Here is a 240,564-nt window from a genome sequence, read left to right as displayed (position 1 = left end):
TCCAATGCCTACTTTGGGCACCTAATGTAGCTACCGAATGAATATCGAAGAAAACGTGAGACGCTTGGTCCACCGAGAACCATACGCATAGGGCTCGGCATTTTACGCCGGCGAGACAAAACTTTCCGGAGAGGTTACGCTCAAGCGAACACGGTGTAATCCGTCAAGTCTTCACAGTGATGGCGGTGAGCGCCCATGGTTTCCTTTTCTCTTCTGCTAGCCAAAAGGCGTCTAAAAAATACATTATGGGGTTTTACGTGCCAAAACCACTTTCTGATTATGAGGCACGCCGTAGTGGAGGACTCCGAAAATTTAGACCACCTGGGGTTCTTTAACGTGCACCTAAGTCTAAGTACACGGGTATTTTCGCATTTCGCCCTCATCGAAATGCGGCCGCCGTGGCCGGGATTCAATCCCGCGACCTCGTCTAAAACTCTGCCAGACGAAAATTCACTCGGCCAGAGAAAACAACACGCGCACCGAAGTATGCCGCGCGGTGGTTTCGGTGGAGCACAAGAAAAACGCATGCGCTCTGGCTGGCTGTGGCAGCCCGCGTGTAGGGTAGCGAGAGAGAGAGTGAACTTTAATAAGCACCAGCAGTTTTGTCGGCTGGGCCTAGGCCTCCCACGATGGGACGTCGAGGTCTTGCCTCTTCGCCGCTTCGTAGGCCTGCTGGGTCGCCCAGAGTTGGTCGTCGAGGTGGGAGCTGCGCAGGGCGGCGTGCCATCTCGACGAGAGGGTCACGGGATTAAGGTCTTGGTATTGGTGTTTGCACTCCCACAGCATGTGGGGGAGTGTTGCCGATTCAGTTTTACAGACCTTGCACGTCTGGCTCGGGTAGATGTCGGGGTATATAGTGTGATAGCGTGTGAGGGAGGGGTATGTATTTGTCTGTAACAGGCGAAGGGTGGTTGCCTGTGCCCTGTTTAACTTGCAGTGAGGGGTGGGGAAGGTTCTTCTTGAGAGGTAAAATGACTTTACAAGGTCGTTGTATCTTGTAAGGCGGTCGCGTCCTGTGGGTGCACCTGCACCGTCTCCGGCACGGTTGACTAGTCCTCGTGCTACGGAGTGTGTAACCTCGTTGAGGTTGGTGAGGTGCGGGTGGACAACGCCGGCGTGTGCTGGGATCCAGACGAGGGTGATCTGATTTTCAGACGAATGCGGGGCTTGTCGTAAGATGCGGAGTGATTGATGAGAAATGCGACCTTTGATGTAGTTGTTGACTGCTGCGCGAGAATCGCTCACTATGGTGTGACAGGCTGGGTCAAGAGTGGCCAGGGCGATGGCCACTTCCTCGGCCGTCTCGGCATTTTTGGTAATGATGCTGGCAGCATGTCGGAGCAAGCCGCCTGCTGTGGTAACCGCCGCAAAGCGCCGTCCATCTTGGTACTCAGCTGCGTCGACGAAGGTGACGCCCGCGGTGTTGGCGTAAGCTTTGATGAGGGAAGTAGCTCGTGCCTTCCTGCGTTCTTTGTTGTAGTCTGGGTGCATGTTTCTCGGAATAGGGTCGGCGTGTATCCATTGCTGAATGTCGCGTGGTATTGGGTGTTTATCTCCATGTTGACGGTGGTAGGTTATATTAAGCTTGTTTAGAATGCTGCGGCCCGTTTCCGTGAGAGTAAGCCTCTCTAGTTGAGATCGACGTTGGGCCTCGATTAACTCGTCTAGCGTGTTGTGGATACCTAATTAGTAGCGAGAATAAAAAAATTTAGGAGGCTCAATGTGTCCTCACGAATAAAATTCAAAACAGAAAAAATAAATAAGAATGTAGTTACCCTGACTGACTTTAGTGTCGTGACATGGATGCTTTGGCGTAGGTGAAACATAATGATGATATTTTTTTTATGTGACACAACTGCGACGGCACAAATGAACCACCACAACGCTTCGTCTCATCGTATCTCGCTGCGTGTTTTGTCAACTTGTCAGACAGCGTGTTCATTTGGCTTGTCTCCTTGTATGTTCCGATCAAAGAATAGTCAATGCACCTTTGGGGTCAAATGTTTATAACAACATTAAGCCCACAAAGTTCCGGAATTTAAAATCTAAAGCACGACTTTGGAAATGTCAATGCACCTTTCGCATCAGAAGTTTATTACAACTTTAAACCCATAAAGTGTCAGAATTGAAATCCAAGTACTCCCGATTCCGCGGCCTCAGCGAGATCCCGCGACGAGCTAGGCTGCCACGCCTGTGGAACTTTGTGCTCGGATGGAGCTCCTTGCGTTACGATATGTGACTCCCTGTGCATGGGCGTTGCCGCGAAATCCAGCCCGATTTCGCAATGTTGGCGCTAGAATGCTTTTTCGAGCGTGAAAAGGACATTCTAGACGAAATCGAGCATGATTTCCCGCGCCGGGGGTTGTTTTGGCCGGCGGTGCATGGACAGCACGAAAAAATTTAGGGGGGGGGGGCTGCTTACCCATTAGCTTCCCCCCCCCCCCGGCTGCGCCCCTGGTCGTTGCGCTTGGTGTGACAGCTAGAGCATGGCGGTGCTGTGCTGAGGGACGTGGGTTCTACACGAACTGTCGCCGCCACATCACCAGCACGATAGAGGTTTTTCCGGAATTTGTAGCAATCTAAGGCATGTAGATCCACGTTTTCGATCCTTCACGCAAACTTGTGCCTTTGGATATTCTCACGCGTACCTGGTTGTAATTTTTCGGCGGACCACATTTCGACCGCTGGAAAATTGAAGTTACTGCTCAGCGCAGGACGCGCGTCCATGCATGCGTTGCAGCTTTCTCGAATGTTATCGTTGATTTTACCTGTTGTCTATGTCATCGCTGAACCTGGTGTGTTCACAATGTATTCGCGATACGAATAGGTTTGCGGATTCTGGAAGGTACGCAAGGCAACAGGTATTGTACCCAACGAGCATGTATCCGAATAGACAAATTGGCCCATTTAATATGTGTAATGGGCATGTACCACTTTAAGTCGTAAGTTTGGTGAGTTCCCCTCTGTCAGTATGAGACTGCGTGCCAGATGTCGAAGCTGCCTTGCGGCGTCTGTCCTTGAAAGCGCAATTGGAACGCATCCCTCCCTCCAACTCCGACCTCCACTCGGACTTCCTCTACGTGAAGCTACGCTTCTCTGTCGCCGTTGGTTAGGAGTTGCCTTCACAAAGGCATACTCTACGTTAATTGGACTGACCGACATTGCAGCATGCGAGCTCTATGGCACCGAAGAAAACATTGACCACCTGCTTTGCCACTGTCCACGATATGTCCCAGAGAGACAAGAACTTGCCCAAGCTTTCCAAAAACTGGACAATTGGCCTCTTTCTCTGCAGGAACACCGCCTCCATCGCCCATCGGCCCATGAAGCGGTGAAGGCGCTTTTGTGCTTCTTAAGGACGACGGGCTTGTGCGACCATCTGTGACTATTACTGCAATTTCAGTAAGACCACACGCGTCAGCGAACTCACCGCAATTTCCTTCTTTCCATCCCTCCTCTCTCTCTCCCTGTGATCTTTGTTTTCCCCTTTCCCATTGCCCCGGAGTAGGGTAGCCAATCCGATGTTATTCTGGTTAACGCCCCAGCCTTCTCCTTTTCTCTTTCCTCATTTCCTTCTCATCTACCACTGGGTATCTGCAAGAATAGGCAACATGGGCGCCTGTAAAGTGTAATTTATATGCAATGAGCATTCTTCGAGAACTTCAGGCACTTTTCAGTATGTCCGCCTGGATCTAACATCATTTACGCCAACTTGGTCTTTAATCTTCTTACCTTTCCCTGCGCACAGTAGCAAGCCACACACAAAGCTTTTCCGACCGGCCTCTCTGCTTCTTCACATTAACAATGTACCCCTATCCCTGTTGGCCGCTGGGTATGTGTGCCACTTTGTTCTCTCTCCGAATGGTTAATGTTGGAGTAGACTACTTGAGACATTGGGTATGTGCCACTAGTTATGTGCACGAATAGACAACTTGGGTCACTGAATATGTGCAACTGGGTATGTGTCACTAGGCGTGTGCCCAAATATTCCGCTTTGTCCATTCGGTATGTGCAAGCACAAATGTCAAACTAAGTATGTATGCGTCCTCCAGAATGGGTATGTGCCACTGAGTAGGCGCCCCGATAGACAAGCAAAAGAAGAGCCAAGGTGTCACATATCGGCAGCATAAAATTTTAGAAGACAAATACAGAGAAGTGGATAAGCCAGCATCAAGAACAGCCGAGCGTGAAGAAAGTGGTGAAATGAACCGAATGGAGCAATAGCGCGCACTAAGTGTGGATAGTTGAGCAACAAACAAGTGCCGATGTCCAAACCGGAAAATTGAACGAATCGACTAGAAACAAGGAAGAATTTTACAAAACAGTGGGTCTCTACATTGCTTCAGCGTTATTCGCATGAACGCCTGCATTAATCATGACAGGAGTTCCACCGAGTATTCTTTTTTTTTTTTTGAGAAACTCATGGGACAGCCCTTAGATAGGAGCACACCAGACTAGTAGGACAGGTTACTAGGATTAACATGGTAATTGCATTGTTAAGCGACGAAGCGAAATGAACTATTTTTTGTTCGCCAAGTAGCAAGCGGAAATGCCAACGCCGTACAACGGCCCGCGACACTGTGACAGAGTGTGCAGCCCGCGTGTTGGGGAAGAAGAAGAAGAAGAAGTATTCGTTTCGGCAGGTCCGCACAGCTGGCTCTCGTCAGGAATCCTTTTTTCCGAAACTGTCCTGGACTACTAAACCAGAAGAGCACGACCCCAGAACCAGGCGATGGACGTCCTTCTCCCCCACCGACTCGCCGGCGCCGATCTTCGCACAAGCGAGTCGTTTGACTGCGAGGAAGCGTTTGGTCATGGCCCTTTCCAGAAGCGGATGCTCTTTCTCATTCTTCTGGGACTCTTCTCGACTAATTGCCAAACCATGGTGATTACCCTCGTCACCGGTGACGTCGACCATTGGTGCAAGCCGCTAGCCGGTTTCAACATCTCTGCAGCCGATTGGAAGAATATTGCGATACCGATCGAGGCCGACGGACGCTTCAGCCGCTGCCGCATTTACGAACGCTGCAAGCCACCCGCTGAACTCGGCGATTCCGCTGAGCATCGCAAGATCGGCGCTGCACTAACCGGGGCCGACGAGTGGTACAACCGATGTTTACTGGACACCAGCGACCCACGCGTCGTGCCCTGTGAAGAGTGGGACTACGACGTTAGGACGGCCGAGGCAAGTGCGGTGAGCTCTTGGAACATGGTGTGCGACCAACGTTTGCTTCCGGCCACCCTTGTCGCCCTGCAGAACGCCGGTGCCGTTGTTTCCCTCATCCTGGCCGGAGCCTTCGTAGACTACGTCGGCAGGAGAGCCATGCTACTGTCCTCCGCCACAGCGGTAATGACCTGCATGGTGTGCACCTTTGCAGCGACAAATTACGTGCGCTACGCTGTGGTGCGCTTCCTTACCGGGGCCAGTGTCGCAGTACACATGATTTTTACTTGCCTCATACCGTTCGAGGTGATGACGCACGCGCACAGGCCGCAGCAAGTCCTTCTCCTGGCGGCTCTGGCCCTGACGCTATGTGAGGTTTGGAGTGTCATCATCAAACCTATGGTCATCGACTGGCGTCTAAAGCAGGTCATGTTCCTGGCCCCGACGGTTCTCCTGCTCCCGGCTTTGTCTACCGCCCGAGAGTCACCTCGTTGGCTCGTCGCGAAAGGAAGGCTGGACGCGGCCGAAGCCGTCATGATGCAGGCTGCCGAAACCAACAATACCCCGCTTGCTGTCACGGCCTGTCTCGTGGAGAAACTGAGAGAACAGATCAAGAACCACGCAAGCCGCGAAGGTGCGGACACGGAAGACTTGGTCGACTATCGCTCCCTCCGGCGTCGAGCGTTGGCCATGTTTGCCGTGTGCTTCTCCATATCTTTTGTTTTTTACCTCGACGCCTTCTCGACGGCGCAGTATAACGAATTTTGGATCCCATGCCTCACGGTTGTCGTCACACTCGCGACGTACGCGGGGATGCACTTCCTGATGACCGGCGTCACACTCGTCAGAGTGCTCAGCGTGTGCTTCCTGTTGACGGGCTCCATACAATGCGCGCTGAGTGTGACGGTCGGTACTGGATACGCCACGATCAGCAAGACCTTACTCGTCTTGTCCAAGGGCGTCTCTAACGTAATCCTTATACACTGTTTCACCTACGTCCTGGAACTTTTTCCATCCGCCGTGCGCGCCGGTGTCGCCTGCTGGGCATTTGCCTCCGGGCGTGTCGCGGCCGTGTGCGCGACAATCACCCTCGTCCTGAAGCCAGCTGGACACGAAGACCTGGTGTTCGCCGTTGCGGGACTTTTCCTCTTCGTATCCCTTCTCGTCATCCGGGTCCTTCCACGGACGACAGTGGTGGAAGAAGCACTAATCGTGTCCAGACGCTCTTCATACTTCACCAGGATGTCCATGAATTACATGAAACAAACCCTCGTACAGAGCATATTAAGCAATAAGTCCAAGACCGGAAGCGTGGAGAGCTCCAAGTCAGCCAGCAGAAAGAGTGGGAGAAGCGGTGGCAGCAAAAGTCCTGGAAGTTCTAAAGTGTCTCGTCGATTTCGTACCAAGCAAATGCCGGAATGAAGCCACCGGAAGCTCAGCATGAAATGACTGGGCGCGATGTCCTGTTGGTGACATCAAAAAGTCGCTTCTTGAGTTCGTATCTGCTATAATTATGACTTTTATTGTTCATTTGCACTCAGTCCAAAGAAGAGCACAAACTTATGTTCTAGCTTGCTATCTGTTTTGATGGATCAGTGTGTTTCGGTGTGTTTCGTGAGCGTTCTTTTTTTTTTACCTGGCAAATATAATTTTATCCTTTGGATTGCTAAAGCATAGGCCCTTTGAAAGTTGATGTGTGTGTGTTTGACAATGATACTACTGAAATTTACCTTAGAATTCGAGGCTGCACCTTGGAAATGGGAAACAAAGGACCATGATTTTTTTCCATTGCGAATATATGCATAAACCCATGCACAGATGTTTCAGTGACTACGCGCACGTATAGTGCATATGCATGCCCCCCTGACCAAAATTACGGGCACTAGGGACTCTCCGATGAAGCAGACTTTGTTCATCGATCTAAGAATGTCGCTTCAAATTGAAGACCACAGTCCAAACTGATTTCTACAGTGGTCGGAGTACCACCGCGCCAGAGTTCCCCTAGTAAGTTAAGCACGAAACTATAGCGCACCGAGCCATGCAATGAGATGCAATGGAGAAGGCGCGAAGCTAATCTTCAAAAGGGGCAGAAATAAATGCCGCCGTTTCTCCCGCAAGACGAAACGGAAGGTCGAGACGTCTATACAAAATATGCTTAGTTGTTCCATCGGTCACATAAATAAGTTGTATCGGGCCTGCCAACCAGGGTCCTCAAGCTTGGCAACCATGCTGTGTAAGACTGTCAGCCGGGAGGCTGATAAAAAGGCGCATGCTTCAAATAAATCGGATTACCACTCTTCAGCGCGACCTAAAATAATTGACGCCATAATGATTTCGACCCCATAAGGTTTCTTAACGTGCAGCTAACGAGCGTTTTTCCCTTCGCAACGTTCAACTGCTGTCTCCGCGATGGCGATCAAACCTGCGAAATAGAGGACATCAGCGCAACGACCAGAGCCAGAAAGCTGTACCGCAACGAGAATGGCCAATCTGTGAGTGTGGCATCTCCTTAACTTTTACAACAGGACGGTTTCTTCTAAAGAATGCGACAGGTTTCAGTTGCATTGCATGCAGAAATTCACAGTGAACTTCAGAGAAAGCATCAGGACATATAGTAATGAAAATCCTCTTTGAAGAAAGCAGCCTCCTTTAAGCCGATGCACATTTGCACTGCGGGCTGTTGATAGCTGCACTATTGATTATCTACACGGAAAAAAATGTTATTGCTCAAAGTGTAGGCGCTACTATCAAGGGTGGTTATAGTAAGCCGCAATTGCTGATCTGCCTTCCTTCTCGCACATGTCGGAAATTGTGCCTTAATACTTTAAGCAGGGAAAGGCGCAGTAGCTTTAGCGAAGGTTGTCGCAGGGAGCCGCATGCCGTTAATCTGAAGTAACTTTCTACGTGATTTGCACACACTAGCACATGCGAACAGTACACTGGGCCTATCCTGAATGCATCGTGCTGGGTGACATTGTTTGCGCAGGTCACTCAATGTCAAGGAAGCAGAGGACACTCAAAGAACCCTATTATTGTTAATTCGGTATTTAAAATGTGTTCTGTGTCGTTTTGAGGCTCCTCGTATGCATTCTGTCATCTTGGGCGGCAGTAGCAATTACATACTCGCAGAAATGTGGGGTAAACTCTATGCGGATCACACGCATTCCGACAGTCAGTGGACACTAACTTCTTTTCTTTTCTGACGTGGATGCCGGCATTATTGCTAAATGTGTTGACCTTACACTTCGCTACAGTAATGTATATGATAGGTTATTTTATGTAGATACTATGTTTTATTCGCCCTGTCATGCATGTTATCAACTTCATTGCAATGCCATCCCCTGCCGTCTACGGTATTTGCGTTGTATACACGGGGTGTTTCAGCGAACACTTTCAAAAATTCTTAAAGGTTTCCTCTGGCAGATAATACAATTCTAGTTCATTACGTAGTGTACTCGAACTGGCGGACACTGCTTGCACAAGAAATTGACATACATAGAGGACTAATTAACAAACATTCACTAAGTCAGTTTTAACTAATTACCTTACGTTGCACATTGCAATTTACAGGTTATAGAAAATGGAGTTCTCAAGGCGGGTCCAGTTGCAATGAATTCTCAGGAAGACATCACTTTCAAGATACTAATTCCCCATATTTACGGAGAAATGCATTGCCCCCCCCCTCCATTCCATTTACTTCCTTATCAAGACGCGTCGTTTTATGCAGTCAAACAAAAAGGATCTGGATGCGGACTTCTTGAAAAGGTTGTCATCCTGGTAATTCGTTCCAAGTGGATCTGCTTAGTGAACAACACGGCTAGAAAGTGGAAAATACAACTTGTGCCATAAGGTAAGTAGTTCAAAACTTAGTTAGTGCCTTTATAATTACTCAAAAATGTTTTTATTTGTTTGCAGATAATGTCCACCTCTTCGAGTAGACCAACTCATGAGCTAGAATTGCGCCATCTGCCACAGGAAAGCTTTACAAAATCTTGAAAGTGTTCTCTGAAACACACGGTATAACGGGCGACAGCATTTCTGCTGCAAACGCCTATGTTTGTTCGAGACAAATAGATTTTTCATTTTGATTGTTACACAATGTCAAACAAAGGTCTGCAAGGTTATCAATAAAGAAAACAAATACGCTCCGTCCGTCTTTGTCTGCATATTATTCATCAACTTCATGTTTAAACTTCCTTGGTTAAGGTACTAATGAATTTGTTGTAGTCCTTCCCCAGTGTTGGTGAACACGACAATGCCATCTCCAAACTGAAAGTTGTAGATATATTCGCGTTGATCCTCACTCATCGGCCATCCAATCGTAATAGCTTGATACTTCTAAGCATGCTATGAATAGCATTGGAGAGATGGCGTCTCCTTGCCTGACCCCTTTCTTTATAGGTATGCGCAACTGCAAATGGAATGCTCGATACGTGAACATTCTTGGTGAATCCTCCATAATTTGGTATGTGTGACTGGGCAGTTGCCTAATAGTCGTGCAGAGAAGGAGACAAGACGTGAAGGCGGCCTCATATAATAGAAGAAATCAGCTACAGACGAGTGAAAAAGCAGACACCAAGAACAGCTGAGTGTGGAGAAATAAGCGAAATTAACAGAATGAGACCATCTGCAGCGGGCATTGAGCAATAAGCGTTGAGCTAGAAAAACGGGCAGAAAATGTCGTTAACCGAAAATTCAACAGTATGGCTACACTTAAGAAGAAAATGTGACAAGATGGGTCTCTACTTTGCTTCAATTCTATTCACGCTAACGTCGACATAATTCCTCACAGGTGTTCGATGGATATTTTTTAAGGGAGTCATGGAAGAGCATTTAGATACCAGCAACCCGTAGGAGAATTATTAGCCCAAACTTTCTAATCACATTAATAAAGGTTAAGATCTTATCACCATTTTTTGTTGGATAAGTAGTAACCAAAAACGCTGACGCCGCACAAAGGCGTGCGACACTATGACAGCGTGTGAAGTGCATGCGCTGATGAAGAAGTATTCGTTTCGGCAGGTCCGCACAGCTAGCTCTATTCTGCAGTCGTCTCTTTGGATACAGTACAAGACTACTAAACCTTAAGAGCGATACCTGAGAACCGGGTTATGGACGTCATTCTCCCCCACCGACTGGCCGGCGCCGATATCCGAACAAGCGATTCGTTTGACTGCGAGGAAGCGTTTGGTCATGGCGCTTTCCAGAAGAGGATGCTCGTCCTCATTCTTCTTGGAGTCTTCTCGGCTAATTGCGAAAGCGTGGTGATTTCCCTCGTCACCGGTGTCGTCGACCATTGGTGCAAGCCGCCCGCTGGTTTCAACGTCTGTGCAGCCGATTGGAAGAATATTGCCATACCGATCGAAGCCGATGGACGCTTCCGCCTTTGCCGCGTTTACGAGCGCTGCAGGCCACCCGCTGAACTCGGCGATTCCGCTGAACATCGGAAGAGCGGCGCTGTACTGACCGGAGCCGACGAGTGGTACAACCGCTGCTTCCAGGACACCAACGACTCACGCGACGTGCCCTGTGAAGAGTGGGACTACGACGTTAGTACGGCCGAGGCCAGTGAGGTAAGCTCTTGGAACATGGTGTGCGACCAACGTTTGCTTCCGGCCACCCTTGTCGCCCTGCAGAACGCCAACACGGTTGTTTCCCTCAACCTGGCCGGAGCCTTCTTAGACTACGCAGACTACATCGGCAGGAGAGCCATGTTCCTGGATTCTGCAGTAGCGGTAGTGAGCTTCGCTGCGGCAGATTACGTGCGTCACGCTGTGGTGCGCTTCCTTACCGGGACCAGTGTTGCCGTTCGCGCCATTTTTACGAGCATCATACCGTTCGAAGTGATGACTCACGCGCACAGGGCGTAGCGAGTCTTCCTCCTGGCGATTCCGGGCCTGACGTTATGTGAGGTTTGGATTGTCATCGTCAAACCCATCGTCATCGACTGGCACCTGAAACAATTTATCTTCCTTATCCCAACGGGTCTCCTGCTCCCTGCTTTGTCTGCCACGCGAGAGTAGTAACGAAAGGAAGACTGGACGCGGCCGAACCAGTCATGCTGCAGGCGGCCACAACTAACAATGCCCCGCCTCCTGTTACGACCTGTCTTGTGGACGAGCTGTAGGAGCAGAACAAGAGTCACGAGGGCCCCACGGGTGACGACATTGCAGATTTCGTCGACTATGACTCCCTCCGGCGTCGAGCGTTGGGCTCCTTCGCTATTTGCTTCTCCGTGTCTTTTGTTTTTTTACGTCGACGCCTTCTTGGCGGCGCAGCATATTGGATTTTCGATGTGGCGGCGAAAGCTCGCATGTAGGCCGGACGCGCTTCAGAGTCCATTGCGATCTATATGGATTACATGAAGCGAGCGCTCGAGGAGCGAATGCTACGCGATAAGTGCAAGGTCGCAAACGTGATGAGCTTCAAGTCATCCAGAATGGAGAGTGTAACGAGCAGTGGCAGCAAAAGTCCTAGTAGATTTAAAATGTCTCGTCGATCTCACTCCGAGTGGGTGCTTGAAGAATACCACTGGAAGCGTACTACGAAGTGACTCTACATATGGTGTTGGGGTCGCAACAGCATATAGTCGGTTCCTGTGTTCGTATTAGCAGTAGCTATGCTACATAAGTGTTCCTCTACGCTGGACCTAAAGAAAAACGCAAATCTGCTAATGTTACAACTTTTTGTCTGTTTTCATGCCATAGCGAGTTTCTGTGCGTTGCAAATCGTTTCCTTGAGTGGCAAATACAATTTTTCTCATTTCCGGATTTAATGCATTCAACTCTCTGAAAGTTGTGTATTGTTGGCCGGGAGGCTACTGGAGCTTGCCCCTGAATACCAGGCTGCGCGCTGAGGATGAAAAAAAAAGATGATAACGTTATTTTTGTGTTGCTGCTCCATTTCTCATTCAAATAAACGCACGCGCTCGTGCTTTAATGACCCCAAAGCCATAATTTGTATACGTACTCCCTTCATCAAAATTAACGCACACGCCATGTCGCATGGAGTTCAGGACAGCAGCTTGAACTCATATTTATATATTTTCATTAAACTCGTCAATATCGCTGTGCGCTTCACAATTCCGAATAAATTTACCTTTTCCGACGAGCATGTAGCGAGCACACTTTTGCTCACGTATTACCTGCGTATGCATTTACATAGCCACTTATCGTTTCAGCGGTAAGATGAAGGAAAGACAGGAAATCTGTCATTGAGTTCTGACTGCCTTCAAACATGATTGCATATTGACGCTATTACACTCGCGATATACTTTCTAGGGCAATAAAGGGAAATATACCGGGGCGGATCCCCTGCACACGTGTTACTGCAAACAGCGCGTCGTCCGTCACAGTTGGACAGCGCTTTCTTTTCCTTGAAGCAGAAACTGAATCAACGCAGCTTCCACGCATGGCAGGTTCGCCTTTGGTCAAACGCCGAAGCGAAAACCTGGAAATTGTGTGAGAGTTATCACTTAGTTGTGTATATTGTAGTGCTGTTCAGGTGCAAGCACTACGTTTTTCTCAGGGTCGCTCTCCTACGCCCTTTTCTTCTGTGTCTTTGTCGTTGTCGCCTTGAAAGGTTGTCACGCGTATGCAGCACACATCACTCATCTACGCACCCGTAATGGTTGCTACTGTATGCGCAAAAGCGCATCGATGTTGTTCAACAACAGCTGGAGGCTTTAGTGGACAAATTTCAAGAAAGACTGGAATTTACCGATATTGTATAGATGTCACTAACCATCCCATGCTAGTAGTACCAGCGCAGATCCAGAAAGCCAATCCTGGATTTTCGTTACAGCCACTCCAAGTTGATCAAGAATGGTATTGCTCTGTCTAGCCTGAGGAACGCTTTGTTGAAGTTGTGCCTCCAGAAATTAAGCGACAGCTTGTCAGGGCAAGTAGCCCTATACCAGATGGCGGGGTTCCCACAAGCCGTCATATCTGCGTCGGGTAAAAAGATTGCACGAAGGAATAAGCGAGCAGGAAGCGAAAAAGGGTATACGTGAAGCTAGAGGGACTGAGAAAGAAAAGCTGACCGTCATCACCTGGGTCCAGTGCTTGTCGCATAAGTTGAAAAGGTTAACGCATCGCTATGGTGTCGATGTCGTTTTCTCTACGGAGAACGAGCTCGCCACCATTAGTTGCACTACAGATGTAAGCAATCGGTCTGGTTGCAGTGTTAATCACGCAAGGAATTTCCTTTCATGCTCAACTTCAGTGGTGTACTCTGTGCCTTTCTTGTGTGGGAAAGCATATGCGAGGCAAAGTGGCCGTTGTCACCCGAATCCCACAATAAGGATTACGCACATACATCTTGCATTGCACGTAAGAGACGGCAATTCACAAGACAATAGTACACCGAAGTTTGAAAATACAACAGTCCATTATAAGCAAGAAGATTGAACCACAAGATAATTTGTAGAGACCCGCGAGATAAAGAAAACGGGGGCAGGGAGTGGCAGTCATGCTTCTATAGCGCTTCATGACACTTCATGAAATATTTTGTCTTGATATCGCCCAACACGTGACAATTTTATTGGCGTGCTAACACCGATTGATGGCTGACTTAGAGCGGTTGTTTTGTTCATTCTTTCTCTTATGTCGTTTGATGACGTTTGACGACTCAGAGGAAATGCGCCCCCGTGCGTAGTTGCGAACTGCGGTCTGTGAGTCGCTAAGCACTACTTAGCAGAGGTGATCGGTAAGCGCAAGCGCAAACGCTACCTCTTCCTCTTCTACAGGATGTACCGGCCCGTGGCTATCAGGGGCATGCGTTGAAGTTGCGAGGCTCTTTGCGCATCCACGATTTCCTCAAGTGTGTTGTATACCCCCAGCTGTAACAGACGAGCAGTGCTTGTGGACTCCGGTAGGCCAAGGGCGATCTTGTAAGTCTTGCGTATAAGGGTGTTGGTTTTCTCCCTTTCGGTGAGATTCCAGTTGTGGAAAGCAACCACATAAGTAATGTGACGGAGTGCGAAAGAGTGTATCGGGCGCATGACGCTGTCCTCCTTCATGCCCGTGCGCTTGTTCGTAATGCGCTTGATCAGGCGGGTAGCCACTGTAACCTGGCCTTCGATTTTGCGGAAAGCTTCTATGTTTCACCCGTTGGCTGTTATATGCATGCCGAGGATGCGTATCTTCGGCAGTCGGGGAATACAGGAGCCGTCTTGCGTATTGAGGATTATTTCGTCACACTGTATTCCCGATACGAATAGGTTTGCCGATTCTGGAAGGTACGCAAGACACCAGCGATTGTACCCACTGAGTGTGTATCCGAATAGACAAGTTGGCCCATTGCGTATGTGTAATGGGCATGTACCACAGGGTGTCTATCAGAATAAACAACAAGGGCTACTCAAAAGTGAAATTTTAATAAAATTAGCATTCTTTGAGAACTTCAGGCACTTTTCAGTATGTCGGCCTAGATCTAGCATGTGAGAAAAGGTTTATTGGCGGCGCCTAATGCGAAGGCACAGTTTGGCGGCCATCACAGAAACGGCTGCGCCGGTATCCACAAGAGCGAATGCAGTAACACCTTCTACACAAATTTCGACCACGTTAGCAGGAGAGGCGCGAGGACTTAGACAGTTCGAATGGGGCGCAGTTCTTGCCTCATGAACTGCGACGTTCAGTTTTCCTGGTCAGGTGGTACGGATCGCCGACGCATTGGGGAGAGCGAGCGTCGCCGAGGGGATGCCGAGCGACGCGAAGGAAATTCTGGGATGTCAGCACGAGCGTACGGTAGGGGGGGAAGGAGCGGCGTATTGGGGAAATGGCTGGCTGCCGTACTGGAAGGGCCGCGAGGCGTCGCCGAACGCTTGAGGGCGACGGCGGCAATATCGGGCGACGTGTCCGGGAGTGCAGCAAGAATAACAGATGGGTCGATTGTCAGGTGTCCCTTAAGGACTAGCTCGCGGTGCGGTCCAAGATGCAGCATGGGCTTCCGGTGGCAGCGGTTGGGACTGGGCCGCAAAAGACGCCTGTGGAGGCCTGCGTACTGCCTGCGCGTACGTAAGAGGCGCGGCCACAGGCAGGACTAGCTGCGCATAGGTGATAGGCGTGGCGACAGGCTGCACTGCCAGCGCAGAGTTGAGATTCGTGGCTGCAGGCGGCTGATGGTGTGCGGAAGGGACAACTTGGGCGACCTCTTCGGAAATGAGGGTGCGGAGCGTGTTTGGAAGACGGGAGGTGGGCTCCTGAGTGAAGGGGACTAAAGAAAGTTGGCGGGCAACTTCCTCACGCACGAAGTCCTTGACCCGCTGAAGGAATGAGGATGGGTCGTACATGTTGACAAGGCTCGCCAACATGTCGTCGCTTCCCAGAAAACGCCGAGTCCAAGCGCGTTGCTTCCTTAACTCATCGTAACTTTGGCATAGGCTGACAACTTCAGACACCGTGCGCGGATTCCTGGCTAGGAGCATCTGGAATGCGCCGTCATCGATGCCTTTCAGTATATGGCGAATTCGCTCAGCTTCGGGCATTGCGGCGTTGACTCGTTTGCAAAGGTCCACGACGTCTTCTTTGTAGCTTGTGAACGTTTCTGCCATCTGCTGTGCTCGGGCGCGCAAGCGTTGTTCGGCACGCAGCTTGCGAACAGCGGGTCGGCCGAACACTTCCATAAAGGTTGTCATGAAGACTGACCATGTGGGTACGTCACTTTCGTGGTTGTGAAACCACAGTTGGGCAACACCAGCCAGATAAAAGATGACGTGGGTTAACTTGGCTGGATCATCCCACTTGTTGTGTGCGCTCACCCGTTCATATGACGCAAACCAGTCTTTTACGTCTTCGTCGTCTGCACCGCTGAAGGTCTTGGGGTCCCGTTGTTGTGGAACGCCGTTGCAGGTGACGGAGTGTGCCGTCCGTGCCGTTTGGGATGAGCTATCGGTCATGGCGGGCGGTAGCGTTCTTGATCTCAGCTCCAGTGTTTCAAGCGACGGGGTTTGAGCCCCCGCACCCCCCCCCCCAATTGAAGAAAGGTTTATTGGCGCACCTAATGCGAAGGCACAGTGTAGTGTCGTAGGGCGACACTAGGTGCCCTCAGTTGCATAACTATCAAAGCCATAGAGAGATGGCACCACTGTTGCCCGGGTATATATATGGGTGCTCGCATGAATAAAGAGTCTTGCGTCTGGTGTGATATGGGTTGACATCTGTCTCGTTCTTCTGCTGACCAACACTACACACAGCAACCGGGAACGGCGAGGCAGCCCGAAGCACTGTCCAAACGGACGCCAGCAATCAACAGCGCGAGCCGAAACGAGGCGCGTCTTCTTCTTCACACATGATTTACGTCAACTTTGCCTTTCCCATTCTCACTTTTGACTGCGCAGTGTGCCAGGTCACAGACAAAGCTTTTCCGACCGGCCTCACTGCTTTCTCACATTAGGAGTGTTCCCCCATCCCTATTGGCCGCTGGGTATGTGCACGCGCCATTTTGTTCATTCTCCGAATAGGTAATGTTGGAGCAGACCACTTGGGACATTGGGTATGTGCGACTAGTTATGTGCAAGAATAGACGACTTGGGCCACTGAATATGTGCAACTGGGAATGTGTCACTGGGTATGTGCCCGAATAGTCAGCTTTGTCCATTCGCTATGTGCAAATGCAAATGTGAAACTAAGTATGTGAACGTCCTCCACAATAGGTATGTGCCACTGAGCAGGCGCCCCGGTAGACAAGCAAAAGAAGAGCCGAGGACTTGCATATCGGCGTCATAAAAATTTAGAAGTCAACCGCAGAGGGGTGGAAAAGCCAGAATAAAAAACAGCCGAGAGTGAAGAAAGGGGTGAAATGAACCGAATGGAACAATAGCGCGCAGTGAGTGTTGATCGTTGAGCAACAAAAAACTGAAGATGTCCGTACCAGAAAATTGAGCCAAGTCGACTACACAAAAGGGATGAATGCAAGCAGACAGTATCTCCCTATACGTTCCTTCGGTGTTATTCGCATGAACGCCTGCATTGATCAAGACAGGAGCTCCACCGAATATTCTTTTTAAAGAAAATAATGGAATAACATTCAGATAAGAGCACACCAGACTAGTAGGACAGGTTCCTAGGATAATTAGGGTACAAGCCTTATTAAAGGTTGAAGCGAAATTAACTATTTTCTGTTCGCCAAGTACAAAGCGGAGATGCCAACGCCGTACAAAGGCGCGCGCCACTGTGATAGACTGTGAAGAGCGCGACCTGATGAAGAAGAAGTGTTCGTTTCCGCCCCTCCGCACCGCTAGCTCTTGTCTCTTTGAATCCTCTCTTTGGACACCGCACAACACTACTAAACCCGAAGAGCGACATCTGAGAACCAGGCGATGGACGTTGTCTTCCCTCAGCGACTGGCCGGCGCCGATCTCCAAACAAGCGAGTCTTTTGACTGCGAGGAAGCCTTTGGTCACGGCCCCTTCCAGACGAGGATGCTCGTTCTCATTCTTCTGGGACTGTTCTCGGTTAATTCCCAAGCCATGGTGATCTCCCTTGTCACAGGTGACATCGACCATTGGTGCAAGCCGCTCGCCGGTTTCAACAACTCTGCAGCCGATTGGAAAAATATTGCCATACCGATCGAGGCCGATGGACGCTTCAGCCGCTGCCGTATTTACGAACGCTGCAGGCCACCCGCTGACCACATCGATTCCGCTGAGCATCGCAAGAGTGGCGCTGTACTAACCAGGGCTGACGAGTGGTACAGCCGATGCATCCAAGACACCAGCGACCTACGCGACGTGCCCTGTGAAGAGTGGGACTACGATGTTCGGACGGCCGAGGCCAGTGCGGTAAGCTCTTGGAACATGGTATGCGACCGACGCTTGCTTCCGGCCGCTCTTATCGCGCTGCAGAACGCCGGCGCGGTCGTTGCCCTCATCCTAGCCGGAGTCTTCGTTGACTATGTCGGAAGGAGAGCCATGCTACTGTCCTCCGCCGCAGCGTTAGTGACATGCACGGTGTGTACCATCGCGGCCACAAATTACGTGTGGTACGCTGTGGTGCGCTTCCTTACCGGGGCCAGTGTCTCGGTACACATGATTTTTACCTGCCTCATACCGTTCGAGGTGATGACGCACGCGCACAGGCCTCAGCAATTGCTCCTCCTGGCGGTTCTGGGCATGATGTTATGTGAGGTCTGGAGTGTCATCGTCAAACCGGTGGTCATCGACTGGCGTCTGAAGCAGGTGATGTTCCTGGCCCCGATGACTCTCCTGCTCCCGGCTTTGTCTACCGCTCGAGAGTCGCCCCGATGGCTCGTCGCGAAAGGAAGACTGGACGTGGCTGAAGCAGTCATGATGGAGGCTGCCGAAACCAACAATGTCCCACTTCCCGTCACGGCCTGTCTCGTGGAGAAGCTGAGAGAACAGATCAAGAACAACGCAAATCGCGAAGGTGCGGATATGGAAGACTTGGTCGACTATCGCTCCCTCCGGCGTTGAGCGTTGGCCATGTTTGCCGTTTGCTTCTCCATGTCTTTTATCTTTTACCTCGGCGCCTTTTCGACAGCGTCGTATAACGAATTTTGGATCCCGTGCTTCACGGTTGTCATCACACTGGCGACGTACGCGGGGATGCACTTCCTGATCACCGGCGTCGCACTCGTCAGAGTGCTCAGCGTGTGCTTCCTCTTGACGGGCTCCATACAATGCGCGCTGAGTGTGGCGGTGGGCGGTGGATACGGCATGATCACAAAGACTTTACTCGTCCTGTCCAAGGGTGTCTCTAACGCAATCCTTGTACACTGTTACACCTACGTCCTGGAACTCTTTCCATCGGCAGTGCGAGCCGGTGTCTTCTGCTGGGCGTTTGCCTTCGGGCGTGTCGCGACCGTGTGCGCGGCAATGACCCTCGTGCTGAAGCCAGCCGGACACGAAGACATGATGTTCGCCGTCGCGGGACTTTTCCCCTTCGTCTCCCTGCTCGTCATTCGCGTCCTGCCACGCACGACAGAGGTGGAAGAAGCACGAATCGTGGCAAGGCGCGCTTCAGACTTATCCAGGATGTCAATGAATCACATGAAACGAACCCTCGTACAGGGGATATTACGCAAGAAGTCCAAGACCGGAAGCATAGAGAGCTCCAAGTCTTCCAGCAGGAAGACTGGGAGGACTGGTGGCAGCAAACGTCCTGACATTTTTAAAGTGTCTCGTCGATTTCAAACCAAGGCAATGCTGGAGTGAAGCCACCGGAAGATTTGGATGAAATTACTGGGCGCACTGTCCTGTTGGCGACATCAAAAATTCGCTTCTTGTGTTTTGGTCTGCTATAATTATGCTTTTAAATATTCTTTTGCACTCATAACAATGAAAATCACGAACTTATGTTCTAACTTAATTGCTTTCTGTTTTGACGGCACACAGTATTTTTGTGTCTTTCGTGAGCGTTTTTTTATATCTGGCAAATATAATTTTATCCTTTGGATAGCTAAAGCATTGGCCCTTTGAAAGTTGATGTGTGTGTTTGACCACGAGACTACCGAAACATACTTCAGAATTCCAGGCTGCACGTTGGGAATGGAAAAAATCATGGTTTTCTGCATTGTGAATATACACATAAACGCATGCACACATGATATAATGACCACGCGCACATACATATACGTACTACCCTGACGAAAATTACGTAGACTTATAGGATTCCCCGATAAAGGCGACTTTGTTCCTCGGCCTACGAATGTAACTTCAAATTGAAGACTACAGTCCGAATTGATTTCGACAATGCTTGGACTACCACCGCGCCTGCAGAACGACACCATGACCAAATGGCGCCGCGACGTTGGCCCCGGACGTCTTCAATGCAAGTGGCCTCTACTCAACTCCAGCGCTTGTTACTCCCGCGGTCGGTCGCCCTCACGGGGACAGTCCCGTCAGTTTCGCTCGGCCTTTGTCTTTCAAGAGCCGCCGAGACCTGCTGGACGGCTCAGGTTTGGATTTCGTGGTCGTAGCATTCCGCAGCAGCCACGAGTCGCGGCGGAATCGTTGTACTTGTCGAAGCTTCGTCGGGGAACTTGGTTCAATCCCATACGATGTGCGTCAGGGTGGCCCTCTCCCACTGGCACACGCAGCACACATCACTTACATATACTTTCGGGTAGAGATGATTCCTAACACTGGGGTGGGTAAGGCACCAACTTGTAATTGTCTGAACAGCACCACCTGCGCTCCGTTCAGCCCCGGGTGCGGGGGTTGGAAAGTCCTCCGAGCCAGACGGTGAAGCTGTTTAAGTTCTTTGAACGTCGTCATGCGGTCCTTGACACTGCACAATGTTGGACGGTCGGTTGCAGTGGCGCGGTTGGTTAGCGCTCGCGCCACTGCGTCTGCCGTCTCATTGTGGTTATCGTGCTTCTACGATGTATCGTTGCCCGCGTGCGCCGGGAACCACTTCATTTTAACATACCTATTCTCTCGTGGCAGGTGAGTAGAGCACAGAACGCGCACAGCCTCACCACAAACTTTGCCCTTGGCATGATTCCACACTGTACTTCGCGAATCCCACAACACCGTCTGGCACCCGGGGTCGGCAATGGCCAGGGCAATGGCCATCTTTTCCTGCCTGACACGCCTCTCGGACCCGTAAGCTCGCCGCTGCCCGCGTCGCGCGCCGGACGACGCCTCGATGACAGTAGCTACGAACGCCGCGCTGTCTCCCTGATATTCTGCCGCATCCGCGAACCTTGCGTGCTCGTCCTTTGCGTGAAAGTCGATGAGGGCCTTGGCCCTCGCCGCTCTTCTCCCCTTGTTAAACTCCGGGTTCATGTTTCTCGGCATGATCGAGGTCTACCCGAATCCTGCGCCGGGTCCCATCCGGGACAGGAACGTCGCTACTCGCCTTTTTCGCCCCGGGCGGGAAGCCGAAGTATTGAAGTATGCGCCTGCCGGCTTCGGTCATAGAGAGCCGCTCCAGCTGGGCGGTCCTTTGCGCTTCCGCAATTTTCTCGAGGGTATTGTGTACCCCCAGGCTCAGGAGCTTGTTGGTGTTCATACACTTGAATAGTCCGAGTGCCGCCTTGTAAGTTCGTCGTATAAGGGCATTGATGTTATTCTTTTCACACTGCAACCATTTGTGGAAGGCTGAACCGTAGGTGACGTGGCTGATTACGAATGAGTGCACAAGCCGAATCAAGCTTTGCTCCTTCATCCCGGCCTTGTGGTTGGTGACCCGTCTGATGAGACGTATTGCGTTGGTAATCTTGGCTGTGAGGCGGGAAATGGTCTCGCCGTTGCACCGTCGTTTGTCTATAATCATGCCTAGCACCCGGATTTTGTCGACCTCCGGGATCACTTGGCCGTTCCTCGTCACGATACCGATAGCCTCGTAATCCCTCGCTTCGCTCTTCTTAAGTCTTCTTGGTTCGCTCTTGTTAAGTTCGCTCTTAGTAACACCAGCAGTTATGACTTGCTCGGTGAGCAGATCAAACCGGAACCGTTTAGCTGGTCTTCGATCGCGTCCACGGCTTCTTGCAGCGTGCTCTCACTGTGCAATGCAATGCAATGCTCTTAATGCGATGCGATGCTTGCTTCTCATGCAATGAGATGATATGAAGAAGGCGCGAAGCTCATTTCCAAAGGGTGCAGAAATAAATGCCGCACTTTCCCCCGAAAGACAAACGGTCGAGACGTCTATGCGAAGTTTGGATAGTTGTTCTATCGGCCACATAAATATGTGAGCATTCTTTGTAATTGAATTAACAAGCATGGTGTCACGCGCACACAGGCAAACGTGAACACACATCGCTTCGATGACCGCGGACACTCGCTATCAACATACTGGCGTGAGGAATCGCGGCAGCAGCCGCGAGCGAGTTGCCTTTCGTACTGTATCCCGCTTCAACACGAACTAAGCGGCGAGAACACATCGCATATGCATACAGCCGCCAAACCTCGGAATGCCTAGACACTTTGCCCACCTCAGATGGCTTTCAAGGTAGGGACCACGCGGCCACGCTCATCCGTGCCATATAGCACCACCACAGGAGTATAGGCCTCTCACCCACCTCATCGTGGCGTCCTAACCTCTCCGCCAGCGGCCAGCGACCCACACGCGTAGTCCCGATTTACATCTTTACTTTCCACAGCAGCGGGAAAGTAGCGTGTGCCATCGCTCCCAGGTCCCGCCGCCGACTGTGAGCTATTCGGCGAGAACGCACGAGCAGCAGCAGCAGTAGCAGCAGACAGCCACGGTCAGCAAAAAAGGCGCAGTGAAGGGGGTGGAGGGCGGGGATGCTGCAAAGAAAGCTTCGCGTTAAAAGAAGTGTGTTTTGTCCAGCTGTATTCGAACTAGCGATATATGAATGTCCCCTCTGGGTGCAACCTCTACAGCCCACCACTCTTCTAGCTGAACGGTCGAAGGAACCTCGAGCTCCTCTGTAAGCTATGTGGAGAGATTGCCACACTAAACCATATTATCTGGGACTGCCGGAAGGACCCTCCCCACTACTATCTCATGGCCGCTCCCGCCTCGCCGGGACCGGCCAGGCGGATCAGCTCCGAGCCGTGAAAAGAGCCGGTGAAGTGGCTGGCAGACAAGACCTGACAGGCTACCTCCCCCCTTGAACGACGCTTTTTGTCTAATAAAGTTTAACCTGCCTACCGACCTGGCAACGAAATTGAAATTGAAAGCGTAAATAGTCAACCAGGAGCCATCAAAAAGAAAGTGAGAGAAACAGAGACGATGAATTGGATGCAAAAAGTGCGCACAATAAGCTCCACGGATATTTACAAGAATAAGAAGAAATAAATCGCAAGGGAAAATCCGTGCGATAACACGAAGAGAATTGCCTCGCAACTTGAAGCTTGAGCTGGTTTTTCAAGGACAAAAACACGGAGGAGCAAATATTCGCAACTAGATGAGGCATGTGTAAGCTGCAGCAAAAATACAGAGACCACTCAGCACATGCCAATGGAATGCGAAGGAATTCATCCAATGAGACTCGTAGGTACCTTACGTTTTCCAGGAGCGCGTGGATTTAAAGTGTACGGAAGCATCAACCGGTCTGCAGTCGAAATAAGCAAGCGTCATTATGAGTATTGGTGGCAAAAAACCAGGTAAGAGATTGATGCGACCAGAACTGTTACAGGCGTAGGTAGCGGTACAAGGTAGATAAAGAAGTTTTGAACAAACGCAATAAGATAAAAGAGATTACGCGAAAATGCTAGCACGAAAAGCATGTATAGCATACCTTCAGAACTCAAGTAGGCTAGCTGAATATTTGTCACCACCCTGTTTCAAAGGGGATCCTAATAAGTCATGATTATCAGAGTGTTAAGGTATTTGTCCAGCAAAAACATTGACACTCAGAAGAGGAAAAGAACTAGGAAGCTTACCGCAACTACGCGACCGGTATGGTGAGCTACATGGCAACAAAAAACGTCAAGCTGAAAGTCATAGAGGCTGAGATAAGCTCATGGGTGGCGGCAATGGAAAAGAAACCTGCAGTGAGTAATTAACTAAAAGAAAAAAACGAAATCAGGAAAGAATCAATTTACGATAACTCAAAGGGAGGCTAATTACTTTTCGTAGCGATATCGGTATGCCTTAGAACGCGTAGTTATAAAGCGAGGTACACCAAGGAAGAAGAAGCATGTGCTTTCTGCGATAAAGCTAGGAAAACGATGGAACATGTTTTATAATGTGGAGATATCTGCCCAGGTTTAACCTCTTCTGGCCTCCTCGATATCCTTGGGTTAAGGGGCGCAACCCACCAGCTCTTTTCAAAGGGGACGCTCATAGAATACATCCATCCAACCGACACGCATAAAAACAAACTTTGAAAAACGGACCAGAAAGTTTGATGCTGGGAATCATTCGTGTGTACTCTTTAAAGATAGGTAGGAGATTACGCAAAATAAGGACAACAGGTTGGGGACGCAACCCATCTCACCGTTTCAAAAAGGACGCTCACAGCATCCATCGATCCAACCATTCGTAACTGTATGGATGAAAATACACGTTACGTAGTGCCACAAAGAGATAGAGAAGGAGATTAACGTAAGCTGAAGATGTTAACCCTGCTTTACTGCGCTAAGATTTACTGCACTAATCTTGACCTTAAAAAAATAAGTTGTTCCTACGTCCATCCGACATTTCATCTCGCACTGACCACCCATTGTAGATTAGGGACCGGTTCAGAAACGCAGCATGAACGCTTAATTTCACGCATTAGTACCGCCGATCGACGACGACTGGAACCACCTTCCTGCCTTCGTCGCTGTTATATGTGACGTTGGAAAATTTCAAGTTGGTTGCCCCCCCCCTATCACTACTTATACGCTATACCTACCACCACTCACAGTTGCCCCTCCGAGCCTTTAGAATATGCACATAAATAAATGAATAAATAAATTAGAAGCAAATCTTATTCGTTCCTCTTTGAACGGGAAAAGAATAGAGCGCACCGCGGTATTTTCTGCAATCCCTATGAGTATTTTACTCCATATCCTCCACCTCGCTATTTCGACGTGTCTTAGAGTTTCTTGACCTCTCGAAGTGGTGATATGCTAATCTGCCACAGCAAGGAGGAGTCCCGGAAAGCTGACGGGAGTGAGCGTCGGCGAAATCTAACGCTGACCTGCCTCCTGCTCGCCCAGAGATTAGTTGGCCGCGTGAGTCTAAGGTATCGCACCGGGCCGATAAAGACACTTTGAGGTGTCCACTGGCGTGGACTGGCAAGAACACACTCACTTGCAGTGCGTCTGCAGCAAATGACGTGTTTTGGGTGATAGCCGGTTTCAAAGTGACACTCGGTGACCGGCTCGGCGCCCAAGTGGCTGAATGGTCATCGTTATGCTGTTGAGAAAGAGGTCGTGAGTTCGATTCGGGACGGCGACGGCACCGCTTTGCGAGGGGGGCGGAATGCGAAAATGCTCGTGTAGTGAAATTTAGGTGCGGAAAACCCGGCAAGTCAATATTATTTCCCAGTCCACAAGTAAGCGTATACCATGCTGCCTGTTTGATGCTTTTGGCCATAAACACTATCAACCAATATATCTCTATCAATCACTCAATCAATCCATCCATCCATCCATCCCGGTATTCATCGGAAGAAGTGCAAGTCGGGGCAACAAGATTTGAAGCGCGCCCTTAGTTAACCGCACGAACAGATGTTTGCAAACTTCTCCATAAGCAAGTAAGCTTCCCCCGCCCTACATTTCTCCTTGACATCTCTCGCCCATGAAAGTGATTCGAATGCAGGACGTCGTTCTCGTGGGAACCGGTTGCCTCCGGGAGTTTTCGGTCTCTGCGCTAGACGTAGCTTTACGCGGAAAGCGGTTCGGAGGGAAAAGCCCGTTGCGTTACCGGTATTCCTTGTCGGGGGTGTAGCGCAGATGGTAGAGCGCTCGCTTAGCATGCGAGAGGTACTGGGATCGGTACCCAGCACCTCCAATAAATTTTTTTCCCTAATTCTGAGAGACGTTGCGTACTTCGGTTAAAATGTAATTGAATATTAAAGGATATACAGCCCCAAATTATTGACGTGATAGCATTAAGGGCCCCGTGTCGCAGAAAATCCTACGTCGGCGTCGACGGCGTTGTCAGTGAGAGAAAAATCATCCCGAACGACGCAGGCCCTCGGTGTGGCGCAGAGGCGTTACTGAACTGATTGGATTTCTCAAAGTAAAATGCTTCAGAAAATTCATAAAGTAGGACTTACACAGAACCTACAGACACGATAGCGTCGGACTTTAATTTGAATATACGAGAAAACAATTCTGTAATGCGGAAACTCAAAGACAGACCCCTTTTCCAGCTGACGTTTGGGATTTCGTGTGGCTCTGCGCAAACTCCGAGATTGGACCACACAAGCGGCCGTGTTTCTACCGGAAAGCTGGCCTTCGTGCGTAGCGTACGCCGCCGGCGTTTCCCGGCAAACATTACGGTTACGTAAGCTGAAGTTGCCGGGAAGCGTGGGAACCAGTCACGGTTCTTTGAGCGCTGTCGCGTTCCACTCTTAGAGGCGTGGTTTAACGGTCCTCCAATTTTTTATTGCGAAAGCAATACTGCTCGCACTTTCGGCCCATCGGTGGTCGTGGCGCCTCCTTACACTGCTGCGCGTCACGTGACCATGTGACGTCACGCCAGACCGAGAGACGGGGCCCCAGCTCGCGGCATCGATGGTGGAGGCGAAGCCTTGCGCGCCGCTGCTGCGGCGCTACCGAGAGAGGGCGCTCGCTGGTGTGACGTCACGTTAGGAGGATAAATGGTTCTACAGCTCGGCTCCTCGCAGTGGTCGGCGCGCTGCCTTGCGCTATGTCGGATGATGTATAGCCATAAGTTTAACAAAGGGCAACCATGTCCACACCATCAGCCGAACCAAGGCGCAGCCAAGGGTATTGCTTTCGCAATCTTCCAGGCTTAACCAAGCTAAGCCTTCAGCCAAGTCTTTTTATCCCTTTTTATAAGGTAAAGAAAAGGCGATCGCGTAAGCAATTATCATTTCGAGCTTCAATTCCTTGTGGGTACAACCGATAATTAAACACGATCCTCGTTACTGCGAGACGCTCAAAACGCGCGTCCAGTGCAACGAGGAATAATATGACGAAATGTTGGGGCATTACGCGCCAAAACCACGATTTGGTTGTGAAGCGCGGCCTAAAATACTTGACTCCAGAATCATTTTGACCACATAAGGTTCCTTAGCGTGCACCTAACGAGAGAGAGAGAGAGGAATAACGTTTCTTGGCACCCGCAAAAAGAGCCCCGAAGAGTCAGGAGTCTTCCTGTCTCTTCGGATTGCTCCTCCCTTTTCAGCTGGCTGATGCTCCTTGGAGCTCAGCGGTGTCCAGGGCCATGCGGATGACTTCTCTTTGATCATCTTCCTTAGAGCTGGTCATTAAAGTCTCCCAGGATTGTCTATCCCTGTCTGGTTTATTGTATCTAGGACATGTCCATATTATGTGGATCATGTCCGCCTTTGCCCCGCAGTGTTTGCAGTTCATGTTCTCAATGTTATTGTGCCATCTCTTCAGTATGTAGGGGTTGCAGATCACCCCCGCTTGCAGTTGCCTCCATGTTATTTCTTCTTGCTTACTTAGTTTCTTATGCGCCTCTGGCAGTGTTTTCCTTCCCATTCTATAATAAGCGAGAATTTCGCTGTAAGTGTTTATGCCTTCTTCTTTTTGTAGGGGCTCCCTGGCTGGAGAAGCTGCATTGGTGTACCGGTAAATAAGCTCTCGGGCCAATGCGTGCGCTTTCTCGTTGCCGGGCAAGCCTTCGTGGGCAGGAGTCCATATAAGGTTTACTAATTCTTCTGGAATTGGTCCTTTCTCCAATATGTTGAGCGCCTCTTTGGAGATTCTCCCTGCTGTATAATTCCTGATGGCTGTTTTGGAATCTGACACTATGATTTTGACCCCTTTTTGAGTCAAAGCTAGGGCTATGGCCACCTCCTCTGCAACCTCCACTCTGTTTTGCGGGGTACTGCAGCTCTTTGAGTTCTCACCGTTAGCCTGTGTCGTCACTGAGACAAAACCTGGTCTGCTTTCATATTCTGCTGCATCCGTGTAGAAAACCCCTTGCTTTTTATCTAGTGATTTTTGTAGTGCTTTAACCCTGTCTTTCCTCCTATCCTGATGGTGACTGGGATGCATATTCTTCGGGAGTTGTGGTATGCGTATCCTATCTCTGATTTGCGACGGAATGGCTCCCGTGTTTCTTACTTTGTTGCTAGTTTTGTATCCTAGTTTCTCTAAAAGTCTCAGACCACCCCTGCTTCTCATTAGTCTCTGTTGCTGGGAGACTAGTGTGGCTTCAATCAACTCTTCTAGGGTGTTGGAAATGCCCATGTTTAATATCCTGTGCGTAGAGGTGCATGGTGGAAGGTTTAGGGCTGTTTTAACTCCTTTCCTGATGAGGATTTCTATTTTGTTTTTTTCGGCCCTTGTTAGTTTAAGGTACGGCGTTGCGTATGTGATCTTGCTGATCGCGAAGGACTGTACTATCCTTAATAGGTTAGCCTCCCTCATGCCTGCCTTCTTGTTGGCGATTCTTCTGAGGAGTCGACAAGTTTGGCTTACGCTCATTTCAAGCTTTCTAATCGTTTCCGTATTTCTTAGATTGTCCTGAATGTGCATGCCCAGCACTCGTATAGCTTTTACGTTTGGAATTGCGTCCCCATTAACCATGAGTTTTATCCCGTGGTTAGGAATTTTCTTTCGCATTTTCTGTGGACTGATGAAGAGAGCCTCCGACTTCGTAGCTGAACATTTAAGTCCGGCTTTTTCTAAGTGCTCTTCAATTCTATTGATGGCCTTTTGCAGCGTTTCTTCTATGTAGGCGTCACTTCCTCTATTTATCCATACGGGACTTACGGGATCTAGAAGATACGATCTATGCGGACGACATCACCCTATGGATAAATAGAGAAAGTGATGCACCTAACGAACTCTTTTTTTTCACTTTGCTCCCGTTCAACTGCTGTCTCCGCGACGAGAATCGAACCCGCGACATAGAGCTCACCCGCGCAATGCCAGAGCCGGTAATCTGCACCGCAACGAGAATGGCCGATATGTGAGTGTGGGAACAGGATAACTTTTACAACCGGAAAATTTCTTCCAATGCATAGGTGTGCAGTAGGAATGACAAAATGCGGCAGTTTTAAGTTGCATTGCATACAGAAATTTACCGTAATCTTCACAGAACACGTCAGAATATAAAGTTAATGCAAATCCTCTTGGAAGAACGCAGCCTTCTTTAAGCCAATGCAAATACACTGCGTGCTGTTGATGTACGTACACCAAACAAAATGTTATTGCGCAAAGTGTAGACGCCAATATCAAGGGTGGTTATAGTAAGCCCCAATTGCTGCTCTGCTTTTCTTCTTGCAGATATCATAAATTCTCTCTTAATACTCTAAGCAGGGAAAGGCGCAGTAGCCTTAGCGAAGGTTTTCGTAGGGAGCGCATACCTGTAATCTTAACTAAGTATCCGCGTGATTTTCACGCCCTAGCGCATGCGAACAGTACACTGGGCTCATTCTGAAGGCGTCGCACTGGGTGCTATTGTTTGCGCAGGTCACTCAAGGTCAAGGAGGCAAAGGGCACTCTACGAAACCCACTAGGTTTAATTCGGTATTAAAAATGTCTTCTATGACGTTTCGAGGCTTTTCGTGTGCATTCTGCCATGTTGGGCGGCAGTTATAATTATAATCCCGTCGCATAAACGTGGGAAAAACGTTATGCGGATCCAACGCAACCTGGGAACTTATTTTCTTTCTTTTTTTCTGACCTGGACGCTCGCATTATTGCTAAATGTGTTGACGTTATACGTTGCTACAGTAATGTATATGATAGGTTACGTTATGTAGATCTGTGTTTATGTTTTTATACGCTGTGTCATGCATCTGGTAAACTTCATTGCATTATCATCCTCTGCCGTCTGTGGTTGCGTTTGCTCTTGCTTGGCAGCATTTCAGCTGCACAAACCGGGTGTTTCAGCGAACACTTTCAGAAATTCTCAAAGGTTTGCTGCGATGGATAATACAACTCTAGTTCATTAGGTAGTCTGCTCGAACTAGCGCGCACTACACTTGCACGAGAAATTGAAATGCATAACTGCTTAATTAACAGAAATTAACTAAATAACTTTTAACTAACTACGTTATGGTCCAGTTAGCAATTTACAGATTATAGCAGTGGAGTTTGAAAGGCGAATGCACTTGGAACGAATGCTCAGGATGACACCAGTTTCGAGATATTCATTCCCAAACTTTGCGGAGAAATGCATTGGTGCTCCAGTTACTTTCTTATCAAAACGTAGTTCTATGCATTTAAGCGCCAAAGTATCTGCATGACATCTCGAAAAGGTTGTCGTCCTCAGAAGTCGTTCCAAGTGGATCCGCTTTGCGAACAACACGGCTAGAATTTGTAAATTGCAACTTCGGCTACAAGGTAATTAGTTCCTAACACAATTCGTGATGTCTCGTTAATTACTCCAATAGGCATTAGAATTTTGCACGTAATGTCCGCCTCTTCGAGCAGACCAACTCATGAGCAAGAATTGTACTATCTGCCTTAGCAAACCTTCACAAAATTTTCAAGGTGTTCCCTGAAACACCCGGTATAACATGCAACATCATTTCTGCTCAAAGCACCTGTGTTTGTTCTACACGAATAGATTTTTTAAATTTTGATTGGTACACAATGTTAAACAAAAGTGTGCAGGATTATAAAGAAAGAAAAAATACATTCAGTCCGTCGAGCCGGATTCGAACCAGCGACCTATGGATGTCCGCTTGGAATGAAACCTCTACAGTCCACCGCTCTACCAACTGAGCTATCGACGGTCCGTTATCAGGTAGTCTACCGGTTTGTCTGGACTGCACAGCAACGCGGCCGAGTAACGGGATAATTGAGGCCTGGCACGTGGGACGCAGTGCGAAGTTGCCTCTTGAGTGGCAGCGTTTGTCTTTGAGCAGAAAAGAGCGATTGCGCGCCTTCTATGCGTCCTCCTTCTTTTGTAATCGAGGCGGTTGTCGCTAACTACGAAAACCACATGATTAAATTTAATACAAACGCGAGCGTTGGCTAGCTTTTTTTTTCTACGAGTGCCTGATACTCACTATGGATGAATGACCAGGAATATAGGATGACTCTTGAATACAATTGGTCGAACCTAAAAAGAAACACTAATGAGAAATTTGGAATATTGATTACTGTCGTCTACTTCTACTGCTTCTTCTAAATCTGCAGTGAAAAACGCTAAATAAAAGAAGCATTACAATGATAATTTGTAGGGGTGCATTTATCGGGACTTCAAACTATCGTAAATTCTTTTGTTCCTATGGTAGTGGCTATTTAAGAGGTCATTAGGTTCTCGCTGAGTATGCCCATCCGTCTGTTTGTCATCAGATAACTTCCCCGACATTCCGGGTATGTCGTCGATCCATATTTAGCCTCTTTCACGTCAACTTTGTCCTTGCTCTTCTTTCTGTTATCGACTCAGAGTAGCAAACTTTTTGCGGGAGGTCTCTGTGCTTTTATCAAATTAGAAATGTTCTGTCCCTTGAGCCACTGGATGTACGTGTCACTGGGTGTGTTGCCTAATAGACAACTTGGAACAACATAGGTGAAGGAGTAGCTGCCAAATAAACCACTTAGGCCATTCGGTATCATCCTCAGCCTATCTTTTTTTTTCGTGTCCACTGCAGGACGAAGGCCTCCCAGCGATCTCCAATTACCCATGTCGTGCTCTAGCTGATTCCAACTCTCGATTGCAGATTTGCTCATTTCGTCACCTTACCTAATTTTCTGACGTCCTCGACTGCGCTTCCCTTCCCTTGGCACCCATTCAGTTACTCTCTAATGGTCCATTCGTTATCTATCCTACGCCTTACATGGCCTGCTCAGACCAATCATTTATTCTGTTAATGTCGATTATAATATCGGCAGTCCCCGTTTGCTGTCTGATTCACACTTTTCCCTTCTGGCTATTAGCGTTACACCTAACATTTTTAGTTCCATTGCTCTTTGCGCGGTCCCAAACATTTTCACGACTTTCTTTGTGGGCTGCCAAATTTCTTTCCCATATGCTGGCGCTGGTATAATGCAATGATTGCACGCTTTTCTACCACTGTGGTAAGCTCCCGGTCAGTATTTCCTAATACCTGCCATATCCGCTCCAACCCATCTTTATTCTGTAAATTTCTTTATCATCATGAGAATTATTAGTAATTACTAAATGACCAAGGTAAACATACTCCTGCACAGACTCAAGAGGCTGAGTGGAAATGACGAATTCTTGTTCTCTGGCCAGGCTATTGAACATTACCTTTGTCTTCTGCATATCAATCTTCAGCTCCACGTTTAAATTGTATTGGTTAACATACTCAATAATTTGTTGTAGTCCGTCCGCAGTGTTGTTGAACAGGACAATGCCACCTCCAAACCGAAAGTTGCAGAGATATTCGGGTTGATCCTCACTCCTGAGCCATCCAACTATAGTCGCTTGATACTTCTAAGCATGCCGTGTAGAACATTGCAGAGATTGGGGCTCCTTGCCGGACACCTCTCTTTATAGGTATGTGCAACTGCAAATGTAAAGTACCCATACTCTATTATGGGTATGCGCCACTGGGTAGAGTCCCAAATAGCCACGCAGAAAAAGAGACAAGTGAAATCGGCAACATATAATTGAAGAAGTCATCTACAGACAAGTGAAAAAGCCGACACCAAGAACAGCTCAATGTGGAGAAAGGACTGTAATTCACCCAGACTTATACCCAACGGACAAGTGCAGACATTGCAACTCTAGAGCCACCCTGGAGCATATCCTATAGGAATTTACGGCTGTAATACAGGATAACGGTGATGCAGCCTCAAACAGCGATATCCTCCGCGCGCGCTGAGAGTCCGCGTTGCTCAGCTCAGACTTGCAGCACCAACTCTGGACAGTCCAGTGAGCCGAGGAAGCCACCAAGGGCCAACAACCCTTGGCCGAAACCTAGGCACGGTCCAGGCCCACCCCACCATATCGCAGGGCACTGAATAAAGTTATTTGAATGAATGAATGAATGAATGAATGAATGAATGAATGAATGAATGAATGAATGAATGAATGAATGAATGAATGAATGAAATTAACAGAATTCGACCATCTGCAGCATGCATTGAGCAATACGCGTTGAGCTAGAAAAACGGGAACAAAATGTCGTTAACAAAAAATTGAGCAATATGGCTATACTTAATGGAACAGCGTGACAATAAGATAGTTCACTAGATTGCTTCAGTTCGATTTTTGTTAACGTCGACATCATTCCTCGTAAGCTTTCCGTTGGATGTTTTTTAAGTGAGTCATGAAACGGCGTTTAGATAGCAGCAACCCGTACGGGCATAAGTAGTCCAAACTTTGTAATCGCATTAATAAAGGTTAAGACTTGATTACCAATATTTGTTGGCTAAACAGTAACCAAAAAAGCTGACGCCGTACAAGGGCCCGCGACACTGCGACAACCTGAGGAGCACGCGCTGAAGAAGAAGAAGCCTTCTTTTCGGCAGGTCCGCAAAACTGGCTCTCGTCAGCAATTCTTCTCCAGGACTACTAAACCTGAAGCGCGACAACTGAGAACGAGGCGATACACGTCGTCCTCCACCAAGGACTGGCCGGCGCCGATCTCCGAACAAGTGAGTCGTTTGACTGCGAGAAAGCCTTTGGTCACGGCCCTTTCCAGAGGATGATGCTCGTCCTCATTCTTCCGGGAATCGTCTCGGCTAATTGCCAAACCATGGTGATTTCCCTCGTCACCGGTGACGTCGACCATTGGTGCAAGCCGCTCGCCGGTTTCAACATCTCTGCAGCCGATTGGAAGAATATTGCCATACCGATCGAGGCCGATGGACGCTTCAGCCGCTGCCGCATTTACGAACGCTGCGAGCCATCCGCTGACCACGGCGATTCCACTGAGCACCGGAAGAGCGGCGTTGTAAAAACCGGGGCTGACGAGTGGTACAACCGATGTTTACAGGACACCAGCGACCCACGCGACGTGCCCTGTGAAGAGTGGAACTACGACGTTCGGACGGCCGAGACTAGCGCGGTGAGCTCTTGGAACATGGTGTGCGACCAACGTTTGCTGCCGGCCACCCTTGTCGCCCTGCAGAACGCCGGTGCCATCGTTTCCCTTGTCCTGACCGGAACCTTCGTAGACTATGTCGGCAGGAGAGCCATGCTTTTGGCTTCTACAGTAGTGGTAGCGGCCTTCGCCGCGACAGATTACGTGCGTTACGCTGTGGTCAGCCTTCTTACCGGGGCCAATGTTGCCGCACACACAATTTTTACCAGTTTCATGCAGTTCGAGGTAATGAGTTACGCGCACAGGCTGCACCATCTCCTCCTCCTGGTGGTTCTAGGCCTGACGTTATGTGAGATTTGGATCGTCATCGTCCAACCCGTGGTCACCGACTGGCGCCTGAAGCAGGTCATCTTCCTAGCACCAATGGCTGTCCTGCTCCCTCCATTGTCTGCCGCACGGGAATCATCGCGATGGCTAGTCGACAATGGAAGGCTGGACCCGGCCAAAGCAGTCATGATGCAGGCGGCCATGACCAACAATTTCCCGCCTCCTGCCGCGGTCCGTCCTGCGGTGAAGCTGAAGAAGCAGATCAATAATTACGTGGGTTACGTGGCTGCGTACGCTTTTCCTCACGGATTATATACGTCTGCATTTACATAGCCAATTATTATTTCACCGGTAAGGTGAAGAAAACACAGGAACTGCGTCATTCAGTTCTGAATGCCTTCACGCTTGATTGTATATTGATGCCATTATACTCGCGATCTGCTTTCTGGGGCAATAAAGGGAAATAAACCGGGGCGGATCTCTTGCACACGAGTTACTGCATGTACCATGTAGTCCATCACGGTTGGACAGCGCTTTCTGTTCCTAGTAGCAGACACTGAATCAAGGCAGCTTCTTCGTACGGTGCTTTCGGCTTTGGTCAAACGCCGAAGCAAAAAGCTGGAAAATAAGTGAGAATTAGCACTGAGTTGTGTATATTGTATTATTGTGCGCGTGTAAACACTACGTGTATGTTTCTTTCTCTTCCCAAGCTTAATAGGTTACTCTACAGAGAATCTTGGACTTTTTTCAGGGTTGCTCTTCTGCGCGCTCTTCCCCTGTGTCTTAGTCTTTATCGCCTCAGAATGTGGACAGTAGTATGCAGCACGTATCATCCATCTATACAGCCATAATGGTTGCCACTGTATACACAACAACACATCGAGGATGGACGACGCAAAATTGGGAGTGCTTGCTTAATGCTTGCTTTTCACGGAAATTAGCCCTGCTCATGTTCAACAACAGCTGGATGCCTTAGCGGGAAAATGTCAAGAAAAAGTTGGGGGTACTGGTTTTGTAAAGATGTCACTGACCGTCCCAAGCTGGGAGTAACAGCCTAGATAAAATAAAACAATCCTGGACTTTCGTTCTAGTCGCCCCCAGTTGATTAAGAGTGGCATTGCTCTGTCTAGCCTAACGAACACTTTGTTGAAGTCATGCCTCCACAAAGTAGGTGACAGCGTGTCAGGGCAAGTCGTACTTTACGAGTTTTCTGAGACATTTTACTTTGAGAAATTCAATCAATTCAATCAATTCAATCAGTTCAGTAAACCCTCTGCGTCACACGAAGGGCCTGCGTGAAGCGGTGTGCGTGGTTCGCGATGATTTTTCTCTCACGGACCACGCCGCCGACGCCGACATCTGATTTTCCGCGACACGGGGCCCTTATTGCTATCACGTAAAAATTTCGTGGCAGCATATCCTTTAATGTTCCATTACATTTTAACCGAAGTACGCAATTTCTCTCAGAATTAGAAAAACAAAAAAAATAATTCTTTGGAGGTGCTGGGTATCGATCCCAGTACCTCTCGCATGCTAAGCGAGCGCTCTACCATCTGAGCTACACCCCCGACAAGGAATACCGGTAACGCGACGGCTTTTCCCTCCGTACCGCTTTCCGCGTAAAGCTACGTCGAGCGCAGAGACCGAAGACTACCGGAGGCAACCGGTTCCCACTGGAACGACGTGCTGCATTCGAATCACTTTTATGGGTGAGATGTTAGTTAAAGATGCCGGCCGGACGAAGGTTACTCGTCTATTGAGAAGTTTGCAAACATTTGCGCGTAAATTCATGCAGCGAAAAGAAGGCTTGTCAATCGCGGTCGAATTCTTGTTCCGATTTGTACACTTCGCAGCGAATGATTGATTGATTGATTGATTGATTGATTGATTGATTGATTGATTGATTGATTGATTGATTGATTGATTGATTGATTGATTGATTGATTGATTGATTGATTGATTGATTGATTGTGTTTACGGCTGAAAGCATCAAACGGGCTACGGGGCAACCGCGTAGTGGTGGAGGTGGACTCGAGAATAATATTCACTTGTTTCGTTTTCGTGCAGCTAAATTTTAGCACACGAGTGTTTTCGCATTCCGCCCCCATCGCAAAGCGGTGCCATCGCAGTCCCAAATAGAACTCGCGACCTCTTTCTCAACACCATAACGACGACCATGTAGCCACTAAGCCGCCGAGCCGGTGACCGAGTGACCCTTTGAAACGCCTTATCACCCAAAACATATCATTTGCTGCAGGCGCATTGCAAGTGTGTGTGTTCTTGCCAGTCTTCGCCAGTGGACACCTCAAAGCGTCTTTCACGTCCTGTGCGACATCTTAGACTCACGTGGCCATCTAATCTCTGGGTAAGCAGGACGCCGGTCAGCGTTAAATTTCGTTGACGCTCACGCACGTCAGCTGCGCCTCCCCCCCCCCCTTCCTGACTCGTCCTTATCACGATTTTGCCGTGGAATACGTGCACAGGACCACTTAAACAATTCAAGAAACTCTGTGGCATTACGCAATAGCGAGGTTGAGGAAATTGAACGATTCAAATACCCGTTGAAGTTGCACAAAATACGCCACTGCCATCATTCTTTACTTATTAAAACCGGAATCAATAGGATTCATCTATTATTTATTTTATTTTGTTCATTCATTTATCTATCTATCTGCATATTCTAAGAGTCCGGAGGCAGGAGGCAGGAGTGAGAGAAGTGGTGAGTATGTACGTAGTCATTGGCAACCACCTTGAAATTTTTCGCGTCGCAGATGACAGCGACGACGACAGGAAGGTGGTTCAAGTCGCCATCGGTCGGTGGTACTAATGCGTGAAAGCAAGCACTCATGATGCATCGCCTTACCAGTACCTGACCTTCAATTGGTGGCCAGTGCGAGATTAAATATGAGATGGACGTAGGAATACCTCATCTTTGAGGCCAATTTTAGAGCAGTAACTATCATTGCAGTGCAGAAGGACTAACATCTTCAGCTTCGATTGATCGATCTCTCTTGCTCTGTCTATTTACGTTCCAAACAATACGTTACCCGCTGCAGTGGCTTAGCGGGTGCGTCGTTGCGCGTGGTGTAACAGGTAGAGCATGGGGGTGCTGTGCTGAGCGACGTGGGTTCCACACGAGCTGTCGCGGACACATCACAAGCATGATTGACATTCTTTTTGAATTTCTAGCACTTTATCGCTAGCAATTTAAGGCATGTAGGTCCGTATTTACACTCCTTCACGCAAGCTTGTGCCTTTGGAGATTGACACGCGTACCTGGTTGTGATTCTTCGGGGGACCATATTTCACCCGTTGGAAAGTTGAACACACTGGTCCGCGCAGGACGCGCGTCCATGCATGCACAGCAACTTTCTCGAATGTTATCCCTGATTTTATCTGTTGTCTCCGTTATCCCCGATCCTTGTATACTCACACTGCATTCGCGATAAGAATAGGTTTGCCGATTCTGAAAGGTACGCAAGGCACCAGCGATTGTATCCACTTAGAATGTATCCTAATAGACAAATTGACCCGTTAGTATGTGTAATGGGCATGTACCATTGGGTATGTGCAAGTGTAAACAACATGGGCCTCTGTAAAGTGTAATTTATTGCATTTAGCACTCTTTGGGAACTTCAGGCACTTCTAGGTATGTCGGCCTGGAACTATCGTCCTTTACGTCAACATGGTCTTTACCCTTCTTACCTTTCCCTGCGCAGAGTAGCTAGCCACATACCAAGCTTTTCCGGCCAGCCTATCTGCTTTTTCACATTAGGAATGATCCCCCATCCCTCTTGGTGGCTGGGTATGTGTGCCATTTCGTTCTTGCTCCGAATAAGAAATTTGGGAGTAGACCACTTGGCCCATTTGGCATGTGCCACTAGTTATGTGCAAGAATAGACAACTTGGGTCACTGAATATGTGCAACTGGGCATGTGTCACTGCGTATGTGCCCGAATAGTCCGCTTTGTCCATTCCGTATGTGCAGATCCAAATGTGAATCCAAGTACGTGAACCTCCTCCTGTGTACGTGCGCGGATAGACAAACAAAAGAAGAGTCAAGGTGTTATATATCGGCCGCATAAAATTTTACAAGTAACCTACAGAGAAGCGGAAAATCCAGCATCATGAACAGCCGATCGAGGCTGAAGAATGTAGTGAAATGAAAAGGATGGGACGATAGCGCACATTGAGTGTGGATCGTTGAGCAACAGGACAGTGAAAATCTCCGTACCAGAAAATTGGGCGAATCGACTACATTTGACAAGGCAGCGCGCCCCTAGATTGCTTCAGTGTTATTCGCATGAACGCCTGCGCTAATCGTGACAGTAGTTCCATCGGATATTTTTTTAAGACAATCATAGGATAGCCTTTAGATTGTAGCTTACCAGAATAGTAGAAAAGGCTACTATTATAAACGTGGCAATCGCATTATTAAAGGATGAAGCTAACCCGCCGTGGTTGCTCAGTGGCTATGATGTTGGGCTGCTGAGCACGAGGTCGCGGGATCGAATCCCGGCCACGGCGGCCGCATTTCGATGGGGGCGAAATGCGAAAACACCCGTGTGCTTAGATTTAGGTGCACGTTAAAGAACCCCAAGTGGTCAAAATTTCCGGAGTCCTCCACTACGGCGTGCCTCATAATCAGAAAGTGGTTTTGGCACGTAAAACCCCAAATATTATTATTATTATTAAAGGATGACGCGAAATGAACAATTTTTGTTCGCCATGTAGTAAGCGGATATGCGAACGCCGTACAAAGTCGCGCGACACTGTGACAGCGTGAAGTGCGCATGCTGAAGAAGCAGAAGAAGAAGTATTGGTTTCGACCCCTCCGCACCGCTAGCTCTCGTCTGCAACCGTCCCTTCGGATACGGTACAAGTCTAGTAAACCCGAAGAGCTACACCTGAGAAGTTGGCGATGGACGTCCTTCTCCCCCACCGACTCGTCGGCGCCGATCTCCGAACAAGCGAGTCATTTGACTGCGAAGAAGCCTTTGGTCACGGCCCTTTCCAGCGGAGGATGCTGCTTCTCATTCTTTTGGGACTCTTCTCGGCTAATTGCCAAACCGCGGTCATTTCCATCGTCACCGGTGAAGCCGACCATTGGTGCAAGCCACTCGCCGGTTTCAACATCTCTGCAGCCGATTGGAAGAATATTGCCATACCAATCGAGGCCGACGGACGCTTCAGCCGCTGCCGCATTTACGAACGCTGCAAGCCACCCACTGTCCACGGCGATTCCGCTGAGCATCGAAAGAGCGGTGCTGTACTATCTGGCGCTGACGAGTGGTACAGCCGATGCTTCCAGGACACCAACGACTCACGCGACGTGCCCTGTGAAGAGTGGGACTACGACGTTAGGACTGCCGACACCAGCGTGGTGAGCTTTTGGAACATGGTGTGCGACCAACGTTTGCTTCCAGCCACCCTTGTCGCCCTCCACAACGCCGGCGCCATTGTTTCCCTCCTGTTGGCCGGAGCCTTCGTGGACTACGTTGGCAGGAGAGCCATGCTTCTATCCTCCGCCGCAGCGGTAGTGGCCTGCATGCTGTGCACCTTCGCGGCAACAAATTACGTGCCCTACGCTGTGGTGCGCTTCCTTACCGGGGCCAGTGTCGCGGTACACACTGTTTTTACCTGTCTCATACCGTTCGAGGTGATGACGCACGCGCACAGGCCGCAGCAAGTCCTCCTCGTAGCGGTGCTGGGCCTGACTTTATGTGAGGTGTGGATTGTCATCGTCAAACCCGTGGTCATCGACTGGCGTCTGAAGCAGGTGATGTTCCTGGCCCCGACGGCTCTCCTGCTCCCGGCTTTGTTTACCGCCCAGGAGTCGCCCCGTTGGCTCGTCGCGAAAGGAAGACTGGACGCGGCCGAAGCAGTCATGATGCAGGCTGCCGAAACCAACAATGTCCCTCTTCCTGTCACGGCCTGTCTCGTGGAAAAGCTGAGAGTACAGATCAAGATCCACTCAAGTCGCGAAGGTGCGGACACGGAAGACTTGGTCGACTATCGCTCCGTCCGGCCTCGAGCATTGGCTATGTTTGCCGTTTGCTTCTCGATATCTTTTGTTTTTTACCTCGACACCTTTTTGACGGCGCCGCATAACGAATTCTGGATCCCGTGCCTCACGGTTGTCATCACACTGGCGACGTACGCGGGTATGCACTTCCTTATGACCGGCGACGCACTCGTCAGAGTGCTCAGCGTCTGCTTCCTGTTGACGGGCTTCATACAATGCGCACTGAGTGCAGCGGTGGGTACCGGATTCGTCATGATCAGCAAGGCCTTACTCGTCCTCTCCAAGGGCGTCTCTAACGTAATCTTTGTACACTGTTTCACCTACGTCCTGGAACTCTTTCCATCGGCAGTGCGCGCCAGTGTCGCATGCTGGGCGTTCGCCTTCGGGCGTATCGCGGCCGTGTGCGCGGCAATGACCCTCGTCCTGAAACCAGCCGGACACCAAGACCTGATATTCGCCGTTGCCGGGCTTTTCCTCTTCGTCTCCCTTCTCGTCATTCGGGTCCTGCCACGCACGACAGTGGTGGAAGAAGCACGAATCGTGACCAGGCGCGCTTCAGACTTATCCAGGATGTCCATGGATCACATGAAACGAACCCTCTTACAGAGGATATTACGCAAAAAGTGCAAAAGCGGAAGCGTGGAGATCTCCAAGTCATCCAGCTGGAAGAGTGGGAGGAGTGGTGGCAGCAAAACTCCTGGAAGTTTTAAATTGTCTCGTCGATTTCAAACCGAACGAATGCAGGAATGATGCGACCGGAAACTTAGTATGAAATGACTGGGCATGATGTCCTCTTTGCGACGTCACAAAGTCGCTTCTTGAAATCGTTTCTTCTACAATTATACTTTTAAATGCTCTTCCGCACTCAGTGCGAAGTAAAGCGCAAGCTTTCTTATGTTCTAGCATCCTATCTGTTTCATCTTCAGACTTTTTTGTGTGTGTGTTTCGTGCCCGTTCATTTTTTGCTTTGCAAATATAATTTTTATGATTTTCATAAAAATTGGATTGAAAGTTTATGTTTGTGCTTGACCGCGAGACTACTGAAACTTATCTCAGAAGGGCGCGCTGCCCGTTGGGAATGGAAATAGAGGAGCATGATTTTTCGCATTGCGAATATATACATAAACGCATACATACATGCTTAAATGAGCACGCACCCATATATATGCGCACTCCCCTGACCAATATTACCTGCAATAGGGATTTCCCAATAGAGGCGACCTTGTTCCTCGGACTATGAATGTAACTTTAATTTGAAGATCATAGTCCAAACTGATTTCCAGAGTGGTCGGACGACCACCGCGACATAGTTCCCTTACTACCTTAAATATGAAACTGTTCTGCACCGAGTCATGCAGTGAGATGCTCTGAAGAAGGCGCGAAGCTCATATTTGTCGCAAGGCGCTTTAGAAAATAATCACACCACGAATCCAACGCAAGGTCCGCCCACAACTGCACGTTGTGTAAGAAGGGCAAGCGTATTAACCATTTTCGCCACCGGTCGCTTTTAGCAACGATAGAACAATGATAAGTAAAATCGTCCGATTGTACCCGCCTTTACGTATTGTTGCATCACGGTAGATAAATGTGGCAAGTTTTATTGCCCGATTTGCCTTTGTAACCCGTACGCTGACTACTCTGGCAAACATTTTGAATACAGCGACTGCACCGGCACTTTGAATAAATTTTCTTTCGAAACCGCCTTATATCAAACTATCAGCTGCTTCATTTGGCCGATTGGTTAATATTTTGATAGATCTTTTTATTTATTTATTTATTTATTTATTTATTTATTTATTTATTTACTCTTTTATTTATTTATTTATTTATTTATTTATTTATTTATTTATTTATTTATTTATTTATTTATTCCTGGATTGCTTTCTTTGGCTCTTTAACGCGTTTTCTTGGTCAGCAGGCTCTTTCCGCTGAAAGCACGTGCTCTCAGGGTACAGAGTTGCAGTACATGTTCAACGTCAAACGCTCGTTTCTTTCTTTTTTTTTATTGATACTGTTAACCCTCGCTTGAGGGTTGTTACAGGGAGGGAAAATAGTAGAACACAAGTAAATCTGACATTTCATCGCATCAAGTTGGGTGCCCACGATACAAAATATCCATCAAGCATTCAAATTTGTGCACATCTGTCTGATCTACAACATCAGGTAAGGCTTTCCACATTTCAAAAACATCCGGGAAAAACGAATAACGAAAAACATCAACACGTGTGTTACAAGGCTTGACGGCTCTGCTGTGGTTTACTCTGTAGCTAAGATTTGAAGGGAACTGGGCGTATTTTTCCTTTTTATCTTCAAAAGCCTTTCAAGGATCTGAAAAAAAATCTTAAGTCTGGCTTTTTGCTTCGGGTTTCCAGCAACTCAAGCCCGCACGAACGCAGAATTGTTGTTACCGAATCCGTCCTTCGGTACCTTGCAGCAATTAAACGAGCAGCCATTCTCTGAAGTCTTTCTATTAAATTTTTTCGGGGGGGGCTCCAGACAATACAAGCGTATTCTAAAGATGGACATATCAGAGTTTTATAAGCAATTAATTTGGCATCCTTCGTTGCATGTTTCAGTTTTTTCTTCAGTGAATACAGTTTTTGTGAAGCCGTCGAGCACAGGTTATCGATATGTTTACGCCAGTCTAAATTATGTGAAATTGTGACTCATAAATTCTTGAATGTATCTACATTGCTTTGTTTGTTGCTTGCAATGTTATCAAAGAATGGCGCCACACTTTTCTTCTTGTTAGTAACATATGTAAAAGTCGATTTGTTGTAATTGATTTCCATGTCCCATTTCTCAGACCGAAGGTGAAGGGAATGAAGAACCCGCTTAATTCTGATTTGGTCGTCAATGTGCGTTACCGTACAATAAATTAAACAATCGTCAGCAAAAAGCTTCAATTTCACAGGGAACACGACAATCTCTGTAATGTCATTAATATAAACCAAGAACAGCAACGGTACTAAAACGGACCCTAAAAGGACACCAGAAACCACTTCTAACGGAGGGGGCAAGAACTCATCTGCACGCACATCCTGCTTGCGATTGTGCAGGTAGGCTTCAATCCATTTTAGAATAGTGTAATTTATTCCTGCTTTATGTAACTTGAAAAGTAATTTGCAGTGTGAAACTTTGTCGAAGGCTTTCGCAAAGTCTACGCAGATGACGTCAATTAGCTCTTGGGCGTCAATAGCTGAAGTAAAATCATGAATAGTTTCTATGAGCTGGGTTACTGTAGCAGCCCAACACCATAGCCAGGTCGTGGAACAAGATGACCCCATTCGTCAATTTTCCACGTCATTTGTTCTTGATTGCGGCACGCAGCCGATCCGGCGTTTCACAATATCGGAAACGATTGATAGTCTCACCGGCTTTAGAAAATTTTATCAGTAATGGCCCTTAATGATCGAAAAAAAATAGTAAACAGCTTTCCGGCGGAAATGATGGCCTTTGCTTTCTTTGGCGGTGGTGAATTCGAATGTTTCCACTGTAAGCTTTGCCGTCGTGTTTAAGGCTCCTAGTAGTGGCACCATGGTTCATCCTCGATCACAATTGCAGACAAGAAGTCGTCACCCTCATTGTGATACCGCATCAGATGACTCAAGGCAGCGCAGAACCTTCTTCTGACGGTGGTTCAAAATCTTGGGCATCCATTGCGCACACAAGAGCCGATGAACAAGATGTACATGAATTATTGTGTGAACTGAACCACGACTGATGTTCACACGCTCTGCCAGTTCATCAATGTTTATCCTCCGTTCTTGTCTCATCAGCTCATCAACTTTTGCACATGTATTGGGGGTGGTTGCACGATGGCTTTGGCCCGGTCTTGGATCGTCTTTGGAACTTTCACGTCCTTTTTCAGCCCTTTGCTCCAATGCTTCACAGTGGCCAATGAAATGCAATGTTCAGCGTACACGGCAGCCATACGGCGAATAATTTCCTTTTGGGAAACACCTTCAGCTGTCAAAACATTAACGGCACCCCGCTGCTCAACTTCTAAAGCATCCATGTTATATCCAGTGTATGAGAGCATTATAGAGCATTTACCCTCACATCTGCGTGTCACTTTTGTAAATGAAAGATGCCTGTTTGCTAAGTGCATGCCTCGCCGATAATGAACCGAACCATTATTGCGCGGGGTGGGTAGACTAACTTTCATTTAACTCGCCCTCGTTCATTAGAAATGCGAAGATACAACGGAATATACAAATGCTTGATAAAGGGCAAAAAGGTGTTACTGGAAAGAAAGTTCACTGCACGTATACACAAAACCTCGTAACAAGATATTTAAATATACGTATAAGTCTCCAATATATCTACGTATCTAAGAAAAACTCACGTTATATAATGCGTCAAACAAGGCAAATAAATATATAGCGCAATCACCGATTCAAAGAATCCTAGATCCCGCCCCCATTCCATCCACTCCATCCGATGTATCGCGTGCGACGGAAGGCGGCGCGCTTGCTCCCCGCTTTGCTCCTTTGCGCACGCAAGACTGAGCCACCATCGTCGGCTCACCCATTCCACCCCCCTCCCCACGTTTTCACTCGCACATACAGCATGCGGCGCGCGGTCACGGCGTTATTGCCCTGAGACTTCATACGAAACATGAGGGCGACGGCGACAGCAGGAACGCTCCTGGAGTCTTCATATAATTGCTATCACAATAATATAATAATAGTATTTGACAACCGAAGCGTGCCGTGGCCGATTACTTTCCGCAAAAGAAGTAACAAACTGTCACCATGCGACAATTCGCTGCGCCGCAACAATGTACCAATTTTTTTTTTTCATTTTGTGGGGCGGGGGCATCGAAATAAAGAAAGAAACGCAAAGGAGAGTATGTTGGCCACAATCCAATGCCTACTTTGGGCACCTAATGTAGCTACCGAATGAATATCGAAGAAAACGTGAGACGCTTGGTCCACCGAGAACCATACGCATAGGGCTCGGCATTTTACGCCGGCGAGACAAAACTTTCCGGAGAGGTTACGCTCAAGCGAACACGGTGTAATCCGTCAAGTCTTCACAGTGATGGCGGTGAGCGCCCATGGTTTCCTTTTCTCTTCTGCTAGCCAAAAGGCGTCTAAAAAATACATTATGGGGTTTTACGTGCCAAAACCACTTTCTGATTATGAGGCACGCCGTAGTGGAGGACTCCGAAAATTTAGACCACCTGGGGTTCTTTAACGTGCACCTAAGTCTAAGTACACGGGTGTTTTCGCATTTCGCCCTCATCGAAATGCGGCCGCCGTGGCCGGGATTCAATCCCGCGACCTCGTTTAAAACTCTGCCAGACGAAAATTCACTCGGCCAGAGAAAACAACACGCGCACCGAAGTATGCCGCGCGGTGGTTTCGGTGGAGCACAAGAAAAACGCATGCGCTCTGGCTGGCTGTGGCAGCCCGCGTGTAGGGTAGCGAGAGAGAGAGTGAACTTTAATAAGCACCAGCAGTTTTGTCGGCTGGGCCTAGGCCTCCCACGATGGGACGTCGAGGTCTTGCCTCTTCGCCGCTTCGTAGGCCTGCTGGGTCGCCCAGAGTTGGTCGTCGAGGTGGGAGCTGCGCAGGGCGGCGTGCCATCTCGACGAGAGGGTCACGGGATTAAGGTCTTGGTATTGGTGTTTGCACTCCCACAGCATGTGGGGGAGTGTTGCCGATTCAGTTTTACAGACCTTGCACGTCTGGCTCGGGTAGATGTCGGGGTATATAGTGTGATAGCGTGTGAGGGAGGGGTATGTATTTGTCTGTAACAGGCGAAGGTGGTTGCCTGTGCCCTGTTTAACTTGCAGTGAGGGGTGGGGAAGATTCTTCTTGAGAGGTAAAATGACTTTACAAGGTCGTTGTATCTTGTAAGGCGGTCGCGTCCTGTGGGTGCACCTGCACCGTCTCCGGCACGGTTGACTAGTCCTCGTGCTACGGAGTGTGTAACCTCGTTGAGGTTGGTGAGGTGCGGGTGGACAACGCCGGCGTGTGCTGGGATCCAGACGAGGGTGATCTGATTTTCAGACGAATGCGGGGCTTGTCGTAAGATGCGGAGTGATTGATGAGAAATGCGACCTTTGATGTAGTTGTTGACTGCTGCGCGAGAATCGCTCACTATGGTGTGACAGGCTGGGTCAAGAGTGGCCAGGGCGATGGCCACTTCCTCGGCCGTCTCGGCATTTTTGGTAATGATGCTGGCAGCATGTCGGAGCAAGCCGCCTGCTGTGGTAACCGCCGCAAAGCGCCGTCCATCTTGGTACTCAGCTGCGTCGACGAAGGTGACGCCCGCGGTGTTGGCGTAAGCTTTGATGAGGGAAGTAGCTCGTGCCTTCCTGCGTTCTTTGTTGTAGTCTGGGTGCATGTTTCTCGGAATAGGGTCGGCGTGTATCCATTGCTGAATGTCGCGTGGTATTGGGTGTTTATCTCCATGTTGACGGTGGTAGGTTATATTAAGCTTGTTTAGAATGCTGCGGCCCGTTTCCGTGAGAGTAAGCCTCTCTAGTTGAGATCGACGTTGGGCCTCGATTAACTCGTCTAGCGTGTTGTGGATACCTAATTAGTAGCGAGAATAAAAAAATTTAGGAGGCTCAATGTGTCCTCACGAATAAAATTCAAAACAGAAAAAATAAATAAGAATGTAGTTACCCTGACTGACTTTAGTGTCGTGACATGGATGCTTTGGCGTAGGTGAAACATAATGATGATATTTTTTTTTATGTGACACAACTGCGACGGCACAAATGAACCACCACAACGCTTCGTCTCATCGTATCTCGCTGCGTGTTTTGTCAACTTGTCAGACAGCGTGTTCATTTGGCTTGTCTCCTTGTATGTTCCGATCAAAGAATAGTCAATGCACCTTTGGGGTCAAATGTTTATAACAACATTAAGCCCACAAAGTTCCGGAATTTAAAATCTAAAGCACGACTTTGGAAATGTCAATGCACCTTTCGCATCAGAAGTTTATTACAACTTTAAACCCATAAAGTGTCAGAATTGAAATCCAAGTACTCCCGATTCCGCGGCCTCAGCGAGATCCCGCGACGAGCTAGGCTGCCACGCCTGTGGAACTTTGTGCTCGGATGGAGCTCCTTGCGTTACGATATGTGACTCCCTGTGCATGGGCGTTGCCGCGAAATCCAGCCCGATTTCGCAATGTTGGCGCTAGAATGCTTTTTCGAGCGTGAAAAGGACATTCTAGACGAAATCGAGCATGATTTCCCGCGCCGGGGGTTGTTTTGGCCGGCGGTGCATGGACAGCACGAAAAAATTTAGGGGGGGGGGCTGCTTACCCATTAGCTTCCCCCCCCCCCGGCTGCGCCCCTGGTCGTTGCGCTTGGTGTGACAGCTAGAGCATGGCGGTGCTGTGCTGAGGGACGTGGGTTCTACACGAACTGTCGCAGCCACATCACCAGCACGATAGAGGTTTTTCCGGAATTTGTAGCAGTCTAAGGCATGTAGGTCCATATTTCCGCTCCTTCACGCAAGCTTGTGCCTTCGGATATTGTCACGCGTACCTGGTTTTGATTTTTCGGGGGACCGCATTTCACCCGCTGGAAAATTGAAGTTACTGCTCAGCGCAGGACGCGCGTCCATGCCTGCATTGCAGCGTTCTCGAATGTTATCGTTGATTTAACCTGTTGTCTATGTTATCGCTGAACCTTGTGTATTCACACTGTATTCGCGATATGAATATGTTTGGGGATTCTGGAAGGTACGCAAGGCACCAGCGATTGTACCCAACGAGTATGTATCCGAATAGACAAATTGGCCCATTTAGTATACTAAATGGGCCAATTTGCGTATGTGTACATGCCCATTACACATATGTGTGTAATGGGCATGTACCACTGTAAGTCGTAAGTTTGGTGAGTTCCCTTCGGTCAGTGTGAGACTGCGTGCCAGGTGTCGAAGCTGCCTTGCGGCTTCTGTCCTCGAAAGCGCAATTGGAACTCATCCCTGCCTGCAACTCCGACCTCCACTCGGACTTCCTCGACGTGAAGCTGCGCTTCTCTGTCGCCTTTGGTTAGGAGTTGCCTTCACAAAGGCATACTCTACATTAATTGGAGTGACTCATAGTGCACCTTGCGAGGTTTCTGGCACCGAAAAAACATCGGCCACCTGCTGTGCCACTGTCCACAATATGCACCAGAGACAAGAACTTGCCAAAGCTTTCTAAAAGCTGGACAATCGGCCGCTTTCTGTGCAGGTGCTGCAGGAACACTGCCCCCATCGCCCATCGGCACATAAAGCGGTGAAGGCGCTTTTGTGCTTCTTAAGGACGACGGGCTTGTGCGACCATCTGTGACTATTAATGCAATTTCAGTGAGACCACACGCGTCAGCGAACTCACTACGATTTCCTTATTTCCTTCCCTCCTCTTTCTCCCTGTGATCATTGTTTTCCCCTTTTCCATTGCCCCGGTGTAGGGTAGCCAACCGCACGTTTTTCTGGTTAACCTCCCAGCCTTCTGCTTTTCTCTTTCCTCCTTTCCTTCCCATGTAGCACTGGGTATCTGCAAGAATAGACAACATGGGCCACTGTAAAGTGTAATTCAGATGCAATGAGCATTCTTTGAGAACTTCAGGCACTTTTCAGTATGTCCGCATGGATCTAACATCATTTACGCCAACTTGTTCTTTCGTCTTCTTACCTTTCCCTGCGCAGAGTAGCAAACCACACACACAGCTTTTCCGACCGGCCTTTCTGCTTCTTCACATTAAGAATGTACCCCTATCCCTGTTGGCCGCTGGGTATGTGTGCCATTTTGTTCTGTCTCCGAATAGGTAGTTTGGGTGTAGACCACTTGGGACATTGGGGATGTGCCATTAGTTATGTGCACGAATAGACAACTTGGGTGACTGAATATGTGCACCTGGGTATGTGTCACTAGGTGTGTGCCCGAATATTCCGCTTTGTCCATTCGGTATGTGCAAGTACAAATGTGAAACTAAGTATGTACACGGCCTCCAGAATGGGTATGTGCCACTGAGTAGACGCCCCGATAGACAAGGAAAAGAAGAGCCAAGGTGTGACATATCGGCAGCATAAAATTTTAGAAGTCAACTACAGAGAAGTGGAAAAGCCAGAATCAAGAACAGCCAAGCGTGAAGAAAGGGGTGAAATCAACCGAATAGAGCAATAGCGCACATTAAGTGTGGATAGTTGAGCAACAAACAAGTGCCGATGTCCAAACCGGAAAATTGAACGAATCGACTAGAAACAAGGAAGAATTTTACAAAACAGTGGGTCTCTACATTGCTTCAGCGTTATTCGCATGAACGCCTGCATTAATCATGACAGGAGTTCCACCGAGTATTCTTTTTTTTTTGAGAAACTCATGGGACAGCCCTTAGATAGGAGCACACCAGACTAGTAGGACAGGTTACTAGGATTAACATTGTAATTGCATTGTTAAGCGACGAAGCGAAATGAACTATTTTTTGTTCGCCAAGTAGCAAGCGGAAATGCCAACGCCGTACAACGGCCCGCGACATTGTGACAGAGTGTGCAGCCCGCGTGTTGGGGAAGAAGAAGAAGAAGAAGTATTCGTTTCGGCAGGTCCGCACAGCTGGCTCTCGTCAGGAATCCTTTTTTCCGAAACTGTCCTGGACTACTAAACCAGAAGAGCACGACCTCAGAACCAGGCGATGGACGTCCTTCTCCCCCACCGACTCGCCGGCGCCGATCTTCGCACAAGCGAGTCGTTTGACTGCGAGGAAGCGTTTGGTCATGGCCCTTTCCAGAAGCGGATGCTCTTTCTCATTCTTCTGGGACTCTTCTCGACTAATTGCCAAACCATGGTGATTACCCTCGTCACCGGTGACGTCGACCATTGGTGCAAGCCGCTAGCCGGTTTCAACATCTCTGCAGCCGATTGGAAGAATATTGCCATACCGATCGAGGCCGACGGACGCTTCAGCCGCTGCCGCATTTACGAACGCTGCAAGCCACCCGCTGAACTCGGCGATTCCGCTGAGCATCGCAAGATCGGCGCTGCACTAACCGGGGCCGACGAGTGGTACAACCGATGTTTACTGGACACCAGCGACCCACGCGTCGTGCCCTGTGAAGAGTGGGACTACGACGTTAGGACGGCCGAAGCAAGTGCGGTGAGCTCTTGGAACATGGTGTGCGACCAACGTTTGCTTCCGGCCACCCTTGTCGCCCTGCAGAACGCCGGTGCCGTTGTTTCCCTCATCCTGGCCGGAGCCTTCGTAGACTACGTCGGCAGGAGAGCCATGCTACTGTCCTCCGCCACAGCGGTAATGACCTGCATGGTGTGCACCTTTGCAGCGACAAATTACGTGCGCTACGCTGTGGTGCGCTTCCTTACCGGGGCCAGTGTCGCAGTACACATGATTTTTACTTGCCTCATACCGTTCGAGGTGATGACGCACGCGCACAGGCCGCAGCAAGTCCTTCTCCTGGCGGCTCTGGCCCTGACGTTATGTGAGGTTTGGAGTGTCATCATCAAACCTATGGTCATCGACTGGCGTCTAAAGCAGGTCATGTTCCTGGCCCCGACGGTTCTCCTGCTCCCGGCTTTGTCTACCGCCCGAGAGTCACCTCGTTGGCTCGTCGCGAAAGGAAGGCTGGACGCGGCCGAAGCCGTCATGATGCAGGCTGCCGAAACCAACAATACCCCGCTTGCTGTCACGGCCTGTCTCGTGGAGAAACTGAGAGAACAGATCAAGAACCACGCAAGCCGCGAAGGTGCGGACACGGAAGACTTGGTCGACTATCGCTCCCTCCGGCGTCGAGCGTTGGCCATGTTTGCCGTGTGCTTCTCCATATCTTTTGTTTTTTACCTCGACGCCTTCTCGACGGCGCAGTATAACGAATTTTGGATCCCATGCCTCACGGTTGTCGTCACACTCGCGACGTACGCGGGTATGCACTTCCTTATGACCGGCGTCGCACTCGTCAGAGTGCTCAGCGTCTGCTTCCTGTTGACGGGCTCCATACAATGCGCGCTGAGTGTGACGGTCGGTACTGGATACGCCACGATCAGCAAGACCTTACTCGTCTTGTCCAAGGGCGTCTCTAACGTAATCCTTATACACTGTTTCACCTACGTCCTGGAACTTTTTCCATCCGCCGTGCGCGCCGGTGTCGCCTGCTGGGCATTTGCCTCCGGGCGTGTCGCGGCCGTGTGCGCGACAATCACCCTCGTCCTGAAGCCAGCTGGACACGAAGACCTGGTGTTCGCCGTTGCGGGACTTTTCCTCTTCGTATCCCTTCTCGTCATCCGGGTCCTTCCACGGACGACAGTGGTGGAAGAAGCACTAATCGTGTCCAGACGCTCTTCATACTTCACCAGGATGTCCATGAATTACATGAAACAAACCCTCGTACAGAGCATATTAAGCAATAAGTCCAAGACCGGAAGCGTGGAGAGCTCCAAGTCAGCCAGCAGAAAGAGTGGGAGAAGCGGTGGCAGCAAAAGTCCTGGAAGTTCTAAAGTGTCTCGTCGATTTCGTACCAAGCAAATGCCGGAATGAAGCCACCGGAAGCTCAGCATGAAATGACTGGGCGCGATGTCCTGTTGGTGACATCAAAAAGTCGCTTCTTGAGTTCGTATCTGCTATAATTATGACTTTTATTGTTCATTTGCACTCAGTCCAAAGAAGAGCACAAACTTATGTTCTAGCTTGCTATCTGTTTTGATGGATCAGTGTGTTTCGGTGTGTTTCGTGAGCGTTCTTTTTTTTTTACCTGGCAAATATAATTTTATCCTTTGGATTGCTAAAGCATAGGCCCTTTGAAAGTTGATGTGTGTGTTTGACAATGATACTACTGAAATTTACCTTAGAATTCGAGGCTGCACCTTGGAAATGGGAAACAAAGGACCATGATTTTTTTCCATTGCGAATATATGCATAAACCCATGCACAGATGTTTCAGTGACTACGCGCACGTATAGTGCATATGCATGCCCCCCTGACCAAAATTACGGGGACTAGGGACTCTCCGATAAAGCAGGCTTTGTTCATCGATCTAAGAATGTCGCTTCAAATTGAATACCACAGTCCAAACTGATTTCTACAGTGGTCGGAGTACCACCGCGCCAGAGTTCCCCTAGTAAGTTAAGCACGAAACTATAGCGCACCGAGCCATGCAATGAGATGCAATGGAGAAGGCGCGAAGCTAATCTTCAAAAGGGGCAGAAATAAATGCCGCCGTTTCTCCCGCAAGACGAAACGGAAGGTCGAGACGTCTATACAAAATATGCTTAGTTGTTCCATCGGTCACATAAATAAGTTGTATCGGGCCTGCCAACCAGGGTCCTCAAGCTTGGCAACCATGCTGTGTAAGACTGTCAGCCGGGAGGCTGATAAAAAGGCGCATGCTTCAAATAAATCGGATTACCACTCTTCAGCGCGACCTAAAATAATTGACGCCATAATGATTTCGACCCCATAAGGTTTCTTAACGTGCAGCTAACGAGCGTTTTTCCCTTCGCAACGTTCAACTGCTGTCTCCGCGATGGCGATCAAACCTGCGAAATAGAGGACATCAGCGCAACGACCAGAGCCAGAAAGCTGTACCGCAACGAGAATGGCCAATCTTTGTGTGTGGCATCTCCATAACTTTTACAACAGGACGGTTTCTTCTAATGTATAGACGTATCGTAGGAAGGAAAGAATGCGACAGGTTTCAGTTGCATTGCATGCAGAAATTCACAGTGAACTTCAGAGAAAGCATCAGGACATATAGTAATGAAAATCCTCTTTGAAGAAAGCAGCCTCCTTTAAGCCGATGCACATTTGCACTGCGGGCTGTTGATAGCTGCACTATTGATTATCTACACGGAAAAAAATGTTATTGCTCAAAGTGTAGGCGCTACTATCAAGGGTGGTTATAGTAAGCCGCAATTGCTGATCTGCCTTCCTTCTCGCACATGTCGGAAATTGTGCCTTAATACTTTAAGCAGGGAAAGGCGCAGTAGCTTTAGCGAAGGTTGTCGCAGGGAGCCGCATGCCGTTAATCTGAAGTAACTTTCTACGTGATTTGCACACACTAGCACATGCGAACAGTACACTGGGCCTATCCTGAATGCATCGTGCTGGGTGACATTGTTTGCGCAGGTCACTCAATGTCAAGGAATCAGAGGACACTCAAAGAACCCTATTATTGTTAATTCGGTATTTAAAATGTGTTCTGTGTCGTTTTGAGGCTCCTCGTATGCATTCTGTCATCTTGGGCGGCAGTAGCAATTACATACTCGCAGAAATGTGGGGTAAACTCTATGCGGATCACACGCATTCCGACAGTCAGTGGACACTAACTTCTTTTCTTTTCTGACGTGGATGCCGGCATTATTGCTAAATGTGTTGACCTTACACTTCGCTACAGTAATGTATATGATAGGTTACTTTATGTAGATACTATGTTTTATTCGCCCTGTCATGCATGTTATCAACTTCATTGCAATGCCATCCCCTGCCGTCTACGGTATTTGCGTTGTATACACGGGGTGTTTCAGCGAACACTTTCAAAAATTCTTAAAGGTTTCCTCTGGCAGATAATACAATTCTAGTTCATTACGTAGTGTACTCGAACTGGCGGACACTGCTTGCACAAGAAATTGACATACATAGAGGACTAATTAACAAACATTCACTAAGTCAGTTTTAACTAATTACCTTACGTTGCACATTGCAATTTACAGGTTATAGAAAATGGAGTTCTCAAGGCGGGTCCAGTTGCAATGAATTCTCAGGAAGACATCACTTTCAAGATACTAATTCCCCATATTTACGGAGAAATGCATTGCCCCCCCCCCTCCATTCCATTTACTTCCTTATCAAGACGCGTCGTTTTATGCAGTCAAACAAAAAGGATCTGGATGCGAACTTCTTGAAAAGGTTGTCATCCTGGTAATTCGTTCCAAGTGGATCTGCTTAGTGAACAACACGGCTAGAAAGTGGAAAATACAACTTGTGCCATAAGGTAAGTAGTTCAAAACTTAGTTAGTGCCTTTATAATTACTCAAAAATGTTTTTATTTGTTTGCAGATAATGTCCACCTCTTCGAGTAGACCAACTCATGAGCTAGAATTGCGCCATCTGCCACAGGAAAGCTTTACAAAATCTTGAAAGTGTTCTCTGAAACACGCGGTATAACGGGCGACAGCATTTCTGCTGAAAACGCCTATGTTTGTTCGAGACAAATAGATTTTAGAGCGCAGCTCTTTGGCGTCCGTTCCTGGGTTTCGCGTCGTCGTCGTCGTCGTCGTCGTCGGCGTTGTCGGCGTTGTCGTCGGCGTTGTCGGCGTTGTCGTCGGCCTCGTAACCAGCTCGCCGACGAATCTGCTGCTCCGCCGCCGCGCATGCGCGCTGTCGGCTCTCCGGGCGAGGGAGGATGATGGAAGGGTGGAGGAGAGACTGTGGAGGAGGGCTGGCTACACAAATGGCTCTTTGGCGTCCGTTCCTGGGTTTCGCGTCGTAGCTCGCCGACGAATCTGCTCCGCCGCCGCGCATGCGCGCTGTCGGCTCTCCGGGCGAGGGAGGATGATGGAAGGGAGGAGGAGAGACTGTGGAGGAGGGCTGGCTACACAAATGGCTCTTTGGCGTCCGTTCCTGGGTTTCGCGTCGTAGCTCGCCGACGAATCTGCTCCGCCGCCGCGCATGCGCGCTGTCGGCTCTCCGGGCGAGGGAGGATGATGGAAGGGAGGAGGAGAGACTGTGGAGGAGGGCTGGCTACACAAATGGCTCTTTGGCGTCCGTTCCTGGGTTTCGCGTCGTCGTCGGCGTTATCGTCGGCCTCATAACCAGCTCCGCCCCCCTTTCATCCCCCCAGCGCTAGCAGCGACTGACTGATACCGCTTTCGTGAGTCCGCTACCGCACTCACGAAAGACGTCGTGCACTTCCTGCAACTCGCATTAACCGTCCATCGATCCACACCGATGTTAGTAGTGGGGACTTTAATGTTGACATAAAGACAAACAGCAATTTCCTAACACTTATGCCGGAGAACATCCCGTTCCTCTCGCTCGTAACGCGTCCCACGGCTGTGACAACCTCGCGAGGCACTTGTATAGATCTCGTCTTTGAGAATCAAGCATTGGTGTACCAAGTCAAACATATATCAGTCTATTTCTCCGACCACAAAGCTTCCTTCATGACTGTCAAGAACTGTTAGTGGAGTCTTTGTTAAAGGAATACGTGTGAAAAATAAAAAAAAAATTCTGTGATAGCGCATACATGTGTTGCTCGATTTCTTTGCCTCAATCTATCGAAAAGGTGAAACAGCTTATTTGCTGCGCTCAAATTTCGCATTAGGAAGTAACGTAATCGTCGGTAATTTTTTTCATTTTGATTGTTACACAATGTCAAACAAAGGTCTGCAAGGTTATCAATAAAGAAAACAAATACGCTCCGTCCGTCTTTGTCTGCATATTATTCATCAACTTCATGTTTAAACTTCCTTGGTTAAGGTACTAATGAATTTGTTGTAGTCCTTCCCCAGTGTTGGTGAACACGACAATGCCATCTCCAAACTGAAAGTTGTAGATATATTCGCGTTGATCCTCACTCATCGGCCATCCAATCGTAATAGCTTGATACTTCTAAGCATGCTATGAATAGCATTGGAGAGATGGCGTCTCCTTGCCTGACCCCTTTCTTTATAGGTATGCGCAACTGCAAATGGAATGCTCGATACGTGAACATTCTTGGTGAATCCTCCATAATTTGGTATGTGTGACTGGGCAGTTGCCTAATAGTCGTGCAGAGAAGGAGACAAGACGTGAAGGCGGCCTCATATAATAGAAGAAATCAGCTACAGACGAGTGAAAAAGCAGACACCAAGAACAGCTGAGTGTGGAGAAAGAAGCGAAATTAACAGAATGAGACCATCTGCAGCGGGCATTGAGCAATAAGCGTTGAGCTAGAAAAACGGGCAGAAAATGTCGTTAACCGAAAATTCAACAGTATGGCTACACTTAAGAAGAAAATGTGACAAGATGGGTCTCTACTTTGCTTCAATTCGATTCACGCTAACGTCGACATAATTCCTCACAGGTGTTCGTTGGATATTTTTTAAGGGAGTCATGGAAGAGCATTTAGATACCAGCAACCCGTAGGAGAATTATTAGCCCAAACTTTCTAATCACATTGATAAAGGTTAAGATCTTATCACCATGTTTTGTTGGATAAGTAGTAACCAAAAACGCTGACGCCGCACAAAGGCGTGCGACACTATGACAGCGTGTGAAGTGCATGCGCTGATGAAGAAGTATTCGTTTCGGCAGGTCCGCACAGCTAGCTCTATTCTGCAGTCGTCTCTTTGGATACAGTACAAGACTACTAAACCTTAAGAGCGATACCTGAGAACCGGGTTATGGACGTCATTCTCCCCCACCGACTGGCCGGCGCCGATATCCGAACAAGCGATTCGTTTGACTGCGAGGAAGCGTTTGGTCATGGCGCTTTCCAGAAGAGGATGCTCGTCCTCATTCTTCTTGGAGTCTTCTCGGCTAATTGCGAAAGCGTGGTGATTTCCCTCGTCACCGGTGTCGTCGACCATTGGTGCAAGCCGCCCGCTGGTTTCAACGTCTGTGCAGCCGATTGGAAGAATATTGCCATACCGATCGAAGCCGATGGACGCTTCCGCCTTTGCCGCGTTTACGAGCGCTGCAGGCCACCCGCTGAACTCGGCGATTCCGCTGAACATCGGAAGAGCGGCGCTGTACTGACCGGAGCCGACGAGTGGTACAACCGCTGCTTCCAGGACACCAACGACTCACGCGACGTGCCCTGTGAAGAGTGGGACTACGACGTTAGTACGGCCGAGGCCAGTGAGGTAAGCTCTTGGAACATGGTGTGCGACCAACGTTTGCTTCCGGCCACCCTTGTCGCCCTGCAGAACGCCAACACGGTTGTTTCCCTCAACCTGGCCGGAGCCTTCTTAGACTACGCAGACTACATCGGCAGGAGAGCCATGTTCCTGGATTCTGCAGTAGCGGTAGTGAGCTTCGCTGCGGCAGATTACGTGCGTCACGCTGTGGTGCGCTTCCTTACCGGGACCAGTGTTGCCGTTCGCGCCATTTTTACGAGCATCATACCGTTCGAAGTGATGACTCACGCGCACAGGGCGTAGCGAGTCTTCCTCCTGGCGATTCCGGGCCTGACGTTATGTGAGGTTTGGATTGTCATCGTCAAACCCATCGTCATCGACTGGCACCTGAAACAATTTATCTTCCTTATCCCAACGGGTCTCCTGCTCCCTGCTTTGTCTGCCACGCGAGAGTAGTAACGAAAGGAAGACTGGACGCGGCCGAACCAGTCATGCTGCAGGCGGCCACAACTAACAATGCCCCGCCTCCTGTTCAGACCTGTCTTGTGGACGAGCTGTAGGAGCAGAACAAGAGTCACGAGGGCCCCACGGGTGACGACATTGCAGATTTCGTCGACTATGACTCCCTCCGGCGTCGAGCGTTGGGCTCCTTCGCTATTTGCTTCTCCGTGTCTTTTGTTTTTTTACGTCGACGCCTTCTTGGCGGCGCAGCATATTGGATTTTCGATGTGGCGGCGAAAGCTCGCATGTAGGCCGGACGCGCTTCAGAGTCCATTGCGATCTATATGGATTACATGAAGCGAGCGCTCGAGGAGCGAATGCTACGCGATAAGTGCAAGGTCGCAAACGTGATGAGCTTCAAGTCATCCAGAATGGAGAGTGTAACGAGCAGTGGCAGCAAAAGTCCTAGTAGATTTAAAATGTCTCGTCGATCTCACTCCGAGTGGGTGCTTGAAGAATACCACTGGAAGCGTACTACGAAGTGACTCTACATATGGTGTTGGGTTCGCAACAGCATATAGTCGGTTCCTGTGTTCGTATTAGCAGTAGCTATGCTACATAAGTGTTCCTCTACGCTGGACCTAAAGAAAAACGCAAATCTGCTAATGTTACAACTTTTTGTCTGTTTTCATGCCATAGCGAGTTTCTGTGCGTTGCAAATCGTTTCCTTGAGTGGCAAATAGAATTTTTCTCATTTCCGGATTTAATGCATTCAACTCTCTGAAAGTTGTGTATTGTTGGCCGGGAGGCTACTGGAGCTTGCCCCTGAATACCAGGCTGCGCGCTGAGGATGAAAAAAAAAGATGATAACGTTATTTTTGTGTTGCTGCTCCATTTCTCATTCAAATAAACGCACGCGCTCGTGCTTTAATGACCCCAAAGCCATAATTTGTATACGTACTCCCTTCATCAAAATTAACGCACACGCCATGTCGCATGGAGTTCAGGACAGCAGTTTGAACTCATATTTATATATTTTCATTAAACTCGTCAATATCGCTGTGCGCTTCACAATTCCGAATAAATTTACCTTTTCCGACGAGCATGTAGCGAGCACACTTTTGCTCACGTATTACCTGCGTATGCATTTACATAGCCACTTATCGTTTCAGCGGTAAGATGAAGGAAAGACAGGAAATCTGTCATTGAGTTCTGACTGCCTTCAAACATGATTGCATATTGACGCTATTACACTCGCGATATACTTTCTAGGGCAATAAATATACCGGGGCGGATCCCCTGCACACGTGTTACTGCAAATAGCGTGTCATCCGTCACAGTTGGACAGCGCTTTCTTTTCCTTGAAGCAGAAACTGAATCAATGCAGCTTCCACGCATGGCAGGTTCGCCTTTGGTCAAACGCCGAAGCGAAAACCTGGAAATTGTGTGAGAGTTATCACTTAGTTGTGTATATTGTAGTGCTGTTCAGGTGCAAGCACTACGTTTTTCTCAGGGTCGCTCTCCTACGCCCTTTTCTTCTGTGTCTTTGTCGTTGTCGCCTTGAAAGGTTGTCACGCGTATGCAGCACACATCACTCATCTACGCACCCGTAATGGTTGCTACTGTATGCGCAAAAGCGCATCGATGTTGTTCAACAACAGCTGGAGGCTTTAGTGGACAAATTTCAAGAAAGACTGGAATTTACCGATATTGTATAGATGTCACTAACCATCCCATGCTACTAGTACCAGCGCAGATCCAGAAAGCCAATCCTGGATTTTCGTTACAGCCACTCCAAGTTGATCAAGAATGGTATTGCTCTGTCTAGCCTGAGGAACGCTTTGTTGAAGTTGTGCCTCCAGAAATTAAGCGACAGCTTGTCAGGGCAAGTAGCCCTATACCAGATGGCGGGGTTCCCACAAGCCGTCATATCTGCGTCGGGTAAAAAGATTGCACGAAGGAATAAACGAGCAGGAAGCGGAAAAGGGTATACGTGAAGCTAGAGGGACTGAGAAAGAAAAGCTGACCGTCATCACCTGGGTCCAGTGCTTGTCGCATAAGTTGAAAAGGTTAGCGCATCGCTATGGTGTCGATGTCGTTTTCTCTACGGAGAACGAGCTCGCCACCATTAGTTGCACTACAGATGTAAGCAATCGGTCTGGTTGCAGTGTTAATCACGCAAGGAATTTCCTTTCATGCTCAACTTCAGTGGTGTACTCTGTGCCTTTCTTGTGTGGGAAAGCATATGCGAGGCAAAGTGGCCGTTGTCACCCGAATCCCACAATAAGGATTACGCACATACATCTTGCATTGCACGTAAGAGACGGCAATTCACAAGACAATAGTACACCGAAGTTTGAAAATACAACAGTCCATTATAAGCAAGAAGATTGAACCACAAGATAATTTGTAGAGACCCGCGAGATAAAGAAAACGGGGGCAGGGAGTGGCAGTCATGCTTCTATAGCGCTTCATGACACTTCATGAAATATTTTGTCTTGATATCGCCCAACACGTGACAATTTTATTGGCGTGCTAACACCGATTGATGGCTGACTTAGAGCGGTTGTTTTGTTCATTCTTTCTCTTATGTCGTTTGATGACGTTTGACGACTCAGAGGAAATGCGCCCCCGTGCGTAGTTGCGAACTGCGGTCTGTGAGTCGCTAAGCACTACTTAGCAGAGGTGATCGGTAAGCGCAAGCGCAAACGCTACCTCTTCCTCTTCTACAGGATGTACCGGCCCGTGGCTACCAGGGGCATGCGTTGAAGTTGCGAGGCTCTTTGCGCATCCACGATTTCCTCAAGTGTGTTGTATACCCCCAGCTGTAACAGAAGAGCAGTGCTTGTGGACTCCGGTAGGCCAAGGGCCATCTTGTAAGTCTTGCGTATAAGGGTGTTGGTTTTCTCCCTTTCGGTGAGATTCCAGTTGTGGAAAGCAACCACATAAGTAATGTGACGGAGTGCGAAAGAGTGTATCGGGCGCATGACGCTGTCCTTCATGCCCGTGCGCTTGTTCGTAATGCGCTTGATCAGGCGGGTAGCCACTGTAACCTGGCCTTCGATTTTGCGGAAAGCTTCTATGTTTCACCCGTTGGCTGTTATATGCATGCCGAGGATGCGTATCTTCGGCAGTCGGGGAATACAGGAGCCGTCTTGCGTATTGAGGAGTATTTCGTCACACTGTATTCCCGATACGAATAGGTTTGCCGATTCTGGAAGGTACGCAAGACACCAGCGATTGTACCCACTGAGTGTGTATCCGAATAGACAAGTTGGCCCATTGCGTATGTGTAATGGGCATGTACCACAGGGTGTCTATCAGAATAAACAACAAGGGCTACTCAAAAGTGAAATTTTAATAAAATTAGCATTCTTTGAGAACTTCAGGCACTTTTCAGTATGTCGGCCTAGATCTAGCATGTGAGAAAAGGTTTATTGGCGGCGCCTAATGCGAAGGCACAGTTTGGCGGCCATCACAGAAACGGCTGCGCCGGTATCCACAAGAGCGAATGCAGTAACACCTTCTACACAAATTTCGACCACGTTAGCAGGAGAGGCGCGAGGACTTAGACAGTTCGAATGGGGCGCAGTTCTTGCCTCATGAACTGCGACGTTCAGTTTTCCTGGTCAGGTGGTGCGGGTCGCCGACGCATTGGGGAGAGCGAGCGTCGCCGAGGGGATGCCGAGCGACGCGAAGGAAATTCTGGGATGTCAGCACGAGCGTACGGTAGGGGGGGAAGGAGCGGCGTATTGGGGAAATGGCTGGCTGCCGTACTGGAAGGGCCGCGAGGCGTCGCCGAACGCTTGAGGGCGACGGCGGCAATATCGGGCGACGTGTCCGGGAGTGCAGCAAGAATAACAGATGGGTCGATTGTCAGGTGTCCCTTAAGGACTAGCTCGCGGTGTGGTCCAAGATGCAGCATGGGCTTCCGGTGTCAGCGGTTGGGACTGGGCCGCGAAAGACGCCTGTGGAGGCCTGCGTACTGCCTGCGCGTACGTAAGAGGCGCGGCCACAGGCAGGACTGGCTGCGCATAGGTGATAGGCGTGGCGACAGGCTGCACTGCCAGCGCAGAGTTGAGATTCGTGGCTGCAGGCGGCTGATGGTGTGCGGAAGGGACAACTTGGGCGACCTCTTCGGAAATAAGGGTGCGGAGCGTGTTTCGAAGACGGTAGGTGGCTCCTGAGTGAAGGGGACTAAAGAAAGTTGGCGGGCAACTTCCTCACGCACAAAGTCCTTGACCCGCTGAAGGAATGAGGATGGGTCGTACATGTTGACAAGGCTCGCCAACATGTCGTCGCTTCCCGAAAGACGCCGAGTCGAAGCGCGTTGCTTCCTTAACTCATCGTAACTTTGGCATAGGCTGACAACTTCAGACACCGTGCGCGGATTCCTGGCTAGGAGCATCTGGAATGCGCCGTCATCGATGCCTTTCAGTATATGGCGAATTCGCTCAGCTTCGGGCATTGCGGCGTTGACTCGTTTGCAAAGGTACACGACGTCTTCTATGTAGCTTGTGAACGTTTCTGCCATCTGCTGTGCTCGGGCGCGCAAGCGTTGTTCGGCACGCAGCTTGCGAACAGCGGGTCGGCCGAACACTTCCGTAAAGGTTGTCTTGAAGACTGACCATGTGGGTACGTCACTTCCGTGGTTGTGAAACCACAGTTGGGCAACACCAGCCAGATAAAAGATGACGTGGGTTAACTTGGCTGGATCATCCCACTTGTGTGCGCTCACCCGTTAATATGACGCAAACCAGTCTTTTACGTCTTCGTCGTCTGCACCGCTAAAGATCTTGGGGTCCCGTTGTTGTGGAACGCCGGTGCAGGTGACGGACTGTGGCGTCCGTCCCGTTTGGGATGAGCTATCGGTCATGGCGGGCGGTAGCGTTCATGATCTCAGCTCCAGTGTTTCAAGCGACGGGGTTTGAGTCCCCGCACCCCCCCAATTGAAAAAAGGTTTATTGGCGGCACCTAATGCGAAGGCACAGTGTAGTGGCGTAGGGCGACACTAGGTGCCCTCAGTTGCATAACTATCAAAGCCATAGAGAGATGGCACCACTGTTGCCCGGGTATATATATGGGTGCTCGCATGAATAAAGAGTCTTGCGTCTGGTGTGATATGGGTTGACATCTGTCTCGTTCTTCTGCTGACCAACACTACAATTTGGCGACGAAGATGGGATTCGAACCCACGCAGCACTTTCACCGCCGCCGCTATTCTTCGCTTCCCCGGGCACTCCAGCCATTCCATGGCCCCGCTGGATACGCCTCTTCGAGAATTTCCTTCTTGCGTCTGGAGCTGCCGACCTGCCTGCGTCCCGCCGCCGAGCTCTTTGGCTACACTGCTTGGGGCCGGAAGGACAACGCATTTTCGATGAACTCCCATCGCCAACTGCGCCGAACGAAGCTGGACTTAAGCTCAATGATAAATGCGTGTTTAATGCATTGGAGTTACCATTTCTTGGGCATCGCGTCAGCTCGGAAGGAATAGCTCCCCTTCAAGCCAAGGTTGATGCCATTGTTCACGCTGCCACCCCCACAGACACAAGCATGCTGCGTTCATTTTTGGGCTTGGTTGAGTACTATGCTAAGTTTATTCCCCACCTGGCTGAAGAGGTAGAACCTATGCGTAGGTTGCTTCGTAAGGATGTACATTTTGAATGGGATGACGCTGCGAAAAAGAGCTTTGCCAGGGTAAAGAAGCTCATATCATCGCACAAGATACTGCAAATGTTCGATCCGACGCTCCCTGTTATTGTGGCCACAGATGCGTCTGCTTATGGCCTGGGAGCAGTACTACAACAGGCTCACAGCCCACACACTCGGACTGTTGCATTCGCATCCCGAACTCTGGGGACTAAAGAAAGTTGGCGGGCAACTTCCTCACGCACAAAATCCTTGACCCGCTGAAGGAATGAGGATGGGTCGTACATGTTGGATGGATGGGTCGTACAGTATCTGACAGAAACGGAGCGGAAGTACTCAGCGGGAGAGCGGGAGGCCCTGGCGTGTCTGTGGGCATGCGAGAAATGGCACACTTATCTCTGGGGACGACCATTCACGTTGGTAACGGACAATCAAGCCCTAGTATCTCTACTTTCGACACAAAGCACAGGACAGCGACCACTTCGCATCACAAGGTGGACCGCTCGTTTGCTTCGTTACAATTTCACAGTTCAGTACAGACGTGGAGAACACAACAAGGTAGCAGACGCTTTGTCCCGGCTGCCTGTTCCAGACACAGAAAATGGCCTTCAGATTGAAGAGGAAGCTGTGTCTCTGGTCACATCTTCAGTTCATGTCAATGACCTTCGACTTGCTACAGCCGAGGATTGCAAACTCCAGGCGGTTGTTAATTTTGTTCAGACATCATGGCCAGCGAAGAAATCTTTGACTGCTGAACTGACTCCTTACTATGAGGTCCGGGACAAATTGTCAATAGCAGATGGTCTGCTTATGCGCTCGAGGCGCATTGTGGTTCCAGCCAAGCTCACTGCTACGTTTATTCAACTTGCCCATGAATCGCACCCGGGAATTGTGAAGACCAAGCAACGTCTTCGTGAAAAGTACTGGTGGCCAGGTCTGGACAAACAAGTAGATACTGCCATCCGAAACTGCACGGTCTGTCAGCCGGCAGACAAAAGTGCTAAGACCTATTCCACTCCACTACAGCCAGTGGCCCTTCCAGATGAACCTTGGAGCAAGATAGCTATTGATATTGTGGGCCCATTTGAGCGTGCACCAGCCGACTGCCGTCTCGTAATATCGGTTGTTGATTATTTTTCCAAATGGCCAGAAGTTGCTTTCTGCAGGGATGTGTCTTCCACTAAAGTGATGGACTTCCTCCTGTCAATATTTGCACGAGAAGGCTACCCCGACGAACTGGTCTCGGATCATGGACCACAATTTACATCCCGAGAATTCGAGTCCTTCCTTCAAGAAAGGACTCGAATCAAGCACAGCTTCTCGGCTGTGTATCACCCACAGGCAAATGGGACAGGTGGAAAGGTTCAACCGTGTGCTCAAATCTTATATTCAGTTGGCCTTGCTAGAGCAGCGACCAGTGAAGAACACTGTTACAGAGTACTTGGGGATCTTCAGAGTTACTCCTCACAGTACCACTGGCCTTTCTCCTGCAGTGCTTCTGCATGGCCGGCACATCAGGACATCCTTGGACGTCATCAAACATCCCACCTCTAGCTTCTTCACGGACCCCGCTCCGGAGATGTCCTCATTTCGGAAGAGGGTGAAAGAGCACCAGCGCAAAAACAAAGTGTACGCTGACCGACGAAGAGCAGCCCGAGTACCGCAGTTCCAAGTTAGGAAGTATGTGCGCGTTAAGAAACTAACTCCTGGTCCGAAAGGTACTCCCAGCTTTGGACCTCCAATGAAGATCCTTAAGCGCATCGGGCGTTGGTCCTTCTGCCTGGAAGACGGTCGAACTTGGAATGCCTCACAGCTGACTGCAGTCCCAACGGGAACATCGTCACAACATGCGGTATGGTGGGATGACGACTACCAAACTGCGCCGCTACACGGAGTACAAGCCTCTTCGCTGCCAAGTCCACGGACACCTGGCAGAACCTCTGGGCAGTTGCAGCTATCCCCGTCAATATCTTCAGATCCGTCACAGCCACAGGGTCCAGTACATGCAAGCCTTGCTTCAGAAGATGGTGACAGTGCTTCCGTTGTCATTGAAACTGCTGGCGAGCCGCCAGCGTTTCGTCGGTCCACAAGAGACAGAAGACCACCGGCAAGGTTGCAGGACTATGTGCTTGGATATAAACACTGACTGGCTTGTGAATATGTCTGTATTAAGGAAGGGGTAGATGTAGTGTCGTAGGGCGACACTAGGTGCCCTCAGTTGCATAACTATCAAAGTCATAGAGAAATGGCACCACTGTTGCCCCGGTATATATATGGGTGCTCGCATGAACAAAGAGTCTTGCGTCTGGTGTGATATGGGTTGACATCTGTCTCGTTCTTCTGCTGACCAACACTACACACAGCAACCGGGAACGGCGAGGCAGCCCGAAGCACTGTCCAAACGGACGCCAGCAATTAACAGCGCGAGCAGAAACGAGCCGCGCCTTGGCGATGCGGCTGTGCCGCGAGGCGCGTCTTCTTCTTCACACATGATTTACGTCAACTTGGCCTTTCCCATCCTCACTTTTGACTGCGCAGTGTACCAGGTCACAGACAAAGCTTTTCCGACCGGCCTCACTGCTTTCTCACATTAGGAGTGTTCCCCCATCCCTCTTGGCCGCTGGGTATGTGCACGCGCCATTTTGTTCATTCTCCGAATAGGTAATGTTGGAGCAGACCCCTTGGGACATTGGGTATGTGCGACTAGTTATGTGCAAGGATAGACGACTTGGGCCACTGAATATGTGCAACTGGGCATGTGTCACTGGGTATGTGCCCGAATAGTCCGCTTTGTCCGTTCGCTATGTGCAAATGCAAATGTGAAACTAAGTATGTGAACATCCTCCACAATAGGTATGTGCCACTGAGCAGGCGGCCCGGTAGAGAAGCAAAAGAAGAGCCGAGGAGTTGCATATCGGCGTCATAAAAATTTAGTAGTCAACCGCAGAGGGGTGGAAAAGCCAGAATAAGAAACAGCCGAGAGTGAAGAAAGTGGTGAAATGAACCGAATGGAACAATAGCGCGCAGTGAGTGTTGATCGTTGAGCAACAAAAAAGTGAAGGTGTCCGTACCAGAAAATTGAGCCAAGTCGACTACACAAAAGGGAAGAATGCAAGCAGACAGTGTGTCCCTACATTGCTTCGGTGTTATTCGCATGAACGCCTGCATTGATCAAGACAGGAGCTCCACCGAATATTCTTTTTAAAGAAACTAATGGAATAACATTCAGATAAGAGCACACCAGACTAGTAGGACACGTTCCTAGGATAATTATGGTACTCGCCTTATTAAAGGTTGAAACGAAATTAACTATTTTCTGTTCGCCAAGTATAAAGCGGAGATGCCGACGCCGTACAAAGGCGCGCGACACTGTAATAGTCTGTGAAGAGCGCGAGCTGATGAAGAAGAAGTGTTCGTTTCGGCCCCTCCGCACCGCTAGCTCTTGTCTCTTTGAATCGTCTCTTTGGACACCGCACAACACTACTGAACCCAAAGAGCTACATCTGAGAACCAGGCGATGAACGTCGTCCTCCCCCAGCGGCTGGCCGGCGCCGATCTCCAAACAAGCGAGTCTTTTGACTGCGAGGAAGCCTTTGGTCACGGCCCCTTCCAGACGAGGATGCTCGTTCTCATTCTTCTGGGACTGTTCTCGGTTAATTCCCAAGCCATGGTGATCTCCCTTGTCACAGGTGACATCGACCATTGGTGCAAGCCGCTCGCCGGTTTCAACAACTCTGCAGCCGATTGGAAAAATATTGCCATACCGATCGAGGCCGATGGACGCTTCAGCCGCTGCCGTATTTACGAACGCTGCAAGCCACCCGCTGACCACATCGATTCCGCTGAGCATCGCAAGAGTGGCGCTGTACTAACCAGAGCTGACGAGTGGTACAGCCGATGCATCCAAGACACCAGCGACCTACGCGACGTGCCCTGTGAAGAGTGGGACTACGATGTTCGGACGGTCGAGACCAGTGCGGTGAGCTCTTGGAACATGGTATGCGACCGACGCTTGCTTCCGGCCGCTCTTGCGCGCTGCAGAACGCCGGCGCGGTCGTTGCCCTCATCCTAGCCGGAGTCTTCGTTGACTATGTCGGAAGGAGAGCCATGCTACTGTCCTCCGCCGCAGCGTTAGTGACCTGCACGGTGTGCACCATCGTGGCCACAAATTACGTGTGGTACGCTGTGGTGCGCTTCCTTACCGGGGCCAGTGTCTCGGTACACATGATTTTTACCTGCCTCATACCGTTCGAGGTGATGACGCACGCGCACAGGCCTCAGCAATTGCTCCTCCTGGCGGTTCTGGGCATGATGTTATGTGAGGTCTGGAGTGTCATCGTCAAACCGGTGGTCATCGACTGGCGTCTGAAGCAGGTGATGTTCCTGGCCCCGATGACTCTCCTGCTCCCGGCTTTGTCTACCGCTCGAGAGTCGCCCCGATGGCTCGTCGCGAAAGGAAGACTGGACGTGGCTGAAGCAGTCATGATGGAGGCTGCCGAAACCAACAATGTCCCACTTCCCGTCACGGCCTGTCTCGTGGAGAAGCTGAGAGAACAGATCAAGAACAACGCAAATCGCGATGGTGCGGACATGGAAGACTTGGTCGACTATCGCTCCCTCCGGCGTTGAGCGTTGGCCATGTTTGCCGTTTGCTTCTCCATGTCTTTTATATTTTACCTCGGCGCCTTTTCGACAGCGTCGTATAACGAATTTTGGATCCCGTGCTTCACGGTTGTCATCACACTGGCGACGTACGCGGGGATGCACTTCCTGATCACCGGCGTCGCACTCGTCAGAGTGCTGAGCGTGTGCTTCCTCTTGACGGGCTCCATACAATGCGCGCTGAGTGTGGCGGTGGGCGGTGGATACGGCATGATCACAAAGACTTTACTCGTCCTGTCCAAGGGTGTCTCTAACGCAATCCTTGTACACTGTTACACCTACGTCCTGGAACTCTTTCCATCGGCAGTGCGAGCCGGTGTCTTCTGCTGGGCGTTTGCCTTCGGGCGTGTCGCGACCGTGTGCGCGGCAATGACCCTCGTGCTGAAGCCAGCCGGACACGAAGACATGATGTTCGCCGTCGCGGGACTTTTCCCCTTCGTCTCCCTGCTCGTCATTCGCGTCCTGCCACGCACGACAGTGGTGGAAGAAGCACGAATCGTGGCAAGGCGCGCTTCAGACTTATCCAGGATGTCAATGAATCACATGAAACGAACCCTCGTACGGGGGATATTACGCAAGAAGTCCAAGACCGGAAGCATAGAGAGCTCCAAGTCTTCCAGCAGGAAGACTGGGAGGACTGGTGGCAGCAAACGTCCTGACATTTTTAAAGTGTCTCGTCGATTTCAAACCAAGGCAATGCTGGAGTGAAGCCACCGGAAGATTTGGATGAAATTACTGGGCGCACTGTCCTGTTGGCGACATCAAAAATTCGCTTCTTGTGTTTTGGTCTGCTATAATTATGCTTTTAAATATTCTTTTGCACTCATAACAATGAAAATCACGAACTTATGTTCTAACTTAATTGCTTTCTGTTTTGACGGCACACAGTATTTTTGTGTCTTTCGTGAGCGTTTTTTTATATCTGGCAAATATAATTTTATCCTTTGGATAGCTAAAGCATTGGCCCTTTGAAAGTTGATGTGTGTGTTTGACCACGAGACTACCGAAACATACTTCAGAATTCCAGGCTGCACGTTGGGAATGGAAAAAAATCATGGTTTTCTGCATTGTGAATATACACATAAACGCATGCACACATGATATAATGACCACGCGCACATACATATACGTACTACCCTGACGAAAATTACGTAGACTTATAGGATTCCCCGATAAAGGCGACTTTGTTCCTCGGCCTACGAATGTAACTTCAAATTGAAGACTACAGTCCGAACTGATTTCGACAATGCTTGGACTACCACCGCGCCTGCAGAACGACACCATGACCAAATGGCGCCGCGACGTTGGCCCCGGACGTCTTCAATGCAAGTGGCCTCTACTCAACTCCAGCGCTTGTTACTCCCGCGGTCGGTCGCCCTCACGGGGACAGTCCCGTCAGTTTCGCTCGGCCTTTGTCTTTCAAGAGCCGCCGAGACCTGCTGGACGGCTCAGGTTTGGATTTCGTGGTCGTAGCATTCCGCAGCAGCCACGAGTCGCGGCGGAATCGTTGTACTTGTCGAAGCTTCGTCGGGGAACTTGGTTCAATCCCATACGATGTGCGTCAGGGTGGCCCTCTCCCACTGGCACACGCAGCACACATCACTTACATATACTTTCGGGTAGAGATGATTCCTAACACTGGGGTGGGTAAGGCACCAACTTGTAATTGTCTGAACAGCACCACCTGCGCTCCGTTCAGCCCCGGGTGCGGGGGTTGGAAAGTCCTCCGAGCCAGACGGTGAAGCTGTTTAAGTTCTTTGAACGTCGTCATGCGGTCCTTGACACTGCACAATGTTGGACGGTCGGTTGCAGTGGCGCGGTTGGTTAGCGCTCGCGCCACTGCGTCTGCCGTCTCATTGTGGTTATCGTGCTTCTACGATGTATCGTTGCCCGCGTGCGCCGGGAACCACTTCATTTTAACATACCTATTCTCTCCTGGCAGGTGAGTAGAGCACAGAACGCGCACAGCCTCACCACAAACTTTGCCCTTGGCATGATTCCACACTGTACTTCGCGAATCCCACAACACCGTCTGGCACCCGGGGTCGGCAATGGCCAGGGCAATGGCCATCTTTTCCTGCCTGACACGCCTCTCGGACCCGTAAGCTCGCCGCTGCCCGCGTCGCGCGCCGGACGACGCCTCGATGACAGTAGCTACGAACGCCGCGCTGTCTCCCTGATATTCTGCCGCATCCGCGAACCTTGCGTGCTCGTCCTTTGCGTGAAAGTCGATGAGGGCCTTGGCCCTCGCCGCTCTTCTCCCCTTGTTAAACTCCGGGTTCATGTTTCTCGGCATGATCGAGGTCTACCCGAATCCTGCGCCGGGTCCCATCCGGGACAGGAACGTCGCTACTCGCCTTTTTCGCCCCGGGCGGGAAGCCGAAGTATTGAAGTATGCGCCTGCCGGCTTCGGTCATAGAGAGCCGCTCCAGCTGGGCGGTCCTTTGCGCTTCCGCAATTTTCTCGAGGGTATTGTGTACCCCCAGGCTCAGGAGCTTGTTGGTGTTCATACACTTGAATAGTCCGAGTGCCGCCTTGTAAGTTCGTCGTATAAGGGCATTGATGTTATTCTTTTCACACTGCAACCATTTGTGGAAGGCTGAACCGTAGGTGACGTGGCTGATTACGAATGAGTGCACAAGCCGAATCAAGCTTTGCTCCTTCATCCCGGCCTTGTGGTTGGTGACCCGTCTGATGAGACGTATTGCGTTGGTAATCTTGGCTGTGAGGCGGGAAATGGTCTCGCCGTTGCACCGTCGTTTGTCTATAATCATGCCTAGCACCCGGATTTTGTCGACCTCCGGGATCACTTGGCCGTTCCTCGTCACGATACCGATAGCCTCGTAATCCCTCGCTTCGCTCTTCTTAAGTCTTCTTGGTTCGCTCTTGTTAAGTTCGCTCTTAGTAACACCAGCAGTTATGACTTGCTCGGTGAGCAGATCAAACCGGAACCGTTTAGCTGGTCTTCGATCGCGTCCACGGCTTCTTGCAGCGTGCTCTCACTGTGCAATGCAATGCAATGCTCTTAATGCGATGCGATGCTTGCTTCTCATGCAATGAGATGATATGAAGAAGGCGCGAAGCTCATTTCCAAAGGGTGCAGAAATAAATGCCGCACTTTCCCCCGAAAGACAAACGGTCGAGACGTCTATGCGAAGTTTGGATAGTTGTTCTATCGGCCACATAAATATGTGAGCATTCTTTGTAATTGAATTAACAAGCATGGTGTCACGCGCACACAGGCAAACGTGAACACACATCGCTTCGATGACCGCGGACACTCGCTATCAACATACTGGCGTGAGGAATCGCGGTAGCAGCCGCGAGCGAGTTGCCTTTCGTACTGTATCCCGCTTCAACACGAACTAAGCGGCGAGAACACATCGCATATGCATACAGCCGCCAAACCTCGGAATGCCTAGACACTTTGCCCACCTCAGATGGCTTTCAAGGTAGGGACCACGCGGCCACGCTCATCCGTGCCATATAGCACCACCACAGGAGTATAGGCCTCTCACCCACCTCATCGTGGCGTCCTAACCTCTCCGCCAGCGGCCAGCGACCCACACGCGTAGTCCCGATTTACATCTTTACTTTCCACAGCAGCGGGAAAGTAGCGTGTGCCATCGCTCCCAGGTCCCGCCGCCGACTGTGAGCTATTCGGCGAGAACGCACGAGCAGCAGCAGCAGTAGCAGCAGACAGCCACGGTCAGCAAAAAAGGCGCAGTGAAGGGGGTGGAGGGCGGGGATGCTGCAAAGAAAGCTTCGCGTTAAAAGAAGTGTGTTTTGTCCAGCTGTATTCGAACTAGCGATATATGAATGTCCCCTCTGGGTGCAACCTCTACAGCCCACCACTCTTCTAGCTGAACGGTCGAAGGAACCTCGAGCTCCTCTGTAAGCTATGTGGAGAGATTGCCACACTAAACCATATTATCTGGGACTGCCGGAAGGACCCTCCCCACTACTATCTCATGGCCGCTCCCGCCTCGCCGGGACCGGCCAGGCGGATCAGCTCCGAGCCGTGAAAAGAGCCGGTGAAGTGGCTGGCAGGCAAGACCTGACAGGCTACCTCCCCCCTTGAACGACGCTTTTTGTCTAATAAAGTTTAACCTGCCTACCGACCTGGCAACGAAATTGAAATTGAAAGCGTAAATAGTCAACCAGGAGCCATCAAAAAGAAAGTGAGAGAAACAGAGACGATGAATTGGATGCAAAAAGTGCGCACAATAAGCTCCACGGATATTTACAAGAATAAGAAGAAATAAATCGCAAGGGAAAATCCGTGCGATAACACGAAGAGAATTGCCTCGCAACTTGAAGCTTGAGCTGGTTTTTCAAGGACAAAAACACGGAGGAGCAAATATTCGCAACTAGATGAGGCATGTGTAAGCTGCAGCAAAAATACAGAGACCACTCAGCACATGCCAATGGAATGCGAAGGAATTCATCCAATGAGACTCGTAGGTACCTTACGTTTTCCAGGAGCGCGTGGATTTAAAGTGTACGGAAGCATCAACCGGTCTGCAGTCGAAATAAGCAAGCGTCATTATGAGTATTGGTGGCAAAAAACCAGGTAAGAGATTGATGCGACCAGAACTGTTACAGGCGTAGGTAGCGGTACAAGGTAGATAAAGAAGTTTTGAACAAACGCAATAAGATAAAAGAGATTACGCGAAAATGCTAGCACGAAAAGCATGTATAGCATACCTTCAGAACTCAAGTAGGCTAGCTGAATATTTGTCACCACCCTGTTTCAAAGGGGATCCTAATAAGTCATGATTATCAGAGTGTTAAGGTATTTGTCCAGCAAAAACATTGACACTCAGAAGAGGAAAAGAACTAGGAAGCTTACCGCAACTACGCGACCGGTATGGTGAGCTACATGGCAACAAAAAACGTCAAGCTGAAAGTCATAGAGGCTGAGATAAGCTCATGGGTGGCGGCAATGGAAAAGAAACCTGCAGTGAGTAATTAACTAAAAGAAAAAAACGAAATCAGCAAAGAATCAATTTACGATAACTCAATGGGAGGCTAATTACTTTTCGTAGCGATATCGGTATGCCTTAGAACGCGTAGTTATAAAGCGAGGTACACCAAGGAAGAAGAAGCATGTGCTTTCTGCGATAAAGCTAGGAAAACGATGGAACATGTTTTATAATGTGGAGATATCTGCCCAGGTTTAACCTCTTCTGGCCTCCTCGATATCCTTGGGTTAAGGGGCGCAACCCACCAGCTCTTTTCAAAGGGGACGCTCATAGAATACATCCATCCAACCGACACGCATAAAAACAAACTTTGAAAAACGGACCAGAAAGTTTGATGCTGGGAATCATTCGTGTGTACTCTTTAAAGATAGGTAGGAGATTACGCAAAATAAGGACAACAGGTTGGGGACGCAACCCATCTCACCGTTTCAAAAAGGACGCTCACAGCATCCATCGATCCAACCATTCGTAACTGTATGGATGAAAATACACGTTACGTAGTGCCACAAAGAGATAGAGAAGGAGATTAACGTAAGCTGAAGATGTTAACCCTGCTTTACTGCGCTAAGATTTACTGCACTAATCTTGACCTTAAAAAAATAAGTTGTTCCTACGTCCATCCGACATTTCATCTCGCACTGACCACCCATTGTAGATTAGGGACCGGTTCAGAAACGCAGCATGAACGCTTAATTTCACGCATTAGTACCGCCGATCGACGACGACTGGAACCACCTTCCTGCCTTCGTCGCTGTTATATGTGACGTTGGAAAATTTCAAGTTGGTTGCCCCCCCCCCCCTATCACTACTTATACGCTATACCTACCACCACTCACAGTTGCCCCTCCGAGCCTTTAGAATATGCACATAAATAAATGAATAAATAAATTAGAAGCAAATCTTATTCGTTGCTCTTTGAACGGGAAAAGAATAGAGCGCACCGCGGTATTTTCTGCAATCCCTATGAGTATTTTACTCCATATCCTCGACCTCGCTATTTCGACGTGTCTTAGAGTTTCTTGACCTCTCGAAGTGGTGATATGCTAATCTGCCACAGCAAGGAGGAGTCCCGGAAAGCTGACGGGAGTGAGCGTCGGCGAAATCTAACGCTGACCTGCCTCCTGCTCGCCCAGAGATTAGTTGGCCGCGTGAGTCTAAGGTATCGCACCGGGCCGATAAAGACACTTTGAGGTGTCCACTGGCGTGGACTGGCAAGAACACACTCACTTGCAGTGCGTCTGCAGCAAATGACGTGTTTTGGGTGATAGCCGGTTTCAAAGTGACACTCGGTGACCGGCTCGGCGCCCAAGTGGCTGAATGGTCATCGTTATGCTGTTGAGAAAGAGGTCGTGAGTTCGATTCGGGACGGCGACGGCACCGCTTTGCGAGGGGGGCGGAATGCGAAAATGCTCGTGTAGTGAAATTTAGGTGCGGAAAACCCGGCAAGTCAATATTATTTCCCAGTCCACAAGTAAGCGTATACCATGCTGCCTGTTTGATGCTTTTGGCCATAAACACTATCAACCAATATATCTCTATCAATCACTCAATCAATCCATCCATCCATCCATCCCGGTATTCATCGGAAGAAGTGCAAGTCGGGGCAACAAGATTTGAAGCGCGCCCTTAGTTAACCGCACGAACAGATGTTTGCAAACTTCTCCATAAGCAAGTAAGCTTCCCCCGCCCTACATTTCTCGTTGACATCTCTCGCCCATGAAAGTGATTCGAATGCAGGACGTCGTTCTCGTGGGAACCGGTTGCCTCCGGGAGTTTTCGGTCTCTGCGCTAGACGTAGCTTTACGCGGAAAGCGGTTCGGAGGGAAAAGCCCGTTGCGTTACCGGTATTCCTTGTCGGGGGTGTAGCGCAGATGGTAGAGCGCTCGCTTAGCATGCGAGAGGTACTGGGATCGATACCCAGCACCTCCAATAAATTTTTTTTCCTAATTCTGAGAGACGTTGCGTACTTCGGTTAAAATGTAATTGAATATTAAAGGATATACAGCCCCAAATTATTGACGTGATAGCATTAAGGGCCCCGTGTCGCAGAAAATCCTACGTCGGCGTCGACGGCGTTGTCAGTGAGAGAAAAATCATCCCGAACGACGCAGGCCCTCGGTGTGGCGCAGAGGCGTTACTGAACTGATTGGATTTCTCAAAGTAAAATGCTTCAGAAAATTCATAAAGTAGGACTTACACAGAACCTACAGACACGATAGCGTCGGACTTTAATTTGAATATACGAGAAAACAATTCTGTAATGCGGAAACTCAAAGACAGACCCCTTTTCCAGCTGACGTTTGGGATTTCGTGTGGCTCTGCGCAAACTCCGAGATTGGACCACACAAGCCGCCGTGTTTCTACCGGAAAGCTGGCCTTCGTGCGTAGCGTACGCCGCCGGCGTTTCCCGGCAAACATTACGGTTACGTAAGCTGAAGTTGCCGGGAAGCGTGGGAACCAGTCACGGTTCTTTGAGCGCTGTCGCGTTCCACTCTTAGAGGCGTGGTTTAACGGTCCTCCAATTTTTTATTGCGAAAGCAATACTGCTCGCACTTTCGGCCCATCGGTGGTCGTGGCGCCTCCTTACACTGCTGCGCGTCACGTGACCATGTGACGTCACGCCAGACCGAGAGACGGGGCCCCAGCTCGCGGCATCGATGGTGGAGGCGAAGCCTTGCGCGCCGCTGCTGCGGCGCTACCGAGAGAGGGCGCTCGCTGGTGTGACGTCACGTTAGGAGGATAAATGGTTCTACAGCTCGGCTCCTCGCAGTGGTCGGCGCGCTGCCTTGCGCTATGTCGGATGATGTATAGCCATAAGTTTAACAAAGGGCAACCATGTCCACACCATCAGCCGAACCAAGGCGCAGCCAAGGGTATTGCTTTCGCAATCTTCCAGGCTTAACCAAGCTAAGCCTTCAGCCAAGTCTTTTTATCCCTTTTTATAAGGTAAAGAAAAGGCGATCGCGTAAGCAGTTATCATTTCGAGCTTCAATTCCTTGTGGGTACAACCGATAATTAAACACGATCCTCGTTACTGCGAGACGCTCAAAACGCGCGTCCAGTGCAACGAGGAATAATATGACGAAATGTTGGGGCATTACGCGCCAAAACCACGATTTGGTTGTGAAGCGCGGCCTAAAATACTTGACTCCAGAATCATTTTGACCACATAAGGTTCCTTAGCGTGCACCTAACGAGAGAGAGAGAGAGGAATAACGTTTCTTGGCACCCGCAAAAAGAGCCCCGAAGAGTCAGGAGTCTTCCTGTCTCTTCGGATTGCTCCTCCCTTTTCAGCTGGCTGATGCTCCTTGGAGCTCAGCGGTGTCCAGGGCCATGCGGATGACTTCTCTTTGATCATCTTCCTTAGAGCTGGTCATTAAAGTCTCCCAGGATTGTCTATCCCTGTCTGGTTTATTGTATCTAGGACATGTCCATATTATGTGGATCATGTCCGCCTTTGCCCCGCAGTGTTTGCAGTTCATGTTCTCAATGTTATTGTGCCATCTCTTCAGTATGTAGGGGTTGCAGATCACCCCCGCTTGCAGTTGCCTCCATGTTATTTCTTCTTGCTTACTTAGTTTCTTATGCGCCTCTGGCAGTGTTTTCCTTCCCATTCTATAATAAGCGAGAATTTCGCTGTAAGTGTTTATGCCTTCTTCTTTTTGTAGGGGCTCCCTGGCTGGAGAAGCTGCATTGGTGTACCGGTAAATAAGCTCTCGGGCCAATGCGTGCGCTTTCTCGTTGCCGGGCAAGCCTTCGTGGGCAGGAGTCCATATAAGGTTTACTAATTCTTCTGGAATTGGTCCTTTCTCCAATATGTTGAGCGCCTCTTTGGAGATTCTCCCTGCTGTATAATTCCTGATGGCTGTTTTGGAATCTGACACTATGATTTTGACCCCTTTTTGAGTCAAAGCTAGGGCTATGGCCACCTCCTCTGCAACCTCCACTCTGTTTTGCGGGGTACTGCAGCTCTTTGAGTTCTCACCGTTAGCCTGTGTCGTCACTGAGACAAAACCTGGTCTGCTTTCATATTCTGCTGCATCCGTGTAGAAAACCCCTTGCTTTTTATCTAGTGATTTTTGTAGTGCTTTAACCCTGTCTTTCCTCCTATCCTGATGGTGACTGGGATGCATATTCTTCGGGAGTTGTGGTATGCGTATCCTATCTCTGATTTGCGACGGAATGGCTCCCGTGTTTCTTACTTTGTTGCTAGTTTTGTATCCTAGTTTCTCTAAAAGTCTCAGACCACCCCTGCTTCTCATTAGTCTCTGTTGCTGGGAGACTAGTGTGGCTTCAATCAACTCTTCTAGGGTGTTGGAAATGCCCATGTTTAATATCCTGTGCGTAGAGGTGCATGGTGGAAGGTTTAGGGCTGTTTTAACTCCTTTCCTGATGAGGATTTCTATTTTGTTTTTTTCGGCCCTTGTTAGTTTAAGGTACGGCGTTGCGTATGTGATCTTGCTGATCGCGAAGGACTGTACTATCCTTAATAGGTTAGCCTCCCTCATGCCTGCCTTCTTGTTGGCGATTCTTCTGAGGAGTCGACAAGTTTGGCTTACGCTCATTTCAAGCTTTCTAATCGTTTCCGTATTTCTTAGATTGTCCTGAATGTGCATGCCCAGCACTCGTATAGCTTTTACGTTTGGAATTGCGTCCCCATTAACCATGAGTTTTATCCCGTGGTTAGGAATTTTCTTTCGCATTTTCTGTGGACTGATGAAGAGAGCCTCCGACTTCGTAGCTGAACATTTAAGTCCGGCTTTTTCTAAGTGCTCTTCAATTCTATTGATGGCCTTTTGCAGCGTTTCTTCTATGTAGGCGTCACTTCCTCTATTTATCCATACGGGACTTACGGGATCTAAAAGATACGATCTATGCGGACGACATCACCCTATGGATAAATAGAGAAAGTGATGCACCTAACGAACTCTTTTTTTTCACTTTGCTCCCGTTCAACTGCTGTCTCCGCGACGAGAATCGAACCCGCGACATAGAGCTCACCCGCGCAATGCCAGAGCCGGTAATCTGCACCGCAACGAGAATGGCCGATATGTGAGTGTGGGAACAGGATAACTTTTACAACCGGAAAATTTCTTCCAATGCATAGGTGTGCAGTAGGAATGACAAAATGCGGCAGTTTTAAGCTGCATTGCATACAGAAATTTACCGTAATCTTCACAGAACACGTCAGAATATAAAGTTAATGCAAATCCTCTTGGAAGAACGCAGCCTTCTTTAAGCCAATGCAAATACACTGCGTGCTGTTGATGTACGTACACCAAACAAAATGTTATTGCGCAAAGTGTAGACGCCAATATCAAGGGTGGTTATAGTAAGCCCCAATTGCTGCTCTGCTTTTCTTCTTGCAGATATCATAAATTCTCTCTTAATACTCTAAGCAGGGAAAGGCGCAGTAGCCTTAGCGAAGGTTTTCGTAGGGAGCGCATGCCTGTAATCTTAACTAAGTATCCGCGTGATTTTCACGCCCTAGCGCATGCGAACAGTACACTGCGCCCATCCTGAAGGCGTCGCACTGGGTGCTATTGTTTGCGCAGGTCACTCAAGGTCAAGGAGGCAAAGGGCACTCTACGAAACCCACTAGGTTTAATTCGGTATTAAAAATGTCTTCTATGACGTTTCGAGGCTTTTCGTGTGCATTCTGCCATGTTGGGCGGCAGTTATAATTATACTCCCGTCGCATAAACGTGGGAAAAACGTTATGCGGATCCAGTGCAACCTGGGAACTTCTTTTCTTTCTTTTTTTCTGACCTGGACGCTCGCATTATTGCTAAATGTGTTGACGTTATACGTTGCTACAGTAATGTATATGATAGGTTACGTTATGTAGATCTGTGTTTATGTTTTTATACGCTGTGTCGTGCATGTGGTGAACTTCATTGCAATATCATCCTCTGCCGTCTGTGGTTGCGTTTTCTTTTCCTTGGCAGCATTTCAGTTGCACAAACAGGGTGTTTCAGCGAACACTTTCAGAAATTCTCAAAGGTTTGCTGCGACGGATAATACAGTTCTAGTTCATTAGGTAGTTTACTCGAACTGGCGGGCACTACTTGCACAAGAAATTGAAATGCATAACTGACTAATTAACAGACCGTCACTAAATAACTTTTGACTAACTATTTTATGGTCCACTTTGCAATTTACAGATTATATCCGTGGAGTTTGAAAGGCGGATCCAGTTGCAACGAATTCTCAGGATGACACCAGTTTCGAGATATTCATTCCCAAACTTTGCGGAGAATTATGCATTGGCACTCCAGTTACTTTCTTATCAAAACGTAGTTTTATGCATTCAAGCACCAATGCATCTGGACGACAACATCTCGAAAAGGTTGTCGTCCTGAGAATTCGTTCCAAGTGGATCTGCTTTGCGAACAACACGGCTACAATTTGTAAATTGCTACTTGGGCAGTAACGTAATTAGTTCAAAACATAATTAGTTAATTTATTACCTTAATATACATTTTCTTGCACATAATGCCCGCCTCTTCGAGATGACCATCTCATGAGCTAGAATTCTGCTATCTGCCACTGCAAACCTTTATACAAAATTTTGAGTGTTCTCTGAAACACGCGGTATAACATGCAACATCATTTGTGCTCAAAGCGCCTGTGTTTGTTCTACACGAATAGATATTTTTTATTTTGATTGGTACACAATGTCAAACAAGTGTGCAGGATTATAAAGAAGGAAAAAATACATTCAGTCCATCGAGCCGGATTCGAACCAGCGACCTATGGATGTCCGCTTGGAATGTAACCTCTACAGTCCACCGCTCTACCAACTGAGCTATCGACGGCACGGTGTCAGCGCGTCTACCGGCTCGTCTGGATTGCACAGCAACGTGGCCGAGTAACGAGATAATTAAGGCCTGGCACGTGGGACGCAGTGCGAAGTTGTCTCTTGAGTGGCAGCGTTTGTCCTTGAGCAGAAAAGAGCGATTGCGCGCCTTCTATGCGTCCTCCTTCATTTGCAAGCGAGGCGGTTGTCGCTAACTACGAAAACCACACGATTAAACTTAATACAAACGCGTGCGTTGGCTAGTTTTTCTTTTTTTTCTACGAGTGCCTCATACTCACTATGGATGAATGACCAGGAATATAGGATGACTCTTGAATACAACTGGTCGAACCTAAAAAGAAACACTAATTAGAAATTTGGAATATTCATTACTGTCGTCTACTTCTACTGCTTCTTCTAAACCTTCAGTGAGAACGCTAAATAAAAGAAGCATTAGAATGATAATTTGTATGAATGGATTTATCGGGACTTCAAACTTTCGTAAATCCTTTTGTTCCTACGGTAGTGGCTATTTAAGAGGTCATTAGGTTAATTCTTGCTGAGGATGCCCATCCGTCTGTTTCTCATCAGATAACTTCCCCGACATTCCGGGTATGTCGTTGATCCGGGTATGTCGTCGCTCCAGGTATGCCGTCGATCAGGGTATGTCGTCGATCCGTATTTAGCCTCTTTCATGTCAACTTGGTCCTTGCTCTTCATTCTGTTATCGACTCAGAGTAGCAAAGTTTTTTCCGGGAGCCATCTCTGTTTTTCTCCAATTCGATATGTTCTCTTCTGTCCCTTGAGCCCCTGGGTGTACGTGTCACTGGGTGTGTTGCCTAATAGACAACTTGGAACAACCTGGGTGAAGGGGTAGTTGCCAAATAAACCCCTTAGGCCATCCGGTATCATGCTCGGCCTATCTTTTTTTTTTTCGTGTCCACTGCACAACGAAGGCCTCCCAGCGATCTCAGTTACCCCTGTCTTGCTCTAGCTGATTCCAACTCTCGATTGCAGATTTGCTCATTTCGTCACCTGACCTAATTTTCTGACGTCCTCGACTGCGCTTCCCTTCCCTGGCACCCATTCTGTAACTCTCTAATGGTTCTCTTAATGTCGACTATATTATCGGCGGTCCTCGTTTGCTCTCTGATTCACATTGTTCCCTTCTGGCTGTTAGCGTTACACCCAACATTTTTCGTTCCATTGCTCTTTGCGCGGTCCTTAACCTTTTCACGACTTTCTTTGTTGGCTTCCAAATTTCTGTCCCATATGCTGGCGCCGGTATAATGCAATGATTGTACGCTTTTCTACGACAGTGGTAAGCTCCCAGTCAGGATTTCGTAATGCCTGCCGTATCCACTCCAACCCATCTTTATTCTGTAAATTTCCTTATCATGATGAGAAGTATTAGTAATTAGTAATTGACTAAGGTAAACATACCCCTACACAGACTCAAGAGGTTGAGTGGAAATGATGAATTCTTGTTCTCTTGACAGGCTATTGAACATTACCTTTGTCTTCTACATATTATTCTTAAACCACGAGTTTAAACTTCCTTGGTTAATGTACTCAATAATTTGTTGTAATCCGTCCCCAGTGTTGCTGAACAGGACAATGCCGTCTACAAACCGAAAGTTGCAGACATTCACGTTGGTCCTCACTCCTAAGCCATCCTATTATGATAGCTTGATACTTCTAAGCATGCTGTGAATAGCATTGGAGAGATTGTGTCTCCTTGCCTGACCCCTTTCTTTACAGGTATGTGCAACCGCAAATGTAAAGCTCGATACGTGAGCATTCTTTTGGAATCCTCCATAATAGAAATGTGCCACTGGGTAGTTGAACTAATTATCACCCAAAAAAAGAGACAAGAAGTGAAGTCGGCAACATATAATTGAAGTCAACTACAGACAAGTGAAAAAGCCGACGCCAAGAACAGCTTAATGTCGAAAAAGCAATGAAATTGACAGAATTGGACCATCTGCAGCATGCATTGAGCAATACGCGTTGAGCTAGAAAAACGGCAACAAAATGTGGTAGAAAATTGAGCAATATGGCTACACTTAATGGAAGAACGTGACAATAAGATAGGTCTCTACATTGCTTCACTTCGATTCTCGTTAACGTCGACATCATTCCTCGTAGGCTTTCCGTCGGATGTTATTTAAGTGATTTATGAAACAGTACTTAGGTAGCAGCAACCCGTACGAGCATTAGTAGCCCAAACTTTGTAATCGCATTAATAAAGGTTAAGATTTGATTACCAATATTTTTAAGGTAAACAGTAACCAAGAAAGCTGACGCCAGGTAAGGGCCCGCGACACTGCGACAACCTGAGGAGCACGCGCTGAAGAAGAAGAAGAAGCCTTCTTTTCGGCAGGTCCGCAAGGCTGGCTCTCGTCAACAATCCTTCTCCAGGACTACTCAACCCGAAGAGCGACACTTGAGAACCAGGCGATGGACGTCGTCGTCCTCCACGGACTGGCCGGTGCCGACCTCCGAACGAGTGAGTCGTTTGACTGCGAGGAAGCCTTTGGTCACGGCCCTTTCCAGAAGAGGATGCTCGTTCTCATTCTTCTGGGACTCTTCTCGGCTAATTGCCAAACCGTGGTGATTTCCCTCGTCACCGGTGACGTCGACCATTGGTGCAAGCCGCTCGCCGGTTTCAACATCTCTGCAGACGATTGGAAGAATATTGCCATGCCGATCGAGGCCGATCGACGCTTCAGCCGCTGCCGCATTTACGAACGCTGCAAGCCACCCGCTGACCATGGCGACTCCGCTGAGAAACGTAAGACCGGCGCTGTACTAACTGGGGCTGACGAGTGGTACAGCCGATGCTTCCAGGACACCAGCGACCCACGCGACGTGCCCTGTGAAGAGTGGGACTACCGCATTAGCACGGCCGAGGCCAGTGCGGTGAGCTCTTTGAACATGTTGTGCCACCAACGTTTGCTGCCGTCCACCCTTGTCGCCCTACATAACGCCGGTGCCGTTGTTTCCCTTATCCTGGCTGCAGCCGTCGTAGACTGCGTCAGCAGGAGAGCCATGCTCCTGGGCTGGGCAGTAGCGGTAGTGACCTTCGTGGCGAGATATTACGTTCGTTACACTGTGGTGCGCTTCCTTACCGGGGCCAGTGTCGCGGTACATACAATTTTTACCAGCCTAGCGCAGTATATCGATTTATGGATGCCGTGCCTCACGGTGGTCGTCACACCGGCGACGTCACACTATTTCAAGTACTTTCCGGACACGCTTCAGTGTCCACCACGACGTTATGGACCACATGAAGCAAACGCTCGAGCCGCGAATACTACGCAAGAAGTCCAAGGCCGCAAGCGTGGAGAGCTCCAAGTCATCCATCATGGAAAGTGTAAACAGTAGTGGCAGCAAAAGTCGTTGTACGTAGTTTTAAATTTAAATGCCCCGTCGATCTCACGCCCAGCGGGTGCTGGAAGAATGCCACCGGAAGTGTACTACGAAGTGACTTTACATACGGTGTTGGGTTCGCAACATCAAATAGTCGGTTTCTGTGTTCGTATATATTAGCTGCAACTATGCTTTATAAATGTTCCTCTGCACTGGACCTAAAGAAAAACGCTAATTTGCTAATGTTGCAACTTGTCTGTTTTCACGCCACAGCGAGTTTCTGTGTGTTGTACATCGTTTTCTTGAGTGGCAAATATATATTTTTTCTCATTTCGGGAGTTGATGCGTTCAACTCTGTGAAAGTTTTTGTGTATCGTTGGCCGGGGGACTACTGGAACTTGCCTCTGAATGCCAGGCTGCGCTCTGAGGATGAAAAAAAAAAAAAGATTATAACGTTATTTCTGTGTTACTGCTCCATTTCTCAATCACATAAACGCACGCACTCGTGCTTTAATGACCCCATGCAAAGCCATAATTTGTATGCGTACTCCCCTCATCAAAATCATCTGCAGTCAGCTATTATGACTGCTGCAGAAAACAATTCAAAAGAAAACATTATAGTTGACATAATGGCAGCACAATTTAGATTAGGGATACTTCATAAGCCCATCACTTCAGTGCCGTTTTGTTGGTTCCCTTCCCTCTAGCACCTCGTTAATTGTTGGTCTGGTGCACCGGCTTAAACACGCCACCAAACTAGGCACGATGGTATTGGTTCACGTTTCACTGTAATTAACTGCGCACTGAGAACGATTATGAATGTTGCGTGTTGTGTCTACGTCTTCAGATCCGTTTTTAGAACTTTCATGATTAGCCATGAATCATAAATGCTCGCGCTGAATTCATCGATGTTGTCGTGGATTCGGCAGGTGCGCAGAATTTTCCGAAGCATTTTCCTTGTATTCATTCGCTCACCCGTAAGACATACTTGAGTTACATGACCAGCGCAGCGACGTACTTCTCCCAAAAATGTCGGCGTTCATATGTACGGAACGTAGCGTCTCGTAAGCTTAATTATGATGACTGCATTTACAAATCAACATTGTGTCTAAATTAGGCTGTTGAATAATTGGTGAGTTCCAAGATGCAAGAATTAGACCTCTCCCTATTTTACTGGGCAATAACGTTGTAAACTCCGGTAACGCTACAAGATTTTTCAGTCATGACGTTTGTGTGTGTCTCGAAGAAGTGACAAAAAAAAAGAAACCCGCCGTGGTTGCTCAGTGGCTATGGTGTTGGCCTGCTGAGCACGAGGTTGCGGGATCGAATCCCGGCCACGGCGGCCGCATTTCGATGGGGGCGAAATGCGAAAACACCCGTGTGCTTAGATTTAGGTGCACGTTAAAGAACCCCAGGTGGTCAAAATTTCCGGAGTCCTCCACTACGGCGTGCCTCATAATCAGAAAGTGGTTTTGGCACGTAAAACCTCAAATATTAAAAAAGAACGAGACGAGAAAAAAGTACTCCGTCGAGCCGGATTCGAACCAGCGACCTATGGATAACAGCGCGGGGTTTCCTCTACAGTCCACCGCTCTACCAACTGAGCTATCGACGGAACGAGTTTGTATGCTTCTTCGAGCATGTGTGATTCGAGCATGAGCATGTGTGATTCGAGCACGAACATTTGAGCAAAATTACTTTATAGGTAAGGAAGCACCGAGATGAGCGCGTACGCTGACGCAGCTAATGAACACTGCCTTCGACGTAACTTTGTAGCTTCTACGACTCGATCCCGTCGCTTGGAACCGATGCGCACTAGTTTATGCACCTCTGTTGGTCTTCATTTTACTTACACTCATGGACTCCAAAAATAATGAGACTGCGAAGTAATACCAATCGGAAAACTAGCAGCCGCATTTACCAAAGCATTGACTGACCGTGATTCACGCTAGGTCCACGGCTCGAGTCTGTGGACGCACGAGGATTTTGGTTTGAAAAGCAGCCTTGCGTGGCACAGCCGATTTACAGTTTCTTGTAACTGTCTTTCTTTTTTTCCCTGAAGCTTTCTCAATCACCGATGACAGAAGTTGCGTAATTCGAACACGTTCGGCGTCTCTTGGTGCACGTAGTGCTGCTGCCAGTGAGCAGTGGAGTAGCCAGTAAATTTTTTTCCTGGTGGGAGGCAGGGGAAGCGGGATGGGGGCACGAACTTGAGCGGGGACGATGTGTGTGAGGGGATTTGGGCAGGCCGCATATTCACTGAGAAATTTTCGGGGGAGGGAGAGCACTTGCTCCTTGTGCCTCCGCCCCCCACCCTTGCTGCCATTTTTGTATGAAACTTTATGCTTGCTGCCGTTTGTTAATGGATGGATGTTATGAGCGTCCCGTTTGGAACGGGGGGCGGTGGCTTGCGCCACCAAGCTCTTGCTATTATACTGCTTAGTGTCCTACCTAGGCTGAAAAGAAAGGCATAGAAAACCACGATGAGCTCCCGCAATCAAATTTTCTGACCCCCTAATGCGAATTTTGCTTTTGTACGTCTCCGTTTTTTGTCGTTTCCCTACTTGGAAACCAACAAAGCACCTACATACACGTTTTTGCCGACCAGTGGCGATGGCGCGTGGATGGAACAACCAGGTAATGACCATAACTAGCGGGGCGCGAAGCTCCCGATTCTGGCTCTTGAGGTCATCATGAAATTCGCATAATTCGGATACGGCAAGCGGTACTATCGAGAAACCGTAATAGTTGGGTATCTTGTAACAATCCATTTAATTTTCTGTCCCCTGTCACTGGTGGCACCGAGTGCCTGATTCTGTCTGAGCCAATGACCCGGGTTAAAGGAATGAGAAATGGAAGAGGTCGCTACCTAGGTCAACTAATCACAGGGAACCCTGACCATGAGAAGAAAATTCACAGAAGAATAAAAATGGGTTGGATCGCATACGGCAGACATTGCCAGCTCCTGACTGGAAGCTTACCGTTATCCTTGAAAAGGAAGGTGTACAATCAGCGCATTTTACCTGTGCTGACATATGGGGCAAAGACTTGGAGACTGACAAAGAAGCTTGAGAACAAGTTAAGGACTGTGCTAGGCCTAACTTTATGAGACAGAAAGAGAGCAGTTTGGATCAGAGAGCAAGCAGGTATAGACGATACTCTGACATTAAGAGAAAGAAATGGCACTGGGCAGGTCATGTAATGCAATTCATGTAATTGCAATTATTGTAATTCATGCAATTCATGTAATTACATGACCATGTAATGGTCATGTAATTAGATAACCATTGGACCATTAGGGTGACAGAATGGGTACCAAGAGAAGGGAAGCGGAGTAGAGGATGGCAGAAGATTAAGTGTCGTGACGAAATTATGACATTTGCGGGTGCTAGTTGGCATCAGTTGGCACAGGACAGGGGCAACTGGAAATTGCAGGGAGAGGCCTTCGTCCTGCAGTGGTCATAAAATAGGCTGATGATGATGTTACAAGATATGGTCAATGGAGCAAACAGAGGAATATTCACTACAGCGCAAGCTTCAACATACATCAACCTTGGCATGAATATTCCTACAGAACTAACAATAGTTGGAAACCACTGTCTACAACACACTTCTAAGTATCAGAAGTTGTTATTCTTGCTACCGACAACAGTTATCGAACAAGCTGTAGATATGGGTCGCACATTCTCTGAAACCTTCCGATGCCTCTTCTGTAAAACACGCCGCACAATCCGGCTGCATCGTTTCACTTGCTTGACAAACAGTTCACATTAATCTTGTCAACTTGTTTTATTTCATCCAGTGCTACTAACAAAGCTTGTTTTATATCGCAAGAAACGTTTTACTTCACCCAAGCACACCTGAGCATATTTCCAGTGAATGCTGTCTGCACTGTTTATAGAAAGAGCTCAGGGCCAAGATAACGTAAAAAATATTCCAAAATGTTTTTATGCCAAATTCGCCATTACCCTTCCGTGATAGGTCAAAATGAGTTGAACCAAACCCACATGGGTGGGCGCTGCATCCATTTGGGCACATTCCGAGCCATTTTGACCTGTCACAGAGGGCTAATGGCTGATTTGGAATGAAAACAGATTGAAATAGATTTACATTATCTCAGCCCTGGGCTCAACAACAGTAGCACATATAATATTTTAGCATCTCACTTTATCAATTTTGTGTGACCTACATTTGAATTTAGTGACCTTTAAAAGCATTATTGCTTTGATGGCAGCTGGTCTATGCACTATGCCTAAGCTGTTTTACAGTGTATCCCTCGTGATTTCTTTGGACCTTTATTGAGCTCCTCTGAAATTAAAGAACCCATACCTTTACCACCACAGGTAGCATAGTCTCTAACTGTCAATTTACTTTTGTGTTAGTCAAAACAAGCATTACTCATATGCTGTCTACCTACCGAAGCACACACACTTTACTATGAGACTGCATTTCATGGGAAGGTCACATGCTGCGGCACAGACATAAAAACTGCTGTGGACTGCAGAAACTTTGGGTCAGTTTATTTGAAGTGTAGTCAGTGTATACACAATAGTCCGCAGGTGGTTCAGAATATTTACACAGTTAGTTCATCTCCACATTCTAAAAATAGGCTGGCATTTTTTCTAATTTGCTGTTTTCTGTTTTCATAGCAAAATATCTTTCAAAAAACATCTCGGCAGTCAAACCTTTGCATGACCACTATCATGCAACAGAAAGAAGAAAAAAAAACAATGTGTCTACAGTCACCAGCAACACTTTAGAATGGCCACCACATCTGGAAAAGCAGCACTGTGGTCCCACAAATTGTAAAAATTTATTTCTTGGGAGATCAAAAATAGGTCTTCATCCTACAAGCAGGGCCAATGAGAGGTGTGAACTCTACAAAACTTTCCAGTACATCAGTGACGAACTTTTGTACGCCAGCACAATCACTGGTGAAGCAGTGAGACAATCTCATCATACTCCCTCTGCTTCTCACTCTCTTCCATCTTGAGAGCATTGACAATGTTTTGGAACCGCTGCTTGAGGGCCTGGTTTTCTATCGATGCTATCTCAAGCTCCTGGGCCTGCCTTCGCTCCTGCAGCTGAGCGATCTCCCGTTCCAAATCCGACAACCGGTTCAAGAGCGCAGAGTTGTCCTGCTCCGGTTCGTCCACGTCATCGTCTTCCTCCTTCTTGGTGGCAAACTCGATAACTTCCTTGTCATCACCATAATCGGGATCATCAACGTACTCATCCACAAGCGAACTCGTTGCTGCTGCTGTAGCCGCCGCACTGGTGCTCGCACCAGACGCCATCTTATCGGTGGCTGCCAGCATGCCCCGCCGGAAGTCAGTCACCATGTCCGGCGAAGAGCCACCATCCCGCTTTCCAGACAACGACGGATGCCTCTGCTTTGGAGGCCGTGATGAGAGCTCTTCCTCCCCGCCCGAGTCGACGATGTTGACATCATCCTCGTCAGAGCTGCTCAATGCTTCACCGAAGAGGTCGTGTTCACCAACATCCATGCTCTGCGAGTTGCTGTTGAGCAGCGCGCTCACGGAAGGTGAGCCGAAGCCACCGCTCACGTGAGGCTCACCAGAACCCCCACCAGCCACTTCGGTTCCATCAACCTTGCCATCGCTGGTTTTGTCGTCATCGGCATTGACCACCTCATAGCGGATTGAAATGGCTTCGTTGTCCGTGCGGAAGAGTCGCTTAACCTGCAAGCGAGTACAGCAACATTATGTCTCCATTTGAAAAGACATTATGATACCACATACATAACTGTTTTCATTGAAGCTTTAAACTTCTAAACATATTTTTATTGACTAACGCAGCAAGTGCTTATGCACAGGATTACAAGATGTGCAATGTAGCAGGTTTCAACGCTACCTTAAATGGCCAATAGGTTAATGTGTTTCAATATGCCTCACATTTTAATTGCTATCCAAAGTTTTGCTCTTGGTACACAAAGGTAATATTTAATCATGATAACGTTCAAGCCTTTCAGGGGACATGTCTGCTTATAACTGCAGATGGGAAGTAAAATTCCAGGGTTTTCTTCCTAGCATGAATGGTCGGCAACCAATGTTTTCCAGCTACCAAATCGCCATTTGATGACACCCAGTATTTACTGAATAACGTGCACAAGCAACGAATGCTATCAGCACCAGGCCCTGTTTTTCTCAGAACACAAGGCAACTGAAAAACAGTCTGGAAACAGTCTGGCAAGGGACGGTCTGCATGCCAGCAGCCTTGCCTCCTCCCATCTACCGATCCAACCCCTTCGCTAACTGCAGGCATCTCTCCTCGCCTTGAACCCCACGTTTCATGACTTTGTGCCCCATTAAAGCAAAACTTTGTTTCGAGAAGTAAGGTTGTCTCCCTGTTTGCCACTTGAGGTGTCCTTTTGCGTGAAAGCCGTTTGGGGCGAGTGTATGCATGTGTGTTACTTCGCGGTCATGTATTTCTGATTCATGTAGCATATTCGCAGCCGCTGTAGACCAGACCAAGTCTCTCCAACTAAGTGCACAGTTTGAGAGCCGAGTCCGCGGTCGGTAACTTTACATGTGCATGTCGACCCATGAAAGATCAGTGCTTAGCAGTGCGGCAGTTGACGGTACACTAGTGGCAGGCAGTTGCTTGCATCAAGAACTGGTTACATTAACTCTACTATCCAAGCGCTAGCACAGCACGGCATGTGTCATCAGCTAAAGGTTGCCGCTACACCTAGGCCATAAACCAAGGTGTAACATGCACAAAGCAGCACTGATAGACTGAGACATGCACAGTGAGCACCGACAGTTATATCATGCACTGAGCAGTGCTGACAGCCTAGCTGTTTCAGCATGGTGAAGTGACATTGCGTTGCTGGAAAGATCGGGATGCCCAAATACAAAGGTTCGAATTTAGCATTCGTTACATTCGCTTCTCTTATCCCACGACTGCTGCTTCGATTCGTATTTCCTGCACCGTAGTGGTCAATCCTCTCAACCGCAGGGTACTTACTTCCTTCTCGATCTCCGGGAAGTCGACGTACTTCTTCTTGAGCACCTTGCGGAAGCGGCGCTTGCGCACGTTCTTCAGCGAGGGCGTGATGCCGTGCGGGTACTGGTACTTCTTGTCCTTGGCGTCCTTGCGCTCCTTGCGGCGCAGCGACTCCTCGTCGTCGGCGGCCGCCGCCTTCTTGGCCTCTTCGTCCTCCGCGCCGTCCTCTTCCTTGCAGATCATCAGCTGCGCCACGTCGGCCGTCTTGTAGAAGGTCTTGCGGTCCAGCGTCTTGTGCGACTCGATGATGGACGGCAGGTCGACGACGCGCGCCGACAGGCTCCAGCGGTCGAAACGCACCGTGCCGTGCCGGTTGTCCGGCTCCAGCTGGATGGTCAGCCGGTCCTTGAGGTTCATCACGCCGGACCGCACCGCGGCTCGCAAGGCCGCGGCCACCTGACCCGGCAGGCGCAGGATGACCTGACTCTCGAGTTCGGCCGGAGCTTCTTCCTTGGTCTTCTTGATTTCGGGCGGCGCGTTCATCGTGTCAAGTGTGCGTTCGCCTCCACGAGTAGAGTATCGAGCAGCAAAGCAGTGCAGCTGCGACGACTGGTGATACCGAGCCTGCTAAGAAAGCTCGCGCCACCCGGTCGTGGAGTTCAGTCACAGCAAACTTCGTTTTCGGCCGAGATCCCGCTTTACTCAAGTCCCGCTAGCCATCGCGTAGTCAGCACTTATAAGTGTGGCAAGACGCTTCTGCAGAACTGCCAGCACCACCTTTACAGTGTTTGTTTCAAGATCTACCTCACAGATCCATCCGCAAACGACAGGCACAATAGATTGCGTTCGACTAGAAAGCAGTGGAACCGTGTGGAAAAACGTAAACAAAAGCGCAACGTGGCTGATGTTTACGTAGATTGGGCTGCCGCTTTCCCAGAGAGCTGACTCTACTGTGGATTTGGTGCGTTGCGTAAAAAAACAAGCACGCGCGTCATCTTACGTATCTGAAGCTCGCATACTTCGCAAAAAAATGGTTTTCATTTAGATACAACACACGCTTCACACAGAACACGTTTTTTTCAACTACTGCAAATCGTAAAAGCTGCGAAACCTATCTTCAGCCTGCGACACTTCACCTTAAAACACCTATGTAAAACATCGCGATTGTTTAACGACATTAGCATCTGCTAAGCCTCCTTTATAATAGCCACGATAGTGCGATAATAAATTGTAGCACATCGCTGCATGCTTAGTTGCAGCCCATTTGCGGTCACGACATCGATTGCGGCAAAATCGAAACTGCCGTGTGGCATGTGAAATCTGCATACAAAATCAAGTCAGGCCAGGCCGATTCGAGTCGCAAGGTTTCTCACAAAATCGTCAGTGGCGAGCGAAAGTATGTTGAAACCCGAGTTTAAACTGCCGTGAACAGCACTATGTCGTGTCAGTTAGTGAAGATAGCAGCAATTAGTAACGTCGCCAGAGTCAAGTCCTACTTGTTTCCAAGCGGTCAAGAACAACAGGGTGAGGGGTCTGTTTCAAATCATTGGACCACTAGAGCATGTTTTCGCGTCAGCTGCTAGGCGCTCTTGCTGTTACTATCGGATGTCTAACTTCGTTACAGGAGCTCTTGCATTTTGGTTATCCTGGAAGCTTTCCCTTCGCTATTACTTCCAAAGCACTGCCTCGAGTTTCGTGTTCTGCTGTTAGCTATCAGCACACGCATTTGAAACAACCTGCGCTCACAACTTGTTTACAGCAGCCAAATATCTGCAGCAAGGATGTTTCAAGTTACTCGCCCGTTTATTTTCCAGCTGATATGATTGCGTGCGTTGTGGCTATCAGCCGACACCTTTAGCACAAAGAATGTTCGCAAGGAATGTAAGTGGCGAGTTGAAATCTTAGTCGCTAGCTTTGCAAAAAGCGTTTGCGACTCGGAGCCACGCAGGCTTTTTCGCGTGGTGTGTAGTTAATGTGTTTTTCTTCGCATATGTAGGTAATCATCAGCGCCCGCGCCTAAAGGGATCTGTTCTATCCACTGATGACATTGCTCTGTCAAAGTCTTTGTTTCAGGTGCTCTCGCTGCAAACCTACGCTGCAGCTATTGGCGACAGCTGTGTATACCGAACAATGCTGGGCTCTTTAACGTTTTCATATCTCACTCTAATATATTCCGAAGTTGCCAGTTCGTGCTCCTGCTGTTTTGTAATTCTTAAATATACCTTTCTGACGTGGAGCGGTGTGTTTTCTTAGGTTTCGCGACATCTTGAACGGAATTGCTTTTTATATTGCAGGTACTTGCTCTTGATTAAACCACCACTTGTCAGCTTCTAAACTGCATTAATTGGAGAACTTAACACTTTACAAATGCTCGCTCTTTTTTTACGATAACTGTTTATAAATAGGATGAAGTTCATTCTGTGCACCTCGAATGCACTGAAAGCTTGACGCACTCTATTGTCATCTTGTGAGAATCATCACATAATCACATAGTAATGATTACCACAGTAATGACAACAGAAGAGCAAAGCAGTGCAACTATATTAGCAAGAATGTGCTTTCCTGTTTAATATTGTAAACGTTTTTAGGAAATGCCAAGACATATAAATCGACCTTCCTGTCATTAAAGGCAAGCAACAGTGAAACTTTGCATTGCATAAAAAATATTTGTGATGATGGTGTAGGCCACAGGGAAGGCTCGGTACAAAATACAAATGGGCGCGTCAGAAATAACTCATTGAAATCCATGTTTTTCCATATCAAAACTGGAAAAAGCACTGCCACTACAGCTTATCCTAACTGATATGCCTGCTTGGTGCTTCAGACACATAGTCTATGCTGCATTTGGCTGAAGTTCCAAGACATTTTCACACACTTTAAGATAGAAATATCTTTGGGACAGCTATCAGCACACCGGAAGGGATTGTGGGATAGATGTCATATCTGCCTTATTGTGTAGCTGTATACTACTGTGCATGACTAGGGGCATCTACCATCTGTTTTTAACACATTGAGCTTGAGAGAGATTTTGTTTTGAGTTGGCTTTTGAGTGTATGTTTATTGACCACGGTTGCTGCTTTGTATTCTTGTTTTCGCTTCGCAAAGCAGACGATGCAGCGTCAAAGGCAGCCATCGATGCTTGGGATTGGCCCTTGGAAAATGAACAGCCGACAGAAGCAAAGTCAGCCAAGGAGGAGGACAGGTGGCTGCAGGATTGTGTTGTCGCGCTGTCATCGACGGCCGATGTTCTGGCACTGGCGAGGGAAAATACAGTCGTGTTTCTCACAGGTAAGTTGCCAATAGCTTCCCCCTCACATTTCTTGTCAAGCACATTAAAAGCTGCTTCAAAAGTTGATTCCCCACTCGCCAGAGTAGGCCAGTGGCTAAGGCTTGGGCTTGAAGTCATGAGTTCAATCCCGGCTATGATGTCCCCATTTCAGTGGGGGCAAAATGTGAAAAGGCATGTATGTGTACTTGGATTTAGGTGCACCTGGGATGCACCTAGGATTTAGGTGCACCAGAACCCCTGGGGGCCAAGGTTAATCGGGAGTCTCTCACTACGGTGTGCCTCATAATCAGACCACGGTTTTGCTGCGTAGAACACCGGGGCCTAATTTAAATTTTTTTCACTGATTATTTCTGCTTGCCTTCTGGAACCTTTGTATGCAATTGCACCGAAAACAGGTCAGTTCACTGTGTCTAAATACTGCACGTTTTATGTTAGTACTTATCAATTTCGATAACCAAAAAAAATTCCACCAGGTTTGTGCAAATCATTTAGTGTCCACGTTCTCCCGAGACCTGTTGTGCAGTTGACTGTACAAGTTGACTCTGCTGTGGGCATCGTCTGTCATACTGCCCGCATGAGGAGGACAGATGGGGTTATCCGTGCAATCCTGTTTGCATAGAGCCGGTGTTGGAAAAGGTGTAGATGTAGAATATGTGTGTTCTAGTCTGGCGGCTACTGCGTATGGCATGGTCGTGCGGGCTCTATCCTGAAAGCAAAGTACGATGAGGACAGAGTTTAGGTGCGCGGAGGGCTCAAAGCTTTGTATGCGCTGTGATCTCAAGGCTTAATTGGCATTGAAGTGAGAGGCAGCACAAAAGTCAGTTCGCTCGCTGTTGCTGCCGCTCTTCTGCATGTCAGCGTTTTGACAGCAAATGTCAGCACTCATAGAGTGAGACGTGTTTGCTTGCTTGTGTGTGCATGACAGCGCGCTTGTTTATTTAGTAAGTGAATGCTTATGAGTTTATACAGCCGATAAAACTGCTATCCTTACTTCGTACAGCTGTCTACTAATTTGCTATTGCAATTGATGCTTTGCCTTTCAGGCAAAACTACAATGTTTATTACTTCACGAATGTGACATTCAAGAAATTTCTTTATTTTGCTTCTTTTTTATGGCAGCCAAGCATGGTATATCTGAAAGGAACGACTGGAAGTATGAGGTGTCATTCCACAGTCAGCTGCGTGCAGCAAACGGGTATGGTACTTCTCACCTGCCTTGTCTTCTTGTATCAGTGACTTTTCAAGTTGCAAAATTTATTCTTCTTCCATTTTTTTTGTTATTTAGAGAGGAAAGAAAGTATGCAAGTAAATTTAGGAGCAAATGAATGTGTCTATTGAAGGAACCTTTTTCTCTAATACTAAAAAAATATTTTTGCGTGTTATTTCAGTGACTCTGTCTGTGCCATGCTGTGCTTGCCAATGAGCTCCCAGAAGAGGTGAGCACTTCAAAAATTAAGCATGACATAAAAGCATTTCTTTGTAGCTATACAGCTGAAGCTTACAGTGAACAACTGTTTAGCGAAGCGGGGGATGCTGGTTTGTGGCTGTAGAGTTTGATTGGTCATGCATGGTTTCATTGGAATACCTGCAAATTCCGAAAGTTTTCTCATAAAGTACTAATTTTATCAAGCTTGTTTACAGTTGTAGTAATGACAACAATAATTTTATTCATTTTTTTTGGTGTCCAGTTCACGGAACTGATTGAACAAAAGATGCCAAGTACAATTGCCAATCAATCTTTAAGAGCCTGAATTTTCAATCTCGCTCCGCTTTTCAAACCTTCCTATAGCATTGACACCCATTCTGTAGATCCAGTGTATAGGGATGTTTGATATTTCACTTGCTGTTGTGTGAAAATTTGATGAATAAACTTTGCAAATATTGTGTGTGCACTTGTTTGTGTGTTTGTGTGTGCAGTTGTTTGTGTGGGGTGCAGATCATTATAACAACTGTGAAAAAGAATGCCTGTTCACTGCATATGCACAAAAGAGACTGAATATTTATTAAACAATGTCAAATTGCAATATCTTGTGACAAAATTTAATATTATATTTGACTTCGACTGTAATATATTTCCGAATTGTAAGATTAGCAGGTCTGCATTGAGGGTTTTGCTTATGCAATGCAGCCTAAACTGCAGTATCTGATAATTTGAACATTGCCAGTGGTTTAGCTGTGTCCTGTGCAGGACGAAGAACTTTGCAGAGATCTTCAGTCATTGCTGCCCTGAAAAGACTGATTCTGGCATTGCTGACAAATTTCCTCATTTCGTCACTCTGTCCTATTCGCTGCCACCTTTGAATTCATTTTCCTTTCCTCGGCACTCATTCTGTTTTACTCTAACAGATCACCAATGTGATTACATTGTCATATGTCATTGTCATTGTCAAGTTACATTGTCATAGCGTGAATCTTTGCTCTTGCACTGCGCAGTATTGTTATAAATTTTTCTCAAAACATGTAGTGCCATTTAGAGGTAAAAGCAAACACTACAGTCTCACAAGCCTGAACTCACCTAGCATCATCCCTCATTTCTTAAAAATTAAACTTAAAGTTAAATTAAGGTAAATGCACTTAAAAGCATGAACAGGAGAGCATTATACATACATAATATAGGCTTTTTTTTTTACACTGGCAAGTGTTGGTTACATTTAAATGCAATTTGCACAGGCCTAGCTCATGTTCATTTCTGTTGCTTCACTTGATTAGATTTGCTTCGAGCATTATTCAACTGCATTCATGCTGCAAGTAGCTACATGTCTTTTCATAAAGGCTGTATTATCATATGAATGGATAAAATGTAAAGAGAGAATTGCTATATAGAATTCGTTATTAAAGTGATATCTAAAGAATGCAGTTTTCGAGCCCAGTGTCCTTTTGGCAAATATATTTTAGGCCCTAACCAAGTCTACGAGCCGAAACGATGCGAATATCATGTGAAGTGGTAGAAGGGAAAAATGAACAAATATATTCTAGCTAGCCTAACGTGTTCTTGTTTTGGTTCATTTGTGATAGTATCTCTACTTGTGTTCTATTTGCTCTCACTTGCCTGTGGCTTGTTCGTAATTTTGTCTGTCTTGTGTTTTCCCCTAACATGAGGAGCTACCAGGGAGGACCTGACTGGACCTGCATTGTGGTCGGCTTCAAATCCGGCTACGTCCACATGTACACTGAGGTAAGCGCAAGACGAAGGTGTAACGCAGATCCCAGACTACTCTCGTGGCTGACGTTTATTGGAAGAAAGAGATGCTTATGTATGCACGCAAAGAATGCCAGGTAAGTAGACACTAGAAAAACTAGAACACTGTCATATGGCATCTATGAAGGTGACTTCACCTTGGTACAATGACATCGAAGCCTGACTCGCACGTGTATTAAGACTAGAGTAACGAAGCACATTTCCGCGATCTCTGTTGGGCTCATGTTGTGACAGTGATTGGTACATGTGTATTTTCGAAGTGTGTCTGGCTTCTCCAAGTGGTGCGTTGCTGTGTCAGGCGTTAAAAGGATGGGAGATGGCAAAGTTTACAGCTTGTTCAGACCATTACTGACTAGCTCCATTTTCTGTAGTGTGAAATAATACAAAGTGCTTTATTTATTATTTTTTTCAATGTTAAGAAGACTTAAAATGATGCTTGTGGCATACTGCACAAAACTACTCATCGAGCTGATTTACTCGAAGAGACAGACATCACTTATGGTTGAAATCAAAATGCATAACTGATTAGCAACATTTCAGTAATAATTTTTTTAACTAATTACTTTAGTGCTCATATTGCCATACAAGTTCAAGGCAGTGATATCACGAAGCATGTCCACTTGAAATGAATTTTGAAACTTTTTTCGAATTTTAAACGAATTTTTAAACAATCTTGTTTTTCAATAAATGTTGTCAAACTTGCGATAAAAATACCCTGTTGTTCCACTTTTTAATGAAATGCATTTTTATACATTGAAATCAGTTACTGGAACACCAATGGCATTTTGTCACAAACGTTGATGGACTCCTATATCGAAACTAGTGCCCTCCTCAGAATTCGTTACAAGTGGATGTAACTTTTGATGTCACCGGCTATAATTAGTAAATTACAATATGTGCTATAAAGTAATTAGTGTAAATATTAATTAGCTAGACCTTGTTAATTAGTCAGACTTTCATTTTGATTTTTCTTGCAAGAAAAATGTCATGTCCACCTCTGAGAGAAGTAGAATTGTGCTGCACGTCACAGGTGATTTTTTAATGTTCTGTTAAACGAGAATTTTAAAAAATGCCCTGTACCATGGTGTGCCGACGTTGAGTTGTATTCTTCCCAGGACGGGCGCCTGCTTTTGAACCAGCTCCTTCACGAGGAGCCCGTGTTGTCGCTGAAGTGCCAGACGTACGTGGCGCGTCGTTTCAGCGGTTTCGGAGAGCAGGTGAGGACATCGAGGTGCACTTTCAAATTGTGATGTCAGTTCTCTACAATGTGGCCATTCTTCCCCACATGGGAATTGGACCTCCTTGCACCGGACAAGCATTCCAGGGCACATCCTCCTGCCAGCAGTAATAGCAACAACTTATGCTGGTGACTTAGTCAAGAGCTTGGCAAACACTTGTCTGGACAGGCAGCGAGTTAGTAAACTTAGGCTTGCGGTCGCTAACCTAGTCAAAGGCTAATTGATATCTTGGAACCCACACAGGTTCATTGTTCACGAAGAATCACCACGGTGAGCCAGTGGCTTCAGGTCGTGGGAGCAGTCTCGCAGGGACTATTGTGTGCCATGCATTGGGTGCCTGTTGAATAAGCCCTATTTGGTAAAAGTTATCTTGAGCCACCCTTGTTACGGTGTGCCTCATAATCGGATTGTGGTTCCAGCACATAAAACCCCAGCATTTAAATAAATTTTAGTTTGCTATGAACAAGGAACCTGTTCCGAATGGTTGCTTCACTTTTGATTTGGTCAATGACCAGAAATCTATTGTTTTTCTAATGTTTTGGTGGCTATTTCTATGTATATGAATCTATAAATATGCTTTTGTACATGTTATACCTGGCATGTAAACCACTACATTTATAACAGGCCCCCTACTTGTGAACAGCTCAATACCCGAATGCGAGAGTTATAAGTTTTCATCTGGTCACGAAGAATTATGGAGAAATGGGACAAGCGCCGACTAAGGGGAAGAAATAAATATTAAAAGCTTGATGTTCTGACACACACATGGGTGCCTTCAAGGTTTTAATCTTTTGTGCCTGTCATTTGTAACACTACTTTTGTAACAGTACTTGCACTCTGTACGCTTCGTTTAGGATGAGCTGAAATTTTACTCGTTGCAAGATGTTTTGTGATAAATACTTAAATCTTGTCAGTTATGTCATGGCCATGTCTCCTAGATGTGTTAATCGAAAAAGCCCACACACAACCTGGTGTGAACACCACAGCTCATTGGTCCATCCTTCTTAAGCTGTGTTTTGCAGGTTTCTTACGTGCGTTGCGTTGAAAGGCATTTGTGACTGCTTACCTTAATTTTAAATTTATTTCTATTTCCATTGACAGCAAGACGAAGTCCGGGTCACTTACCCCCATGCCATCGTGTGTCTCGAGGGCTTCGGTTTGTTCCAGACACTTCGAGCTTGTCGGAATCAGCTGGCTAGAGGCAAGTCTTGTTGTCTTATCATTTTATGCACCTCTCTTGCAACACCACAGGAGATATGTAGCTGTCTTCTTGTGCTTGAAATGCATGCCTTTTTATTGCAAGCAAATTCATGGATAGCCACATGATAATCAATCAGGTGAAGTAATTAACAAAGCTTCGTAGGCCAGGAGTCTGTTCGCAGTTAAACGGCTGCTCACTCTTTCAGCACTTGGTTTTCGTTGAATCACTTGAAACACAACTTTATTGGGGTCTGAGGGACAACAAGTTGACAAACCTGTTGCCAACTGTGTTGTTATGTTGTTTCTACAAACCACACAGATCCCACAACGCTAAATCCACAAGTTATTCATTGTGTTCTGCGCTTGCGCTTTTGAAGCCACTAATGTCGTCATCGCAGAGATTGAAACTTATCTCTGGCTAAAAAAAAATGCTGCCTGTTCAGAAGCATTTGCGACTGCTTCAGCTGCTAACGAATCATCTTCGGTTGAATAGGTGGCGCTGGCAACCAGGGTCCCACGGTGACTCCCCCGCCGTTGAGCTACAAAAAGTGGGGGCCCCAGGACATACGTCATGTGGGAGACTGTGAGGCCGTAGGTGAGTCATACCGCTTCAGTGGCGTTTCATAATGCAGCCACTTGAGATTGTGAGATGTAGAAAGAAGGTTCAAGGACCATTTTTGGACATATTCGGTCATTTAGAAAGCCTTTAATCCCTTAACTGCCACGACAAATCCTGAAAATATTTTTAAAAGTGTATCATTTCTTTTATACCTGCATATTTTGCACCACTTTTTAATAAAAAAGTATACCAGAAATACATGCCTTTTTACTGGTCTTGTTGAAAAGCAATAGCAGAAGTCACTGTGTTTTATTCATTTGTCAAAATTACGGGAAGCCGCACTTATACACATGTGCAAAAATCTTTGAAAGTTCACAACAAGTTCATTTGTCATTGGCACCAGAGGGTGCTCATTGTGATGACAAGTTACCTTGTCATCAACAATTAGGGGGTGAAGCTGTGTTCAAAGGGTAGGGAGCTGCGAAGCGCGCAACAGAAAGAAGCATTCAACATGTGTGCATCTTCAACACATATGTCATAAATTCTAAGCTAGACATTCCCAGGTCAGTTGGCTTTCTAAACCTGCAAGTGCCCGTTTACACACACCTTATGCGTACTAACCAAGATGGCGGACGTCAGGCTAGAATCGTAAATAAGGTGTCGGCGTGAGCATTGTTGCTGCCATCACTGCTGTTCATTCCTTGCAAAACACAGAAGCTTTCGACCCCTTAACTGCCATGAGAAATTTTAAGAAGTTGTTGAGTGGTGTGGATTGCTTTTAAACCCTGCATTTGTTTCCCTTTTTTTTTTCTACAAGATATATTACCAGAATTGCCCATAGCGCATTTACTGCTCTTGAAAAAATGTACCAAGAACATTGTGCATTATATATTTACGTGTCAAAATTACAGGGTAGCACAACCTTTGTCACGACTAGTTAACTCGTCATAGGGAGGTAAGGGGTTCAAAAGGCATCTCTTAGCTTTTGAAGGGCTTATTAGTGGCAGGTTGGCCATGTTGGTTAGGGCATGTTAGGTGTTTGGGAAAGCCTGCTCGTGGCTGGTTCAAGAGCAAACCATTTTGAGAACACAAAGCTCATCACTTTTAGTGCTATACCATTGAGTGTGACGAAGCGCGGCCATCTCAATATGGCAGCTCAGCCATTGCCACAGTGCTCTTGCAAGCAAATGCAACCATGGTTGCCTGTTTCTTTCAGGAACCGTGGCTCCGCGGCCGTTTGACCAGATGGTGACAGAGTCTATCCGCAAGGCCCACAGCGGCGTGATGCGGTTCTCTGCAGCTTCCTCAAGCCTCATTTGTGCAACGGGCACGGACCCGTACGTCGGCTTCTACTATGCCAAGGAGGTCAGCAATGCTTTCATTGTTTGTCACACTTGGCTGAAGCACCTGAGGTAGTTTGCATGACCCTAACCACAGATATTGCTGTGCATCAGGCAAACTCAGTGGCTATGGCTATGGCTGTCTGTTGCTGAGCCTGAGGAGGCCTCGTTCCAACGAGGCCGGAATGCAGAAGTGATTGGTGCAGGGCATTGGATGAGTGTTAAAGAAATCTGGGTAGTCAAAATTATTCTGGCCTCTTTTACTGGGGTCTCTCATAGTTCCTGTGTTGTTCTTGCTCACTAGACTCTTTCGATGAATGAATGAATGACTGAATGAAGCAATCAATCAATTAATCACTGCAATATAGTGCCAAAGAAACTGGCAGTGTACTTGGGTTGGTCAGGTGTCATGTTTATTCATATGCCTGTTCCGGTCACACTATCGGTTCAAACGGCAACCGTGCCTGCATATCTGTTCATAGAACAGCTCGTAATTCTGTTTTATACCAAGCTTTACCCGGTTTCTAGAGTAACCGAAACCTCTGGTAACTGAAATTAAATCTATGATCCCCACAAGTTTCAACTTATCAGCGTTGAATGTTCATAAGTTCTTATACAAGTAAAGTTTTAGCCATCATCTTCCCTTTCCCTTCTGCCACTAGTTTCCCCTTCCAAGTAGTTGTTCATAAATTCTCTGGAATTCATGAATTGCTAGCTGGAATGCGAGTTTCAGAGGCACCTTAATCGGCCAGTGATCGCGAGTAGCGAGGGCATTGCAACAAAGCAAACATAATTTCGACTTTCATTCATTGCAGGGCTTTGTTCAGCCGCATCTCACGGATGTTGCTGTTGCAGTGGCGTCACGGGTGAAGACCTTCCTCGCTGAGTAAGAGCTGGCCATTGTACCGTTCTTGCTTCGTACAGCAACTTCTGTTGTCATGGGTGCAAAAATGTCGGGTAGCTTCGTGCAGGCCTTGGGTGGATGACCATTTTTCTCCATGTTGTAGCCCTCTTTGTGAACCACTAAGACGAAGCTTTACCTCGGTAGCTCCCACATGGGAAAGCATAAATTATTACATTCGGCAGGAGTGTGGCACCTATTGTGTATGACACATATGTAAAGCATGGCCTCCGAGATCGCTGTCACAGCTGCATAAGAGAGCCCATTCATCAAGAGTGATTTGAAGAACGAAAGGATTGTGTAGCCCTTTGACTCATCTCGCCACAGAAAGAATGTTGCAAAGTTTCTAGAATGTTAATTGAGCATTCTAGTTAGGCTGAGCGTTTGCCTTTTAATCTCCCCTTCATGCAGAGCTTTTGGCAATTGTTAATATTTTCACCATGTGGACACGCTTTGTGACCATGTTTTTTGGCCCACGATGCCGCCTGAGCTCTCTCACACCAGATGCTTCACCGTTCTCCTGCGTCTTCCGATCATGATGAGCCCTCTGTTCTGCAATGCGGTCACGCTGGGACCGAATGGTCACATTCAGAGAAATCCTCCTCCACTACCGCAGAGAGCGGTTACACTACCCCCCAGCACACAAAACACTGAATAAATCTCAATCCACCACTTCGCGACTACTTCAAACGCGAACTTTCCCAGACCCCGTGCTGTACAACTGCATTTACCCCGATGCATACTCCCCACTCTGCAAAGCGTGCGAGGCCCGCGTTAACCTCATTCACATTATGTGGTCATGCCCCAAAGCCTCACCCACCACACTAACACCACATGCGCCATAACTACAGCCGAGCAATGGGGTATTTTGCTGCTCAGCTTGGACCCAGAAGAACCGCTCTGGGCCGTCCGTATGGCCGAAGACACCGCCAGTAAGCAAGGACTGGCCTTAATCTGAGGGAGGGGGGGGGAGGAGGGGATTGGAGGACAGGGGGTTAGTCTCCCAACTCCCTCCCAACACCCCTGGACCTCATCAAGGACACAATGAAGTTTTATCTATCTTGACCTGTTGATCGATCTGAGCAGCGCTGCTTTCTCCTTCGGAAAAGGTTGTTGTAATGCGATTAGCATTATTAGGATAGTTCACACACTTTCTGGTGTCTATCTACGTCCATGACGTAACTGTTTTCCTTTCATGCCAACTTGCATCACTTGGCATCTGCTATTGGCTGCGTGGCACTTTTTAATGAAGCTCTTTGACGCCAACTTGGGTTACTTGGTATGTTCCACTCTTCGTAATAATCATCATAGCTTGTAAAATATGTCACCAATTACACACCCATCATAAGGTTGATGGATAATCTCATTAGTGTTGCCAATCATTTCCAAAGGATGGATGTGCCTCCAATTTTCTTGCCATAGAAGACAACAGTCAATAAATAAACAGAATAAAGAAAAAGCTAGAATTGGGAGAAAGATCCCTGATACAGGCAGTTTAATTAAATTTATTGAGCGTTCGTAATGTGAGGGCTTAGTATATCTAAGAGAACAGCTGGGGCAGCTTCTTCCCTTTTCAAAAGTATGAAAATGTGAGCCCTGTGCTTGCTGAATGTGTGATTGAAGCTTGTTCACACTCCTTTCAGCTCTCTTCTGGGCAAGCTTACAAAGACTCAGCAGGAGGAAGAGAAAGCCCCTCCGATCGAACCTGCCTCCGGTGTACCGTTGCGGTAAGTTATGCTAATGCCTGCCATGATGACTCATTGTACATGGCATTCTGCTGCTAAGCACAAGGCCTGGGTATTCTACTCCTGACTGCAGCAAACACATTCCAGTGAGTGAGGAATGCAAGAAACACTTGTGTACCTTGCTGTGCGTGCATGTTAAAAATACCCAGGCAGCCAAAGTTAATGTTGGTTTCAGAATAAGGCTTTCCTTGTGCCCAAGCCTGCAAAAGGCTGCAAATGGTGATACTATGTTGTAGTCTTGTGTGGTTTTCTTGTGTGGTTTGGACTGTATGATGGGTGGTTCAGACTTTCCCAGTGAAATGACCGGAGCTTGTCGGCAGTTCTGATTGCCACAAGTGGCCTCACATTGTCGTGGAGGAAAACCGAGTTGTCCGCATCGAGAATCCCTCGGCATTTTCGCCTGACGGCAGCCAGCAGACGTGACAGTGTGGAACAATAGTTGTCGGCATTGGTGGTTGCACCTTGTGGCATGAAATCCAGCAGGAGTGGTCTTCGGCTATCTCAGAAAGGCCGCTAACATCACTTTCCCGACAAATGGCACTGAACTGAATTTTTTATGTCGCAGGCGAACCCGGATGTTTCTGCACCATGCTCTGCTGCTTCGATTCCGGTGTGAAATGCAGCATCCACATTTCATCGGCAATAACAGTGCAGCCAGGAATCTTTCACCCTCCTCGCCAAACCATTGCAGATGATTCAGCGAAGCAGTCGTTCGTTTGCCTTTCATCATGTCATCCAACTGCTTAGGTACCCACCGACATGAAACCTTCCGGCACTCTAAGGACCTACGAACGATGTAAACACTCCCATATGAAATGCCAAGCTCTCGAGAAGCGTCCTTGACGTGCATATGCTGATTCACTTTCGCCGTTACATCCATGCGGGAAATGTCGTCGTCAGTCAGTGATGCATACGGCCTCCCTGAACACGCATTGTCATGCAGGTCCTCACGGCCTTTTGTGAACTCACAACGCCACCATCTCACACTTCTGAAAGCAAGGCATCTTTCCTCATACGTGGGCTGCATTTCCCTGTGTATTTCGGTGGGCATTTGTTCCTTGCTCCACAGAAAATGAGTCACACTTGTTGCGTGTACTCCGTGGACGTATGAAGCACAACCGCCATCATCAACAGCTGACAGCAGCACCATGCCGCAGAGCTACCAGCAGATAAGGCCAGGTGGGTCCAAGGAAGGCCCACCACTGGGAATGGATATCTATGTTGCTATGTTGACTTCGCATTTACAACTGTAATTTGGCTTTAAAAAAATAGGGGTGAGGACTTTCTGATTTGCCCTCATATATTCAGCCTCTCCTAGGAAAGTTTTTAAGCGATAACTGTAGCTCCCAATGTCTGATTATAGTATTTACCCGATTCTAACATGCGTGTTTTCTTTCTTTATTTTTTCAAGAATAGGGACAAGAATTGACTGCCCGATGCAATTGGACACAATACCAAAACCACCTTTGTGGCCTTCGTATGCATTACCGCATAACGTGAATGTACCGCAGCGAAGGTTTAGATTTCTGCTTTGTTTAGGAGTTTTAATGTCATTTCTACGTTCGTTTCTTACTTTGCGCACATGGAAAGTGGGCATACTTTTGATTTGGGGGCGTGTTAGAATCGGGGAATATACTGCTAAATGAATGAGCGGTGTGTTTCGGAGTTTTTTCTGCGTCTTGTTTAATTTGACCTACCATATACGTCAATTGATTTCATCAGTCCAATCAGGGTCAAATTAATGGAAGTCAACTTTATCTGGTACTTTACGTTGTGAGCCATTTGCCACTGTGGCTTTGTGACTATTGTCACGTAGAGTGACGTATGAAGAACACAGTAGCAATGCTGGGAAAGACGAAACTAACTTTTATTAGGCGAACCTGTGCCCACAAAAACAGGCTACATTTAAAGAATGGCTGCAATGGCGAACACAGTCAGCAATCGTCAATATCTAATCAGCGGGTCAAGCGCGTCGGCTTTTATAGATCAGTCGAATGTTCCAGAGTAACCGCTGGGACGTGCGTGCCTTCCACAAAGTTCTACACCATTCGTGTCGCGCATACATGCAATCAAATTACACAAGGTTTGGTGACAACAGACACCTGATAGAAGCATCGATAACATTCTAGAAACTTCCGTACATGTAGACACATCCTGTGCTGAGCGATAACATTTCTTAGACATTAAAAGCGCTCAACCGTAAAAGACAAACGAATTCACTTGTCAGTTCTCCCCTTTCAAAAGGCATCGTCCCGATGCTACAAACATACCAGGAGAGTGAAACACAAAAAGTCACTTGTTAAACAAAGTAACAAAACAACAAAAAACAAAGCCCAAGGTGACAAAATCCAAAAAAAAGTCCAAAGTTCGGCTATGCAAAGTTCCCAAAGATTATTAGCGCTGGTGGAATGGCTTAAGCCGCACAACATCAACTACTTCAGGTCGTGAGCGGCGCCGCTGTTATAGCGAAATGCCATCTGTCACGACCTCATAGTCGAGTGCGCCAATGCGTCAAATGATCTTGTATGGTTCGAAATAGCGACGTAAAAGCTTCTCGCTCAGTCCTCGTCGGCGTATAGGGGTCCAAACCCAAGCACCGTCGCCGAGCTGGTACTCGACGTAGCGTCGTCGGAGGCTGTAGTGTTGGCTGTGGGTCCTCTGTTGCTTCTTGATCCGCAGGCGGGCAAGCTGTCGGGCTTCTTCGGCGCGCTGGAGATAGGTGGCGACGTCAAGATTCTCTTTGTTACAGACGTGCGGCAGCATGGCGTCTAGCGTAGTCGTCAGATTCCTGCCGTAAACCATCTTGAACGGCGTGATCTGTGTTGTTTCTTGCACCGCCGTGCTGTAAGGGTTGGTGTTCTCTTTGTGGTCTGGGCTTGAATCATGACTTGTCAATTGGCGTCCGGTACATGAATGAAAAGCACCTCCACCAGATGTCACGTGGAGTGACGTATAAAGAACACAGTAGCAATACTGTGCAATACGAAACTAACTTTTATTGGGCGAACCTGTGCCCACAAACACAGGCTACACTTAAAAAACTGTGACAACGGCGAACACAGTCAGCGATCGTCAAAATCTAATCAGCAGGTCAAGCACGTCGGCTTTTATATATCAGTCGTCGAATGTTCCAGAGTAATCGCTGGGACTCGCATGCCTTCCACAAAGTTCTACACAATTCGCATCGTGCATACATGCAATCACATTACACAAGGTTCGGCGACGAAGTGAATAGAAGCATTGATAACGTTCTAGAAACTTCCGATACATGTAGACGCATCCTGCACTGAGCGGTAACATTTCTTAGATGTTAAAAGCGCTCACCTGTAAAAGATAAACGAGTTCACGTGCCACTATAGTGTTCTGCTGTTGACAGAGAAGTTGTGGGTTCAATTCCTGGCAGCCGCAACCACATTTTTATAGGGGCAGAATGCAGAAACTCTTGTTTACTTTGATTTGCGTGTACACTGAAAAACCCCAGTTTGTCAGAATTTATCTGGCACCTTTGCTATGGTGTCTTTCGTAGTTCATGTTATGCATTTCTATATTAAACCCTATAATTTGGTTTTCATTTTGACATTACTTACGGTACCTTTGTTCTTTACCAGTAACAGAAACTTCTGTTGTTTTCCCTAGGTGCGGCATCTTCGACAAGCACCGTAAAGGCGTGCGAATCTTCCTGTCCCCAAGCAAGCAGTTGGCCGCCGTCACCGACAGCGTCGGCAGGATTGTTCTGTTCAACGTCTTTCAGAACACCGCAACACGCATCTGGAAAGGTGCATAGGCATGCAAATTAGATTTGTTGTACCAATATTGTTTGTTTCGTGCGCAAAAACCATGCCAAAAGTTTGAAAACCGAAGAAAAGGTTAGGCCACATGCTATATGCTAGTGTTGCCACCGGCGGCAATTTCAGGGCAATGGATTGCCATCAAGCCGCATGTTGCACCTAACAAGCTAAAATTTGCTTATGAACTTGCACTGTATTACGGGCAAGCCACACCTATCGTGAAAAAATTTTGCAACAATAGCAGCGAGAAATGGACATGCAAAGCAAAATTGCTGCAACTTTCAACCATTGATAGTGTCATGTTGCTTTCATGAAGATTTCAATGTTGTTGTCCATGGTCATTTTGGTCAGTTATACACTGGAGTATCAGTTTTTTTTTTCAGTTTTGATTTGGGCCGCTGCTTTTTATAAGGGTCAGTTGTATGCACGAAAATATGGAAGACCTGTGGATTGGAGCTGTACAAATACTTGAAACTGAATGTAGTTCACGTCAAATAATTATGGTAGCAAATTCAATGCTATACAAAATATTCTTTTTCTAACAGTATTTCTTTAAGTCTTTGGATATATGTACTGTTCAACCAAATCTATTTAGCCATGCTGTATCATGGCTAGAAGTGTACAGAAAAGCAGCATGTGTAACTGTGGGTTCTCTTGTGGCTGGCAACATTTTAAAAAAATGCCAGGCTACCGAGACGCTGAGTGCGGCTGGGTTGAAGTGGAGGACAGTTCACCAGACACGGCGATCAATGGAGTGCCGAGGAGAACGCAGTTCCTCATTGTCTACGCACCACGCTGGGGTGTTATTGAGGTTAGTGCTGTTTGCATTCACTGCGCTTTATCTGTACTGTTTATTAGGTTGCATGGTAGTAATAAAAGCAACCATTTCATAGCCTGAGCTTAAGAAATAAGTAAGGGAGGCACCTAATGGATGAACATTTGTTCAAGTGAATCATGGATCAGATGCTGTAAATGTCTTACGGTGGATCTCCAATTATACAAATTTATCAGGACCATGCAAGAATGTCATATAATTCGGGCACCATATAATCAGACAAACAAAAACTATGTGTATAGTACAGTCAACGTTCGATTTTTCTGACTCCCTAGGACCTGCGAAAACACCAGAAAAATCAGGCATTTCAAGATAAGTGCATGCTTTTTCTGCCCCCAAGGGCTCAATTTGCCACAGGCATGTAAAAAAAAACCCTGAAGGTATGCCAATGCACTTACAAAGCATACCAATGCTCTTACTGTGACAGGATATTGTGGGTGAATGCATGTGTAATTAAAGAATACGTATGGTGTACTGCGATAGTGACCCCTTTCCACTCTTGGTGTGCTCCACCGCAATACATTGCGTACGCTTGACTGCGTAACATTTCTGTTTTGTGGTGAAGCTAACTTTCGGGAACCGGCATTATGCATTGTCGGTACTTTCCCCTTACTTTCTTCCCTTACCCTCCGTGCTTCGAAGCCATTGACAAAGGTGACAAAGGCAGGGTCGGCGCTATTGCTGACAGGAGCAAATCCTTCCAGTAAAAAACATGGCACCAAGCAGCAGAGAGCTTGGTAGCAAACGTCAAAGCAGTTGCGCCTAGCATTTCCAAGGTGGCTATGGCTGCTATTGCATCAGCATGCAAGTGCTGGGTCAGTACTGCGAAGTAATGGTGGTGGAAGCTTCAAGTGCTGCCATTTTGTACCTGCAGTCACGGCAAAAAGTCTGGAAAGCCAGGTAGGGGAGGGTTTTAACGTCCAAAATTTCAGAAGTCCTTATACATTGGCTTTATGGAGTATGTGGTGGCTCAGTAAAGGCGTCCAAATTATTGGGCATGTCCAAAAAATCTCATTAACTGTAACATGTGGCTTCGTGCTACAAAATAGCGAGTAGCTTGAATTTAAACTATGGAAGGGTAGACATCCGGCCTTGTTGGTATGGCGTACTGCAAGTGAAGCACTTCCAGTAATAAACTATAGGCTTGCACTCTACTAGACTCAGAAACCAATACCCCCAAGTAAGTAAGTGCAGAAAGTATACTGCAGTGCAGGAAAGCCAGTCAGGCTGTACCAGAGAGATTTAGCATACAGTGTACCTCGATTTTCACCCACCAAATGCTATAATGTTTTTATTCTCACCTACAGAAAAAAAATTGGTCAGTTTCCTTGAACATTATTTGAGTCGCCAAGCGGGAGCTTTCATTCAAGTGTGGCATCACCCGCAAGGAGGTCGCCCATGGCATTGCCTGCATAGACGAACACCCAAATGTTGTAGATGCTACACAGAACATATGCAGGCACAGGCACGGCAGCATCTGTGGCATTGTCCTTGGCAGCTAGCAGTTTCAGCCTGAGGGAATGCCTTCTTGCACATCCCATGTCGTATGACAACACGTGCAAAACTGGCGATCCAACGACAGACGTGTGAGAAAACAAGTCTGGGCTTTCTGCTTGCAAAGGGGTGCGTTTCGCTCCTCATGGAAGGGAGGGTGCCGCAAAGTTTTTTTTTTTGAAAAATATTGAATACTACAAGTAATGCGACTGTACTATCCCATGCTTTTACGATGGGTTCTGTCAAAGCTTGGCAACCTTTCTCACATGTTCGTCATTGGTTCGCAGTTTTGTATGAGTCATCGTATGAGAGGGAACATGCATGATCTTACGTCACATATTCGAGGTTTTTAACATTGTTTCTATGGGTAGTTTGCTAGGACTGCACTAATTCGTTGTAAAAGCCTGGACGTTACAAAATCTGGAGGTGCATAACCAGGGTTCCACTGTAGTGTTAAAAAAAAATCAGTGACAGTGGTTTTAATCCTTTCTGTACAACAGGAAATTATTAATATTGTGTGGAATTTTCTAGAAATGTAGGCACACAGGCAGCCACATTTCCAGTGCAAGCACTCAAGCAGTGCATAATATAAGAAAGACTAATCATAATGCCACTAACATTAAAATCACTGGAACCTTGAAAGTACCGCAACCGTCGTAGCTCGTGCAGGCAAAACTGTGCTATTGTTGCAACATTTGGTCCAGTGCATCACTCCTACTAAGCCATCTGTAGTATCGCTGATCGATGACTTTCTTTGTTCTGTATATAAAAGATGAGATGCTGCATCTACATTGCATAATGATAAGTTTTACAGGTAACTAAGATCACAATGTGACAGCCAAATTGTGTGAAGCGAGATGGGCAATAGCATGGCCACTCATACTCCTGTATACTCTTCACTGTCCCTGAGCTCCCCGATAAGTTATGTGTTCATTGCTAAAATATAATGGCTGGGTACTAAATTACTCTATACTGTGCTTAATTAAGAATCATTGTTAATGTATAAAGCATTTGTACATGGCCAGCTGATGGGCATCTAGCTCACGTAAGAAGCTACGACCGGGTACTCATCATCCACACACTGCGGAAGGTGCGATGAGCTCTTGACATTTTCTGTACTTCCGTGCAGCAGAGAAGAATAAATAATAAAAATAATAGTTGCAGCTTGCGCTATGAAATTCACAGACGATACTGAACCCAATACCGATGTTACACAGACTCTTTTAGCTGACTTGAAATCAAGCGCTGCTACGCATAATTTTAAACTGTTGCTGTAATTATGGTCGAAGTGCTTCACACTGATCAACGTCGATGAGGATCAGAATAACCCATATTGCTGTAGTACAAAAGAGACTTGCGTTATAAGAAGCATTGGTGCAATATCTGGCTCATCTTAAGTCCGAGTAAACAGCAAAATACTACTGCAACGCTCGCATTGCAAAAAAAAAATTGTCGTAGCTTTCTGACATAGCGAATGATGCAGGCAGTACACACTTCTGCGGTATACAACACTTCATGCAACGCTTTTTTAAAGTGTTTGTCTGGGGAAACCCTTGTCTCTCAAAGTCAGGTGTCACCAAGGTGAGTGAATTTGTCACACTGTATCCCGTGCAACTATATATCATGGCTCTTGCTGTCGTTCTTTCCTTTAAGTATTACAAAAAGCACCTTCAGCAGAAGAGAAATAGGGCGAGTTGGTATCCTAAAAAGCACTTCTTCGAGCTCCTGGAGGTTTCCGCAGCCAAAATCTTATCCCTCGGGAATTCCTGCTCGCCCTTTTGATCTGCAAGATAGCTGTAATTTCCTAATAGACATACAATTAAATATTTGTCCACGTGGTCTGCTGGCATGCACGGTGATTGCAACATTGCTTCACCTACCGTCCACTCCATTGCAATGTGGACCATTCCTAGCGAGAATCAACCACATGATAGCAACTGGCCAATCAGTGGCGCAGCAGCTAAGAGAAAAGGGTTGCAATATTTTCCAAGTTCAAGCGACTTTAATTAAAATTGACAAGCACTGCCATCTAGTGTCGAAAATGGCAATTAAAAGCAAGCTGACAAATATGCCTGTCATTGGTTCACACTGTAAGGTATTTTTTCTAATGCTGACCGTTTCTCATTTGTAGAAAAAGAATTAAGGTCAAAGAGAGGTCTTCCAAGAAAAGAATCAAGATTTGGGAGAGACTACATTTGATTGAGTAACTATCATATAATGCCAACACCCAGTAAGCCCAAGGAAAATGTTCGTATTTTCTTTAATTCAACAGTCTAATTGCAGCAGGGACAGTGAAACTTGTCTTTATTTTGTCAGATATATTTTTCTTCTGCAGGATGCACATATGTTATCTGCTTAACTTGGAATTTGAGAGATGGTGTGTAGCAAGCATAGCTACCTCACATATTCTCAGTGCAATCTATTGCTATGTTTTTATCAGCAGCTTGCATCCTTTTTGATTGCAGGTGTGGTGTCCTCATCAGTCTTCAAGGGTGGCTGCCTTTGATGTTGGAAAAGGTGGCAGGTGTGGTGGAAACGTTTTCAGCCTTCACTTATTGAGCCAAACATTTTACATTCACTTAATGTAAGGTGACAACACTAGTACTGGCTAAAAATTAGGAGCCATGTCTTATCTTTTTCAGCGCCATCTTCAAAGTTGGTGAAGGTGGCAGTGAAAGTGCTCTTCACTTATCGAGTCACAATGACTTGTGTTTGTTTGACTTGAGGTGAACACTAGCACTAGCTAAAAACTAGGAACCTCGTTTCCTTGGCAACAAAGTATGAAAAGAAGCGAAGGAAAAAGAAGTGGTAGTTTTGCCTGAAAGGCAACGCATCAGTTGCGATAGCAAACTACCAGACAGCTATACGAAGTAAGGATAGTAGTTTTATCAGCCATATAAACTCGTAAACATTCACTTACTGCCACATTTGTTAGCGTGTAACCCACCATGACACATAACCCACTCCCCGCACATAACCCACAACCCCAGTTACAACAGCCTGAAAAAAAAATCCATTCGTATAACCCGCTGAAATTGCTGTATACAACAATGCTGACATCTTTGCAAGAACAGTCTCCATTCACGGATGCACGACTTGTCCATGTCTTATCTTCAGCCAGTGGCACTGTTCCACCCTTCTCCCGCAATGCTGTGCTGTAAAGGACAGCTGTTGAGCACAGCTCATTCTGGTTCGAGTTCTAGTTTCTAGATTCGAGTAGTTCTAGCAGTGATCCGAGATCATCGTCATCTGAGTCAGAGCAGCATGAGCTGCACTGCCGTGAAGTCACCTCTCGAAATGAAATTCGTATATAATCCGCACCTCAACTTTATTATAACTTTTTTAAAAATTTTTGGTGCTGTTTATATGCACAAAAATACAGCAACTAAATTGACAAGCTTGGTGTCACACGTGCACAGGCAAACCTGAACACATCTCACGCGATGACCATGGACACATTGTCAAAACGCTGGCTTGAGGAAGATTGGCGGCAGCAACAAGCGAATTGGCCTTCATGCTGCCTCTCGCTTCAACGTAAACTAAGCAGTGAGAACACAGTGCACACAAAGCTATCAGCCTGCGACATACCTAGACTCTGTACCTATTGCAGATTGCTTTCAAGATAGGGCCTGCGTGTCTGTGCTCAACCGCACCATATGCAGCCGCCACCAGAAAAGCCCCGCGCATAGCCCTGCTGCTGCTTTGGAATGTTAAACCACACGAATCAACCAAAGTTCTTCCATCAGACACCATGTTTAACCCCGGACATGATTGAAACGAACTGCACCTACAGTAAGATTAAATGCACGAGACTTACTCGTCTTCTCAATTTCATTTGCTTCCAAGGCTACTGTACAGCAACTACACACTAATGGGCCTGAACAACGTCCTGGTGAAGACTGTACAGCCAAACACCTACCCATGCTGCTACATGACCTCCGAGGGCAAGCTGTACGCTGTGGCCGTTCCTTTTCATCGTGTGCTCAGGTACAGCTTTTCGTTATCTCCAAAATGTTTTTTAAATGTGCAGTCAAACCATGATTACTGAACATGACTATAACAAACTATCAAAAATAGGGTGATCTTCCTTCTTGTTTTCTGTTACCTTCTGCTACAGTGAACGCAGCCGCGCACGCGACTGGCAGCTTCTCAACGAGGTCCAGGTGCTGCTAAAGGAAGCCGATCCACCGATCGACGAGGGTGAGTGCTGGTCTTACCAAGGTCAGTACTAACACCTGCTTCCTTTCAATCTGTCATACTAACCGTCTCACTGACTGTCCCATGTTATCCCGGCCACGGTGGCTGCATTCTGATGGGGGCGAAATGCGAAAACACCCGTGTACTTAGATTTAGGTGCGCGTTAAAGAACCCCAGGTGGTCGAAATTTCCGGAGTCCCCCAGTACGGCGTGCCTCATAATCAGAAAGTGGTTTTGGCACGTGAAACTCCATAATTTAATTTAATTTTCTCATAATCGGAAAGTGGTTTTGGCACGTAAAACCCTATAATTTAAAAAGACTGTCCCATGTTCTTGCTGGTGTATGAGTATGCTTCCTGAACATGTGGAATGTGCTGTACTCTGTTTCGTACATGTAAGGCAACACTACAAAGGCGACTTCTTCGACTTCTTTCAGTGCTTTCATTCGTGACCAAAAAGCAGTTTGTCATTCATGAAAGAAATGTACATGCGTCATGTAATTTGGGGTAACATTGAATCTCGTGCATTTATGTTGCAAAATATGATGTGAATATTACATGGAAGGTAATATTTACACAAATTGGAATATATTTACCAGCAAATAAGCAGAGCGACACATTTCTGTGACTAGTAGCCACAGCTCACCACTTGCACTCGCGATAAAAATGTGTTAAGTGCTGGGTGCACAAATGTTCACAGATAATGTGCATTCTGATGTAACCTAATGTGCACCAGCTGTAGTGCATAAAGTAGCTATTCCGTAGAAAGCTTTGTCGTAGCACTGTTTTCTGTCCTCCAGCCTTTCCTATCTCGCACTTTTCTCTATGCATGCTGGGTCTTGTTTTTATTGGTTCTATTGGTGGCTTCAGTACTTTTGCACCCGCAGACCAAGCTCAGCAATTGCATGTGCACTCTGCAATCCAAGATCCAGACTGCTGTGGAAGAATTGGGAAACATTTACATTGCAGAGTTCAGGCATTTGTTACCGACACATAATTGTGTGCATCACTAGCATTTGGTCAACAACAGTTAGCCCACTACATTTAAACTTCAGTACAGTCAAACCAGTTTATAATGGTACGGTTTTAACAGTACTATATCTGATGTATGTATTCTGTGGTAAAATAAACTGTTTACAACGATGCTGCTATACTGTGTTATCAGTTATATAACAATTAAATCTGGCTCCTGGGTGTTTGTGCCAAAAGGAAATAAAATGCAGATTCTTTCAGAAAAAAAATGCAAGCCGCTTCGCCGCCACTGCATTCATGCAACACACCTCGGGTGCAAGGTACACTTTCGTCTCATCACATTGCTGGTCTTGCATGCCCCTCTCCCACCTCCCTTCCACCTCCTCGCGGGTTTTGGAGGGGTACAAGGGAGAGGGATAACGAAGGCATTCAGGCAGGGTGCATGGCACAAAGGCGAGTGTGGCAAAGCGGCTCGCTTTTTTTTTCCTGGAATTCACTTACATTTTAAGTGCAGACACCCAGTAGCCAAGTTCAATTGTTATAGCTAGTAATGTAGCATGGGGGCATAGTAGCAAGCAGTTTATTTTACCATCTTATTTTGCTTATTTTACCATATTATTATTATTATTATTATTATTATTAGTGCAGCTGAACCCAGATATGTAAAACCCTGGTATATTGAATTGTCTGTGGTAAATAGTTGTAACATACCTTTGGAAATCCCATGCGAAGGTACTATGCGTATATCCAACTCCCGTTCATCGCCACATTCAATATATCGAACGCTGCACTGCAGTGCACTTCTACTAACGAGACTCCAATTACTGCTCGTGTCATGGAAAATATTCATGTTGACAAAACAGCGCTGTTTTGGCAGATGCTGTCAAGGCATCGAGTATGAAAGGCTGTACATGCCACAGAGGAAAAATGAGCAAGGCGCATGCCTCAAGATATAGAGGGCTCATGCAGCAAGGGTCCTATTTGCACTCCATAGTGCCGGGTTTGCTTAAGTAATCTTCACCGCGCTACAGCCGTGTAATGCAGTGAAGCATACTGATAGCGGCAAGTATTTACTGTCATGCCGTGAAGTATACTGCCTGCAGCCATTCGTTATCTGAAAAAAGATTGTGACGCTGCTTCAAGAGCGCAAAAAGCCTCATGGTCCGATACATGTGCTCCACAAGAAATGCATGGCACTTTTCACCAAGTGGCTCCGAGTGTGCAATCAGTAAATTCCTGCTTTTAACATTCTCTGGAGACTGACCGAGATGTGTGGATATTCAGATAAACTAGACTCGTATTTTATTTTTCGAATTATCGATATATCAAACTATTTTCCAATCCTCTTCAAGTTCAACATACCCGGTTTTGACTGTATTACTATTATTACTAAGTGCTTCACAGACAGGATGTGACAGGCATTCTGTAGAGAGCAGTGTATTCTTGTTGAGAATTGAAAATTGCGCCAGTACATTATATCAGTGTTGCCACAAAAATAGATAGGAAAATATTAGGATTAATTTTCCAAATCACGGTGTCCAAAAACCCAACGTCTGTTGCATGTTTCTGGCGCTGCCAAAATCACTTCCACATCTTTGAATGAGCAAAAGCATAGAGGATCCACATTTTCAATCCAGAGGGTACCAATCTATGGAACATGGATTCAGGTGCCACCTGTTTCAAAGCCCAAAGTTCATTTGTCCTAGCACTTTGTACTAGCGCAGTCGAACCTCAACTTCAAAAAAATTTCAGGTATGACAGTTTCATGCCAATGTGTCTTTGTTATGTTGAGGCCCACCTTTATTGCCAAAGACGTGCTACTCATCTATGCCTCTTTGCTCTGGCCGCTATAATAAATTTTTGCACAGGCCCTATCAAAGAGTACCTGCCCAGATGTCACTTGAATTATCTCTAAGACTTGGGAATTCATTTGCTGGGAATTTTACTGTATAACCAGTTTTAAGTGAACCAGGGTGTCTACCAACCGGGAAAACCGGGAATTCTCAGGGAATTTGAACAGTCTGGAAAAACTCAGGGAAAACTCAGGGAATTTGTGCTTCCATCAGGAAAAATTAGCTGTAACTTTATTGAAAGGGAACGAAAGTCGTGTTAATGCTGGCTCCAGCAACAGAGGAATCGCAACGAATCATTATTGACGCCGTGTCATCGGCACGATGTATTGCCAGAGTAGTTAACGACCGATTTTCTAGACGCCCGATTTTTCGGACATGCCCGATAATTTGCACGGTTTTGCGGCACCACCACGTACTCCATATAGTCAATGTATATTGCCCCGACTGCAGGTCTGAAATGGCATTAATCAAAGCCGCCACCGCCGCTATTTTGATTATCTCCCCGCCTCGAACCGGCACTCTCGCAGGCAAATCCGCAAATCCGTAACCACCACCGCGGCAACGTCAGGCCTAGCTGCTTCTATGTTCGCTATTAAGCTTCTTGCCGTGCGGTGCCGTGTTTTTCATTGAAAGAATTCGCCGCTATCACCAATGGCACCGACTCCGCCTTTGTAATCCTAGCGATTGGCTTTGAAGCTCGCAGAGCACAGCGCGTTGCGTAATGCCAGTCTACGAAAGTTAGCTTTGCCTTGATACACGAGTGTTAGGCGGTGAAGCATAACAAGCGTGGGAAGGGGGCAATTGTCGCGGGACACAGTATACATTACTTAATTACACATGCGTGCACGTCGTCTTCTGTCACAGTACAAGCCCTGATATGCCTAAAAAGCGTACTGGCAGGCCTTCAGAGCTTTTTGAGACGTGCCTGTGGTAATTTTAGTCCTTAAAGGCAGTTAAAGACATGCATTAATTTTTTTCAGACTGCCCGTTTTTTTCAATTTTTTTTTGCGGCCCCTCGGAAGTCCAAGAAATCAAATGTTGACTGTACAACTGACCAAGAGGATGCTTCAGATGATCCATGTGGTGAAAGCGTGGTAGAAGGAGGATGAGAACAGAAAGGACCGACGCACTGAGGAATTAACGGGAAAGGAAGGGTGCCGCCACCTTTTTGAAGGAGCTTGAGCTAAAAAAACTAAGTGATGGCTGATGCTGAGACACAGGTGTCCCTCATCCAAACCAAAATAAATTGTTTACGCAGTGAAACCCAACACTGAGATGTTGTGTACGGGCTGAGAGTATGTCAGGACAGTTGAGGTTGACTTCCCAGCTGCTGAGAGAGAACCTTAGTTGTGACAAAGTTCAGGACCTCATACAGATGAGCTTGCTATCAGTTGATAGAAATAGCTGATATTAAAAAAATATTTACTTATGTATGCATCTCATTTTCATTCGTATTTGAAAATGTTCGACTCAATTTGGAATGGGCTTTAGCATTTCTTTCGCTGTGCATTTTACTAACACCTTCCTTCTGTTTCCTTTTTAAATAAAATATATATTACTCCTTACTATTCAAACTGGATTAAGTCATTTTTTTGTTTCAGCATGCTTACTAGAGAGTGACAGCATCGGGCAACATGGTGTCAGCCTGTCTTGACATAAAACGAAGATCTGACTCATTCAGGGAATTTCGCAAAGGTGCTCAGGGAAAACCTGGAAAACTCAGGGAATTTGGAAATGTCAACTTGGTAGACACCCTGTGAACTGTTTAGGTACTTTCAGGAACTATTCAGGTACTTTTAGGAACTATTCAGGTACAACTGTCTCGGGCTGTCAGTGCAATTCAGTTGACTCATGCCAGTGCCAGTATGCAAAAAACGCAGTGATCACTCAGGCGCAGTTGTAATCGGACAAACGCATGAGTTTAATGCCGCTATGTGCACTAAAAAAAGAAAGGTGTTAATAATTGTTCGTAATGAAAATGGTTGAATTTTAATCTATTTGCAATAGTAAGGGTTTTTTTTAATTGAGAATATTTCGTGATATTGAAGGTGGGCAGCTCTTCATCATCACTCTTTCTCTTTGCAGCCCAGCTGGTGGCAAAGCTTGGCCGCCTTTTGCGGGACATGAAAGGAGTCAGCGTGCAGCAGCAGGTAACGTGCTATCACAGCTGTAGCTCACATGAGCTCTGCAGGCTCCTGACATGCCCCACGTGCCCTTATTCTAACATATCTACTATCCCGATTCATGCCTTAAAGACAAGTTTCATTTACGATAATTGAAATCCTCTAGTACCGATCATAGTCATAACATGTCTGTTACTCTTTGTAAGAGCCAACACATTTACTCCTTCATTTCTCAAACATGTAATTACATTACTGAAGTACTAAAGTGTCAAACAGACGACACAAGAAGAGACATCCGAAGAGTTCGTCCATGTCTCTTCTTGTGTTGTCTGTTTGGCGCTTTAGTACTTCAGTAACATGCACCAACTAGCCCAACAAAAAGTTCTGCTGAAATGTAATTACATGTAATGGCTGGAACCACCTTCCCACCTCCATTGCCTTTATTATCTATTATATTATAGAATGTGCTTGAAGAGTATGTTGGGGCTCAATTTTTGTGTTTGTAGCATTTCGTGACCCCATTCCCTCTTATGTCAATTTATGGATCCTGAAGGTGTGTAAACAAGTAAATATTTCTACGGAACAGCCGCCACAGTATGGCTGCACTGAGGAGGAGAAAGACAACGTGTGTGCCGGCTTGATGTAGCGTCGCCATTTTGGGTACAGGGATCGATACCCCGCACCTCCACCAAATTAATGTTTCATGAAGCTGAAGCCGAATACTATTTACAATTTATTTACAGGGAAGCTCACAGAGGCCAAAATGGCAACGCTATATCAAGCCGGCACACACGTTGTCTTCCTCCTCCTCAGTGCAGCTATACTGTGGCGGCTGTTCCGTAGCAATATGTAGTCTACGCTACTGAACTAGCAACTCACACAAACTTCTTAGTTACTTCCTGTAAGTGTGTTGTTGAGCCTGTTCAAATGCTTCTGTTGTCATAACAGCCATCAAGAACTAACACGAGTGGTGAGAAATTCTAATTACAGTATATTTCTTCCAAGCTAATATTGCTGTTTCCACAAAGCTTGGTTCTGTGTTCACTATTGTGAATGTTATGGTGGTACTAGTAAAACCAATTAAAAATGCCCGATAATGGGTTACTGCAAGGTGATGGTAGGCAAAGTGGCTTAAACACGCATTCGGCTTGTATGCTGTGCAACTATGCTACATTTTATTAAAAGGGTTTCCTGTATTCATACGCTGCTTAAAGCCAGACGCGATAGTTTGTAAAGATTCCTTTGCTGCAATCCACTTAATTTCTTGTCATCCATCCAACCAAGTGGCTGATTCCGGACATAATGGGAGCACGACTTTGTGCGAACAGATGGAAAAGGACTGGAAGGATGGCAAATGTAAATAAATTGCCATAAAATACCACCCCGAATTTGAAAAACAGTAAGTTATTTGGGAGGCTCCAGAATCTTAATTTTGGAGCCACTTGCCTAAGGTTCTAGCAGCTTCAACCTTGCAAAAGAAAAGCATCTGATTTTAAAATTTGTCGGTTTGCTATTGTACAGGCTCTGGAAAAGATTGTCCATAGCAGCAAGGCGTCACATTTCGTCGTTTCCACAGTACTCGAGGTGCTGGAACCAAAGTCTCAGGAACCTCAAGGTATGAACGGGACGACACTGTCGTACCTGTCACGATGACACAGTGGCCGTGACATCCTTCTGATGTCGTAGTTGCGAGTTTGATTCCCAGCCACAGCAGCTTCATACCAATGGAGGCATAATGTGAAAATGCTTGTACAATCGAGCCCACATATAACAATACTGGTTTTAGCAGCATATTTGATATAACCATGAGCAGCTGTGACACTGAAATTTTGTGTGCGCTCTGTGGTAAAATAAACACGAACACATTTACTTAAATGTTCCCATGCCACTTTATCAGTTATAACAATTAAATTTGGCTATTAAGTGTCTGTGCCGAAGAGACAAAAGGCGAAATTCCCGAAAACAAAAAAAAAAGAAATCTCGATCCACTGCACTCGGCCTTATGCCACACGGCACACCTTCGCCAGACTCGCACAACTCTCTCCGAAAAAAAAATCAAAATCGATTGCACCAGCTGCAATGACATCGAAGGGATGCAAGAGAGAGGGGAGAATGTTAAAAGTGAATGTCAGGTTAGTATTCTCCCACCAATTAAAGCCAAGATACAACATGAAGACCTGCGGGCTACATTTGTATGCATAGATGCCTGCCTGATGCTTTATATGAGACCCTTCATTTCTATTAGCTTCAGGAACTGTTGCTTTCGTAATGATGTAAGCGTTCCCTCTAAGAGGGGCCCTTGCATATAATAAATTATTGCAGTGGTGATGATGATGTGTCTTGTTAAATATTGAACCTGATGTATACATTGTCTTGGGCTCTGAGACAGTGCAAGAAGATTTAGCTTTTTCTTTTACTGCTGATTGTCTGTGCTTTCATTGCATCTCTTTGTAACTAGCATCGGAAGACGAAGAAGTCAGCTGTGACTTCGATGCCGAGCTGTTGCACGAGACCTGCCGACGACTCCGGCAGCTTTGCCACCTCCACAAGGCTGTAGACAAGTCGCAAGTCGATGACATTTACGAGCCATCGTCGGAAGATGTTTCACCAGAGGCAAGTGCACTCCACACCATTGTTGCTCATCCTTGGGTGTTCTGGTCAGACCACATGGACTGGTAAAAACAATGTAGAAGAGATCACATTTGCCCATGCCGGTGCCGCACTACGAAGCCAAATGGGATGCCTTTCACTGTCGGTCTGTATGCACAACCATAGAGAAGAAAGCTACTTCGAATTGCGCCTTAGCAATTTATGCCATCGGGTCACATGGCACTATCGTGGGAAGGCTTGCACCATCTCTTGTAGCTATACAACTATGAAACCAACTCCCGCAGTTGCATCTGTGTCATGCGGGAAAGTCGACAAGCATCAGGAGACGCGAGTGGTGCAGGGAAGGCGAACTTCAGGGTACGCGAGAGAGTCAACCGTTCCTGTAGAGTGTGCTGTGGATGTTCATAAGACCACATGTTTTCTTCCTTTTATCCAGCACTGCTGCTGAGTGTCTTGTCTGTTCCATCTGGCTCTTTCTCATATTTGCACAGGAGCTAGCAGACGAACTGTCCATGCCACTGAAGAAAGTGTCACGCGTGTTGACACACGTCTCGCGTTACCTGTCACTCTGGACATCTAGCTCGAGCAAGCGGGTGACCTTTGGTGACGAGAACCCCGTTGCACTGCCTGTGTTCCTCGGCTACTTCGACATTGGCGACAGTCGTCGCTTGGCAAGGGATCGAAATGACGAGTCTCCCCTGCCCGTGACGACCAAGGAAGATGCCGACTGCAAGCAGCTTGGTGAGAAAGTTGCATTTTTCCTTGACATGCTTTCAAACTGTGCCTTTCTTAGTGTTGTTTCTTCGGAGCAGCCAGCAATTTTTGCTACGGTCTTTTTTTTTTGTATTAGCCACCTAATTTTATCATGGTACTGTACTCTCCAGAACAAAAAAAACCCCATGGAAATGAAAACAAGAAGATCTGGTTAAAAAAGTTATCGGATGTTTCAGCTTCCTCTCGGAAGCTTTCACAGCCTTGTTCACAGACAAAACGTCTTAGATGTTTTTAACCTAGCCCCTTTTTGTTGTGTCTTGAATGCTTTTTTTTTTTTTTTGTTCAACATGCTTCCTCTCAACCAGACGCAACATTATCAAACCATCGATTTTGTACTCTCCAGGCTACTAATGAGTCAGGCTCCTGACTTTACACACTACGATGTTAGATTTGTGCGCTGTAAAGACAAGTGTTATTTAGAATTTTGTTTTCAGGATCACCTTGTTAGGCTGTGACAATACCTAGCCCATTCTCCCTGTGGTAAAGTGATGTTGGCTGAAAAAGTGACAGCATTTGTTTGGCATGGAAATGCGGACCTTTTATTGATTGGCTGATCCTTGACTAATTGATGGTAGTGTGTACGATGATAGACTCTGCATTGCAAATGGCTAAATATAAGACAAGCATCACAAGTAGAAATGACCGTTTTAAGTCTAAATGCGTCTCCACCAGAGCGCCATGTACCACCACATTGCACACACCTGTGGTACAGTCTAACGTAATCTTGCTTGAAATAAATGCACCAATTCAGCCTAAGGGAGAACCTGTGTTCTGGCCAGCTATTGCCGTTTTGAGTATCACCAATGGCAGTAATTTAAACAATGTTTTGTAAATTTTTTCACTATTCCTGCAGGGCACCTTCTGTTCTCAAGAGCATTGGCATCCAGCGGCTGTCATCCATTGCTCCTGGAAGCCCTGAAGAAGTCAGGGATTGCGCCATCTTCACTAGTGGTGAGAACAACAATTCGTCACCGTGACTTCACACTCGTGACAAATCGCTGTTTGAATCAGGTCAAACTCACTCAGCCTGTTGTTCTCCTAAACTATACCTGTGCCTTATACCGTACAGCTGACTCAACAACTTAAATTAATCCAATGTAACTTTACTCGGTGATTGTAACAGTAAGCAATGCTCTAATTTAGTTAGCAGGGACACCTGTTAAATTTGCATGTTGCGTGAGTGACTTGTGCCCAGTCTAATCTTATCTGCTGCCCTCTAACACATCTCTCTTCCCTTGGTACCCACTCCATTGCTGTGGCAGACCAACAATTATCTGTTCTGCACATTACATGGCATGCCCAAATCAACTTCCTTCTCTGATTTTTAACTAGAACTAGATGTTTAACTAGAACTAGAATCCACACTGCCATCTTTTTGTCTCTTAATGTTATACACCATCGTTTTCCATCACACTATTCCTTGCACTGCCCTTAGCATCTATTTGAAGTACCTTTCTTATCCCTCAAGCCTCAGCACAATAATTTAGTAACCCCTGTAATCTGCCTGCACCGATTCAGAACCCTCGAGCCTGTGCACACACGTATGCACAAGTACACACACATACACACACACACATCTCTATGGCACCTATTGCAGTTTGCACTTCCAGGGGTTCGTCTCAAGCAAAAAACTGGCTTGACCACCTGATTCTATCTTGTGCAGCAATCCCTCCTGCAAGAATGGCTGTCATCCACGTGGGCCATGACCAACAAAAGGAGCTGGTGCCTGTTCAGTTCACTCCTCAAGTCACTCGTGGAAATTGCCGGTAAGGACTCTGACGGACACATTAAGAGGAAGAGTGAAGTCAGCAACTTCTGTGTAAAGTCAAACCTCGTGAAGTGTCTGACACATTATTCTCATTACATCCAATATTTGTTAAAAGCGTACATTCATTACACTCTGATATTGGCAAGAAATATTTTCAGTTTACTTTGTTACGTTAAAAATTTGTTTTACAGTAGACTTCCGTTTGTTTGACTCCAGTTACTCAGATTTCCGAGTCAATTCGACCCCGTCCGAAGGCCCCTGTCGGCGTCCTACATTTCTATGGGCCCAATCTTCCATTACATAGATCTCAAAATGGGCCTTTGGTGAATAATTCCAACTTGACTGGTCAGCCTCGCCACAATATAACGCGTGTTATGCGGCGAAGCATATGCAATACATTGCAGTGAAGATTACCAGGATTGAAAAAGGGCCACTGTCATGGGACATAGTACAGGTTTCTTAATTATGCAGGCGTGCACGTGCCATCTCCGGTCACAGTACGAGGACTTAGACTCCTAATAAGCATGCTGGCAGCCATTCAGAGCTGTTTCTGACATTGCTGTGGCAATCTGAGCCCTCGTTTTGCTTGCTGTGTGTGTCTCGCATATGGGACCGTTAATGGGACCTAGCACGTGGTCCTTAAATATATGCGGGCATATGCGCCGTGCACCTAGAAGTGGGAAAGAAACCATCTGTGTGTTGGGGAAGTTAGAGAAAAGTGAGGCGGTAAAATGAAGAAAAGAACCACTTAGGAAAGTCGAGGGGACATTAAAGCTAAAAAAAGAGTGGGGATCTGTCTGAATCCTGAAGGCCTGCCAGTAAATTATTAGGTGACTCAGCGCTTGTACTGTGACCGAAGACAGCGCGTGCGCATGTGTACATTGAGAAACACTGGCCATGTGCCGTAACAGTGGCACGTTTTTCCGTTGGTATGCTTCACCGCATAATATGACTGTATTACGGCGAACCTTACTTTAAAGGCAATACTAAGGAAACCAACAGCATGCTTGAGTGTTTTTTCTGCATTTTGTTTAATTTGACCTTCCGGATAATTCAGCCAGTTTCAACTGTCCAGTCAGGATCAAATTAACAGAAATAGAATGTATCTGTGCACGCTAAATCAAGGTGTGGCTGCACAGGGACGAGCGCTCAAGCCTGTCTGATGTCGTCCTTATTTTACTTCTTCACGTGATATGCACTTGCAACATAATGGAATGTCAATTAACCCAGTCTGCCACCCTTCCAAGATTCCATTGGTCTGGTCCTCATCGTTCTTAAAAGCACTTGACATTCTTGACTGACTGATTTGTCCAGTATAAATGAAAAGCTATTGTTGGTGCACTTTCATTTCACTTCAGTATGGTAACCTTGGACTTCTTTCTGCTCTCTGCTGCAGAATATGTGGTAAAATGTACCTGTACCTGTGTGTCTGTATGTCCATCCGTCTGTTTACGCATGTCTTAAATATATCTTACCTCATCTACATACACACATGACATGTTGCAGGAGAGGAAGCTCACTTCACAGCGTCGATGACGATGTCACCGTGGTGGCGGAGCATTCGGACGGTGTTGGCCGGATCATCAAACGTTCCGGCAGCCTACATCGGAGCAGCCATTGCTGGCTATGCGGCAAGAAGCTTTCTCCAGTTTCCAAGTCCACGAAAAGACGAAGCTACCAATGCTGCAGAAGAAGTGGTGGGCACACTTTTTCACGTACCACCTTTATGCACAGATCATACCAGCTCATAAGACAGACTCAGGTTAGCGGCAGTAAGAAATGAATGCCGGTTAAAGAGCCAAGTTCTTTTGTTAATCTTGTCTCACAGTAGCCTTGCTTTTTTATTTCATGCTGGGGGAAGGCTACACTTCAACTTTGTTATTTATGGATAGATCTTATCCAAATTTGCATACCTTGTGTATTTTGAATTTCTGATTACAGAAATGTAATTATTTATGTCCTAGGACAAGCAGTCACAGTCATTTGCTGTCTTGCTGAGTAGAAGTTGTAGCTATTCGGGATACAATCCTTTTCATGAGGTTTCATGTGACTTGGCACTGGACTTGTTGGCGCATGAAGCTAACAGTGTTTCTCGTGCTATGCCAAACTTGCTATCTTTATGCAGTGCCAGAAACTCTTTCAGCTATCCATTTCGACGCATCTGATGCTGAGTTGCACAAAATCTTGTAGAGGTGATAATATCACTGAAAGTTGTTGATCAAGAGTATTTCCCCTGAATAAAACTTTCCTTTGTTCTGTAAGGCATGCAGTCATGGCTGATGAATGTTACAGGACACATTCTTCGCTGAAATCGTCTGAATTTTTTATTGTGCTGCGCCATTTTGTCTTGCTGGCTCAGTAAAGCTTTAGTTTCACTGTTTCCCACACATTGCATGGAGTCTGCATGATTTTTTACTGATTATCAAGCCTTGGGAGTCTTCCTCGACATGTCTTATAGGCAGTTTCATTTTTTTCGTCATCGCATTTTGAACATGGTGGTAGTCATTTGTGATAGGTAACATTAGTGCAGTAAACACAGGAGGCATGCTTTACACCCACTTAACGTAACTGCAGTGTTTCTTTAGATGTGGTCCACATCTTGTAATCTTTAAATGATGCATGTCTCTGAAACATTCTCTCCAGTTGAGAGGTTAGTAACGACACTTGATGGGGTTTTGTATCCCATCAAGGAGGATGTAGCATGGTATCCCAACGGTCCTCATGTTATCGCTGTAACTGATAGTAGAGGTGCCCGTATAGTTATGCAAATAAAGAAACTGGGCTCTCAAGGCACATTTCAACTTGAAGTTTCAGTTTGATATTGCTGTCTCTAAGGCCCTTCCACCAACAGCGACTGCCATTTTGTCACCGCTTGTATGACATAGAGAAGTGCGGGCGCACTGCTGTGTCGTCTGCTCCGAAACATTTCGAAACCATTTCTGCACTGCGTCGAACTCTACTTGTTCCACACAGTCAGCCTATGGCGCAACACGGGTGTCACTGTTGCACTGTGCCTGCAATTCTTTCACTCACTCGAGAAAGACGCCATGAACTGGAGAACACCTGCAGAAACTGTCTTGGGACGACCACTGAGATGCACATGCGAAGACAAAACTGTGCGCACCCGTTAACCATGCAGAACACGATTCATTTTCTCACCCATCAGTATTGGCAGCTTAGTTGAAACTCTGAAAAATTCACACATTTTCTACTGCGCCGAATGCGCTCAAATTTCGCCATCTTGCTGTGGAACGCGTACGGTTTAACTTGCAATGCATAATTTAGACACGAAAATTTTTAGAGAAACGTCGTAGTGGGAGGCGCTGGGCGAAATTTCGGTCACCTTTCACTGCGTGGACATCGCATTGCAACTGCCGTGCCGGGAACCAAACCTGAAATTTTCAGTCTTGGCAACAGAGAAACACCAATCTGCCAGGAAAGGGGCTCTGCCTTTGTTACAGGCATGCAGTTGTTAGCGCTTGCTATTGCACACCTTCAGTTCACAATTTCTCACCTCTCATTGTAGCACACTAGCCTTCACTTTTCCATCTGTTTCTTCCACAGCCTCAGCCAACAGAAGAAAACGAAGGCACGCCACTACAAAAACTGTCGAAGGTGCAACTTCCTCCCACCGGGGACCGTGATGATCCAGTCATCATCAACGATGAGGGCGAAATCGAGGAAGACAGCTGGGAGCCCGTGGTCATCGAGTGTGATCACTGGGAGTCGCTGCTGAGCAAGCTCGAGGACGTACTGGTGCTGGCGTCACTGCTGAGGCGCTCCTGCAATCAGCGCCAGCTCTTCCCCGAGCACCGTGAAGTCTCCCTGTCCTCCCTCTTCGCAAAAGGCCAAGGTGAGGCTTGAGACAGTGGTGCTGGAATTAGTAGTACAGCTCATACCACTTACAACGTAAGTGCTTATAGTGCAGAACAGGGCATAACTTGGTCTTTTCTGACTCCCTTTACCTTCTCATATAACTTCACGTATATGCATACCGCTTATAGTACAGCCGTGCAAGACGAAATACCGGTTATAATGCGGCGGCCGGAAAATCCCGCAGGCAAGCGGGACAGCGAGCCTGCTTCCCTACTAGGTGCGCCGGCCCTGGAGAGAGCAAGGAGGGCAGCCAAGAGGAATGCGAAGTGGGAGGAGACACGAAGTGAACTAATAAGGAATCTAAAAAAAAACGCCATGGCGGAAGAGGCGGCAGCCTGTTATGTGTATACTATATGCAGCGCTGGTGCACGTGGGTTGCAGGCCACCTAGGTGACGGAAAAGTTTTTGCTCCGGCCGCTTCTTAGCAGGCCGCAAATCACACCGAATGCATACACGTCGCCCTTTGGCTCTTCAATTTGCATACGTAGAGCAGATATAGTTTTCGATGGGTCATATTGATGGCCGCTGAAATGGCATTCGAGTCCGTGGTCAACCAGCTGGCAACTCCTGCAAGCATGCATGCCAGATTCGTCTGTGGGCTCGCATACAAGTAAAAATCTCCTAACTGCGCGAACCTGCGTGTGCTAATACCAAACTAAGTATTTGATGCAATCAACGTGGCTTCCGGTGGCTAATCAGTCCGATCTTCACACATGCTTTCGTGTTTTCCACATGCACTGCTTTTATTGTTCACTCTGTTAGCATGGCGTTAATCGTTTCGATCGGCCTGGTAGACCTGGTCGAACTTTGTACCGATAAAGATCGCCCACGGTGGGAACTCTGAGCGTATCAAGGCACTGACCACAGCCGGGTCATTCACTGAAGGTGCCAATATTCGAAAAATGGAATAGTCGAGAAATCAAATATTAGATTCATAGATATTATATTATAATATTAGATATTCTATTTGTAAATTGTATTAGAATGGTTAATATTAGATATTCTATTTGTAAATTGTATTAGAATGGTCACGATTCGATTCGAAAACGAATATTCTAGTATTCGCACACTCCTGATTACAAGGATTTAATAGGGCTCCACTGTAGTCTACAAAATAAAGTTAAGGCTTTTTTTCTTGTTCGGGTCACAGAATAAAACGTAAGTTTATCATATAGTCTGGTGCACAGAATAGTCACTGCAATAAATTCATGTACTGTAAAGGTAAAGTTTGCTTCTCTTTTTTTTTTTATTGCCAGAATCGGAGGCATCCTACATTTTTTCTTGCTAATAGTCGTGTGTGCTTTCGATTTCTACGTTTGTTTTCTACTTTGAACCCCTAAAAAATAAGCTCAATTTGGGAACATGCTAGAATTGGACAAATACTGCCAAATGAATCAGCAGTGTGTTTTGATGCTTTTTTCAGCCTCTTGGTTTAATTCGCAACCCACCAGATGATAATTCCACCAGTTTTGATGGTCCCGTGTAGGTTGAATTAACAAAAGTTTACTTGAAACATCAAAACAAACAAACAACCAAGAGAAAGCATCACAGGTGCTGTACTCACAGGTTTTCTTTTTGTCTTAATAAGTATTTCGTGTTTCTGCAGGCATTATCACTGAACTGGTGTCGGCATGGGCCTGTGATCTCGAAATGACCCCTGACGACCTCCAGCGGCTCACGAAGCTTCCATTTCCCACTGGGTCCGAGTCTCAGGAAGATGGCATCGACTGTGAGTTTTTTCTTCTTCCTCTAGCCAATGCACAGCTGAAACTGTAATACAGTGGAGCCTCGTTGATACGATCCTGTTACATACTATTTCCTGGCTCCAACGTTTGTGATCGAGAACACAAAATATGACCCAGTACAGCTACACTTCTTTTTTTTACCGTTTCATACATTGCCAGAAAAAACAGACTTCCAACACCAGCGTTGTACATCATCAAACTGCGATCGTGTTACATTTTCCAGCCGCCAGGTCCCATGTAAACAAGAAAAGGCACAAGGCATGTTTGATCAAGAACAGTAGCTGCCTGCTGCAGCAGCTTGCCTGCAATACTCACCTGTTCATCTCGCATGAAAACGCCGATGCACACTCGGTTTCCTACTCCGGTACCTGCAAATCTCCTCTCGGGTCATCGCGCACACTCACAGTTATCACCGCCAACCCTATTGCCATAAGCGTCTTCAGCTATCGATTTTACAGTGCATGGAATGTATTGCTGTTGGAGGCACACTGCATATATTTAATGAGTCACAACCCAAATGCATGCCGTTCCCTGCTTCAGGTGGCGCGAAGTGAGCATCATGCTTCGCTCTCACGGCATCGTAGGCGCTGTATTCCTGCATCACCCACCCTTGTCGGCTCGATTTCGTTTGTTTCCCATCTAGGAAAATGGCAATGTGCGTCTCAGATCGTTAGGGCCCTATAGCTCGACTCACACCGAGTGGGCACGTCAAAACTGTACTAATCGAATTGCCCCACTCAAAGCTCAGGCAGAATTCGAGGAGCATGAACATAAGCTCACTGAAATTGCAAGAACAACAGCACACGTCTTCACCACCTCGACACGCTTCGGTACCTCAAGCTACAACAATTCGATTTGATTTCAACAGTTCAGTTTGATAGGCTCAACTAATTGAATCTGTATGTTATTTCTCACATGTTTTTCCAGTACATATGAACAAGGTTCTACTGTGAATGTTTCTGCACCTTATTACCAACATTTTTGAGTATTCCATAAGTATTAACCCACCGTGGTTGCTTAGTGGCTGTGGTGTTGGGCTGCTAAGCATGAGGTCACAGGATCGAATCCCGGCCACGGCGGCCGCATTTCAGTGGGGGCGAAATGCGGAAACACCCGTAAACTTAGATTTAGGTGCACGTCAAGGAACCCTGGTGGTCCAAATTTCTGGTGTTCCCCACTACGGCATGCCTCATAATCGGATCGTGGTTTTAGCATGTAAAACCCCATAATTTAATTTTTTTTATTCCATGAGTATTAGTGTGCTTCTTTAACTCTGGAACTTTGTAAGTGTGCATAGAAGCTTCGACAAAACTCTGACAAAATATATTAGGCACATTTCACACATTGTTAGGGCATGCTTGATATTTACTTTGTTTAGGAGCTTTGATGTAATTTCTCCATTAGTTTTCTACTTTGGACACTTAGAAATGTGGCACGCGTTTGATTCGTAGGCTGTGCTAGACTTGCAAATACTGCCGATTGGATTGGTGGCTTATTTTGGCATTTTTTATGTGTCTTGTTTAATTCGACTTGCTGGATAATTTGCTCTACTTCGTCGGTCGCATCAAAGTTGAATTAATGGAAGTCGATTGTAATAAGTGTAGGCTTGCTTGTGGTAACCTCTATGTGTGCTTTTATAGTCAATATCAAATCTGTAGTATTAATGCAGTTTGCCTTTACGTAATGATTGATTATCTCAAGGCTCAACAGTACTCCACAGCGTTGTTGTTGTGCATGGTATTGCGTATAATGATACTTTTTCAACCTGTATTCGCATGGTACTTAAGCCAGTAGTATTGTTTGGCTATTGGACAGTCACTCATGAACCTCTTAATGATTCTTTTTATTCATATGTTTAACGAGAGCACCATTCGTTGCAATGACTCAGTAGTGTGGCGTTCTGCTGTCCGTGAGGTAATGGGTTCGATTCCCAGATGCGGCAGCTACATTACGATAAAAGGCAGGACGCAGGCATGCTAGTGTACTTGGATTTAGGACGCATTTGAGGTGGTCAATTCATCCAGAGCATCCCACTATGCTCTCTCGTAGCCGATTAATTGCCATTGAGACATTAAATCTTATAATTTGATTTAATTTTGATTTTGAACAAGAGAATCTGTCAAAATTCTTCTGTGAGTTCTGGGCATCTAATTTATATGCATATGTATATCACAAAGAGCATGCCACTATGCTGACTCTCATAGCCGATGAATTGCCATAGAGACATTAAATCCTATCATTTGATTTAATTATGATTTTTATCAAGAGCGTGTGTCAAAATGCGTTTGTGAGTTCTGGGCATCTAAGTTATATGCATATGTATATTATATATGTAGCAATCTTATTAACAAGGCGATTGCTGATTGAGTCAGCACTTTTTCTGTGTTTTTCTCTAATTCTGTTCACATCCCTTTTTCGTTGTGATGATCACGAATTTTCTTAGCAGCAACGAGTCTTTGTGTTCTTGTTTCCCAATTGACGCAGTGCATTTTGTGCGGGCCAGACGACGGTTCGCTCGGTCCTTGGAACTGGACTCGTTGCTAGTCAACTGCGCCTCGGAGCAGCTGGTGCGGTGGGACCGGGACCGGGACCAGATCGACAAGCTGGCCAAGGCTTCGGCTTTCCTCTCGGCCGTCTCCAGTAGCATACTCAAGAATGGTCAGTGCAGTTTCCTCCCGAGTGCCATGTTTTCTCACTTATAACACACACCTTCATAGCGAAAAATAGAAAGAACATTTTTGTCTGTAACACATGCAAATGACTGCTCACCAGAGCATTTGTATCTTTATAAAAGCAACATAGCAAATTTTAAAGCACAAAGCAATACTCCAGGAGCAAAATTTGTTTTTTAGTCTTCCTTTAGTCCTCGTCGCTCCCTATGCTGTTCGTTACCATCGTGAGGTTACGCCTTCACAGCAGCACATACTCGTGCACTTGGCTGCACAGTAATGTGCACCGTATTACAGTCATCTTCCAGTAATTTCACCCTGACGGGACCAACAAAATTATCCAACAGGTCAAATTAAGGTGCAGAAAAAATGGCAACACACACCACTGATTAATTTGGCATTATTTGCCCAGTTCTGACGGGCCCCTGATTGAAATGTGCACCCACTTTCTATGTGTCCAAAGCAGAAAACTAACACAGAAATGACATTAAAGCTCCTAAACAAAGTATAGATAGTATAGCATAGATGTTTAGCAAGGAAAATGGCCAAGAGTCTCATATGTGTTGCACAATAGCGGCCACCTTGCTTTACCGCATAACAAAAATATATTGCGGTGAAGTATGTGAATGCCGCGAAATTGGTTTTGTATACAATTGCACCGTGAAGGCAGTTTTCTGGAAAAAAAAAGAAAGGCACGCATTATAATTGCATAAATATCATAGTCAGGCTTTGTGAGCTACAGTCATTCTTGAAAATCTTCTTAGGGCGGGCCAAAAATAAGCGTTTTTGAGGGCAGAGGGATATGTGTTTGACGCATATACTGTCCCCTAAGCTCCACCAAGACAGACACTACTACTAAATGACTCACTATCACTGTCACCATAGGGTTCAGGCACATGTATGCTGACTGGCCAATTTCCAGTTTTAGGATTGAAAGGAACGAAAGTTTGGCCTCATAGAAATGCATGGGCACCAGCCAGGGCCTTCGGCAAGGATCAAATGAACTGAAAAATTAGATTAGACAGAGTCGAATTAACAGATGTCTACCGTACTAAATTTTAAAACTTGTGAGTACACTGGGATCACAGCCACGAAAATTTTGATGTAATGCAACCACATCACCTTATAGACAGGTGTGCCATTGTGTGCTCTTCCTGTCTTTAATACTGCGCAGGTGTGGGCCTGATCATATGGAAGACATTCTTGCAAAAGCGATTCGAAGCATTAGTTCTGCTAATGGAAAAGGTTGGTATTTCGTCGTTTTTGTTGTTGACGCTGTCTTCCTTCTACCGTGCAGCATTGGTTGCCTACATCAAGCTTTTAGGCTTAGCTGTTGTTTTAAGCATGTTTTCTTGTGTGTGCGGGTGCTAAAGCTCTTTTGTTACGGCATCAAGTCAAACTGCTTTCGTGTCAGGTGTCTTTTGCAGCAAACAACTTGGGGTTCTTAGCAAATATTTTGGATTCTCATGCTTTCATAAACAACCTCATCATGTTCAGGATCAGCCTCATGGGAGGGCACAGACGAGGTCTGTTTACTGGTGTCTGCTTCCAGTAAAATTTGTTGCCATGCTTTTCGTGCTTTGAGCTGCCTATAAGTATTGAATGAGTATCTTGACATAAGTGTAGAATGGCAGCAGTCAGTTTCAGTGTATTATACCATACTGATGTGCAGGACTTGTTATCTGTCACACAATTATGTTGATGTTTGTATGACCGCTGATGTTTGTATGATCGCACAAAATTGTGCTTGATTGCACACTACTGCACATTATAGTCCAAGATTGTGCAGGATTGGGGCTAAAACATGTTTTTTATATATGGCTCCTTAAGTACTCAAATGTGCACAGATCTAGGGATTTCATTTTTTTTAAAGCACATTTCTGGACAGACATGGAAGCAAGTCAGTTGAAAGTTAAACCTTAATTAAACGTGCAAGAGTCTCAAGTTCATAGGCACCTTGTTCTTTTTTCATTGTGTTCAAGGATCCCAGAGCCACCTGGAGACGTCAGTTATAGTTTGGCCATCATTTCATAGCAATGCCTTTTCCGATGCAATTTCTTTTCACACCTCATCAGTGGTCAAGGCAACGCTCAGCCTGCGTTATCAGTGAGGCTGATAAGAGCGGCATAGAATGTAGCAGAAGGCATCGCTACAAAATCATGGCCTTGTTTCTGGTGACGCTTTGGCGATTACTTATTTTATTAAGGCCATGACGTTGTTCTGATAATGCGAAGCTTTGGCTTAGCTGAACTTGCTTTGCTTTTCAGATGGGAAAGACACCCAAGGACCGCATCTGTAGGAGAGTGAGTACCAGTCGCAATATATATGCATGTTTACTAGGATGCCATGCTCTGATGATGATCTGTTGTTTATAGAGAGTTTTAGCCCAGCGGGTTTACGGCCAGCGGAGCGGAGCGGTCTCCACCGTTGCGCCAGCGGAGCGGCTCGCGAAAAAAGAATTTTAGCCCAGCTGATCACCCGCTCGAGCGGCGTAAAGAGCGGGGCGCTCTGCTGCCCCACCTAGTGGTTCGAATAGGAGTTACTGAGAAATGAAATTGCATTACGCTTGCTTTTATTATGCAAGAAATGTTGAATACAGATATATTACCTGTTCTCAGTGCATTATTTGTTAATAATGTACTGAGTACTAATGTACGGGTCAGCGCGGCAGTCGCCGTCTTCGATGCAGAACTGCCGGCGGTCATGTTCGCGGCTGCCGTCTTGCATTTCCCATACACGCCCGCGCGCCCTTACGCACGCTCGCGCGCTGCGTATACCCTCCGCTGGGGAGTGCTTTCCAGCGGGTGTAAACGCTGCTCCGTAAAACCGCTGGCCGCCTCAGCGTGGTGCGCATGCGCAGTCGCATCTCCGCTCGCCCGCTCCGCTCCGCTGGCCGTAAACCCGCTGGGCTAAAACTCTCTTATGTCACTGACTGCATTCTTTTCATTTCATCACAGGATGTGGAGATCAGTGACATTCACCTGGAGCCATTTGTGCGTTTTTGCACAGAAGTTTTGGATGCAATTGTTGACGTAAGTGTCCCCAAAACGTTACCCACTTGTAAGGCCATCGTTTCAGTGTGCTTTATGAATAGGGGGGTTAGTTTGCATATTGCAGAAAATGTTTTTTTAATTTGCCGCATCTGCACAAGTCTGTGCAAAATGCAAAGACAGTAATAGCCAAAGCTAGCACCAAAGTCATAGTCCTGATGATTTGGTGGTGCTGAACAACTTTCCGCTGGACTCTCCGATAGTCTAGCACTCTGCTTCCAAGATTTGTCAGGGCACTTCGGGTGGCTGCCTTATCTTGGAGGCCACGCCGAGGAACCGTGAACTTTAGGTCAAGCGTCACTTTTAGTGAGCAGTAATGCCGACATTTTTTTTCTCCAGTTTTGGTATCAAGAATGGCCATTATTGCAAGCTTTTCCTAATGCTTCCTTCCGCTCGTATTCCAGGTGTCAAATTTTGCATGGAGGCTCCTCTATATCTACGTTATCTTAAACTAGGCTTTTCATGCAGTCCAAGATTTTGTTGCAGTTGGCCTTTCAAGGCTTAAGTTAACGGACGGCGCTTGTGTCCACTGTGCTTGCTCTTTTCCATCCTCGTTGATTTTCCGTGGCGCCATTACGCCAGAAACGTGTCGATACCAATTAGCCCAACTATATCAGTACTCCTCGCGTTTTGTTGCGGTGACGCTCGACCACTCCGCATCGCAGGCCTCTCTGGGCCCGGAAGCCGAGACCCTGCCAGTGCTGCCGCAGGGGGAACCCCTGTGGGAAGGGGCACCTCAGGACGCATCACGGCCGCAGTCGCTCGTGGCGCACGCGCTCGGCCAGCGCGTCCCCAACATGGCGTCGGTGCGGCACCACCAGCTCTTGGCCACCGTGGTCCAGGTCGTGGTGCTGTTTGGCATGCGCTCGGTGCGACCCCTGTCCCTCTTCACACCCACGGTGAGTGATTGCCTACGGCAGGGACAAACACCCAACCACATGCCTGCCCAACTGTCCTGACTTTTCCGTAGAGTTTACAAGTTTGGGCCCTCTTTACGGTCGTACAAATGTTGCATCAAGTTTTACTAAAAATAAATTCGGTTGGCGAAGAAGCTTTCCTTGTCTCCAAACCTTACATGCCGAGTCGTCTGGTGGTGAAAGGACACCAGAGGAGTATGGTGCTTCCTTCGAGCAGGTTTGTGCAGACGAGTTCCTGTAGCAGGCAAAATCATCTACGACAGAGTTGTTAAACAAGTCACTGTGGTATAAAAAAAGGAACAATGTGTTACTTGTCGTTCTGTGCTGTTCCAAAGTTGCTACTGCTTGTGTGATGTGCAGATCGCTAAAGCATCGTTAATAAAATGTGTGTGTGCTTATGCCACAAAAAGTGCGCGCTCAGAGCAAGCTTGTAAAAAAAGTGCCTGCTACCCACCCGCACAGTGCCATGTCCACATGATATTTGCCAATTTTAATGTTCACAGGTTGACAGGTACGCAACCAAAGCAATTGAAAACTGAGTGAGGCAGGCTTATGAAACACCAACGCAAGAGTAACAAAAAGTACAACACGAACTAGTTGTACTCATTCATTTCGTGTACTTTTGTACGCCTACCTTCTCAGACTGTGACACTAAACTAGGCTTGACACACTGAGCAAAAGAGAGACCTGTAATGAATGTTGAAGTTTGCAGCTCTCCTACGTGCAAGGCTCGTTACAACTGATGGAGGTGGCTGAGGAGACAACTGGCATAGGCATAGCAGCAGCACCCTTGACCCTCATGTAGTGCCATCATTTGTGCCCCGAAGCCCTAAAAAGCGATTACGCTGAATGTGTGTCCACAGCTGCGTGTACCAAGCAGCGTCTTGGCTGCCAAAAACATGGTAGTGAAATGCAGTCATTGATGCAGTGTGTTCCGTCTCGTCTGGTAGATTACACTTGGATGCCTTTGATCCCTCTCTCTCAGTAGTCATGCAGGCCAGACACAGGCCATTTGCACGACAGTAAGCTCGCACCCCAGTTCTCCGATTGCATTGCCACGTCTAACTTTGTGCATTCATTTCCATATACAGGTGCGCAAGGCGTTCTTTCAGGACCTGCACGCGCCACTCCTGGCGCCAAGTGCCAGGGCTTCATCGTCGCTCACGTCGTCACCGCAGCAGAGCTTCCTCCTGCGTGCCGCATCGGCTGTGATGCAGTCCCTGCCCGACAACCCGGATAACAGTGTGCTCGGCTCGACCTTCGGCTGGATGAACCGGCTGCTCGACTTGGCCTGCAGCTGGGGCGAGGACCGAGACCTGGTGCGGCGGCACTGCGTGTGCGAGCTCTATTCGGCCGGCCACGACATCCTCGCGCAGGAGGTGCGTAGCAGCGGATGGGTTTTCATCCTCCAAGTTCCTGCCTCACAGCCTTAGTACTGGCGCAACACAGTGGTTATGTACTTATCACCGTCGGTGATTTCAATTAGACGCACAAGCATTATAGTACAGAATTAGATGGAAACCCATTTCACGAGGAAGAAGCATAGTTGAACAAAATATACCCCTAATATTGATTCATTGTTATGGGGCATATATGGGTCCCTTGTTCCTTGTGAACAAGACGTCAAATCTATGTTATATTCTACTTCTATTTCATGAAGTGTATATTTTACTTCAAATATGCATGAGCTTTTATAACCCGTTCAATGTCGCGTGTCACTGCCTCTAAATGTGAGACCCGTAAAAGAGTGCCCACGGTAAGCAGTTGCAGCACTGGACAGTTAACTGAAAACTTTAGGAACATGAGCCCTTTGTTGCATCACAGGTGTCGCTGGCAGTCAAGGACAAGGCCCAGCTGGCCTCGTGCCTTCTGGTGATCGCTGGGCAGCGCATGCACCACCTGCTCTTCATGAACGATGGCCACCGACCCAGCCAGATGGCGCTGCTGTCGCCTCACATCAGCACTTGGATTCTGTCTCTGGTACGCCCCTCGTCGCTCGCTGTTCAGCATAGCAGCTTTGCTTGGAACGTTAGCATTTGCGAGAACAGCGCAGTTGAAATGCAGGAATAACAGGACCAGCATGAAGTTTCAAGGGTTCCGACGTCGGGCGCATTTCGTTCCTCGAACTCAATATCATCTTTCTGTGGCTTCTTCATTGGTGCCACGTGTGAAACGATAAATGACAAAAAAATTATGTGCCAGCAACAGAGCTTGAACCAAGATAAGTGCTGCAGAAGCCATGCACAACGACCACAGGTCTGTGCATTTGAGAAAGGAAAGAGATTGGAAATTTGTTTGTGAATAGGCCATGTGGTTGGGCTCTTTCAGTCTGTAACGGAGCACCGAGATGTCATCGCAAAGTATGATAATGGCTGCATGCATGCAATGGCCATCTATCTTCACGAAACTATGCAACACTGCAGCTTTAGCTGCAGTACTGAAGCTTATGACACTTGCCACAAGTAACTGGAACTAAATGACACTTTGCCTGCCAAGCTACATCTTTATTTTAGTCTTGATTTCTTGTGATTGGCCAGCTGCTATATTTACACGAATCATAATGCACACCTTTTTTCAGAGAAAGTAGGTCCGAAAATTGCCTGCACATACGAGTCGGATACAAAAGCAAAACCGTAACCCCAACAGGCTACCATCAGAGCCGTCAGACGCAGTGCCATCGCTATCATGAGATGGCGACAGAGCACATTTTTGTGAAGGTTCTGTGGATTCATTTTGCACTCTGCAGTCAGACGCTTTCAGATATGCTCTCACTTTCACAAGATCTCGCGTGACTTTGCACTCAACGCGTTGGCTTACACATCCGCCAGTGTTTCTGGTGTTGTACCAAACTCGCTGTTTGCACACATTCCAGGAACGCTTTTAGCCGCAGACTTCGACAAGTTTGATTCGGAGGCACGTAAAATCTCGTGAAAATGATATAGTAGTATATCTCTAAAACTTATGGCTCAACAGGCACCATACCTGTGTGCTTGATATCTGTGGCCAATAAAGCATAAATAGCAAAAACGTGCCGCTTTGATTATGGTAGTTCTTAAGGAAAAAGTTTCCCTTTGTGAAGGTCAGTTCTGAATGTCCCGTTCTTTCTAATTGATTTGCCTTTTATACATCGGGCGCATGTTACATTCAGGTGCACATTCATTTTTTTGCTTTAAACCCGCAAAAATCGGGCACTCGGGGACGCATTCACACAGAATTGTGTGAATGCGTCATGTTTTCAATTTATACCATGCTTCATTTTGGCCAGACACGCACCCATCATTCTTTGAACCTCAATTCATGTGTCTTGCAAATAACAAGTCCTAATGCTATTGCCAAACTGGAATGAGTGCACAAATTGTACTGTCATCATACAACATGTGCGTCATTACCAGTTTCTTGCAATTTCTGAATTGAGCTCCCTATTTTTTGTTTATTTTCAGGACCTCAGCAACCTTCGTTGCTGCAATCCACCAACAATGCAAACAATGAACCTCCTTCAAAACATAGTCAACATGCTTCCGGAAGATCACTCGGAACACCGACTGGCGTTATCCTTGTTAGATGTCTTGGAATCCCTACCCGAGCCCTCTTAGCCACAAGCCAACGTTGTGCAGGCAACGTTCATGTGATATCAGTTCAGGGTCTGTGGTGACAGCTGTGACTGACTCAACATTCAGCTGGTTCCTTGATGAAACCAACGTTTAGCTGTGGCACTGCATATAACCTGATGATGGCTGACAGGCCCCATTGTGAAGACATGGTGCGTGTTTGACCAGTGAACTTCCGACAGATGGATTCCCAGCAGTTGGGCTTCTGACAGATGAATTTTCCACCTGATGGATTTTTGACAGGTGGACCTCTTAACAGGTGGATTTTGTGTTGTGTCCTTTGACACTGATTGTCTATGAGCGATGCACGTTCGTTGAACCATTTTTAGTTTTCTGCGCACATAAAAGCACTACCGTAGTTGTAAGTCATAAAAGGTTTTAGTCTCAGAAGATTATTTGTTTATCGTCTACGTCGTTTCAGAAACTATGTTGTGTTAACAGTCTTGTTTTAAAATCCCGGGCCACATGTATAAACAACGAAATTAATAACTGCAGCTCGTTTGCTGGCTTTTCTTAGTCTTTACCAAGCAGAGTCAGAATGCTAATCATTCTTTTTGATCACATCAGAAGTGGCTTTCTGCTGATCTTTAGTCCTGCCTTAGTGATGCCAGACCTGCTGCATTCCTCATACCAGCTAACATAGGGTGCTGATTGTCAGCCAACACTTCAGCACCTCATAACCTGTGCCAGCAGTCTATATTGCGTGATGGTGACAATACTTACTTCTTCAGGCCAATCAGTGCTCTTGACAATGCTTGCAGTGATGTCAGGGATACTCCATTTTAGCTGTCAGAGTGCAGTGATAGTCGTGTCCATAACACAGGTACTAAATCATGTACTCATCGACACAGGGGCATGGTTAATGTTCTTAGGCCCAGTGATATGTAAGCTGCTAGTCTGTCGAATCCTTAGCTTTGTCATGTTGACAGGACAAGTAAGGTTGATTTTAACTTGTCATAGTGCTATGTCATGGCATCGGAGCTTGAAGTCTCATTGTGTATATGAAACAGTAACTCCTCTTAGCCCGCCTTAAGCACTGATACAGAAGTATTGATGTACAACTGTGCAAAGTTGGTAAAGGAACTAAGTACAGAACAATATGCATAGATCGCCGAATGACATGCATAGATGCATGTCACGCGAAATCGCCAATGACAGAGATGCTGTTCTCATAGTAACAGGGTGACCTTTTTGCTGAGTTCCCTTACTGCTAGAGTCGTAGAATCTTGAAGTTTTCCTGACAAAAACTGCACCATTGTTGCAGTTTCCTTGGCAATGATTAAACGATTGTCAGCTCCTGTACTTGTATTTGATTAATTCCTCTAAATTTCCCAATTGTTGTTGGCCTGTCAACAGCAAGTCTGAGACCTAGCAGTCCTGTACGCCAAAGGCAGTGCGAGAGATTCTAAGCAAGAGATTCTACATTCTAAGCTTGTTTATTTTCACCGTATTCTACGAAACAATTGGCGGTCAAAAAAAAGAAAGAAAGCAAGACTGGAAGAACTAAATTTTCCAGAGGTTTAAACAGTATGTTTGTTTCAAAGTGTAAAAGGTGGCTTGCAGATGTGCAGTCTTTGTCAAAAGTTTAGTAGCCCTCTCATACAAAAAAAAATCTTCAGCCAAGCGCTCTCGTGGGAGCTTGGGGCTTTGGATTGGCTAAAGTTCCCCAGTGGCTTCAAACTATTTTAACAAAGACTATACAGCACCTTATGTCCATAAATTCAGCATATTTACTGTGTCATCTCACTGTACATAATTTTAAACAGCCATAATTTATTCGCAGCAGCAGCAGTATTTGTGCTGCATTGCATAAACAGTTGAAATGAGCTTACTTTTAGCTCAGAGCGTACAACAATACGAGACGGCAAGGAAACAAAACAGTCATTTCATTACGTACTGAGATTGCTTGTAATTACAGAGCTAGGGCAACTTCTTCCTCTATGTCCGTGACTTTGTCTGGACTTTGTCTTCTTGTTCTGTAAAGAAAATAAATGTACAAAGGGGTTTCTGAATTAGCCACTTTTCGAGCTCAAGTCAAGTTAAAAGGGATGAATATGCACTACTTTATTTTTTCTTTATTTTTTTGTCAATGACAGTTGCATGCACTTCTTGCAGAGACATTTGCCGCCTATTGTAGTGTCGAACCTCAACATGGCGCATTATTGAATGTCACAAAATAAATCTTTGTTCCTTTTTTTTCCCACTGAAATCTGCATGCATGCATGTAACGAATATTCATTCTCACGAAGGTGCTAGATGTAACTTCATTGTAACATTGTTTGACTGTAAAGTATGTAAATTGGAATACCTGGCCCGTATATGTAAATATTTGGCTTTTTCTCAGATATTGCAGTGCATAAACTTTTAATGCTGACTGTACGTAGCTGCTTCCAAGACACTCGGGTAATGAAAAGATCTGTTTGGTTCTACAGTCACGTCTCATAAAAGCAGTGTGTCATCGCAAATGACTGTTGTCAGTGGTGGCGCTTCAGCTTTGCAAGCCCTAAACAAACAACCACATGTATTCCACGAAAAGTTCACAGGACACGTAACTTGCTAAAGAAAAAGTTGAATTTGCACAAAGCCTGAGCAGATAGCCTCAAATTCAAAATTTAGATCTATAGTAGTTATTGCGACCTACACAGTGATCCATTAAATTGAACGCCGCATGCTTAAATGGAGCAGAAATTCACACTCAGAAATTCACTTGCCTGCTGTAACAGCATCGTCCGTGTGAACACCCCACTTGAAGTTCAATCTCTGGTAAACAGCCTCACACCTGGTGCACAGGTGGCCCTCTTCACTGGAGATGTTGCGTCGACACCGCTCACAGGGGGCCATCTTTGTGGGCTCAAGCAGAACCAACATCTTTTCATCCGCTGCGAAAAGCGTACAAAAATAACTTATGCAGATCCCCATACACTGTACGAATAGGTGTTATATAAAGCATTTCGGTAGAGCATCTGGCTTTCATGCTGGGGTATCCAGGTTCAATTCCACCAACAGACACTCAATTAATTTTTTCTCTTGGAGAGGCCCAAAACAATGCAAGACAAGAAGCTACCTGCCTATAGCGAATACAGCAAAGTGGCTCATATTTCTAAAGGGAAAACAAAAGAGTGAATCAATTCAGACTCTTTGGATTGCCCTTCTGGAGACTTCGCAACGTTTTAATCATGCCGTGTGGTGACGTAATTGCGGAGAAAATTGTTACTGATGGTGTCGTGCAATCCTTCTGCAACCGAACTCAACCGTAACAAAAAAGGTTAAGTAGCTGATCCACCAGTCTCGGAGGTCATGCTGTGATAGGTGCAACTACCTTTGAGTCACATGGCCGCACAAAGCGGGCACCATGGAGAGGTAGCCCTAGTGAGTTAAACTGTCGAAAAAGCCAATGAGATCGGCCAAACTGTCCTTTGAATTTATTTTGAAGTGCAGCATAATTAACTTTTCCTTCTCACTGCCTCACTACAATTTATTTATGGTACATGTAATAACAGGCACTGGGACAGTACTCTTGAGTGATCATTTTTAAGGACATGAACCATTTCACTAGATTTCGGTACCGGATGCTTCGAAGTAAATGGCTGGAAGCATTCCTGGCACTCTGTGAAGAAAGCTAGCTTGGCACGTTGCCAGAAATGCTGTCGCACATTTACACGTGCACGTCTGGTGCCGAGTCGCACGAGACTTCACAAAAGGGATTGCACCTCCAAAAGTGATTGCTCGATAGTGCCATTGCTGAACTTGCAATTTTAACACTGACTGTGTGAAGTCTGCCCTATCTTTCCCCGAGACTATCAGCACCATGGCTGGCCGGCTCCAGTAAACTGTAGCCGCAGCAGCTTCCCCTCCTCGGCCGGCTCCACACGTCTTTTTCTCGCTTATACAAGTTGTGCACTTGGTAAAAGGGATGCTTTTGACAGCTTGTGACTCTAACGGAGCAGTTTAGCTTGACTTAAGGATCCATTTACATAATGCACTGGAATGGCCACTGACAATTGCAAACACAAACGCAATGACACAGAATTGCCAACAAACACTTCCAATAGGCTGACCTGCATCCACAATCACAGCCCTGTCAGAATCGCCTTGTGCTATCAGCTCATCGTCTTGTTCAAAAGTGACCGAAGCCACTTGCAGCACGTCAGTCAGCCCAGAGTGAACGGCTGAATCTTCTGGCTGGAGAACCTGCAATGAACAAGTCGTATCACATTCTTGCGCTTTTCTGAACAACTGTTTATGTATTTAGGCCCAGAGTACCAATAGATAAAGTGAAATGCACCTAACACCAGTCCCTTCTGCTTTTGAAGTTTGTAATTAAAACTGTGGCAACAACTGGCACGTGGTACTGAGGAGGCACTGTTTTTGCCGACAATCATCTGCTATATTAGTATTGATACCTCCATACATTCTGGGCTTTCTGCAATATTGCAGCAGGCCATTACAACTGTCAATCGTGGTCACTTTTCTTGCCAGGGATAGTTGCACGCGAGAAATGCCTGCAGTACATGGTCAGATCATTTTTGTAAAGGACACTTCTACTACCAGGTCCACCTGCAATTAATTACAATGTTTTACCGTGTCTGCGGTTCAAAAACCAATACAGTAACCACAATAACAAACACCATGCTAAGCACCATATAGTATTTTAGCATGATGTTTGCCATGTGCTTACATGCTAAATAGGGCGGTAGTGCATAGTCACAATCATATTGAACAAGGCACTCCTACTGAAAAATCACACCGCAATGCAACCACTACAGTAAAAACGCTAGTTTTCTACTGTTGTGGCGTTTGGCAAAACATGTTGTGTTTGCCATGTTGTTTAACAATATTTACATGCAAGGAAAGGCTGCAGTGTAAATAGGATCACTTTGTATGGAACAAATTCTACCGACAAATCTCCCTGCCACAAGGGGTGTGCAGCAAAACGCCATATTAAACACTGTGATAAAAAATCGTGTCAGGCTTTACCACAGCAGTGTTAGGTAAAACACCATAGCAAACATCATATTGTGTTTACCATGGTGTTTTAACAATATCTGCAATATGACTGAGAGACACCAGTGAGCAGCTCAGGATTAAGTTCGGCCTAACATGCACTTGAAGCATGGTACAAAAGCATCTTTGCATTCCAGCCTCAGGGACTTGAACCCAGGACCTAAGCGGAAGGCGTATTTACATTTTGTCAAGAATGCAGACACTCGAGAGATGTGCCGGGACATGTTGCTAATGCTAATTTGTTGTAATGTATGCTTCGCCATTACGGACTCTGTGTCGTTACGATCCCATTTGGACAGAAGTTACCTAAGCGCCGGTTCTCCAGAATGTGTACTGCCGTCGGCTAGGGATGAACGGAGCAAAGCGGGTCTTTCTCTGTAGTCCCCAGATTTCTTTCTTTGAACTCACACATGCACACACGCTTCATGCAAAAGGCAGCGCAGCTTGACTATACGCAGATACGCCCACAGTCACGAGCTACTGCAGCAGATCTCAGGTGTAGTAAAGGAACTGACCCTAAGGCAGGCAGCCAAAGGGCTGTCCCCACTGGCAGTGATGATCTTGATGTCGTGCAGCACTGGCCGAGTCTTGGCAACAGCTTTATTCACGGCTTCTCTCAGCTTCACAAGCGGCTTCTCCAACTGGGAGAACTCCGGCCGTTCCCAGTCGTTCGGAGGTGTGCGCCACGTGCGCCGGAAAACACCGGTGTCGTCTGCTCGGAGGGCAGAAGAAAGAAAGAAAGCCACATCGAAAATTAGCTGCCAGACAGGAAGCCATCGGCGTTTAAGAAGAGCTACCTAAATCTACCACAAGAGGTAAGGCACGAGCCAGTAAACGACGCAAAACATCGCAAAACAAATGGCAAGAGAAACTTTCTTGGGAAGTTGCGGCATTGAGGATGGTCTTATAACTGCCTAGCAAGTGTCTTGATAAGCATCCAAAGCTTTACTTACAGAAACAATGAATAAGTTAACTGTGAACAAAATTATGAGGTTTTACATGCCAGAACTACATAATGATTCGAGGCACACTCTAGTGGAAAACTCCTGCATACTAATTGTGACCATCTGTGTTTGTTTAATGTGCACTTTAATATAAGTACACAAGCGTTTTCGCTTTTCATCTCCATCAAAATGCGGTGGCTACGGCCAGGATGAACAATTAGCTGTAAGAAAAAGAATGTGCCACTGTTCAATGCAGAAGCTATTCAATTAGAGAAAGCTACAGGAATGCATAAAAGACGAGATTCTACCTTTTGCTGCAAGATCAGAGAAAGTGTATGAAGTGTAATCGCCTTTGGTGACGGCCATGGTGCCCCGTGACATTCAACAGCTTGTATCGAATTCTCTTGGCTAGCAACTCTATAATTCTGTAGTGTCACAGTGTATTAGTACTGTAAATACTGCCACAATGTCTAGTTACTCTAGTATATTTTCTACGAAACCTTGCACAATGGACCCGCTGATTGGATTTAAATAAGAACTTACACTTGCCAGGGTCTGCATGGTGGTAGAAAACTTCTTCCGCAAGGTGCGGAACCACAGGAGCGGTAAGCTTCACCAGCACGTCTAGCACATGGCTCAGAGCCGTCTGGCAGGACCTCCGACTCACGGAGTCCTCCACGTCGCAGTAGAGCCTGTGAAGGCATAAGATGCCATAGGGAAACCACAGTGCAGCAACAAACGTCGTAAGCAATGAGGAAATGACTGTTTTTATCAATATACATTTATAGCCTTCGTTATAACTTGTTGGTGGGCTAGTAGTTGGCTCTAGATAGTGTTGAAATGTTTAGTAACGCAAACAGATGTAGGAAAAAAATCAACCATGCAACACATGGGCATTTGTGTGCGCTTTATTTTGCATAAGTATGAACATTGCCTGCAGTCACCTTAGTGGCATTATGTACGCAAAGTTGTTTCCAGCTTCCAAAGACTGTAACTGGGTGGAAGGGTTATGCCTTACACACGTCAGACAAATAAGTTAATCACTCCAGTTTACCCTCCTGACTAGTATCGATGTATAGTGACCAGTGCTCACCTGTCCTTCACAGCTTGGAAGTAGAAAGACGATGCTTCATTCACAACAAAGTTTAGCACAGCAGAACAGGCATGGTTGTACCTCATTTCATCGTACAGGGACATAACCTGACAAAAAGAAAAGATAAATGTTTGCGTTGGAGATTGCACGCACTTTATCTTGAGCAGCAATGAACAGAGCCATTTATAGACACTATCAGCTACATTTAACTGCAACGAATGCATACCTGTCTCCGTTAGGAATTGTAAAACTAATAATTTTGCATATCAATGCACTGAGAAAGTTTAGCATTTTATTGTGATGACTGTTCGTGATAAAACCGGTTTTTCTTTTCTTTTGTGTTTGTAACCTGAATCAACTGAATGTTGCTCAAATAGGAAAACCAGGTTGCATGACTCCCCAACTAAACTGGCTGGCTCTCTCGTGCTCAGATTTCACACACAAACACATTTCACAGTGTCCGCAGCTTAATATGTATGCAAGTAGTAGTGACTGTGAATAATACAGTGGCAAATTTGTGAATGACGAAACTAACTTTTATTGGGCGAGCTTGTGCCCACAAAAGCAAGTTACACTCAAAGCACAGCGATAACGGTGAACACGTTCGAAAATCCGATCTGCCAGTCAAGCGCGTCAGCTTTTATACATGAGTCATCGAACCTTCCAGAGTAATAGCTGGTGCCTGCGTATCTTCCAGAAAGTTCTACACAATTCGCATCGCACATGCAAGCAGATTACACAAGCTTTGGTGACAACAGACAGCAGATAGAACCATCGGATACATTCGAGAACCTTCCAATACATGCAAGCGCATCCTGCACAGAGCAATAACATTTGTTAGACGGTGAAAAGCAGTCACCCGAAAGAGACAAACAGGTACATGTGTCAATACTGTGTTTAGATTAATTACTTGCCTGCTTCATCCACAATAGTTCAAAAGTATGTATCATCTGCTGCAACAGTGGTTACATAGTGGCTATATTCTCGTTATTCATAGTGGCTATATAGCAGTTACACACCAGAGGAAAATAAATTTTCCATTTTGCAGGAATGGCACAGTAGTGCCATCTCTTACTGTAATGCCGGAACATGGCGTTACTGTTCTTTTGTAGCGAAATCGACATTTGTCTGATTTCATCACAGATGGCTAGTACTTCTGATTTATTCCGAGCAGAACAGGCAAGTAATGCACCCAACTGTGATATTATGTTGCGTGCACCGTAAAATGCCTTGCTGTGTGAAACTTGAGTACACATAAACAAGCCAGTGGCTTGGCCAGAAGGGTCATCTGCACCTAGCGTTCCTATTTACACAACATTTGGTATATTAGCACACAAATATCAAGCTGTTACACAGAACTCCACATCTGTGCAAAGATAATTGCTCAGAATAACAGAATGAGCGCCAAGGGAAAGGAAACAGTTCAAACCAGAAGAGGATTCGAGAGAGCATGAGACCAGGAAATTTGCAGGAATGTGATGCATTCAACTGGCACATTACAGAGGTAATCAAATATCTCGGTGGTGATTAGCTGGATTACACTTAAGTGCTGGGCCTGGACATTTGCAGTAATACCAAACAGTCACGTCAATTTACATTCTGAGAGATAGTGATGCTGCATGAAAATGCAGCATGCTGAGCAAAAATCCACAGCCTTACCCGATTGTGAAATCCGCCCAGAAGGTGAAGCATGAACCGGTCTAATGGCAGCATCTCTTCGTACGGCAACACATGATGTGAGTGATCAAAGTCGGAGAGTGCTCCAAGACAGAACCTGAGCGTGCCTCGGAGCTGTAACAATGGGTAAACCGTGTTAAACATCTGCAAGGTTAACTCGTCATCTAAAGAGGTTTGCCACAGCACTAACCAAGCACACTGAAGAAGTGAAAATGGCAAGCTTTTGGTAAGGTTTCAACGCTAGAGGCAGCCACCTGACGCAAATCTTCTGTGGGCTCCCTGCTGCAGTATAGATGCACGATGCAAAGCTCCGAGGATGAATGCAGTTGTTTCTGGGCTGACACCAATAATGGGTTGCTTTGCTAACGATTTGAATGTCTCTTTTCACCTCTTTTGACACACAAGCGTAAATACAAGAAGTACGAAAATATGGTATGCAGACAAATACAACCACGGCCGCCGAATGAAAAAAAAAAGATTGTGCGGCCTGCCACGTCAGGCGGGCTGCAATGGGAGTGAACATAACAGCCGTATTTGCATTCTTGGCCGCTTTGCTCATTCAAACGGCGCTAGCTGTTGGGGATGGGATGCGTCGGTTTTAACAGGCGACGGCGTTCCAAGCACGCTCTTGGCGCATTTTCTATGCCGGTCCCAAACAACACTCCCATACTGGCGCCGCGGCTGATGACACCGTTTTCAATGCATGCGGCAGGCCACTCCTTTATTTTTTTGTTATCCAGCGGCTGTGGAACAATAATTTCTGAAATTTTATTCAGACCTTTGCAACGTTTTCTTGGCACTCTGTCAGGACATGCTTGGCAACAGGAACATTTTCATGGTTACTAGTGTGGGCAGCAACCCACCACCGAAGCACGTCGACTCCAAAGGCAGGGTCCTTTTTGAGGTCCTGAAGACAGGTAAAAGCAAAGGCAGTGTAAGTGGCAAGAAAGAGGTATTGTTAAATAGCTCCTAAAATTAATAAGTAATCAGCTCTTTGCACATAACTCCACCGAGCTAGCGCACTGCAATCACAAAGGTGATGCTAAACTACTACTATATTCCTCATGTTTCTATTTGTTTCATTTGCAGAGGAATTGAAGGAATATTGGCCTAAACAACATATAAGTCAAGTGGTGAAGCAAAAGTCCAGGAAACTTCTTGCAAGGGTATCTTCAATGGCATGATTGTGCACCCCCCCCCCCCAACCCCCGCAATATATATTTTTTTTCTTTATCCCGCCTGCAGAGAGTAACACATCAGGCCCCGCAATGATTCAACAGTACATCTACCTTAAACTCTGCAGTTTTCATGGCTACTCAGCTAATAGCAAGTTAGCTCTACGCTATCAAGAAACTGGCCATATAAATCTAAAAATTAATCTTTTCCATTATATATTCATTGGCATCACCTCTCTTTATCACTTATCACGTATCACTTTCCATTTTGGCGTACGTTGCTATTGGTGCTCTTTTCTCTAAGTCTAGTTTCGCTGCCTTTTTGTGCTGAGCATCACTACATGGATAGAGGTGGATTATCTGCTTCAGCTCAAAACCTAGCCAGAAAAGTGCCAAGGTTTACTAGCAGGTCACTAGACAGGTTACTAAAATAATAAGCAAACCCACAAACACTCACTTTTCCACCCTTTGTTATCGTCTCGGGGTCAATGACGTTGCCCAGTGACTTGGACATCTTGCGACCCTCAGCGTCCAGAGTGAAGCCGTGCATGTACAGCTTCCTGGCGAGTTACCGGAAAATAATTGTTTAAAAATAACGAAATGGACTAATGGAGTGAGAATTCTTCTGTAGTATTGAATACGCAAGATCGATGTGCTACTTTAAATGGAGCATTGCTTCCGACGTAGTTGCTTGACTCAAGGTCATCCATAGTACTACTCACAAGCAGTTTCACAGCAGCTGCCCAGCATTTCGACATTCATAACTTGCTTGCAAGGTATGACATGGATTTCGTAATACACATATCCCAAAACTGCTTCCAGCTGGGGATATCAATGGGTGACGTACATTCTCACATTTTGTGACCACGTTTCTTAGGAAACATGAGGCCTTCTGCTTTGTTGATTCAGGATTGAATGACAACACCTTCTGAACTATCATAGAATAGAGACAAGGCAGTGATGCGTGTGGAAAAGAGGCTTGTCAGTTTAACCTCTCCCCAAAATTCACAGGCTTCCTTATGCATGCTTGCATGCGCTATGTATGACGTGTGCATTCGTGTATGTAAGATGTATGTGTGTGTGTGTGTAATAAAAGGTGGCACTATACACTACACACCCACTATACATAATATTCTGGCTACGCCACTGCAACAGGGGCAACTTCTTTTACGAAAGTGAGTTCAGTTATAGCTCACAAAAGGCTGTGATAGGCATGTTTTTTCTGCTGGTTGCCCCATCCTTAGCCCCTTTGGTCTGAAAATATGTTGCTGCAAAATTACTTGCGCATCGTTTAGAGCCCATGTTCAAAAAGTTTATGTTGGCTCTATATGGGGCTATTCCTGCCCAGTGTAGGGCTAATGTCAGCCAGTGTAGGATCTACGTTGCCCCAACTTTACGTGCTGCAACAGACATCCACACCTCCTTTCAATGGGGGCGAAATGCAAAAATGCTTGTTTACCGTGCATTAGGTGCAAGTTAAGGAGCCTCAGGTGATTGAAATTAATAAAGAATCCCCCACCATGACGTGCCTCATGATCAGATAACAGTTTTAGCACATAAAACCAAATAGTAATTCTAAATTTTAATGTTCCACAGCACAGTGTGAGGCCATAAAGCATGGAGCTCTAAGCCTTTTCAGTTTCAGGATGTTTGCTAGCTTTGAAGGTGATTGAAGGAAGCCCCTGCGTTCTTGCCCCTAGGTTATGCACGTGGCAAAAGGCACCAGTGCATGAAGCCTCAATGCATGACCACACAACCGATCAAACTAGCTCCACAAGATTCACTACACAGAAGCAAAAATTAATATTACAGGTTCTGGTAGTACAAAAACTGCATCATTTTCCTTCACAAAAGAATGCACACAAAGCTTGGCAAACAGGGCTGAATCAAAGTCAATTCGTATTTCCAGCTGGCAATTTTCAGCACAAGCAACAGGGGCAACACTACACGGATAGAGGTGGATTATCTGCTCTGAGGCTGCTCTGAGTCGCCTGCTCGCCTGCTCTGAGGCTTAAGCAGTGTGATGCGAAGCACCTCGTCCACTACCTGACCTAATCCGAAAGGCATGGAAGAAGGGACGAATTCCTGTGCTCACTATAACACTAGAAAGTAACTACCCCCATCTGCATAGAGGCACGTTCACGTCTTGCCCATACAAAACTAGATGTCTCACACAGTGTCCCGCAGATGTGATTACCTGTAAGGTGCTTTGCCCGTAAGTGCAACACTCGTGAGTAGTGAAGACTGGAACCAACCTCGAACCTGGTCGAGGCCTTCCAGGTAGACGTCTGCTTGGCAAGGTTCTGAAAGAACAAGTGCGTATGCAATAAGGGACAGGAATTTATATGCATACGTACCACATCACTCTTAAGGCATGCATGGGAGCAGTCGTCCTTACGAGCTCAATTCAGCGAGTCAGGCTAACCAAAGGTGACCTCGTTACTGCTTTTTCTGTGGCAATAAGGATGCAGTGGGTTGAGGAAAAGTTATAAAACATAATTTGAGAATGTAGTCACGTGTGAACAATGTAAAACGTATTTATGAGCACGTAAGCTGTCCTTGCATGTTACTTGCATCTTCTTCCTAATTACAACAGACAGGAAAAAAAAGAAAAGAAAAATACTGAACTAATAATTGTATACAACAATGCCTAAAAGTAATCCCACATAATTATTTTCACACAAAGCAACATAGCTTAGTATGCTTATAGTTATCACTGCATCCACTGCTGCTCTCTGTTGAAGCATGGCATGGCTTTATGGCAATACTTTTGTTGCTGTGAAGCCACTGCAAGTTTTTGTAGAACATAACGTTAGCTTGCCGGAGGCTTCTTTGTTTTTTTTTTTGCTATTAGAAAGTCGAAATAGCTTCAATACCTTTTTTTTTTTCTTTTACTCACCTGGAAGAACCATCTTCCAGCTGAGCCCACTGTCTAGCCAGATGTCCATAATGTCTCGGCCTCGTGTTAAAGCCACATCCTTACCAACTCCAAGCTGATGAAAAACAGTAAAACAACAAAAAAACATCAGCCACATTCAAAAACAAAATTAACGTGAGCTAGACAGCAAAAGTGGCAGTCAGCAAATGGTTAAGTGGGCCCATTCTAAACGACACAAGATCACTACTACAGTGCACTGTTTCAGATCGGCCCTCATAATTGAAAGTCGCATCAGGATTTTCTTTTCCGGGGACTTGTCGTACATTATGTCATTTGTCTTAATTAAAGACTTTGTACTCATCTTTCCTCTTTTCTTCCACTCCCTTGCACCATAAAACCTCACAGATCATCATCATCTTATTCAACTTGCTGCACTACTATTTACGATTCACATCCAATGGAAACTTGGCCATTGATGTTGATGTTCCCAAAAAAGGTTTTCAGGTGCTTCTTTTATCTGCGGACCAACTTTTGGAAAACTTTTCTGCTCACAATGGCTATGTTCCAATACAAGTTTCATAAATCAATCAGAGAAGTCCATTCTGTCTTCTAAAGCCACTATGCCTAGTGCAGGGGTGGCCATATTGCAACTTTCGGGTCAGAGCTTTTTTTTTTTTTGAGTGGGGGGGAGTCTACTTGCATTTGACAGCTGAGTACTTCGTGAGACAAGTTACGCTGTGCTTCTGACCTACATGTACGCAATTTACTGTATGCGGATATTAGGCCATTGCTTTTAATTGAGAAGAAGGTAAGATAGTCAGAAGAAAGCTAATGGCGCTAAGGTTTGTTTGAAATTACCATGTTTTGCAGTGGCTTGTGAACAATGTGGTGAACTCCTTTGAAATGCCATGATTATGCCTGCCCGCCCACTCTTTCACTAACATACGATTGCTAAAGATTGGCAGGACAGCATCTAATCGCTAAAGGCAATTTAATTGGCTTGTCAAATAAGCTCTTCATGTACTACAACTATGAGCAAATGAAACGCAAAAATGGCATAAAGTAGAACACCTCTGTAATACCTTCAGAGTACTATTTTTATTTGGCATGGTTACATATACAGTCGCCGAAGATGCTATAGGTCCTGAACTAAGGCGCTTAAGCCAACATCATGTTAGTTGGTGAAAACAGAATCAGTAGAATGTGATGATGTTTCAAATAACCACGATACTACATCAAAAGAAGGGCCAAAGGGCAGTACTCCAGACCTGTTCGCGCACTTCATCAGGCAAAAGCTCCTTGTCAGTGGCTGTCCACCACACGTCCGGCCCTCTTGCATTCATAAGATTGCAGATGTGCCTGATGAATTCTCTGTAATTTGATTTCCAAGATGAAACAGATGCATAATGTAAGTGCAAAGCATATGCTCTGCTACTACACAGAAGCTGAACACTTGAGCGAGGTACCTCTAGCATATCGCAAGTTGATGACTAAATCCAATGTGAAACGACATGCTCATACAGACACCAATGCTGTGTTAAAGTTGTGCGTAATTATGTATGCATCTATAGTAGCTTACAATAGTCTGGAGCAGCAAAAGAACCAAGTAAAATAATTCATGAAGTAAATGCTAAAGGCTTGAACGAAAAGTCATGGTGGCGCAAGAAATAGTACTAAGTAATACAAAATAAATCATTTGAGGCTTTGTATGGGTCAAACGCCTGAAATACTTTATGCTTTATCTTGGAAACTCTGCAGTATGCAGGACTAGCAATTGTAAATACACAAGAACACCAGCCGCAGTAGAAGATAAACGGCCGAAGGAATAAAAATTGGAAGTGTAAAGAATGAAGAATGGAAAGATATTCGGGTCCTGCGTAGAAATGTAAGAATGTGTGGACATTGACTAAAGTAAAATCCTACAGCCTAAAGGACAAGGAGGGAAAAACTAAAAAGCTGAAGGGCTGGGACACAAAGATACTAAAAGTCATTTAGGCTACCAGATGGGAAGTTGTTAAAAACAAACCAAAGTAAAAGCAAAAAAGACTAAACGAGTAAAAGTTGAAAGATGCTGCAGTAAACGCTTATTGCACAGGAGCTGAACCATCCTCTAGTTTTCTAGTTTGTGGCCTTTTAAGGACTTCTTTAGCCTTTTGGTTTTTATTGCCATCAGCATTCGTGTACTCTTCTATTGTGCTATGATCATCGCCATGCTATGATCATATTATGATGACAGTCGCCAACCAGGCAATGTGTCCATTGCCTGTCAAACTAGCGAATAAAACTTGCAATCACCTTGAAGTGAGTGACCTTTCATCCTGAAAAACCACCGGTATTGGGACGCCCCAGTACCGTTGCCTGGAGATGCACCAGTGGGGTCGCTGTGCCAACTGATTCTCAAACATGGTGCGCGCCGATTCCGGCAAAATCTGCACTCGTTTAAGGCAGTCCTGTTGAGACAAGGACAGAAAAAAATAAACAATGCAAAGACGAAGTAACGGAAATGATTAGAATAGTACTCATGCGTCACGTAGTCGGAATGTTCAATAGTGTTAGCCATATTCAAAGCGATTCAAAAGAGAAGCTGCAATATTGTACAGTTTAAAAAGCGGTTATTTACAGACTGTTTAAGTTGGTTATTGGTTGAGTTCGAGCTAAGCTGCGTCTAATGAATAAATAGTACCAAGAAACTCGCAGGACAGTTATGAGTGTATAACGTGCATGTTTAAGCATTAGGTTGTGGAGCAGGCTAGGCGTTTTCACTCCCGATCTCAAACTCGCCAAATTTTTTGGGAGTCTGAAAGTCCTGCTTCCTCCGTGACATTTCAGTGTAAAGAAGGTGTTATAGCATTCTCGTTTACGTTACTATGCTCCTCTCCAGCTTGAGTGCTTACCGGCTTTCTAAGCATACACTAGTGGAGCCGAAGGTGGCATGACAGAAATGGGATGATGATTCTGAAATGATGACGATGGCATAACGACAACAGCATGACGCGATGACATGAGGACAAGGGGGTGACTATGAGTTTATGGCGACATTGACGTGTATATGATTGTATGACAGTATGACAAGAATCGGGTCATGAAACCAGAATGACAATGATGGAACGACCCTAATGGCATCATGACAATATTATGACAATGAATGCAGGACGATAACTATATATAAAGATGGCATGAAAACGATGTCATAACCACAACTGAATGACTACAGCTTGATTACAATGGAATGACGAATAAGGAATGAGGGCAGTGTGAGGAGGACAACATGACAATGGGATGAGAAGTGCACGACTGTATATTGACAACAGTGTGATGAAAATGGCCTGATGACAATGGCATGACAAGAACCAAATGACAAAGCTGGAATGATGACGTCCATGTGACCACCATATGACAACAATGGCGTGACAATGACTGTATGACAACAACCGCATGAGGAGAATTGGATGATGAAGCAGGAACGACGATGGAACAACCACACAGGCATCACGACGACATTGCGGCAACTGCATGACAACACAATGATGAAGATGGCATGACAGCAGCGTCATAATCACGATTGAATAATGACAGCATGATTACGATGAAATGACGAAGAATGAAAGATGCTGATGGAATGGCAATGGGCACTATCGGTGGGTTTTGCCACTTGCAATGCACGGAAGGTTAACACCATCTGGTGATGTTCCAGGAAACCATAAAATTAAGCTTTGCATCACGGTGACCGAACTGGGGTCTCTCACTTGTGGAACCAGATGCGACGTCGTGAGCGTTTCTACCTACAAAAGCAACTTTTTGGCATGCCGCCAAGGCCTGTGCCTGCAAATGGCACAAAACTGAGCAATATGGTGTCACGTGCCACTTATTTCTCACCTTTCTCACGCACCCGTCTCTCTGGATGGCACCAATAGCACAAAACTGAGCAGCGAGCTAAGAGACGCTAATGCCTTAAAAGATAATATAGGCAAACTGAAACAGCTACCGAATTTTGAAGCATAAAACCTGTTCCTGCAAATAACCTTCAAATAACCGCTTCAGAGTTTCAGAAAATTGTGAAGCTTAACACTCTCAGAAATAAAGAATTAATCTATACTACCTTGCAGTCCACGGCAGTGCATACTGCCTCGCAGTGTGGCTTTGCCATGATGCCACACCATGAGGCAGAATGGAGTAGTTTCAATGGTGTTTCAACACGCCACAGCCGCAATGGATGCTGGGAAAGGCAGTTTTTAGTGGACTGAAAGGCAACTATAACTGGGAAAGCGTATATTTTTCTCCAATGTCCTTCTCTGTGACTAACCAACTTCACCCTTGGTTAAAGCGACTAAGGTGCACAAAGGACAAATAACTTGGACAGACACATTTTTTTGTTTGTTTTTGCACCACATTAACCTTTGTGTTAAAGGTGCAAGGCTGTATGGGTAAGTTGTTTAGGAGAAGGTATGGGGAAGGGGAGACCTCCTCTCAAATACACTTCAATGATCACGACAGCCCAATAATTCAACAGTGAAATCCACAAAGCAGCAGACCTCTGCACTCAACTAAAGGTTAACATAAGCCTAAACACCGCAAAAAAAAGAAAAGAATACGGATTACTTATGGCATAATGGCACTGCCAGGATAGGCGCACATGCGATCAGGGCATGGAGAGATTAATCCATTCATGTATGACCCATGCCCCCAATCTGTACTTCAAGCTTTCTTTATTTACAGTACCAGTATTACATGTGAAAATATAGTCAACTATCTCTCGGTGTATTAGGGTAGGGGCTTGGGCGAGCTGGTCGTGGCTCATAACGGCAGAGTTTGCGTAGCACATAAAAGTAGGAAAGGAAGGACAGAGAGGCATAAGGCAGCGCTAACTGCCAACTGATCTCTATTTGCAGACGAGCATAATATGTATGCGCAACAAACAGGAAAACACGTAGAAAAGGGGGATACGCAGAACCAGCTCATCATTGATAAGTCAAATCACTTCAAGTGCCCACGATTGCCCTGTGCTCGGCCAGGTAATCTCGCTCAGGTCGCGACCGAGCAATAGAAGGGGTGCTTACGTAGCGGTCACCTAGATTGTGAATGTGCTCCACTTCTATTATTTCTCTGGCTAACTGCGACCTATGCCTTGCCAATACCACGCACTGATGAAGGATGGCGGTGGACTCACAATCCCGGGAATTAATGCCAAGATGCCCCTGCACCGTTTTGTACATGTTGTTTTGGTGCTCGCGCATATGGTCGTTGAGGCATCTGACAGTTTGGCCAAAGTCTTGCCGCAGTTCATTGGGATCAATTAAACGACCCCCTTCTACGCACAAGATGAAACCCGACTTGTGCTTGATGGTGCACGAAGAAAAGCGAACATGTGACACTCTTTACTTGTCTCTGTCCTTCCTTTCCTACTTTCGTGCGCTACGCAAACTCCGCCATTATCTCTCGGTGACCGAGTTTCCACCATGAGAATAATACAGGACGCAACATTTTCTAGCAGGTTTTCGCTTTCCAAGGCATCTTATGTCTCGGAGTGGGTCCATTACCAGTGCCCGCTGCCTCATGTCGTCGTCGAGGTTGATAAACCACTGGCGAGAAGACCTGACGATGACGGGCTGTTTGCTGCGCCAGTCGTAGGGATAACTGTGGGTGTAGCTGCCAGTTTGGATGACGTGATTAGCCAGCAGTTTTGTGACCGCCTCGGAGCCCTCGGTCAGCACCGGAAGGCCGCGCAGCTCTGGCCTGCAGCTCGACGTGAAACATCCCTCTTCATCCACAAGACAGTCCTGGGAATATAGAGAAGGTAAGTGAGCAGACTAAGTCTCATCACACACAGAAGAAATGCAGCTCAGAATGATGAACTCTGTTGTGCCCAAACACATTACCACATCAAGGGAAACTAGAAGAACTTGTTCACCTCTATTTCTAGCCATCGAAAGTACAATTGTACAAAGAAAAAATAACGGAATTTTATTTGACTTGTCAGTTAATTAGTACAGTAGTTAATTAACTCATAATTGGCTTGCTGAAAGATCTACAATTAGACACTTGTAGCCTTAGTAGCGCTTTTGATACGCTGAAGTGAGTGCTTGAATCACAATTCTTCACTCATGCTTAAATCACAGTTCTTCACTCATGCTTAAATCACAGTTCTTCACTCATGCTTGAATGAATGAATGAATGAATGAATGTTTATTTTGACAGAAAAAAATACAGAGAATCTCTGTCAAAGAGGCTGACAAAAAGTCTGACTAAGCCTGACTAAGTGTCAGTCCCCTTCCCCAACCTGTTCCCAAATCACAATTCTTATTTACCACACGCTTAAATCACAATTCTGAGCTATCAAAAATATAACATCTTGGGTTGTTTGTTTTTTTGTTTTTTTTGCATGCTGTAGTGGAGGACTCCGTATTAATTTTGACCACCTGGGATTGTTTAACGTACACATAAATCTACATGCACGAGCGTTTTTGCAGTTCACCCTCGTTGAAATGCAACACTCTAGCTCATCCTTTCTGCCACAGGTGTCACGAGTACGTGATCTTTTTGGGTGAAGGCAGCTGGTCAATACGGTTTCATGAGATATGAGCATCAGACCTTTCATGTACTGTCTGACATATTATTCATTATGTGTTGAGCACTACAGGGCTAAAGGAGTGCTGGCGCATGTTATTGAAGTTGTAGAAACACTACTGCACATTTCTTGCACGTAAAAGGAAAGACACTTAGCAAGTGCTATAAAAGTTGGAATGCAAGGGCTTTTAATTTGACACTGAAGTTTGTCTAAGAATTGCAAACCAGGCATCGTCGACATTACCGTGATGTCGTGACACAGAGCGAAAATTGCTGATGGCTATGCTCGTTACAAAAGAATTAATGAGTACAAGACATTCTTTAGGCTGCACTCGCATAAGGCAGACTCGGCAATCACGAGGAATGAGCAAGTGCGTCATGATGTCATGATGCATCCACCACCTCCTGAGTACCAAAATGAAAACTGGCTCACTAGAAGCTAGAAACTAGAAGCTTTGTTCTGCATGACTTAGCCATCGAAACAAGCATATCTAAGGACAGCAGAACACTGTAGAAAACAGGTGACGATACCTCCATTGCTATACTGTGCTTCAGGGCATTCTGGTAATCCTCAAAGCCATGACTGGGAGCCGAATGGACCAGTCCCGTGCCTTTATCCATGGTTACAAAGTCTCCCGGCAAAAACCTCAGCTCCTTGTCAGGATAGAGGGGGTGTGCGTATGTGGCATTGGACAATGTGTCACTTCCTGCGGATAAAACAGGCAGAGAAGGGACACCAATACAAATCATTTACCATACTTGCAAAAAAAAAAAAAGAAGGGAAGCCCTAATTGCAACTTTTACCGGATGCTGTACTCATCACTGTCATTTTAATATTCAGAAAAAATTAATTCCTTTCTCTCTCTCTTTTATTTTTTTCAACCCAAGCTTCTCTCACTCTCTCAGTCACTAGGAGTACACTGGAAGCACATAAAGAATGCACTGGAGGCAATCAGTATGAAGTTAATGTGATGTCTAGTGGCTAAACAAGTTTCAAAGAGTAGTTGAGAGAATACAATGCAATTTACGCTCAATGGTATTCACAGAACCCATAAATCTGACTGCTTAACTGCCTGGGCATATTCTACATATACCTGAAATACACAACGCACCAGAGAGCCTGTCACTATTGACTTTTTACTATTATAAGTGCTACTATCACTGTAGGCAGACTACATATGGTTGATAGCATTAACATCGAAAGCAATGCTTGAGCTGTGAGCAATAGTTTAGTGGAGGGCTGTGAATAAATTGAGACTGCTGGGGTTCTTCAACATGCAGCTAATATAAGTATGTAAGTGGATCTTTGCATCCAGCTTTTGTCATGATGCAATCGTTGATGTCGGGCGTGGAACCCACGACCTTGTGCTTGGCAGCAGAGCCCCTTCTAGTGCATTCTGGTTGACAAGAGCGCAACAACATGTCCCCATCAGCACTGCTGTTCATGAATACGTGTTCTGGTCCACGTCTATGATAATAAGTCCCTGCTTCGCTGAAACTCTCCACAAACAAAACAGAGAACAATACAAGTAGAACAGACAATGGTAGCAGTAGCTGAAAGCTGGCCAAAACTATCAATTTAAGAACATCAATATGTACTTTACTTTAGCTAAAACATGTGAGGTAGCCACACTGCAATATATAGCCTGTTAAATTCCAGAATATATTCAAAATAAAGGCTCTTCAAGTCTTAAATGACAGCAAGAATGTCAACTCTCTACAATGAAATTTAACCCTTTGGACATGGGTGCCAAAATGAAACCCTCACAGAAGCACTGATGAAAGCATTTTTGCCTGGCTGCCACTATGTATCAAAAATATCCATCTCCACAGGATCTTTTAACAAGTGTTTCACAAAAAGTAATGTTGCAGAAATGTAAAACCATGGGAAAGTAAGTTACCTGTGAAAGTGGCTACAATCTCCAAATCTTCTTTGAGTTTTTGCTGAAGATGAGAGATCAGGTCCGAAGCCACGAGCAAGTGTCTCCGAGAGGTACTCATTCGAACAATGCTGTACCTGCGAGTTTTCAAACACTGCAGTCATTGGTGTACTCCTACATACCAGGACAAGCACATTCTCAACCAACGGCCTTTCAGCTTTCCGATACAACTGTGCCAGTCAGACACGCTCGTCTGTTTCTATCTGAGAAAATAAACACATTGCAGGAATGCCTGTGCTGGGTCAAGTACAGACTGACGACTTTTGCCTCCCTTTTCATAAGTGCAGCTATCGTCAAAAGAAACAAAGTCAGTACGATCATCATGACAGCCAATGCAAGATGTCTGGTAAACCTCTTGTTACTGCACTCCTCTTGTTACTGCACCTCTTGTTACTGCACAAACTTCTTGCAAAAACCTCTTACTGCAAACCTCTTACTGCAAAACCTCTTGGTACTGCACAGAGTTGAACTCTCATCCAAATCTTTCAGATCTTCTAGCTTCATAATTTACACAAGACACCGCCAGGACTCCCGAAACTCATTATGCTAATGACTTTGTTTAATTTGACAAAGGCTGTACCACGGGCAGTACCTTTGTTCTCTCAACTTACAACAAGAGCAACAAGACATAGTTCAGACTCATGATACTACTGCAATACTCATGACACTAGTAGCGTTGTTTCTCTTGATGGAGTGTACTGTCACTGCCACTGTACTGACCTAAAGGCAATAAGAATGCACATTTGTGGTCCCCTTAAGTATACCTGCCAACACGTAAACTTTAAAATTTGTAATAATCGTACGGGCACAACACCGGCCAAGAGGGAAAGGCAAGGAGGGAAAGGAATAGCATGCATTCCCTTTTAAAGCTTTCCCTGAGCACACACTTTCTGTGGGATACGTACGCACTTTATTAACCCTTTCAGCACCACTGGTGTTCTGGTGCGTTTCTGCATTTCTGTCCCGCCATGTTCATTTAGAGCACTGCTCTTGAGAACGAGAACAGCGAAAGATAAAAGAGCAAACGTGGAACACAGCAGGGGATTAAAGATGCGAGGAGGAAAGCAGAGGAGGAGGGTATGGTGAAAGAGTGAGAAGAATAGCGCAATGTGGGGGCGATGGCTACAAAATGGCACCAGAGTAGCGCGCATCGTCTAGGAGCTCTGTCAGCGGCGGCTGCTGTGAATTGCATCCATGCGTCACCCACACGCTAGCTCTCGCGATCTCCCGATTAGCGAGGCAGTCGCACCACACTTCGCTCCATTTGCAACGTGCTGCACGAGACGGATTGTTCACACCAGCCAATATTATCGCGAAATGAAAACATGTATAGAGCTGCACTCAAATTTTGCATTAGGGAGTATCGTAATCGTCGGTGAATTTTTTTGCATCCCTTTTCATTTCTTCAGAACCAAAAATCATCGGTTGTATTCGTTTTATATCCAAGAGAAACAAACGATGCTGAGGGTGTGTCATCTGCAAAAAAAGCACTACAGTGAAAGGGTTGACAATGATCTACCTTCAGACACATCACGCTAGCAGCAGCAAACTTCAAACAGTGGAGACCGACAAGGAACACATTATTTTTAGATCGCAGCGGCTTTTTCAGCAACTCTGCTGTTGTCAATTTTACCTGCTTTAGGAATTTGTCTGTATAAATGTGCTTGAAGGCAAGCACCCCCCCTGGCATCTTTTCATTGTCAGAAGACTTCTAACAGAAGGTTCAAAGACTGCCGAGCGAAAGTTTTCCATGAATGGAAATTATTTTTCACAAAACCTGACACAGCATTCATAAAATCTTAGAATGAGCCCGAATCCATAAACTTTACGGAAAATTCTGGAGATTTGGCAGGTATGCTTAAGGCATTCATAGTAACGGAAAGGCAAGCCGACTCACTGATGCCTCGATGAAAAGCAGATGGCCTGGTTTGCCGGCAGGGTCCACGGTGTAGTTGTCCATATCAGTGCCAAGAGCTCAACGCCCTTTGCTGAAATGCGAGTCGCTTGAAATCAAGAATGCGTGCATCACATCACAATTTCCGTGGCATACTTAAATATCAAAGTGAAAAGAAACAAGAGGGTAGGGGAAGTGGAGTGTGGAGAGCAGACATCGACAAGTTGATTGACAAGTTGATTGATAAGTGCAACAGCATGCAACACGAACATAAGCTGCTTGATCCAAGTGGACATACATCTTTCACTTTTCCACTTGGACATCGGCATTTCTGCCTTGTAAAGGCAACTTCAAAACCTCCTCAGCAACTTTCCTTGCTCATGGACAATGAATAAAGTTGCATTAGAGGCAGGCAACAAGTCTAGCTAATGTGACTGATTATTTGTCTGCCTTAGCGTCCGAAGCACAAATGTTTGAGAGCAGTGGTTCTCACACATTTGGGAGAAAAGGGGATAAAAGGTGTAAAAAAGGTGTAAACACAGGACAGATCATAGACCTTGATGTTAAAATTGCTAGAGAAAAACCTGGCACTAATTTCTGTGCACACTGTCAGTACAATGCTTTATTCAGTGTACAGAGTTAGGAATACTGTGCCAATTGCGCAAAAGTGGTAAAATGACCAAAACTGTGCCCCGCTGTGCCAGAACAGCTTTGGCAAGCATCAGCAAAAGATAGCCAGCACTGTGCAGGGCATTATGTCATTGGTCTCGGAACGCGTACAAAAATAACTTTCGTACCCTGGCCGCCAGTGGGCGCGAAAAGCCGCACCCAATTAAGCCCCATGAATAATACCAAAGGTAGTGACAGTTGTTTATCTTGTTGGTAAGCGAGGGCAGGCAAATAAGCCTGGAGCTTATCCGCACCTCACTGTTGGTGGTGCAGAGTCACAAGGTTGCACTGGTGCTGTTTCCGTGGAAACACGCACCAGAGTCCACGGGCTGATGGCCGTGCCTTTTTTCTTGTTTTTATTATTAATATTTTTTTACTCAAGCCAGCACCCTGACAGTTGCTTTTGATCACAGTGTGCAGCCCCGTGATCACAGTGATCATGGTGATAGCGAAAACTGATATCGCATCAATCACACTGCTGCTCAGCCTGATGGCCGTAATCAGAACAGTGCAAACTGAGAGGGCAAGTAGCGAGAGAAGGCACGTCTGGCAAAGTTACTTGGAAAAGGGGCCAAGAGAGGAGCAATGTCACTCCTTTTAGCTTGTTAAAGGGGCTTGCACCCTATCGCTCAATGTGAATTCCAGATGTCTAGGTACTTCTAGCGAGTGGCAAAGCGAATGCAGTCACATGCAGAATTTTGGTTTGAGCTAGTTGGCGCTGTCACATTAGCTAGAAATATATTTCAATAAGCCTCCGTGGTGTTCACTACCCCTACCTTCTTCACTACTTCTGCTGGAAGTCACTTTACCAGCTCTTTAGCAGGTCACTTTACCAGCATGTAATGCAAAAATACTAGTATGAAAAATGGCTTTAGGCTCCTCTGCATCGCTTCCTTAACCCTTTAACTGTTTTATTATTTTGAGAATTTCTGTGCCCAAATTGCCTACTTCTTTTTTGGTACTGAATATTTTCCTTCTAAAAAGCAAGTTTTCGATGTTGAAAAAAAAAATTCAAGCACATACCAAGTCAAACTAGCATAACAAAGTTTATTATTGCTCATGATAAAGGAGGCCAGTTACCTGCAACTAATCAAAAATAAAGAACAGAGCAAGGGTGCAGCTCGGAAAGTTTTATCATTATGACAGCAGCCTACCAGAGACGGCCAAGAACGGAAACCCAGGAGGCTTTGTGGGGCTGTCATTCATGTCAATGCATTGCCAATGACACGCACTCGCAATAGTGTCTTCTGAGCAGTTTTCTTCATCTCATGAACTACTCATTTCGAAGTCATCACTATTGCTTTTGCTTCCAGAAACGAAGTAAACTTCTGTGTCTGAATCGTTATCGTCCAAAGAGCTAGTGGATGGCAAAAGGCTTATTTTTCGTGACAACGGACCAGTAAGATGTGTCGCCTCCACCAGATGCCATTTTTCTAAACATGTGTTGCCCCCAAAGAAATTCGAAATGGTGGTAGAAGAAGAAACTACGTGCCCAGTGCTGCCATCTGTGAAGCGACACACCAACTAGCCTGCAAATTAGTGCGTCTCGTTCAAAATACTCAAAAGGAGACATTATCTTGAGCGTACCAGCTACACTCATCCAACACGGTTTTGGGATAGTTCGGCAAGGACAAGCTGCGCTTGTTCGAAATGGTTACGGGGTGAATGCCGCAAAATGCAAGGCTTTGTGACTGTTGCCCCACTTAATTATAATAACGTTCTAAATTAGTATTTGCATGCTCCCAACTGTTCCAATAATAATATATGTATGTGCTACAGACTCCTCCAAAATCAGAATTTCTCTGCTCAAATCTGCTCCAAAATGAAATTTAGTCTGCTCCAAAATGACTTTGGGCATTCCCGCCCTTGAGTGTGGCAGTGATAAGAAACAGTGCTTAGATTTCCTTGCTATATATTGAATTGAATTGAATTTTATTTCTCGTTCATTCAAATGAGGGTAGACTGAGATTAAAGGCATAAAGCCTGACAAAGCCTGATAGTTGCCCTAATGTAGTTCAGAGCACAATGAGAATCAACGGAAAGCATGCCAGCCACATTGAGATAGACATCAATGATTCAGTGACTAAAGCCAGGATATCATATAAAACTACTCCAATCAAAGTGGTCAAAATGGCTTTGGAATTTCGGCCTATCAGGGAGGGCTAATGGCAGATTTGGAAAAAAACAGATTGAAATAGTAGTTTTATGTTATCCCGGCCTAAATGACTGATGGGTTGCCCCATTTCCTTCTTGACCCCCTCACTAACTAGATGAAAGTGCATGCTTCTGGAAGAGCACTGTCAATGATGAATGCAATGTCCACTTACGCAAAACACTTCGCACAGCGTCCGGCACATTGACTAGCGGGAAGGCAACATATACAGATTTGCTGAAAAATGTAACAAAACAAATAAAATAAATAAAAATCCCAGAAAAGCAGATTCAACATGGTTGCAAGGGGGAAGTCCATAATATTTATTGGTTTATTTATTTAAAATATCTCGAGGGTCCTGTGAGGGACAATACATGACGGGCGTGTACAGTCGCAGTAAATACTATAACATGAGTAAACGCAAAAGTACAGTAGACTTCCGTTAATTTGATTCCCCTTAATTTGATCTCTGCTGAAGGTCCAGGCCAGGGCTCATGCATATACATAAGGCCAAACCTTCGTTATTTCGATCCTGAAATTGGCCTTCACCAGATAGTTCGAACTTGACCTGTCAGCATGCATACGCCTGACCCCTATGGTGACCCCAATAGCAACCCCTTTATTGGCAAGGTATCTCTCAGCGAAGATCAAGGGACATTGAACGCGTTGAGCACACATCTCTAATTGAAAACGCTTATATTCAGCCCACCTTAGGAAGATTTGTTATGGTATGGGCATGTGGGTGGAGCAAGACACACAACGAATGGATACGATGAGTTCGCTGTTAAATGGTAGCAAATGCAAGAGCTCATGATAAAGTTTTACTTGAGACATTCTGTGACGAATGGCCAGAGCTGTAACGGAAGATCAAGTTTCAACTTTAGGGTTGTGATACTAGAGTCTTACAATCAGTTAAGATGAATCTAGTAACACTGTTCTGGACTGATCTCAATGTTTTAATTAGATTTAGTTGGTAAAGGTCAAATGCAAAAAAAGAAAAGCTGGCATACTCAAGTTTGGAATTCTCAAGAACATTGTAGGCTATCAGCTTAACACAGGAGAGCATGAGCGAAAGGTTGCAACATGGAACATTCCTTACCTAACATGATTGGCATTGTACTCCAACTCAGCTTCAGCAAGCGCAGTTCTGCGAGGAAAGTATGAAAAAATAAAGCAGGAATTCACCTCTGAGGACTATCTATGAGAATGCAATAGCATCCCAGCATTTTCATGCATTATGACTGTATTCATGTTTCCACATCTTTTTTGTTTACTGTGAAAAGGTCTGTGACACCTGGGGTGATTCTTGTGCACCGTAGATGATTCACTGCCCATGAAAGCAGTAGCAGTCACTGCTTGCTAAAGTATGATACATATCTTTCCGATATGCAAATGTTGTATATCACTTGTGAATACACATTAACAATTACGCCTTCAGTCTTTGCAGTGGGTACTAAGTTTCGCGATTAATTTACATCACGAAAGAATGGCTTTCATATCTTGTCATGCTACCTCTAATCATCATCAGCAGCAGCAGCCTATTTATGTCCACTGCAGGATGAAGGCTTCTCCAAGCGACCTCTAATTACCACGGTCTTATGTCAGCTGATTCCATAGCCGATTCCTTCCAGTTCACAAAATTGTTACAACGGGTCATGTTAAAGTAACTGATTGATGGAGTTAGCTGCCTTTCATGGAACTGAACTTTCATGAACTGGAAGAACTAGGCCACAGCGATTTCTTTTTTTTTTTGCATGTGATGCACTGCATCGGTGGACTGCTAGCAGATTACCTACATCACAGTCACGGAGGTCTTGGTTTGAACCCAACTAATGAGAACATTTTTTTCCCTTGTTTTGTGTCCATACAGCTTCAAGATGAGGACACCCAGCCAGAGTCAAGAAAGTGGGTGTGGGCACACAAAAGATATTGCATAAAAAAAAACTATACGGCTCAAAGTGAGATGCTACAGCTTCTTATTGTTGTACTTCGCTGCTACATAAGTGAAGGTTGAATTGCAATACTCGAACCTGAAATGGGAATAACAGAGCAACACAGCAGCAATGCAGTCAAGTTTTTTCAATGTTACTGCATTAAGAAAATATGCGGGGCTCAAATTGAGGCACTACAGCTTCTTATTGTAGCACTTCGCTGATACATAACTGCACATTGAATAGCAATACTTGAAATTGAAACGTGAATAACCTAGCAACACAGTAGCAATGCAGCAAAAATCTTTTTAATGCCATTGCATAAAAAAAATATGCAGGGCTCAAAGTGGGGCACTACAGTTTCTTATTGTAGTACTTCGCTGATACATAAGTGAACGGCAAATGAAAGTACATTCAATTGAATTAAGAACAACAGCAAAACAGGACGGCAGTACAGTTTGGCTAGGCAGAAAAATCATTGATGTGGTTAGGAACAAAGTCACGGAGAAAAAAGTACAGTTGACTCTTGTTACAATGGACCCTGATAATCCGACAAAAAACGTCCGTTATACCCGAAGTCCGTAATATCTGAAACGCCTCACTTCCGAAACTTTCGTCACGATGCCTAACAACTTTATTGCAGAGAGTGAGTGACAAACATCCAAAGTAAAAAACAAACAAAAAGTTGCAGTTTCGCCCGCAAGGCAAAGCATCGATTGCGATAGCAAATCAAGCAAGATAAGCACGGCAGCAGTAACGAATGCATTGACCCTTGTTCTCTCTCTCGCTTCAACGTGAACTAAACGTCAAAAGCACAGCACAGATTGCTTTGATTAAGGGGCCCGAGCGGACACGCACTTTGTTCACACCACAGAGCGCCTTCAAGATACGGCGCAAGCTTGGGTGCGCACCTTGTCCACTTCGCAGATCGCTTTCAAGATGTGGCCCCCGCATGGGTGCACCATTAACAGCAGCCACCGGAGTAGAACCCCCTCCCCATCTTTCACTCGCTTCCTTACTGTGTCTCTCGCGCGCAAGACAGCGCGCTTCCGCCCCGCTTTCCTCCCTCCCTAAAATGCAAGATATTGAGATATTAATGTAGATAATAACAATAAGATATTAATAAAAAAAGTAAAACAAACTAAGGCTGAAATATGGTCCGTTATATCCAAAAGTCTGTTGTACGTGGGTCCACTGTAACAAACGTAAACTGTATTTCAGGAGGAGAATCCGTCTGGACACAACAGAGCGTGCAAACAGCATGATAGCGTAACGGTTTGGTGAGGAGGAAATTCAGTTTTGGTCACAGCACGATAGATAATATGGCAGGCATGTTCCCATCGTTTACAAGCTCTTCTATGGGTGCAATGTACAAAAATTGTGATATTGTCCCATTTCTTGTAAATTGCAAACAACAGAAGTGACGGTGATTGTAGCAGGAGCAATTGCTTGGTACTGCTCAAATTAGATACCACGCTGCCCCGGAAATGAACTACCAGAAGTATCCTACAAGAGACAACAAGTGCAGGCCCCACAAATTCACTCACTTTCAAGCGGTGTGCATGCATGCATACGTAAACGACCTTGGCAGACAAAGCTCCAATTGGTTAGGACATGATGTGCTCCAACAAGCAAACTGTTTAAGCTTTCTTTACGGTTTGCAGGCTTTTTGTCTCTCTTGTTCTCAAGCACCTGCATTGCACCAGCGGCGCCAGTTTCTCAGACACTGTGCGAGCACTTTTCATTCATGCCATTTGAAGATGGAGTGGAAACATGTCATGCTGAACTGCAACAGTGGCTGCACATCCTGCAAGGAAAAGTCTACGAGATTCCTAGTGACCTGATACAGATGCAAGCGTGGGCTCGTGCAATCCCAAGGAAAGATCGAGATCTAACGTCTCGCGACTATGTTTGCTAGAAGCACTTCTCAGAGAGCAACGTACAGAAAAGGTGGCATTACAGCGAACCAGGGGGTGAAGTCCTTCTAGACAAGCTGAAACAGCCCGTTTTGTTGCCAGATACTGTGCCATTAATATTTCAGGATTTTCGCAGCCTACTTGTTTTCAGCTTGCAAAAAAGAAGATAGCCAACCGAATGTGACGTGAAGTACACGACGCATGCTAAAACGGAGACTTCGGTGCGTCAAGATACAGGCACGCACACGGCTCGCAACAGTGAGCAAGATGTGACGAGGCATCTTCCTGCCTCCCACGTCTGCCACAAGTCTGCGAACAGTTGTTTTTGTGCTTCAAAATTTGTGGAAGTAGCACCAGTACCAGAAACGACCGCATACATTCACACATAAAAGCGGCTAGCAGCAGATGGTTCCAAATGGTGTTGAACCTTCGAGCCTCTATGCTGAGCAATCTGCTGCATGTTTCCTCCCATTTTCGACGAGCCGACTAAAAAAACACAGGGCACATTGGGACCGTGCCCTCTGCCGTGGCTTTATAGGGGCACCGGGGCAGGCGCTGTTTTACCTCCTGAAAAATTCTCGCTCCTGTTTCATTTACTATGAGTGGATTTGTGCTTATGGGTTTCACTGCATCACATATGAAATTTCTCAGCTGCCCATGGCAGATTTTCGCACCATGTAGCATTCAAGCTTTTATAATTAAAAACTAAATTAACCTTCAAGGAAGCTTTTAGGTGCTAGAAAACAATGTTTTATTAGCAATGTAACATCAGCAGAAGCATACCGGTTAGATGGTGACCAGTAGACAGGCTTGAAGTCTCGAAAAACATAGCCCTGAATAAAAGAGGGGGACAAAAAGGTGGCAGTTGTCATTTCCAGGGGGGATTTCAAAAGCTGACATTTTATAAACGACTGTTGACATTTTGAACTTGCATGTCCAATGGTGGGATTTGAACCAAGGACCCTTAGCACAATTCTTTAGCCATTATGCTACAAATCCATGAATGGCATGATTGCATAACAACTTTACCACTTTCCTTCACTCATGCAACCTAGCGCTTTGAGATGGTGGGTGCATCTGTAAATTTACATAGCAATAATTTTCTTATAAAACTAACGGTGCACCCCATTCCCCTATCCTTCCCAAGTGGCAGCTAGTCCTTTGAGGCCCTACGTGACATTGTACCACTTTTCGATAGACCGAGTTTACCCGGTGTACTACGTTCAAAGTCGCCCCAGGTTATAATAAAACAGATTGTAACATTTCTTTTTTTACTGGAGTGCAATAAATCAACTGTTATGCAAACGCTGTCACACCATTGTCACCATCTTCTTGTGACCTGCCGTGTTGTCATCACACACACAATTGCTCACCTTAGACAGGCATGTGGTAACATCTGGTAATACTTAGCGGAACCCAAAAGGATGGTACATTACCAGTTACCAGCAAAACACTTCACTTAACATTAGCCCGCAATTTCAAGCTGAGTATGCTAGGGTTTTAGGTACTCAGCTACCCCGAAGGGTAGCTGAGTACACTTAACATTGATTCCTATAGTGCGCGGGATCTACATAGTTCCCTGAGTTCATGCACCACTGTTCTAAAGGGACTGTGCAAAACTGTCAACAAACACATTTTACAGCATGCAAAAAATTGCGCAGTTCCAACACACGTTGCAATCGATACGAAGCAAAGGTTTCGTAAAGCGGTAAATAAAATGCTATAAAACTAAATACGATGCATCAAGCTCTCCTTACCGTCATCCTAGGCAATGAGTTAATTCACGCATTGCCTATGTTCATACAATGTTGTACCTTTAATGTCATGCACGCAATGTTCGCACCATTCACAAGCCATGTCAAAATTCAAACTGCAGTTTATGTGAATGCACACTGCAAAACATTGATGCAGTGATGTCACATGGACCAAGTTATTGTTTGATGTTTGTCGAGGAAATAATAGTGACGGGAGATGTACACAGAGAGAAGTACCATGAGAAAGGTTCGCCAGCTTCACAATTGCATCTGCAGCCTAATGAAAAATGGCATGTGCACATATGCCATACACATGTATGGCATATGTGCCCATATGCATACACATATGCCAGACGTATGTGCTACTTGTCTGAGAGCTACACTTGGCATTGGCACAACCGAAGTATGTAGGCGAATGTGGTTAGAGCATCGGGATGTACAGAGAGAGTGAGGTTGGATCCCCACCATTGGGCGTACAAATACAATTCCTTTCTGTGTACAAGCTACTCAGCAAGCACTAGCCAAGGTCAGCAAAGGCTGAGAGGGTTCTCAAAGAAAGAAAAAGACTTGCCTTTTCGTAGAGATCATAAAAGGCCTCAATCTGCTTTGTGACGTAGGTGACATCGAATGTCCTGTACGGTTCCTTCCAGTTGGCCATGACACCCCAATGCTTGAAGGAGTTCATCTGCTTCTGAATGGTGGCAGACGCAAAGCTGTGTGCTTTAGCAGTTCAGATTAAGGTGGGTGAAAGGAAAAGAAAAAAAAGGAAAAACAAAATGTAAAATACAGATGGACAGTGCGCATATTTAGGCCAGTTTTGGTCGTTTATTTCTAAACTTCTGGTAGTGCAAAGGTCAACTGCAGAGAAATTACACGTTGGATAAATCGAAAACAAGAGAAAGGTTTGCAGGATTATGGAGGCTTGAAGTGATTAAAAAGGGTAGAGCAAGGACCGTTGTTGAAGCCAACGCTTCTATTTTTGCTAGCTTTCTGTGAGCATTTACTCATATTTCAAGTGAAAAATTTTTCTGGGAGGTTGCTCTACATCTATACTACCTGAAACTAAGCATCTAACGTGGCCCAAAATTTCATTACAGTTGCCTTATAAGGTGGCATAGAAGCAAAGGAGCTACGCACTAGTAAAGTGCTGATTTCCAATGGATGTATAGCGAATGATTAGCAAAAACAGGTCATGTACAAGCATTTGAAAAAAGAAAGTTGCAGGGAATTATGGGGAATAAGGAATTATAGGGAAGATTATTAATATAAGGTGTGTGCACAGAAAAGTATGATACATTTAGGGCCTTTAGGTATACGTCTTGTGTCGAAATGGCACATACATCTTTTAGGTGATTAGCCAAATATGAGGACGTACAGAGTGCCCCCAAGTTATTGCCAACACAGCAAGACAGAACCCACAATGCGGGGCAAGGAGGCAAAGAAAGCTTTGCCTTAAAATTTGTACAGAGTGTTTTGAAAGGATGATCTGCCAGTATAGCCTAGTTTGGCATTTCTATTTGCTGTTTTCTTTTTTAAGTTAAATGTAGAATGTGGTTGAAGTCAGCTACCTTTGGAGCGAACATCAGTTGGCATTCCGTGGCTTTCAGCTGCAGTGAGAGCTTTTGTCTCGATGGGGAGGCCATGACAGTCCCATCCTGGCACAAAGTGCACGCGGTCACCTCTTAAGGAATGGTACCTGATGGTGATGTCCTTCAGAATCTGCACAAATAGAAATATCTTGACACTGTGTGCAAATTTGAGCAGCTCATACGTCAAAGACAGCAGCAGAACTGTTTAAGGAAGTTTTCACAAGCTTCAAATGTCCTAGGTGCCTAACTACCTCAAAATTATTTCATATAATTTGGGGGGGGGGCTAGAAGGGGAGAGTGGAATAGTAGGATTTGCCGCAAAGCATATGGGGAATAAAATAAAAGCTTGTGACTGCATAGTGTGGGAACTGCAGCAATGCCTCAGCAAACTAATTGTCCATCACCTAATGAGTGTAGTTTTCAGGTACATCTGGCTTCTGTCCACCCTATCTCAAAATGTTAACCAACTGCTCATGCTAAAGGTCATAGCCAAGGCAGGTGTCAAACGTCTGATGCTGCCACAGAAACCAAGCAGTTGGGACACGTTCCTTGGTCGACGTATCCCCAAGTCTTTGCAAATGCTTCACAAAATCTGATGCAAGTACCTCACTATAGCCAGGGTACTTTCGCACACTGTATTAAATCTGAGCCGAGTACTTCTATACTCTCCACTGCATCCGACACATGCTACATCCTGCGTAACTCATCCGCTACACTAGAAGTATATTGGAGTGTTTCATTATATCCAGTACACTCCTTTGTCATATTCAAGGTCTCGTGCACACTTTAACAAACCACTTAAAGTCTACCTAAGAATTTGCAAACAATTAACTACGTCCAGTGCAATTCCTTCTTTGTACCCAGGCCTTTTGAAATCCTCCAATAGACACACGTTTAGTACTTCTACACTCTCTGTTATATCCAATGTGTGCTCCTGCATGCTGCGAGTCAGCATTGCAAAGTGCAATGCATCTGCGACTCCTCAATAGCAACCACACCACCACACGAAAACCACTGTTGCACTCTCCCACACAGCTTCGCTGTAAAACGACGTGAAAGACTTCGTGGTTATGCTTTTGCTTATTCACATATCTGTATGCAGGCTCCCGACGTGATCTGTGCACAACAGGGGCACTTGAATGCTGGAAATCTCATTTTTCATTTTCCCTAACGAATGTTTTGGCAAATAAGCAGGCAAACCTTGCTTCAAAGATCAAGCCTCTAGTGAGGGTCACCTTGTTGACGGCGTGCCCCAAGTGCGTGTCACCGTTCGCATATGGAGGCCCGTCGTGAAGAATGAAGTCGGGTCCCTTGTTGTTTTCACGTTGCCATGCATAGTGTTCTTCAAAGCATGCATACTGAAAAAGGAAAGAAGAAAAAAAAAACCTGAGCAAACGTCATCTGTCTATAAGTCATGTACATTTCGAAGTGGACATTCAGTACACATGGAGCCGGAAAGGAAAAAGAAATCTAGGAAAGAGCATGACATCAGGCAGCTAGCCTTGGCAAGATAACCTCCTCTCCTGATGCCATTCCCTTTGTACTCCGGGCCCTTCTGCATGTTGGCTCTTGGGAAGTAGGCCCTCAAGGGTTGCAAGAACTAATCACGACATTGCTTAAACCATGGTAGCTATTAGGGACGCCCTCTCCACCTCCCTCCAAGGTTTTTTCCCTTTCTTCGTGCATTCCATTTTCGGTCAATATTAACGATAACAAAACCTGAGCATTTATTAATGCAATGCCGACCCCGTCTTCGTGTTACCAGCGCGGATGGCACCGCGTCATTAAGTAAAACAGACGTCATCAACTGGCGTGACTCGGTTGGCAAAGCACCGCGCAAGGCTTACGAAGGTCGCGAGTTCGACTCCTGCAGGCCGCGCTTTGCCCTTTCCTCCGGCTTTTGCTTTTTTAAAGGTTTAAAAAACGTTGACGAGCACGGTGAAGTTTCCCGCCTCACCTGTTAGATTTAGCGACCGTTGGGCGATTCGGTTTACGTATGCACTACAGCTACAGCGACAAGGTTATTCATAATAATGTATGTAACCAGAATTCAAGGCACCCAACTTTTGTTACTTAATACAGGCTGATGACTATTCATGTATGTAATGAATGAAGACGATTGACCGAACAGTACACTAAAACCGCAGCACATTAGTCAGTGCTGTAGTAGCCGGTACGTGTCACTTAAATGCAGCGGCGAAAATCTATCTCATAAGTATCTGAATCGCTTATTCGATGTTGTACTCTTCTATTGAACACGGTGTTCTCAACGAACGCTTACGGACACGCGATGTGAGGCGACATGGATTTTGTTCAATACAAACACGCGAAAGAAATGATCACCGATCACGGTAAATGTACATGACTTTCGTATGCGGTCCCTAAGGCATTGCGATAGTTTGAACAGATAGCAAGAAACGAAAACGACCGCTCATAAGCTGGGTTTATTCCGTTCTCTGTAAACCAACGGTAATAGAGAACCGCTCGAACCGAAACTCACTTTAACGATCTTCTCATCGTTTTCGGCCCTTTTCGCGCCTGTGATTCGCTGGGGAAAGCCTGTCTTGGGCAAAAGCACAGTGCCACTGTACGATATCTTGCTGCTCCTTCGAATGCAAGTCTGCAGACATGATGTCGGTCTGCGCTTGCTGAGAACGCAACACGACCTCGCCAGTCCGTGCGGCATTGCACGAGACACGTTTAGCCGCTGTGTGCGCGGCCATATTGGTAAACGTGTTGTCCATAGCAGTTGAGCTGTAGTGCCTAAAATATACTGGCAATTTTAGGCACCATAGTTGAGCTGCTAAACTAGTACAAAGGTATAAGGCTTTGCTACTTTATACGCAACTCAAAATAGTAAAGCCTACTAATAAGAATAAATAATAAGCATTAGTTCAGTCTTCCTAATGCCATCGCTTATGAGAGCGACCAGGAAAATGTCCGGCATCTTCTACCAACGCATTTTTCAAACTACATAACCTAACGTGTCGTTTTTTCTTGAGTTCCCCGTTATTATTGTGCTACTATCCCTTAGATACTGTCTCGTTATAGCCAAATATGTCCCGCTCTCTCTGTAATTCTATTAATTATATTTTACTTTGTGAAAGTTTCTTGTTCACCGACTTCTCGCGTTCAAAAGCATTACGGTTTGTCTTTTGTACAATTTTAACGCCACATTACTGTATATGTTAGCGCATTTCTTGCACTGTATGTTTTGTATATGTATTCACATATGTACATAGAGTTAGTATTCTAACTCATATGTGTTCTAATTATTGTATAGTCTTTGAGTATACTCTGCCCCTTACACAATGCTTCTAGGGGCCTGTAAGGTATCTTTAAATAAATAAATATAAAGCACAAAGTTGTGTTACTTATGCTGCTAAAATTTTACATAGAAGCCAAATATGTCGTAGTGATGACATGGATCTCATCTAGGTCGCATTACGGCATTACGTAACCAAGGAGTACAGAACGCTTACGTAAATACTTTCGAAAATATTGACCGCAGCCGCACCTTCCTCTCCCAAGTCATCGCCGATATCCTACGCTCATGTTCTACCAAGCACAAACTGGTTACTTTCCTATCATCCCCAGACCAACGACCTTACTGAGCGACTTAATCGGACCATTACTGACATGCTATCGAAATACGTTTCACCCGCGACCACAATTAAGGACTGGGATGTGGCTCTCCCTTATGTCACGTTCGCCTATAATTCATCACGCCACGATACAGCGGGGTCATCATCATCAGCAGCAGCAGCCTGGTTGCGCCCACTGCAGGGCAAAGGCCTCTCCCATGCTTCTCCAACAACCCCGGTCATGTACTAATTGTGGCCATGCCGTGCCTGCAAACTTCTTAATCTCATCCGCCCACCTAACTTTCTGCCGCCCCCTGCTACGCTTCCCTTATTCCCTTCCATGGGATCCAGTCCGTAACCCTTAATGACCACCGGTTGTCTTCCCTCCTCATTACATGTCCTGCCCATGCCCATTTCTTTTTCTTGATTTCAACTAAGATGTCATTAACTCGCGTTTGTTCCCTGACCCAATCTGCTCTTTTCTTATCCCTTAACGTTACACCTATCATTCTTCTTTCCATAGCTCGTTGCGTCGTCCTCAATTTCAGTAGAACTCTTTTCGTAAGCCTCCAGGTTTCTGCCCCGTAGGTGAGTACTGGTAAGACACAGCTATTATATACTTTTCTCTTGAGGGATAATGGCAACCTGCTGTTCATGATTTGGGAATGCCTGCCAAACGCACCCCAGCCCATTCTTATTCTTCTGATTATTTCCGTCTCATGATCCGGATCCGCCGTCACTACCTGCCCTAAGTAGATGTATTCCCTCACGACTTCCAGTGCCTCGCTGCCTATTGTAAATTGCTGTTCTTTCCCGAGACTGTTAAGCATTACTTTAGTTTTCTGCAGATTAATTTTCAGACCCACTCTTCTGCTTCGCCTCTCCAGGTCAGTGAGCATGCATTGCAATTGGTCCCCTGAGTTACTAAGCAAGGCAATATCATCAGCGAATCGCAAGTTACTAAGGTATTCTCCATTAACTTTTATCGCCAATTCTTCCCAATCCAGATCTCTGAATACCTCCTGTAAACACGCTGTGAATAGCATTGGAGATATCGTATCTCCCTGCCTGACGCCTTTCTTTATTGGGATTTTGTTGCTTGCTTTATGGAGGACTACGGTGGCTGTGGAGCCGCTATAGATATCTTCCAGTATTTTTACATATGGCTCATCTACACCCTGATTCCGTAATGCCTCCATGACTGCTGAGGTTTCGACTACAGCGGGGTATTCCCCCTTTTACTTACTCTTCGGTCGTGACCCTGTATTACCATGCGTTGGACACTTCACTTCCCTTGGTACAGGAGTCGAGGACCGAGTATGCTCGCGACGCCATCGCCCACGCTGACCATGCGCGCCAGCTTATGTCCGTACTCGTCTGTTGACATCGCAGGAATCTCAACGGCACATTTACAGCGGTTCTGCAGCTGCCTTAATTCTACGCAGGAAAACAGGAGTCAGATAGGGAGACACAATCTCTCCAATATCTCGGCGAATATCTCGGCAACCTTCGGTTTGCCGATGACATTGTTCTATTCAGCAACAATGCAGGCGAATTACAACAAATGATTGAGGACGTTAACAGAGAGAGTGTAAGAGTGGAGTTGAAGATTAATATGCAGAAGACAAAGATAATGATAAATAGCTGGGCAACTGAATAAGAGTTCAGGATCGCCAGGCGGCCTCTAGAGTATGTGAAGGAGTACGTTTATCTAAGTCAATTATTCACAGGGAACCCTGATCATGAGAAGGAAATTCACAGAAGAATAAAAATGGGTTGGATCGCATACGGTAGACATTGCCAGCTCCTGACTAGAAGCTTACCATTATCATTGAAGGGAAGGTGTACAATCAGGGCATTTTACCAGTGCTGACATATGGGGCAGAGACTTGGAGACTGACTAAATTAAGTAGCTTGAGAACAAGTTAACCGCGCAAAGAGCGACGGAACGAAGATTGCTAGGCATAACGTTAGGGGACAGAAAGAGAGCGGTTTGGGTCACAGAGCAAACGGGTATAGACGATATTCTAATTGACATCAAGAGGAAAAAATGGAGCTGGGCAGGTCACGTAATGCGCTGGTTAGATAACCGTTGGACCATTAGGGTTACAGAATGGGTACCAAGAGAAGGAAAGCGCAATCGAGGACGATAAAAGACTAGGTGGAGCGGAAATTTGGAAATTCGCGGAATTTGGAAATTTGGAAACTCGCGGGCGCTAGTTGTAATCGGTTGGCGCAGGACAGGTACAGTGTACTATTCTAGTACACTGTAGGACAGGGGTAAGTGGAGATCGCAGGGAGAGGCGTTGGTCCTGCAGTGGACTTAAACAGGCTGTTGATGATGATGATGATGTCGTAGTCGGATACAACTCAAGCCTGCAGTGAAGCCCCGCCCAAGCCATCATAACCGCCAGCGACTGTTCCTCCGCGAGGCTGCAAATAGTTCGTACTTCAAATTTTCCCTGTTACCTAAGTAAGGCGGTAACTACAAAAATAAAGTTATAAGCGCGTAATTTTACACATTTTGACTCGTCTATTCCAGTGGAACGACGAAAGCGTTATTCTTTACTGAACTGAAATAAACCGCTTGCTTTGCTGCAACTATTTGCTCTCAAGTTTCACTTCAGTTGGCGCGAAGTTTCACGAGTATAGCTGGCTTAGCAATGAAATGAACTGCACCGATCGCTATTGAAGAGTGAAATGCTCAGATTCCATACACTTCCTCCCTGTCTGTTGCACACCTCATCCCTTCCGCCGATGAAAAGACCCTTCAAGAACAGCAGACGCTACGGAGATATCAAGTACGACGCCATTTTGAAAACGTCGCATGTCGACGGCTTTGTTTGCTTCTGTAATTGGCTAGCGGAATTACGCAACACCGCGCTACAGTAGCCGCGCGTTGCGTGTGCCTTGGTTGCCAACTGCTGCATTTTTTTTAAGTAGGATACAACCAGAGTTCTTCAATGCTGATACAACTTAAAGAAACAGCAGTTGGCAACCAAGGCACACGGACCGTGCGGAGTTGTTACTCCGCCAGCCAATCACAGAAGCAAACAAAATCGTCGCCATGCGATATATATATGCGTGTGTGTGTGTTCGACGAATTTTATGGTACCCAATTTTTTCAGTGCAACGGAAAGCACTCGTCAAAGTGTTGAAGAATGCAGTGCTAACGCAGAAAATGTCATGCAACATTTTTTTATGAGATTGTTTCGATCTGCAGTGAGGATGTAGTCGTTCACTGGAAGCATGCTGGAGGCGGTGATAGGTGAGCGCGATGGCGATTATACGCCGACATCGGTGGAAGGCAGACGACAAGTTCGGTCGTAGCTGTAAGAAAGTAGTATTTCGTTTATTAAGACGATGTTCCGGAGATTCATGCTTTCCGGAGTGTTAAATTGCTTCAACAATAATAGCTACGCGTGCTTTCAGGGTTTCTTGTCAAGAGCTTTGCTCACTAACAAGTCAAGGGTGGTCCCCTGCTATTCCTAATTTATATATGACTTAATTACTGCTATTACCTCCAGAATTTGTTCATTTGCTGATGACTGCGTGATTTGCCGTAAAAATAACTAACGATTCTGATATTCACTCGCTCCAAGTCGATCTCAATAGCATACTTTGTTGGTGTAATATTTGGAAAATGGAACCATAAACGTCAAAAAAATGGAAGCCTATGAGGGTTTCTCGTTCAACCCTCATAGACTTGTCCAGCTTATTTCGTTCACAGTCATCCCCTTGAAAGCGCAATATCCTACCGGTATCTCGGCGTCCATATAACTGGCGCTCTGTCCTGTAAATTAGATACATATAGCACCCGAAGCAAACAAAAAAACAAGATTACCTTCGAAGAAACTTTTTTTCTTGCTCTATTACCGCTAAAATGACTATTATACACCACCTATGAGGAACCACAAATGGAATATGCTTCATCGGTCTGTATGAGACTCCGGACAGGTCACAATAGCACTCATGTTTGAAACTATGCAGAATCGTGCAGTTCGTTTTATCCTAGCGAACTATCGTTGTTCAGTCAGCGTCACCCAAAATGAAAACATCTTTAAACCTCATCCCACTTGCTAACCACAGAAGGCGCACCCGCTTTTGTCTGTTTCGCAATATTTTTCACCATAACTCTAATCTTCGCTCCCGATGGTTTCAACCAGCACCCTTTATTGCCCATCGCCGTAATCACCAACAAAAAGTCTCAGTGCGCCCCATTGCAATAAAGTAACGTGTGTGCAATTATATTTTCCAAGAACTTGCAAGGAATGGAATCCTCTACCCACATCACTTACAAGCATCACTGATTCCATTCAGTTGAAAAGGTCCTTACAACGCTGATTCATTGGTTCATTGGTTATACACCTGACATTGTCACGTAGTAGTGACGGTAAAGAGCACAGTAGCAATACGGCGAATGACGAAACTAACTTTTATTGGGCGGACCTGTGCCCACAAAAATAGGCTACACTCAAAGCACAAAGATAGAGGCGAACACAGTCGGCGATCGTCGAAATTTGATCTGCGCGCCAGAAAGCGCGTCGGCTTTTATGCAAGAGTCATCGAAGGTTGCAGAATAATCGCTGAGGCCCGCGTGTCTTCCAGAAAGTTCTACACAATTCGTTTCGCGCATGAAAGCAATCATATTACGCAGGGTTCAGTGACAACAGACAGTAGATAGAACCATGGACAACATTCGAGAAACTTCCGATACATGCAGGGACGTCCTGCGCTGAGCCATAACATTTCTTAGACGGTGACACGTGGTCACCCAATAAAAATAAACACGTGTCAATATTAACGTTCATCAATTGTTTTATTATGTTGTAAGAAAATTGTTAGCATTGTTAATCTTCTTCCTCTATTGTTTCACATACGTGGGTGGAACATGCATTGTGCTCTTTTTATTTATTGTGAATAGCTCTTCCCCTCTGAAGTGTACTCTGTACCTCAGGGTAGCATAAGTAAACAAATAAATAAGGTGATAGATGGAGAGACAGCATTGGTAGCGCTATCTTGTGATGTCGACGTCAACTAGAGCACGTATACAGTCAAAAGTTGTAGCCACTGGCGGATCCAGAGTGGGGAGGGCGCTGTACGCCCCCCACCCCCTCCCCCACACTGAGAATGCCGGCACTTAACAATCACAGTACTGACTATATATACACAGAGCTCCCCTCCTCTTCTGCATATTTTGATTAGCTTCTTCCCCTCTCCACTCATACCCCCGCGGAGGCTGCCCTCAATCCGCCCCTGGTAACGAAACAGATTATAAAGAACTAATGGATTTAACGGAGCAATCATAATTCCCTTGAAATTCCCACATTGGCTTTCTTTGGCTTTCTCGAAAGAAAAGGGTAAGCCAATCAGGGCAGCCAATATCAGGGCAGCCAGGTAGCCTCCTCAGGAAGGCGCTGGTTCGACGGATGCATCACTGTCTGTTCTTAATGCACGCGCTGACGCCGATTCACACGATAAATACAAATACTTCTGCAGATTGGCTCTCCCGAAGAAAAGGGTAAGCCTATAGCCCGTTACAATGTCGGGCCAGCCAGGTCAACTTCTCTGGAAAGCGCTTCTTCGAGAGATACATCACACCCCACAATTGTGAATGTGCCGACATCGAGAGAAGTGGTTCTTGTGGGAAAGGAGGAAAGGCTGGCACTATCTTCTGCAACCCATGCGGGAGCATGCTCCCTCCTACCCTCTCTTTCTTTTAATCCCATCTCCCCCACCCTGCTGACATCGATTCACACGATGAATAAACGAATTTGCGCAGAATAACCTTTCCGAAAAGAAGCTAAGCCTATAGCCCATTACAATGTCAACGCAGCCTGGTTCACTCACTTTCATGGAAAGCGAGCGGTCGACGGATACATCACTCCCCATACTAATACACGCTCGCGGCCGATTGACACAATATATCAACGGATTTGCGCAGATTGGCTTTTACAAAACAAAGGTATGCCATGCAGTGCAGCCAGGTTCACTCACTTCCCTGGAAAGCGCGGATTCGACGCGTACATCACTGCCCAAACTAATGCACGTGCTGACACCCATTCACACCATGAATAAACGGATTTGGCTTTCCCGAAAAAAAGGGCAAGCCTTTATTGCCCATGGCATGATCAGCACATTACACATGTTAATCATTCGGCGGCTGTTTAACTTCTCAAACTTCCTGTCAGCCAGGTTCACTAATTTCTCTGGAAAGCGCTGGAGCGACAGACACATATCGATCCGCCGAATAAATGAATAGGACCAGGATAATTATGCTCAGTGCACTAGTTCTTCGCATGAATCACTCAAAACGCACGCACATGCTGACGATTTACGCGATAAACAATGAATAATCACGGAATAATGTTCTCGAAAAAATGAAAAGCACAAAGCATAAGCAAGTGTCGTCTAAGTCAGGTCCAAGTTCACTCGAAAGCAATATATCCCTTCGCATATATCACTCCCCACGCATGCGCACACGCATATTTACGCAATAGATAAACGGATGGTCAAAAAATTGAAAAAAAAGGTAAGTCTACTTCGTGATAATATTCGTTTCCATCGAGTGAAATAGATTCCATCGCAAGCCCCGGCTTATTCCCCACGGATAAAAGGGACGCCTTTAGAGTCTCCCCCTTCCCGAGGAAAGTTCACCCACAACACAACGAGGCCCGGCGCGCAGACAGGGCCCGAGCACTCATCAAGAACGCCCTGCAGAACCCAGAGCTCGCGTCCTTTGTCGACGCGGCGCAGTATCCCGGATCAAACTCGTACGTGGCCACAGTGATTGACCCCCAGGGCAAGATCCTGAATGCAAAGTCTATCCAACACTCTACGGCGTCCGTCGCCGAGCAAGTCGCAGTGGGGCTGGCTCTGTGCGAACCCGCGCGCACGCAGATCTTCACGGACTCCAGGTCGGCGGCGATGGCCTTTCTCGCCGGCTCGGCCTAGGCCGAGGCTGCGGCGATACTGAGGACCCGCAAGCCAGGCACGGCCCGTCACGTCATCACTTTGTTCCCGGCTCACACGAGCCGGAACGTCTCCCCCGGCTCCATCAAACCCAATGAGCTGGCCCACGCCCAGACGGGCGAGGTCTCGTCAACCGCACCGGTCTGCGAGGGGCCCGGCTTCGCAGGGGAACGACCGAACCACGGACCCGCTGCTTACTTTCCACGACATCACTGCTCACTACCAGCTGGGATGCAGGCAGTTTCCGGCTCCTCACCCGAAGCTAGGCTGACCCCAGGCCTCGGTGCTGAGAAGCTGCAGAGGGGCTTCTTTCCGTCTCGATCCAGACTGAGCCACTACACTCCGGGTGTGGATCCCCGCTGCCCCGACTGCGGCGAGAAACGGTCCACATTGAACCACATGCTGTGGCAATGTTCTGCGCTGCACCACTAGCCTTTAAACAGACAAGAAGACTCGGACGAAGCCGTCAAGAGCGACGACCTTCAAGTCCAGATTCGGGCTGTCCAAAGGGCCTGCGACAGGTCTGAAGATCACGGACTTCCGCCCCCGGAGGTGGTGCGGTCCGCGACTACGACAACGTAGTCCCTTAGGAACCAATAAAGTTTCTTGTCTCTCTGTCTGTCCACGCATGCACGCACGCACATTTAATAAATAAACGAACGAGCACAGATTAATTTTCACGAAAAAATGAAAAAAAAACGGTAAGTCTATAGGCCATGATAATAGAGACGTTTAGCGTGTCCGGTATTCGGGCAAGCGCGGGCGGTTTTCCGGTTTAGCGGGGGCGCCAACCTGAGCGGCCAGATAGGTGGCGCCAGCTGGTGGCGCAAAGCTTAACCACACAAACACAGAGCTAATTACTATATTCTGCTTAGCTGCTGGCGTAAATTTTCGACAGTGGCGTAATCATGTTCACAATTACGCCACTGCCAAAAATTTGCACGGGTGGCGAAGCAGGATATGGTGAGTTACTGCAGTTTTAGCTCTGCGTTTGTCTGGTTGAGCTCTACAACACCAGGCGGCTTCACCGCTTACGCCCCGAACAACCGGTAATCCGCCCAAACCGCTCCCGTTTACCGGAATAGCGTACAAGCTAAAAGTCTCTAATATTCGTTGCCGCCAAGTAAAATAGATTCCGTCGGAGGTCCTGGTTCTACGCATATGTCAGTCCATGGGATTGCGCAGACGCCGTTTAAAGCGATAAATAAACGATTAGACACAGAATAATTTTCCCCCAAAATTGAAAAAACGATAAGCCCATGAAAATAGAGATTTTTAGCCTGTCCGCTATTCCGGTAAACCGGAGCGGTTTGGGGGATTACCGGATTTGCGGGGGCGCAAACGTGAGCGGCCAGAGCGATGCAGCCGCCTGGTGGCGTAGAGTTCAACCAGACAAACACAGGGCTAAAATTGCAGTAACTCACTATATGCTGCTTCGCTGCTAGTGCAAATTTTTCGCAGTGGCGCAATTGTGAACACGATTACGCCACTGTCGAAAATTTACACCAGCAGCTAAGCAGATTATAGTAATTAGCGTCGTGTTTGTGTGGTTGAGCTTTGCGCCACCAGGTGGCGCCACCAATCTGGCCGCTCACGTTTACGCCCCCGCAAAATCGGCAAGCCGCCCGCGCTTGCCGGAATACCGGACACGCTAAAAGTCTCTAATATCATTTTTCCGACGAAAAATAAAGCGTCTCGAAAGCGCTGGTTCTGCACATATAATAATAATAATAATATTTGGGGTTTTACGTGCCAAAACCACTTTCTGATTATGAGGCACGCCGTAGTGGAGGACTCCGGAAATTTTGACCACCTGGGGTTCTTTAACGTGCACCTAAATCTAAGCACACGGGTGTTTTCGCATTTCGCCCCCATCGAAATGCGGCCGCCGTGGCCGGGATTCGATCCCGCGACCTCGTGCTCAGCAGCCCAACACCATAGCCACTGAGCAACCACGGCGGGTAGGTTCTGCACATATCTCAGTTCCCCGGATTGAGCAGGCGCCGTTTAAGGTAATAAATAAACGATTGGGCACAGAATAATTTTTCCCCCAAAATCGAAAAAACAGTAAGCCTATAGCCCATGAAAATATCATTTTTCCGATGAAAAATAAACTGTCCCGAAAGCGCTGGTTCTCCACATATCTCAGTCACCCGCACTGCGCAGGCGCCGTTTAAGGCGATAAATAAACGATTTGGAAAAGAATAATTTTTCCCCCAAAATCGAAAAAACGGTAAGCGGCCAAAGCGATAGCCCAGGAAAATGTCATCTTTCCGAGGAAAACTAAAGTGTCTCGAAAGCGCTGGTTCTCCACATATCTCAGTTCCCCGGACTGCACAGATGCCGTTTAAGGCGAAATATAAACGATTGGCCACAGAATAATTTTTCCCCCAAAATTGGAAAAACAGTAAGCCTATAGCCCATGAAAATTTCATTTTTCCAACGAAAAATAAAGTCTCTGGAATCGCTGGTTCTGCACATACCTCAGTTCCCCGGACTGCACAGACGCCGTTTAAGGCCATAAATAAACCATTGGGCACAGAATAATTTTTTCCCGAAATAGAAAAAACGGTAAGCCTATAACCCATGAAAAAATTTCATTTTTCCGACGAAAAATAAAGTGCCTCGAAAGCACTGGTTCCTATAGCCCATGAAAATATCATTTTTCCGACGGAAAATAAAGTGTCCCGAAAGCGCTGGTTCTCCACATATCTCAGTTCCCTGCACTGCCCAGACGCCGTTTAAGGCAATAAATAAGCAACTGGGCACAGAATAATTTTCCCCCCAAAATCGGAAAAACGGTAAGCCTATCGCCCATGAAAATATAATTTTTCCGACGAAAAATAAAGTGTCCCGAAAGCGCTGGTTCTCCACATATCTCAGTTCCCTGCACTGCCCAGACGCCGTTTAAGGCAATAAATAAACGATTGGGCACAGAATAATTTTTCCCCCAAAATCGGGAAAGCGGTAAGCCTATAGCCCATGAAAATATCATTTTTCCGACGAAAAATAAAGTGCCTCGAAAGCGCTGCTTCTCCACATATCTCAGTTCCCTGCACTGCCCAGACGCCGTTTAGGGCAATAAATAAACGATTGGGCACAGAATAATTTTTCCCCAAAAATCGGAAAAACGGTAAGCCTATAGCCCATGAAAATATCATTTTTCCGACGAAAAATAAAGTGTCCCGAAAGCGCTGGTTCTCCACATATCTCAGTTCCCTGCACTGCCCAGACGCCGTTTAAGGCAATAAATAAACGATTGGGCACAGAATAATTTTTCCCCAAAATCGAAAAAAACGGTAAGCCCATGAAAATATCATTTTTCCGACGAAAAATAAAGTGTCCCGAAAGCGCTGGTTCTTCACATATCTCAGTTCCCTGCAGTGCCCAGACGCCGTTTAAGGCAATAAATAAACGATTGGGCACAGAATAATTTTTCCCCCAAAATCGGAAAAAACGGTAAGCCTATAGCCCATGAAAATATCATTTGTCTGACGAAAAATCAAGTGCCTCGAAAACGCTGGTTCTCAACATATCTCAGTTCCATGCACTGCCCAGATGCCGTTTAGGGCAATAAATAAACGATTGGGCACAGAATAATTTTTCCCCCAAATCGGAAAAATGGTAAGCCTATAGCCCATGAAAATTTCATTTTTCCGACGAAAAATGAAGTGTCCCGAAATCGCTGGTTCTCCACATATCTCAGTTCCCTGCACTGCCCAGACGCCGTTTAAGGCAATAAATAAACGATTGCGCACAGAATAATGTTTCCCCAAAAATCGGAAAAACGGAAAAACGCCCATGAAAATATCATTTTTCCGACGAAAAATAAAGTGTCCCGAAAGCGCTGTTTCTCCACATATCTCAGTTCCCTGCACTGCCCAGACGCCGTTTAAGGCAATAAATAAACGATTGGGCACAGAATAATTTTTCCCCCAAAATCGGAAAAACGGTAAGCCTATAGCCCATGAAAATATCATTTTTCCGACGAAAAATAAAGTTCCTCGAAAGCGCTGGTTCTCCACATATCTCAGTTCCCTGCACTGCCCAGACGCCGTTTAGGGCAATAAATAAACGATTGGGCACAGAATAATTTTTCCCCCAAAATCGGAAAAACGGTAAGCCTATAGCCCATGAAAATTTCATTTTTCCGACGAAAAATAAAGTGTCCCGAAAGCGCTGGTTCTCCACATATCTCAGTACCCTGCACTGCCCAGACGCCGTTTAAGGCAATAAATAAACGATTGGGCACAGAATAATTTTTCCCCCAAAATCGGAAAAACGGTAAGCCTATAGCCCATGAAAATATCATTTTTCCGACGAAAAATAAAGTGCCTCGAAAGCGCTGGTTCTCCACATATCTCAGTTCCCTGCACTGCCCAGACGCCGTTTAGGGCAATAAATAAACGATTCGGCACAGAATAATTTTCCCCCCAAAATCGGAAAAACGGTAAGCCTATAGCCCATGAAAATATCATTTTTCCGACGAAAAATAAAGTGTCCCGAAAGCGCTGCTTCTCCACATATCTCAGTTCCCTGCACTGCCCAGACGTCGTTTAAGGCAATAAATAAACGATTGGGCACAGAATAATTTTCCCCCCAAAATCGGAAAAACGGTAAGCCTATAGCCCATGAAAATATCATTTTTCCGACGAAAAATAAAGTGTCCCGAAAGCGCTGGTTCTCCACATATCTCAGTTCCCTGCACTGCCCAGACGCCGTTTAAGGCAATAAATAAACGATTGGGCACAGAATAATTTTTCCCCCAAAATCGGAAAAACGGTAAGCCTATAGCCCATGAAAATTTCATTTTTCCGACGAAAAATAAAGTGTCCCGAAATCGCTGGTTCTCCACATATCTCAGTTCCGTGCACTGCCCAGACGCCGTTTAAGGCAATAAAGAAACGATTGGGCACAGAATAATGTTTCCCCAAAAATCGGAAAAACGGAAAAACGCCCATGAAAATATCATTTTTCCGACGAAAAATAAAGTGTCCCGAAAGCGCTGGTTCTCCACATATCTCAGTTCCCTGCACGGCCCAGACGCCGTTTAAGGCAATAAATAAACGATTGGGCACAGAATAATTTTTACCCCAAAATCGGAAAAACGGTAAGCCTATAGCCCATGAAAATATCATTTTTCCGACGAAAAATAAAGTTCCTCGAAAGCGCTGTTCTCCACATATCTCAGTTCCCTGCACTGCCCAGACGCCGTTTAGGGCAATAAATAAACGATTGGGCACAGAATAATTTTTCCCCCAAAATCGGAAAAACGGTAAGCCTATAGCCCATGAAAATATCATTTTTCCGACGAAAAATAAAGTGTCCCGAAAGCGCTGGTTCTCCACATTTCTCAGTTCCCTGCACTGCCCAGACGCCGTTTAAGGCAATAAATAAACGATTGGGCACAGAATAATTTTTCCCCAAAAATCGGAAAAACGGTAAGCCTATAGCCCATGAAAATATCATTTTTCCGACGAAAAATAAAGTGTCCCGAAAGCGCTGGTTCTCCACATATCTCAGTTCCCTGCACTGCCCAGACGCCGTTTAAGGCAATAAATAAACGATTGGGCACAGAATAATTTTTCCCCCAAAATCGGAAAAACGGTAAGCCTATAGCCCATGAAAATTTCATTTTTCCGACGAAAAATAAAGTGACCCGAAATCGCTGGTTCTCCACATATCTCAGTTCCGTGCACTGTCCAGACGCCGTTTAAGGCAATAAATAAACGATTGGGCACAGAATAATGTTTCCCCAAAAATCGGAAAAACGGAAAAACGCCCATGAAAATATCATTTTTCCGACGAAAAATAAAGTGTCCCGAAAGCGCTGGTTCTCCACATATCTCAGTTCCCTGCACTGCCCAGACGCCGTTTAAGGCAATAAATAAACGATTGGGCACAGAATAATTTTCCCCCCAAAATCGGAAAAACGGTAAGCCTATAGCCCATGAAAATATCATTTTTCCGACGAAAAATAAAGTGTCCCGAAAGCGCTGGTTCTCCACATATCTCAGTTCCCTGCACTGCCCAGACGCCGTTTAAGGCAATAAATAAACGATTGGGCACAGAATAATTTTTCCCCAAGAATCGGAAAAACGGTAAGCCTATAGCCCATGAAAATATCATTTTTCCGACGAAAAATAAATTGTCCCGAAAGCGCTGGTTCTCCACATATCTCAGTTCCCTGCACTGCCCAGACGTCGTTTAAGGCAATAAATAAACGATTGGGCACAGAATAATTTTCCCCCCAAAATCGGAAAAACGGTAAGCCTATAGCCCATGAAAATATCATTTTTCCGACGAAAAATAAAGTGTCCCGAAAGCGCTGGTTCTCCACATATCTCAGTTCCCTGCACTGCCCAGACGCCGTTTAGGGCAATAAGTAAACGATTGGGCACAGAATAATTTTTCCCCCAAAATCGGAAAAACGGTAAGCCTATAGCCCATGAAAATATCATTTTTCCAACGAAAAATAAAGTGTCCCGAAAGCGCTGGTTCTCCACATATCTCAGTTCCCTGCACTGCCCAGACGCCGTTTAAGGCAATAAATAAACGATTGGGCACAGAATAATTTTTCCCCAAAAATCGGAAAAACGGTAAGCCTATAGCCCATGAAAATATCATTTTTCCGACGAAAAATAAAGTGTCCCGAAAGCGCTGGTTCTCCACATATCTCAGTTCCCTGCACTGCCCAGACGCCGTTTAAGGCAATAAATAAACGATTGGGCACAGAATAATTTTTCCCCAAAAATCGGAAAAACGGTAAGCCTATAGCCCATGAAAATATCATTTTTCCGACGAAAAATAAAGTGTCCCGAAAGCGCTGGTTCTCCACATATCTCAGTTCCCTGCACTGCCCAGAGGCCGTTTAGGGCAATAAATAAACGATTGGGCACAGAATAATTTTTCCCCAAAAATCGGAAAAACGGTAAGCCTATAGCCCATGAAAATATCATTTTTCCGACGAAAAATAATGTGTCCCGAAAGCACTGGTTCTCCACATATCTCAGTTCCCTGCACTGCCCAGACGCCGTTTAAGGCAATAAATAAACGATTGGGCACAGAATAATTTTTCCCCAAAAATCGGAAAAACGGTAAGCCTATAGCCCATGAAAATATCATTTTTCCGACGAAAAATAAAGTGTCCCGAAAGCGCTGGTTCTCCACATATCTCAGTTCCCTGCACTGCCCAGACGCCGTTTAAGGCAATAAATAAACGATTGGGCACAGAATAATTTTTCCCCCAAAATCGGAAAAACGGTAAGCCTATAGCCCATGAAAATATCATTTTTCCGACGAAAAATAAAGTGTCCCGAAAGCGCTGGTTCTCCACATATCTCAGTTCCCTGCACTGCCCAGACGCCGTTTAAGGCAATAAATAAACGATTGGGCACAGAATAATCTTTCCCCCAAAATCGGAAAAACGGTAAGCCTATAGCCCATGAAAATATCATTATTCCGACGAAAAATAAAGTGCCTCGAAAGCGCTGGTTCTCGACATATCTCAGTTCCCTGCACTGCCCAGACGCCGTTTAGGGCAATAAATAAACGATTGGGCACAGAATAATTTTTCCCCCAAAATCGGAAAGACGGTAAGCCTATAGCCCATGAAAATATCATTTTTCCGACGAAAAATAAAGTGTCCCGAAAGCGCTGGTTCTCTACATATCTCAGTTCCCTGCACTGCCCAGACGCCGTTTAAGGCAATAAATAAACGATTGGGCACAGAATAATTTTTCCCCAAAAATCGGAAAAACGGTAAGCCTATAGCCCATGAAAATACCATTTTTCCGACGAAAAATAAAGTGTCCCGAAAGCGCTGGTTCTCCACATATATCAGTTCCCTGCACTGCCCAGACGCCGTTTAAGGCAATAAATAAACGATTGGGCACAGAATAATTTTTCCCCCAAAATCGGAAAAATTTCATTTTTCCGACGAAAAATAAAGTGCCTCGAAAGCGCTGGTTCTCCACATATCTCAGTTCCCTGCATTGCCCAGACGCCGTTTAGGGCAATAAGTAAACGATTGGGCACAGAATAATTTTTCCCCCATAATCGGAAAAACGGTAAGCCTATAGCCCATGAAAATTTCATTTTTCCGACGAAAAATAAAGTGCCTCGAAAGTGCTGGTTCTCCACATATCTCAGTTCCCTGCACTGCCCAGACGCCGTTTAAGGCAATAAATAAACGATTGGGCACAGAATAATTTTTCCCAAAAAATCGGAAAAACGGTAAGCCTATATAGCCCATGAAAATATCGTTTTTCCGACGAAAAATAAAGTGTCCCGAAAGCGCTGGTTCTCCACATATCTCAGTTCCCTGCACTGCCCAGACGCCGTTTAAGGCAATAAATAAACGATTGGGCACAGAATAATTTTTCCCCAAAAATCGGAAAAACGGCAAGCCTATAGCCCATGAAAATATCATTTTTCCGACGAAAAATAAAGTGTCCAGAAAGCGCTGGTTCTCCACATATCTCAGTTCCCTGCACTGCCCAGACGCCGTTTAGAGCAATAAATAAACGATTGGGGACAGAATAATTTTTCCCCCAAAATCGGAAAAACGGTAAGCCTATAGCCCATGAAAATATCATTTTTCCGACGAAAAATAAAGTGTCCCGAAAGCGCTGGTTCTCCACATATCTCAGTTCCCTGCACTGCCCAGACGCCGTTTAAGGCAATAAATAAACGATTGGGCACAGAATAATTTTTCCCCCATAATCGGAAAAACGGTAAGCCTATAGCCCATGAAAATTTCATTTTTCCGACGAAAAATAAAGTGCCTCGAAAGCGCTGGTTCTCCACATATCTCAGTTCCCTGCACTGCCCAGACGCCGTTTAAGGCAATAAATAAACGATTGGGCACAGAATAATTTTTCCCCAAAAATCGGAAAAACGGTAAGCCTATAGCCCATGAAAATATCATTTTTCCGACGAAAAATAATGTGCCTCGAAAGCGCTGGTTCTCCACATATCTCAGTTCCCTGCACTGCCCAGACGCCGTTTAAGGCAATAAATAAACGATTGGGCACAGAATAATTTTTCCCCAAAAATCGGAAAAACGGTAAGCCTATAGCCCATGAAAATATCATTTTTCCGACGAAAAATAAAGTGTCCCGAAAGCGCTGGTTCTCCACATATCTCAGTTCCCTGCACTGCCCAGACGCCGTTTAAGGCAATAAATAAACGATTGGGCACAGAATAATTTTTCCCCAAAAATCGGAAAAACGGTAAGCCTATAGCCCATGAAAATATCATTTTTCCGACGAAAAATAAAGTGTCCCGAAAGCGCTGGTTCTCCACATATCTCAGTTCCCTGCACTGCCCAGACGCCGTTTAAGGCAATAAATAAACGATTGGGCACAGAATAATCTTTCCCCCAAAATCGGAAAAACGGTAAGCCTATAGCCCATGAAAATATCATTATTCCGACGAAAAATAAAGTGCCTCGAAAGCGCTGGTTCTCGACATATCTCAGTTCCCTGCACTGCCCAGACGCCGTTTAGGGCAATAAATAAACGATTGGGCACAGAATAATTTTTCCCCCAAAATCGGAAAGACGGTAAGCCTATAGCCCATGAAAATATCATTTTTCCGACGAAAAATAAAGTGTCCCGAAAGCGCTGGTTCTCTACATATCTCAGTTCCCTGCACTGCCCAGACGCCGTTTGAGGCAATAAATAAACGATTGGGCACAGAATAATTTTTCCCCAAAAATCGGAAAAACGGTAAGCCTATAGCCCATGAAAATACCATTTTTCCGACGAAAAATAAAGTGTCCCGAAAGCGCTGGTTCTCCACATATCTCAGTTCCCTGCACTGCCCAGACGCCGTTTAAGGCAATAAATAAACGATTGGGCACAGAATAATTTTTCCCCCAAAATCGGAAAAATTTCATTTTTCCGACGAAAAATAAAGTGCCTCGAAAGCGCTGGTTCTCCACATATCTCAGTTCCCTGCATTGCCCAGACGCCGTTTAGGGCAATAAGTAAACGATTGGGCACAGAATAATTTTTCCCCCATAATCGGAAAAACGGTAAGCCTATAGCCCATGAAAATTTCATTTTTCCGACGAAAAATAAAGTGCCTCGAAAGTGCTGGTTCTCCACATATCTCAGTTCCCTGCACTGCCCAGACGCCGTTTAAGGCAATAAATAAACGATTGGGCACAGAATAATTTTTCCCAAAAAATCGGAAAAACGGTAAGCCTATATAGCCCATGAAAATATCGTTTTTCCGACGAAAAATAAAGTGTCCCGAAAGCGCTGGTTCTCCACATATCTCAGTTCCCTGCACTGCCCAGACGCCGTTTAAGGCAATAAATAAACGATTGGGCACAGAATAATTTTGCCCCAAAAATCGGAAAAACGGTAAGCCTATAGCCCATGAAAATATCATTTTTCCGACGAAAAATAAAGTGTCCCGAAAGTGCTGGTTCACCACATATCTCAGTTCCCTGCACTGCCCAGACGCCGTTTAAGGCAATAAATAAACGATTGGGCACAGAATAATTTTTCCCCAAAAATCGGAAAAACGGTAAGCCTATAGCCCATGAAAATATCATTTTTCCGACGAAAAATAAAGTGTCCCAAAAGCGCTGGTTCTCCACATATCTCAGTTCCCTGCACTGCCCAGACGCCGTTTAAGGCAATAAATAAACGATTGGGCACAGAATAATTTTTCCCCATGAATCGGAAAAACGGTAAGCCTATAGCCCATGAAAATATTATTTTTCCGACGAAAAATAAATTGTCCCGAAAGCGCTGGTTCTCCACATATCTCAGTTCCCTGCACTGCCCAGACGCCGTTTAAGGCAATAAATAAACGATTGGGCACAGAATAATTTTTCCCCAAAAATCGGAAAAACGGCAAGCCTATAGCCCATGAAAATATCATTTTTCCGACGAAAAATAAAGTGTCCCGAAAGCGCTGGTTCTCCCCATATCTCAGTTCCCTGCACTGCCCAGACGCCGTTTAAGGCAATAAATAAACGATTGGGCACAGAATAATCTTTCCCCCAAAATCGGAAAAACGGTAAGCCTATAGCCCATGAAAATATCATTATTCCGACGAAAAATAAAGTGCCTCGAAAGCGCTGGTTCTCGACATATCTCAGTTCCCTGCACTGCCCAGACGCCGTTTAGGGCAATAAATAAACGATTGGGCACAGAATAATTTTTCCCCCAAAATCGGAAAGACGGTAAGCCTATAGCCCATGAAAATACCATTTTTCCGACGAAAAATAAAGTGTCCCGAAAGCGCTGGTTCTCCACATATCTCAGTTCCCTGCACTGCCCAGACGCCGTTTAAGGCAATAAATAAACGATTGGGCACAGAATAATTTTTCCCCCAAAATCGGAAAAATTTCATTTTTCCGACGAAAAATAAAGTGCCTCGAAAGCGCTGGTTCTCCACATATCTCAGTTCCCTGCATTGCCCAGACGCCGTTTAGGGCAATAAGTAAACGATTGGGCACAGAATAATTTTTCCCCCATAATCGGAAAAACGGTAAGCCTATAGCCCATGAAAATTTCATTTTTCCGACGAAAAATAAAGTGCCTCGAAAGCGCTGGTTCTCCACATATCTCAGTTCCCTGCACTGCCCAGACGCCGTTTAAGGCAATAAATAAACGATTGGGCACAGAATAATTTTTCCCAAAAAATCGGAAAAACGGTAAGCCTATAGCCCATGAAAATATCATTTTTCCGACGAAAAATAAAGTGTCCCGAAAGTGCTGGTTCACCACATATCTCAGTTCCCTGCACTGCCCAGACGCCGTTTAAGGCAATAAATAAACGATTGGGCACAGAATAATTTTTCCCCAAAAATCGGAAAAACGGTAAGCCTATAGCCCATGAAAATATCATTTTTCCGACGAAAAATAAATTGTCCCGAAAGCGCTGGTTCTCCACATATCTCAGTTCCCTGCACTGCCCAGACGCCGTTTAAGGCAATAAATAAACGATTGGGCACAGAATAATTTTTCCCCAAAAATCGGAAAAACGGTAAGCCTATAGCCCATGAAAATTTCATTTTTCCGACGAAAAATAAAGTGTCCCGAAAGCGCTGGTTCTCCACATATCTCAGTTCCCTGCACTGCCCAGACGCCGTTTAAGGCAATAAATAAACGATTGGGCACAGAATAATTTTTCCCCAAAAATCGGAAAAACGGTAAGCCTATAGCCCATGAAAATACCATTTTTCCGACGAAAAATAAAGTGTCCCGAAAGCGCTGGTTCTCCACATATCTCAGTTCCCTGCACTGCCCAGACGCCGTTTAAGGCAATAAATAAACGATTGGGCACAGAATAATTTTTCCCCCAAAATCGGAAAAATTTCATTTTTCCGACGAAAAATAAAGTGCCTCGAAAGCGCTGGTTCTCCACATATCTCAGTTCCCTGCATTGCCCAGACGCCGTTTAGGGCAATAAGTAAACGATTGGGCACAGAATAATTTTTCCCCCATAATCGGAAAAACGGTAAGCCTATAGCCCATGAAAATTTCATTTTTCCGACGAAAAATAAAGTGCCTCGAAAGCGCTGGTTCTCCACATATCTCAGTTCCCTGCACTGCCCAGACGCCGTTTAAGGCAATAAATAAACGATTGGGCACAGAATAATTTTTCCCAAAAAATCGGAAAAACGGTAAGCCTATAGCCCATGAAAATATCATTTTTCCGACGAAAAATAAAGTGTCCCGAAAGTGCTGGTTCACCACATATCTCAGTTTCCTGCACTGCCCAGACGCCGTTTAAGGCAATAAATAAACGATTGGGCACAGAATAATTTTTCCCCAAAAATCGGAAAAACGGTAAGCCTATAGCCCATGAAAATATCATTTTTCCGACGAAAAATAAATTGTCCCGAAAGCGCTGGTTCTCCACATATCTCAGTTCCCTGCACTGCCCAGACGCCGTTTAAGGCAATAAATAAACGATTGGGCACAGAATAATTTTTCCCCAAAAATCGGAAAAACGGCAAGCCTATAGCCCATGAAAATATCATTTTTCCGACGAAAAATAAAGTGTCCCGAAAGCGCTGGTTCTCCACATATCTCAGTTCCCTGCACTGCCCAGACGCCGTTTAAGGCAATAAATAAACGATTGGGCACAGAATAATTTTTCCCCCATAATCGGAAAAACGGTAAGCCTATAGCCCATGAAAATTTCATTTTTCCGACGAAAAATAAAGTGCCTCGAAAGCGCTGGTTCTCCACATATCTCAGTTCCCTGCACTGCCCAGACGCCGTTTAAGGCAATAAATAAACGATTGGGCACAGAATAATTTTTCCCCAAAAATCGGAAAAACGGCAAGCCTATAGCCCATGAAAATATCATTTTTCCGACGAAAAATAAAGTGTCCAGAAAGCGCTGGTTCTCCACATATCTCAGTTCCCTGCACTGCCCAGACGCCGTTTAGGGCAATAAATAAACGATTGGGCACAGAATAATTTTCCCCCAAAATCGGAAAAACGGTAAGCCTATAGCCCATGAAAATTTCATTTTTCCGACGAAAAATAAAGTGTCCCGAAAGCGCTGGTTCTCCACATATCTCAGTTCCCTGCACTGCCCAGACGCCGTTTAAGGCAATAAATAAACGATTGGGCACAGAATAATTTTTCCCCCAAAATCGGAAAAACGGTAAGCCTATAGCCCATGAAAATTTCATTTTTCCGACGAAAAATAAGGTGCCTCGAAAGCGCTGGTTCTCCACATATCTCAGTTCCCTGCACTGCCCAGACGCCGTTTAAGGCAATAAATAAACGATTGGGCACAGAATAATTTTTCCCCAAAAATCGGAAAAACGGTAAGCCTATAGCCCATGAAAATATCATTTTTCCGACGAAAAATAAAGTGTCCCGAAAGCGCTGGTTCTCCACATATCTCAGTTCCCTGCACTGCCCAGAGGCCGTTTAGGGCAATAAATAAACGATTGGGCACAGAATAATTTTTCCCCAAAAATCGGAAAAACGGTAAGCCTATAGCCCATGAAAATATCATTTTTCCGACTAAAAATAAAGTGTCCCGAAAGCGCTGGTTCTCCACATATCTCAGTTCCCTGCACTGCCCAGACGCCGTTTAAGGCAATAAATAAACGATTGGGCACAGAATAATTTTTCCCCAAAAATCGGAAAAACGGTAAGCCTATAGCCCATGAAAATACCATTTTTCCGACGAAAAATAAAGTGTCCCGAAAGCGCTGGTTCTCCACATATCTCAGTTCCCTGCACTGCCCAGACGCCGTTTAAGGCAATAAATAAACGATTGGGCACAGAATAATTTTTCCCCCAAAATCGGAAAAATTTCATTTTTCCGACGAAAAATAAAGTGCCTCGAAAGCGCTGGTTCTCCACATATCTCAGTTCCCTGCATTGCCCAGACGCCGTTTAGGGCAATAAGTAAACGATTGGGCACAGAATAATTTTTCCCCCATAATCGGAAAAACGGTAAGCCTATAGCCCATGAAAATTTCATTTTTCCGACGAAAAATAAAGTGCCTCGAAAGCGCTGGTTCTCCACATATCTCAGTTCCCTGCACTGCCCAGACGCCGTTTAAGGCAATAAATAAACGATTGGGCACAGAATAATTTTTCCCCAAAAATCGGAAAAACGGCAAGCCTATAGCCCATGAAAATATCATTTTTCCGACGAAAAATAAAGTGTCCAGAAAGCGCTGGTTCTCCACATATCTCAGTTCCCTGCACTGCCCAGACGCCGTTTAGGGCAATAAATAAACGATTGGGCACAGAATAATTTTCCCCCAAAATCGGAAAAACGGTAAGCCTATAGCCCATGAAAATTTCATTTTTCCGACGAAAAATAAAGTGTCCCGAAAGCGCTGGTTCTCCACATATCTCAGTTCCCTGCACTGCCCAGACGCCGTTTAAGGCAATAAATAAACGATTGGGCACAGAATAATTTTTCCCCAAAAATCGGAAAAACGGCAAGCCTATAGCCCACGAAAATATCATTTTTCCGACGAAAAATAAAGTGTCCAGAAAGCGCTGGTTCTCCACATATCTCAGTTCCCTGCACTGCCCAGACGCCGTTTAGGGCAATAAATAAACGATTGGGCACAGAATAATTTTCCCCCAAAATCGGAAAAACGGTAAGCCTATAGCCCATGAAAATTTCATTTTTCCGACGAAAAATAAAGTGTCCCGAAAGCGCTGGTTCTCCACATATCTCAGTTCCCTGCACTGCCCAGACGCCGTTTAAGGCAATAAATAAACGATTGGGCACAGAATAATTTTTCCCCCAAAATCGGAAAAACGGTAAGCCTATAGCCCATGAAAATTTCATTTTTCCGACGAAAAATAAGGTGCCTCGAAAGCGCTGGTTCTCCACATATCTCAGTTCCCTGCACTGCCCAGACGCCGTTTAAGGCAATAAATAAACGATTGGGCACAGAATAATTTTTCCCCAAAAATCGGAAAAACGGTAAGCCTATAGCCCATGAAAATATCATTTTTCCGACGAAAAATAAAGTGTCCCGAAAGCGCTGGTTCTCCACATATCTCAGTTCCCTGCACTGCCCAGAGGCCGTTTAGGGCAATAAATAAACGATTGGGCACAGAATAATTTTCCCCAAAAATCGGAAAAACGGTAAGCCTATAGCCCATGAAAATACCATTTTTCCGACGAAAAATAAAGTGTCCCGAAAGCACTGGTTCTCCACATATCTCAGTTCCCTGCACTGCCCAGACGCCGTTTAAGGCAATAAATAAACGATTGGGCACAGAATAATTTTTCCCCCAAAATCGGAAAAATTTCATTTTTCCGACGAAAAATAAAGTGCCTCGAAAGCGCTGGTTCTCCACATATCTCAGTTCCCTGCATTGCCCAGACGCCGTTTAGGGCAATAAGTAAACGATTGGGCACAGAATAATTTTTCCCCCATAATCGGAAAAACGGTAAGCCTATAGCCCATGAAAATTTCATTTTTCCGACGAAAAATAAAGTGCCTCGAAAGCGCTGGTTCTCCACATATCTCAGTTCCCTGCACTGCCCAGACGCCGTTTAAGGCAATAAATAAACGATTGGGCACAGAATAATTTTTCCCAAAAAATCGGAAAAACGGTAAGCCTATAGCCCATGAAAATATCGTTTTTCCGACGAAAAATAAAGTGTCCCGAAAGCGCTGGTTCTCCACATATCTCAGTTCCCTGCACTGCCCAGACGCCGTTTAAGGCAATAAATAAACGATTGGGCACAGAATAATCTTTCCCCCAAAATCGGAAAAACGGTAAGCCTATAGCCCATGAAAATATCATTTTTCCGACGAAAAATAAAGTGTCCCGAAAGCGCTGGTTCTCCACATATCTCAGTTCCCTGCACTGCCCAGACGCCGTTTAAGGCAATAAATAAACGATTGGGCACAGAATAATCTTTCCCCCAAAATCGGAAAAACGGTAAGCCTATAGCCCATGAAAATATCATTTTTCCGACGAAAAATAAAGTGTCCCGAAAGCGCTGGTTCTCCACATATCTCAGTTCCCTGCACTGCCCAGAGGCCGTTTAGGGCAATAAATAAACGATTGGGCACAGAATAATTTTTCCCCAAAAATCGGAAAAACGGTAAGCCTATAGCCCATGAAAATATCATTTTTCCGACGAAAAATAATGTGTCCCGAAAGCACTGGTTCTCCACATATCTCAGTTCCCTGCACTGCCCAGACGCCGTTTAAGGCAATAAATAAACGATTGGGCACAGAATAATTTTTCCCCAAAAATCGGAAAAACGGTAAGCCTATAGCCCATGAAAATATCATTTTTCCGACGAAAAATAAAGTGTCCCGAAAGCGCTGGTTCTCCACATATCTCAGTTCCCTGCACTGCCCAGACGCCGTTTAAGGCAATAAATAAACGATTGGGCACAGAATAATCTTTCCCCCAAAATCGGAAAAACGGTAAGCCTATAGCCCATGAAAATATCATTATTCCGACGAAAAATAAAGTGTCCCGAAAGCGCTGGTTCTCCACATATCTCAGTTCCCTGCATTGCCCAGACGCCGTTTAGGGCAATAAGTAAACGATTGGGCACAGAATAATTTTTCCCCCATAATCGGAAAAACGGTAAGCCTATAGCCCATGAAAATTTCATTTTTCCGACGAAAAATAAAGTGCCTCGAAAGCGCTGGTTCTCCACATATCTCAGTTCCCTGCACTGCCCAGACGCCGTTTAAGGCAATAAATAAACGATTGGGCACAGAATAATTTTTCCCAAAAAATCGGAAAAACGGTAAGCCTATAGCCCATGAAAATATCGTTTTTCCGACGAAAAATAAAGTGTCCCGAAAGCGCTGGTTCTCCACATATCTCAGTTCCCTGCATTGCCCAGACGCCGTTTAGGGCAATAAGTAAACGATTGGGCACAGAATAATTTTTCCCCCATAATCGGAAAAACGGTAAGCCTATAGCCCATGAAAATTTCATTTTTCCGACGAAAAATAAAGTGCCTCGAAAGCGCTGGTTCTCCACATATCTCAGTTCCCTGCACTGCCCAGACGCCGTTTAAGGCAATAAATAAACGATTGGGCACAGAATAATTTTTCCCAAAAAATCGGAAAAACGGTAAGCCTATAGCCCATGAAAATATCGTTTTTCCGACGAAAAATAAAGTGTCCCGAAAGCGCTGGTTCTCCACATATCTCAGTTCCCTGCACTGCCCAGACGCCGTTTAAGGCAATAAATAAAAGATTGGGCACAGAATAATTTTTCCCCCAAAATCGGAAAAACGGTAAGCCTATAGCCCATGAAAATATCATTTTTCCGACGAAAAATAAAGTGTCCCGAAAGCGCTGGTTCTCCACATATCTCAGTTCCCTGCACTGCCCAGACGCCGTTTAAGGCAATAAATAAACGATTGGGCACAGAATAATCTTTCCCCCAAAATCGGAAAAATGGTAAGCCTATAGCCCATGAAAATATCATTATTCCGACGAAAAATAAAGTGCCTCGAAAGCGCTGGTTCTCCACATATCTCAGTTCCCTGCACTGCCCAGACGCCGTTTAAGGCAATAAATAAACGATTGGGCACAGAATAATTTTTCCCAAAAAATCGGAAAAACGGTAAGCCTATAGCCCATGAAAATATCGTTTTTCCGACGAAAAATAAAGTGTCCCGAAAGCGCTGGTTCTCCACATATCTCAGTTCCCTGCACTGCCCAGACGCCGTTTAAGGCAATAAATAAACGATTGGGCACAGAATAATTTTTCCCCCAAAATCGGAAAAACGGTAAGCCTATAGCCCATGAAAATATCATTTTTCCGACGAAAAATAAAGTGTCCCGAAAGCGCTGGTTCTCCACATATCTCAGTTCCCTGCACTGCCCAGACGCCGTTTAAGGCAATAAATAAACGATTGGGCACAGAATAATCTTTCCCCCAAAATCGGAAAAACGGTAAACCTATAGCCCATGAAAATATCATTATTCCAACGAAAAATAAAGTGCCTCGAAAGCGCTGGTTCTCCACATATCTCAGTTCCCTGCATTGCCCAGACGCCGTTTAGGGCAATAAGTAAACGATTGGGCACAGAATAATTTTTCCCCCATAATCGGAAAAACGGTAAGCCTATAGCCCATGAAAATTTCATTTTTCCGACGAAAAATAAAGTGCCTCGAAAGCGCTGGTTCTCCACATATCTCAGTTCCCTGCACTGCCCAGACGCCGTTTAAGGCAATAAATAAACGATTGGGCACAGAATAATTTTTCCCAAAAAATCGGAAAAACGGTAAGCCTATAGCCCATGAAAATATCGTTTTTCCGACGAAAAATAAAGTGTCCCGAAAGCGCTGGTTCTCCAGATATCTCAGTTCCCTGCACTGCCCAGACGCCGTTTAAGGCAATAAATAAACGATTGGGCACAGAATAATTTTTCCCCCAAAATCGGAAAAACGGCAAGCCTATAGCCCATGAAAATTTCATTTTTCCGACGAAAAATAAAGCGCCTCGAAAGCGCTGGTTCTCCACATATCTCAGTTCCCTGCACTGCCCAGACGCCGTTTAGGGCAATAAGTAAACGATTGGGCACAGAATAATTTTTCCCCCAAAATCGGAAAAACGGTAAGCCCATGAAAATATCATTTTTCCGACGAAAAATAAAGTGTCCCGAAAGCGCTGGTTCTCCACATATATCAGTTCCCTGTACTGCCCAGACGCCGTTTAAGGCAATAAATAAACGATTGGGCACAGAATAATTTTTCCCCCAAAATCGGAAAAACGGTAAGCCCATGAAAATATCATTTTTCCGACGAAAAATAAAGTTCCTCGAAAGCGCTGGTTCTCCAAATATCTCAGTTCCCTGCACTGCCCAGACGCCGTTTAAGGCAATAAATAAACGATTGGGCACAGAATAATTTTTCCCCAAAAATCGGAAAAACGGTAAGCCTATAGCCCATGAAAATATCATTTTTCCGACGAAAAATAAAGTGTCCAGAAAGCGCTGGTTCTCCACATATCTCAGTTCCCTGCACTGCCCAGACGCCGTTTAAGGCAATAAATAAACGATTGGGCACAGAATAATTTTTCCCCAAAAATCGGAAAAACGGTAAGCCTATAGCCCATGAAAATTTCATTTTTCCGACGAAAAATAAAGTGTCCCGAAAGCGCTGGTTCTCCACATATCTCAGTTCCCTGCACTGCCCAGACGCCGTTTAAGGCAATAAATAAACGATTGGGCACAGAATAATTTTCCCCCAAAATCGGAAAAACGGTAAGGCTATAGCCCATGAAAATATCATTTTTCCGACGAAAAATAAAGTGCCTCGAAAGTGCTGGTTCTCCACATATCTCAGTTCCCTGCACTGCCCAGACGCCGTTTAAGGCAATAAATAAACGATTGGGCACAGAATATTTTTCCCCAAAAATCGGGAAAACGGTAAGCCTATAGCCCATGAAAATATCATTTTTCCGACGAAAAATAAAGTGTCCCGAAAGCGCTGGTTCTCCACATATCTCAGTTCCCTGCACTGCCCAGACGCCGTTTAAGGCAATAAATAAACGATTGGACACAGAATAATTTTTCCCCCAAAATCGGAAAAACGGTAAACCTATAGCCCATGAAAATTTCATTTTTCCGACGAAAAATAAAGTGCCTCGAAAGCGCTGGTTCTCCACATATCTCAGTTCCCTGCACTGCCCAGACGCCGTTTAAGGCAATAAATAAACGATTGGGCACAGAATAATTTTTCCCCTAAAATCGGAAAAACGGTAAGCCTATAGCCCATGAAAATATCATTTTTCCAACGAAAAATAAAGTGCCTCGAAAGCGCTGGTTCTCCACATATCTCATTTCCCTGCACTGCCCAGACGCCGTTTAGGGCAATAAATAAACGATTGGGCACAGAATAAATTTTCCCCCAAAATCGGACAAACGGTAAGCCTATAGCGCATGAAAATATCATTTTTCCGACGAAAAATAAAGTGTCCCGAAAGCGCTGGTTCTCCACATATCTCAGTTCCCTGCACTGCCCAGACGCCGTTTAAGGCAATAAATAAACGATTGGGCACAGAATAAATTTTCCCCAAAAATCGGAAAAACGGTAAGCCTATAGCCCATGAAAATATCATTTTTCCGACGAAAAATAAAGTGTCCCGAAAGCGCTGGTTCTCCACATATCTCAGTTCCCTGCACAGCCCAGACGCCGTTTAAGGCAATAAATAAACGATTGGGCACAGCATAATTTTTCCCCCAAAATCGGAAAAACGGTAAGCCTATAGCCCATGAAAATATCATTTTTCCGACGAAAAATAAAGTGTCCCGAAAGCGCTGGTTCTCCACATATCTCAGTTCCCTGCACTGCCCAGACGCCGTTTAAGGCAATAAATAAACGATTGGGCACAGAATAATTTTTCCCCAAAAATCGGAAAAACGGTAAGCCTATAGCCCATGAAAATATCATTTTTCCGACGAAAAATAAAGTGTCCCGAAAGCCCTGGTTCTCCACATATCTCAGTTCCCTGCACTGTCCAGACGCCGTTTAAGGCAATAAATAAACGATTGGGCCCAGAATAATTTTTCCCCCAAAATCGGAAAAACGGTAAGCCTATAGCCCATGAAAATTTCATTTTCCCGACGAAAAATAAAGTGTCCCGAAAGCCCTGGTTCTCCACATATCTCAGTTCCCTGCACTGCCGAGACGCCGTTTAAGGCAATAAATAAACGATTGGGCACAGAATAATTTTTCCCCCAAAATGGGAAAAACGGTAAGCCTATAGCCCATGAAAATTTCATTTTTCCGACGAAAAATAAAGTGTCCCGAAAGCCCTGGTTCTCCACATATCTCAGTTCCCTGCACTGCCCAGACGCCGTTTAAGGCAATAAATAAACGATTGGGCACAGAATAATTTTTCCCCCAAAATCGGAAAAACGGTAAGCCTATAGCCCATGAAAATATCATTTTTCCAACGAAAAATAAAGTGTCCCGAAAGCGCTGGTTCTCCACATATCTCAGTTCCCTGCACTGCCCAGACGCCGTTTAAGGCAATAAATAAACGATTGGGCACAGAATAATTTTTCCCCAAAAATCGGAAAAACGGTAAGCCTATAGCCCATGAAAATATCATTTTTCCGACGAAAAATAAAGTGTCCCGGAAGCCCTGGTTCTCCACATATCTCAGTTCCCTGCACTGCCCAGACGCCGTTTAAGGCAATAAATAAACGATTGGGCACAGAATAATTTTTCCCCCAAAATCGGAAAAACGGTAAGCCTATAGCCCATGAAAATTTCATTTTTCCGACGAAAAATAAAGTGTCCCGAAAGCCCTGGTTCTCCACATATCTCAGTTCCCTGCACTGCCCAGACGCCGTTTAAGGCAATAAATAAACGATTGGGCACAGAATAATTTTTCCCCCAAAATGGGAAAAACGGTAAGCCTATATAGCCCATGAAAATTTCATTTTTCCGACGAAAAATAAAGTGTCCCGAAAGCCCTGGTTCTCCACATATCTCAGTTCCCTGCACTGCCCAGATGCCGTTTAAGGCAATAAATAAACGATTGGGCACAGAATAATTTTTCCCCCAAAATCGGAAAAACGGTAAGCCTATAGCCCATGAAAATATCATTTTTCCAACGAAAAATAAAGTGTCCCGAAAGCGCTGGTTCTCCACATATCTCAGTTCCCTGCACTGCCCAGACGCCGTTTAAGGCAATAAATAAACGATTGGGCACAGAATAATTTTTCCCCAAAAATCGGAAAAACGGTAAGCCTATAGCCCATGAAAATATCATTTTTCCGACGAAAAATAAAGTGTCCCGAAAGCCCTGGTTCTCCACATATCTCAGTTCCCTGCACTGCCCAGACGCCGTTTAAGGCAATAAATAAACGATTGGGCACAGAATAATTTTTCCCCCAAAATCGGAAAAACGGTAAGCCTATAGCCCATGAAAATTTCATTTTTCCGACGAAAAATAAAGTGTCCCGAAAGCGCTGGTTCTCCACATATCTCAGTTCCCTGCACTGCCCAGACGCCGTTTAGGGCAATAAGTAAACGATTGGGCACAGAATAATTTTTCCCCCAAAATCGGAAAAACGGTAAGCCTATAGCCCATGAAAATATCATTTTTCCAACGAAAAATAAAGTGTCCCGAAAGCGCTGGTTCTCCACATATCTCAGTTCCCTGCACTGCCCAGACGCCGTTTAAGGCAATAAATAAACGATTGGGCACAGAATAATTTTTCCCCCAAAATCGGAAAAACCTCAAGCCTATAGCACATGAAAATTTCATTTTTCCGACGAAAAATAAAGTGCCTCGAAAGCATTGGTTCTCCACATATCTCAGTTCCCTGCACTGCCCAGACGCCGTTTAAGGCAATAAATAAACGATTGGGCACAGAATAATTTTTCCCCCAAAATCGGAAAAACGGTAAGCCTATAGCCCAGGAAAATATCATTTTTTCAACGAAAAATAAAGTGTCCCGAAAGCGCTGGTTCTCCTCATATCTCAGTTCCCTGCACTGCCCAGACGCCGTTTAAGGCAATAAATAAACGATTGGGCACAGAATAATTTTTCCCCCAAAATCGGAAAAACGGTAAGCCTATAGCCCATGAAAATATCATTTTTCCGACGAGAAAAATTTCTCGAAAGCGCTGGTTCTGCACATATCTCAGTTCTCCGGACTGCACAGACGCCGGTTAAGGCGATAAATAAACCATTTGGCACAGAATAATTTTCCCCCAAAATGGAAAAAACGGTTCTCCGCATATATCATTCGCCACGCATGCACAGACGCCTATTTACGTGATAAATAAACAAATGGGCACAGAATAATTTTCTCGAAAAAATGAAAATAAGGGTACTTATTGGCGGGCTTCCACACAACTGTTTGGCCATATTCAGTATGCCAGTTCCACGAGTTGTCGATTTATTCACCCTCACTCTGCGATCGGCTAGCCCGCTTGTTAGCTCAGATGGTAGAGCTGCCTCCCGAAAAGGCATTGATCCCGTGCTTGAGTCCCTGACCAATTCTTTTGTTCAACTGCGAGGCTTTTCTTCCTGAGAAAACCGGATGGGTTTCCTTCGTAGCTTCATGCTAGAACGCGGGTGGACGCGAATTTTCTTCCTTTCATAATATTATTAATAAATTATGGGGTTTTACGTGCCAAAACCACTTTCCGATTATGAGGCACGCCGTAGTGGAGGACTCCGGAAATTTTGACCCCCTGGGGTTTTTTAACGTGCACCTAAACCTAAGTACACGGGTGTTTTCGCATTTCGCCTCCATCGAAATGCGGCCGCCATCCCATACCCCTGTATGCCCTGAGGCCTTTACCCTCGCATTAAAAAAAAATGCGGCCGTCGTGGCCGGGATTCGACCCCGCGACCTCGTACTCAGCAGCCCAACACCATAGCCACTGAGCAACCGCGGCGGGTCCTTTTCATAATATTATACTCTGCATCATCAGTAGATTAAGTGGCATCATCACGCACGTGCGTGGAACAGCAGTCAGCGCGGTTACTTGAGCTCGCGCTGTAGGGTGAAGCAGCAAAGAAGAAGACCATCACCGCACTTAGCCAATCCCCCAGTGTGGGTATGAGCCATAAGACGAGGCCATCATCATCATCACCATCATCACGCAAGGGGCCAAAGGGGGGGGGGGTGTCATATACGTCTGAAGACACGCCTCTTTCCGCCAGCTACAGCCAGGGAGGGGGGGGGTGACAGAAGATCTATGGGCCCCGGGTGCCAGACGACCTAGCTACGCCACTGCTTCTGGGCGTCGATAGCGCCCACCGCTGGCGAGGCTGACGAGTAGTACGTTAGCGAGCGAGAAGGTCGCAGGTTCAGTTTCCTCCACGCCTGGATCGTTTGCGTCGTCGCCGCGGCGACGTTGGTTCTTCCGGTGGGAGTGATCGTCTTCTCCCACTTGACGACGCCGCACGCCTAGGCTGTCGGGGCGTCCTCGAGCGAGACGAACAACACCGAGTCTTCTGGCGTAACGTTGACGACGACGGAAGTGTGGTGGGCCCGCGTTCCCGCTCACTGCAATCGAGAACCTCGACTCGTCGACGACGTGCAGAACGTGTCCGCGTGTAATTCACTCAAGCAGCTTCACAGTGGGCAACTGAATATCTTCTGCCTGTATACTAACTCGAGGTTTCTCACTGGCAAGATCTATGACTTCTTGCCCCAGAACTAGCCGGTGAGGTTGTGCCGGTGCGTCATCTACTGGTCGGACGGTGTTAAAGACGGGATCCCATTTAGCCGTTTGCCGCAGTTAATAATATTAACAATAATAATAATAATAATAATAATATTTATTTCACTCATGAAGTGAGACATCTCATACGGACTTGAGCGCCTGCAGAGCACTTTCGACCGACTAGGCACGTCAAACCCCAATATCTTAGTGGATGTCGGCGGGTACCCCGAGGACAACCCGCAGCTAACCCTTTTGGGTAGGCATGCGGATGCCTTGACTCGCTTCGCAGACTGGATGGCGCGGCTGACCACTTCCTACCCGCTGGACGGCGTTGCCATTCACTGGAAGGCTGCCAAACCTAAAGCCCGTTAAACTTCGTAAAGTAGTGCTACGCTTTGAAGAATGCCACCTCCTCCTCGCGCGCTCTGGCCGAGGCCGCCGCCGCGTCGCTATTGGCCTAATAGCATCACGTGGGCCCACGCGCCTTGCTTCAGCACCATTTTTGTTCGAGAAGCGTCTACGGATTGGCGAGGAGTTCATGTTGGGGCCGTTGCTACGCTCGAGCAATGTAGGTGGCGCCACGGTCGAGGAGAGAGGAGAAACGAGGGGGAGTAAAGGCGGAGGAGGAGAGTGGCACTACTTTACGAAGTTTAAGGGGCTTTAGCCGAACCCGGTTGCCAGGGCACAGGAAACGAAGATAAAGCCCCTTAAACTTCGTAAAGTAGCGACACTCTCCTCCGCCTTCCCTCCTCCTCGTTTCTCCTCTCTTTCACGCTTCCTTCTCGACCGTGGCGCCGCCTACACCGCTCGAGCGTAGCAACGGCGCCAACATGCGCTCCTCGCCACTCCGTCGACACTTCTCGAGCAAAAATGGCGCTGATGCACGGCGCGAGGGCCCACGTGATGCTATTAGGCCAATAGCAAAGCGGCGTCGGCCTCGGCGAGCGCGCCAGGAGGAGGCGGCATTCTTCAAAGCGTGGCACTACTTTACGAAGTTTAAGGGGCTTTAAACGAAGAGGACGTGTTGCGCCCCGTCGTGGCCAAACTCCGAGCCACTTTCACGCTCAAAAGCCTCACCGGTCTTCTGGCCGTGATTGTGCCGGCGGATGCAGGCGTCGCGTACCCTCTGGCCAAGCACACGATTCACCTGGTCGACTACGTTTTCGTCGAGACGGAGGCATAGCGGCCTTGGCCACCCCTGAGCTACGACGCTTGCCGGGACGTAAGCCAGCAAATCTTAGGCCTGGTGCAGAACCACCAGAACTATTCTGGAAACGAGCACAAGTTATGTGTCACCCTGAGCGTGGCTCCGTGGGTGGTCGAAGCATCCCCGCCTACGCTGGTAGGCCAGAAACCGGCGCTTCTAAACCTGTCCAGCGTCTCCAGCCGCGGAGGTACTCCGGGAGTCGGTGGCATCTCGGCCGTGTGCGCCAATCCGTCGCCGTGCTTGCTGAATGAGTAGTTGCCTCGCTATCGTGGGAGACTCGCTCGCTCGACCGCTGGTTGTGTACTGGTTCTACAAGACCAGCCTACCAGACTTGGTCTCGCGCCTGTCGGCGGCCGTCACCGTCACGGACTATTGTGCACTCGTACTGAACTTGGACTTCGACGACTACACGAATGTGTGTATGTCTCTGCTGCCTCACACCCTCATGATGCGCCTTTACTGGGCGCTCTTACACACTGGGACGCGCGAGTCTTTTAGCTATTTGGCGCAGTGCTGACGACGCCTACACACTACCAATTCGCCCATTGTGAGTGTATGTGCATAGATGTATCGAACAATCCAACCGCAGATATCGCTAATCATTAAGCGCCGCTCTCCAATCTCTTAGGAAATCATTTTCCCTATCCCCAGTACACATTCGTCAAGGAAGAATGATATGCATTGAGAAGAGATCAGCAGGCATATTTAATATTTCGATCTTCGTGTGCTGCGTTACACGTCATTTTGCAGAATGACTGCTATACTGCAGTATTTATTGAATTAGCGTGGACGCAAATATGTGTTTTGTTGGGTTTCATTTTACTACTTTGTTACTTACTGGCCTTGATACGCTGCTGCTGCTGCTGCTGCTGCTGCTGATGATGATGATGATGATTGAATAAACTTTATTTTAAAAGAAGAAGAGCCACCGGTATTCTGCATGTCGCCCTCAGATGTGCGGCTTCCTCAGTCCAAGATGCCATGGCCCTCGGCTTTCCTTGAGACGTCCCTGGTACTCCGAGTCAGCGCTTGACAGCCGGTCGGAAATCTTCGTTTTTCCACGTTGTGCAGGTTTCTTGTTTGTTTGTTTGTTTTTCTACTCTTCAGTCAACAAGCTCTGCAAAAACAAAGAGTGATACACACCCATACAATTTATTATCACAACTTCGTCGTGCTTTCTGAGCAGGTCCGGCTTGCATCGGGCCGGACCATCTAAAGCTGCCGATCCATCATTTACTTGCCTAATGCCACATTTTGGGCTAATGTCCCATTGTAGTAAAATACCGCGTTTTGCTGTAATATTGCTACAGCGCTAGAGTATTAATGCAACGCAGCGACCACTTAATTTCTTGATAATGACATTATCATCTTTCGTGATAAGGCGCAGGGCGGTAACATAACTGAGGCGCATCTCTGGATAACGCAGCGTGCTTCTGACCACGCAGGGCGCGCTGGACATAGACAAATGACTCGAAGGCCAAATGCTGTTTCTGGTCATCATTTAAATGCAGACAAACCATTTTAAGTGCATTACAGCTGCGGAACAGAAGAGGGGTACGTGCAGTGATGTAACTGTCTCAGCGAGGACACCTCAACTGCACTGCACTAAGGAAAGGGAGATAAGAGGGGAGGGCGAGATTGGGTGGTGAAGGTGGTGATAGAGTTACTACACAGTCTTGGTGGTGAGTGGGGAGGGCGCCTTTACAGGTGGTGGACTGGATACCGTCTTCAGCAGCCGACCAAATCACTCAACAACAGAACACGCGGATCCTGAGGCGAGGCAATAGCTTTGGGCGCGTGCACGATTGCTGCAAATTGTTCCGTTTATAACACGATATTTTGTTGTGGCATGACTCAGTGTTTCATACAATAATCACCAGAGGGGACTCTGGCGCTAGTGTCTGCGGGAGCTGCAATCGAGACGCCAGCATGGGAACTATGGATTTGCCTAAACTTCGTCCTTCTGGCTTCAAACGGCTTCGAGTCATAGTTTTCAACAAAGTACTGTGTCGTAAATAATTTAGGAGGCATTATTAAAATTGCCCTAAGGCAGAATTCGAACAGAGGACCTCTAGCACGACATTGAAACCACTAGGCCACGGACGCATGCACCGACAAGAGCCATATAGTATGGCCTTATAAATTCCTCACAAGCTAGACAGTGCCATGAGACGCTTGGTGTCTTTCGATTTGGCCACCTCGACGAGCTGAACCGCTGCAATTTGTAGCGATTGCGTGTGTTCGCAGAGTCTCCTGCACTTAGAAAAGTATCGATTGCTCTGAAATTTATGACACTGAAGGCAGATAAAGCGTAGTAAACGATGTCGCAAGAACGTGCGAGGCCACAAGCACGATGATCAGACAAATCCATGTACTTACAATTCCCATGGCGGCTGAATGATTGCAGTGCCAGAGTTCCCCTAGTAATAATTGTAGGAAACACTATGGCGTCAATTAGCAAATTAACAGAGCGTTTTGAAGCTAGAATTAAGGCCCAAATATAGACGAATCCATGTTCCAGCAATCATTCCCAACCTTGCTGTGCGGCCGTGCCTGCAACATCCGTATAGACACTATAGCTCCAGCGTTTACTCTAGTAATTTTAATGCGATAACAATTAGATGGAAACTGCTAGCAAAGTTTTACCGTGGCCGTCGCCGTGAGGTACCGTATATATTTAGGTATATGTATGCTGTACACCATGCCATACGGAATATGCGGATTATATTGCCATACTATTCTATCACAAAGGGTGCTCATACCAGCTGCTACGTTATTCACAAAATAATTCCTCAGAATATTGAGAATGGCAACCCGCAAACAAATGTCGTGAAACAAAACACCGACAGTGCGTGCTATTTATTTTAAACCTTCTCAGGCTAACATATTAAACATGCGAAACCATAACAGAGCTCAAACCTGAAAATGATGTAACTTTACCGGCGCGGCTTTGCACCATTTCCGGGATCGGCACAGGAAAGAAGTTTGAAGCATACCAGATACGATAAAGTTTTGGTAAAGTCGCTCAGAAAGACGTTGGCTTTAATTAATATACATAAATGAAATTGTCTGATGGCATATGATTCAAACACAGAAAACCTAGAACAACATCTCGATCTTACTTAGCTTACGTTTACTTAACTTCATACTGCCATGCAGCTGCGAGTCTTACACTTCGTGTAATATTTTAACATGTTGCTATCGCATTCATGGCTTCGTACTTATGGCGAAACTGCGATAATCTTCTTGTGTAGGATACGAGACATGTTAATTTCCAATATTCATACCGAGACGTACGCTTACAGCCAGCTCCCATGGCATCCCGACCAAGGCAGACGTAACGCTTCACCAAAGCAGGAGAGACCACGTGCGTACTACGGCTGGAAAAACGGTTTTGCTGGACGTTTGTAGTTTTACTTTACTTTTAATCTCACCGGCGTGACGTAAGTGCCGCGTCCATGATGATGATCGCGGCAGTTTCAGTTCTATGTGGTTACGCCAAATATGTATTCAAACAATCAAATGCATGGTAAGACACAAACAATTAAAAAACAGACAAGGACACCTTTTGTGTCTAGACCCTTTGCATTATTACCGTAGCCTGGGCTCAAGACCAAGTGGCGCAGCAGCCCGCAAATATTGAAAAAATAATGAAATAAGTAAAAACATTGTACAAGAAATTGGAGGAACGCCCCCCTCCCCCTCGATAGCATTCGAACTTCCCTGACTGCTTATCACGCTTCCCGGCAAATGCAGTTTGTGTAACCGTAATGTTTACCGGGAAACGCTGGCGGCGATTGCTATGCACGAAGGCGAGTTTTCTGGTGGAAACGCGGCCTCTTGCGTGTGCCGATCCCGGAGGTAGTGCGCAGCCGCGCAAAAAAAATTACATCATCTTCAGGTTAATGTCATTTCTTCGCACTTTTACTATTGAAGCCTCAGCAAAATTTAACATGCAATCCGTGTGCCGTCGCTGTTTTGTTTCGTGGCATTATTTTGTGGGCTGCTATTCCCAAAATTCCGAGGCACAACTTTGTCAAGAATGCAAGACGACCAAGGTATGAACTACTTTAGCGATATGATAGTGTGTGGTAATTTAACCTGCATATGCCGCGTATCATATAGCAAGGCGCGGCGTGTACTTAACCTAAATATACGCGGAAATTTTCGCTCACGGACAACCCCGCCGATGCCGACACCAAATTTTCTTCGACACGGGGCCCTTAACGCTATTGCGTTCAAACGGTACCTTTGAAAAAGGTTGCCACATGAAATCGCTGTTGAAGAGCAGTCAGCGCCGTTCCTCGAGCACGTGGCATTATAAGACAACAAAGAAGAAGCTTGTACTCGCAGCGCCATGATCCAGGCAAGCGACGGTCCCGGCGACTTGGGGCAGACTTCGATTGACACGTCGAGCGCCGAGGAGCAGGCACATAGGGGCGCGACTTCGTCGACGGCGCTCGTGCTCCGTCCACCTCTGGCACCTATGGGCCACACTTACGAGACGTCGCCTGCGATCCCACGACGGCTTCGGGGTGGCATGGCCCCGTCTTTGGCCGCCAGCGAGAGAATTAACCCAGCTACGAGTGCCAGGCTGCGTCTTCGTCCGCGTGCTCCCCTCACGGCCGGCGAACCTGGAACCTCGGACGGCGGCGCTGCGTTCGACGACCCGGAAGCACTCCTGTTAGATTTGAAACCGACGATCGCCGAGGACCTCGCAACCGCGGAAGCATCTATACCACGGAACGCTCAAAACGTACCGAGTTCACCGAAAATGTCATTCAAGTGGAGAACTTCGTCCCTAAACCAGGTCGACGACGTCGTCGCAGTTGTCCCGCCGGCCGAGGTAGTTCGGCCGAAGCTTTCCGCCAAGGAAGAGGGGACGCCGCAGCCAGGGGTTGTTCCGACGTCGTCTCCACAACGACCCGATGATGAGACGCTACACAACCCCGACGATCACACGATACCACCAGTGTCGGCGTCGATGGCGCCCACCACCGCCGAAGATGATGAGTCCGTGCTCTACACGGAACGCGAAGCCCGAAGGCGTACTTACCTCCAGGTCTGGGCCACTTGCGCAGTCGCCGTGGCCACGTTGATTCTGCCGGTGGGAATGATCATCCTCTCCTACAAAGCGACGCCGCCCGCAAGAGTCATCGGTGCCTCCACGAACGAGACGAACAACACCGAGTCTTCAAACGTAACGGATGGATTTCAGTGAGTGCTGATCATAACTCGCATATATTTTTTTTGCCGACTGCTACGTGAAGTTGCCAGTGCGGGGGCCTGCGGCCTTGTCAAGCTGCAATGCGAGAGCTTTTTCTGTAGGCCTCCGGCATCGTGTATTTCGGATGCAAATAAAGTTATTATTATTACAACGTTGCCGACGACGACGACGGACGTAGAGCGGGCTGGAGTTCCGGCTCACTGCCACCGCGAACCTCGATTGATCGACGACATGCAGCGCGTGTCGGCGTACAATCCCGGCACGCCGAGTTCGGGGGCGCTGCTCGACCTCTTCTGCCAGTACAACAACTCGAGGTTCCTCACAGGCAGCACCTATAGGCCTTCTTGCCCCAGAACCTGCCGCTGTCGATGTGCCGGTACGTCGTCTACTGGTCGGTCGACGTCAAGGACGGAATACCCTTGGGCCGCGTGCACAAATTCGACGTATCGTTCGGGCTTGAGCAACTGAGGACCGCTTTCGACCAACTCGGCACGCAAGACGTCAGGATTTTGGTGGCGGTCGGCGGGTACCCCGAGGACAACCTGCAGCTCACCCGTTTGGGCAGTCACGCGGACGCCTTGACTCGCTTCGCGGACCGGATGGCGCCGCTGACTACATCGTACCGGCTCGACGGCGTTGCCATTCACTGGAAGGCTGCCGAACCCGGTTGCCAGGGCACGGGAAGCGAAGAGGACGCGTTGCGCTCCATCGTGGCCGAACTGCGAGCCACTTTCGCGCTCAAGAGCCTCCCCGCCCTTACAAAAATTTGTATAGAAAGTCTATAGACAGTCTATAGACATCTACAGACTGTCTATAGACTTTCCACAAAAAAAATTGTAAGGGCGCTCTTGTGACAGTGATTGCGCCGGCGGATGCGGGCGTCGCGTACCCTCTGGTCGAGCGGGTCATCGACACGGTCGACTACGTGTTCGTCGAGACGCAGACTCTGCGGCCGTCGCCGCCCCTGAGCTACGACGCTTGTCAGGAGTTGAGCGGGCAAGTCTTAGACCTGGTGCAGAACCACCAGAACTACACTGGTGACGAGCACAAGTTCTGTGTCGCCTTGAGTGTGGCTCCGTGGGAGGTCGAAGCTTCCGAACCTACGTCAGCCGGCGACAAACCTACGCTTCTGAACCTGACCAGCCACGGAGGCCCTCCGGGAGTTGGCAGCTATTCTAGCGTGTGCGGTAAAGATTCGCCGTGCCTGGTGAGGGGAGCGAGTGCCTGCGTCGGGGTCGTGGCGGACACGTCGGTTAGCCCGCTCCTCGTGTACTTGTTCTACGACTACGCGACTCTGTCCAGCATGTTTTCGCACCACTCGGCCGTTGGCAATACGAGCCACTGCGCCCTTATACTGGATTTAGACTTGGACGATTACGTGGATTTGTGCCAGTATCTAAAACGCACCAACATCTTCATGAAGCGCCTATACTGGGCGCTGCTTCACTGGGGGTCGCAAGATTATTTAATGAGCTTATTGTGGCGGTGCGGATGGCCGTAACTATGTCTGTTCATGTATATGCGCGTCCATATCGTTTGCACATAAATTTGAAGTGAGCCAACCGTAAATGCATCTAAAAGCGTCGTTCCCTATACGTGCAAACGTGACTTAGAGTGCATACATATATACAAGGGGACAGAACGAACGACAAAGACAAGCGCTGCGTCCATTGCCATAAAATACTTGTATAATTCCATACAGCTCTTGTCTTTGTCGTTTTTTCTGTTCCCTTGTGTACGTATGCGCTCTAAGTGACGCGCACCTGCAATGAGATACTAGTGAGCCCGTAACCAAAGCCTGCTCTGTATATGCACCTGTACAGTTCGCCGTCTTTCTCTCATTTTCTCCTGCGTGAATAGATTTGATCGAGAAATATAGGCTTCAGAAAATAGGCTAGAGACCAGCAAAAAAACAAGCTTGCATCATAAGAGGTAGCATAGAGAAGAACATGAAGCCAAGGAAAGCATCGGGGAAATCAACTGTAGTTGAAACTGAAATACGGAAAATAAAAGGGGGGGGGGGCAAAGTTTCGCTCGAAAGGCGAAGCATCGATTGCGATAGCACATTAGTGGACAGCTATACGAAGTAAGGATAGTAGTCTTATTGGCCGTGTAAATCTGTAAACATAGACACACTAACTAAATTAGCGAGCACGGTGTCACACGCGCACAAGCAAACATGATCACATCTCTCTCGATGACCGCGAAACTCGCTGTCAAAACGCTGGAGCGAGGAAGCGCGGCAGCAGCAGCGAGCGAACTGACCTTCGTGCTGCGTCTCGCATCAACGCGAACCTTTTAAGCCGCGAAAACACAGCGCGCGGCGGTCGCCATCGCAGATTGCTTTCAAGTTTATATATATATATGCGCACTTTAGGAAGTTTCACTTCTCAAGTGTGCATCTTTGTTTCTTCAACTACATATATGCACCGGACCTACAGAACTTTTCATTGAAGTATATATATATATATATATATATATATATATATATATATATATATATATATATATATATATATATATATACTTCAATGAAAAGTTCTGTAGGTCCGGTGCATGTATGTAGTTGAAGAAACATATATATATATATATATATATATATATATATATATATATATATATATATATATATATATATATATATATATATACTTCAATGAAAAGTTCTGTAGGTCCGGTGCATATATGTAGTTGAAGAAACAAAGATGCACACTTAGGAAGTGAAACTTTTGCTTGGGCTAGTTGGTTCATGCTTGAATTAGTAAAGGCAAGGCGCAGAAGACCAGGACTCAAGATGAAACACAAACGACAGGACCGGCGCAGGACCGGCGCCGGTACTGTCGTTTGTGTTTCATCTTGCGTCTTGGTCTTCTGCGCCCTGCCTTCACAAATTCAAACACTTAGGAAAATTGCATCTTTAATGTTTTTAACGTTTCGGCCGTGGCACGGCCTTCGTCAGAATAAACACAGACACAAGCGCGCAGCCGCTTTTATGGGCATGCGCACGTGGGCATAATCAGCAGTACATGCACGTGTAGACTTGCAAATAAATAAAGTACGGCAGCAAATATAACTTAAGCACGATAAATGATATGCATGAAATATCGTTAAGGTGTCACGATGATTGCACATGAAGTACAGAATAATATCAATTGTGACATGCCACAACTGATTTGGCATGCTTTGTCAATTCTGTACAAGGACATACACATCAAGATATGGCAGAAAGGCACGACATTTTTCCTACGCTCTCGTTGATACCAGATAACACAGAGTTTAATTTATGGACGAGAGAGGATTCTCGTACTTCTCGATCATGGTGCGATTTGAAACCTGATTGTATTATGGTTACACTGATATTGTCAAACGTATGATCTGGCAGTCCAACATGTTTAGATAATGGAAGGTGTGGCAAGCTGTTAACATGTGCTTTGTGGTTGTTGAATTTGATGCGAAAAGAAGTTTCGGTCCGACCGATATACTGCATATGACACACTGAACATTCAAGCAGATAGATGACGTTAGTGCCGTCGCAAGTGAAGTCGCCGTTGATTTTAACAGAAAAATCGGATGCTATGCTTCTAGCAGTCTTTGATGTGGTCATGTTTGTACAAACTTTACAACGGGGCTTATTGCAGGATGACAACCAGCAGGAGCAATCGCTTTAGTCTTGGAAGAGGTTACTAGGTCACGCAGATTCCTAGAGCTAGCGGCGATAGACAACTTTTGGCCATTCCATGAAAATGTGTTTAAGACGGTCGCTTTTGTGTCAGTAAGTTATAATGCTTCCTGAGAATGGGTGGGGCACGTTAGGAATAGATGAAGAGTGTGTTAGGATAAGGTTAGTTCGTGAAATCGACGCCGATCGCTTGTCCGTGCAGATGAGTTCTTTCCGGTCGAGACAGTCGGCCCGTTTAAGGGCGTCGTCAATTATTTGTGAAGGGTATTTCTGTATGGTTAGGGTGTTACGAAGCTGGTTACAGTTGCGAGTGAATTCACAATAGTCCGAACAAATTATTTTGAGCCGGATAGCTTGGCTCTAGGGAATGCTCGTTTTGCAATGTTTGACATGGCTGCTTTTGAAATGCAGATATCGCTCTCGGTCAGTGGGCTTTCTGTAAAGATTTGTCGTTAAGTTACCGTTGCACAGAGATCCCGCACGTCAAGAAAGTTTATGCTGAGTGATAAATAGGAATGGGAAAAGGAAATTGACGGTGCAGCGTTGTTAAGGTTGGTAATGAAGAAAAGTAATGCAGTTTCACCATGGTGCCAAATTAAGAAAATGTCATTGATGAAGCGTTTGTAATAGAATGGTTTGAGCTCACTAGTAGCGAGGAAATTCTTTTCTACCATGCCCATGAAATTGTTAGCATAAGTGGGACCTATTTTGACATAATCGGGACCTATATGGAGGTACCACTGGTTTGAACGTAATGTTCGCCGTCAAATTCGAAGTTGCTGAGTTCAAGGATTAGTGTTAAAATTATGCCAGGGGTACAATCGTAGATGGTTTTGTCATCTACAGAATCGTTATATGCAGGGAGTACATATTGAATCCCATCTGTATGGGGAGTGTTCATGTACAGCGACGCCACGTCTAGTGTGACTAGAAGAGCATCGCTTGGAACACGCAAGTCAGCGATATCAGACAGGAAGTGGTTAGTATCTTTGATATAAGAAGAAAATTTAGGAGGAACTGAACTGATAAGGTTATCTACATAGCGGGACAAATTCTCTATGACGGTACTTATTCCTGAAACTAATGGTCACCCTGGGTTGTTTTCCTTATGGGTTTTAGGAAGGAGATTTTAAATATAAAGCACTACTAAAGATAAAGCACTACCAGATACCGGGCTTAGTGGGACTAATGACTTAACTACAGATTTTTCTGTCTTGTTTTCTTTCGTGAGGTTGTCTAAAATTTCCTTTACCGTGTTTTTGAACTGTTCGGTCGGGTCGTAACTCAGGTGCCTGTAGAATGACTGGTCATTAAGTTGTCTGTGAGCCTCACTTAAGTAACTTTGTCCATAATGACGACTGCACCACCTTTATCAGCGGGTTTAATGATGATGTCGTCACGGTTACCCAACGTTTCAATTGCGTCCCTTTCTTTAGGGGCTAAGGTTCCGACGGAATGGTAATGGCATTTTGTATGCTTCAAGTACATCTCGCTGCATAGCTCTGATGTACAGATCCAGGCATTTATCTCTTCGAGAAGGGGTCCAGTGCTTAGTCGAAAATAGAGATGTCTTGTTAGAGGGGCACCGATCCTGGAAGTACTCGCGTAACCTCATGTTTCTTTCAAGATTGTGCAAATCATTAATCAGTTGAAATTCATTATGTCCGCCAGTTGCGGAACAAAAGTTTAAACCCCGTGAGAGGGCACTATATTCTTCGCTCGATAATGTGCTACAAGAAATATTGACTATATTTCACGTTTCTTCGGTCGGGCAAGGCCTGACTGTCCCAACGTGGGAGCGGCCCGCAACGCGCTGAGTCGCGTACCTCAGGACCTTATTAAAGTTTCGCATCCATCCATCCATCCATTCGGAGCTCGAATTTGTCGAAGTCGTTGCATCTGCAAGGGTGCTGACACTAGTACAGACCTTGTCACGCATTAACTTCTTATATTTCTTCTGGTTAACTTTGCGCGTTTTATCTTGCCTGTAATTATCCAGTGATGCCCTCTCTCCGCTAGTGAAGATATGAGTCGCAAAAAGTTGCTTCTCTTTGTTAGTTGACTGTTTCACGGATGACCCATCATGGTAAATAACAATGCGCGTTAGGTGCAGTGAAGCTTGTTTGAGGGTGTTGTCCCACCTCGACAAGTTGCTATGGGACATTTCAGACGTGGCAGGTCTTAAAATGAGGCGTAAACCTTTAGGCACAGTAGATGCAGCAATGTACGCTTTTAAAGTGGAAGCATGAAGGTTACACTGTGTTTTTGAATCACCTTTCTAATCTTCAAACAATGCACAGAGGCGTGCCCAAAGGGTGTCTTACCCCGGCAAGATGTTGTTAGTCAATTGGTTCCATTGGGTGGATCAGACCGCGTGCTTCTGAGTCCGTACCTTGGCTGAGACGACGTGGCACAGCGCGTTGGTGACGTTGCCGATGGGCTGGCTGCTGCCTTGCGATTCACTGGATTGTCCACAGCATCACTAGAAGTCGTACGGTTGTCTGTTGCCGTCCTTGTCGTTTTGCTTGTTTTCGTTCGATCTGTAGGTGCGTTTGGTGTAGGTTCATTGTTTCTCGGTGCCTTGCTACTTGATATCTTCTTCGTCGCTGCCTTGCCTCTTGATGTCTTCTTTGCGGATGCCTCGCTCGCCGATGTCTTGCTTTTCATGGCATCGCTTGTAGCCGCCTTGGTTTTCAATGCCACAATTGTGCGACTCTTCGCTGACTGGCTTTTAGTGCCTTTTGGCTGTGCGTTACTGGTACTATTGCGCGCATTGCCACTTTGTCAAATGAAGAATCGTTGTCACGTTGAAGATGAATTGCTGCAGTTCCAGGAGTTCGACACAGTGTTTTACTGCTTGTGCAGTTTTCCCCAAGAGGATGATGGCACATCTTGTGGATTCTTGAAGCATAACTGTCTGTAGTGACAGGCTAGTAGCGCGTAGCCTTCGAAGCTCGGATGCAGGCCATCGCCTGCGAAGACGCGAGATATGGGGGAAACAATTCGAATCCGTGCTCAACGTGGAACACCAGCTTTGAACGCCGGCAAAAACAGCGAAGCAGCTCGTTAAAAAATCCCCCAGACTTGTTGCAACGTAGCACAAACGCCTGGTTTTGGTTACCACGGCGTCGATTGCAGGATCGTGATAGGACCAGGCTTGAATATATCCGACGTATCTCAGGACGCTGCTTTGTTATAACGTCTAGCATTTGACGGTACTTCGCAAAAGCTGTCTTGCCGGAACACATCGGTACATCATTGCTGCCGATGTGAAGGATGAGGGTTTTGGTTGACGGGGGCACAAATTGCAACAGTGAACCTAAGTCACTAATCGAGGCACCATTTTGAGATATGAAGGCTGACGTACCTGCCTGAAGCGGATCAAAATGCCGATAAAGGTACTTAATTTGCGAGTCGCCCAGGACGGCTGTAGATGCGGCAATCTTCGGGTACTTGCAGTCAATGATTTTCGTAGTGGCTTTACCGGGACTCATAGCAGTGAAATAATTCAGTGAAAAGTTCTGTAGGTCCGGTGCATAGGTAGTTGAAGAAACGAAGGTGCACACGTACGAAAATTGCATCTTTAATGTTTTTAACGTTTCGGCCGTGGCACGGCCTTCGTCAGAATAAACACAGATACAAGCGGGCAGCCGCTTTTATGGGCATGCGCACGTGGGCATAATCAGCAGTACATGCACGTGTACACTTGCAAATAAATAGAAGTGCAGCAGCAAATATAACTTAAGCACGATAAATGATATGCATGAAATATCATTAAGGTCACGATGATTGCACATGAAGTACAGAATAATATCAATTGTGACATGGCAAAACTGATTTGGCATGCTTTGTCAATTCTGTACAAGAATATAAATATATATATATATATATATATATATATATATATAGGGTGATTATGAAGGAGGAAAGAGGGGTGGGGGAGTAGGAGGTAAAGTGGAAAGAGGTGAGCTGCCAGGGCGCGCGCTCTATCTTGAAACCCATCCCCCGGAGCCCTGCGTGCAACATGAAAAATGCAGAAACGCTTCTTCGAGGTAACCACTGGGTTACCAGTGGTTACCTCAATTCTCAATTACCAATTCTAGTGACTGTCGGAATCAGAATTTTGATTTAGGGCCTGAATTGTTTAAAAGAAATTTTGAGAAATTGGTAAGATTGAAAAAAAAAATAGAAGCACGAAGTTTACAATTTCGTGGGTCTGCACCGCTCTGCACCTAGAACAAATATCGCAGTTCCGCGAGCTGCATCCAAGATAGATACATAGAATAAACTTTATTTTTCAACAGATAACATCCTAAGTGGACAAATCTGATACCTCAATTTCTATCTTACGAGAATTTCTTACATTGTTTGCAAGGTTTCTGCAAAAGTTCTGCTCACAAATTAGTGGTCTATTTGAGAGCCATTTATGAAATATCAATTTTGTCCGTTTTAGATGAAATATTACTGCTACAGTAATATATTCTAGTTCACTGTAATTACTGCTGCTGTAGTACTATTAGGCGCAATTCACAGAATTGTGACATCCATTTTCATTGCTGAGTTATAAGTCGTATACTTGATAGTTTCGTTTTCTGAAAATGTGCGATCTGTACGAATTTCTATTAAAATTGACGAGCTACATCGAAAATTCGCAGCCAAAAGTCGCTAGGCTTTTAACTTTTTCTTTTAACTCTAACCAACCCCATGAAGTTTGGTGCACTGATTGCCGAGATAAACGATTTCTCCTTTCCCATGCATTTAAATGGCAGCCCTAAAGCTTCCTCTTAAGCTGCAGCGTACGTCTGCAACGGTAATATGGTCCCCAGAAAGAAAAAAAAAATGTTCTAGTGACCATATCGGTACTTTCAAAGAGGTTTAAAAGGGTGCGTCCAAGAAGGTTTACAATTTCCGTCCAGTCACGGCCTCCTGTATTTTGACAATGCCTGCCCAGTCTCTCCAAAATACACGACGAAATGTACGCGGATCAGTGGTACACTGCGGTGGCGACAGGAATTTATGTTTGCCAATATTTATTATGCTGAGAGCATGGACTTCGCCGTGAGGACATCTGCGGTACCGCTGCTTTTGGTTTTCGTGTAACAATAACGCCCGCTGGCATGACAAGCACTGCCCGGCTGCCCTAACTATGTCGTGTAATTTGTTATTGGATATTACTGGGAGTCTAACTATGAGGAGCTTTAAGCGTAACGTCCTCGAAATGGAAAGTGATGCCCGGTTGATTCCGGTTCTGCTGGGTAGGCATAGAAGCTGCACGTCTATGGTCGCTTGGTACAGTACATCATAGTAACTCTATGCAGTACATGGTACAGTACATCCATGTGTTCACGGCCTCCGAGAGCGGGCGGAGCGCGCTGTCCGCCGTAGAAGCAGGGGCGCTGCTGTCTGACAGCGCACGCCGCCGGATCTCGGAGGCCGTGGTGTGTCCAGTGCGTTGTCATCGCGTCGTCAGCCGCCAGTGGGCACCACGCCTATTTCCTGGTAGTGTTTTTGTTTGGCCGCCGTGTTTCGTCTACGGTTTGGGTGATTCATCTGTTGTGGTCGCGCAATCGCTCGTACACGGCCGTTGCCAATGTCATGTACTGGGTGTAGTTCAAAGTTCGGACTCCTCACGAGAGAGGTAAGGCGTTCCTAAAAGCAAGCGCGCATTTTATCGCAGTTCCTCCCTGCTGTTTTTCTCTCGCTAACTTCGCGATATCGCGCAAACTTCACAATGCGCGATCGATTTCTCCTGAAAACCGTCTGATCGTGCTCTACATGTCTCTCTTGTGCGGCGCTTTTAGCACTCCTGTCCCAACTGCCAATTCTCGTACTGCGCCAAATGCCTAAAATCGTCTGTGCTCGTACCGAAGTTGGGAAAGCAGCACAAAGTTTGCAGGACGTGCTGTGAGACTATCAGCAGGTAAGAATGCATTTATCTCAAAACGCTTGTTACGTATTCCTTAATAGAGGCCTCTACACTACTTTTGAAGGCCGTTTCGGTACTGCGTGTGCCGCGCGATAGTTAACCGAAACCGTTGCTGCAATGCAACATGCGACGTTGTCATGTAGTTTAAACTCATGCAATTGAATGCTAACCTCAGATGAAAGCGGTTCGTCTGAATCATGGAGTACTAGTGATCGAACACAACTGTTATTCTACCATTGGCTTCTTAAATTTACAAGAACCAGCACCGTGGTTTTATGATAATTTAACTTGTGGTCGGTTTGTTTCAGTCTATGAACTGAATGCTCGATCGTGCAGCCAATTTGCTCGGTAACCGAACGGTACATGTAGCCGTTGAGTATTTGTTCTAATCGTACCTTGATTGGGGAGAGGGGCATTGTGAAAAAACTTAAAGGTAATGTTTCACTAAAATATGTGACTAATGATATTACAATAATATGTCACTAAGGAATTGGTTCTGGAATTGTTTCTAGCTGATACTTTAGCGACAGGTTTACAGGTGTCTTTAGTGGTTTACGGCACAGGACTCCATGCAGCTGGCTCCATGATAATGGGCTAGCCATTAAACCTCGTATGTTTTCAGTAGACTGGCTTATGGAAGCAGACATTGCACGCTGACAAGCAGCCGTAGTCACTTCTTTTCGAGAGTCACTACAATTGAAAGAGTGCTTGCATTTCAAGCTTATGTTTGTTTCCACAGGACTACTGCTAGTAAAACAGAGGAAAGAGAAGCACCTGCTGCTCTGCAAAAGTGAGTCCTGCGAGAGTTTGTACTGTTCTGTCAAAATAGCGCACCACAACATGTATGAAGTCCTATGAAAGAAAAGCAAAACTTAAGTAAACTATCAGCTAAATGTTTCTGCAGAACGGAGGAGGTATATGTTATACATAAATGCGTTAATACATATTTTGTGCCTGCACTGAATGCTGAGCGGATTTACAACACGTGGCCTGTGTTCGTTCATTTTATCCTGTGTTTGAGGTATGGCACTGTTGCGATGGCTGAGCCCACATTTTTCCTTTGATGCACATGTGAGGTACGCATGCAGAAAGAAGGAAAGTGAGAAATTATCTGCAGTATAGTGTATATTAATGCTGCCTTGTTTGCTTATGGTTTATGTGTTGGTTGTGTGAGAACTATTTTGCACAGCCATTAGCCATGGTGGCTGCATTTTGATGAGTGCAGGATGCAAGAACACTTGTACACTGAACTTTGGGGGTAGGGTAAAGAACCTCAGGTGGTCAAAATTAATCTGGAGCAATCTGCTAGTTTGTTGTCATTTCCTGCAACACATTTTGTGTCAAATTCAATTCCTGTTTTCTTTTTCTAGCTATATATGGAAATATTAGATAAGCTGTAAGGCTCTCTAATGGGTTATGGCTAGTTGATTATATTCCACATTGAAAACAGTGCAAAAAACACAGACAGATAAGACGATTGAAGTGCTTACTGGCAACATTTAAAAGTCCATTCTTATCAGAAGTTCAGCTTAAGGTTCACAGAATCTACAAAAAAATTAAACAAAGGTTGTTGAATTGTGCAGCTTATCAGAGAGCACAGCTTAAAGAAGGGATGTTAAAAGGAGATAATTGTCGTTATGTGTTTTGGTAATATTTTGATGAAGTGACAGTTGTTACATCAATGGCAGTTAAGTAAATGAAATTAATTTCCTTTAATACTCAATGTTGTATAAATAAGGGACACAAGTACGAAGGTCTATGCTGCTGACTTGTTTACACTGTATTTTGTTACTTTCCAATTTTGCAAGCAGTACTTGCCAATTTTGTCCATAATTAATCATAAGTACACAGTTACCTGTGTTGATGAGGAATGCTTTCTTCATTTAATGAGGGGCCATATATTGTACCGATTCATTTCATTTTCCATTATTATTGTTTTTATCTCTCACGTCAAGTGGCTGATCCCATTAATGATGCAGGCACAAAATCAGTTGAGACAGCATTCAGGAAGAGTAAAAAATGGAGAATGAAATGGGGAGACTGTTAATTGTTAAAACTGCAGAAACGGAGGACTCAGAGGGCAGTAAAAAGGAATGCTGGAAACGTGAAAAAGCAGCAAGGTTGATTTCACTAATGATATTAGGGAGTTTTAGAAAGTGTTGTGTTCCAAGAGGCATTGTCTACCTAAAATAAGGTCAGAGAAAACACGGGGAATGCGGGAGATGGAAATTCAAGACGATGAGCAAAACAAGAACAAGGTGAAAGCAGGAGCCAACATTTCAAGTGGACTTGTCTTTTTCAAAGTGACATATGTGAAATATGCTGGTAACTAAACTGATGATGATGATGATGATGTGAGATAGGGTCAGCGGCAGAGCGCATGCGCAGAACTGAAACTGCACTTGAGTCCCTCTGAACTTTTTTTTTTATATTCTCTCGCGTGCCTCGCACTCAGCGTTTCTGAACTTTGGGTGCCATTTCTAAAGCTGCCTATTTCTGCCTTGCCTCAAATGTGAAAGGAAGATGGCTGTGCTGAACAAGCAGTCGCAATCCAGTGTAAGCCATGTTCGTTTGGGCAGTCTTTTGCACTCTTTTGTACACCTGGCCGATATCGTGCCTTAATGTTCGGTACTTCGTTTATGGAACTCCCTATTTCTGGCTTGCCTCAACTGTAAAAGGCTAGTGCTGAACACTGGACAAGCAGCCTCAAGCCATTGCAAGCAGAGTTATTTTGTTTTTGTTTTTACGTTCTTTTGTATGCCTTGCCGATATCATCCCCTAACCTTGGGTACCCCGTTTCTAAAACTCCCTATGTCTGTCTTGCCTTGCCTACGAAAGGCGAATGGACGCACTCAACAAGCAGCAGCAGCAAGCTGACCACTCCGCTTCTCGCGGAGGTGGTTCCGCTTTACAGATAGAGGAGATTGAGAGCCGGCTAAAGAAGCTGCGTCAGGACAGCAAAGGTGAAAGCTCGAGATCTTTTTCTGTCTTGCTTGCTCTACATTCCACACAACTTCAATAATAATAATAATAAATAATAATAATAATAATAACTTATTGCCCTGGCTTCACACAGCAACAAGAATGGTAACATTTCATTACTTACGATGGCAGAATCCTCAAGACGTGCTGTTAGTTCAGACATTAAAGCGGCTTTAAAGGGGTCAGGCCTGAAGTAATATAACAGCGTTTTTAGCATAGACAATTCCAAGACAGAATATTTTTATGATTAATTTGTGTAATTAATGAAGGCTGCTTTGTAGACTTGTAAGTACTGTAGATAACAGGGATTTGTTCTCAACAGGAAGCTCTCGCTAGTTTTTTGCTTATATATATGAACCTGAAATATAACATTTCATTACTAACATTTCATTACTTACGATGGCAGAATCCTCGAGATGTGCTGTTAGTTGAGACATTAAAGGGGCTTTAAAGGGGTCAGGCCTGAAGTAATATAACAGCGTTTTTAACAGAGACGGTTCCAAGACAATATTTTTATGATTAATTTGTGTAATTAATGAAGGCTGCTTTGTAGACTTGTAAATACTGTAGTTTACAGGGATTTGTTCTCAACAGGAAGCTCTCACTGGTTTTTTGCTTATATATATGCATCTGAATTGCAAAAGCTTTACATTAATAGACAACCCTTTAACCAATTTTAATGAAAATGATTGCATTTAAGAAAACAGTTATTTAACCCATTTAGTACCATCTTTCTTTATTCAGATATTATAAAACGATCGCCATTGTTTATTTTCGGTTATTCAGAAGGGAAAGAAACGACACAGATAATGGCAAATGGCACTCTTAGTGTGGTCCTCGCATTCCTATCTTCGTTTTCAATCTTCCACCTGGTTTTGTTCTGGCACGCACGCTTCCGCAATAGCGCCGCTGTGTCTGGGTTAAAAAAATATAATGCCTGCTATAAATGTATGACAGATGGCAGAAACACGCAAGAATGATCCTTGTACTACCGCTCAAATACTTCAAATGGAGAATCGCTGGCGGTAGCAGTTTGCGAACCATCCCCTCCATGCAGCAAAACCACGCCCGCGAAAGGGCACGTTCTGTAGCGCGCTAACAAGAACCCAGGCTGAGCATACCCAGAGAGAATGGGAAAATATGCTTCTAAGAATATACACCAGATGGCGGAACTACCTTGGAGCTCCCCAACTTCACATAATACTGTGCATATTTGACTGGAGGGAGTTGAGAACGTACCAGTACGTCAGTGGCACTGAAAGTATTAAGATGCTCATTGCAATTCACCTCGACATTGAGGAAACACTTGCTAACACCAAGTGTCGTCGTTGTCAGCGAGGCTTTATAATGCCGACAATGATAGAGCATGGCTTTAACGGGACATGGTGCAACATTTCCAGATGTCATTCCAATTCACGCCGACATCGAGGAAAGACTGGCAAAGCTCAAAGAAGTTGATGTCTCCTACTATCGTCAGGCCCCAATCACAGTGAGTAATAATTGTCTCGTAAAGTGCTGCCACCCAAAGGCTTTAGTAACTAGCATCATGGCAGGTGTTAAAGGACTCGATGAACTTGTCCAGTCAATCAGTCACTCATTAGTTTATACATACAATGTGTTTATAAATATACATAGATGGATATGTAAGTATGCAGAAGGACTCTAATGTCGCACACAAATTGCCATGTACACTCGTGTAAGGGCCAGACTTGCTTTTTTTTTTTCAATTTTGATGAGGTGCAGCTGGCAAGGTGCATGGTTTGTTACTGTGACTGACGCAACAGCAAATGTGAACAAATATCTTTCGATTCTCAGGATTATAAATTACAGCTTTGAAATCTTGTTTTCATCTGAAACTGAATAAAAGCATTATCCAGGGTGAAAGAGACCAAGCCACAGAGAGGTTCCTGGTTCATACACTGCAAGAAGGTGCAATCTTTTGGTTCGGCTGTGTTGGAGCTGCAGATTGATCAGTTTATAAAAGGTATATTTCACACCCATACAAAAGTGGCACTAAGCTACAAAAATTCATCTGAAAGAAAGCTTCGCTGATTAAGAAACATTCATCCTGGTGCCAAGGCTATTGGACCTAAGGTTAGGACCAGCTGTGCTGCCTGACCAGGACATCCCCTCGACCAATCAGGCTCACCTGGAAGCCAATGGTTGGCATTGCAAGCAGGAATTGCTATTCAACTGTCAGCTGCCTGGTTAGCTCTCCCGCTAAGTTGGGTGATGTTCCCTAAGTTCAATCTGCAGACCAGGAGGTTCTAACTCTGAAGCTTTCTGGGCAGCCTGATAAGTGTTCTTTAAGTCTTTCATGAATCTACCTCCATATCCTGTATTTCTGCAGAGCTCATTTTGCTGAAAAATGACAGTTATTGGTAACCTTTTAACATTAAAATATCAGCTCTGGTTGTTCTACCATTCAAGTTGCACTGCAAGTGAGATCAATGTTGGCGCTATGTTTGGCCAACATTGCTTTACATTTTGCCCATGTAGGCTCCTGTACAGTCAACTACAAAATAGTGTCGGACATGGAATTTGGGAAATGCTGCTGAATTCCTGTGATGCCTGTGTACATATTCTTCAGTTATAAGTATGACCTCTCGTAGCTTTTGAGAATTGCACAGCAATTCATTGAATTAGAGAAGCGCCACGCCTTGACAGAGTAGAACACAATGATGATTATTTATTGCTTCACACAGTGGTCACAATTCACATTTTTTCGTGCGAGCTGTGTTCTGTCAGTCTTTGTGGCTGGCTACCATTATTGCCAGTGTTGGCTAATGTTGGGTGAACATTGACCCTGCTTTGTGTGTTGCTTTGCCATCCTGTACCAGTATTGCCAAAGATTAGTTCTACCCCTCCACAGAAATTCCTAGTTTTCATGGGCTTGCTGGAAATTGATCACCCTCAGCTCATTGTAGTGAATGCAGTTGAACTTAGGCACTCACACTCGATCATTTTGCCATTTGCAATCGCTTCTTAAGAATGTGTTTGTCTTTGCAGGTGTATGCAACAGATGCAGAGAAAGCAAGCAGCCTCTTCGCTGAAGTGATGCACAAGGTGGCCATCGACAGGCGTCGGGCCCAGGTTATAAAGGCAACCACCGATGAAATGGAACAGCGTCTCGAACGCCTACGCGGACTTAGCAGAGATTCCATGGATTCAAACCTTCAGGTGCACTTTCTTCAGAGCTTCACGCAGTTCTACATAGTCACACTTTTTTGCCGGAACATAAATTAAAAAGTATGATTATTGTACTATATGATTTACATATTCTCATTAACAGTGTAGTCTAGGAGAGGAGATATCGTTTGTGTCATTCTACATGTACCTTTTCATTTATAACTATGATGCAAATATTCCTTACTTCCTTACTCTCCTTACTCCCATTGATAGTAATAGTTCTGAAAGGAATGAAATCTAAGTCACTTGGCATTGATGCATTACAGAAAAGCGTTCTTGGAGCAGTGTAATATGTGTCACACAGTGTATGGTTCAAGTACTTATACCCTGTTTGACGTTCTTGTTTTTTCCCTATAGATTTTATTGCAATTTATCTCAATGAGGTGCGCATAATAGATCAGACTTGTGTGGGTGTGTACACTAGCCCTTGCTGTTAACAGGACAGTAAAGGCAAAATTAGGGCAAGCTAAATTGATATGATTTGTGAAAGAACATATGTCTCACTGCTGGTAAGGACCGAGCTTATGCAACAGGAGCAAAAATTTTCATAAGACAGAGTGGAGCGGCAGCTGTGGTTATGTAATCTGCTACTGTTTTCTTCTCTCTAGGACACAAAAGACAACACTTCATCAGATGCTGCTGGTGGTCCCCTTGCCACAACAGAGCCAACAGAGCTTCACCAGTCCACACAGGGAGCGAGTGATGGAAAAGAGGACCAGCCCATAGACGAAGTGGCACGATTGATTGGTGAGGAGCTTAAAGCAGCAGCGGAGTCAGCGAAAAAGGGTCTAGAAGAACTCCAGAAGGACAAAGAACTGATGAGGGAGCTTGGCCAGATCAAGGCCAAGAAAACGGGTGAGTTGTCATAGCCTTTGCACTTGCTACGGTGTGCCGCTGTACAGAGTTTGTGCGTTTGGGTTTCACCACACAAAATGTGGGAGAAACAGCTCACAAAACCTCTTCATATTCTGTCAATTGTTGTGCACTTAGTAGATCGAAGAGTTTCCACACAACTCGGGGTTTAGCCATGCTGCAGCATTGGAAACTTGGCTAGTATGATGCAACACAAAATGGGCTGTGTTTTCTGACCATCCATGTCATCTTTCATTCATTTTTACCCTTTGTCATTGGCTCAGATGCTGCTGTGCCACATTAATCGCGCATCTCCACTGTCTACTTAAATTTGACCTTTTCTTTTTGTGTGGGTTATATGCAGGTAACGTACGGTGTACCAGCATTGAGTAAACACCGAAGACCTTTTTTGTGTGTGTTTGCGTCACATTTTGGGTTACCTGAGCGCTTTATCTTTATGTAGCTGGCTTCTGCGTCTTTGGATTTGTTTTGCAGCCAACATGCCATGCAGCGGTACTCACTCACGCTTACACGTACTCTCACTACCAGAGACTGGCCAACGTTTGTGCACATGTCCACCCACCGACAGTCACTTGCATTCACACCTGCACCCACTTACTCACCAACAGTCACTTCATACTCACTTCAACGTGCTCACCAGCCAACTCTTGTTTCTACTCCTGTCGACTTGACCACATCCGTCAGCACCTACGCTCATAGTCAGGCCTATGAAATGAATGCACAAGTATCTGTTCTCACGAATGAGTAGTGAAATCCCGACAATTCAAAATCTTGTTAACTCAAACTGATGAATAATTTGACGTGTTCTGTTCCATATATTTGAATAGAAAAAGACTCCTGCAAATTTAAATTCCAAGAAACTCGGAACGGTTATTTTGAAAAAAATGTCTCGCTCCCACGGATTGCTTTTCAGATGAACCCGAGCCAAAGGCAAAGATTCGATGCGTCGCTAGCTGCCGTAACATCGTGTGCCTTAAAAATGACAAGGAAAGACGCGTGGGAAGCCGAGACTGAGCTAGGGCAGTCAACTACGACCGTGCAGTCAACTACAACCCCCCCCCGCCCCCCATTTCTCCTAGCACATGCTTGATCACATTATCTCTAACATTGGCCATGCAGGAGAATGGCACGCATCAAGCCACGATCCTGCTAGGTTCAGCCTCATCTTGCTTTTCCGGGCACCAACAGCAAAAACTGGGCGTGAGGTGCATCCTTATCGCACTTGCACTATATACAGAACCTAGGCTTCTTCCAGCACGTGTCGTAGCGTGCCGATGGAGGAAAGATAAGATTTTTTGAATGTGAACCGAGTGATGGTTCACTTCTTGTGAGCTGTACTGCACAAATGGTTGGGCACTACATTTAAAGGGTTCTCCTTAGTTTGAATGCTGTTTTATTCAAATAAACTTCCGGTCCTCGTAGAATTCCAGTTAATGAGGTTCTACTGTGCTGTGCCTGCCTACGATGTCATGCCATGGTAGTGAATGCTACTGCTTTCACTGCTTAATGAATTTTTAGGGTACTAGTGGTAGATGTTTTGCTTGCAGGTAAAAAAAAGGCAGAGGATGCCGGATCCGATTCAGACGACAGCACGGAGGCTGACGCTGTTGTGGCCAAGGTGAGGGCTCAACACGATTTCACACTTCAGCTCAATTGCAGCCGAGTTTGTGCAGAAAAATGATAACATTCTTGCTGCCATGGCAAAACAAGTTTCCAGCTACGTGAATTTCAGTGCAGAGGACATTTACACTTGCACTATAGTTCTTCGTGAAAACCCAGCACGGTGGCCTAGTGCCTATGGTGTTTTTCTGCAAAACATGAGGTCACGAGTTCAGTTCTCGACGGCCGCTGTCACATTCGATGGAGGTGAATTGATTAAAAAGATATATAAATTCTGAGAGTTCACGTGCCAAAACTACGGTATGATTGTGAGGCACGCCGCAATGGGGAGACTCCCGATTAATTTTGACCGCCTGGGGTTCTCCAATGTGCACCCATTGCACTCTGTACGGCTGTTCTTGCATTTTGCCCCCCCCCCCCCCTTCGAATTTCAGCCTGCATGGCCAGGATTTGATCCCACATAAGAGCAATGCCAAAGCCACCACAGCAGTTGAAATGCTAAATGTTCTTGGATCTAGGTGCATGTTAACCCCAGGTGTTCAAAATGTTTCCGGAGATCTGTACTAGAGCAATCATCATGACCCACTCTGCACTTTCGGGATGTTCCTTTCTACCATTATATCTAGCTTGCCTCCAGACTTGCACAAAAGTAGAAAGGTAGGCGCTTTTGCAGGGTGTCATAGATAATTTCAGCTGTCAAGGGGCCAACATGGCGACGCCCAGGGAGCTCTAAAGGGCATTGTGCACATTCGACGCGGTGCAAAGGTCCAAACAAATTTCTTGTGTTGCGCAATTCCTCTCTGCTGCACTCTTGTCATGTATACACACACTCTGAACCACCGATCAATGTGGTGTTCCAGGCAGCAGAAGCAAAGTCAAAGAAAGAGGCAAAGAAAGCTTTGCTTTAAAATGTACCAGAGCACTCATTTGTGTGTTAGATGGATGGATGAGCCGTCAGAGCCATGACAGCAGCACTTGTTGGGAAAAAATGAAACTACTCTGGCTCTAAGCGTAATTGAAAATTAAGAAGATTATATAAAAATTCCTGTTTTTCTATGCATTGTTATGAAAAACCATGTGTTGCTGCAGTCTATCTTTTACAAATTACTTTATTTTTTCTTTTTCTGTGAATGTTGGAGTGCCCTATGTGTAGGTTACACATACAGCTGAACCTGGACTGATCATTGGTAGGGTTCTTGGTAGAAGAATGCACTCGCATCACTAAACCTAAAATTGACGAGTACCATTGTTTCTCTATTGCCTGGTTACAGATTCTTGAACAAGCAAAACTCGAAGAACTCGAAGAGTTGCAAGAGCTGGGCTTAGACCAAGGCGGTGAGGTTGGTAAGGCTGGCTTGGCTATGTCAATTTATGCATACTTTGCGCCTATTTCACAAGGCACATACAGTCAAAACTCAAAGTTCCACATGATGCAAAAATACCTTTGTTATATGCTGATATAACAAACTTCAATATAATGAAGTATTTGACTTTTTGTAACTTCTCCGTATAACATTGTCTATTTAGAACCTCTATATAATGAAGCATGCCTGTACATAATCTCGACTTCAGGAGACGTGTTGAACCAAGAGGCAGACGAAGCGTTCGCTTTCTGCTGCCAGCGCTCTTCATGATGGCGGCATCTCGCACAGGCAACACTCAGCCGTGGGGGCAGTGCGGATGCGAAGGCATGGCTGGGTTCACTTCATACCGCCAATGTGAAGACATCGTCGACGTTGCATGAAACCATATCTTTCGTCACAGACTATCAAAGTCTCCAAAATTAATTTCTGTCTCATTCAAAGTTTGCCTTTTTTGGCTAACATTCCTGAATTCAACGTTAGCCATGGGCTGAGAATTGGGCATAATGTGTGGTTTGCTGCAGCGGTAGCAAACTAGCACAGAAACCGATGAAGCCAATGAAAACATAGGATTTAGATTGTACATTCATTTAAATTAAAATTGAGAATTTCATCTGAATTAGAGTTAAATTTGGCAAGGCTTGCATAAATTTGCAATAATCTTTATAGGAAATAAAACACCAGAAATTTAATCCCCCATTTGTAACTAGTTTTACAGCCCAAGCAAGCAATTATGAAGCTTATTGCAACGTCACCTTCATTCATAATTCTGCATTCTAACTTGAAAAATATATGTTTTCTTCCACTATACTTTTCTTGACTTGTTTGCCAGCTTCACATTGTGCATTTGTTTTGTATTGTTTTTAAGGCCTGTAAATATGATAGGTCTTTTTTCCTGCAAGTTTTTCTAGCGAGTCTCAGTCAGCCTCGTGGCTTTAGGATGCAGATGTCTTTTCGTGCAGCCGTTAGACTTGTGAAAAAATTCACAGGTGTCCTTAGCAATCGCCTAAGAGGTGCAAAGGTGAAAGCCTTGTAAAGCCTACTCTAGTTCACCTTAATCCAATCACCAATCAATCATGAATTAACTTTGCTCATCATTAATCATCTCTTAAACATGGCTGGACATGCTTTGGTTCTCTTCTGGCCTTCCTTGGGTCATGTGATATTTTCTGTACCTCACAATGCAACCTTGAAACAGTTATCTAAGACTTTTGCCTTAAAGAATGTTTCCGTTTCCGTCAGGGAGCTGAGGAGCTTCCCTGGTGCGTAATCTGCAATGAAGACGCCACCCTACGCTGTCATGGCTGCTCTAATGACCTTTACTGCCGCCGCTGCTACAAGTGAGTTGTCACACAACTGTATGAAGTAACAATGAAGCCAGGTGCAGCACAAGCGAAGATTCTTGTTTTTGTTTAATTGAAATGTAGAAATAATGACGTAAAAAGAAATGAAAGTGGATGAAAAGGTCATCTGCCACGGGTGCAGACCAAGCCCACATCCTCTGCAGTATGCGTGCAATTCTTTACCTTTCATTTCCCCGTATGGAGTGTTTTTTTTTTTTTTGTTCATCATGTATGCGATTCTCTTTACTTTTTTTCTTTTTATGTTTTCTTGTTGTATTCGGTGATCTTTACCACGGTGTTCTATATTGCCTCCCCCCCCTAATTGTGTTTGAAATATCCTGTTGTTAACCCCCCCCCCCCCCCTATGTAATGCCCATAAGGGCCTTTAGGGTATCTGAATAAAAAAAATATACTAATAACTATTCACTTACTACTAACTTTCAGCTAAAATATTACCAAAAACTTAATTTCCCATACGCTTTCTCTGGCTTCATTGTCGATTACTTGGTATGGCTGCAACTAAAAAAAATAATCGAACCCTGTGGATTTGTTTATTCTCCTCGCGCAACACCATTGAGTAACTAGATTTTAGCCTCTTGTTTTTTTTTCCTGTGACAATAAAATTCCAATTAAGTATGATAATTAAATTATTATTCCTTTGTCTCCACAGTTAGCCGCAATTGAAAGCTTGTTCCAGCATATCAGAAATGCTTCTGTGCACATTGCATTGTTTCCTGCGCTTAAATCCATCCTTCGAGGTAACAAACTCAGTGTAGCACAAGTGATGCATTCGACTTTCTGGCGTTAATTGCTGTATCCTTCAGAAATCGTGCTAAAATCTTCTACTTGTCAAGGGATGCAATCGGACATGAAAGCATTTTCCAAGTTTCTCTCAGCAAACAAGAGCAATGTTAGGTGCAGCTACATTTATTTTGCTGCAACAGTAATTAAAAGCTTAAAGATCGCTTTGCTCTGTCTGTCCATCTTTTTGATACGCTAACATGACAAGCATGGTCATTATCCTGCCGTCATCAGACAACCTTCTTGTCCTTGCCTTCGTCCTTACCAGAACTTTTCCCACTGCTATGCTGCCTTTTATAAATAGCAGACAGTGCTACGGAGGCTAGGGAAAACATCTCACTCTTTGCATTTCCAACCAAAAAATCCTGCGTCATATATAAAAGACATAGGTATGCACATGTAATTCAATGTAAATATCAAGTATTATGCCTTTTTCTAGCAAAATGACATAATTATGACGTGGAAGGCTTTGCATAACTATTTACTTATGAACGGGTGTAGTGACATTTCTGCAACCAGCAGCCACAGTACAGTGCTTGTGCTCGCGACCATAGCTTACGTCACATGCTGGAAGCACAAAGGCGCATAGATGACGTGTAACTTGGTTTCAAGCTAACACCGACAAGTTGCAGTTGTAACATAAAATGGTTATTCCACATAAAGGTGTTGCAGATAGAAGACAACTGGACTGCAAAATGCGTGTAGCGAGACTTCACAACCACATAGATTTCGCAGCATTGCCTGCTGTGCATGATATGGAGTACAGGATTCGTGTCCACGTTGCCACGTCCACGTTGCCATATGCAGTCAGAAGCTTGGTGTAATAAGCAGTGCACTGTCGCGCAGTTTTGGGCTTTGCAATTTGTGTGAGGTATGGCACCCCGCACAGACTCCAAGAAGGGTGCCATCTGCGCACGCATTTTGGAGGCCTCAACAGGCATAAGCGTACGCATTTCAGCTCGTTGGTTCACAAATTGAGAAGAAACAGCGCAAAAGAAGAAAACGTATAGAAGGGGCAAGCAGCGACAGTGTGCCTTCCTCATGTCCTGTCCTTTATCACTGTTTCTGCACAACTCAACAGGCAATATCGTTGCAGACGAGTACAATGTCATCTGCTTTGCAAAAAAAAAGAGTTGTTATTGAGGTGACGGCAGTGTCCTCTCAGAGAGCCTGCTGCTGTCCCAGTAAATATGTTTAGAGTTGAAAGAATTGCTGAAGTCTGCCTATTTAAACAATTTTTTTTTTTTTTGCTAAGTAATAAAGCAATTCAGGTCGCAAAATGTTTCTGTTCGTCTATTTATCAGATGGGATTGCCGCGGTAATTCAAACTAACTTTCATATTTTTTTTTTTCCCAGGGAATTCCACGACTCTGAGCCGCATGAAACAACACTGCTGAAAAAATAGTATACCAACTACTACCCATGGAGTACCCCTACACCCACCAAAAGAAAAAATGCTTCGGTAGCGCCAGCAAAAATTATTTTATATGGCGAACTTACCGATGCATAGTCAGCGAGTCATGCTCCAACACAAGCAACATCCATAATTGCACGCTGTATGATAAAAGCTCTATTGTTGCTTCGCTTGTTGTCTGTTAAAAAGAAGCGTTGGATGGCAAAATGTATTTGTCTGCAGAATTGCATAAAGAGTCTGTCAAATAACAATGCTGCCTGTCAAATGAGTGTGCTCTCCTTAATTAGGGTACTGAAGCAGTATAATAGAAAAGGTGGGAAAATAAAATCTTCTGACCTTATTGACCCTTTACCTCCTGTAGACTTTGTAAAAAACGTGTAGACATACCTAGCTCATCTACAGGAAGCAAAGGGTTAATAAGGTCAGATCAACTTACTGTAGTCAAGCTGGCACAATAAAGAGTGCCAATTTATCTCGTCAAAGACAATTTGAGCCCTTCCATGTAAATGAAAATTGTTCAAAATCGCAATACTTAGAAAAAAAAAGCGTTACACTTACTCCTCAGTAATTATGCAAGAAAGGACATTACAATTCTCTAAGGTGCACTTGTCGAGACATCTAAAGCAAAGTGGACGTATCATACACCACTCTGAAATATACCACTAATATCCGAGCAGGGCTTCTTGCAAAAGCCCAGTAAAATGTGATTCGTTGCGATTCACCGCCATCCTTGGCAGGTTCAAAGGACGCAGACGCTGAAGTACGAACAAACAAAAGTTGTATTTACGAATAATTTACGAAGTTCAGTTACAAGATTGCCTAATTTTCACCATACATCGGTTACGAGTTGCACTGGTTTGGACCACATAGGGCGACCCTATTTCGGCCGAGGCCATGGTGCTTAGCGCCGAAGTCAGGTCCACAATCCAGAGATTGGAGCGCTGTGGCCGTATTTTCTAGACCCAACGCTCTGCCCAGCATCTTTACTGGCAGATTGCTGATGGTTGGCGTCTGAACTGGACAATCTGTTCACCAATCCTTGCGTTTGACAGAACTTCCATGCGTGATTGGCCAGTCGGAACAACCAGCCATCTCGGAACACCTTCTTTCAACGGAGTTCACAGTGTATAATCCGCACCCAGAATACACAACCTACAACGCAAAGGAGCGAGGGTTGCGCTATCCATACATGTCGCAAGTTCCGAGAAACAACACACCAGCACAGCTGGTGTAACAAAGTGCTGACAAGCAAAAACATGCGCAAAACCTGAACGGCAGGAAACATCGGGATCATGCTTCCAGTCCTCGAACACATGCACAACATGACCAGATTCCAAGGAGCCCAAGGCCATGTGGCACCAGAAGCACAAACCACTTGTTTCCGAGCCAAACTGTTAGTGAGGTGCACAGGATAACCTTCCACCCGGCAACGTGGGCCCCGAGTCTGGACCGTAAGCTGAAGAGAGAGAGTGAGAGAGTGAACTTTAATGAGCACCAGCAGTTTAGTCGGATGGGCCTAGGCCTCCCATGATGGGACGTCGAGGTCTTGCCTCTTCGCCGCTTCATAGGCCTGCTGGGTCGCTCAGAGTTGGCTATCGAGATGGGAGCCGCACAGGGCGGCGTGCCATCTCGACGAGAGGGTCACGGGATTAAGGTCTGGCTATTGATGTTTGCACTTCCATAGCATGTGGGAGAGTGTTGCCGATTGAGTTTTACAGAGCTTGCATGTCTGGCTCAGGTAGATGTCGTAGGCCGAAGAAAACATTCTTTCGGCGCCTCAGATCCGAGACAAAACCATAGGCTCTTGTGCGGCTCTAACAAACCACACGCCAATCCACGCTTGGTGGCACACCCATGGAAAGTAACGGTGGTCGCGCATCGGGTTGTCGTCGCGTTATCCCCGCCATCCATGTCCAGATCCGAGCCATGCATACTCCAAGGTCACCCGCTAGAGCACGGCTGCAGAAGTCGGACGCACAACGGTGTCGTTTGTCGCCCTTTAGGGGAACCTCGACTTGTGAATCCATTTACACCTACCCTCTGGCCGCGCACAAGGAGAATGCCTGTGGCAGTTCCAAGAAAGCGCACCGCAAAGGCTGTTCAAGGCCCCCTTTTCACTGTCAAGTGCGACCGCTACTGTGGCGCCAGTAGTCTTCTCCACTTCCCGAGCTCCGCAGTAATTAGGAGTGCCGGCAGCGTATTTACTTTGCTCGCGTGCAAGATGATCCTGCTCTGTGTAAACCATTGACGGCCATTAATCAAGTGCGCACAACAAGCTCGTCGAGACGCAAGCCCACTGCCCAGATGGCCCGTACTTTTCAGTTTGTTTTACTGCTGCCCATGGCGGGGCACTTACAACCCTCACAAAAGTAAAAAATTAACGTTTCATTGTAAACCTGTATATCAAATTTGTCCATTTAAGGTGCAGTTTAGAGAACTGCTATATCTGTTTTTGGTGTAGAGTTTGTGCTTCATTTTTTTTTATATCTTACTGATGTTCGACAACTTTTTCAAAGACTTTGAAGCCCTAAATCAAAATTCTGCTTCCTGCAGTGAATGGAATGGAATGGAAAACTTTATTGGTTCTTTAAGATATTAGCGAGTTGAGGACGAAGTCTTCATTCTTGAAAACTTTGGGTCCTCTTCAGCCTTGGGTGGGCCCCTAGTCCAGGGCACCACTGAGTCGGGCCACCTCGCTTGCATGTGCTATGAGGGCCCTTTGGACCCCTAGCTCGCAGCTGGTGAGCAGGCTCTCCCATTGCTCCGCACTTGGTGTTGTATGTTTGTGGAATGTCTTGTTTCTCTCGCATTCCCATGTGATGTGATATAGTGTTGGCCTTGCTCCGCACCACGGGCGTACGGCGCAATATTGTGTGGGGAACATCCTGTTTAGTATGTAAAGATTTGGAAAGGAACCCGTCTGAAGTCTACGCCATCCTGCGGCTTCCTCCTTCGTCAACGCTTTGTGTGGTGGGGGGTATTGGAATCTTCGCCCCCTATATAGGTTTAGCAGCTCTGAATAACTGTCCGCGCAAGTAATCCGAGGCTCTCCCGGGGGGGACTGAGGTGCCCGCTCAGATGGTGAAGCCTCGAGCTAAGCTGTCCGCTCCTTCA

At 46.0% G+C, this 240,564-nt stretch overlaps 12 protein-coding genes, 1 long non-coding RNA gene and 5 other non-coding genes across 21 annotated transcripts; 11 read left to right on the top strand and 7 right to left on the bottom strand.

The window, feature by feature from the left end:
• Positions 1 to 4,639: 4,639 nt before the first annotated feature.
• On the top strand, positions 4,640 to 6,838 carry LOC139050463 (solute carrier family 22 member 7-like). The gene has a single exon (XM_070526875.1). The coding sequence runs from the start codon at positions 4,733 to 4,735 to the stop codon at positions 6,584 to 6,586; it is 1,854 nt and encodes a 617-aa protein (XP_070382976.1). The 5' UTR covers positions 4,640 to 4,732; the 3' UTR covers positions 6,587 to 6,838.
• Positions 6,839 to 10,275: 3,437 nt separating this feature from the next.
• Positions 10,276 to 11,034, top strand: LOC139050853 (solute carrier family 22 member 7-like). The gene has a single exon (XM_070527646.1). The coding sequence runs from the start codon at positions 10,276 to 10,278 to the stop codon at positions 11,032 to 11,034; it is 759 nt and encodes a 252-aa protein (XP_070383747.1).
• Positions 11,035 to 17,483: 6,449 nt separating this feature from the next.
• LOC139050852 (solute carrier family 22 member 7-like) lies at positions 17,484 to 18,596 on the top strand. Its single transcript, XM_070527645.1, has one exon. The coding sequence runs from the start codon at positions 17,484 to 17,486 to the stop codon at positions 18,594 to 18,596; it is 1,113 nt and encodes a 370-aa protein (XP_070383746.1).
• Positions 18,597 to 30,343: 11,747 nt separating this feature from the next.
• TRNAY-GUA (transfer RNA tyrosine (anticodon GUA)) lies at positions 30,344 to 30,436 on the bottom strand. Its single transcript has 2 exons — positions 30,400 to 30,436; positions 30,344 to 30,379 (listed from the first exon to the last, which is right to left on the bottom strand). It is a non-coding gene; the product is annotated as a tRNA-Tyr (tRNA).
• Positions 30,437 to 33,373: 2,937 nt separating this feature from the next.
• On the top strand, positions 33,374 to 34,321 carry LOC139050851 (solute carrier family 22 member 7-like). The gene has a single exon (XM_070527643.1). The coding sequence runs from the start codon at positions 33,374 to 33,376 to the stop codon at positions 34,319 to 34,321; it is 948 nt and encodes a 315-aa protein (XP_070383744.1).
• A 1,162-nt stretch (positions 34,322 to 35,483) lies between these two features.
• TRNAA-AGC (transfer RNA alanine (anticodon AGC)) lies at positions 35,484 to 35,556 on the bottom strand. The gene has a single exon. It is a non-coding gene; the product is annotated as a tRNA-Ala (tRNA).
• A 3,353-nt stretch (positions 35,557 to 38,909) lies between these two features.
• On the top strand, positions 38,910 to 40,763 carry LOC139050850 (solute carrier family 22 member 7-like). The gene has a single exon (XM_070527642.1). It carries the CDS (start codon positions 38,910 to 38,912, stop codon positions 40,761 to 40,763), a length of 1,854 nt encoding a protein of 617 aa, XP_070383743.1.
• Positions 40,764 to 49,659: 8,896 nt separating this feature from the next.
• LOC139050849 (solute carrier family 22 member 7-like) lies at positions 49,660 to 51,513 on the top strand. Its single transcript, XM_070527641.1, has one exon. The coding sequence runs from the start codon at positions 49,660 to 49,662 to the stop codon at positions 51,511 to 51,513; it is 1,854 nt and encodes a 617-aa protein (XP_070383742.1).
• Positions 51,514 to 56,357: 4,844 nt separating this feature from the next.
• On the top strand, positions 56,358 to 57,116 carry LOC139050847 (solute carrier family 22 member 7-like). The gene has a single exon (XM_070527640.1). It carries the CDS (start codon positions 56,358 to 56,360, stop codon positions 57,114 to 57,116), a length of 759 nt encoding a protein of 252 aa, XP_070383741.1.
• Positions 57,117 to 66,420: 9,304 nt separating this feature from the next.
• Positions 66,421 to 67,532, top strand: LOC139050846 (solute carrier family 22 member 7-like). Its single transcript, XM_070527639.1, has 2 exons — positions 66,421 to 66,882; positions 66,945 to 67,532. The coding sequence occupies exons 1-2, from the start codon at positions 66,421 to 66,423 to the stop codon at positions 67,530 to 67,532; spliced, it is 1,050 nt and encodes a 349-aa protein (XP_070383740.1).
• Positions 67,533 to 74,406: 6,874 nt separating this feature from the next.
• On the top strand, positions 74,407 to 74,479 carry TRNAA-AGC (transfer RNA alanine (anticodon AGC)). The gene has a single exon. It is a non-coding gene; the product is annotated as a tRNA-Ala (tRNA).
• Positions 74,480 to 79,275: 4,796 nt separating this feature from the next.
• On the bottom strand, positions 79,276 to 79,368 carry TRNAY-GUA (transfer RNA tyrosine (anticodon GUA)). Its single transcript has 2 exons — positions 79,332 to 79,368; positions 79,276 to 79,311 (listed from the first exon to the last, which is right to left on the bottom strand). It is a non-coding gene; the product is annotated as a tRNA-Tyr (tRNA).
• Positions 79,369 to 84,245: 4,877 nt separating this feature from the next.
• On the bottom strand, positions 84,246 to 84,336 carry TRNAY-GUA (transfer RNA tyrosine (anticodon GUA)). The gene is given in 2 exon segments: positions 84,246 to 84,281; positions 84,300 to 84,336. It is a non-coding gene; the product is annotated as a tRNA-Tyr (tRNA).
• A 2,879-nt stretch (positions 84,337 to 87,215) lies between these two features.
• On the bottom strand, positions 87,216 to 90,585 carry Taf7 (TATA-box binding protein associated factor 7). The gene is made up of 2 exons (XM_070527165.1): positions 89,712 to 90,585; positions 87,216 to 88,423 (listed from the first exon to the last, which is right to left on the bottom strand). The coding sequence occupies exons 1-2, from the start codon at positions 90,231 to 90,233 to the stop codon at positions 87,650 to 87,652; spliced, it is 1,296 nt and encodes a 431-aa protein (XP_070383266.1). The 5' UTR covers positions 90,234 to 90,585; the 3' UTR covers positions 87,216 to 87,649.
• A 372-nt stretch (positions 90,586 to 90,957) lies between these two features.
• Positions 90,958 to 141,641, top strand: Rab3-GAP (Rab3 GTPase activating protein). Of its 3 annotated transcripts, none has more exons than XM_070527162.1 (33): positions 90,958 to 91,214; positions 92,799 to 92,978; positions 94,099 to 94,174; positions 94,368 to 94,415; positions 96,082 to 96,154; positions 97,294 to 97,395; positions 98,518 to 98,617; positions 99,110 to 99,211; positions 100,392 to 100,540; positions 101,331 to 101,401; positions 103,060 to 103,143; positions 106,798 to 106,937; positions 107,636 to 107,760; positions 111,744 to 111,802; positions 113,125 to 113,265; positions 113,396 to 113,499; positions 118,385 to 118,449; positions 119,944 to 120,037; positions 120,881 to 121,035; positions 121,524 to 121,773; positions 122,660 to 122,757; positions 123,470 to 123,572; positions 125,081 to 125,271; positions 127,139 to 127,427; positions 129,057 to 129,179; positions 131,680 to 131,853; positions 133,039 to 133,109; positions 134,132 to 134,167; positions 134,822 to 134,896; positions 135,580 to 135,813; positions 136,923 to 137,210; positions 137,656 to 137,811; positions 139,272 to 141,641. In XM_070527162.1, the coding sequence occupies exons 1-33, from the start codon at positions 91,127 to 91,129 to the stop codon at positions 139,422 to 139,424; spliced, it is 4,197 nt and encodes a 1,398-aa protein (XP_070383263.1). In that variant the 5' UTR covers positions 90,958 to 91,126; the 3' UTR covers positions 139,425 to 141,641. The 3 variants fall into 3 exon arrangements, with proteins under 3 accessions (XP_070383263.1, XP_070383264.1, XP_070383262.1); XM_070527163.1 differs by having other exon boundaries at positions 96,079 to 96,154; positions 113,396 to 113,478; XM_070527161.1 differs by having other exon boundaries at positions 96,079 to 96,154.
• On the bottom strand, positions 141,306 to 175,346 carry IleRS-m (Isoleucyl-tRNA synthetase, mitochondrial). The gene is made up of 24 exons (XM_070527164.1): positions 175,120 to 175,346; positions 173,855 to 173,977; positions 172,599 to 172,749; positions 171,602 to 171,750; positions 170,060 to 170,109; positions 166,529 to 166,576; positions 165,605 to 165,666; positions 162,612 to 162,702; positions 160,676 to 160,791; positions 159,306 to 159,481; positions 157,748 to 157,987; positions 154,506 to 154,660; positions 153,479 to 153,581; positions 152,232 to 152,325; positions 151,530 to 151,635; positions 149,790 to 149,892; positions 148,936 to 149,064; positions 148,140 to 148,271; positions 146,481 to 146,587; positions 145,931 to 146,079; positions 144,959 to 145,155; positions 143,498 to 143,630; positions 142,151 to 142,318; positions 141,306 to 141,415 (listed from the first exon to the last, which is right to left on the bottom strand). The coding sequence occupies exons 1-24, from the start codon at positions 175,303 to 175,305 to the stop codon at positions 141,378 to 141,380; spliced, it is 3,006 nt and encodes a 1,001-aa protein (XP_070383265.1). The 5' UTR covers positions 175,306 to 175,346; the 3' UTR covers positions 141,306 to 141,377.
• Positions 175,347 to 209,923: 34,577 nt separating this feature from the next.
• Positions 209,924 to 221,552, bottom strand: LOC139050475 (uncharacterized). Its single transcript, XR_011508893.1, has 2 exons — positions 220,266 to 221,552; positions 209,924 to 210,152 (listed from the first exon to the last, which is right to left on the bottom strand). It is a non-coding gene; the product is annotated as an uncharacterized lncRNA (long non-coding RNA).
• A 1,836-nt stretch (positions 221,553 to 223,388) lies between these two features.
• Positions 223,389 to 237,620, top strand: LOC139050453 (abscission/NoCut checkpoint regulator). Of its 2 annotated transcripts, none has more exons than XR_011508887.1 (11): positions 223,389 to 223,579; positions 223,743 to 223,861; positions 224,607 to 224,657; positions 226,706 to 226,830; positions 228,250 to 228,338; positions 229,859 to 230,029; positions 230,647 to 230,893; positions 232,459 to 232,529; positions 233,803 to 233,875; positions 235,135 to 235,232; positions 237,393 to 237,444. XR_011508887.1 is itself a non-coding variant. In XM_070526851.1 (11 exons), exons 1-11 carry the CDS (start codon positions 223,532 to 223,534, stop codon positions 237,439 to 237,441), a joined length of 1,137 nt encoding a protein of 378 aa, XP_070382952.1. In that variant the 5' UTR covers positions 223,389 to 223,531; the 3' UTR covers positions 237,442 to 237,620. The 2 variants fall into 2 exon arrangements, 1 of the variants encoding a protein (XP_070382952.1); XM_070526851.1 differs by having other exon boundaries at positions 233,803 to 233,871; positions 237,393 to 237,620.
• The last annotated feature ends 2,944 nt before the right edge of the window (positions 237,621 to 240,564 follow it).

This window comes from Dermacentor albipictus, chromosome 10 (genome assembly GCF_038994185.2).
Source record: "Dermacentor albipictus isolate Rhodes 1998 colony chromosome 10, USDA_Dalb.pri_finalv2, whole genome shotgun sequence".
NCBI lineage: Eukaryota > Metazoa > Arthropoda > Arachnida > Ixodida > Ixodidae > Dermacentor > Dermacentor albipictus.
Note: the sequence above shows the minus strand (reverse complement) of the source record. Positions and strands in the feature narration are given on the sequence as shown.

What these genes read in the sequence shown, in the direction of transcription:
- LOC139050853 (XM_070527646.1), top strand. Translation starts at nt 10,276, where the DNA reads ATGGACGTCATTCTCCCCCACCGACTGGCCGGCGCCGATATCCGAACA.
- LOC139050852 (XM_070527645.1), top strand. Translation starts at nt 17,484, where the DNA reads ATGGACGTTGTCTTCCCTCAGCGACTGGCCGGCGCCGATCTCCAAACA.
- Taf7 (XM_070527165.1), bottom strand. Translation starts at nt 90,233, where the DNA reads ATGAACGCGCCGCCCGAAATCAAGAAGACCAAGGAAGAAGCTCCGGCC. An exon ending in TCCCGGAGATCGAGAAGGAA is followed by an intron (nt 88,424 to 89,711) that starts GTAAGTACCCTG and finishes ACTCGCTTGCAG; the next exon opens with GTTAAGCGACTCTTCCGCAC.
- Rab3-GAP (XM_070527161.1), top strand. Translation starts at nt 91,127, where the DNA reads ATGTCGTGTCAGTTAGTGAAGATAGCAGCAATTAGTAACGTCGCCAGA. An exon ending in CCAATGCTGCAGAAGAAGTG is followed by an intron (nt 125,272 to 127,138) that starts GTGGGCACACTT and finishes TTTCTTCCACAG; the next exon opens with CCTCAGCCAACAGAAGAAAA. An exon ending in TAGTTCTGCTAATGGAAAAG is followed by an intron (nt 133,110 to 134,131) that starts GTTGGTATTTCG and finishes TTTGCTTTTCAG; the next exon opens with ATGGGAAAGACACCCAAGGA.
- IleRS-m (XM_070527164.1), bottom strand. Translation starts at nt 175,305, where the DNA reads ATGCCGCACGGACTGGCGAGGTCGTGTTGCGTTCTCAGCAAGCGCAGA. An exon ending in ACGATGAGAAGATCGTTAAA is followed by an intron (nt 173,978 to 175,119) that starts GTGAGTTTCGGT and finishes TTCCTTTTTCAG; the next exon opens with TATGCATGCTTTGAAGAACA. An exon ending in GGACGATGCTGTTACAGCAG is followed by an intron (nt 141,416 to 142,150) that starts GCAAGTGAATTT and finishes TTTTCTTTACAG; the next exon opens with AACAAGAAGACAAAGTCCAG.
- LOC139050453 (XM_070526851.1), top strand. Translation starts at nt 223,532, where the DNA reads ATGTCATGTACTGGGTGTAGTTCAAAGTTCGGACTCCTCACGAGAGAG. An exon ending in GCACCTGCTGCTCTGCAAAA is followed by an intron (nt 224,658 to 226,705) that starts GTGAGTCCTGCG and finishes TGCCTACGAAAG; the next exon opens with GCGAATGGACGCACTCAACA. An exon ending in ATCGTCAGGCCCCAATCACA is followed by an intron (nt 228,339 to 229,858) that starts GTGAGTAATAAT and finishes TTGTCTTTGCAG; the next exon opens with GTGTATGCAACAGATGCAGA.
- LOC139050850 (XM_070527642.1), top strand. Translation starts at nt 38,910, where the DNA reads ATGGACGTCCTTCTCCCCCACCGACTCGTCGGCGCCGATCTCCGAACA.
- LOC139050463 (XM_070526875.1), top strand. Translation starts at nt 4,733, where the DNA reads ATGGACGTCCTTCTCCCCCACCGACTCGCCGGCGCCGATCTTCGCACA.
- LOC139050846 (XM_070527639.1), top strand. Translation starts at nt 66,421, where the DNA reads ATGAACGTCGTCCTCCCCCAGCGGCTGGCCGGCGCCGATCTCCAAACA. An exon ending in GGACGGTCGAGACCAGTGCG is followed by an intron (nt 66,883 to 66,944) that starts GTGAGCTCTTGG and finishes TGCGCGCTGCAG; the next exon opens with AACGCCGGCGCGGTCGTTGC.
- LOC139050847 (XM_070527640.1), top strand. Translation starts at nt 56,358, where the DNA reads ATGGACGTCATTCTCCCCCACCGACTGGCCGGCGCCGATATCCGAACA.
- LOC139050851 (XM_070527643.1), top strand. Translation starts at nt 33,374, where the DNA reads ATGGTGATTTCCCTCGTCACCGGTGACGTCGACCATTGGTGCAAGCCG.
- LOC139050849 (XM_070527641.1), top strand. Translation starts at nt 49,660, where the DNA reads ATGGACGTCCTTCTCCCCCACCGACTCGCCGGCGCCGATCTTCGCACA.